The sequence below is a fragment of the Suillus subaureus genome (genome assembly GCF_016647635.1).
Source record: "Suillus subaureus strain MN1 chromosome Unknown BJ212scaffold_5, whole genome shotgun sequence".
Classification (NCBI taxonomy): domain Eukaryota; kingdom Fungi; phylum Basidiomycota; class Agaricomycetes; order Boletales; family Suillaceae; genus Suillus; species Suillus subaureus.
The window spans coordinates 226,605-441,041 of record NW_024538561.1 but is presented as its reverse complement, the minus strand read 5'-3'; the positions used below and the strand labels follow the sequence as shown (position 1 = coordinate 441,041).

The 214,437-nt window shown below is 47.0% G+C and overlaps 54 protein-coding genes across 54 annotated transcripts; 32 read left to right on the top strand and 22 right to left on the bottom strand.

Annotated features, from left to right (window-relative positions):
• Positions 1–16,903: 16,903 nt before the first annotated feature.
• BJ212DRAFT_1263269 (uncharacterized protein) lies at positions 16,904–17,719 on the bottom strand (the record flags this gene model as incomplete). Its single annotated transcript, XM_041330327.1, has 1 exon — positions 16,904–17,719. One exon carries the CDS (start codon positions 17,717–17,719, stop codon positions 16,904–16,906), a length of 816 nt encoding a protein of 271 aa, XP_041196935.1.
• A 5,129-nt stretch (positions 17,720–22,848) lies between these two features.
• BJ212DRAFT_1476952 (DASH outer kinetochore protein) lies at positions 22,849–23,171 on the top strand (the record flags this gene model as incomplete). The annotated part of the gene is made up of 2 exons (XM_041339463.1): positions 22,849–22,914; positions 22,965–23,171. The coding sequence occupies 2 exons, from the start codon at positions 22,849–22,851 to the stop codon at positions 23,169–23,171; spliced, it is 273 nt and encodes a 90-aa protein (XP_041196934.1).
• Positions 23,172–23,345: 174 nt separating this feature from the next.
• Positions 23,346–27,317, bottom strand: BJ212DRAFT_1476951 (uncharacterized protein; the record flags this gene model as incomplete). The annotated part of the gene is made up of 11 exons (XM_041339462.1): positions 23,346–23,369; positions 23,420–23,539; positions 23,590–23,730; positions 23,783–23,971; positions 24,021–24,399; positions 24,450–24,742; positions 24,792–25,421; positions 25,471–25,736; positions 25,785–26,387; positions 26,443–27,208; positions 27,240–27,317. 11 exons carry the CDS (start codon positions 27,315–27,317, stop codon positions 23,346–23,348), a joined length of 3,489 nt encoding a protein of 1,162 aa, XP_041196933.1.
• A 77-nt stretch (positions 27,318–27,394) lies between these two features.
• On the top strand, positions 27,395–29,409 carry BJ212DRAFT_1328570 (uncharacterized protein). Its single transcript, XM_041334664.1, has 8 exons — positions 27,395–27,653; positions 27,707–27,779; positions 27,831–28,044; positions 28,094–28,127; positions 28,172–28,282; positions 28,329–28,520; positions 28,567–29,190; positions 29,248–29,409. The coding sequence occupies exons 1-8, from the start codon at positions 27,624–27,626 to the stop codon at positions 29,359–29,361; spliced, it is 1,392 nt and encodes a 463-aa protein (XP_041196932.1). The 5' UTR covers positions 27,395–27,623; the 3' UTR covers positions 29,362–29,409.
• Positions 29,410–29,491: 82 nt separating this feature from the next.
• On the top strand, positions 29,492–30,505 carry BJ212DRAFT_1328565 (Endosulfine-domain-containing protein). Its single transcript, XM_041334663.1, has 4 exons — positions 29,492–29,710; positions 29,770–29,853; positions 29,905–29,999; positions 30,056–30,505. Exons 1-4 carry the CDS (start codon positions 29,675–29,677, stop codon positions 30,213–30,215), a joined length of 375 nt encoding a protein of 124 aa, XP_041196931.1. The 5' UTR covers positions 29,492–29,674; the 3' UTR covers positions 30,216–30,505.
• Positions 30,506–30,624: 119 nt separating this feature from the next.
• Positions 30,625–32,839, top strand: BJ212DRAFT_1296569 (DNA polymerase alpha/epsilon subunit B-domain-containing protein; the record flags this gene model as incomplete). Its single annotated transcript, XM_041332478.1, has 10 exons — positions 30,625–30,706; positions 30,760–31,155; positions 31,196–31,240; positions 31,303–31,388; positions 31,436–31,699; positions 31,754–31,918; positions 31,970–32,191; positions 32,248–32,447; positions 32,478–32,655; positions 32,708–32,839. 10 exons carry the CDS (start codon positions 30,625–30,627, stop codon positions 32,837–32,839), a joined length of 1,770 nt encoding a protein of 589 aa, XP_041196930.1.
• Positions 32,840–34,091: 1,252 nt separating this feature from the next.
• Positions 34,092–36,575, top strand: BJ212DRAFT_1585330 (CHAT domain-containing protein; the record flags this gene model as incomplete). The annotated part of the gene is made up of 5 exons (XM_041342361.1): positions 34,092–34,592; positions 34,634–35,145; positions 35,193–35,763; positions 35,821–35,901; positions 35,962–36,575. Exons 1-5 carry the CDS (start codon positions 34,136–34,138, stop codon positions 36,573–36,575), a joined length of 2,235 nt encoding a protein of 744 aa, XP_041196929.1. The 5' UTR covers positions 34,092–34,135.
• Positions 36,576–38,619: 2,044 nt separating this feature from the next.
• BJ212DRAFT_809884 (uncharacterized protein) lies at positions 38,620–40,150 on the bottom strand. Its single transcript, XM_041344114.1, has 4 exons — positions 39,265–40,150; positions 39,111–39,202; positions 38,869–39,055; positions 38,620–38,818 (listed from the first exon to the last, which is right to left on the bottom strand). The coding sequence occupies exons 1-4, from the start codon at positions 39,872–39,874 to the stop codon at positions 38,733–38,735; spliced, it is 975 nt and encodes a 324-aa protein (XP_041196928.1). The 5' UTR covers positions 39,875–40,150; the 3' UTR covers positions 38,620–38,732.
• Positions 40,151–40,250: 100 nt separating this feature from the next.
• Positions 40,251–41,030, bottom strand: BJ212DRAFT_1574507 (uncharacterized protein; the record flags this gene model as incomplete). Its single annotated transcript, XM_041342110.1, has 2 exons — positions 40,755–41,030; positions 40,251–40,602 (listed from the first exon to the last, which is right to left on the bottom strand). Coding segments are annotated over exons 1-2 (363 nt in total), but the record flags the coding sequence as incomplete, so codon positions are not given.
• A 1,295-nt stretch (positions 41,031–42,325) lies between these two features.
• Positions 42,326–42,933, top strand: BJ212DRAFT_1585328 (uncharacterized protein; the record flags this gene model as incomplete). The annotated part of the gene is made up of 2 exons (XM_041342360.1): positions 42,326–42,776; positions 42,824–42,933. The coding sequence occupies 2 exons, from the start codon at positions 42,326–42,328 to the stop codon at positions 42,931–42,933; spliced, it is 561 nt and encodes a 186-aa protein (XP_041196926.1).
• A 13,499-nt stretch (positions 42,934–56,432) lies between these two features.
• Positions 56,433–56,660, top strand: BJ212DRAFT_1230180 (uncharacterized protein; the record flags this gene model as incomplete). Its single annotated transcript, XM_041329487.1, has 1 exon — positions 56,433–56,660. A coding segment is annotated over one exon (228 nt), but the record flags the coding sequence as incomplete, so codon positions are not given.
• A 583-nt stretch (positions 56,661–57,243) lies between these two features.
• Positions 57,244–59,063, bottom strand: BJ212DRAFT_1296565 (uncharacterized protein; the record flags this gene model as incomplete). The annotated part of the gene is made up of 5 exons (XM_041332477.1): positions 57,244–57,329; positions 57,380–57,566; positions 57,621–57,709; positions 57,774–57,956; positions 58,016–59,063. The coding sequence occupies 5 exons, from the start codon at positions 59,061–59,063 to the stop codon at positions 57,244–57,246; spliced, it is 1,593 nt and encodes a 530-aa protein (XP_041196924.1).
• Positions 59,064–60,100: 1,037 nt separating this feature from the next.
• BJ212DRAFT_1263527 (ribosomal protein S7 domain-containing protein) lies at positions 60,101–60,502 on the bottom strand (the record flags this gene model as incomplete). The annotated part of the gene is made up of 1 exon (XM_041330356.1): positions 60,101–60,502. A coding segment is annotated over one exon (402 nt), but the record flags the coding sequence as incomplete, so codon positions are not given.
• Positions 60,503–60,924: 422 nt separating this feature from the next.
• BJ212DRAFT_809635 (uncharacterized protein) lies at positions 60,925–63,524 on the bottom strand. Its single transcript, XM_041344113.1, has 13 exons — positions 63,204–63,524; positions 63,100–63,153; positions 62,974–63,049; positions 62,650–62,920; positions 62,567–62,591; positions 62,370–62,458; positions 62,232–62,315; positions 62,142–62,183; positions 62,066–62,086; positions 61,767–62,014; positions 61,541–61,717; positions 61,403–61,494; positions 60,925–61,354 (listed from the first exon to the last, which is right to left on the bottom strand). Exons 1-13 carry the CDS (start codon positions 63,350–63,352, stop codon positions 61,156–61,158), a joined length of 1,527 nt encoding a protein of 508 aa, XP_041196922.1. The 5' UTR covers positions 63,353–63,524; the 3' UTR covers positions 60,925–61,155.
• A 1,020-nt stretch (positions 63,525–64,544) lies between these two features.
• Positions 64,545–65,730, bottom strand: BJ212DRAFT_1262918 (alpha/beta hydrolase fold-domain-containing protein; the record flags this gene model as incomplete). Its single annotated transcript, XM_041330301.1, has 5 exons — positions 64,545–64,945; positions 64,991–65,079; positions 65,126–65,288; positions 65,342–65,401; positions 65,451–65,730. 5 exons carry the CDS (start codon positions 65,728–65,730, stop codon positions 64,545–64,547), a joined length of 993 nt encoding a protein of 330 aa, XP_041196921.1.
• A 3,875-nt stretch (positions 65,731–69,605) lies between these two features.
• BJ212DRAFT_1585325 (Alpha/Beta hydrolase protein) lies at positions 69,606–70,824 on the bottom strand (the record flags this gene model as incomplete). The annotated part of the gene is made up of 5 exons (XM_041342359.1): positions 70,507–70,824; positions 70,390–70,458; positions 70,187–70,349; positions 70,052–70,140; positions 69,606–70,006 (listed from the first exon to the last, which is right to left on the bottom strand). The coding sequence occupies exons 1-5, from the start codon at positions 70,784–70,786 to the stop codon at positions 69,606–69,608; spliced, it is 1,002 nt and encodes a 333-aa protein (XP_041196920.1). The 5' UTR covers positions 70,787–70,824.
• Positions 70,825–71,651: 827 nt separating this feature from the next.
• Positions 71,652–73,111, bottom strand: BJ212DRAFT_1444875 (citrate lyase beta subunit; the record flags this gene model as incomplete). The annotated part of the gene is made up of 9 exons (XM_041338023.1): positions 71,652–71,711; positions 71,762–71,886; positions 71,935–71,995; positions 72,053–72,130; positions 72,179–72,307; positions 72,406–72,636; positions 72,696–72,791; positions 72,851–72,990; positions 73,039–73,111. 9 exons carry the CDS (start codon positions 73,109–73,111, stop codon positions 71,652–71,654), a joined length of 993 nt encoding a protein of 330 aa, XP_041196919.1.
• Positions 73,112–73,285: 174 nt separating this feature from the next.
• Positions 73,286–76,166, bottom strand: BJ212DRAFT_1328491 (CwfJ C-terminus 1-domain-containing protein-like protein). The gene is made up of 8 exons (XM_041334662.1): positions 75,926–76,166; positions 75,538–75,873; positions 74,678–75,484; positions 74,459–74,629; positions 74,290–74,404; positions 74,044–74,258; positions 73,597–73,994; positions 73,286–73,537 (listed from the first exon to the last, which is right to left on the bottom strand). Exons 1-8 carry the CDS (start codon positions 76,127–76,129, stop codon positions 73,378–73,380), a joined length of 2,406 nt encoding a protein of 801 aa, XP_041196918.1. The 5' UTR covers positions 76,130–76,166; the 3' UTR covers positions 73,286–73,377.
• A 98-nt stretch (positions 76,167–76,264) lies between these two features.
• Positions 76,265–80,344, top strand: BJ212DRAFT_1328490 (pre-mRNA splicing factor). The gene is made up of 13 exons (XM_041334661.1): positions 76,265–76,322; positions 76,374–76,422; positions 76,476–77,657; positions 77,711–78,018; positions 78,080–78,157; positions 78,214–78,316; positions 78,369–78,502; positions 78,555–78,845; positions 78,906–79,283; positions 79,341–79,682; positions 79,739–79,890; positions 79,946–79,983; positions 80,036–80,344. The coding sequence occupies exons 1-13, from the start codon at positions 76,278–76,280 to the stop codon at positions 80,140–80,142; spliced, it is 3,207 nt and encodes a 1,068-aa protein (XP_041196917.1). The 5' UTR covers positions 76,265–76,277; the 3' UTR covers positions 80,143–80,344.
• A 93-nt stretch (positions 80,345–80,437) lies between these two features.
• On the top strand, positions 80,438–81,272 carry BJ212DRAFT_1476933 (OSCP, subunit 5 of the stator stalk of mitochondrial F1F0 ATP synthase; the record flags this gene model as incomplete). The annotated part of the gene is made up of 3 exons (XM_041339461.1): positions 80,438–81,058; positions 81,110–81,212; positions 81,262–81,272. The coding sequence occupies 3 exons, from the start codon at positions 80,438–80,440 to the stop codon at positions 81,270–81,272; spliced, it is 735 nt and encodes a 244-aa protein (XP_041196916.1).
• A 317-nt stretch (positions 81,273–81,589) lies between these two features.
• On the top strand, positions 81,590–82,535 carry BJ212DRAFT_1328486 (uncharacterized protein). Its single transcript, XM_041334660.1, is given in 3 exon segments — positions 81,590–81,798; positions 81,856–82,276; positions 82,290–82,535. 2 exon segments carry the CDS (start codon positions 81,644–81,646, stop codon positions 82,109–82,111), a joined length of 411 nt encoding a protein of 136 aa, XP_041196915.1. The 5' UTR covers positions 81,590–81,643; the 3' UTR covers positions 82,112–82,276; positions 82,290–82,535.
• Positions 82,536–82,550: 15 nt separating this feature from the next.
• Positions 82,551–84,804, top strand: BJ212DRAFT_1328480 (uncharacterized protein). The gene is made up of 7 exons (XM_041334659.1): positions 82,551–82,949; positions 83,005–83,038; positions 83,096–83,193; positions 83,246–83,829; positions 83,878–83,975; positions 84,033–84,068; positions 84,123–84,804. Exons 1-7 carry the CDS (start codon positions 82,897–82,899, stop codon positions 84,360–84,362), a joined length of 1,143 nt encoding a protein of 380 aa, XP_041196914.1. The 5' UTR covers positions 82,551–82,896; the 3' UTR covers positions 84,363–84,804.
• On the bottom strand, positions 84,624–85,103 carry BJ212DRAFT_1264015 (DUF427-domain-containing protein; the record flags this gene model as incomplete). Its single annotated transcript, XM_041330394.1, has 4 exons — positions 84,624–84,726; positions 84,785–84,841; positions 84,902–84,922; positions 84,979–85,103. 4 exons carry the CDS (start codon positions 85,101–85,103, stop codon positions 84,624–84,626), a joined length of 306 nt encoding a protein of 101 aa, XP_041196913.1.
• A 184-nt stretch (positions 85,104–85,287) lies between these two features.
• Positions 85,288–87,153, top strand: BJ212DRAFT_1328470 (mitochondrial carrier domain-containing protein). The gene is made up of 6 exons (XM_041334658.1): positions 85,288–85,558; positions 85,621–85,737; positions 85,803–86,116; positions 86,194–86,362; positions 86,411–86,708; positions 86,760–87,153. The coding sequence occupies exons 1-6, from the start codon at positions 85,516–85,518 to the stop codon at positions 86,797–86,799; spliced, it is 981 nt and encodes a 326-aa protein (XP_041196912.1). The 5' UTR covers positions 85,288–85,515; the 3' UTR covers positions 86,800–87,153.
• Positions 87,154–88,177: 1,024 nt separating this feature from the next.
• BJ212DRAFT_809112 (uncharacterized protein) lies at positions 88,178–89,748 on the bottom strand. Its single transcript, XM_041344112.1, has 4 exons — positions 89,476–89,748; positions 89,273–89,371; positions 88,950–89,222; positions 88,178–88,899 (listed from the first exon to the last, which is right to left on the bottom strand). Exons 1-4 carry the CDS (start codon positions 89,636–89,638, stop codon positions 88,214–88,216), a joined length of 1,221 nt encoding a protein of 406 aa, XP_041196911.1. The 5' UTR covers positions 89,639–89,748; the 3' UTR covers positions 88,178–88,213.
• Positions 89,749–91,084: 1,336 nt separating this feature from the next.
• Positions 91,085–94,050, top strand: BJ212DRAFT_1328449 (uncharacterized protein). The gene is made up of 8 exons (XM_041334657.1): positions 91,085–91,211; positions 91,259–91,870; positions 91,926–92,011; positions 92,059–92,172; positions 92,220–92,457; positions 92,507–92,960; positions 93,011–93,173; positions 93,229–94,050. The coding sequence occupies exons 2-8, from the start codon at positions 91,339–91,341 to the stop codon at positions 93,688–93,690; spliced, it is 2,049 nt and encodes a 682-aa protein (XP_041196910.1). The 5' UTR covers positions 91,085–91,211; positions 91,259–91,338; the 3' UTR covers positions 93,691–94,050.
• Positions 94,051–95,515: 1,465 nt separating this feature from the next.
• On the top strand, positions 95,516–96,055 carry BJ212DRAFT_1476929 (uncharacterized protein; the record flags this gene model as incomplete). Its single annotated transcript, XM_041339460.1, has 2 exons — positions 95,516–95,881; positions 95,933–96,055. 2 exons carry the CDS (start codon positions 95,516–95,518, stop codon positions 96,053–96,055), a joined length of 489 nt encoding a protein of 162 aa, XP_041196909.1.
• A 6,233-nt stretch (positions 96,056–102,288) lies between these two features.
• On the top strand, positions 102,289–104,995 carry BJ212DRAFT_1263105 (uncharacterized protein; the record flags this gene model as incomplete). Its single annotated transcript, XM_041330320.1, has 17 exons — positions 102,289–102,450; positions 102,571–102,625; positions 102,766–102,792; positions 102,854–102,902; positions 102,955–103,270; positions 103,331–103,448; positions 103,499–103,513; positions 103,569–103,591; positions 103,640–103,663; positions 103,717–103,796; positions 103,848–103,881; positions 103,942–104,071; positions 104,124–104,325; positions 104,378–104,401; positions 104,451–104,502; positions 104,573–104,788; positions 104,843–104,995. 17 exons carry the CDS (start codon positions 102,289–102,291, stop codon positions 104,993–104,995), a joined length of 1,680 nt encoding a protein of 559 aa, XP_041196908.1.
• A 351-nt stretch (positions 104,996–105,346) lies between these two features.
• Positions 105,347–107,761, top strand: BJ212DRAFT_1585317 (uncharacterized protein). Its single transcript, XM_041342358.1, has 4 exons — positions 105,347–105,433; positions 105,498–105,620; positions 105,696–107,310; positions 107,364–107,761. Exon 3 carries the CDS (start codon positions 105,708–105,710, stop codon positions 107,301–107,303), a length of 1,596 nt encoding a protein of 531 aa, XP_041196907.1. The 5' UTR covers positions 105,347–105,433; positions 105,498–105,620; positions 105,696–105,707; the 3' UTR covers positions 107,304–107,310; positions 107,364–107,761.
• A 1,683-nt stretch (positions 107,762–109,444) lies between these two features.
• Positions 109,445–111,985, top strand: BJ212DRAFT_1263989 (uncharacterized protein; the record flags this gene model as incomplete). Its single annotated transcript, XM_041330389.1, has 13 exons — positions 109,445–109,616; positions 109,649–109,733; positions 109,887–109,982; positions 110,039–110,339; positions 110,395–110,521; positions 110,643–110,665; positions 110,721–110,744; positions 110,799–110,878; positions 110,938–110,971; positions 111,032–111,161; positions 111,219–111,514; positions 111,561–111,776; positions 111,830–111,985. The coding sequence occupies 13 exons, from the start codon at positions 109,445–109,447 to the stop codon at positions 111,983–111,985; spliced, it is 1,740 nt and encodes a 579-aa protein (XP_041196906.1).
• A 150-nt stretch (positions 111,986–112,135) lies between these two features.
• BJ212DRAFT_808691 (uncharacterized protein) lies at positions 112,136–115,045 on the top strand. The gene is made up of 17 exons (XM_041344111.1): positions 112,136–112,574; positions 112,631–112,685; positions 112,744–112,758; positions 112,824–112,850; positions 112,901–112,949; positions 113,012–113,312; positions 113,366–113,492; positions 113,542–113,556; positions 113,616–113,638; positions 113,691–113,714; positions 113,764–113,843; positions 113,897–113,930; positions 113,983–114,112; positions 114,163–114,364; positions 114,418–114,511; positions 114,569–114,784; positions 114,840–115,045. Exons 1-17 carry the CDS (start codon positions 112,413–112,415, stop codon positions 114,987–114,989), a joined length of 1,704 nt encoding a protein of 567 aa, XP_041196905.1. The 5' UTR covers positions 112,136–112,412; the 3' UTR covers positions 114,990–115,045.
• Positions 115,046–117,103: 2,058 nt separating this feature from the next.
• Positions 117,104–119,004, top strand: BJ212DRAFT_1476925 (uncharacterized protein; the record flags this gene model as incomplete). The annotated part of the gene is made up of 17 exons (XM_041339459.1): positions 117,104–117,228; positions 117,267–117,348; positions 117,397–117,410; positions 117,476–117,584; positions 117,649–117,666; positions 117,719–117,744; positions 117,804–117,829; positions 117,880–117,917; positions 117,975–117,999; positions 118,058–118,069; positions 118,125–118,140; positions 118,193–118,333; positions 118,392–118,451; positions 118,501–118,528; positions 118,578–118,635; positions 118,677–118,903; positions 118,957–119,004. 17 exons carry the CDS (start codon positions 117,104–117,106, stop codon positions 119,002–119,004), a joined length of 1,053 nt encoding a protein of 350 aa, XP_041196904.1.
• A 692-nt stretch (positions 119,005–119,696) lies between these two features.
• BJ212DRAFT_807531 (uncharacterized protein) lies at positions 119,697–122,104 on the top strand. Its single transcript, XM_041344109.1, has 18 exons — positions 119,697–119,758; positions 119,810–120,088; positions 120,163–120,244; positions 120,293–120,306; positions 120,372–120,480; positions 120,541–120,558; positions 120,610–120,635; positions 120,696–120,721; positions 120,772–120,809; positions 120,867–120,891; positions 120,944–120,955; positions 121,011–121,026; positions 121,077–121,217; positions 121,276–121,335; positions 121,385–121,412; positions 121,462–121,519; positions 121,573–121,787; positions 121,841–122,104. The coding sequence occupies exons 2-18, from the start codon at positions 120,000–120,002 to the stop codon at positions 121,889–121,891; spliced, it is 1,008 nt and encodes a 335-aa protein (XP_041196903.1). The 5' UTR covers positions 119,697–119,758; positions 119,810–119,999; the 3' UTR covers positions 121,892–122,104.
• Positions 122,102–122,796, bottom strand: BJ212DRAFT_1328340 (acyl-CoA N-acyltransferase). Its single transcript, XM_041334656.1, has 2 exons — positions 122,348–122,796; positions 122,102–122,296 (listed from the first exon to the last, which is right to left on the bottom strand). Exons 1-2 carry the CDS (start codon positions 122,767–122,769, stop codon positions 122,269–122,271), a joined length of 450 nt encoding a protein of 149 aa, XP_041196902.1. The 5' UTR covers positions 122,770–122,796; the 3' UTR covers positions 122,102–122,268.
• Positions 122,797–126,227: 3,431 nt separating this feature from the next.
• Positions 126,228–128,066, top strand: BJ212DRAFT_807496 (uncharacterized protein). Its single transcript, XM_041344108.1, has 11 exons — positions 126,228–126,424; positions 126,482–126,563; positions 126,613–126,626; positions 126,692–126,800; positions 126,848–126,865; positions 126,918–126,943; positions 127,002–127,027; positions 127,078–127,115; positions 127,178–127,206; positions 127,803–127,826; positions 127,885–128,066. The coding sequence occupies exons 1-11, from the start codon at positions 126,327–126,329 to the stop codon at positions 127,961–127,963; spliced, it is 543 nt and encodes a 180-aa protein (XP_041196901.1). The 5' UTR covers positions 126,228–126,326; the 3' UTR covers positions 127,964–128,066.
• Positions 128,067–129,070: 1,004 nt separating this feature from the next.
• BJ212DRAFT_1585310 (uncharacterized protein) lies at positions 129,071–131,240 on the top strand (the record flags this gene model as incomplete). Its single annotated transcript, XM_041342357.1, has 18 exons — positions 129,071–129,195; positions 129,240–129,321; positions 129,370–129,383; positions 129,442–129,550; positions 129,608–129,625; positions 129,678–129,703; positions 129,755–129,780; positions 129,831–129,874; positions 129,932–129,956; positions 130,015–130,049; positions 130,082–130,097; positions 130,123–130,140; positions 130,184–130,289; positions 130,347–130,406; positions 130,456–130,483; positions 130,533–130,590; positions 130,644–130,855; positions 130,903–131,240. 18 exons carry the CDS (start codon positions 129,071–129,073, stop codon positions 130,954–130,956), a joined length of 1,056 nt encoding a protein of 351 aa, XP_041196900.1. The 3' UTR covers positions 130,957–131,240.
• A 2,565-nt stretch (positions 131,241–133,805) lies between these two features.
• Positions 133,806–136,095, top strand: BJ212DRAFT_806974 (uncharacterized protein). The gene is made up of 17 exons (XM_041344107.1): positions 133,806–134,174; positions 134,235–134,316; positions 134,366–134,379; positions 134,445–134,553; positions 134,613–134,630; positions 134,682–134,707; positions 134,766–134,791; positions 134,841–134,878; positions 134,941–134,965; positions 135,020–135,031; positions 135,082–135,097; positions 135,144–135,287; positions 135,335–135,394; positions 135,442–135,469; positions 135,519–135,576; positions 135,632–135,855; positions 135,906–136,095. Exons 1-17 carry the CDS (start codon positions 134,086–134,088, stop codon positions 135,957–135,959), a joined length of 1,023 nt encoding a protein of 340 aa, XP_041196899.1. The 5' UTR covers positions 133,806–134,085; the 3' UTR covers positions 135,960–136,095.
• Positions 136,096–136,592: 497 nt separating this feature from the next.
• On the bottom strand, positions 136,593–138,272 carry BJ212DRAFT_1328274 (uncharacterized protein). Its single transcript, XM_041334655.1, has 3 exons — positions 138,021–138,272; positions 136,796–137,953; positions 136,593–136,732 (listed from the first exon to the last, which is right to left on the bottom strand). The coding sequence occupies exons 1-2, from the start codon at positions 138,241–138,243 to the stop codon at positions 137,034–137,036; spliced, it is 1,143 nt and encodes a 380-aa protein (XP_041196898.1). The 5' UTR covers positions 138,244–138,272; the 3' UTR covers positions 136,593–136,732; positions 136,796–137,033.
• Positions 138,273–138,471: 199 nt separating this feature from the next.
• BJ212DRAFT_1328270 (uncharacterized protein) lies at positions 138,472–139,845 on the top strand. Its single transcript, XM_041334654.1, has 3 exons — positions 138,472–139,038; positions 139,097–139,698; positions 139,762–139,845. The coding sequence occupies exons 1-2, from the start codon at positions 138,776–138,778 to the stop codon at positions 139,491–139,493; spliced, it is 660 nt and encodes a 219-aa protein (XP_041196897.1). The 5' UTR covers positions 138,472–138,775; the 3' UTR covers positions 139,494–139,698; positions 139,762–139,845.
• Positions 139,846–140,835: 990 nt separating this feature from the next.
• BJ212DRAFT_1444862 (nucleophile aminohydrolase) lies at positions 140,836–142,966 on the top strand (the record flags this gene model as incomplete). The annotated part of the gene is made up of 15 exons (XM_041338022.1): positions 140,836–140,954; positions 141,001–141,049; positions 141,088–141,229; positions 141,283–141,350; positions 141,549–141,692; positions 141,749–141,800; positions 141,858–141,962; positions 142,033–142,082; positions 142,133–142,206; positions 142,233–142,249; positions 142,307–142,390; positions 142,440–142,482; positions 142,512–142,528; positions 142,556–142,710; positions 142,763–142,966. 15 exons carry the CDS (start codon positions 140,836–140,838, stop codon positions 142,964–142,966), a joined length of 1,323 nt encoding a protein of 440 aa, XP_041196896.1.
• On the bottom strand, positions 142,914–144,667 carry BJ212DRAFT_1328246 (RNA polymerase II transcription factor SIII subunit A-domain-containing protein). The gene is made up of 5 exons (XM_041334653.1): positions 144,264–144,667; positions 144,190–144,211; positions 144,037–144,137; positions 143,844–143,985; positions 142,914–143,791 (listed from the first exon to the last, which is right to left on the bottom strand). The coding sequence occupies exons 1-5, from the start codon at positions 144,384–144,386 to the stop codon at positions 143,310–143,312; spliced, it is 870 nt and encodes a 289-aa protein (XP_041196895.1). The 5' UTR covers positions 144,387–144,667; the 3' UTR covers positions 142,914–143,309.
• An 878-nt stretch (positions 144,668–145,545) lies between these two features.
• Positions 145,546–148,117, bottom strand: BJ212DRAFT_806517 (uncharacterized protein). Its single transcript, XM_041344105.1, has 17 exons — positions 147,847–148,117; positions 147,689–147,770; positions 147,617–147,630; positions 147,460–147,568; positions 147,382–147,399; positions 147,307–147,332; positions 147,223–147,248; positions 147,128–147,165; positions 146,978–147,071; positions 146,906–146,921; positions 146,715–146,855; positions 146,601–146,660; positions 146,525–146,552; positions 146,415–146,472; positions 146,134–146,360; positions 145,856–146,082; positions 145,546–145,794 (listed from the first exon to the last, which is right to left on the bottom strand). Exons 1-16 carry the CDS (start codon positions 147,939–147,941, stop codon positions 146,029–146,031), a joined length of 1,086 nt encoding a protein of 361 aa, XP_041196894.1. The 5' UTR covers positions 147,942–148,117; the 3' UTR covers positions 145,546–145,794; positions 145,856–146,028.
• A 2,019-nt stretch (positions 148,118–150,136) lies between these two features.
• Positions 150,137–152,113, top strand: BJ212DRAFT_1263645 (uncharacterized protein; the record flags this gene model as incomplete). Its single annotated transcript, XM_041330360.1, has 4 exons — positions 150,137–150,536; positions 150,582–150,886; positions 150,944–151,421; positions 151,515–152,113. Coding segments are annotated over 4 exons (1,782 nt in total), but the record flags the coding sequence as incomplete, so codon positions are not given.
• Positions 152,114–155,163: 3,050 nt separating this feature from the next.
• On the top strand, positions 155,164–157,410 carry BJ212DRAFT_1263747 (laccase; the record flags this gene model as incomplete). The annotated part of the gene is made up of 12 exons (XM_041330371.1): positions 155,164–155,327; positions 155,376–155,427; positions 155,479–155,547; positions 155,601–155,759; positions 155,813–155,888; positions 155,942–155,969; positions 156,020–156,746; positions 156,800–156,820; positions 156,876–157,024; positions 157,081–157,104; positions 157,156–157,220; positions 157,271–157,410. 12 exons carry the CDS (start codon positions 155,164–155,166, stop codon positions 157,408–157,410), a joined length of 1,674 nt encoding a protein of 557 aa, XP_041196892.1.
• Positions 157,411–170,215: 12,805 nt separating this feature from the next.
• Positions 170,216–171,212, top strand: BJ212DRAFT_1296539 (uncharacterized protein; the record flags this gene model as incomplete). Its single annotated transcript, XM_041332476.1, has 4 exons — positions 170,216–170,228; positions 170,357–170,604; positions 170,654–170,830; positions 170,877–171,212. The coding sequence occupies 4 exons, from the start codon at positions 170,216–170,218 to the stop codon at positions 171,210–171,212; spliced, it is 774 nt and encodes a 257-aa protein (XP_041196891.1).
• A 2,919-nt stretch (positions 171,213–174,131) lies between these two features.
• Positions 174,132–174,659, bottom strand: BJ212DRAFT_1263294 (uncharacterized protein; the record flags this gene model as incomplete). Its single annotated transcript, XM_041330331.1, has 1 exon — positions 174,132–174,659. A coding segment is annotated over one exon (528 nt), but the record flags the coding sequence as incomplete, so codon positions are not given.
• Positions 174,660–179,741: 5,082 nt separating this feature from the next.
• Positions 179,742–181,037, bottom strand: BJ212DRAFT_1476911 (uncharacterized protein; the record flags this gene model as incomplete). The annotated part of the gene is made up of 1 exon (XM_041339458.1): positions 179,742–181,037. One exon carries the CDS (start codon positions 181,035–181,037, stop codon positions 179,742–179,744), a length of 1,296 nt encoding a protein of 431 aa, XP_041196889.1.
• Positions 181,038–182,076: 1,039 nt separating this feature from the next.
• Positions 182,077–183,302, top strand: BJ212DRAFT_805536 (uncharacterized protein). The gene is made up of 4 exons (XM_041344103.1): positions 182,077–182,089; positions 182,139–182,225; positions 182,281–182,748; positions 182,801–183,302. Exons 2-4 carry the CDS (start codon positions 182,208–182,210, stop codon positions 183,179–183,181), a joined length of 867 nt encoding a protein of 288 aa, XP_041196888.1. The 5' UTR covers positions 182,077–182,089; positions 182,139–182,207; the 3' UTR covers positions 183,182–183,302.
• An 8,927-nt stretch (positions 183,303–192,229) lies between these two features.
• On the top strand, positions 192,230–193,102 carry BJ212DRAFT_1328119 (uncharacterized protein). Its single transcript, XM_041334652.1, has 3 exons — positions 192,230–192,415; positions 192,475–192,544; positions 192,607–193,102. Exons 1-3 carry the CDS (start codon positions 192,259–192,261, stop codon positions 192,866–192,868), a joined length of 489 nt encoding a protein of 162 aa, XP_041196887.1. The 5' UTR covers positions 192,230–192,258; the 3' UTR covers positions 192,869–193,102.
• A 2,453-nt stretch (positions 193,103–195,555) lies between these two features.
• BJ212DRAFT_1328114 (uncharacterized protein) lies at positions 195,556–196,278 on the bottom strand. The gene is made up of 4 exons (XM_041334651.1): positions 196,092–196,278; positions 195,903–196,032; positions 195,713–195,845; positions 195,556–195,661 (listed from the first exon to the last, which is right to left on the bottom strand). Exons 1-4 carry the CDS (start codon positions 196,247–196,249, stop codon positions 195,588–195,590), a joined length of 495 nt encoding a protein of 164 aa, XP_041196886.1. The 5' UTR covers positions 196,250–196,278; the 3' UTR covers positions 195,556–195,587.
• Positions 196,279–196,305: 27 nt separating this feature from the next.
• BJ212DRAFT_1328110 (POP1-domain-containing protein) lies at positions 196,306–199,772 on the top strand. The gene is made up of 13 exons (XM_041334650.1): positions 196,306–196,634; positions 196,685–196,731; positions 196,784–196,833; positions 196,884–196,998; positions 197,048–197,144; positions 197,197–197,273; positions 197,322–197,491; positions 197,539–197,995; positions 198,047–198,135; positions 198,187–198,352; positions 198,408–199,196; positions 199,251–199,390; positions 199,437–199,772. The coding sequence occupies exons 1-13, from the start codon at positions 196,451–196,453 to the stop codon at positions 199,522–199,524; spliced, it is 2,469 nt and encodes an 822-aa protein (XP_041196885.1). The 5' UTR covers positions 196,306–196,450; the 3' UTR covers positions 199,525–199,772.
• An 810-nt stretch (positions 199,773–200,582) lies between these two features.
• BJ212DRAFT_1328108 (uncharacterized protein) lies at positions 200,583–202,372 on the bottom strand. The gene is made up of 5 exons (XM_041334649.1): positions 202,092–202,372; positions 201,670–201,995; positions 201,216–201,617; positions 200,827–201,184; positions 200,583–200,771 (listed from the first exon to the last, which is right to left on the bottom strand). The coding sequence occupies exons 1-5, from the start codon at positions 202,278–202,280 to the stop codon at positions 200,742–200,744; spliced, it is 1,305 nt and encodes a 434-aa protein (XP_041196884.1). The 5' UTR covers positions 202,281–202,372; the 3' UTR covers positions 200,583–200,741.
• Positions 202,373–202,894: 522 nt separating this feature from the next.
• On the bottom strand, positions 202,895–205,102 carry BJ212DRAFT_1328096 (uncharacterized protein). Its single transcript, XM_041334648.1, has 6 exons — positions 204,735–205,102; positions 204,309–204,662; positions 204,051–204,277; positions 203,377–203,993; positions 203,207–203,321; positions 202,895–203,145 (listed from the first exon to the last, which is right to left on the bottom strand). The coding sequence occupies exons 1-6, from the start codon at positions 205,047–205,049 to the stop codon at positions 202,917–202,919; spliced, it is 1,857 nt and encodes a 618-aa protein (XP_041196883.1). The 5' UTR covers positions 205,050–205,102; the 3' UTR covers positions 202,895–202,916.
• A 3,089-nt stretch (positions 205,103–208,191) lies between these two features.
• Positions 208,192–210,381, top strand: BJ212DRAFT_1476903 (cytochrome P450; the record flags this gene model as incomplete). The annotated part of the gene is made up of 13 exons (XM_041339457.1): positions 208,192–208,402; positions 208,453–208,582; positions 208,633–208,821; positions 208,870–209,021; positions 209,074–209,189; positions 209,242–209,371; positions 209,428–209,441; positions 209,487–209,676; positions 209,727–209,783; positions 209,838–209,862; positions 209,909–210,045; positions 210,103–210,235; positions 210,294–210,381. 13 exons carry the CDS (start codon positions 208,192–208,194, stop codon positions 210,379–210,381), a joined length of 1,572 nt encoding a protein of 523 aa, XP_041196882.1.
• Positions 210,382–214,437: the final 4,056 nt, after the last annotated feature.

Here is a 214,437-nt window from a genome sequence, read left to right as displayed (position 1 = left end):
TGTCCTTCTGGACTGGATCTCTGGTCCACCTCACTCTCATCCGAAGCCCCTAACCTTTCCAGAGTACCTCCAGAATATCAGGAGTTTGCGGATGTCTTCAATAAGGGCAAAGCTAGTCAACTTCCTTCTCATCATCCATATGATCTGAAGATAGATTTGGAAGAAGGAGCTAATCCGCCCATCAGAACTATCTATTCCCTTTCTTTGGTTGAGCTTGAAGCCCTCTGCAAGTTCCTTGATGAGAACATTGCAACTGGACTCCTCCGATCCTCCTCCTCTCCCCATGGAGCCCCTGTCCTGTTTGTAAAGAAGAAGGATGGCTCCCTGCGACTTTGTGTGGATTTCTGAGGTCTCAACCAGATCACCAAGAAAGACCATTACCCCTTGCCTCTCATTTCCAACCTCTTAGACTCTCTGAGCCATGCTAAAGTTTACACCAAAATTGACCTCTGGTCCACCTATCATCTTGTCTGGATAGCAGAAGGGGACAAGTGGAAAACTGCTTTCTGGATGCACTATGGCTCCTATGAATGGTTGGTTATGCTGGAAGGTCTTACCAATGCCCCAGCAGCTTTCCAGTGCTTTGTCAATAGCGTTTTTGCAGATATGCTGGATATATGCATTGTTGTGTATCTGGATGACATCCTCATTTATTCTGTTAAGGTTGTACTCAAGGGCTAACTGGATCCGAAGGGCTTTGGCCTCAGCTTGTGCACTGTGCCCCTTACCTGAGTATTGCCCCTTATTTCAGGAAGGCAAGACTAACATGTCTGGAGGGTCAGACGGGTAGTGTAGCAGATCTGGATGACTTCCGGATGCGGGATAAGTATCATAGGGCTAATATGGATGAGTCCAGACTAGAAACTAGCAGTAGTGGCTGTTGTAGACAGGCAGATGTGGATAGACTATAGGAATCAATCCTAAGTCTCGGAGGGTGATGAGAGTAGAGGTACTCAGGTCTGGAGGACAGGAATGAGCAGAACTAAGATGATATTCGAACTGAGGTGCTACAGAGAGTTACAGGAGGTTATATACTATAGGTATCTAATGGAATGATCAATCAGCAGGGTCCAAGGCTATGTATGGAGCATATAGATAGTCTATTGGTAAGTAGAAATGGATCACAAATCATGAAATGGAAATGAAGCATAGGTAACAGATCAGGGAGCAGGACAGATATACAGATAGCCAAAATACTGGAGTTAGGGGATTACCAAAAGGAGATGAGCACTGGTTGTGGATTTGGATGAATTGTGGACTGGACCGGATGAGTGGACAGAATGGATGATGAGATGTTGGAGGGAGATAAGATGTGGATAGGATCAGAGATAAGATGTGGATTGGATCTGAGATCTGGATATCTGGATATGACAGTATCCCCCCTTTAGGGCCAATCCCTAGAGGCACAAGATCTGACAATCTGGACTGGATGATATGAGGGTGAGAATCGATGGAGAAGCTGATGGATGGAGTTTGTGAGTTTGGGTTTCCACAGATATACAGATGCCAAAGTGTCCTAGGTCTTCCTTCCTTTCCCTACTTCACCCACATATACTAGCTTTTGAAATATCATGTCTGGCAACAAATCCAGTGGTCAGAAATCCACTAGAGAGACTCTTGTGGAACTTCAGCACCAGATGGCACTTGTGGAGGCTGTGTTAAGAACCATGTTGCTCAATGGAGAGAGAGACTGACTCAGAGGGGCTTGGCCTCAGCTCATACGCTGTGCCCCTTACCCAAGTATGTGCCCTTCATTTCAGAGGAAGTCTGATGATGGTCTGACAAAGTCCAGAGGACTTCCGGAGGCTGGCTACTCTGGTGGAGTGCTAGAGGACTTCTGGAGGAGCACAGGAAATGTCTAGAGGAGCACGGGAGAGTTCCCACTGCAAGGTAATACTTCTACAGGAAACAGGATGGAAGGATAGGAGGTCTGAAGGTCCAGAGGACAGGAGGACAGGAGGACAGGAGGACAGGAGGACAGGAGGACAGGAGGACAGGAGGACAGGACAGGAGGACAGGAGGACAGGAGGGCAGGAGGGCAGGAGGGCAGGAGGGCAGGAGGGCAGGATGACAGAGGACAGAAGGACAGGATGTCCAGAGGTACAAAGGACAGGATGTCTGAAGGTACAGAGGGCAGGATGTCCAAGGGTTAGGAGGACTGAACATCTGAAAGACAGGAGGTCCGGAGGTCTGGAAGGAATAGGGGCTACATCGGACAGAGTCTGATGTAGAAACAAACAGAGGTAGACTATCCTAAGGTAGAGTTGGAGAGACAGGGATTGGACCTAAGTCTGGAAAGAGGGTAAGTGCCAGAAAGGCAGAGCTCTGGCCCAGGGAATCAATTCCTAGGCCTGATGGGTAGGACAGACTTAGGTGGACCAAAGTCCGAGAGAGGATTGGGCAAGTCTAAGTTGATATTCAAACTGAGGAACTACAGGAGTATCTACAGGGGTTATATACTGAACAATATCTGAGGGGATCAATAAGCAAAGGAGCAAGGCTATGTATGAGCATGTGGAAACACATTAGTAAGTAAGATGGAACATAAGTAAATGAACTCAGAGATGAAGACTTGTACAAGGATCAATAAGCAAGACAGAACAAGAGGTAACTGAAAGCCAGAAGGCAGAGAATGCCTAAATGGGGATAGGCACAGGATATCAGACAGAGGGTGGGAATAGGTCTGGAGATCTGGGGATCCAGAAGACAAGGTGGATACAGGACCAGAATACAAGAAGGTGGATATAGTCTGGAATCCGAGATGAGGTGAAGTCCAGATGTCTTGCTGGATGCAGTGTGCATAGGGTGGATGGGACAGGGGGGTATGGATCAGGCTAACAGTGGAGATCCAATGGTCCAGAGCTCAGGGGTAAATCCGGAATGGAGTTGATCCTGCTGAGGTGTGGAGCACACAGCAGAAGGGGATCTGGGAATGAGTTGGATATGAAGTGGGGTCTGGACGTAGGCTCGGAAGGCATGGAAATATGATGGAACATGGGTCCGGATTGTGGGATATGACAGGCTGCAGCTCAGAGAGAGAGGAAGAGGAAGAGGAGTGGAAGTGTCAGGAAGCGGAACAGAAATGTGAGGAGGAGAGGAAGTGGATAGAGCAGTCTGAGCTCAGGGTAGCACAGGAAGAGAAAAGGTGGAGGGTGGAGGTAGCCAGGAGGGTGAGTGATGCTACCTCTATCAGATCTGGAACTAAGGGATATGCTAGTCTCAGTCTGCTTCTATGTCCAGAGCTCAGGATGCACCCTGCACTCATTGTGTCAATAAGAGCAAGATGTGCTCCTGGGAGGATGCCAAGTCTAATGTGCTGGTGAGATATTCCTTGTCTTGGACATCCAGAACTGGGTGTACTGATGTCCAGATAGATTAAGTCTTGCAACGTCTGCAGGGTTGATAGGGCCTCCTGTCCCAGAAGTGCAGACAAGCCCAGGGAACCAAAATGGAAGAGGCAGTGCACTGTGGGGACTCTATCTCCAAAATCCAAGGGTAAGAGATGTCAGAAGAGCCCTACCCCTGAGGAGCTGGAAGTGGAGGGTGCCTCCAGTCCATGGACTGGAATAGAGATGGATGAGGGGAGTGTGGAGTACGATGACCAGGCCTGGGTTGCTGCTGCTAACAGCATAGTAGCGGAACTGGCCCAGACCAATGGACTTCTCCAGGAGAGCATTGGAGCTGTGGAAGGGAGTAGGTTGGTGATGGAGTGGATGAATACTAACATGGAGGACTTCATCCAGCAGCAGAGGGACTTCCAGTCCATCCTCCTGGAGGGGATCTGGAATGGGATCCGGATTGTGAACATCTCTACTCCAGATGATGCTGACAAGGATGTTGAGGAGGAGGCTGGAGGATCCAGAGGGACATGGAGACTGATGGATGAGGAGCTCTGGATTTCTGCTTCTACCCCTAATGTACTTGTATCTGATTTTGTACTCATTGTAACACAATAGGACCAGGTTTGTCTGGATATGCAGAGTGAAATACTGAAACTAGGTCTAATGCATTTCCAAGTTCTGTGGCTAGTAACCAGGACGTCTTTTCATCTGTTCCTTCATATCTGGACCACTGGACAAGGTAGAGAAGCTGACATTGTTGTCTCTGGCGGTCCAACTTAGAGTCTAGGATTTCAGGATATCTCATATTCTGGTTCTCTGTTGACTTCTATTGGAGGTGGGGGTGGTTGGATATGATTAGGGATGGTGTTCGGAACTGCAGGTTCTAGTTGGGAGACATAGAAGACTGGATGTACTGAGCACATGGAATCCAGTGTAGGGAATTCATATTCTGTGGGCTTGTATAGGCAGATATTACTTAGTGTTATGTTCGCACTTTTGGTGCTTATGTAATCATCATGGTTTTCACCACCTACCAGTACCAGTCTGAGACTGAGAGTTTTTAGCATGATTTCCTATCCTCTCTGAGCACTGAGCTTAGTCCAGAAACCCTTTAGGGTTGAATAGCAGCTAGGTATAGCACATTTAGCCCAACATTAGAAGTCTACCTTCCAGTTCTCTTCTTGTTGTGTTTCCCACACTGGGAGTCAGATGGTGAAGGAATGCGATCCAGGATGGGATATAATGTCAAAAGGACCTAAGTTCTTTTCTGAGAGTTTCTTGGAGAGACGAGTGGAATGGAAGTACTTTGCTTTGACGAAGACTTGATCTCCAACCTTGAAGTCTGGGGCTGGTATCTGCCTTGTGTCCACAGGTCCTTGATAATGTTCTTGTGCATGGGTCATTTCTTCTTGGAGGAATTGGTGAAGCTCATTGAGGTCTATGGCATATTCCTGTGCACAAACGGAGGAAAGGTCGTGTTCCAGGTGGATGGATATGTTCAGATGGTACCCCTTGTTGGTGAAGAAGGGCGAGACTCCAGTGGTAGCACTCAGAGCATTGTTGTATGCAAATTCAGCCAAGTGGAGTAGTTCTGATCAGTTATCCTGCTGATAGTTACAGTAGATCTGGAGGTATTGTTCTAGGGTTTGGTTGGCACACTTGGTTTGTCCATCTCCTTCCGGATGATATTTGGATGTGAAGTGGAGGATTATATCTAATGCTTTTCCTAAGGACTGGAAGAAGTGGGATATGAACTCTGTTCCCTGGTTCAAGGTGACATGGGATGGAACACCATGCTTGGAAAACACATGGAGTAGGAACAAGCGAGTGAGGTCCAGAGAGGTGATAGTATTGTGGGTCGGAACGAATATTGCTTGCTTGGATAGATGATCTATGATGACAAGGATGGCTGTGAAGCCAGAGGAGTCCGGAAGTTGCTCAATGAAATCCATGGAGATGGAGTTCCAAGACTTGTCTGGAACAGGGAGTTGTTTGAGCAATCTGTATGGCTTATGTCTTGGAACCTTGGCTCAGGCACAGGTGGTACATGATTTAACATAGTCTTTGACATAGGTGCATATTCTGGGCCAGGTGTATTCACGTCGGATGAGTTCTAACATCTGATTCTGACCAAAGTGTCCAGACAGAGGATGGTCATGTGTGTTCTGGAGGATGTGAAGTCGGAGGTCATTGGAATCAGGGACATATATACAATTGTCACAATGGAGGAAACCACTATCGTCCGTGGTCCATCTGGGATCCAGAGGACTGGACATTCAAGCAGACGCAATAGGGTTATTGGGGAGAGCAGACAGGATATCGTTTTGGAGTTGGTCAACATCCATGAGTACAGCTGCTCAGAGCACTGGATATGCTAAGGTTGATGCTTGTAGGGACTAAAGCTAACTGTTTGGACGTGAACACTGGACAGAAGTTATGAGGGCTAACTTGAGTATAGTCCTTATCCCCCTCTTTAGGATAGACATCCCAGCATCTAGTGAGGGAATCCAGTTTTGCTCCAAGTTTTCTGGGATGGAAACAGATGATGAGATTGAATTGGTGGAGGAACTCTAACCAACATGCCTGACAGTGAGAGAGGAGTTTGGTGGTTGTGAAGTACTCAAGGTTCTTGTGGTCCATGACAACATCAATAGGCTTGGACAAGCCTTCTAGGTAGTGTTGCCAGGTCCGGAAAGCTTCATATATGGCTAGGAGTTCCTTGTCGTGGGTATCATAGTTGAGTTCCAGAGCGGACAGGGTTCTAGAATAGAATGCTACCAGATGAAGCTCTGAGTCTGGACATACAATGGACAGTATTCCAGCAATAGCATAATCAGAGGCATCGGTCTCAACAACAATAGTAATGTTTGGGATCCAGTGCATAAGCACCAGAGTGGAAGTGAAGGCTTTCTTGAGTGCAGCAAATGATTTCTGGCAATCCTCTGAAAAGTCCCAGTTAACATTCTTGCGTGTAAGCCAGGTGAGTGGAGTGATGATGTCTGAGTAGTTGAAGATGAAATGACAATAGAAATTTGTGAATCCAAGGAAGGATTGAACATCCTTGACCTTCCATGGCTCCGGCCAGTCAATGATAGCTTTGACTTTATTGGATGACATGGTAAGGCCTTCTGGAGATAGGAGGTTTCCAAGGTATTCTATGGAATTGGAGTGGAACTCACATTTCTCTGGTTTGGTATAGAGTCAATGCTTTTGGAGTTGTTGAAGTACTTCTTGGACATGTTGCTTATGGGATGCAAGGTCATTGTCATATCCCATATGCCAGACATAGATCCCATCATATTCCCACGCTTTCCGGACCCATTTCCGGACCCCATATCCAACTCATTCCTGGATCCCCTACCCTGTCCACCCTATGCACATTCTGTCCAGCAAGACATCCGGACTTTACCTCCTCTCGGATTCCAGACTACATCCACCACCTCACATATCTCAGTCCTGTTTCCGCCCTGCCTTCCAGATCCCCAGATCTCCGGACCTCCGGATATTAACTGTACTATCTCCAGACCATTCCCACCCTCCATCCGAGATCCTGCACCTATCCCCATTTAGGCATCTCCGCCTTTCCAGTTCTTGGTTATCTCTGTTTCTGTCTTGCTGATTGATCCTTGTACTAGTTTCATCTCTAAGTTCATTTAGTTATGTTCCGTCTTACTTACCAATGTGTTTCCGCATGCTCGTACATAGCCTTACTCCTTTGCTTACTGATCCTCTCAGATAGCCTCTAGTATATAACCCCTGTACAACTACAGTAGAGTCCTCAGTCTGAATATCATCTTAGATCCTGTTCTACTTGCCAATCATCTTCTGGACTTCAGTCCATCTGAGTCTCGTCCTTTTCCATAAGGCCTAGGAAAGGATTCCCTAGGCTGGAATTCTGGACCTTCGGATTTGTCCCCTATGTCTCTGTCCCAAGTCTAGGGATTGCTTCCCTAGGCTAGAGTCTTGCCTTTCCGGCACTTACCCTCTTTCCGGACTTAGGTCCACTTCCTATCCCTCTGACTCTACCTTAGGGTAGTCTACCTCCATTTGCTTCTACATTGGACTTCATCTGATGTAGCCCCTATTCCTTCCAGACCTCCGGACCTCCTGTCTTCTGTACCTCTGGATGTCCTGTCCCTCATACCTCTGGGCATCCTGTCCTTCAGACGTTCTGCCCTCCATACCTTCAGACATTCTGTCCTCCATACCTCTGGACCTCCTGTCCTCCCTACTCCGGACCTCCAGACATCTTGTCCTCCTGTCCTCCAGACCTCCTATCCTTCCATCCTGTTTTCCTGTAGAAGTATTACCTTGCAGTGGAAACTCTCCTGAGCACTTCCTGCATTCCTCTGGAACTCTCCCACGCTCCTCCGGACGTTTCCCGCGCTCCTCCGGAAGTCCTCCCGCACTCTCCACCAGAGTAGCCAGCCTCCAGAAGTCCTCCAGACTTTGTCAGACCATCATTGGACTTCCTCTGAAATGAAGGGCACATACTTGGGTAAGGGGCACAGCGTACGAGCTGAGGCCAAGCCCCTCTGAGTCAGTCTCTCTCTCCTTTGAGCATGGTTCTTAACAGTCATGGGAATAGATGAGGATGTCATCCAGATACACCACAAAGCATATGTCAAGCATATCAGTGAAGATGCTATTGACAAAATGCTGGAAAGCTGCTGGAGCATTGGTGAGACCCTTGGGCATAACTAACCACTCATAGGAGCCATAGCACATCCAGAAAGCTGTCTTCCACTTGTCTCTGGAAGAGATCTGGATAAGATGGTAAGTGGACCAGAGGTCAATCTTAGTGTAAACTTTGGCATGGCTCAGAGAGTCTAAGAGGTTGGCAATGAGGGGCAACAGATAGCAGTCTTTCTTGGTGATCTTGTTCAAGCCACAGAAATCCACACAAAGACACAGGGAGCCATCCTTCTTCTTGACAAACAGGACAGGGGCTCATGCAGAGAGGAGGAGGAGCAGAGGAGTCCAGATGAGATATTTTCATCCAGGAACTTCTGGAGAGCTTCAAGCTCAACCAGGGAAAGGGAATATATGGTGCCTAGGGGTGGAGCAGTACTTTCCTCTAAGTCGATCTTTAGGTCATAAGGCCTATGAGGAGGAAGTTGGCTAGCTTTTCCCTTGTCTGTTAAGGTCATGTGCTCAAAGGGGTCGGATCACAAGGGCTTGGCCTCAGCTCATATGCTGTGCCCCTTTCCTGAGTATGTGCCCTTAATTTCCAGGGGCTAGAACAGTCAGTCCGGAGTTTCCAGGATTTGACTAGGGCGGACAATGGATGTCCAGATCTGAAATGTGAGATAAATCCAACAGACAGTCCAGATGTTACTTGGACAAGTGGATAAGACTAATCCAGACGAAGTCCGGACTAGAAACTAACAGAGGATAGACTACCTTAAGGTAGAGTCGGAAATGTAGTCTAGGATGCAATCCTAAGACTTGGAATATGACAGGAGACTTGTCTCGAGTCCAGAGGACACAGGAATGAGCAGGAACTAAGATGATATTTGAACTGGAGTATTTCCGAGAGTTACAGGAGGTTTATATACTATAGGTATCATATAGGAATCAATCAGTGAAACATAAAGGCTATGTATGAAGCATATGCAAAGTACTATTAGTAAGTAGGATGGATCACAAATAATGAACACCAGAAATGAGATGTATGTAACAGATCAATAATCAAAAGGGAAACATGGTTAACTAGAGTCTGGAGACAGGGGAAGTCTAAATGGGGTTGGGCACTGATATAGGGTTTGGATTCTGGAAGGAAGATAAAGATAGATCAGATCATTTGAGATCTGGATCTCAGATCCAGATATCTGGAGAAGCAAATTTAGAGTTGAGAGTCCGGAATGGCATATGACATTGTCAAAGACATCCACATATTCATGATACTCCAGAGGGATTGCAGATAGATCCAGAGCATTGGACAAAGTGGATACAGAACAGATCTTGGCACTGGAAGGACATAGGAAGATGCTGAACTGCTTGGAACCTTCTAACTTGCAGGCCTGGCAAAAGGCAACTGTGTTGATTAGAGAAATGTTAGGCTCAGAGGTATCAGCAGAGGTGTCTGGAGTAGTTGGAGGGGTAGTTTCCACTGGAGGTGGCGGAGGTGATATCAGAGGGGTCAATGGCATTCCATGAGATGAAGTCCGGAACTCGATGCTGTGTGAAACCCAGTCAATCAATGGATTGTGTTGGGTAAGCCAGCTATATCCAAGGATGATAAGACAGGATGAATCCAAAGGAGTTACATAGAATGTATTGGAGGTGACTACACCAGACAAGAAACAGATGGGCAGATCTATAGCTTCAGAAATGGTTGCATTACAAGTACCATCAAACAAATGGAGTGGAATTGGAGGAATTGCATAGGTAGGTAGATTATATTTATGGACGAAGTCAGATTCTATGAAGCAATGGGAGGAACCACAACCTACAAGAGCTGGAAAGTCAGAAATATTGGAATATGTAGGAATGGAAACATATGGACAGAGAGAGTTTGGATTGGACAAAGATACAGCATTGAGTCATAGCTCCATTGCACAGGTTGAGTCAATGCGACCCTCATCCCATGCAGAGTCAGGAGGGTTGTGGATTATTTTTTCACCTCATCCAAGGCATCTGGTTTGGTTTCCAGATCAACTGTAGCTGCACAACCTTTGGTAGTGCGCGAAGTCAACTTTGTGCAGTCCCTAGCAGTATGCCCAGGTCCACCACAGAACAGACAGAGCTTCCTGTCCAGCCTTCTCTGATGTTCTTTGGATGTAAGCTTTCTGTCTTTACCCAGCTTGTTGTTAAGGTCCAGAGCTTTAGAAGTGGAGGTAGTGGATGAAGTTGTCTTTCTGGATTTGTTGTTTCCAGAGGAAGTGCTTCCGGATCTGGACGCATTGGCATTGGTCTGTTTGGAAGACTTGGCAGGAGGATTGGGTGCAGAGGATTTGGTTTCGCAGGAGATCTCTCCCTTGCGTTCCCAATAGTGGGCATCAATGGTCTGCACAAGGGTTTTGTATTCCAAGAGTGTGCCAGGTTTTCCCATGCGACTGATTTCATCCTTGATATGAGCAGGAAGTCCATTATAGAATTGTCAGTGTAGGACTCCGTCACCCCATCCACAGACCTGCAAGGCAAATCATTGGAATTCTACAACATACTTGTTGATGCGCTGTCCGTCACACATATTGAGTTGCTTGAGCTGCATTTCTGCATCTCTGGAGGGGTCATGAGGTCCAAAATTGGTCTGGAGTTCAAGCATGAACTCAGAATAGTCATCCATCCAGTCTGGACAATCAGTATGTTTGTTGGAAAGGAGGTTGGGTTTGAACCATTCAAGGGCCATTCCTTTGAGATAGGATTGGGCAAAATTGATTTTAGACCTTCTGGTATGGAAAGCGTTGGGTTTGCTCTGGAAGTTGAGCTTGCACTGGACAAAGAATGCACGAAGTTTCCAGGGCTCGGTGCCATCAAAGACATCCAGCTCCTGGACCTTGACTTTAGGATCTTCAGGGAGGGTGGTGCAATGATTGTTTCAGGTGAGATTGTTGATAGCTCTGGATAGGAGTACCATAATGCAATCCTGTGGACCCAGGCCATTGTCTCTATCATCTTCATCTTCATCATCTGGATCATCATCTGTATTTCCACTGTTACCATCCAGCAGGTTTCCGCCAGGGGTATCATGATCAATGTCATCATCATCTGGATCTCTTTGGCCCAGAGGGGCTAGAATTGGAGTCCATGTAGGGGTCTCCAGATGTTGATGACTCAGAAGCTCTGAGATGCTTCCAGCAGTAGCATGCTGGCTAACATGATGCTGCAAGAAGCTATTGAAGGTTTCAACAATAGGAGTGGAATCACGGCAGGCGGATACTAATCTGGCTGCTCAGAGAGTGTTTGCAGTTTTGGTTGGAGCCATAGGAAGTGTAAGTATACTTGGTAAGGTGTGAGTTTGAATATACTGTTAAGGTCATACTCAAGGGATAACTGGATCCAAAGGGCTTCAGCCTCAGCTCATGCACTGTGCCCTTTACTCAAGTATTGCCCCTTATTTCAGGAAGGCAAGACTAACATGTCCAGAGGGTCAGACGGGTAGCCTAGTGGATCCGGATGACTTCCGGATGAGGGATAAGTATTGTAAGACTAATCCAGATGAGTCCAGACTAGAAACTAGTGGTAATGGCTGTCATAGACAGAGGCAGATGCGGATAGACTATAGGAATAAATCCTAAGTCTTGGAGGGTGACAAGAGTAGCGGTACTCAGGTCTGGAGGATGGGAATGAGCAGAACTAAGTTGATATTCAAACTGAGGTGCTACAGAGAGTTACAGGAGGTTATATACTATAGGTATCTAATGGAATGATCAATCAGCAGGGTCCAAGGCTATGTACGAAGCATATGGATAGTCTATTGGTAAGTAGAAATGGATCACAAATCATGAAATGGAAATGAAACATAGGTAATGGATCAGGGAGCAGGATGGATATACAGATAGCCGAAATACCAGAGTTAGGGGATTACCAAAAGGAGACAAGCGCTGGTTGTGGATTCAGATGAATTGTGGACCAGACCTGGACAAGTGGACAGATTGGATGATGAGATGTTGGAGGGGGATAAGATGTGGATAGGATTGGAGATAAGATGTGGATTGGGTCTGAGATCTGGATATGTGGATATGACATTATATCAATGTACCCTTGTATTCAATATCCTGCCAAGACACTACAGAAAGCTAGAAAGAAGTAAGATATGTAGCAATCCATCATTGACTGAGGATCAACTGAGGATCAATCCAACTCAGAGTCTCCAAGTCCTTCAGCAATGCAGTGCACACATCAGCAAACCTATCTTAAGTTTGTCACAGGTCACAGTGATGAATGAACATGTGAACCTACCATTATGTCATGTCACGCCACAACCCCCATGAACCTAGGGTTGAATGGATACAGTATTTCACCTCATATAGCCCTATATCATCAAGTTTCATTCTCTAAATTTGAGTATTTCCTTTTTTTTTTTGGAATCCTTGTTTATTGTCTGTTGGGGCGAAGCCCTATGTTAGACAGTACATGTGGTATGTTACTCTATGGTACTTGGTATTTATCTAATCTGATGTGGGGGTTCTGTAATCCTGGTCCAGGCTGGTGTGAGGACAATAGTGCCATCTTAAGGCATATAAAGATGGCTAAGCACTTAGCACATTGTGATGGTTCTAATTCTTCTTTGGGGGGCTGACATCTCCAAAGGTGCTTGCTAAGTGTTTGGTATGAGTGATGAATTTGAGGACTGCCTTGATACTTTTCCCCTTGTTTAGGAGGTCTTTGAGGCTGTGCACATGCGTTCTGATCTCTGCTTTCATGATTGCTCTTTGTCTTGTGTGTGCTGGACATGATAGAAGAAAGTGGTGTACTGATTCTTCTCTTTCCTTGCAGGCAGGGCAGAGTGGGGAAGGTGCTCTCGAAATTCTGTGGAGGTGTTTGTTCAGAGGGATATGGCCTGTGCAGAGCTGGATGAGCAGGGCAGCGTGCTTTCTTGGGTACTTGTCTGCTAGTTTTGTGAAGCGGTTGGATGGGTAGGATGAGTCTATTTCCCAGAATCTGTCGCTATGTGAGTTGTGCAGGATGGTTTTTGCTTCTTTGTTGATTGAGGCATTGAACATTTGTTTTATGGCTGATTTGCTTGCTGGGAGGGTAGCCAGCTTGTTGTTAGGTGAGCAGAGTGATGTGGGGAGTAGGTGGGTGTCTGTCGTTTCTCCTCTTGCTGCCCTTTTGGCTTGTTCATCTGCCTGTTCATTTCCAGGGATGCCAATGTGACCCACCAACTAGCATATAGCCAGTTTTCCATCACCCTCGGCAGGGAAGAGGGTGCGGAGGTTGTCGTGGAATTTGTCCATCAGATAGTGACCCAGTTTTGACTGGAAGGCATTGGTCACTCTAATTGCCACTTGGTTGTCTGCTCCCAAAGCCATTGTCCTTCTTCCTCCTCTTGCTCTCATCTCGTCTTTCAGCAGCTTGACCATGAGTATCATTCCTACTATCTCACCCTCATACACCGTGTGTTCCTCCTTTCCTAGGTGGAATCTGCTCTCCCTGATTCTTCTCTCCCCTTCCATCAACACAGCTGCGCCTCCTACACCTCCATCTATTACCAAACCATCTGAGTACACCCTTAGCTCTTCTCCCGCTCTTGTGTCTTCCTCGAGTGACTTTTCCTTTGACTCCGCTATCTGCACTTCGACATCTGGGGTCCACTTGGGGTAGTGGCGAATGGGGAGGATCATTTCGGTGGTGTTAGGGTTGATCTTGAATTTGCAGAAAAGTTTGTGTATCGGGGATGGGAGTCATTTCTATTTGGTGAAGTCATGCTTTGCTAAATATTGGTGTGCTGACGTGACACCTTTATGTAGTGGGTGGTCTGTGTGTAGGGTGGCCAGTCTCAGTGTGGCATGGTGGCATTGGCTTCTCAAGATTTGCTGAAAAGGGGCGATATCAGTATGCGCATCAAGTAGGTCTGAGGCAGTGGAATGCATTGCCCCAGTGATTAGGATAGTGGCCATCCTGTGGACTCACGTCATCTGTGACGCAAAGCCCCTCGCTCCTCTACCTCCCAATTTGCCCCTTCCTTTTGAGATGAGGTCTGTGCACCACACATCAGCTGTGTATAACATCTTAGGAATGACTACTCCTCCATATAGTTTTCTCATCCACCTCCCCTCATGCCCTTCATTGTTCTGATCATTCTCTGGCACGTCATCACATACTTTGTGCCTTTTGCCAAGGCGTATGTGTCATGTTCTTTGAAGCACAGTTCTTCATCGATTATTATTCCTAAAAACTTATGTGAGCATGAGGGATTAATGGTATGATTACCTATTGTGATTGAGGGACGATGCGCAGGTTTTGATTTTCCAGGGTTGTCTTCGTCTGCGGTGTGCTTTCTTGACAGGCAGATCAGTGCAGTCTTGTCTAGTTCGAATTCAGCATTGTGCTCATGGCTCCACTCTAAGGTGCCCCCCGGTTTTTCCATCATGTTCTTGAGTTTGTTGTTGGCTTCTTCATATGTTTTCGCGCGTGCCAGGAGGGCTATGTCATCTATGAAGCCTAATCCCATTTCTCCCTGTCTTGGTTTGGGGTCTGGAACTCTTAGGACATCTGCGTTGTAAAATATGAAGGTGAGGGGGGAGAGCGGGCAGCCTTGATCAATGCCATTTTGAACGTTGAAGGGAGCTGATTTGAAGTTGTCAAATGATAGTGTCGTTTTGTGGTTGGACAGTCTGCGATAGTACTAGTCTATGTATTCTTGGGGAAGGCATGCTTTCTTGAGGTTGTGGAGTAGCTTGTTGACTATCACACTAGGAAAGGCTGCTTTAACGTCTAAAAAGAGAATAGATACGAAACTGTCCTTAGAGGCCCACACAGTCAGTGACAAACTTTGTTAAGAGATGGAGTGAATTAGTGGTAGATCTGCCTGGGTGTCCTCCAAAGTGCATTGGGGGGAGGAGGTTGTGCTGTTCTGAAATATATGTTAGATCAGTCTGCTACACAAGATGAAAGGATCTTAGCCATTGAGTCAAGAAGGGTGATCAGTCTATATGCTTTGGGGAGGGAGTAGTCTGGGCATCCTGGTTTTCAAAGGATGATGGTCAAGGGCTGTTTCCACTCATCTGGATAGACTCCAAGATGGAAGGTGGGCAAAAGATAGGGCCTAGATAAGGAACGAGTAGGTTAGCAGCATTTGATGAATACTATGTTGCTGATTCCATTGGGTCCTGGGGCTTTGTGTGGACCGAGTCTTGCGATTGCTCTGTGGATTTGCTGGTCGGTTATTGGATGGAATTCACATATTGGTGGTTCATATTCATAGTTGGGGTCTACAAAATCATTGTCCAGGGGTGGACGGAAGAAGGTTTCATATAGGAGCTGGCTTTTTCGTTCATTATCTTGCATGTCATTCACATTAGCTTCGGGTGCAGGTTGAGGGTCTTGAAGTGTCGTTATCCTCATGTGGATTTGCTCTGCTGGGTTGCTTGTGGCGTGTCTGTGGAAGTTCCAAATGCCTGTCTCAGTTAGCATTTCTAGCCATTCATCCCAATGTGAGTCCTTAGCCTTCTTGATATTTTCTGAGAACCAGTTGTGCACTGTTCAGTATTCTTCATGGATGGGGTGATTTCTCTGAGGTAGCTTGTTCCTTGCTTTCTTGCTGAGCTTGTGGACTTGCTTGTGTTCTTGGTCCAGGTCTTTCGACCACCATCTTTTCGAGTACGGTGAGGGCTTGACTTTCGGAACCTGCTCTTCTACAGTCTCGAGTATAGCTCCTGTTAGTGCTGTCAGCGACTCTTGGAACTGGTCTCAGTTAGTGAGCTTGGTAGGTCATCCAATGTTGTCAAGTCGTGTTGCTAGGGTTTCATTGACTAGGTCCCAGTCTGCCTCTCTATAGTTCAGGTGCAGGGTTGGATTTGTGCAGTCAGGGTTGAGGTCCAGGGTGCTAATAATGGGGTAGTGATCAGTAATGACTGGTCTTAGATGGTACTTAACTTCACATTGGGTGAAAGCATTCACAAGGGCCTCTGAGCAGAAAACATTGTCAGGGCGGGTTTTGTTCTTTGTATTCGAGGCCTCGAGTGTGGCAACACATGCCGGGAGGACTTGAGTGAAGTTGTACAGTGCTAGAAGGTTGATTAGTGTACCTGCTGAGTTCAGGTTATCCGCTGTGAAGAGGTGAGTGTTACACGTTAATTCCCACATGGGGTGGTGATGGTTGAAGTCTCCCATCCAGATTATGTGCTCTGCATTGTCTTCTGTGTCTTGAGCATGGTCTCTAGTGCAGTTTCAGCATACATTATGTTCAGTATGCATATGACGTTCCAGGAAGTGGAGGACATTGTTGTGGTCGCATGGGTTATATACATTATAGATACACACCTTTCCAAGGGGGCCCAGTAGTTCAATTGCCATGATATTTGAGGAGTTGATTTTTATTGCATGCCATTTGTTCTTTAAAAGTCACTTGTTGATGAGGATGATCGTTTGGGTGCGGTCTGGGCTGGTGTGGTGATGTGTTGGATAGATTATGTCCCAGTAGTGACCCAGATTTGAGGTGTTGGCAAGTTTGACCAGGTTGAGGTAAGGTTCCTGTATACAAGCTATATCATACACATCAGGGTTTAGATTACAGATTAGATGTTCCCATGCACCAAGGGATTTGCATAGATTTTGCTGCCAAATTTTGAGGTCTGTTCTGTTGGGGGGATCATTAGTTGTGTCAGGCATTAATCCCAGCTATGGTGGTCAATATCACTGTCAGAGATGATTGGGTGGTGTGGCAGGGGGGGGAGCGTGTCCATCAGTGGAGGTTGGTGGTTTCTGTTTGCTGGTGTGGGTCTGGAGCTGTGTTCCTGGGGAGCTTGCTGGATGTTTGTACCCCAAGTGTTGGTGAGGTGAGCTTGGGTGCCTAGAGGTACACGGTTAGAGTTTGTGCATTGCTGATTTGTCTTGTTGTGTTGTCAGCAGTTGGGGACTGTGTTCCAGTCCTCCTCACAGGGTGGTGGGTATCATTGTTTGGCTGGGTAGGTTTGCTGCTGGTGGTGGTTGATGTCGATGTCGGCTTGGGTGTGTCTGCTCATTTCCCATGTTAGCAGGTCCTCAGTAGGGAAGTATATGTACTGGGCTTCATCGTTTCTGTTCTTGTGTGTTTCCCATTTCACTTTGAAAGTCAGGCATTCTCGGCTCCAGGCTGCATGTCCATTTGACTTGCAGTTGACACAGTGGTAGGCTGCTGCATTGTCAATCTTGCATTCCACAGTGCAGTGCTTCTCGCCACACATGCCACAGGTGTCATGTTCCTGTTGACATTCTGCAGCTATGTGCCCTCTGTCAAAAGTGTGACACTTTAGACATCTTGTGGGTTTGGGAAGCAGTTTGCAGCCATACACCTTCTTGCCCTCTATGGTGATTCCATGTTGAAGGATCTGGTTGGCTGAGGTCTTCGAGTTGAGGGATAAGGCGATGTGAGTGGTCCTTTGGTTCGGATTTCTGCGAGCGACAGGTTTGATGTATCTGGCCTTGATCACTGATTTTGGTTGAAGGCCGCCTTTCCTTTCAATTTCTGAGGTCGCCACTGGAGAGGTTGGGTTGAAGGATACAGGAATGTTTTCAATGATGAGGTGGTACATGTGGTCTTTTATGATTACCTCTGCTCCAAATTGTTCTAGGAAGTTGCTTCTGTTCCCTGGGATGCTAAGCCAAGCTGCTGATTCCAGGTTGCTGAGTTCGTAGAGAATGCCACCATGAACAAGTTTTCTTGCTGAGAGGATTGCCATGTTGGAGGGGAGGTCCATTCCTGCATTTTTGAGTAACTCAATGGCCATTTCGGCCTTCGCAACTAGTTGTGCCTCTGTAAGTTCTTGGAGGGAGTTGACACCAGGTGATGAATCTTTTGCCGATGAGGATTTGTCTTGCCTGTGCTTCACTACATGCTAGGATTCTGGTTAGTGGTGTGGGCATCCCCGACTTTGTGGCATTGGCATATGATTTGGATCCTTCAGACCATATTGTGCTCAACTTGGTGATCTTGGATTGAATGACACCCTCTACTGCTTTCTCTATGCCTTTTGATGATTCAGTGATATGGTCATGCACCTCATTCATGGCCTTGTCTAGAGCAGTTGTTTGCTTGTCTGTGAATTCTGCTAGTGACTCCACCTTTTTGTCTAGCATTGCTATGGGTCCGCCCATGAGTGCTGCTATTTTCTCTACTAGTTTGTTGGTGTTTATGGTTTGCTTGATTTTGTGGGCTATAATAGCAATTGCCCTTAAGGCTTCAGTATGGGTGGCCCCTAAGGTAGGGGATAGGCTTAGTTCAAACAGGGCGAGGGTTAAGTTTTCGAGGGTGCCTGCACCAGTTGATAGGATCAAGCCGTTGGTGCTTAAAAACTTTCTCGCTGCTGGAATGGTGGTGATGTCCGTCCTAATGTCTGCACCTTCTACGTATTCCTTTAGGGTTTTGCTTGGGGTTAGTAGGGTTTTACTGGAAGTAGCTTTGTTCTTTCTAGTGAGAGGAGCTGAGATTGGTGGTAGTGTTGGAGTGCTGCCACACGCCATTTCTATGGATATTATTAGTTGAAGAGAGGGTAAAAATTATTGGGAAGTAAGTTCTATGGGGCTTGGGGTTGGCCGAGGTGATCAGTGGGTCACCATTTGACGGCATAGGCGCTGTTGGGCGTGATATTGGGGTCTGGTTTTCAGGGTCCTAGCTGGGGTGCCACTTGGTACTGGTCCAAGAAGCGATTGAGTATTTCCTTGACTTCTCTTTGTCCTAGTTGTTCTTCTGCCTGTTGCCATACATATTCCTGGCCACTTAACCCCATCCTCTTGGTTTTTATCTCATCTAACCAGATATCTTGATTCTAGTCCTTAAATTTTAGTACTGGTGCTTTAGAACAAAGGCTAGTCTCCTCCCTCTATTGGCTGAAGATAGAAGAAGCTTTTCTTCTTGGTTTTAGCTTTAAAGGTGGCTGCCTTGAGAGCATTCCTGATCAATTATATGGAGACAGTGGTGTGGATGATAAAACTAATGAATTTGATGGCTTAAGTAGCATTGGCAGCCTGCCCAGTTAAAATATGATACACAAAAGATCTTTTGCTATATGGTGTAAGCTTAAAAGGGTGATATAATTTGATATTTTCCTTATTTGGGATGGTCTTTCTGATGACTCTACCATTAGTATTCCTGTTCAGACCAGTTTTAGTAGAAATATGCCTGGTAAACAGATGAGAGGAGCTGAGAGTGAGAATAGGGGCTTTTTCAGCTATGGGAGAGAGTTGCAGTATAGTGAGGGAAGATTGCTAATGGCTACTGCTAGGAATTGATCTAGAGTGTGTTTATAAGAGTGGTAGAAGTCATTAGAGCAACAGGAAGAGACACCAAGTACTAGAATTATGAAGATTGTATTGGTCAAATTGAAAGTCAAAAAAGTGTCCCAATGAGTCACCAAATTAAAATGATCATATCTTCACACGCTAACGTCAGATTCCCACGCTATTTGGGACAAAGACAAAGCAAAGAAGCAGAGCTTTCTGACACCTCCCTATAGCTTAGTCATATTCCCATGCCCTGACTCACAATGAAGCAATTAGATGTAAACCCACAAACATTAGGACACTTTTTTGAGCCACTGTATATTGTTGTCATCAAGGATACATTGTATGAACAAAATCAGGTACATAGCAGTACACTAAAAGTAGTATTGAAGAAAGAAAAACAAGGTCAGCTGTGAAGAGAATTGGGTGAGAACTTCATTGCTAAAAAATCAGATAAATAAAACTAAATGAGCAATGACTCAGAGGAGGCAGTGAGAGAATGGTTCAAGACTCCTGAAAGTTTGGTGCAAATCTAGACTTGTATTCCAGCAATACATATCTTGCATTCTCAACTCTCTGTGCCAATAGATCTTCCTCATGCTTCAGAAGTGCCAACAGTTGGGTGTCCTGCCAGACACGGTTCTTGTTACAGTTAACATACACCCCTATTCATTTTCTCTTACCTTTACCTTGTATTACATCACATGCCACATATCACCACTGCTAGACTTATCTCTGACTCACATTGTATTACACCACAATCGCTATCGCCATTGCTAGGTGATCTATTCTTGCCATCTCTGACTCATCTTCAATCCCATGCCTGCCCTAAAGCACCTGTAGTTCACTATATATAGTCCATCTAGTATGCTGTAGTTCTGCACTTAATCTTACTCAGTTTTACCTTGAACTTCCTTCACTTAAGACCTCCAATCTTAAGTTGTCTGAATATCAATATTCAAGTCGAGGACACTCTCCTTGCCTTGTCTTATGACCCTTGCATTTGCAAGGTCTTGAACTGACTATACCCATCACTCTTATCAAGCTGCTATTGTCATGACCATCCAAGTTCATAACAGTTCTGTGCTGCAGCATAACTTGCAAATACAGTGTCAACACTGAGCTGGGTGAACAACCAATCCTGGTCATCTTCCTCCACCTCAATTCTGCCAAGAGACATCTAAATTACTCAGTGCTTGTGGATGAGTGAAAGAAATATCTCCATAACAAATATGCTTGTAACTCATTTTTGCACTCAGCATTTTGTATGGTTGCACAGTTGCTGTTGCTGGGGGACCCTCTTTCACCTCCATGAAGAGAGCCAAAAAGACCACAGGATGATGGGATTGGCAATGAAGACATTATAGACTTGAAGGATTTATGACCCAAAATGAATTGCACCTTAAATGAGATATTTTGGTCAGAGTAGTGCAGTATTTCAACTTGTTACTCTCCAGCCATAGATTAAGGTGTGTGGCATGTTCCAATGCATTCTCTTTATGACTGTTAGAATTTCAGTCTCGCATCTATCGTGAGCAGCAGTCATGTGTCATAACAGATGGTCATAGTAGAAAATTCAAACCAAACGAGTTCACTGGGATGACTCGGATATATAAGGCAGGATATCCTAATTGGGACGTGAGAGTAAAGTAAATATCTGGATAGGAAGCTAAGTCCCGGAACCATAATGTTCGATTTAAATAACTCACCCTTCAGAGGGTACTCAGCAAGAAACACGTCACTCGATTCTGACTGGGATAGCAGGACTTCCATCTATCTGATTTCAACGATGGAACTGAAGTCATCTTGATGAAGCTAACATCAAGATTGAGGCTTCCAGGGGAGGCGACGGCGACGATCAATCAATCAAGGTCTTCTACCCCGGAAAGCTACAAGGACTGCCACGAATATGGCATGAGCAAGGCGCCCCTGTATAATCCTGTGGCTGCTATTAGTATAAATGAAAAGGTACAAATACCCCGAACTCTCACCTCCAGAATTTCACAGGCTGACGCGGCTTTTGCCAGGCGGAGCAAAATGACAAGAACGACACATGTATACTTCACTCAAAGACCAAGGGCTACACATGCAATATAGCTCGTCCACACGATGTTGGAGCTGGAGGACAACGATGAATCATCTTCTTGACATCATAGATATTGTCTCAGCTCTAAGGATTTACCCTTCCAGACCGTCTGGCTCGAGTTCCCGGAGATGAAGTCATTCTACGAGCAGTAATCTCCTGTATGATATAAGCACGAGGTTTGGTGGGGCACACCTTACACATAGAAAACAGATGCATAGTCAAAAGCCAAATGGAAGAGAGATATTAGCATCTACAAAGCACGCATCGTGGTATCAGCGCGATTCTTCACCTGCCAGGAAAAAAGTGACCAAAACCTCCCAGTCCTCGCACCGGATCAGCGAACCAACAACAGTGGTCGAGAACCAGTGTTACTGGTTTGCAGATTCGTACAAATGATGCGCGGGGGTATGCTGATATAGCAGCCACAGGTCGGTCATGGAGACCTCGAGCACTGAAAGGTGCGAAGATGGAGGAAATTTAGTAAAACAGTGTCGCACCACTGACCTCTATCGTCTGGAGCGTTCTAGGAGAATAGTATCTTGTGGAAAACATGCAGGTGGATCATAAGTTGGAACCGCACGGTTCGCAGACCCTACAGTTTGGGAGAAGAGCAGTTATTCCACTGACCAAGATGTGATACGAACATCTCGTAAGTATTCGATCTGACGAGGTGAATATGGCGATATATAACAACCTCTAGCCTGTCCTAGATCGGAATGCAATATAACATATTGCGTGATAGCCATGGGTCGCAAATGTGGGCTGTGGAACAATAGGTAGGGGAAGTTAGCAGGAAAATCTGATATGAACAGACGAAAGAGTATCATGGTGAGCAAATCACTAATGCCAAAGCGGTTTGCTCAGACTTGCCTTTAAGGCCACAGAAAATTGATAAGGCCTCAACGCGTGCTGGGGAAAAGCTGGCAGCTGATCGGCACCAACCGGTCAACTGATCTATACATGACTGGTGCACCAAGAACCGAAGTTCCCGGTTTCTGAGTGAACGGCAGTAGGAGGGTCGATTGTTTACCAACATCCTGGCACATCACGTCCATTCTAAACCATCGACTGTCATCGATTATGCTGCCTGCCTCAGAAGAACACCGGGAGCGATGCCGCATGTCGATAAGCACCCAGCCAGCGCAGAGGTCGATAATCTGCGAATTTCAATAAGCGTTCGAGGGTACCATCCTTGATTAAGCTCGCGCACCTCCGTCATGATCAACCTTCTATCTCTTCTATCTTACATCAACATCGCATACCAAGACTATTAATATGGACGAGTGTTAAAACATCAGTTACAGAGGATGTATCATACAACAAATGTGGATGAGTGCATACGAAGTTAACTGCAACCATGAGCATCACCACAGTTGCTATTTGCTGCACCATCTTCTCAGTCAAAATTGGATTCCTGCTGGTCGGACGTTAGGGCCGAGTTCAAGTTGAAGTGTGATGACATAATATTTAGAACGCGATCTCCAATAATCAACTGAAGCTACTGAATCTTCCACAGTACTCACTACTAACTAAGTAGCCTAGTACTACTCGATGTCGCAATCAGAACCCTCCTTCTTTGAACGCGAGCGCGACAGACTATCCTTAGACATCACAGCAGTAAGTACTACCCAACACAACACATCTTAAATCCGACGCGCCATCCACAGGGTTTCGAAGACCTTCTCTCATCTAGCAACGTACTCAATCGGAAGCTCGAAGAAGTAGTAGGCATGACTCGTGAATACGAAACTATCGCTTCCCTGTGGCAAAGCTTCCACGAGTTGATGCGTGGACAACGAGATGAAGTGCTCGAAGATAGAACAACCGTTCCCGGCACAGGCGCCCACGTCGTGTCTACAAACTCCAAACGCTAGCACCAAGCAGCTATGATCAAGAGGGAAAGTGAAATTGTTCGACAGGTACGCTACATGATCACTTTCATGAACTTTGCGAAGACTATCCAAGTACAGGTGAGAAGAACAAAAAAGAATGCATTGTTGTGACAAGACAAAGACAGATTATGATAACAATGCTGCGTAGAGTCCGAATCATACATCTGCCCAAGAAGCGACCTGCGCAACTGTTTAGTAGGGAGTAACGAAGAAACAAGCACCACACTCACCCATGAGAATCCGCTGAATTCCTGTTGGTCCTTTGCAGACAATTGTCCGTGAACGGGCGTTAATGTCGGCTGCTCCTTTGTAAATTCTTCATCGAAGTTACTGGTGTCCGCGCTCCCGTTCTGCAAATGAAATCAGCATCGTTCCTTTGTACTTGAAACATTAGGCTTACTATAGTTGGGAAGTACGGCGGTGGGATGCGTTTGTTCAAGACATCGTCAAAGCTCACATCCTTGAAGAAGGGATGTCTCTTGATCTCCTCAGCATCGGCTTTCCCAGATCCCAAACGTCGCGTGGGATCGCGAGTCAACAGCTGCAAGATCACCATGAGCAAGCATAGAAAGCAGAGCGCGGGAACATTCAACCTTTTGCAGGATGGAAACAGCATCTCTCGGCATGGTGATGGGATATAGAGGCTCATCCTCCAAGATGGCATCAAAGATTTCATCTTCGTCATCGCCACGGAATGGCGATTGCCCAAGCAACATCTCATACGTCAAGACACCAAATGCCCACCAATCTACGGCGCGGCCGTATCGTTGCTCCAGCAGAATCTGCATCAACGTCAGTTCGGTCCTCACAACAAGGAGATACAACAAGTACTTCGGGAGCCATAAACTCGGGAGTACCACAGAACGTGCTCGTGGTCGAGCCATACCACATATCCTCCTTGCACAAACCGTAATCAGCAACCTTGACGTGTCCGTCAAGGGTAAGCAGAATATTATCAAGCTTCAGATCACGGTAGATGATGCCGTTCGCATGGAAATACTCCAGAGCAAGAAGAACCTCCGACGCGTAAAACTTCGCTTGGCGAAGCGAGAACTGTTTGCGTTGGATGTGTAACATGAGGTCACCGCCACTGACGTACTCCATGACAAAGTATACGCGCGTTTCCGTCTGGAAACACGAGTGTAAACCAAGCAGAAACGGGTGCCGTTCACGAGCAGCAGCCAAGAATACTCGTTTTTCTGAACGGGTGCTATAGATCCTTCTTAAATATCTTGGTCGCATCAATATTATGAGACATACCTCTCGACCTCATCGTTATCAATAATAAACTCCTTCTTGAGCACCTTGATGGCATACAATCCGTTTGTCTTTTTCTCCTCCGCGAGCATAACCTTACCGAAGTTGCCCTTACCCAAGACAGCCAGGAAGTTGAAGTCGTCGAGGCCAACTTTACGCTTGCGAGTTGCAACTCGCTGCATCGGAGGCATCGCCTGGACTGGCGAGACTAAATGAGGGTCCTGAGATCGCGGTGCATACTGGGGCCCAGGAGGAGGTTGCATCGGCAAACCCGATTGTAGATACGAGGTCTGTTTCTAGACCTTTGTGAGCGCACATGCTAACACCACTAACACAGAAACATACCTGTGGCGCGGGTATTGAGTACTCTTCCTGCTCATACACCATAGCTGCCTGTGGCTGAGGCGGCGGTGGGGGAGGTAGCAACTGTTCATTTGGGTAAGCAGGGGGGACCGGGACTCGAGCACCTGGGGGAGGACGAGGAGGAACACTAGACAGCGGTTGCTGCTGATAATAACGAGGATCAACACCATCCTGCGCAGGCGTGCGGCGCCCAAACGCATCCACAAACATCCCAGGTACAGGAGCCACTTCTCCCCCCTCAAGTTGCATCCTGTCCAGACTATCACTAAGCGGCACTTCCACAGGTGGAGATACCTGCGTTTGAGTCTGCGGGGTGGGAGCGAGGGCTATGGGTCGTGATACCGCTGCTGCTGCTTTACCCCCACGCGCGCGATTGATATCGCGCCAATCACGGAGGAGCTGATTGGCTGTCTCCATTGACATGCCACAGAAATCAGGCACGAGGTGTGCACAGTTAGCATGGCAGGTGATATCGCACTCTGAGCACTTGCGTGCATTCTTGCGACCAAGGGGAAGCATGTAACCGCAGTGGCAGCACCAGTTTGCGCCGATGTTTGTGAGGGGCTCGAAGCGATGGGGGATGCGATGGTTGATCTTCTCTTCATCACCCTCCTGGAGATGGAAGTGTGAGAGACGATGAGATAGGAGGGAAGGTACGTACCCCAGTATTTGACTTTGATATACACTTGGTAACGACTTTCTCGTAACATTTCTTGTGACAGGTGTATCGGCAGTCTTCACACTGGTAACCCAGGGCGTTGAGTAGAAAGTCGTTGCAAAAGGCACAAAGCATGAGTTGATAGAACTGCCGTTGTACGAATTTATGGCCATTCATCTCGTGGACTTCACCCTTTCGTTTTCTGACAGCGCCCTGGCGGCCGAGACCACCGGGAGCATCTAGCGGGCGCTTGCGCACGTTCTCCTTGACTGAAACTCGGCATAAGAATCCGACTCACAGACTTGGAAGTCACTTACCGAAGTTGAGATGTAATGCAAGGGCGCCGACCGGTTCAACCGCGAACCACGCATCAATGCCTTCGTTCTGACTCGTGAATGCCGTTGTGCCACCTGGTGGATTACCTGCCCCATCAGGTTCTATATTGAGAGGAGCATTGACATCGCCGAATCCACCCATATGCTGAGGGGAACGATTGACAGGAGAGTCACCATCCATGGCACCAGCAGTGACCCAGCCACCCTGGCTGTCCATCATGACCTTTTGTCGTCTGAGCGCTTCGACAAGGTCGCTGATTCTTATCCAGAGTAATCCAATAGGAGCCGGGTGAACTTCGGATACTTGTTTATCATAGACCGCGATTTCGACTTCGTTAGCTTTATCGACGGTGATTTCAAAATCTTCATTCCAGCGGTCGGTTCGTGAAGGGTGGGAACGAGCGCGTTGGGTTCCTTCAATTTTAAGTGATACGAAGGTCTCACGGACCTGTTTGGAGGAAGGACGGGATCTGAAACCGGTTACGATTGGAGTGTGTTCGAGTTCGCGTGCTCCTTTGACAGTCACGTAGAGCTTGCCGGATAGCGGCTTAGCGCGTAAATTATCTTTACGTTCGCCATCGGGACCTGGCCCATGAGATTTGAAATTATGTGGATTGAGGGGCACAAAAAGGGAACTGACCTGCTGGCTGCTCTTCTTCCTCGACGTCATCGAGGATATGGAGGTTCTTGTAGCATTTGAGAGCGGATTGAAGGAGTTGAATTTTCTTCTCGCTCTCAACACGCTTGCTTTCCGCATCTGCGCGAGATTTCTTGTCGCCGTCTGCCTGATAAAGCTTGGACATCTTGTCGATGCCCTTCTTGTACTGCATTTCGACTTGCAGTTTGAACTCGAGCTGATGAAGCATACGAGATATCTTTGGAGTTGTAAGGGGGGTATCTGCTTTGATAAGATCGAGGTTTGTATATTGCTTTGCCTTGGGAATGCCGTCTGTATCATCGCCGGGGACGAGAGTGGCACTAGAAGAGGCTCCACGAGTGGAATCTTGATCAAAGGGGGGGATTCGGGGAAGTGAACGATCTCTATCAGAGGAACGACCTGGTTTGAATAGTTGTTGATGAGGAGATGTAGCAGTACCCGATCTAGAGGGATCATCGCGCTGTAGCTTACGAGCTTGTAGTTCGCGGAGAGTATCCTCGAAATAAGAAAGCGAACGCTCTGCCTCGCGAACTTTTGCATCATTTTGACGCAGAACATCGGGATTTGTGGTTGCTTGTCTGATTAAGCGTGAAGCGTCGATGAATTTGCGTTCCTTCTCGATGCGCTTGAAGACATCTTGTATTTTCTGGTCTAGCTCGACGGTCGACTGTGATAAAGGAGACTTGTTTGACTGTGAATTTAAAGCGGAAAGAGAGAGCGCACCATGACCGTTGAAGACCTGTGCTATCTGTAGGTCGTAGTAAGAGAGGGCGTTATACAGCAGCGGGCTGTGGGGCCAGATTACTGATATATCGATAAACGCCCAACGGGGCACTACAGACTTGGCTAACACCCATATATAGACTTAGCAATTTAGACTTGGACTTACATATGGACTTAAACTTATAATAATAATTCAATAATTCTCAATGCCCTCCTTTTCCTCCTCTTCGTCAATTCGTGCTGCGTCCGAACAGTGTCTATTGAACGTAAAAATTGTGCACAAGCTCTATCATGGCTCTCCTTCTAACGTCTTTTATAAAGTCAAGGGCAGACTACCAAAAGAATTGGACGTTCTCCTACTTTCCGATTTGATTTTTTCTATTTCAGGTTCTCTGGATGGCCAGACTGTCCCTGCAGGTGCAATCGCGCACTCTGCATTGATGCGCCACCTCCGCAATGGCCTTAACGAAGCACGTAGCGCAGCCACTTGATTCCGTTTTTCTGATGTGACAATCCATTCCAGAACGCACTTCAGCTTGGTTTAAACACCATTTCTAACGCATACATTGACGACGACGACGACGGCCACGCCAAAAGTAAGTTCTTTGATTCTACGTCATCTACTCACGTACATTTTCCCTCTACAGTAACTCTGACGCCATCGCGGTCCCTATCCCATACATCCCGCCCACATGCTATTCTCGTGGAGCTGGATCTATGTTATATTTGGAAAACCGCAGGCAATCGCGAAGGCTCCATAAACCTTCTCAGTGATGCCAGCCCGTTCGCAGATAACCTGTACCTGCCCTTTGAGCTCCTCCTCAAGCGCGTCACAGAGCAGCTTTTCAATCAGCTTGTTGGGTGCGTTTCCGCAGTCAGAGCTGAATATATGCCCTCTCATATGACTCAGACGCTATCCCCTTATCTTTGGCACGTGGTGCAGAGTATGTTGGTACCTTTTCTGCTCAACCTCCCTGACAATGCACAGAGACTCGACATGGAGTCCGAGTACTTTTCTTCCGTCGCACAGTCCGTTCTCGAAATAATGGGTCGGTCCCCCAATCCCCATTTTATAGCACGTTGTAAGCGACTGATTAAGGTGTGTTTTCTACTTCTGCCCGTGCACACCACAAATATCTTTCTAGACCGCACGTGCTCGCCACCAGTCTGTGCTCCGAACCTCCGTGGCAGCTCTCTCCTTGTGTTTCGCCTCCCGTGACTCAGAAGATTCGGACGAAGGCGAGCAAATCAGTGCTCCGAATCTCACACCAGAAGCCGTATTGTGCGAGTCCTTGGAGCAGATATTCAGAGCGGGGGTCCCCCAGACCCGCTTCAAGGTATGAATTCTCCCATTCAGGGACGACAAACGTGCGAGTTACTCAGAGCCAGGTCATCACCGCACGCTCAACTCTATTGACTTCTTCAGCTGGAGATGACGATCGACTAATTGAGGATGATGCCATAATCAACAACACACAAATTGATTGCCCTTTAGCTTGGCCCAATCTCCTTGATATTCGCATGGATAACTCCGTTCCGGCTATTGATATCCAGCAGACCGTGCCGAACGACATGGATGATCTTTTAGAGGACTGGCCCGAAGAAGCGCTACCCTGGTCCACGTTTTCTGGCGCATGGACCACACACTCGGACGATTCTCTTATCGAAGGCCTAGGCTCTTCATCTCAACTACGTAGCACTACGCCCCCTTTGGCATGGTCCTATCTAACTGAAAGTGAAGACGATAGCTTCGCGTTGGATCTAGAACCTGATCATGAGCAAGAGGATGCCATCATGGAGGATGCCGATTTCGAACGTGTTGTGTTTCACCCATCCCTGTCAAGTCATGGTACGAAATTGACGTTTTTGGGGCGACAAGAACAACCTGGAGGAGTGGAGGAATTCGACGTGCTTGTTGATGAAGAATGGAACTGTGAGGACGAGTTGTTGTTCGATCTGGCCGACGTATTCGATGACTCGGGTGGTGTTGGTGTTGAAGATGAGACTGTATCTATTGCTGTCTCACAAGTTCCGGACGGAGGTCCTGATCAAGACATCCTACAGGTAAAGAGCAATACCGCGGATCAAGAATATGGTTTCGACACACACTTTGGCGTGGATGGTCAGGTGGTCCAGGGTAGCACAGATGACTGTTTTACGGATGTCTGGGATCTATAGTAACGTGTTTTTCTGCAACAAAGTCTGACTTGGGAAACAAATTTGCTGAAACTGATTGTGACATATGAGATCCGACATACGATGCCGGGTATAATTGAAATGTTTGATTGAGACTCCGCCACTCCGCTTAGGTAATTACATCTTTGAGGGAAAGACTTGGAAACGCTTAGAAACGACAAGTTATCGACAAACTTTTGTTTCCATTCGACTCATCGGTACAGCTGGGCTTCCTCTTCAACGCTCTCGAAGGCTTTTCTAGCTCCTCCTCCTTCATCGTCTTTTGCCTCTAGCTCGTTCTGCTCGTCACTTCGCCATGCTGCCGTTCAAGCGCAACAAGATCGACATCAGTGTGAGTTGTCGATGCCTCGTGCCCCTTCCAAACCCATGAATTCATCATGGCTTATACAGAAACTGTCGGAGGAGGAGCAGAAGCTCTTTCGACTGTACGGCAAACTTCCAGCACACAAGAACATTTTGACTAAGATGCAAGGGGTAAGTTACATGTCTCACTATTCGCCTTTGTTCTTATTGTATGCACTCCAGGATCGGAAATATTTCGATTCGGGTGACTATGCACTCTCCAAAGCCGGGGTCGCACCACAGAATACCGTCGGTACTGCGATCCCTAATCCAGACAAGTAAGCTCTGTCCTCCATTCTTACTGCGCACAGTGACTCACTTCACAACCGCACAGCATCCCACATGCATCATCACCGCCGACATCCCACACCGGCGGATTAAGCGTATCCCCCACAAACAGCTCATGTCCCGCAAAAGAGAGTTCGCTCTCCCATTCCGAGGAAGAAGAGCCAGAGAAGGAAGATGCTGATGCAGAGGACCAGGAGGAAGCATAGACGTTTACTCTTCTCCTTCACTTCCATGCCCATCCACATCCCGACTTATTGATTCTTCAAAGAGCTTGAAGACGCTGCGTTTCGCTCATGTATTCCCTATGTATCATCGGTACCCTCATCCCATGCCTTCCAGATTCAATGCTTGGCTACCCTTACCTGATCTGTAGTCTGCTGTTGTTTTTGAATCTGTTTTGTATCAGTAACTACATAGTAGGATCCGCTCATCGTACATTCATCTGTTCGTATTCTGCAGGTACTGCATATCTATAATAATTCTGGGACTTGGTGTGATGTGTGACTTGTGTGACTGCTTCTGTGATGTGAATGACTAATATATAGCACAGTGTCGCGCTTGTGGCTGGACGCGTCCATTTCGCGCGTTTCTCATTCTGTTCAATTCTGATCAAAGATGTCTTCCTTACGCAGCGATATTTGCGAATGGCTTGGAGCTACAGACTCAGAGGAGGACTCAGAAGCCCTTGTAAACGAATGTACAATCTCACATTTGAATCTACAAAGAACGGTCATTAAACCCACCCGACAGGTGTATCCATATGCCAGATGTACAATCTAACAGCAAAGGACCTCCAATATAAATGGGAAGCTTTCTCGTACGGTAAAGCGCAGACTATCCTCCGCTTTACACACGAATCTGCAGCAGACATGAAGGCCCAGATCCAGCGGGAGATACAAGCCAAGAATGCTAGCAGCGTGTCCAAGCCAACAGCGCGCGGGAAGCTAGCGAATTCTACGAAATTTGTGGGGGTGAACGCCAAGGGACTTACTGGGCCGCTCAAGGCCGCGGCTCAACCGCCGAAAGCACTTTTCGGAGGCATGCCAAGCGTCCCTGTGAAGCTTGAGCAGGACTTTGATGGTCCGATCGCCAGTTCAAGTAGGGTCACTTTTGTGGGTCAGAAAGAGGCTAGACAAAATCGCGCTTGTGAGTGTTAATCACGATCCCAGTATTCCCGCTCATCCAGCCCAAGATCGGTACATGTATGAAACATTGGGCGAACGAAGCGAAAGTGCGTGTGTCTCTGGCAAACCTCGTGGATGCTGCTCAAGCTGAGACTTTCTCTAGCTCTAGATACACAACTTGATGGGTTTGGCGAACTCATTTTGAAACATTATCGGGATGTCGGTCAGTTGGGTCATCCCGGTGTTTTCTCCGAGGTATGAGTACTTTGACTACTGGTTTTGCTAGCTGATTTTTGGTGTAGGAATCTTGTGTTGTCGTGGGCCGGATCGTACTGGACGCTGAGGCTTCTGGGTCAGGCATCAAGTTGAACAATCAGTCGCTGATTCTCGAGGCATCGCGATCGCACGGCGATGGACTCCGTGTGCCTCTGCAACTCGCGCCAGATCTCAAGATTCGGGGAGGGTATAAAGGCTTGGGTGGTGTGGGCTTATTTCCTGGTGCAGTTGTAGCGCTCAAAGGGCGCAACGGTGGTGGAGGTTATTTCATTGCGTCTGAGATTCTGGCTGTGAGTAATTTGAGTCTCTGGTTTTCTTGTTGAAATTCAAGGTGTACCTCGCAGATACCCCCGATGCCAGCATCTCCTGCCCCACCTAGTAACGTAGCAGCAAGTTTCGACGTGTGCATAGCATGCGGGCCATTCACTCCAGACACTAACCTCGACTACAAATTATGGAAAACTCTCATCAGCAACCTCAAGGCATCAAAACCTGCCGTTGTCCTACTCGTATGTACACTTATCATTCAATTTAATATTCGAATATCACAATCCAATCAGCTCGGGCCATTCGTAGATGCTACACATACCCACATACAGGACGGCATGGTTGACGCGACACCATCAGACATTTTCAAAAGCCAATTTATCGCTCCCCTCCGCGATTTCCTTTCTCAATCACCAACAAGCACGGTCCTTCTCGTACCAAGTGTGAAGGACATCATCAGCGACCACGCAGTCTTTCCTCAATGCGAGCTTGATGACGAGTTTCGTGGCGATCCAGTGGGTTTTTCGAGTGCTATTCTCCTGCTCTCGAGCCAATCAACTATTAATTTCAGCGGATACGACTCCTTCCTAATCCTGCGCGCTTCTCACTGAACGCGATTTCTTTCGCTGTGTGCAGCGTGGATGTATTGTATCACCTACGGAAGGAGGAGTACTTTAGACGCGGAGAGGAAGTAGATTCTATCGTATGCGAACCGGAGGTTGCTAGCGACCCTATGTCGAATCTTAGCAGATATGTTTTGCAGCAGAGAAGGTGTGACTTTTGCTATCATTCAACTTCCAGCAACTTACATCCGACGATCTGCATAGCTTTTATCCGATATTCCCTGTTTCCTTGGACATTGCACACGAAGTCAATCTTGACAGTATCGCATTCCGCAGAGTTGAGAGTCGCCGAAAGTCCCGACGATCCAGGTCCTGACGTGATGATACTGCCCAGTCGGTTGAAACACTTTTCAAAGGTGAATCCACTTCCTTTATACCATCCCGTCGTCTCTTTAGCATCTGCTGCAGGTCGTGGACAATTCAGTTGTCGTCAATCCGTCATATGTGGCAAAGAACACGTATGCCACCCTCTCTTATTCTGGACAGGGAACAGGATTTCCCAAAGATCGGATATCGGCTGATATTGCAAAGTTGTCTTAGGATACCTCGGGTGACTGCTCGCATGATGTCGCATCTTGGATATAATTGTCATATATGTTGCTCTTTTGCGATGTGTTCATACTGCCGATGCGATCAAATCACGACAAACTGCGATGACAGCATCGTCAGCTTGTTGCTTCTATCTCGAGCATCTGATGTGGTTCTTGGTGTACACCTTTACCTTTACCTTGCAACCCCACAGAACTCTTATAGAAAGCATGCGTTGCACATTATGATCATTGACAAAATGTTTCTATGACGCTCGGTAAGAACTATTTTCATGGCACCAGACCACTATAAGTGAGTTCTCTACATCCCGTCAGCTATACATGCCTTTGAAGCTAAGGTCGTAAGTGTACAGTGGTCATCGTGTAGATCAGCTAGATCTAGCATTTCAACTAGATATCGATGTCCTACACGGCACACTGGAGGCTTCACATGAGTCATGATCATTACGTGATGGCTAGATCTTAGGGTTGGCCGAATTGAAACCATGTAGGAAAAGGTGCGATCACTGCGATGCTCTTGCAGTAGTGGCAGGAATCGAAATCGGGATGTCGTGTTCTGCTCTGACAGCGGGTGGAAACTCAGAGACAGTGAGTTGAGTGCCCTCAACCACCGAATCATGATAACCTCTAGCTTCGTCTGAGACGAATCTGAGTTTGTTTTTGATCCAAAGGTAGTCACAGTCTCCTTACCACCGAGTGTGGATTTTATATTTGGACTTCAATTGCAAACAAGATGCACACACTTGGCAAGGAGGAGATCGTCTAGCAATATCGGGGATGAGATAAGTAGTCACGGTGGAAAAGGAATTTCTGACTATCATAGTGGTTAGTACGACACTTTGACCTGCATATTGGCAGACGCAGAGCTCCTTAGCTTCGATTTGTCTGGACTCTGGATACTGGCACTGTAGTGAATGATTAGTAGCCGCTGTCGACCGCAGTGGACACGTGGAACCTGTCGTAATTGACCAGCGCTCAGCATTTCATTTCCTCTCCTGCACACACCATGGCGGCCATAGACCTGCTGCAGCCTGCAGGCATGAATATTTTCAACCTTGAACGTCAGCTGACTCAACTCGAACCACTCTCGCAGGTTTCTACTGTTTCATTACTAGGATTTCTATTGATGTGCATGTTCATTGCAATTCAAACTTATCTATCTGTATTTTATGCTGATGAAAGGCGGATAACCCAACAGTACCCGTTGTCTTCGCCCACTTGCACTCTTCAGCTTCATCTACCCTGTGTTCTTGACAGTCCTCGTATGACTTGATTGTGGTATCACAGCATGGCAGATGATGTGGAACAGTGTCGAGCGGCCTTGAAGAGATGTCCCCCCAGCCATTCTGATCAATCAGAGTCTCTCAACAATCTTGCTATCAGCCTTGGAGACAGATTCATGCAGCAGGTGTTCTGTCTAACCTTGATGAATGCATCGAGCTCCATTGAGGGGCACTACTCCTTTGTCCCCCCAGTCATTCTGATTGATCATACTTTCTCAACAATTTCGCCCTTGGCCTTCGAAACAAATTCAGGCAGCGGGGCATTCCATCCTGACCTTGATGAGTGCATCGAGCTCCACCAAGTTGCACTACTCCTTCATCCTCCTGGTCATTCTGATCGATCATGCTCTCTTGACAATCTTGCTGTCAGCCTTCGAGACAGATTCACGCAGCAGGGCGTCCCATCTGACCTTGATGAGTCCAATAAGTCCCATTGGGCTGCACTACTCCTTCATCCCCCCGGTCATTCTGATCGATCAGAGTCTCAACAATCTCACTCTCAGCCTTGGAGACAGATTCAGGCAGGGGGGTGTCCCATATGACCTTGATGAGTGCATCGAGCTCCATGGGGCTGCACTGCTCCTTTGTCCCCCCGGCCATTCTCTTCGATCATACTCTCTCCACAATCTTGCCATCAGCCTTGGAGACAAATTCAGGCAAGCAGGGTGTCCGGTCTGACCTTGATGAGTCCCTCCATTGGGCTGTATTACTCCTTCGCCCCCCCCCCGGTCATTCCTACCGATCGCAGTCTCTTAACAATCTCGCCATCAGCCTTCAAGACAGATTCATGCAGCGGGGCATGCCATCTGATATTGATGAAACATTTAGCTTGCTCTTGCAACTTCCACACATATCTTATGCAGTCTCTCGTGCGGATCTTACTGCTGCCAAGTCATGGGCTACCACGGTTGAAGTGGAAGACCATGGTTCTGCATTGCTTGCATATCAAGCTGCATTGAAATTCCTAGATCAGCATGTCACTCTTTTGTCCTCTTCGCTACGTCATTTCGATGTCGTGAGGATGGCTATGGCGTCCCTTGCTGTGGACACTTTCTCGTGCAGTGTTCGTCACGATGCGCTGTGGAGCTGGTTGAGCAAGGCCGTGCAGTATTCTGGACCCAGTTGGCACGCTTAAGCTCGCCGTTCGATGAACTTTCCCTGCCCGGTGACATTGGCGGAGCCTTGGCGCAAGAGTTCAAGCAGCTCAGCTTTCGCCTTCGTAGCGCATTCGATCAGTCCACTGAAGAGCAGTCCCCAGAAATCCAACAACTGACCATGCAATGGAACAATGTCGTCTCCCGCATCCGTATGCTCCCTAACTTATCTCGGTTTCTTCTACCTCCCTTGTTCTCTGACCTACAGATGGCCACTAAAGAAGGTCCTGTCATCATTGTCGATGCCAGTCAGTATGGCTGCGATGCCTTGATTGTCCTACGTGACCAAAATCCTGTCCACGTTCCAATTGATGTCACGCGGACCGAAGTCTCCGAGTTGTGCTCCGATTTTCACTCCGTCGCAGAGCAATTTGGTTCTTCCAGATATCAAAACAAGCTTGCGGGCGTCCTCCACAAGCTTTGGCATGATATCGTTGACTCCGTGGTCCAAGCCCATGGGGTGTCGGATGTTCGCCCTGGTTCGTGTATCTGGTAGTGTCCCACCGCTGAGTCCACTTTGCTTCCTCTACATGCAGCAGGTCCCTATGAGAGGGAGGAAGACAACCTGTCACAGATTTACAACCCCTCTTATACACCCACGTTGGCGACGCTCGTTCGTGCGAGACAACGCGTCTCTCAATATGCATTCACTTAATATTTTGTTGCCACTGGTCAAGGAAACCCGGATAGAGAGAAGGAACTGCGATGCGTCGCCCCTGAGTTAGCCGCCATAGCTCAGCGTCTCGCACCCATCGTGTCGTCCTTCACGTCGCTCGAGGACGGCGACGCAACAGTGCAGGGTGTTCTCGATGCACTAAACCATAACCAGTGGCTTCACTTGGCCTGCCACGGAACGCCGAATCGACAACGACCATTTGAATCTTCCTTCGCAATGCGTGATGGGCCATTGATGATCAAAGACATCATCCGATCAAACTGGCAGAACCCAGAGTTTGCATTCTTATCGGCTTGCCACACTACCGTGGGCGATGAGAAGAGTCCCGACGAGTCAATCCATCTCGCCGTGGCGATGCAATTCTCCGGATTTCGTAGTGTGATTGGCTCTATGTGGTCCGTCGACGATAAGGTTGCACGGCAGGTTGTGTCTGCTTTTTACGACAGGTTGGTGGATGATTCGGGGAGATTAGACTGCACGCGGGCTGCGGTAGCGTTGCACAAGGCCGTGAAGAATTTGCGGCGCAATAACATTCCACTGGAACAGCAGATCGTATTTGTTCACATAGGTGTCTGGTTTGAGGCTCGATTCATTATTCTATTGCAGTTTCTGTGACCCCCATTGCTTTCATTCCCCCGCTGTCATACGTTGTTTAAATCATGTCTGCACGATACTTTGGATGTTAATTTTTTCATTACCTGATGGCGAGGCATTAGGGTTGGCCGAATTGAACCGATGTAGTAAAAGTTGCGATCGCTGCGATGCTCTTGCGGTAGTGGCAGGAATCGAAATCGGACTGTTGTGTTCTGCTCTGACAGCGGGTGAAGACTCAGAGACAATGGGTTGAGTGCCCTCAACCGCCGAATCATGATAACCTCTGGCTTCGTCAAGACGTGAATCTGAGTGTGTTTTTGATTCAAAGGCCCGTAGTCACGATCTCTTTACCAAATGTGGATTTTACGTTTGAACTTCAACTGCAAACAAGATCCACACACTTGGCAAGGAGATCGTCTGGTGATATGGGCGTCAGGCCACCGGGGGTGGGATTAGTAGAGAAGGAATTTCTGACTATCGTAGTAGTCGACATGAGTGCGCGTACACGATGAGATATTGAGAACATATCAAGAGGCCAAATACCGGACAAACAGTGATGAGACAGTCCAGACGAGTGATGGGCTTGACAGACCTTTGGAAGAACCCAGTTTGAGTGTTACTCATAAGAAAAACTGTTTACACGAACTCTGATGGCCAGTCGTGCGCGTGATCATCCTGTGACGCGGCACTGTCACAATTTCACAAATCTTGAGGGACCATGTGAAATATCGTCAAGCCTTCCAGTACTCTGTACCACCATGTCAAGTCTCATTCAGGCTGTGTCAGGCACCACTCGTACCACGACAAGTTCTCCCCAACATATTTGAAGCCTCTGTACTCATCTCAACCTCTACACTTACCTGTACTGCGTCAAACAAATTGTACCGCGTCGATGCCTCATCAATAGCGCGTCAAACCTTATCCATGCCGCGTCAAACCCCATCCTGCGCGTCAGCACTTCAACCGTTAGTGTAACTTGAAGGTATTTTCAACCTGTCATAATAATTGATTTTCTAACAGTGTCTTCTTTCGTCCTAACACTGCACTTGCCCATAGGCAATCTGTCCAGGTGGCTATTACTGCGACAGTATCGCTCGACGACATGGTGGATCAAGGTGATAAAGGGTATGGTATCTGAATCAGTTATAAGACCTCGAGGGCCCTTTATACTCTGATACTCTGATAACTTCGTGGTGTTATGTCTTGAAAACACATGTATGTAAATTTTCAAGTTGTTCAGCGACCCGATGCAGCTTGCAGAGGCAGGATAGTTGTGCTCATCACGCTTCCATACCCCAGGAAAATTGATGTCTATTATGGGTTTGAACGCACAATGTTTATCTAGGAGTACTACCTGGCTAGGGCGATCGATTTCGACTCAGCAATACTAACTGGCCTCACTTTGCCTCACGGGAGCGCAGGCTGCAAGGTTTAGCTCGGAAAACGGCGTGAGCGCTAAATTGTAGTACTACTGCGAAAGACTTGTTCAGCTTGATCGACTGTCATGCTGGTTTATCGTGGCCTTTGTGTAATTCGCTCGTGAAGTCGCGTACTTGAGACATTGAAACGAAAAATTAACGTGGACCAATATTATTGTGCAGTAGTGACTCAAATTTCAGATGGTAGTACTCTGATTCGAGATGTTCCACGTACGTAGGACCCTGTAGGATCTTCGGATTTTTGGGAACTTCTAGGATCGCCGGTGGTGTCATGCCGAGCTCGGAGAGTCGGAGGCAACAAAGGTCTCCTTCCACCTCAGTGGCGGAGCAGCGAGCCTTGAAGATATTTTGGAGCGGGAATACTCATCTGAATGTTTCTACTGAACGCCTGGTAAAGATTTGAATCCCAGGTTACGGTACTCACTTAAGTCAGGGCGGAAGAGTCTAAAGTATATCTTGGCAAGTCAGCTACATGTCATGTCATCGACCAAGATTACAACGATTCGACAATAGTTTGAAGGTTGAATTGAACGTGTCACCGCTAAAAGTTGTCTCATATATGAATGGTATAAAAAAGAGACGAACTACCTGAGCAGCATAAAAGTTCTGTGTGTATCGTTCAACTGCATAGCTGGTTGTGTGCCTGTCGATGCATTGCCAGACTGACGTGGATATTGTAGCTCCTCTATTTAAAAAGGGGAATCAAGAAACTCCTACTAAAAAGCCAATCAAGTGCCTCTCACGAGACAGGTACTAGGGACCCAGCACCGGACCCAGCATAAATACAGTCCATCTTCACATCCGGGAGCGGATAATCGCTCGTCCCTTTTCAAAAGTGTCAGAGCAGTAGCATTGTGAGCACATAATCACCCTACCAGCATGACAGTACGGAATTCCGTCCTCCTTGTGTCCCCACCACATCACAGGCGACCACTCGTCCACAAGGTTGGCGAGCGTCTGGAGGTGACCGTATGCAGCCGGCTGGGGACCGCGCGGTCGGCGCAGTGCGACGAAAGTGAAGAAACATGAAAATATGAACAGCGCTATGCATAAGTTCCAGATCTGCACAAGGATGTGAGGACATTGTAGCAGTTTTACATAGGCAGTAAGTGCAAACCTGGCCAGTGTACATGAATACTGCAACCGGAAGTGTTGTTTTCCCATCAGTGGAGGTGGCATCTATGACGAGTGAGAGCCCAAACATCCAGTCTGTGATCGTCGAGGGTAGTGTTCAATAACACCCATAAAAATACTAGACGGGAATAACTCACGCAGGAAAGGCTTCGCGACGAAAAGGACAAGACAAATCGGATGAGTGAAAATCATCTTCAATGGATTCGTCGCCGTTCGAAGTCCATTCCTTCCAGTAGCGCATCTCCATTGTCTTTCGTCTCGAATGACATTTGCGATGAGCTCTGAGCAATGCAGCCCAAGCGTCAACGGCCCCTGGATAGCTGCCATGTTGACATAGAGCAGAATCCACGCGAAACCCGGCATATGATACCCGATGGAATTGGACGACTCGTTGTGCAAGAATGACCACGTTTGTATGGTCAGTGCATGGTCGGACAGCATACCATCTTGGTATGCGTACTTATGCCAGATATACATGACGAGCGCGGCCCATCCAGCGCATGCTGCAACGACCACCCAGAGAAAAATGACAACTTTCCGGATGCTAGGGTGAGCATGCCATGCAGAAGGTTGTATCTCGGATGGCTTCGCTGAACCTCCATCCGTGTCTAGGTCGGACACGCAACGCATGCACCGCAAAGTAACCGGGGTCAATTGCGTGTGGTGGACTAGTGCAGCGGTCAGGTCGAAAGGTGAGGAGCTCCACGTCAATATTTTGACAGCCCGTATCCCTGACAATACGATCATCACTTGGAACAGGAGTGCGACGCCCAAAATGAGAAGAGGTAACCCTGCAAAGGCAATACCATGCTCAGACAGTGTGGATTCATAGTCGATGCATACGGCGAGTGAGGCCGAGCTGTAGGATATAATGAGGAGGACAGCCGAGATACCGTTAAGGAGGACGCCGTTAGGATTATACCATCTACGAGCTGCGGTAAGAAGGCGCAGATTAGTGTTGAAACGAAGCCGAGATTCTGAGGCTAGCGCAGAGCGCAATGAGATGCTATGCACAAAAGCCTATGGATTCGGTGCATAACGTGACGATTAGGTTAAGTGCCAGGGTCAATATTTCCCCCCGCAGGGACAACCGAGACCACTGAGACTCCGTCTCAACACTGACCAGGTTGGACACGGCTACAGCATAGACTCCACGTTTGGCTAGCATGACAATGCCTGCAGCGATGCATGAGCAGCTGATGATACTCAAGCATGCCACTCCGACAAGGGCATATCCCCGCGTTGTTAGACTGCGATCGTAGAAATCGGTTCTAGTATCAGCAGTGAACTTCGTATCAGATGTTATTGAGTCAAAGTCCTGATAATTCGGGAGTGCGTCATATGCAAGAAGACCGGACGGGTGCGGACTTTCATCTGTCGGGTTGGAAGAACCTGTCATGGGAGGCAGAGATATGAAGGCCAGCGCATTATGGACACGCAGATTATGTATACCAGTGATATCTGGCATAAATAGACTGCCCATGCGTAAATTGCGCAAATGTGACCTCAATGCGACTTCAAAGATGCTCACCTTCATGAGAACATCAAGTTGATCAATTGATGCATCCCAAGCGTGATAAATTTGTTTCTGTCAATGAGAGTTACCCGACGTCAACGTTGCACATACCTATCGACCATGGCCTATTTGTGTGCTAACTCTTTGTCAGTAATAGCCTTGTTATCTCCGTTAACAACACCAATAATCTCTCAGGCTAAACGCCCCTCCACTTTCTTCCCACTCTTTGTTTTTACTGGCAGGTAATACAACATGAACACCCTTGTGCGCTGTTGTTCTGTAAGCGTAGCAGGTCTCACAACGTTCTTTCCTGAGCGCTTCTGTGACATGCACTTGACAGCGGGGGGAGCGGTGATCAGAGCATGGCGGAGGATAGGTAGTGGCGGCGCGCGGGTAAGAGCGTGAATATAAAGCAGGGTACGGGAACCAATGTGTTTTGCCCTTGCACGCTTTCCATGGTTAAGCGGGGAAGATGTGAGGAAATGGAGAAGGGGGTCGGATGCTGGCGGACTAAATATTTATGAAGCGTCTGCAGTTGAAGTTTGGGTTGGGGATGTGGGAGGATAAAAATGAGGGTGGTCAGAGTAGTTTTAGGATTTTCAATAAAGCTCGCTGAGGCCCACCCGCTAAAGCTCGGGTAAGTAGAGCTTACAGGAAACCAGTCATTACCAAAACTTCAAAAGCCTGGTGTTGCCTGATTAGGCTGATGCTGACGAATTGTTTTGGATCATGGGTGACGCCGCTGTGACATTGATGTAAGCATTCAATCTCAGTCAAAACCCGCAACAGCATCACCAAAATTCCCCAAATCGGATAAGGGCTGGTAAGGGCTGGCCAGGATGCGGAAGGTCAGAAAAGGCGGACCAGGCGCATCAGTGTACGGAAGGTGGGTAACGAAACATATAAGGTCTGGTTGATAAAAGCTTTTTCAGGCCAGGTCATTAGGTAGCTCGCACCTTAGCACAGTTTGTAACCTTAGAAGCATTGATATGTCGAAAGTTCATCAGGAAAAAATTGAAGTGCAACATAGCGCTACATAGGCTACATACCACTCATAGCCTCATTGCAGGTCCCCCCCCTACATAGCACTATATACCTCAGGCTATATCATTATTTGCACTACATTGTATCCAGTATCTCGTACATCAGCTATATAGCCCTGCTATGTAGTGCCACATAGCCTCCAATAGTAAGCCAACATAGTTCATACCACTCAAACCAATGAGAACAATGATAAGCATTCATGATTCATTATTATTCTACTTGTCTTCATATCTGTTGTGCTCAGATTGACTACCATCCTCATCCGAGTCCTCATCATCAGTCTCATTCACACCACTCCCCTGCTGGTATTCACGTGAATGGCATTGTGAATTTCATCATCTGAGAGACAGTCTCTTTCTCTGACATCAGCCACATCTACTTTTGCGTGGATTCTGTACTGTCATCAGCAAATCTGTGAGATTTCAATATTTGAAAGACACTTACCTCCCATTAGGGTACTGCACAGGTAGGGGTACCACCCAGGTAGGGGTAGGGGTCTGGGTTTGAGGTACCCACACCCCTACCTGTACCCTGCTTCCAGGTATTGTATAGAAGTCAAAATGTGACTACATAAAAATGTGACTACCCAAAGAGGGTACTGTACAGCTGAAAATCGTATCAAACTCTAAAGCATATTCATGAACTACACTAGCCCGACAAGTAAAAATTCAACAGCCACGATGCAACTCAACATGTTCTCAGGTCCAGCAAAATGCATCAGCAAAATGACAACCAAAGCCAAAGCGGCCCTGGAAGAGAAGGCAATAGGCACATCAAAGAAGTGGAAACCTGAAGCAGACAGAGATCACACAATTGCACAACTAAAGAAGGCAAAAACTCACCCAGCAGCTGGGAACACCAGCAATCTCACAGTGGCCAACCAAGGTTCTGTGACATCATCAATTGAACCCTCAAAATCACCATCTCCACCTGCAGTGATGAGTTGTCAGGCTGTAGTTCGCACTGAGGAAGAGGAAGCTGCATTATGCACCAATGAGGATGACTTAGGGTCCAAAGACAGCAAGAGTGGATCACAAAGCAGTAACAGCAAGTTGGAGAGCAAAGAAGAGACACCTGAAGACCAGCTGAGTATGTTCAGCATACTATGAATTAATATGATTTTAATAAATCAATAGAATGGATGATGAAGGATTGGAGCTCACCTGTTTATGCATTTTTTGATCCCATGCCAAAGATTGTCACAATTGATGGACATGGTGTCTTACTACTTGAGGGTCTTATATAAGTTGAGGTGAAATACAATGACTATCACAATTGTACTTCAATAAGACTAAGGTGCCAGCTCCTCAAGTTCATGGTCAACAGATTTTCTACTTCTCGGTTGATAACTTGTTGTTCATGGGTGGCCAAAGGGTAATAAATTACTTCTTTGCTAGATCACTTCTTGATAGTAAAGGGAAGTATATATTTTGTCAGGTTAACTTAAACCTAGTAGGTAATATGGACCTCTGCTGAATTGAATATAATAGACTGTTGTATAGGTGGTCCCTGTAAGATAGTATACAACCAATCTAGACTAGAAATACTATAGTTTTCAAAGGCAATCTTGAGGCCTTCACTTTCTTCATAATCTCACACTATTGAGACAGAAAGAGGGAAAACTCCTGCACTTCAAATCTTACAAATCTCATGGTTTGAGACAAGAAAGAAGAGGGAAAAACTTGTTGATTATGTGAGAATGGAGTCCTTATATACATATTAGAAACCATCCTTACTAAGCAATGACTCATCACTGGATTGGTAAGAATATGCTTACAAACCAAGCCTTTTGGTGTGCTGAATCAGCTGCTTACTAAAGTACATGAGTAAAATATTACAAAGCATGACAAATCATGACAAAACATGATAAGTCATGGAAATTATCCTTACAAATCAGAATATTACCAGTCACATGACATGCTTACAAACATATCTGAGTGGTTCACTGATGTAATCAAGTGGCTGAAACTATAAATACAAGTAAATAAATAAAGGGAAATAGATGACTAAGCTCATGAGTGAGAAACATATCCTCATACACTCTCCTAATCATCTCCTTCTATACTTCTTATATATGTCATGGTATGAACTCCATACCATGCACAACAGCAGGGCACACAAGTTTAAATGCCAGGCAAAAGGCTGCAAAGCCAAAGTTAGACGTTTTCTTGACAAAGGAGATGCACACTCAACTGGCAATATGTGCAAGCATGTGTGTTTGTGTTGGGGTGCTGATGTGTTGTGAGCTGCAGACAAGGCAAAAGATGCCAATGAGGTCCAGTCCAAGATCATTGGTAGCATTCTATGAGATGGAACAATCACTGCATCATTTGCAAGGAAAGGAAAAGTCACTTACTCTCACTGCCAACACACGTGTGCAGAAATGAGGTATGAGGTTGTTGAATTTTTGGCCAAAGTCTAAGGCATGTTGCTGCAGGTCTGAAATAGTGTGCTGGGTGTCTGAGAGTCTGCATCCATTCAATATCATCAAAGATCGAGGATTTCAGTTGTTGATAAAGATGGGCAGACCAGAGTATTACTTACTGTCTCCATCCACTGTATCGCATGATGTTCGACTTGTGTTTGTGTGGACTTGCCAATGAGTTGCTAAATTGCTCCAGGTGAGTTTATATTCATATGAAATACATGAAACTGACCAAACTTACCAGGAATACAAAGGGAGAATCAACTTTACCACCAATGGATGGTCATCACCCAACCATCGAACCTTTGTGGCCTTTTTGGCACACTTCAAGCATAACAGAGAGCCTCTATGCTTACTGTTAGATATAATTGAGGTTGTGAAGGCGGGTACTTACTGAGATGGCAGAATATCAGCTGATGTAGTCACAGTCTCATACAGGTGAGGAGCTTGTGCACACATTTGAAAAGATGCTAGAGGAGTTTGGGATATCAGAACAGGTAATGGACAAGAAAACATTGGACTTACTCAGCACTAATGTGAGGGCATGCAGATCTTGTGCGTAACCTGCGACAATGCATCAAACAATGATGTTATGGTTTGAGAACTCAGTGAGAAGATTCCAGCATTTGGAGGAGCAACAACACATACCTGTTATTTTCTCCACACTGTCAATCTTGTAGCCAAGTCCCTTATTCGAGAATTTGACGTCAAGAAATGTGATGCTGATCAAGCACTTGCTGAAGCAGACAATGTGGATGATGAAGAAAGTGAGGATGAGGAGGAAGTGGATGATAGCAACACTGCCAATGCAAAATTGAAAGATAATGATGAAGGGTGGGTGAATGAGGTCAAGCTGTTGGAACCAGATGAATGGAAAGTGCTAGAAAGAGAAATTTGACCCATGAAGTTAGCCCTTGTGAAGGTAGGTAAAAAAAAAACCTGCTTACCTGAATACACAATATCTGTGTTTCTAGTTGTGAAAGCTGGCCTACAGAATCATCCACTCAACAACTATTGTACTCCCCACATGGCATCAGATTCTTCAAGATTCACACAAGCCTGTGACACTGATGCCACATGACATGGCAACTCGGTGGAATTCTACCTTTGACATGCTGGATTATGCACTTGAGCATAGGAAAGCTGTCGACAATGTGACACAACATCGCAATCTGGGTCCATGAAAGTATGAGTTAGCTGACTGTGAGTGGGAGATAGTCAAACAGTTGCAGGATGTATTGAAGGTGTGTATTTGTCACTGTGTGACAACAATCAAAATGTGCTTGCCACATGTTCTAGATTCTCAAGGACACAACTTTGTACTTCTCTTGTTCAACACCAAACCTTGCTACTGTGATCCCTGCCATGGATCATATCAACCAGGAGCTCACATCATACTTGCACAACAAGACATATTCTGCTCCAATTTGCGCAGCTGTTCAACTCACAAAGAAGACTCTGAATTGATACTATGAACTTACAGACAGTTCAGAAGTTTATTGCATCACTATGGGTATGTACTTCATATTGTTCCACTCCCTTTTGTAATTAACATATTTCTACAGTTTTGCATCTGTGACATAAGCTATCTTACTTCAAGGTTGCTTACTGGGAAGACCAATGGATCCAGACAGCGGAGTCCCTCATTCTGTCATATTCACATATCCGGATCTCAGATCTGACCCTTATCTCATCTCAGATCCACATCTTATCTCCAATGCTATCCACATCTTATCCCCCTCCAACATCTCGTCATTCAATCTGTCCACTCATCCGGTCCGGTCCACAACTCATCCGAATCCACAACCAGTGCTCATCTCTTTTCGGTAACCCCCTAACTCCGGTATTTTGGTTATCTGTATATCCGTCCTGCTCCCTTATCCACTACCTATGTTTCATTTCTGTTTCATGATTTGTGATCCATTTCTACTTACCAATAGACTATCCACATGCTTCATACATAGCCTCGGACTCTGCTGATTGATCATTCCGTTAGATACCTATAGTACAGTGGCTCAAAAAACTGTCTGCATGTTTTGACATTTTTCACTATCTATGATATTGTGTGAGAACTCACAAATGCCTCAAGGACATGCTTATACCACATTGTAGTATGGCTTCAGAGCTTTCATTTGAGCCCTACACCGTGGGAATCGGTGGAGATATGGTGGAGATACAAGGCTCACAAAATGGTGACTCATGCGGACAGTTTTTGAGCACATATTAAAACTATATAAATCATCATTTATGACACCATAACAATCATGCCACCATTAAATAAATTATAAAGTGGTGTCATTATTTCATTTCAAAACCATATCTAACTATACAAACCAAAAATTTCCATATGTCATGGTTATATTCACCATGAAAGCCACCCCCCCTGCTCAAAGGGATAATATCCTCTCTTTTTCCTATTCTGGCCTCTCTGCTTGTCAAATTTCCTCTAGAACTGGAGTATCCAAGTCCACTGTGGCCAAGTTCATCAAAGAAAGTCACACAGACAAGGAAAACTTCTGTGAAGGGCATCCATCCAAGCTCACCTCTACTGATAGGAGGGCTATTATTCAACATATCACTACAGGAAAGGCTGATAATGCTGTCCATGTCACCTATTACATCAATTCCACCATCACATTCCCTGTCTCTTCACACACTGTGAGAAACATTCTCAAGACAGCTCATCTCAGGTCAGTAACAAGGAAGAAAAGGCTCTCCTCTCTATCACACATATGCAGAGATGACTAACCTTTGCCTTAGCCCATCAGAATTGGATTACATGGACTGGAAGCATGTTATATGATCATATAAGACCACAATAAAAGTTTTCCTTGTCTGTGTGACTTTCTTTGATGAACTTGGCCTGGCCACAGTGGACTTGGATACTCCAGTTCTAGAGGAAATTTGACAAGCAGAGAGGCCAGAATAGGAAAAAGAGAGGATATTATCCCTTTGAGCAGGGGGGGTGGCTTTCATGGTGAATATAACCATGACATATGGAAATTTTTGGTTTGTATAGTTAGATATGGTTTTGAAATGAAATAATGACACCACTTTATAATTTATTTAATGGTGGCATGATTGTTATGGTGTCATAAATGATGATTTATATAGTTTTAATATGTGCTCAAAAACTGTCCGCATGAGTCACCATTTTGTGAGCCTTGTATCTCCACCATATCTCCACCGATTCCCACGGTGTAGGGCTCAAATGAAAGCTCTGAAGCCATACTACAATGTGGTATAAGCATGTCACTGAGGTCATTTATGTCATTCTCACACAATATTGTAAATAGTAAAAATGTCAAAACATGCAGGACAGTTTTTTGAGCCACTGTATAACCTCCTGTAACTTTCTGTAGTACCTCAGTTCGAATATCATCTTAGTTCTACTCATTCCTGTCCTCCGGACTTGAGTATCCCTACTCTCGTCACCCTCTGAGACTTAGGATTGATTCCTATAGTCTATCCGTATCCACCTCTGTCTCTGACAGTCCATTACCATTAGTTTCTAGTCTGGACTTGTCCAGATTAGCCCTATAATACTTAACCCTCATCTGGAAGTTGTCCAGATCCATTATGCTACTCATCTGACCTTCCAGATGTGCTAGTCTTGCCTTCCTGAAATAAGGGGCAATACTCAGGTAAGGGGCACAGCGCACAAGCTGAGGCCAAAGCCCTTTGGATCCAGTTACCCTTTGAGTACGACCTTAACAGTATATTCGAACTCACACCTTACCAAGTATACTTACACTTCCTATGGCACCAACCAAAACTGCAAACACTCTCCAAGCAGCCGGATTAGTATCTGCCCACCATGATTCCACTCCTATCATCAAAACCTTCAATAGCTTCTCGCAGCGTTGTGTTAGCCAGCGTGCTACTGCCAGAAGCATCTTGGAGCTTCTGAGTTGTCAACATCTGGAGACCCCTACATGGACTCCAGCCCTAGCCCCTCTGGGCCAAAGGGATCTGGATGATGATGATGTTGATCACAATACCCCTGGCAGAAACCCGCTGGATGGTAACAGTGGAAATCCGGATGATGATCCGGATGATGAAGATGATGATGATAGAGACAATGGCCTGGGTCCACAGGATTGCATTATGGTACTCCTATCCAGAGCTATCAATAATCTCGCCCAAAACAATCATTGCACCACCCTCCCTAAAGATCCTAAAGTCAAGGTCTAGGAGCTAGATGTCTTTGATGGCACCGAGCTCTGGAAACTTCGTGCATTCTTTGTCCAGTGTGAGCTCAACTTCCAGAGCAAACCCAATGCTTTCTGTACTGGAAGGTCTAAAGTCAATTTTGCCCAATCCTACCTCAAAGGAATGGCCCTTGAGTGGTTTGAACCCAACCTCCTTTCTGATGAACATACCAATCAGTCCAGACTGGATGGATGACTATTCCGAGTTCATGCTTGAACTCCAGACCAATTTCGGACCTCACGACTCTTCCAGAGATGTGGAAATGCAGCTCGAACAACTCAATATGTGCAATGGACAGCACATCAACAAGTACATTGTAGAATTCCAACAACTTGCCTCTCAGGTCCATGGATGGGGTGATGGAGCCCTATGCCAACAATTCTATAATGAACTTCCTGCTCGTATCAAGGATGAAATCAGTCGCATGGGAAAACCTGGCATGCTCTCGGAATACAAAACCCTTGCACAGACCATTGATGCCTACTATTGGGAATGCAAGGGAGAGATCTCCTGCAAAACCAAATCCTCTGCACCCAATCCTCCTGCCAAGTCTTCCGAATGGACCAATGCCAACTGTGTCCGGATCTGGAAGCACTTCCTCTAGGAAACAACAAATCTGGAAAGACAACTTCGTCCACTACCTCCACTTCTAAAGCTCTGGACCTTAACAACAAGTTGGGTAAGGACGGAAAGCTTACATCTGAAGAACGTCAGAGAAGGCTGGACAGGAAGCTCTGTCTGTTCTGTGGTGGATCTGGGCATACTGCTTGGGACTGCACAAAGTTGACTTCACACGCCACCAAAGGTCGCACAGCTACAGTCGATCCAGAAACCAAACCAGATGCCTCAGACGAGGCAAAAAAATAGTCTGTGACCCTCCTGACTCCGCATGGGATGAGGGTCGCATTGACTCAACCTGTGCAACAGAGCTATGACTCAACGCTGTTTCCTTGTCTGATCCGAACTCTCTCTGTCCATATGTTTCCATCCCTATGCATTCCGATATTTCTGACTTTCCAGCTCTTGTAGATTGTGGTTCCTCCCATTGCTTCATAGAATCTGACTTCATCCATAAATATAATCTACCTACCTATGCAATTCCTCCGATTCTGCTCCATTTGTTTGATGGTACTTGTAATGCAACCATTTCTGAAGCTATAGATCTGCCCATCCGTTTCTTGTCTGGTGTGGTCACCTCCAATACATTCTACGTAACTCCATTGGATTCATCCTGTCTTATCGTCCTTGGATATAGCTGGCTTAACCAACACAATCCATTGATTGACTGGGTTTTGCACAGCATCAAGTTCCTGGACTTCATCTCATGGAATGCCATTGACCCCTCTGATATCGCCTCCGCCACCTCCAGTGGAAACTACCCCTCTAACTACTCCAGACACCTCCACTGATACCTCTGAGCCTAACATTTCTCTAATCAACGCAGTTGCCTTTTGCCGGGCCTGCAAGTTAGAAGGCTCCAAGCAGTTCAGCATCTTCCCACGCCCTTCCAGTGCCAAGATCTGTTCCATATCCACTTCGTCCAATGCTCCAGATCTATCTGTGATCCCTCCAGAGTATCATGAATATGCGGATGTCTTTGACAAGGGAAAAGCTAGCCAACTTCCTCCTCATAGGCCTTACAACCTAAAGATCGACTTAGAGGAAGGTACTGCTCCACCTCTAGGCACCATATATTCCCTTTCTCTGGTTGAGCTTGAAGCTCTCTGGAAGTTCCTGGATGAAAATATCTCATCCAGACTCCTCTGTTCCTCCTCCTCTCCACATGGAGCCCCTGTCCTGTTTGTCAAGAAGAAGGATGGCTCCCTGTGTCTTTGTGTGGATTTCCATGGCCTGAACAAGATCACCAAGAAAGACCACTATCCGTTGCCCCTCATTGCTGACCTCTTAGACTCTCCGAGCCACACCAAAGTTTACACTAAGATCAACCTCCGGTCCACTTACCATCTTGTCTGGATATCTTCCAGAGATGAGTGGAAGACAGCTTTCCGGACACGCTATGGCTCCTATGAATGGTTAGTTATGCCCAAGGGTCTCACCAATGCTCCAGTGGCTTTCCAGCATTTTGTCAATAGCATCTTCACCGATATGCTTGACATATGCGTTGTGGTGTATCTGGACGACATCCTCATCTATTCCCATGACCTTGCATCCCATAAGCAACACATCTGAGAAGTACTTTGATGACTCCGAAAGCATCAACTCTATGCCAAACCAGAGAAATGCGAGTTCCACTCCAATTCCATAGAATACCTTGGTTACCTCCTGTCTCCAAAAGGCCTTACTATGTCATCCAATAAAGTCAAAGCTATTGTTGACTGGCCGGAGCCATGGAAAGTCAAGGATGTTCAATCCTTCCTCAGATTCACAAATTTCTATCGTTGTTTCATCTTCAACTACTTGGACATCGTCACTCCACTCACCCAGCTTACATGCAAGAATGTTAACTGGGATTTTTCGGAGGATTGCTGGAAATCATTTGCTGCACTCAAGAAAGCTTTCACTTCCGCTCCGGTGCTTATGCACTGGATTCCAAACGTTCCTATTGTCATTGAAACTGATGCCTCTGATTATGCCATCGCTGGAATACTGTCCATTGTATGTCCAGACTCAGAGCTTTGTCCAGTAGTGTTCTATTCTAGAACCCTGTCCGCTCTGGAACTCAACTATGATACCCACGACAAGGAACTCCTAGCCATATATGAAGCTTTCCAGACCTGGCGACACTACCTAGAAGGCTCGTCTGAGCCTATTGATGTTGTCACGGACCACAAGAATCTTGAGTACTTGGAAAACTTGGAGCAAAACCAGATTCCCTCACTAGACGCTGGGACGTCTACCCCAAAGAGGGGGATAAGGACTACGCTCAAGTTAACCCTCATAACTTCTGTCCAGTGTTCACGTCTGAACAGTTAGCTTCATCCCTATGAGCATCAACCCTAGCATATCTGGTGCTCCAAGCAGCTGTACTCATGGATGTTGACCAACTCCGAAACAATATCCTATCTGCTCTCCCTAACAACCCTATCGCGTCCGCTCGGATGTCCGGTCCTCCAGATCCCAGATGGACCACGGACGATAGTGGTTTCCTCCATTGTGACAATCGTATATATGTCCTGGATTCCAATGACCTCCGACTTTGCATCCTCCAGAACACCCATGACCATCCCCTGTCTGGACACTTTGGCCAGAACCAGACACTAGAACTCATCCAACACGAATATACCTGGCCTGGAATACGCACCTATGTCAAAGACTGTTAAATCGTGCACCACCTGCACCTGAGCCAAGGTTCCAAGACATAAGCCATATGGATTGCTCAAGCAACTTCCTGTTCCAGAAAAGCCTTGGAACTCCATCTCCATGGATTTCATTGAGCAACTTCCGGACTCCTCTGGCTTCACAGCCATCCTCATCATCATAGATTGTCTATCCAAGCAAGCAATATTCGTTCCAACCCACGACACTATCACCTCTCCAGACCTTGCTCGCTTGTTCCTACTCCATGTGTTCTCCAAGCACGGTGTTCCATCCCATGTAACCTCGGACCAGGGAACAGAGTTTGTATCCCACTTCTTCTGGTCCTTAGGAAACGCATTAGATATGATCCTCCACTTCATGTCCGGATATCATCTGGAAGGGGACAGACAAACTGAGCATGCCAACCAAACCCTAGAACAATACCTCTGGATCTACTGTAACTATCAGCAGGATAACTGGTCGGAACTACTTCCCTTGGCTGAATTTGCATACAACAATGCTCTGAGTGCTACCACTGGAGTCTTGCCCTTCTTTGCCAACAAGGGATACCATCCAAACATATCCATCCACCCAGAACGCGACCTTTCCTCTGTCTGTGCACAGGAATATGCCATAGACCTCATTGAGCTTCACCAATTCCTCTGAGAAGAAATGACCCATGTACAAGAACGTTATCAAGGACCTGCAGACGCAAGGCAGATACCAGCCCCAGACTTCAAGGTTGGAGATCAAGTCTTCATCAAAGCAAAGTACTTCCATTCCACTCGCCCTTCCAAGAAGCTCTCAGAAAAGAACTTAGGTCCTTTTGACATTATATCCCGTCCTGGATCGCATTCCTTTACCATCCGACTCCTGGATTCCATGCGTCCAGTACATCCAGTCTTCCATGTCTCCCAACTGGAACCTGCAGTTCCAAACACCATCCCTAGTTGTATCCAACCACCCCCACCTCCAATAGAAGTTGACAGAGAACCAGAATATGAGATATACGAAATCCTAGACTCTAAGTTGGACCACTGGAGATGACAATGTCAGCTTCTCTACCTTGTCCAGTGGTCCGGATATGAAGGGACGGATGAAGAGACATCCTGGTTACTAGCCATGGAACTTGGAAACACATCAGACCTAGTTTCAGTATTTCACTCTTCATATCCAGACAAACCCAGTCCAATTGCATTACAATGAGTACAAAATCAGATACAAGTACATTAGGGGCAGAAGCAGAAATCTGGAGCTCCTCACCCATCAGTCTCCATGTCCCCTCTGGATCCTCCAGCCTCCTCCTCAACATCCTTGTCAACATCATCCGGAGTAGAGGTGTCCGCAATCCAGAATCCATTCCAGATCCCCTCCAGGAGGATGGACTGGAAGTCCCTCTGCTGCTGGATGAAGTCCTCCATGTTAGTATTCATCCGCTCCATCACCAACCTACTCCCTTCCACAGCTCCAATACTCTCCTGGAGAAGCCCATTGGTCCGGGCCAGTTCCGCTACTATGCTGTTGGCAGCAGCAACCCAGGCCTGGTCATCATACTCCACACTCCCCTCATCCGTCTCTATTCTGGTCCACAGATTGGAAGCTTCCTCCACTTCCAGTTCCTCAGGGGTAGGGCTCCTCTGACGTCTCTTACCCTTGGATTTTGGAGACAGAGTCACCACAGTGCGCTGCCTCTTCCACCTTGGTTCCCTGGGCTTGTCTGCACTTCCGGGACAGGAGACCCTATCAATCCTGCAGATGTCGCAAGACTTGATCTATCCAGATATCAGTACACCCAGTTCTGGACATCCAAGGCAAGGATTATCTCACCAGTGCATTAGACTTGGCATCCTCCCAGGAGCACATCTTCTTCTTACTGACACAACAAGTGCAGGGAGCATCCTGAGCTCTGGACATAGAAGCGGACTGGGACTAGCATACCCCTCAGCTCCAGATCTGATAAAGTTAGTATCACTCACCCTCCTAGCCACCTCAGCCCTCCGCCTCTCCTCTTCCTGCACTACCCAGAGCTCAGACTGCTCAATCTGCTTCCTCTCCTCCTCATGTTTCCGTTCTGCTTCCTGATGCATCCACTCCGCTTCCTGACATTTCCGCTCCTCTTCCTCTTCCTCTCTCTGAGCTGCAGCCTCTGTGAGTGCCATCTGACGCTGAAGTTCCACAAGGGTCTCCCTAGCAGATTTCTGACCACTGGATTTGTTGCCAGACATGATATTCAAAAGCTAGTATGAGTGGGTAAAGTGAGGGAAGGAAGGAAGACCTAGGATGCTTTGACATCCGTATATCTGTGGAAACCAGAACTCACAAACTCCATCCATCAGCTTCTCCATCGATTCTTGCCCTCATATTGTCCAGTCCGGATCATCAGATCTTGTGCCTCTAGGGATCGGCTGTTAAGAACCATGTTGCTCAAGGGAGAGAGAGACTGACTCAGAGGGGCTTGGCCTCAGCTCGTATGCTGTGCCCCTTACCCGAGTATGTGCCCTTCATTTCATATGAGGTCCAATGATGGTCCGACAAAGTCTGGAGGACTTCTGGAGGCTGGCTACTCTGCTGGAGAGCGCTAGAGGACTTCTGGAGGAGCACGGGAAATGTCTGGAAGAGCATGGGAGAGTTCCGGAGGAATACAGGAAGTGCTCAGGAGAGTTCCCACTACAAGGTAATACTTCTACAGGAAACAGGATGGAAAGATAGGAGGGCAGGAGGGCAGGAGGGCAGGATGATGGAGGATAGAAGGACAGGATCTGTCCAAGGTACAGGGAGACAGTAGGGCGGAACGTCCAAAGGACAGGACATCTAGAGGTCCAGAAGGAATAGGGGCTACATCGGACAAAGTCTGATGTAGAAACAAGCAGGGGTAGACTACCCTAAGGTAGAGTCAGAGGGACAGGGATTGGACCTAAGTCCGGAAAGAGGGTAAGTGCTGGAAAGGTGGGGAATTACAGGAGTATCTACAGGGGTTATATACTGAACAATATCTGAGGGGATCAGTAAGCAAAGGAGCAAGGCTATGTACAAGCATGTGGAAACACATTAGTAAGTAAGTCGGAACATGACTAAATGAACTCAGAGATGAGGACTTGTACAAGGATCAATAAGCAAGACAGAACAAGAGGTAACCAAAAGCTGGAAGGCAGAGAATGCCTAAATGGGGATAGGCGCAGGATATCGGACAGAGGGTGGGAATAGGTCCGGAGTTAATATCCGGAGGTCCGGAGACCTGGGGATCCAGAAGACAAGGTGGATACAGGACCAGGATATGAGAAGGTGGATAGAGTCCAGAATCCGAGATGAGGTGAAGTCTGAATGTCTTGCTGGATGGAGTGTACATAGGGTGGATGGGACAGGGGGTTATGGTTCAGGCTAGCAGTGGAGATCCGATGGTCTGGAGCTCAGGGGTAAATCCGGAGCATAGTCGATCCTGCTGAGGTGTGGAGCACACAGTGGAAGGGGATCTGGGAATGAGTTGGATATGAAGTGTGGTCTGGATGTAGGCTCAGAAGGCGTGGGAATATGATGAACGTGGGTCCGGATCGTGGGATATGACATCAGCCCTAAAGGGGGGATACTGTCATATCCGCATATCCAGATCTCAGATCCGACCCTTATCTCATCTCAGATCCACATCTTATCTCCAATGCTATCCACATCTTATCCCCCTCCAACATCTCGTCATTCAATCTGTCCACTCATCCAGTCCGGTCCACAACTCATCCAAATCCACAACCAGTGCTCGTCTCTTTTCAGTAACCCCCTAACTCTGGTATTTCGGTTATCTGTATATCCATCCTGCTCCCTTATCCGCTACCTATGTTTCATTTCCGTTTCATGATTTGTGATCTGTTTCTACTTACCAATAGACTATCCACATGCTTCATACATAGCCTTGGACTCTGCTGATTGATCATTCTGTTAGATACCTATAGTATATAACCTCCTGTAACTTTCTGTAGTACCTCAGTTCAAACATCATCTTAGTTCTGCTCATTCCTGTCCTCTGAGACTTAGGATTGATTCCTATAGTCTATCTGTATCCGCCTCTGTCCCTGACAGTCCACTACCATTAGTTTCTAGTCTGGACTTGTCCGGATTAGCCATACAATACTTATCCCTCATCCAGAAGTCATCCGGATCCATTACACTACTCATCTGACCTTCCAGACATGCTAGTCTTGCCTTCCTGAAATAAGGGGCAATACTCAGGTAAGGGGCACAGCGCACGAGCTGAGGCCGAAGCCCTTCAGATCCAGTTACCCTTTGAGTATGACCTTAACAGGATAGGGGATTCAGGAATGAGTTGGATATGGGGTCCAGAAATAGGTCCGGAAGGCGTGGGAATATGATGGGATCTATGTCTGGCATATGGGATATTGTTACAGTCATGCTTGCCCCTATTCATTTTCCCACTTACATTTGTATTATGTCATGACTGCACTACATTGTGCCATCACTAGACTCATTTCCATACCTGTATTACATTGCGATCGCCGCAGCTGTCGTTAGATGACTCATAGTACTTGCCCTAAAGTACTTGCATCCTATATAAACCTGGTCATGTACCTAGTAGATCTTTACTTTAATCTTACTAGGTTTTCACCCAGAAACTTCTCTCGCTTAGGACCTCCAATCCTAAGTTGTCTGAATCAATATTCAAGTCAAAGACACTCTCTTTGCCTTGTCTTACGACCTTTGCTTTTGCAAAGTCTTGACTATAACTTCAGCCATCACTCTTATCGAGCTGCTGATTGTTATGACTATCCTAGTCCATAACAGATATGACAGATTACTTGAGTATCCCTGGTACATGGTATATTACTTTGCATGACAAGGTGCTTATAGGACTCATAGCAACATCCATCAATGTTGAGCAGGTATTCAGCTGTGGATGCTTACTCCTCTCCCATGTTAGGTCCTGTCTCTTGGCGCAGTCCACACAGGCATTTCTGTGCCTCGGATCCTGGAGTACACTGAATCTTGTCAAGCCTGAGGATATTCACAAAGTCACAATCCTACCAGATGTCGAGGGAGAGGAGCAGGAACTGGAGCATGGATGGGACAGGATCATGATAGATTAATCATATCATTTTTTTGTGTCGCATACTTAGTTCGACAATAGCTTTACCCACGGGTATACCCCTTGCGGGTTTTACCCCGGGTCTTTCACACTGTTACCCGTGACCGAACCCGTACCCCGCTGGTGGGTGTGGGTATATGAGCGGGTAGGGGTAGGGGTATCACCTCTGATACCCGGGGGTTTACCCCTGCAGTACCCTAACCATATTAGGAAGGCGCGGGGTACCGCCGTACTGGTCAGAACACGAACCCCGACCCACACGAAGCTGAATCTGATTCAGTAAATTTTCTATTGAAAGGGTGGTGCTGAATCGAGGATGATCAGCTGAAACACTCCAATGGAATTAACTGCATGCAGTTTCAGTGAAAGTCACTCTGAAACATTCAGCACCAGTGCATTTTCCAGTGATTTTTATTGGAACTACTATCCACAGTGAATTCTACGTGTATCGTTCAACGGCATGGCTGGTTGTGTGCCCGTCAATGTATTTCCAGTCCGACGTGGATATAGTAGCTCCTCCATTTAAACAGAGGAATCAAGGAACTCCCACTAAAAAGTAAACCAAGTGCCTCTCACGAGACAGGTACCAGGGACCTAGCACCAGAACCAGCATAAACACAGTCCATCTTCACATCCGGGAGCGGATGATCGCTCGTCCCTTTTCAAAAGTGTCAGAGCAGTAGCATTGTGAGCACATAAATACCCTACCAGCATGACAGTACGGAATTCCATCCTCCTTGTGTCCCCACCACATCACAGGCGACCACTCGTCCACGAGGTTGGCGAGCGTTTGGACGTGACCGTATGCAGCCGGCTGGGGACCGCGCGGTCGGCGCAGTGCAACGAAAGTGAAGAAACAGGTAAATATAAATAACGCTATGCATAAGTTCCAGATCTGCAAAGGGTGTGAGGATGTCATAGCAGTTTTACATGGACAGTCAGTGCGAACCTGGGCAGTCAACATGACTACCGCCAACCCTACTAGTTGCCCCTCATTTACCTGGGGAGATACGGTGAACGAAAGCCCAAACATCCAATCTGCGATCATCGAGGATGGTCGTTCAACAACACCAATAAAAGATACTAGACAGGAATGGCTCACGCAGGAAAGGCTTCGCGACGAAAAGTACGAGACAAATCGGATGAGTGAAAATCATCTTCAACGGGTTCGTCGCCGTTCTAAGTCCCTTCCATCCAGTAGCACATCTCCACTGTCTTTCGTCTCGAATGACATTTGCGATGAGCTCTGAGCAATGCAGCCCAAGCGTCAACGGTCCCTGGACAGCTGCCATATTGACATAGAGCAGAATCCACGTTTTAAGATTGACACCCGGCATAAAATACCGATGAAATTAAACGACTCGCTGGGCAGGAACGACCATGTTTGTATGGTCAGCGCATCAGGGGACACTAAACCCTTGCCGGCGTGCTTGCCCCAAATGTACATGACAAGTGCGGCCCATCCAGCGCATGCTACAATGATCACGCAAAGAGAAATGATAACTTTCCGGATGCTAGAGTGAGCATGCCACGCTGAGGGCTGTGTCCCTGGCGGCTTTGCTGGACCTCCATCCGTGTCTGGGTCAGACACGCGACGCATGCACCGGAAAGTAGCAGGGGTCAATTGCGTGTGGTGGACCAGTGCAGCGGTCAGGTCGAAAGGCGAGGAGCTCCACGTCAATATTTTGACAGCCCGTATCCCTGACAATGCAACCATCACCTGGAACAGGAGTGCAATGCCCAAAATGAGGAGAGGTAACCCTGCGAAGGCAACACCCTGCTCAGGTGGTGTTGAGGACGTGAATTGATAGTCGAAGCATACAACGAGTGAGGCCGAGCTGTAGGATATAATGAGGAGGACAGCCGAGATACCGTTAAGGAGGACGCCGTTAGGGTTATACCATCTACGAGCTGCGGTAAGAAGGCGCAGATTAGTGTTGAAACGAAGCCGAGATTCCGAGGCTAGCGCAGAGCGCAATGAGATGCTGTGTACGAAGCCTATGGACTCGGTGCATAACGTGACGATTAGGTTAAGTGCCAGGGTCAATATTTCCGCCTGCAGGGACAACCGAGACAACTGAGACTCCGTCTCAACATTGACCAGGTTGGGCGCGGCTACACCATAGACTCCGTGATTGGCTAGAATGACAATGCCTATAACGATGCATGAGCAGCTGATGATACTCGAGCATGCCACTCCGACAAGGGCATATATGCGAGTTGTTAGACTGCGGTCATAGAAATCGGTTCTAGTATCAGCGGTGAACTTTGTATCAGATATTATCGAGTCAAAGTCCTGGTAATTCGGGGGTGCGTCATATGCAAGAAGACTGGACGGATGCGGACTTTCATCTGTCAAGTTGGAAGAACCTGTCATGGGAGGCAGAGACATGAAGGCCAGCGCATTATGGACACGCAGATTAAATATGACCATAGTCTCTGGTGCATGTGGCTTCGTGATGAAAAAGCGGTCGTGAGACGCAGTATTTATGTATATCCAGTGCACCGTTGATTTACATCGCATCGCACTGCGATGATACTAAAAGTGCACATCTTAGCATGGTGATCATTGAAAGCGAATCAAGCCGAACCCACTTGTACTGCACACATATCCGTGCAAGATGCACAGACCAGCCGTTGTCTGTCAATTAGGTAAGGGCAGTGATAAACAGGATCAGAAATCAGATAATTTTGTAGGTGTGAATCATCGGAAAGTAGCAGTGATATCTGGTATAAATAGACTGCACATGCGTAAATTGCGCAAATGTGACTTCAATGCGACCTCAAAGATGCTCACCTTCATGAGAACGTCAAGTTGATCAATTGACGCATCCCGGGCATGATAAATTGGTGTTAGTCAACCCTTGTTTGGATGGTCCGCACAATCACGTAGGACGACTACTGGCATTCAATGAGCTCAGCTAGTACAGGGTTCCCCGACACGCTCATCTCTTATCGATCTCGCTTTCCTCCACGAACATCGCACGATACGTTGGTGACTGCTGATGACGGTGGTTGCCAATGTCGGGAAGCTGAATGTATGCGACCTCCGTTGTTGGAGAAAGCCCTGTGGAAGCTGCGTCGACTTTTAGCAGCATTGATCATTTAACGAACCTCGATCCATTGTGAAACTTCTGTTCATCAACAAGTGTGCGAAGAGCTCCACAATTTTGCCCGGGCCATCAAGATTACCAACAAAGCGCATAAGGAACCACACCAGAGAGCACTCCTGCCCGGCACCAAGCCAGAAGTGCTGAAAATGGTGTAGTATTCGCTGCATCACATTAAAGAAGCTGGTGGGCTATGCCATTAGATTGTAGTGAATTCGGCGGTCCATTACAGGGAGGGGGAAAATACGGTAAACATATGAGATCCTCACTTCACGAGCGCACTGCCCATGCGTGATATGTCAATGAGAGTTACCCCACGTCAATGTTGCACATACCTATTAACCATAGCCTGTTTGTGTGCCAGCTCTTTGTCAGCAATAGCTTTGTTGTCTCCGTTAACAATAGCAATAATCTCTCGTGCTAAACGCTCCTCCACTGTCTTCCCACTGTTGTTTTTACTGGCAGCTAATACTGCATGAGCACCTGCCCTCATGTTTTGTTTTTCTGTAAATGCAGCGGGCCTCACAACATCCCTTCCCGAGCGCTTCTGTGATATGCACTTGACAGCGGGGGAAGCGGTGTTGAGAGCATGGCGGAGGATAGGTAGCGGCGGCACGCGGGCAAGAGCGTGAGTATAAAGCAGGGTACGGGAGACGATGCGCACTGCCCTTGCACGCTTTCCATGGTTGAGCAGGGAAGATGCGAGGAAACTGGAGAAGGGGGTCAAATACTGGCAGAATAAATACTTGTGAAGCGTCTAGAGTTGAAATCAGGGTTGGAGGAGTGGGGGGAGACGATATATCTGATAGCGATGAAGTCTTCAAGTCGAGGACTAATGAAGACTTCATGATAGAGTCAAGTAACACCGCACTCTGGTTGAGTGTTCGTTCATTGGCAGCAGAACTATTGGCACGGCGAGCAAGGACTGGAAGCGTGCGTCTTATCGCGACAATGAATGGAGGTATGCGTTGAGGACATAATAGAAACAAGTGCCTCGACGCGTTAAACGTTGCTGGGCGCTTCGTCACTAACGATCACGAAGAGGGCCCAACACTACCCGGGACGGGACGTTGCACGGTTGTGATACTAGAGTGACGCGCATGTGACTCTCATTGGTGTTGGTGCGAGAGCTCTCAGATCTTTAAATAGACTAGCGAGGAACACCAACAAAGAGATTACAATACACAAGAACGCGATGTAAAGATGAGATAATTTTTCATGTATCATGCTTCCATTCAGAACCGTTGAAATACTAAGCAGTATAGCCGACCCCGTAATGAGGCAAACCGTCGATGGATGGCAAATAGCCTCATCATCTTCATTTTCTCCTCCTGACACAGAATATAATATCCCTGCAATCACAGTCTATCCAAACTAGACGGGACTGGTAACCTGTGACACTCGTTCTATGATCCAAGACCTCAGGTGAGAGATGTGAAAATCATTGGCCGCCAGCATGAGCCACATCGCTAGGCAAAATATAGCGAACCAAATTGGAGATGCAATCGAGACGACGACAACGCCAGCAGTGCGGAAAATCAGAACAGACAATGCTGCAGCAAAGAATGCCATTCTGTCAAAGGATGAGCCAATGATCTATGGAATGTAACCGGAAACGCACGCCCAAATCAGGAGTGAAAACGGCAGACTCAACATGAGGGCAAGGCTCTCGAGGCCAAGCATAGAACGCGACATCCCTACCATGAAAGAGGCCTGTGGACATGGAGAATACAAGTAGTAAGATAGAAGGGGAGCGTACCACCTCTTCAGCAGACCTTCGTCGGCTGTCATTAACTTGTCCGGCCAAAACCAGCGAGACTACTAACGAACCCATGACGCAGAGGGTAGACAGATATGTTAGAAGAGTTGCGGCCATTTGGGTCTGAACAGATTGGACCGCGAGAAAGCTGATATCAACCGCAAGCATCACAGTAGACTGAAATGGTTATTGAATGCGTGACAATATGGAACAAGGCACAACTCACATATATTGTGTATCCATTCCATTCAGTGGTAAGCCTATCGATAAAATTCTTCCACCGCGGCTGAACCATGGTTTCATCGACCCAAATCCTGTGAACAGCCTTGCTCTGAGCATCAAATGATCCAAACAGAAAAACATTCATGACGCGAAGGATCCTTTTCGAGTGGACGTTGGGTTTTCCGTATAACGATTGGTCTACACCAAGTCGGGCGCCTGGTTGTCCACAAAAATTCACAAACTTGGCATTGCCTAGTAAAACAGTTAGGAAATGGGCTGCGCAGACTGGTGGCCTAAGCTCACAGAAAAGTCTCGTGAATCGGGCTGAAATCGTCAAACATATCAGAAGCAATCAACTGACCTTCCGTGATAGACTTACCAGCAATCCACACGGAGTGTTCACGCTCTTTGTTAGCACTACCTGAAAAAAAAATCAACAACGCACCCTCCACATCAGGAAATCATTGACTCATGAGCGAATCCACAAGGCCGAGCATACTATCAACCTCATTCGAAGCAAAAGGTGCTAGGCATGTTTCAGAAGTAATATTTTCTGTCGCAACTCAATCTTGCAGGCTTGAAACACTCAAGGTTCTTCATTACTCACCTGCCTGAGCGAGCATGACAATTTCTTTGAGTTTCACGACGACATCTTCTGGGAGGGAGCGTTTGTTTGGGAATAGTTCGATATGTTTCCTGTCAGTAATACGATGTGTAAATCGGGGGAGGGAAGGACTGTAAAAAATGTAAGTGCGTGTATTTCAGTCGTGAGGAAATAGGCATACTGCTAGGAACCATGCGGACCAGTATTGCGATTCCAGTGCATGCCCTGGGAGCGACGCAATTACACAGGTTCGAGTAGAAAGTGATCCACGAAAAGAACTCACTGACGTGGCTTTTACGTTCTACACCTCGAATTTTGTTCATAAGGGGATCAGATGTGTGGTCTTCGAACCAGAAAACAACGCGTTTGTCGTGGTCGGCAAAATAGTAGCCCCACTTCTCTACGCCATCAGTCATGATACGCTCCAACACTAGCTCGACGAGTTCAGGCATGGGGATGTTTGCTTCATTCACTTTTCTGTGCGCTTCCTTGACGACTTCGCATAATTTGGCAGCAGTTACATGGTCTCGGACATCGGCATCAGTGAAAACTCTCTAGTGCGCAGTATGAGTGCTTCAAGCCATGAAGAAGTGGACAGTAGACGCACTTCTTTTGGATGATAGAAGAACAAAGCCCCTTCCGGGTGCGTGAGAGGCTCCCACCCTGCTACAGTGGCAAGCTCCCTACAAGTACATTTCAATCACATTGCTGGCTGTGTCACCAGCATACTTACTCAGAACAGTCGAAAGAACCTTTCTCAACCTTAAACGCTGCATACACATCTTTACTGTGAGCATGAATTAGAACGGCAACTCACTCGAAATATAATTTCCCTACACTATAACATCCCTGTCGTATCGCTTGACTTGTTTTTCGGGTACAATGGGAACCAGAGTGATAACGTGTACTGGCGCCGCAGGTGGTGGTGGTGGTGGTGGTGGTAGTGTGGGGGCACCCACGGGGTTGCAAGCGTTGGGCACGGGCATAGAAAGTATCAATGGCGCAGAAGACTGTGTACTATAAGCTACGCTATTCGGGCTTGCATTAAACTGGCCGCCAGTCGGTGACGGAAGGCTCGTTCCGGGTTGGCACCCTTGACTTTGTAGATGTGCTTCGAGCAACGGCACAGCGAGGGTTACCGAAGGCGTTGGCTCGACCACTGGTTGAGAGCTTGATGCTAAACCGGCCCCGGGCCGTTGTTGAAAATCCCGCTCATTTCCATTAAAGACAGATTGAAAGTGTGGGATAAGTCGCAGCAGGACAGAGAGGAGATTCCTGTACGAGTGAAACGCGGCTGTCTTGACAATGTGCCTCAACCAAGAGATGAACATACGAATGTATCGTCCATTCATGATCATTGTGGAGAATAATTCAAGCCAGGTACAGAAACTAGGGAACTTTTCCCGGTGGTGGGCAAGAAGGTAGAAACAATAAGTAGTCCTGAGTGGGCAGGAGAATGAGTGTTACTCCAGTAAAAGCCCAGTGACTACATACAACGACACATGATGATATTGGATTTGGCACAGGCAATGGTAAAAGCACCGCTTTGTGGCTTAGCTAAGAGTTTCCCATGGATGGTTTCCTTGGAGGTCCAACGTCCAACCTCAATACCACACGGTCCACACCAGATTCGAAATCCGTTGCACCTGGCACCTGCTAGCATAGTAGCAACAAGGTTTTATTTCCCTATCAAACCAGACCTTAACATTCGCTCACGGATGGATTTATTGGTTCTTCATCCTGACTAGTCTTAGCAAAGTTGTTACTACAACACTGAACAGAATTGAAATCTGTTTCGCTTGGACTGTGCAGGTTCGAAACCTGCTGAATGGCAGGTTTTTTCATCTATCAGAACACACCTTCACATTGACTCATGGGTGGTCTCCTCGGGGGTCCATCTAACTGGTCTTAACCAAGTGGTTAACACAACAGAGTCCAAATCTGTTGCTCTTGGAGTTGATTCGAAACCTGCTGAGAACATTTTTGCATCGTATAGATCTTCCGATGACCATCTTACCTAGGCCCAGTGATTGCGCCAAAACCTTCTTTGCAGAAACATAAGGTATATCCGAGAGGTACGTAGATTCTCGACAAACATTCGACAAGAACCCTCCTCCACTAACGTTGGGAGTCGGGGACATAATTCATCACTCTTCTCTGTGACGTTCATATCGATACCTATGCTGCTTTGAAAGCATCACCCACTGCCTTGATGGCGTCGTCAGCTTGCTGCTTCCCAGCCTTCAGTGCAGCATCCATCCCAAGAATTTGATGCGGTGCTCCTGGGTAAACATTTGCCTCTACCTTCACCCCAAGCGACTTTAACTTCTCGCCATACGCGATTCCTTCATCCCGCAGAATATCGAGTTCGCAGACGCTAATGTATGCAGGCGGGACTTTGGCAAGTAAAGCATCCGACGCGAAGATGGGCGAGTTGTCTGGTTCTGTCCAGGTCGCAGGATCAGGAAGGTACATGTTGCGGAACCACATCATCCGCCCTTCGCTCAGCCAAACGGTGTTCTGGCACTCTTTCCAGGACGGATAGCGCCCGTCAGCCACGGATGCCGTGTTGTCGGTCACTGGAAACAAGTGAGAGATAATCGTTTCGTATGGTTCTGGCTTACCAGGCACAATCAATAGCTGGAAGATGATGGGGATCGGAGGCGTTAGTTCTTGCGCTTTGAGACATGCGATTGCAGCTAAGTTGCCGCCGCTGACACAAGTTGATGCTTCATCATACGGAATGAGATGATACGCACCTGGACGACCCTCCGACCGCGATCTTGTTCACGTTCGCATTGAATTCTGCCTTCCCGTTGTAATAGATGAATTTCAATGCATCAATCGTGTCCTCGACTGCTGCAGGATATGGGTTCTCAGGGGCCAAGCGGTAGTCCAAGGCCACCGATACGCAGTTGTTCTCTTAAACGCAGTTAAGTTCCAGTCCGACAACGACCTTAACTGTCCGACCTCACCTTTGCATTGACGTGATATGAACGAGTTCAAAGTGTCGATACTCCCAAGCGTCCATCCACCTTAGGATTCTCAGCTAACTTTCGCCGAATGATTATTGCCAACTGTTACCTCCATGAATATATAATAACACCGGCCACCCTTCTGGAGGAGGGGTTCCTTCGGGTATGAAAGCCCGAATCTTGCAGTTCTGCAGACTGATATCCTTGACAGCCCCCACCGTTCTGACATGCGAGCCACCGGGGATGTAGGGCGCCTTCCTGATATCTGGATGCCAGGGAATCATATGTGGGGGCACGCGGTGTGCTAGATGGGCATTGTGGATCGCGACATATTCAGGGTCAAGGCGGGGAAGAATGTCGGGGTGGATAGCGGAGGGAAGGTCTGACATGGTGCTGGTGGGGCTCAGGATTATAAGGTGCAATCAAGCGAGATAGTCCCGTAAAGCCAATACTTGAAGGTCGCATTCTCGTTATAAAGAGTGGAGGACACATGACGTGAGTTATAATTGGCGAAGATAAGAGTTCCTAGGTAGTAATTAGTTGCACACGTCAGAAGACTACATTCAAGGGTAATATGTCTTGTAGGCAGACCATTCATAGAAGGAAGACCGTTCCTTCTATGGATGTTGTTGCCTGGAAATACGTGCGAATTATTAGGCCAACGAGATAGGTTCTCGGTGAGAGATTTGCCAGGGGACGTTCACTGTTCGTCCAATTGATTCAAGTCGAGTGAAAAGAATTAAACTCGGAAAAACGCTGGGGCTTCCAAGACGACACACAACCCGGGGCTCAGGAAATGGTGGACGAATGTGATGGACTAGCAAAATACATTGACAATGATTGCACAAAAACTAGATGCGAAGATTCAAGTATCCACATGCTACAGTGTTAGTGCCCATCGGCGTATGGGGGAGCTGCACAGCAAAGAAAAAGAACGATACGAGTCTGCAATAGAAGGGGACGTGACTGCACGTTTGCTGCACCTGGCGCGGTAGGGCGAGGATCGATCGATCAGGAGCAGTCGCGGACGTCGAGGTGGCGGCAGGCTGAGTCTGCGATGATGATGATTGGGCCTGAACTTGACCCTGCGGTTGATCTTGCTGTTGTTGTGTCTGCGACGATGTCGCATGGGTCTGCACTTGACATTGCGAGTGACCTCATTGTGTTGATTGTTCATTGCCATCGGTGGGTTGAGGAGATTCACACCAAAGAAATAGCACGAGATGAGCCAACAATCGGATCAGTCGTGAATGCGCTGGTATTGAACATGGCATGGTAGTACCATCAGGTTGAGTGTATAGACGACTTATTGGTTGCGGCCGCGGAGCAATAAATGATACCTGCATGGAGATCATCAGACACCAGAAAGTGACACATCGGAGAAACACATACCTCCCCGCCCCACATTGAAAGCACTTCGACAACATGGGGACACCTTGAGCGTAGTTGGTGTGGGGTTGTGAGTAGAAGAGTGAGGAAAGCCGGCTGATGAGCGCATCTGGATCTGAACGTAAACTCGAAGGCACTGAGGGATGATTTTTAATTTCTTTGTCAGCATCGAGTCGAGATCGCAAAAGTGAGGGCGGGCGGGCGGGCGAGGAGCGTATGCGAATGTAATCCAAAAAGCGCGGAGGACTGCTGAAGTTTGTTTGGTACCTTATCTTGAGGTGGAGATCGGTGAATGAGTGAGGACAGATGAGTAAGGAATGCATATGGATGGAACCTAGAAGGCCGTGAGCGGAAGATCGGTCGCCTTATTACTGTCAGGTCGAGAGTGATGGAGCAACGAGAAAAGGCGACCGAGAAGTGTACTTGCGGAGGAATGAGGGCGGGCGTCGCATGTCGGGGTGGACTGAGCACAGGAGTCTGAACACGAAATAGTTGATAAAAACACTGATTACGCACATCAAGATCGGCTGCCATGCCGTCAAAAAACGTTGGTGAGAGTTCATCAATATCCCCGAACTGCGTAGCATCAACCTGGAATGCTGCTGTTATAATCATCGCAAAGGTTTCCAAACACTTCACGCACTTCCAAGAATGATATGCCATCTATGTCCTGCAAGGAAGAGGAAGTGAGTCTCATTGCTGAAGCGTCCTGATACGCTGCATATGCTGTGCGTTCAAGTCCATCTTTTAGTGGCTAAGAGTAGATATTGTCAGCGAAAGAGAGTGGGTAATATGTTGGCACTCACGATATCAGTACTGGGCAGTAGGGTTTCAAGGCCAGCTTCCTTGAGGATGGCCTGAATGTCCCACAGATACGCAATTTTGTCGTGACACCTGGTGACTAGCAGCTTCCCATCAGTGGACAGGACACATTCCACATCATTTTTGTGATGGATGGGAGGTCCGACAGGGAGGTTCGTGTCGATATTCCACAGACGCGCTGTGCAGTCATAAAACGCACTTGCAAGTAGGCAATATTTCCAGACAAAGTGATGGCACAATCCGAATACGCGTACATGTGACCAAGTGGCAAGAGCTGCGTGGGTGCGTTGAATATCTATATTGAGTTAATTGACACGGAGATAAGCCTCTATCCATCCGAAAGTCCATTTGAGTCACGTGAGGAGATCAGCTTGCACGTCTTCGCATCCCAGATTTTTACTGCATGCAGGCTCGTTGTCTCCATCCGTCGCGACTCCTAGGCCTGATGAGTCGGGCGAATAAATAACCGCATACACTTCCGCATGCCCGGTCCGGACTAGTCCAAGGTCATTTTGACATTACCTTCCCGTCAATGGATCCACTTAAACTCGTTTACCATCTGCGCTCCAGCCCACTGGCCGCACTAACATAGCTTATTTGGCGATGGCCTTACCCGTATCAACATCCCACAACATCACTTTTCCATTACTGCTTCCGCTTGCAGCCACCGTGCCGTTTGGAGACAAACTTACAAAGCTATGGTTATTACGAGTACCTTGTTCCCCAAATCTTGCCAGTCATCACCAATTTGTGCGCCGCTCTCCGGGTCCCATGGTCGGAGTGAGCCGTCTTCCGAACATGCTATAATGCGTCGTCCGCCGCAGCGGGGCATAACACCTCGTACTCGGCTGAATGACCTCGCATCGTCTGGTGAGGTGTGATCACTGGCATATCTAGTATCTCTGCGGTAGAAAAAAATGTGGTCCACGTTTTGGGTCTCCGCCACAGCAGATCATGGACTATGTATGCGAAAGAAGTTTGCTGGGATCTTCAAAAAAATCCTTTAGAGCCGACGGGCCTGCTTCACTATTGTCACTAGGATTGCACGATGCATTTCTGACCAGACAATCTACTTACAGGAATTTAGTCCTGATACACAGTACGGCTTTGAGACTGTATGCAGGTGCTATTATGCCGTGATTTGAGAACGTCCGGGAGATCTTTGCGGGATACCAAAGTTGCTGATAAACGAACGGTCAGGTTTGCCCTATAAAAGTGGCGTTCAGACCAACTCAGTGCTCCAATCACCAACGAGAAGCACAGGAGTACGTTTGGATCGAAATCGAGGAAGCTGGGCACCCGTTCTTCAAGAAGTTCGTTCCATGTATTTTCCTCATGCTGTACAAACGGTGTGTAAACGAAGCACTCAGGTCTGCATGCCAGCGTCATGTGCATCTTGACAGAGATATAGTGTATCTCACCTCCTTCACTCCGCATATTCCTTTCAATCGAACCAAACGACATTTTCGTGATTATGGTCCTGTTGTATGTTGCACTGGCCCGATTCTACGTAACGTGGAAGTTCCATCTGATACTCGCATGCTTGCTGGTAAAGACTTTGGACCAACTATAGTTGAAACTTGACGAACGCCGAGGTCGGCACTTATAATCAGCAGCAGTTCATGTTCGGACATCCAGTGGTCGCACGAGTAACGCGGATGTTGGCCAACTGAAGTCATTTCATGGACGCCTTTTGGATTGCTGTGTATCAGATCACTTTGTATTAGATTACAGTACATTAGTTCATTGTATGGATCGGCAAGGTTCCTTCTTAGACGAGACGACAGACCATTCAGAAGGTCAGGGTCATTCTCAGCGCCTAATCCTGTGTAATGCACTCAGTAACTTCACTGCCACGCGTGGAACTCGATGTCAGCAGATATGCTTTACAGCTTTAGTGCGGTTCAACGTTCAACCTCCAGCAGGGATGGATTTCCAAGTTAATATCAAGGCGTCACAATCCGTACAGTTGGAAGTGGCCCTCACATGACTTCGCATTCAAGATGATTGTACACAAATTATTACTCTTCTCTGGCACGCTCACACCAATCCCCTATGCCGCTTTGAAAGCATCACCCACTGCCTTGACGGAGTCATCAGCTTGCTGCTTCCCAACCATCAGTGCAGCGTCCAACCCAAGAATCAAATGTGGTGCTCTTGGATATAGCTTGACTTCTACCTTCACCCCAAGCGACTTTAACTTCTCGCCATACGCGATTCCTTCATCCCGAAGGAGATCAAGTTCACAGACGCCGATGAATGCAGGCGGGACTTTGGAAAGCAAAGCATCCGACGCGAAGATGGGCGAGTTGTCCGGTTCTGTCCAGGTCGCAGGATCAGGAAGGTACATGTTGCGGAACCACATCATCCGCCCTTCACTCAGCCAAACTGTGTTCTGGCACTCTTTCCAGGACGGATAGCGCCCGTCAGCCACGGATGCCGTGTTGTCGGTCACTGGAAACAAGTGAGAGATAATCATTTCGTATGGTTCTGACTTACCAGGCACAATCAATAGCTGGAAGATGATGGGGATCGGAGGCGTTAGTTCTTGCGCTTTGAGACATGCGATTGCAGCTAAGTTGCCGCCACTGACAAAAGTTGATGCTTCATCGTACGGGATGAGACGATACGCACCTGGACGACCCTCCGACCGCGATCTTGTTCACGTTCGCATTGAATTCTGCCTTCCCGTTGTAGTAGATGAATTTCAATGCATCAACTGTGTCCTCAACTGCTGCAGGATATGGGTTCTCAGGAGCCAAGCGATAGTCCAAGGCCACCGACACGCAATTGTTCTCTTAAACACAGTTAAGCTCTAGTCCGACAATAATATTCACCATCCCCACCCTTGCATTGACGCGAGATGAACGAGTTCAGAGTGTCAATATTTCCAAGCGTCCATCCGCCTGAAAACTCTCAGTCAAACATTCACCCGAATACATACGGATTCTTACCCCCGTGGATATACAGCAACACCGGCCACCCTTCTGGAGGAGGTATTCCCTCTGGAATGAATGCCCGAATCTTGCAGTTCTGCAAACTGATATCCTTGACAGCCCCGACAGTCCTGACAGGCGAGCTACCGGGGATGGGAGGTGCCTTCCTGATATCTGGATGCCAAGGGATCGTGTGCGGGGGCACGCGGTGTGCTATATGGGCATTGTGGATCGCGACGTATTCAGGGTCGAGGCGGGGAAGAATGTCGGGGTGGATGGCGGAGGGAAGGTCTGACATGGTGCTGGCGGTTGCTCAGGTTATATGGTACAATCGAGCAGGACGTCCTGTAAAGCGAGTGCTCGAGGGCCGCGTTCTCATTATAATCGGAGTCGAGGACACATGACATGGGTTATAATTGGCCATTGCGAGATAAGAGTTCCTAGGTAGGAATTAAATATACAGATCAAAAGGTCTGCTCGCATTTGATCTTGTTTACTAACCATCGGAAGGCCGTTCTTTCTTTATCAAATCTTTGGTCACAAGTCACAGTTTGGGAGCATGGTTGATAAGGTTATCACCCAAGTAAGAGTGAATTATGGGCAACGGAAAAACAGTACTTTGTGGATTCAGTGTTCGTTGAATCATAATTCCCTGACGCAAAGCAGCTGAAGGAAGACGAGTAGAGTGACTAGAGTCTGGTTTTGAAGGATGTCGTCGAGACTCCTGCGAATGACGAGCTCTCGACGAGAGAGGTCCATCGGTAAGGGTCGACCGTTCGCCGAATCAATTAGATTCGAGTGAAAAGGTTAAACTTGAGAAAACGTTTGTCCAGGTCGTCTTCCAAGACAACCTCGTAGTCTAGCATAAGTGAGAGAGGGGAAAGCAACATTCTCTGCAAATTACAATGTTGTCTGTTACTCGTGAGTCATCAGTGCTGTCGTTGAGCTTAGTTAAACCGTAAGCGGATTACCCGAAGGATGCAATGAACTGATGACGAAGAAGAGGGTGAAGATTTGCAGGAGGCGAGAAAGCTTGCCAATTTGTGCGACAATTTTTCCAAAGACCACTGCAGGATATATGTTTTCAGGGTGCTTACTGGCCGATTGAGCAAGACCGTCCAGAACTTGCCATTCACACCTGAACATAATACACTCTTTCCCAATTAACCTACACCAGGAATTTCTAAGCTAGCTGCTTTGGCTGCTCGAATGATATTCTCAGCCTGGCCGATGTATAAGACGCTTCACTATACAAGAAATCGTACGGACTCGCCTGCTTCAACATTGGAGCGTCAATCATCTCTTTACCGCCCCCCTCCATCTCTAGGCCAAAGGCACCCTTTTGAGAGGAATGCGCAACTTCCATCTGGTGGAGAATCTTCGCGGCGCGCAGAATTTCTATGGGAGGACGTTGGCCAGAGTTAAATTTGTATGAAGATGACACACCCTTCTCCGTAGGAACAAATGTCGAATGGATGATATCAACCTGTGTGGGGTGAATGGCTTGCTAGAAACGATAGTAGCATTCAGTATGTGTTCCGAGTCGAATCAAGATAAGATTTACCTTGCCGTTGAAACCAAGCCTCCGGCCATCTTCACATTCGTCTTTTAGATAATTGAGGTCTTTGTAGTTGACACAGACCTGTGATGCTCGACTTTAGGGGATCATATAGTAGCAAAAACCACGGACCATGTCTATGGCATCTAGTCCGAAAGCCTTGGCAGCAATTGCAATCTGGGAGCGTACATAGAGAAGCTCAAGCCTCGAAGGCGTCCGCACCACCGAAGTATCAGCACAATCTGTATCCGAATAAGCTTTCTACTTGTGCTCGAGTAGAAAAGTACTATACAGTCTTCTGCTGCAAACTACAAACATGTGTCAGTAATTAACTAGGAAGGCCGATAGAGGAAACATACAAGTAGAGCACCTAACTTCCCACCAGCATCTGGGCCGTACTCCGAAGTCCAAGAAGCAATCTCCCCGAGATTCCAAGCACTGCGGGCGCTTTCGACACTTGCAACGATGCGTATAGGAAATGACGTGGAGGTGCTGTCCCGTGAAGTTCGAATGGCTCGCGAGACGTGATGAAGGTCGCGGACGGAGTGGATCTTGGGCAGCACGAGTGTTCGGACGAAGGGTGACTTAAGCTGGAAGACAGGCAAAACTCAGGTGGGGAGTACAAATTATGGGAATAACGAACACCTACGATTTCGAATATATCGTTCTCGAAAAAAGGTGTAGTAATGTCATTTAGGCGGACAGCGATACGCTCGGGGTGCGGAAGCTTGTGCTCTGGTGTGCGCTATCCAGCGGGCGAAATTTCAGGCTCGAGATACGAAGAATACGAACGTGCCCACATACGCTCAGGAATGTACAAAGCCGTTGTCTCGCGCTGTCTTTGTCGTGGGGAGAAGGCGGTACGCTGTCCTCGAGGTCGTATATGATGACATCGGATGGCGTACTCAAAGACTTGTCCAGCATCCGGTCGGACGACGAGGGTACTGGTCATTACTCAGTTTGAAATCCAAGTGTGCATGTCTGTAGCATACCGTAGAGATATGACCGACGAAGCGCTTGGTCAGTTTTGCCATTGCCAGCAGTACTTAGCGTACGCATACACATAGAGCCATATCTCAGGCTCCTGCTCCGCGTAGGTGATGCCAGTCGCGTTAACAGCATCGGCATCGCCGCGTTCTGAGGCCTACCACAACCGCCTATTTGATGTTGGAGTCTCCGCTTGAGCGAAGTTGGGATTTAATGTCAGCATCAGGGAGTGCAACGGTTCCGACTCATGTGACAGGAGGTGACAGGCTAGCAGAAAAAATTACAAGCGTTCGTACATATGTATACGACATCAAGGCAACACAACAGAACAGCGAACAAATGCATCATGACTTCCCGATCAACCCTGTCCAATCAAACTTGTCATACATCTTCTTCAACCTTTGTATCCGATCCTTGTTATGCCGATAATCAACCCTCCGTGGTCGCATCCACCGACGTGGATCAAGATCCAGCACATTCCCAATAATCTCTCCCGCAAAATATCTGCAATTAAGTACCTTCAGCACCCAATCATCCAGTATGTAAAAAACAACAAGACACACCTCGGAAAATCCCCACCACCTTTATCCCCTTCATCTAATGCCCCATCCTCCTCACCAGTCGCCGCAGACTCTCCCGTGCCCTCAATAACATGCCCGTACCCCTTGTCCCCTTTATAGTCAAACTGCACCATGAAATACGGAAGGTTCGGCACCATCGCACGTCTGAACCCCCCAGGCCGTGCGGAGAAATCGATAAGCTTCTTATGTGTCGACCACTCTGCTTCAGATGCGAGGATGCTCTCTTTGAAGTACGCCGGGATATCGTCGTACTTGTCCCATGGAAGCGGTACACACTCGATGCAGGTATGTTTTTGCGGCTTGAGGGAGATAACAGTTTCATAGAAGATGACTCCTTTATCTTCTTCGGCGAACATGCGCATGACGCTTTTCATGAAGTTCTGTGAGATGTGTCAGTAGGCTTGTACGTGGAAGGTGGTGGTTACGCACCCGCACTTCGTCCCAGACGTCGTCATCAGCCTCCAGCATTGTAAGGTGATGTTGTATAGGTACAATGAGACAATGGCCATCTAGAAGTTCCTCATTCAGGGTGCAAGAGAGGTAGACTTGTGTGCCCATCGCCACAACAGGTGCTTTTGGAGGGGAATCGTCTTCACCGTAGCAGAACTGGCATGTTGCAAGGGCTTTTTGAGTGCGTTTGTAGTCTGATCAAGAGAATTGTTCAGAGTCAAAAACTAAGATAGAGTATGCAAACCCACCAGTGAACAGCAAACTGCCGTTTCATTGCGTCGGTTCGCATCTTCTGCCGCCCAAGTCGTTCCGCATTATCATCCATGTAGTCGAGATCATTCTGTAGATAGTATTATGAGTGTCAGAAAGAGGGAAGCTCATAAAACTTCCGCACCTGAAACTTGCCATCTCCCATGATAGCCTTCGCGAATTGTGCATCCAAATTCTTCTGGTCCGCCATTCCCGCTCCAAACCGCTCCTGCCTAACCATCTCTCCCAGCGTGATCTCATCATCATCAGCGTTATACCTGAGAAGCTCTCCCGTCTTCGCGTCACGAGTTTCAAACTAACCAGGATATAGTCAGCGGACTCGTGTTGAAGGATGAAAATTTACCTTCTCTTTCTTCCGCTTATTACCGGGCCCCTTCTCTGCGTCATCCTTGCCATGACCAACATCATACATTTGTCCCCTGGCATCTAATGTCGGTAGCACTTCCACACGCGTCCTGACTCCTCCCTCACTGTTCGCCCGCCTCACCTCTGCTTCGTACTCATCCTCAAGCTTCTCAGCGTTCGGCGCGTTCATCAATTTTGCACGGAGAACCTGAGCTTGTAACTTGTTCAGCGATGAAGGCGACATAGCCCGGCGTGTGCTCGTCGATACCATAGACGGCGTCATGACGCTCGGTATTGGCGTATGTGACTGCGCGAGTGGCGATGCGGCCTGTGAAGGCAAACGTAAAGAATCAAGGCGCTTGTTCGCAGGCGGATTGGTGGGGGATGGCGAGGACGGGGTACTTCCTGTTGGACCCGAACCAGGGCGTCTGAAGGATGAGCTACGGGACGAAGCGCCGCTCGCACCAACATCAGTAAACATGAATCGTTTCTCTCCGCCGGTCTCTCGCCCTCGACCTCTCTCGTCCTTCCGTTCTGAGCGTTTACCTTGACGTTCATCAAGAATGCGCCGTTCGTCTTTGGCCTCTTCGAATGCTTGAAGCGTACCAAAACGCTCGAGAGCAACTTCTTCGATGGGTTTGTTTTCCTCTTCTGCGGTCTCGTATACGCGCCGGAGACGCATCATGCGCCAATTAGAGCCTGGGCCACCAGGGGTTGTGGCTTTTGGAGGTAGGGGAGGTACATCATTATCGATTGAATGTCCAGCACGGATGTCTTGGCTGATTTCTTTAGAACTGATTTTGATCTGGAAGTATACCTCCAGCTAATGTATGTATGAAGACAGGAGTGGTACTGTACCTTGTCATGATCAGGTTTGTCAGGTCGCGGTGGTCGCTTGCGTTCGGTGCCGAGAGAAGAAAAGAAGTCGACGCCTCCGGCAGATGTGCGTTGGCTTAAGGAGGATTCGCCGTAGTCCTCTGTAAAAGTCTCGTCTCCTGTAGATAATCCTCGGGTCGATGGCCTCGACGAATTCAAAGGTTCTGCAACACCGCCAGATGGCATGAGCATCCACTCGTCGCGTTGTAGTCTCGTTTCCGTTGTCAAGTTAGGTGGCAGCAGTGGGTCTGTCTCTCCGGCAGTTGCATGAGTTGTGATCTTCAAGCTCTCTGCGGTTGGAATATCCGTTGCAAGAAGCTAGTGAGCAAAACATGTTAGCACCACGTAAGCAAGACAAATACATACGAACCCGTTCTCCGTCGTTGTCGATATTCTTCTCCACCCACATATCGTCGTCGTTGGCGTCATCGTCCGTAATGTTGACCGCTTCTGTTTGAGGCTTGCGTTTGTGAAATTTGTGCTCGGACTTGCGTTTTTTCTTGCTTTTGTGCTCGTCCTTGTCTCTGCTGCGTTTATGCTTGGATGTTGAATGTCGCTCGCGGTCTTCTCCCATCGTCGAGCACGGTGACGAGCAACGAACGAAATACCAAATTTGGCATTTTGTGGTGAAAGCGTTTGAGCACGAATTACCATCTTTAGTAGTGTGATATTATCGTGACTTCACGTATGTCACAGACAAACCTTGTCACACCTAGAGCTTTATGTCGAGCGACCTTCACCGTTTCATCAGCGACAACTGTGTTAGGGTAACGTCCGTTCCTCCTGCTTCATACACCTCACCTGATCTCAGTTTACAGCTTTTTGGTCTTGCAGACCGGAGTATTATTGACTTCGTACAGGCTTCAGGTACGACCATTCCATATGTTTCCACTTGTCATCATTCAAATGTTGTCTTCTAGCATCGACATCAAAAACACCAGACGCTCTCTTCTCCTCTCTTACCGCTTCTGGCCTTCCAAATACACCCGACGCACATGTATTCATAAATGAACTCTTCTCTCGTGTTCCCAGGAAGAGCAAACACAAGTCTTCAGCAGACAGCACACGGAAGCAAGCGGAGAAGGAGGCAAAGGCGCTGAATGCCCGCAGGTTTGAGTTTTTGCTTGAAGATCAGGCTACCCCTGATGTTTCGGAGCTGAAGGGGAAGCGCAAGGAGGGAAGTAGCAGCAAGGAGAAGCGCAAGGATGACCGAGGAAGTGGTAAGGAGAAGCGCGAACGTCATCTCAGGAAGAGAGAGCATGATAGCAGAGAGTGGGAAAGCGATGAGGAAGAGAAACATCGGAAACGACGGAAGCCAGATGATATTGAAACCAATGCGGATGAGGAGGCAATGGACATTCCGGAGGATGAGGATGAAAGAAGAGAACGAGACCGGTTGCAGGACATGAAGGAACGAGACGCGTTTGCTGAGCGGGTACGTGAAAAAGATCGGGAAAAGACAAAAAAAGTCGTCGAAGATCACTCCTCTCGTAATGCAGGTGCAGCGGCCGAGGCTGCACAACGTCGACAGCTAGCAGACGACACTGAAGCACGGACGCATGCACTCCCTTCACTGCGGTTGCACTCCCGGCAGGAATACCTGACCAAACGTGAGGTGCAGCAGATTGAGCTCCTGAGGAAGGAGATCGCGGACGAGGAGGCCTATTTCCATGGAATGAAGCTCACGAAGCAGGAGCAGGAGGACTTGGAGCGCAAGAAAGAGATTCTGCGGCTTGTTGAAGAGCGTCTCAAGATCAACGACAAGTGGGATGGCTACATGCTACCTGAAGACTACATTACAGAGCAGGGCAAAATCGACAAGGAGAAGAAGCAGAATGCACTCTACAAGCGGTACGAAGAGGCCAAGCCCAAGGATGACCAGTTCGTCACGGACGTCGACCAGTGGGAGGCTAGTCAAACGCTGCACAGCACATTCCGGACGGGCGCTATGGACAAAATGGAGGTCCCCGACGACTACGAGTACGTATTTGACGAGAGCCAGACCATTAAGTTCGTCATGGACCAGACGCTCAAGGGGGAGGGAATGATGAGTGCCAAGGACAAACTCTTGCACCAACAAATTCAGGAGGCTGAAAAACGAGGTCAGTATCTAAGTCCACTCTCTATTTAATGTCATCTAACGACCTTAATCCAGCACAAAGTATTGATGAAACTCGCAAATCCCTGCCAATATACACATACCGAGAGCAACTACTGGAGGCCATTAAGGAGCACCAGGTGCTTATTGTCGTTGCCGAGACCGGCTCAGGCAAGACAACTCAACTTCCGCAGTACCTGCACGAAGCCGGGTACACAGCCAACGGACAAAAAGTGGGCTGCACGCAACCTCGTCGTGTGGCTGCCATGTCCGTAGCGGCGCGCGTTGCTGAGGAGATGGGTACCAAAGTGGGGTACGAAGTAGGCTATTCTATCCGATTCGAGGACTGCACGAGCGACAAGACAGTGCTTAAGTACATGACGGACGGAATGCTCCTTCGAGAGTTTCTGACTGAACCAGATTTAGGCTGGATACTCAGCGCTGATTATTGACGAGGCACACGAGCGGACTCTGAGTACGGACATTCTTTTTGCTCTCGTCAAGGTGTGTGGTGCTACTTCTCACGGTTTGCTTTAGGTTCTGAGGGCTTCATTTATTAGGATATTGCGAGATTCAGGCCTGAGCTGAGGTTATTGATTTCAAGCGCGACCATGGATGCTGAGAAGTTCAGCGAGTACTTTGACAACGCGCCGGTGTTTTATGGTGAGTAGCTACGGTCTGCAGATGACAAATGTGATGCTAATGTTTTCCACAGTTCCCGGGCGTCGATACCCAGTCGACATTCACTATACACCACAGCCAGAGGCCAATTACCTGCACGCAGCCATCACAACCGTCTTCCAGATCCATACAACACAGCCCAAAGGCGACATCCTTGTGTTCTTTACGGTACGTGACAGATCCTCATTGCTGTATCGTCCATATGCTCACTCTTCTGCAGGGCCAAGACGAAATCGAAGCAGCGCAAGAAAACCTACAGGAGACCGCCCGAGCGCTCGGGAACAAGATCGCTGAGTTAATCGTTTGTCCAATCTACGCCAACTTGCCCAGCGATATGCAAGCCAAGATCTTTGAACCGACGCCAGAGGGTGCAAGAAAGGTCGTGCTCGCTACAAACATCGCGGAGACGTCGATCACTATCGAGGGTGTGGTTTTCGTTATCGACCCCGGGTTCGTCAAGCAAAACTCGTATAATCCTCGTACTGGCATGTCTTCCTTGATCGTGGTTCCGGTAAGCAACGACGCTGCATTATCTCTGCGCTTACAACTCATTTCACTGTGCGTTCAACAGTGTTCTCGTGCATCAGCCAACCAAAGAGCAGGCCGTGCAGGTCGTGTGGGGCCTGGCAAAGCTTTCCGGCTATACACGAAATGGGCGTTTTCAAACGAGCTCGAAGAGAATACCGTACCTGAAATCCAGCGGACGAACCTTGGGATGACTGTCCTGATGCTGAAATCACTTGGCATTAACAACTTTATGGACTTTGAATTTATGGACCCACCTCCGGGAGAGACGCTTATCAGGGCGCTAGAGCTGCTCTATGCTCTCGGGGCATTGAACGACCGTGGGGAGCTGACAAAACTGGGTCGACGGATGGCAGAGTTCCCTGTTGATCCCATGTTGTCCAAGGCCATCATCTCCAGTGAGAAGTACTCGTGTACTGACGAGGTACGGGCTTTCATATCTTGAAATACCTTGTCGATGCTGACGCTATCCTGTCACCAGGTACTGACCATCATAGCAATGCTCTCCGAGTCTTCATCGCTGTTCTATCGTCCCAAAGACAAAAAGATGCATGCAGACCAAGCACGTCAAAACTTCGTTCGCACAGGAGGAGATCACTTTACGTTGCTCAACGTTTGGGAGCAATGGGCCGATACAAATTATTCGCAACAGTTCTGCTACGAGCAATTCTTGCAGTTCAAAAGTCTCAGTCGGGCGCGGGATATTCGGGATCAACTTGCTGGGCTTTGCGAGCGTGTTGAAGTCGTTATTCAGAGCAATCCGAACGCAAACGATATCAGCGCTGTGCAGAAAGCTATCACGTCGGGGTACTTTTACAATACTGTAAGTCGAACAATTCGGAGTCGATGTGTGCAGGTATGCTCATGCAACATTATCAGGCCCAACTCCAGAAGAGTGGCGATTCTTACCGGACGCTGAAGACGCATCATACTGTATATATCCACCCCTCATCAAGTCTTTTCCAACATCAACCGCCCGTCAAAACCTTGCTATATTACGAGCTCGTCATGACCTCGAAATCATATATGAGGCAAGTTTTTTCCCCAGCAAACTACATGCGTCTAATTCGCTTTACTTCCCATCAGACAAATCATGGAAATCAAGCCGTCATGGCTAATGGAAGGCAAGTACTATCATTCAAGTTATCTCTCCGCAATGTTAAGGGCATCTTTTAGTCGCTCCTCATTACTTCAAGGCTGCAGACCTGGAGCAGCTGACTACTGGTGATAAGAAGTTGCCCAATGCGAAAGCGGTTGGTTCGTCGGGGGCAGCAGCTTCATGATATGCACCCTTTGGGTAGTGATCCATGCTGGACTACATTTGGTATTCCCTCGTACCATAATTCGTATGTGCTGGATAGTAGTGCATTATTTGTGATTTTGCATCGGAGTTGTGGGTGTATTGCCCAAGATCACTGGGCTTGTGGCCTGCACTATGTCATCGACTTCGTGTATTCCCACCATGCCACTCACTCTCAACCAATTCGAACTTACGAATATAAGTTAGCTTGAGAATAAGAATAATTAGGCTATATGTTCTCGAGCTCGATACCTCAAGTATTTTCTCTGAACTTGAACATGCCGTTTGGTCGCGGAGACGCCGGGTTGAGCTTTTCATTTCAAAGCCCGCACTTTCCCGATACTTACAACCTCGGAGACAACACATCACCAACACCTACAATGTTGTGCTCCTCGTTCCGCTCAGCAACCGCCTCCCTGGGTCTGGGACGGCGAGCAGCTTCTACCATTGCTCAAAAGTACTCCAAAGCTGTTTATTCGGCTGCTCTTTCGAAATCACCGCAAACACTTACCAAGGTCCAGTCAGAATTGAACGCCATCTCTAATGTTATCAAGGAGGTGCCCGACCTCAAAGCGTTCGTCAGCAACCCAACGCTATCTGCTAAGGATCGCTCTGCGGGCCTCGCTGTCATATATTCTCGTGCAGAAGGCTCCAAGAAGGAGCCTGTCTCTGACATAACCAAAAACCTATTCGGTGTCCTGTCGGAGAATGGTAGACTTGGAGAGACGGAAGGTGTTATCGAGGGGTTCAACGAGTTGGTTGCAAAGTACAAGGGAGAACTAGAAGTAGTTGTCACGTCTGCTACTCCTCTGCCCAGAGATTTGTCCTCCCGGTTGGAGACTATCCTCAAGCAGTCTCAGACAGCTCAGCAGGCAAAGTCGCTGAAAATTTCGAACAAGGTACTTTAATCTCGTTCACAACCCTTCTAAGTCGGTTCTAACGAGTTTTAGGTCAACCCTTCAGTTCTTGGTGGTATTGTGGTGGACTTCGGCGATAAGAGCATTGACCTCAGTGTCTCGTCGCGTGTCAACAAGCTTAACAATGTCTTGCAGCGTGAGTTTTCCTTGTTTTTGGATAGTTTGATGGCTGATCCCTTGTACAGAATCCGTATAGATACACGCATGTCATAGAGGAGATTGCCAGTGGCCAGGATTCCCCAACCTCACGAAGGAGAGAGAAAGCTTAGTCGAGTACTTTCGTTCTTACCCAGCCAATGCAATTGCGCTTTGGAAATTGCTCTAGTTGCGTTAGTGGCTTTCAATTGCCAGCAGACTGCTTCAACGTTTCAACACTGGCAACTGTCAGTTTCTTTCTCATGTTCAAACCTTAGAAGAAAAAAATCTAAACTTGCAAGGAGCTGTACATACTTGCGTGAATCTGTTCGAATTCTGCACGACGGGTTCTAGTGTTCACCGTGTCACGTGAGCCCTTTGAGTCTGCTTTAGACCACTACCGCTGGAGATTGTCAGATCTCGCTTGCGTCCATGAATGCCACTCAGGCAAAAGACAGGCTATATAGCCAACTCGCAGCTAGTCTGAGGAACATGTCACGCGCTGTTGGGCAGACAGCAGACCTCTTTGAACAACTTCAGACAGACTTGGACGCCATGAGAGTTCTGGCTGGCACACATGCTGCACAGTAAGTCCTGATTTTGAGTTGCACATCTGATTTATGAGGCCTATCATGTATACTTAGGTTCATGACTGTTGCTGCGGAACTCAGCCCCGAGACTGATGGGGGAGCAAATACAGAGGGAACTGTGGTGGGTGGTACATTATTAGAAATTTTTGTTATTGAGACCCCTCTAGTGAATCATATTCCGACTCGAGTTCACTCAGGGAACAGAGACATCAAAAAATATTTAGCTATAGGTCCGGTTGCATGCAGATCAGTTACTCGAGCACGTCAACCTCGTCGCGGTAGTGTCCATGTCCATCAAAGATTTCAATAACGAGGAGCTTTGCGAGGGGCATATGTCCTTCTCGATCGGTTGTCTTCCTGATATGTGAGACTCAGGAGCATGCAAAGGCGTCCGAGATTCGATCCTTGTTCGCTTCCTCAATGTAATCCAGATATGAGCATGGAAGTCCATATCCGATTTACTCAGCAAGGTAGACGAGTCAACACAACAAGACGTATACGCCCTCGAATGTGGTGAAAAGCAGTATGAAGAACCTTATAAGAGTCTGATGAGTGCCATGGGACCCGGAACTTGAAGGGCTTCGAAGAGTGGGTGTATGTGCCTAGCGTTGTAGAACACCTGCCCCCGCCGACTCTCCGTTTCAGACTTACTACAGTACATCGTATATATCATGTACCATGCTTATGTCTTGCATATTCTATCACATCTTTGTTGCCTACAAGCATCTACTTAGCAAAGTAGCTGGAGTGGGTCACACGCGGTCTCGTGACTTGGCTAATTAAGTTATTTAACGGAAACCCCTCTCGAGTCTCGCCACAAGTCTTTTCGCAACATTCTCTTTACCATACGCCCTTTCAACGACTAATTATACGTGCTCTGAGCTCTCCCCTATTGTTCTCCACTGTCCAGTCTGGTATTCTCGCTTGAATATGCCACCCAAAGCAAGTGTTGTTCGCTTGCAAACTCCAATATCTGTCCTTGACGCAGCCCTCCCTTCATCAGCGAAAACAGAATGCTCGAAAGGCTCCGGCTCGTTCGAAGCAGACTAGTAGGCACCCACTGTAATGCCAGGAATTCCATTCAGGTAAATTGAAATGCAATGTAAAGGCAAAAACGCCACAACAAGCATTGTCAATGCTGGACCCTCGTGCGCACTCTCTTCCACCATGTTCCCTTCTGGTGGTAATTAAGGCTATGAACAGGGTTGAAAATGGCAGTTCTGTAGATAGTGTAGATGTGCGCGATCTTGCCTTGGCTATGGAGCAGTTTCATTTACCACTCACTGTTCTGCAGGCGGCTCCACCTCAAAAGAAAACTAAAAGTACCGGAACAACGCCAACGCCAAGAGCGGAAACAACTGCAGAAAGTTGCACACACACGATGGATGTTTCGTAAGTCTTCCGACTCTTGGTTGCCTCGAAGAACTCACAAATCGTGAGTCAGTGACGAGCCTGTCCCTCAAGTAGTCAAGAGCTCAGACAAGATGAGACGTTCCAAATCCTCTCGCCCAGATCCATATACCACACTCCCAGCGACGACCACTTCCTACATCCAGCTACGATTCCAGCTTATGAACTTCAAAAATGTATATCGCATCGTTCAACTCCCAGCCACCTTCACCTTCGCCAATCTGCACACACTCATCCAGTACATGTTCGGCTGGAGCAACTCGCACTTGCACCGCGCAGAGGTCGTTTCGTATGTCGTCATGCATGACCCGAACGGTGAGCTGGCTGGCACGATGAAGAGATGGGGTCGCAAGCCAATGTTAGGGGAGTTTTTGGGAGGTGAGGAGGAGGACTTCGGGGACAGGATATCGTGGAAGTTTGAAAGGGACGATAACCCTATATATAATGTCGACCCATATGGCGTGCGCCCCGAAGGTTTTGGCGAGGACTACGCGAAGGCGATCAAGGACTCTCATCTGAAGTTGGGTGAAATCTGGACCAGGGATTTTATGAATAATGCATCACTCGGGGAGTCTCCGAACGATGAGATTGGCATTATCTACGAGTATGACCTTGGAGGTATGATCGTTCCTAGGACTGTATCAAAATCTGCTGACATCGGAGCAGACTCTTGGACTGTGCATATCTCATGCGACCCAAAGGAATTGTTCTTCAATAGTAGGACGCCAATTAATTTTCCTATCGTCAAACAAGCCCAGGGGGCGGTGCGTGGCTCGATGTCAGCTTTGCTAGTCGTTCTCATTAATTCCATCGCGCAATAGCCTCCTATTGAACATGCTCCGGACTTTGTCCCCGGGGTAAGTTTTCTTCTTGATCACACAAGATCTTGGACCTTCCTAACAGAAATTTAGGAAGAAGACGCCAACGATAAGACGGTCTCTGATCGCATTCTCATACGGGAGAATTTCCAACTCTATTGTGAGGGCAAGCTGATGTCTTGTACTCGAAGGACCGAACTGGCTATCTATACCCCAGAGGAGGAAGCGGAACGCCAGAAGCGATTACAGCATCAACGCGAGCAAAGGATGGAGGTCGATCCTGGTGAAGAGAATTATGACGACGACGACGACGATTCAGGTGAATGGTACTGAAGAGTTCTCCAGGGACCTTCACGAATCTGAATCATGTGCTGGAATGAATCGCGAGATTCAAAGCTTCATTTTTATGCCAAAGTCCCATCTCGATAACACAGCTGGTGCACCCATAGGTTCTGATACTCGTCAAGGGGTAGATTTTCGATTCTTCAGGTCTGTAAAATTACATGGATACGAATATGCGGCACTTTCTGTGAATACACTACTGTACCGATTTTTTTTCCTTTCACTCGATAGTAACTTTGTTCTGAAGTAAAGTCACAATGTTAGAGCGGAAGAACTCCACGAAGATAACCTTGCCTTGTAGAACGCGACATGATCTTTGATATGTAATGCTTTGGGTTTTGGATTCGCATAGTACCTTGAATGATAACTCAGTATACCAGCTTGGCCTGGCAGATACAGTCACTTCGACTTACCATGCGATATCTTTTACAGTCTCACCATGAATCTGTGCAGAATAGTACGACGCTGTCCTTCAGGGGGAATTCCGTCACAAAAGGCTCAGCGCTGAGCAACGGACCCAGGGCGCTCACCCTTTCCAAGGACACTCAGTGCTGAGCGCTCAAAGTTTAGTGCACATTGACATTACATGAACAATAAGAACCCTTACGTTGTGTCTGAGGGAACGAAGAATGACCTATCGACGGACTCGGGGGGGAAGTAATAGTTGCCTTCCACCACAACCGGGCTAGAGTCCTCAGCAAGTGTTTCGTCACTGTAAGTTACTTTGACCATGATACAAAGTTCTTCAACGTTTATGGGCGCTATATAATTAGGCAGTGTTAGGTGGTGTTGGGCCTCTAGGAGGTGTCGAAGTTATCATGATATACTCGCTGTGTCAATTTTGGCGCAGGCACACTTACATGTCAGGTAGTTTCAGCCTTATACTTATCAGTATGCAGGATCCGGACTAGCTTACCTAGGTTGTAAGGGGCTGCCGTACTATGTAGTAGTAAGATCAAAGTCAGTTTGGACAAGCGGCTAGGCTAGTAGATGGCTCGGCAAAACCCGGGTGAGCAGGTGTCAGCTCATAGTTGGGACGATAAATATTGGGTTGGTCAGATTCCTGCCTTCGGTACATATATATTTAGGATCACGCCAGCATAAAGCCATAGCGCTCGAGCGACCCCCTTCGCGGGGAAGAGATATGCAGACGCGAAAAGGAAAATGGACCGCAAACAGCATGATCGGTGCGCTATTACTACTGCATGAGACTCCATTTTCTGAACAATATTCGGTTTCCCACATACAGCTGGTGCTGGAGGTGGTCTAGTTGCCAGCATTGCGACCTGTCCGCTCGACGTCGTCAAGACCAAGTTACAAGCTCAACGTACAATCCAAGGGCAGCAGGGTTATCAAGGAGTTCTTGGTATGTTCTCCGGCCCCTTCATCTCCGTTCTCATCTCCCTTATCATCCTTGACACTACTCCACAGACATCGTTAAAACGACCCTCAAATATGATGGAATACGCGGCATGTACCGTGGTCTTGGCCCCACAATCTTGGGGTACCTTCCAACAATGGCCATCTACTTTGCGGTGTATGACGGGATTAAGACGCGTTTCGGAGAACCTCCACTGGGCCAAGTGCCGAAGCATGACCGAATATACCCTGCCGCACAACCCAAGGGCTACCAGCCCGCTATGCGTGACCACCCATGGACCCTCCACATCCTTTCTGCGATGATTGCCGGTGCGGCGAGCACAACCTGTACCAACCCACTGTGGGTCATCAAAACACGTTTCATGGTAGGAGTTTTGTTTCAATATCAATTACCTGCAACACCATTCACGAACTTGCTATCCCTGGCTCATCCATGCGACAGACACAATCAAGACGAGAAGTTAGATATCGACATACCTTCGATGCAGCCTTGGCAATATACCGCACAGAGGGCATCCGCGCGTTTTATCGCGGACTCCTACCCAGCCTCTTGGGAATATTTCATGTAGCCGTCCAGTTTCCCCTATACGAAAAGCTCAAGATGTGGGCCCGTGAGTAGCAGCTACCTATTCTGCATCGCAATTTTGAAATAATCGTAGAGGGTGACTCCGATGCGCCGCTACGGAGCGATACGATATTGGTATGTTCTGGTATAGCGAAGATGGCTGCATCCATTGCAACGTATCCACACGAGGTTGTACGCACACGGCTGCAGACACTCCGATTACCAATAGCTGAAGATGCGTCCTCGGACGGCATGGTCAAAACACATGCGCGCCGCGGAATCATTTACATAACACGCAAGATCATTCAGAAAGAGGGCTGGACGGGTCTCTATAAAGGTCTTTCTGTCAACCTGTTCCGAACGGTGCCAAACAGCGCCGTGACACTTTTAACGTGTGTTAAAGACCGTAGCTCAACCTCATTCTCCGTTGACATAATTGCCAGATATGAACTGCTTATGCGTCACCTCATGGCTCAACAATGAGATATAATTGTACCCATCGCGCAATTGTATATTGACATTCTCAACCTAAGAGGAAAGTACTTTTTTTGAATCTGATGAGTTCAACACTGCATTTAGAAAGACCTTTTCATGTATAGATTTATAATCATTATGGTCACATTCTTTTTCCCCCCGCGTATCATTCGTCCTCCTTTGCTGTGTTCCTCCTGCAGTAATACCTGTGCTATAATTGACATCATAATTAGCTGGGGCTACATAGCCTTGGCGTCCTCCAATTTGAAAGTGTGGCCATATGTCATTCTTTGCCAGCGGATGGATCGCGTGTTCGATTAAGTTCAAGTTCTATAATAAAATGGATTGATGCGCCCCCTCCCTCCTAAGACGATAAAAAATGAAATCAGGTCCATCGATATCAAAGTAGCTGCAAGCGGGTCCCGACGTTCTATTTCAAATGCACCCTTTGCCCGGCGTCTATATTGTGAAGAGGAGAGCGTGCACCCTCGAACACCTCGCTGTCAACCGGGTATTTCCCGAAAAAAAGAACTTGTAGCATCACTACCAAAGAAATTAAAGCCACATCCCGATTCAGCAATCGAGGAAACGTCCATTTCCCTTCCATACAAGATCCAGGTCGGTTTGCAGCCTATGTACGCGATGTTTGCGATCGTTTCATCATCGTCATTATTAAAGGAGAATCTGCCTAGTCATATAGTAACCCAGGTGGCATATATGGTCAACAAGGTTTTGGCACGAGCAAAAAAAAGGGAAACGAAGACTGTAAAGATGTATGAAAAAGCGTTCGGGGAGTGAGAAATCCAAGTACGCGTCCGTCCTCCCTAGGTAAGGGGAGCGTCCGTCCCAGCTGGCATGGTCCACATGCATGCCGAAATTTGGTTATTGGAAAGAACGTAAGCAGTTTGGAGATGAGAGGGCATGTGATTCGTGGGCGGCATACGGGCAGGGGTGGGAAGGCGTGATCCGACAAGTATATGCAACCACAGTGGTGGGTGCAATATATGGGTGTAAGGAGTGGCAGGACGGCGTCCGTGGGGAAATACAAGGCAAGTGTCGGGAGTAGGCGCAGGGTGGGGGTAGGAGTCCGAACGAAAAGTCTAATGCAACTACTAGAAATTACCGAGAACCACGATGATAGCGGATGTATGGTAAAAAGCCAGCCTTGCAATGCAGGAAAAAGGTGCGGTGTGGGGTGGAAAAGCGGAGACAAGAGAAGTGGAGTTATGCGGGTTAGAAGGGCAAGTAGAGGTGAGAACTACACGGCGACGAAGGTGGGACAACAACGTGAGGACTACGAAAGGTATCCGAGAAAATATACAACCAACGTTGAGAAGTCGAAAGTGAAATAAAATAAAGTAAAGCGCACAAGAAATCCTAGTGATCTTGCACTGTATCACCAGTCTCACTTAGAGTTTCCACTTTAACTCCCCGTGATGAACCTGACGCTCCGTAGGTCCCGTCCTTCTTCTGCCAATTCACGATTCATGATCGCATCATCCCTGTGGTCCTCGGCCTCCTCAACAGGGGGCCCTGCAAAATCAGGTTTGCGCAATGCTTTCCTAAATGCATCCGCCATGATGGCTGCATCGGCTCCTGAAAATGGACCGGTATCGCCTGCAGAGTGGGCCCGTGAGATATCGGATGCACCATCCGGAGATATGATCGATGCAGGCCGATGATGTTCTGATGATGTCCGGCCAGCCGTCGCACCCACCAACCCAGCCCCCAACAACGGTAGCTGAGGAGAGTTGGAGTTCTGGGCATTGGCCATCATCGGAGACGAGGAACCCATGGACCCTCGATTCGATAGCTGTTCACGTCTTCGTAAACGGCGCGCGATTAACCAAATCAAGACACCACCAGCTACGATAGCGAGAAATCCGAGTACCACGATGACTGCTATTGCCCAATGAGGAAAAGGTGCATTTGAGTTGTTTGACTGAACATTTCCCGATGGAAGTGACGATGTCCCAGATGCATGTAAGCTAGATGATGCTGATGACAGAGCAGCAGCAGATGACGAGGCGGCAGCGGCGGATGACGATGCGGCGGCAGCGGATGACGAGGACTGCATAGACGAAACGACAGCATCTGCATATGTAGTTTCTTTACAATATGTTAGTTGGGGTATAATAGGCTGCGCGACACAAACGTACGAATAGCCGTGAACGTTGGATTTGTGGTTTGAGAGCCATCCAGACCATCCTGATTGGTCACTACCCAATAAAATGGGTATGAGAAGTTCTGCCCTGGCGTCCATGAATTGCCTTTGGTTCCGAACCACGTATCATTCACAGGTGCATTCATTTCACCGGCATTATTAGTTGGATTTGTTTGTGTGAAATTGAGAATGGGGAGGTTTGTATCAGCATCAATCAAGTACAGCTGGACGACATTGAACTGGGAAAGTTGCGGCCGTCTACTGTTCCCTGTTATCGCGTCAATTTCAACAGAGAAAATGAGACATGGAGATGCTCACAGACAACCGGTGCCCACTGGTGTTGAATCACAAGATCACCTGCGCCTGGATAGCAAGTCACCTGACTATTATCAGCGTATATTTCACATTGAGTCTCGGCTGCCGCTGGCGAACAAACACAAGACGTTAGCACAGGATACGAGTAATGAGGGAGACGCGACTGCTCGCGTCCAGAACCTCGCACAACTACATTGTACACGCACCGAGCGCACTCTGATTCGAGATGATAGTTCCCTGTCTCCTTCCCAGTGATGAGGACCAAGAAGATCCCATGTCAGGGCTCTTTCGCTTCGATGATGAATATGATGACGATGGTGGAGCTGTCTGAGCTGGCCAAGGTGAATTCTGGGATGGGTTGGGAGACATGGCAGGAATTCGTTATCAAGAGGAAGTATGGTAGCCGATGTTGAATGAATAACGGTTCGCCCGTTTCTTCAAGAAAGGGCAGAAAGTAAGTACTGGTATGGCTGGGAGGAGGTGGGATATGTTATTGGTTGCTTTACGACCTTGAATCTTGGGCAGAATAGACCAACGAACAAGGAAGCGGGAATTAACGTCCTGTCAACGTCAAGCGCAGCGACGGCGACTAGTTCGGCGACGGCAGCAGCGACGGGAATGACGCAGGGAACGTCGAGCAGGGAGTGAACAGAGCGAGCACTAGGTTAGGTTGCAAAAGGTGAGTGTCTTGAATTCTCAAAGACCCTGAATACCCCCGCTTACATAATTACCCCCCTCCCCTTTGTTCGCGCGCGGCTCTACTTGTCCGCGCGTTTTGGGAAATCTGCTCTAATCTGCCTCGCTTCATTCATAAAATCTGATTCCCTCGGTGTAGCTGCCATTTATTACACTGCCGCCATCTGCTACTTGGTTCATCAAGATATCATCATTTCATTCATGCGGAAGATTTGAAAGCTCGCCGTAGGCAACAGGATATGTTAAGCGCGTGCTGATATATGTCAGGTGAGCATAGCGTCGGTCATCATGATCATCACATGATAGAAATAAATGGGTATCCCCTGGGGACCAGCACAGCTCAGAGAGAGGTAGCTTGCAACGCAAATCATGCGATGTGGTTCGCACATGCGGCTATAATTGGCTGCTAAAAGTATAACACGGTACGAAATTCCTCAGCTTACAGACATCATGATGTATGAAGTTTGGTTCACATGGATTAATTTGACACACGGCGAAGCTTCACTAGAGTTACCACTCACTGCCATCTGATTCTGCGATGCCACCGGAGAAACACCCATCTTGTGGGTTCACAGATACTGCAAAATACAGATTTTCACGCTGAGTTCAAAGATGTTCAGATTACCAACAATCCAGGGTCGTGCAATCCAAAATTTGAACGAAGCTGTCAGGCTCATCGGAAAAACGATGCGGGCTAAACTTTGAGATTCGGAAGAACTTGTCCTCAACAGTAACTCCGCAGACATGTCGGAGAAGAAGTCGAGGATAACAGTAACTTGGTCCCCGTTTTCCGTTTGCATCCACGGAGGCAGATACCGACCCCAGAACAACCTTTTGATTGAAGAATGGACAGGGCCGATAGATAGTGTTGGATAAGCTTGATCGTGATCATGCGATTATCAGTGAAACTCTGGCTAGCACCGATAAAAAGGTTCTGAGTCTAGAAGCACGGGAGAACAAGAGGGGAAAATTACGTTGGCATACCCAGCTAGGATCTGGTGGATATGAATGTGGGTCGAGGCAGGATATCGCACCAGTGGCATTCCCCACAAAAGACTTGGAGATTACATAATATTATTGATTCAAATCAGAATTCAAAACATTGCAAAGACCCTGACCAAAACAGTTTAAACTGAACAAGAAGACCAGTGCTTGTGATAGGCGGTCAGCTAGTCAAACGGGAAGGCGGCCTTAGGATCAACGTGCATAGTTGTTGTCGTAAGACGAAGGCTTCACGTGCGTAGAGGTGAGCATGTCCTAGGAGAAGACATTCACTATTAGATCATTCACCAGAGTGCGAGCATTGGAGTTGATGTCCAGCAGCCAGCTGGTTGCTAGCTTTACAGTCTTACAGATTTATTATTTCGTGTGACATGGCAGTACCAGACCGAGGTCACACCCTTCTACTCAGCAGCTTGGGGAGGTCAAACACCACCGAGACTCCATTGTCGACTATCCAGGCCCTCATCGTCCACTACCTCGCGAATATTTATCCTTCTCCAACACCTCTCGCTGCCACTATTGTCAGCAGCCCTATCTTCATTCAATTTTCACTTTCAAAACTAGAAGTTCTCAGTACATCCTTCCGACATGCGGTACATTCGAAACTACAGGTGCTGAAAGCAGATTCGAGTGGACTGTTTTCTCCAAGCTTAGATACTCAGCTCAACGTCTGGTCCCTTGCTATCTTTCAAGGTCTCGAGGGTGGACACGCCATTATACGATTAGCCTGTTGCAGCGGACTTCTTCTTGGCCTTGAGGATATCCTGCAGCATTTACCAGCAAAGATGCGAGGCGTGAAGGGTATAGCTGAAGATGAACTGGTAATGACATTTGCAGACGTTATTGACCAGTTCTCAACGTCTGATACATGGAGAAAAGAATTTCATTCTGCTGCTGAATCAGGTGCGTGCTCAGAGCATCGGCAACTATTCTGTTAACGTGAGCCCTGCTCCTATAGCCGATGCTCTTGCATTGTCACTCATCATATGTTCTCAATCTCTTCTGTTGGCACCCTCCCAGAAATTCACTGCGCTCCCCCTTTCTGTGGGTCTGCTCACATGAACAGTTCGCTTATACTAATGTATCATCAGCATCTATTAGGGCTAATTATGCGCACCATCGAGGATGCGTTTGACGGTGGAAGATTCCTATCTTCCCTCCAGTCTTCGTTATGCTCTAAGGCAGAATTCAAAATTCATATACCTGTCAGTAGCGCGCGCATATATATCTCCCTAAACTAACATTCATACAGTCAGACAGCCCAATTTCAAAATCCATCAAGAACGTATCGAATTCGAATTCGATGGCTTACATTGGTTCAATATCGAAGTTGTGCGCTAGAACCATGTCGCTCTTTGTAGATCATAGGCCAAACATCGCACTGCCTCTAATCTCGGAAGCATATCAGAAACTCAACTCTATCACTGCCCACGTTGAAACCGACTGGTTTCCGACCTCACTTTCTGGGGCTACAGGCCAGAGCTTGTTGTGTGAGAGCCTCGTTGGATTAATAGCCGTACAGCGCTCATCCATATTTAGCACCAGACGCCAGGGAAGTTACAACCGTCATATGGGCGACTTTGAAAACACTCCTTTTCAGCGTGATTATGATCACAGAAGCAGGTCTCTCTGCTCTGGTATACATCCCCTCCACTTCCGCTGTTCTACCATCGACTTCGACGCTCGCAGCAATTGTTCTGCAAGCGCTCTCACACCTGTCATTTGTTATCACGCAGTTTGGTGGTGCAGGTTACGGTGCTTTCGATGAGCTCAAGAGGTTGTTTTACCTTGCACTCGACATTCTCGGAAGTGATGTAACAAAGAGCAACGAATACGCCCGACATCTATGTGTCGTTGAATCGGGCTTGGAGCCACATCCGGCTCACCCTTTCTATCAAGCGAAAAGGGCCTTTGCGCTTTCAGCAATCGAACAACTTATTCCTGTGCTTAACGAAATGACTATTCAGGAGCTTGTATTTCCTACGTGCCTTCCGTAAGTTTCATCCTCCACATATACAGTGATTCACCCTTAACACGTGGTAGGCACCTGTCTGACGCTAGTCACCGCGAGACGTTCGAATCCGCGCATAGTGTCGTCCTTGCCATCTTCGCTTCGCATGCGCAGAAGGCGAGGGAGTCGACGTCACAACAGGGGGGGGGCTTCACAAGGAAAATCGTGCCGTTTTATGCCAACTGTCTAATAGACGTAAGCGGCTACGTCTTAATTCTCGAGTATCTTTGACCATGCTGGTCGTTCACAGAATTCAGTGCAGGGCAGGCTCAGCACGCTGCAACTCCGGTTAGCATTTGCTGCTCTCGTTCGGAGTGCGGCGTCTGCTGCCGATTTGTCTCTTGCGTGGTTTTGCATCGACTGCCTTTTGGCGGCTGTTGCGTCTGTCTCCAAGCATGATAACGAGCGTAAGCATCGACTTCACCTGACTCTTATCTCGTGTGTGCCATCGGTGCCGTTGGCCTTGCTCCCTCGCTTGCTGGATCCCATCCGTTCATTTATGGATGCAGCTCAGGACGAGAAGAAGAGGCAGGAACTTATCGACGCGCTCTTTGCGGAGATCAAAGTGCGCGTCGGCGATAGAGAGAAAGAATATATTATTCGGTGGTGGGGAGAGCTGCGGATGAAGTGGGCTCATACTGTGCCTGGTCGTGAGGAAATCCAGGGGGATCATGGTTTGGACACTGAAGTGACATTGACTCCACGACTGTGAATCGTGATGTGCTCTCCTGATGTTTTTGCGTACGAATTACTCAAATGAAAAATGCTTCAAGGGGGTCGTTGTACATAACATGTCACTCTGGCAGTCCTGTCAAGTCTTACGCATGGAATCGAGGGTTCCAACGCGCCACACTGACTGCATAGCAACAGTTATTCATTTAATTTGTTAGGCGGTCCAACCTATTAGGTGTACCGTACAGTAATTAGGTCCTGACGGAGTTCGAAACCTCACCTAGCGGATGTTCCGGGCCGGTAATTTTCAAGTACTGTTAACAACCTATTGGCACAAATGAGGTAGACTTATCCTCCAGTGCAACTCATCCCCACAAATGGCCTGTCTGACTCCTGTATACAATAAATTTTGGCTTGCACCTGCAGCATCAGACAACTGACATGGAAATGGTAAATTTTTGTCAAGCTTTACCTGCTTAGAATTTGTATAATATTCATCAAAATGGTAGTTCACTAGAAAAAATTATGTATATGTATATACCTGGAGTAAATTGGATGGAAACTGCCAGAAGCACAATCATGACAGTCTTTTTTGAATCCTTGTTTATTATCTGTTGCAGTGAAGCCTTATGGTAGACTGTACATATGGTATTGTAAACTGTGTGTGTATGTGTGATTGTTATATCAATATGTTACTGTAATCCTGGTCCCAGCTTGCATGAGGACAGTACATAAGTACCATCTTAAGAGTCAGTTTGGAAACTTCAAAGTTGGCAAATATTTGCAATATTTGATGTAGGGGCTGTGTGTTGGTTTGCCATCATACTCCTTCTAGTGGGTGGGGCCCAAACCTTCCCTACCTACTGCCCAGCACCACTGTAAAGTATGGAGTGCTTCAATCCTCACATCCATTGGGTGATCTACTCATTGGTGGTCACCACTATTTCAATCTGTGCTCACTTGACTACTCTACTCATGGCTACAGAAGCATCTCCTGAACCTAAGGCTCAAGGAAATGCACAGGAGACCAATGTGCTACTTACTTTTCTATTCAGCAAGATTTCTGAGGCTGGCAATGGCAACAATTTCAAGGCCCTGACATTTAATGTAGCAGCAATGGTCCTTGCCCAGACTAATCTACTCACTGTGGGCCCCCCTAAGATTGCAAAATGTTGCAAGACTAAATGGATATTGGTAAGGAATCACACCTCATATCTACTGATCTGTACTGATCAAGACTTAATGTGGCTCAAGCAAATGTATGGTAATATCAAGGCCTACTGTAATCTCTCAGGCATACACTGGGACAATGAGAGGGGAGCTGGAATTGAAGGAAATCCTGCATGGGTAGTATGGAATTCATTTCTCCAATTGAGCATAAGTACACTTGCATCACATGAGTTTTAATATTAGAACTGATATTTTGATACACTGGCAGCAATCCTATGATATGATATGCCAATACTACAATACTGGCTGGCCATTCTATTCACAGGTGTATGCCATTTTGTCAAATGGTCATAGTACTCAGGGCCATCACACTGTATGATGTGTTAATGCTGGACTCCAACTCCTTCATCATTGTTAGCTCTTCTACAACCATAGGGTCTGTGAATATCAGTTTCATGGTTCCCTATCTCCCTGGCACTCCCACAACAGCAGTAGGATCTAGCCTCAGGAATGGCAAATGCACTTGTGACAATGCATCACTTGAGACTGAAATAGCATCATATCTTTCAAGGTCTTGATCATACTCATCCTCCATTGCATCCAGCACACTAACATCAGCCCCATCCACAAAGAAAACACAATCTGCACATATTGCTAGTACTAGTAGCCATGTTACTAGCAGTAGAAACTTGCCAATGACCAGCACTGCATATGCCTCCAAGCTCACCCCTGCCACTGCTATAGTGGGGATGCAAGGATATATTAATGATATTGGCAACATCTTGGAGAAGGTAGTTAGTGGTGCTCAAGGTGCTGCCTTTCCCCCAGTCCCTATCCCTATTTCTCCTCCAGTTATCTTGAAAATCAGGGATTTATCTGCCTTTGAGCATGTCATACACATGATGCAAACAGAGGTCACTGATCTGCCAGCAGATGACTTGGGTATCTTGATGAAGGTCTTCTTTACTGCTAGCAATGACTGGGTGATAGAGATCTATGCTATGAGTGCACATACTGAAGCACATTATTCTTTTGTCAAAGCCCTTGTGACTACTCACAAGGTAGTTGTCATATGCCATTCCGGACCCTCAACTCTAAATCTGCTTCTCCAGATATCCAGATCTGAGATCCAGATCTCCAATGATCTGATCTATCTTTATCTTCCTTCTGGAATCCAAACCCTATATCAGTGCCCAACCCCATTTAGACTTCCCCTGTCTCTGGACTCCAGTTAACTATGTTTCCCTTCTGATTATTGATCCATTACATATATTTCATTTCCAATATGCATTATTGGTGATCCATCCTACTTACTAATAGACTTTGCATATGCTTCATACATAGCCTTTGTGTTTGCTGACTGATTCCTATATGATACCTACAGTATATAGACCTCCTGTAGCTCTTGGAAATACTTCAGTTCAAATACAGTGGCTCAAAAAACTGTCCACATGTTTTGACATTTTTCACTATCTATGATATTGTGTGAGAACGAACAAATGCCTCAAGGACATGCTTATACCACATTGTAGTATGGCTTCAGGGCTTTCATTTGAGTCCTACACCGTGTGAATCTGTGGAGATATGGTGGAGATACAAGGCTTACAAAATCATGACTCATGCGGACAGTTTTTTGAGCACATATTAAAACTATATAAATCATCATTTATGACACCATAACAATCATGCCACCATTAAATAAATTATAAAGTGGTGTCATTATGTCATTTTAAAACCATATCTAACTATACAAACCAAAAATTTCCATATGTCATGGTTATATTCACCATGAAAGCCACCTCCCCTGCTCAAAGGAATAATATCCTCTCTCTTTCCTATTCTGGCCTCTCTGCTTGTCAAATTTCCTCTAGAACTGGAGTATCCAAGTCCACTGTGGCCAAGTTCATCAAAGAAAGTCACACAGACAAGGAAAACTTCTGTGAAGGGCGTCCATCCAAGCTCACTTCTACTGATAGGAGGGCTATTATTCATCATATCACTACAGGAAAGGCTGATAATGCTGTCCAGGTCACCTATTACATCAATTCCATCATCACATTCCCTGTCTCTTCACACACTGTGAGAAACATTCTCAAGACAGCTCATCTCAAGTCAGTAACAAGGAAGAAAAGGCTCTCTTCTCTATCACACATATGCAGAGATGACTAACCTTTGCCTTAGCCCATCAGAATTGGATTACACAGACTGGAAGCATGCTATATGATCATATAAGACCACAATAAATAGGATTGGGTCAGATGGCAAGGTATATATGTGAAACAAGAAGGGTGCTAGTCCTCTCTGCATATATGTGATAGAGAAGAGAGCCTTTTCTTCCTTGTTACTGACTTGAGATGAGCTGTCTTGAGAATGTTTCTCACAGTGTGTGAAGAGACAGGGAATGTGATGATGGAATTGATGTAATAGGTGACCTGGACAGCATTATCAGCCTTTCCTGTAGTGATATGTTGAATAATAGCCCTCCTATCAGTAGAGGTGAGCTTGGATGGATGCCCTTCACAGAAGTTTTCCTTGTCTGTGTGACTTTCTTTGATGAACTTGGCCACAGTGGACTTGGATACTCCAGTTCTAGAGGAAATTTGACAAGCAGAGAGGCCAGAATAGGAAAGAGAGAGGATATTATTCCTTTGAGCAGGGGAGGTGGCTTTCATGGTGAATATAACCATGACATATGGAAATTTTTGGTTTGTATAGTTAGATATGGTTTTAAAATGACATAATGACACCACTTTATAATTTATTTAATGGTGGCATGATTGTTATGGTGTCATAAATGATGATTTATATAGTTTTAATATGTGCTCAAAAAACTGTCCGCATGAGTCATGATTTTGTAAGCCTTGTATCTCCACCATATCTCCACAGATTCACACGGTGTAGGACTCAAATGAAAGCCCTGAAGCCATACTACAATGTGGTATAAGCATGTCCTTGAGGCATTTGTTCGTTCTCACACAATATCATAGATAGTGAAAAATGTCAAAACATGTGGACAGTTTTTTGAGCCACTGTATCATCTTAGTTCCTGCTCATTCCTGTGTCCTCTAGACTTGAGCCAAGTCTCTTGTCATATTCCAAGTCTTAGGATTGCATCCTAGACTACATCTCCAACTCTACCTTAGGGTAGTCTATCCCCTGTTAGTTTCTAGTCTGGACTTCATCTGGATTAGTCTTATCCACTTGTCCAAGTAACATCCAGGTGTCTGCTGGATTTATCTCATGTTTCAGATCCAGATGTCCATTGTCCACTGTAGGGAACAAGATTCCTTCAGGCTTAGATCGCCCATATCACAACTCACAACGACTGGTATAGTGTGCAACTCACTATCTATGACTTTCCAGTGAAACACGCCAGAGGCGCGACACTTTCCCACATTATGCAATGCATTCCCATGCATGCGCTTAGCGCGCTCTTCCCACACTCAATCACCCTTTGTTGTGCAGTGTCCTTGAGCATCCATCCATCATCCAACCAGTCCCCTAGTGAGTTCCTTTTCGTTTATTCTCATATTTAGCATCGTACCATACATTATTTCATCATGGACCCTTTATTTACATCATTTACATACTTAGAGCACTCCCTATTCGCTTCTGAGCCCTGGGAGCACACCTAGGCACAGCTTACCTGTTGCCTAGGAAGTTTTTGATACACCCACCACCACCATGTCTAGTAGCATCTAGTAGTCAGAATCTATCATCTTCAGCCAGCATGCTATAGTTGTCGCCCTGGTCTTCAGCAGCAGCCAATCATCATCTCTTACACATTCGCGCACTGTGTGCGCCCTATTCCCACGCTTTGTGCACCTACGTGCTCGACATTCCTGTGCACGCGCTTTCAGTGTGCTTCACCAGAGTTGACCTGGTGTCACTTCATGGATACTTGCTTTCTTTGCTTCCCTTAAGGGTCAAACATATTGCCTGGCACACTTCGACCAACATCTAGAGAGTCAGTAGCCTTCCTCTCACCCCAGAGGTAGAGCCCTCTTTCTTTCTTTTGCTCTGCAGCCCAGCAGGGTAGTTGAACCTTCACCGCCCTAGTCAAATCCTGGAAACTCCAGACAACTGTTCTAGCCCCCTGGAAATTAAGGGCACATACTTGGGAAAGGGGCACAGTGTACGGGCTGAGGCCAAGCCCTTGTGATCTGACCCCCTTGAGCACATGACCTTAACAGTAGTGCTGTAAATGTGAGGAGATTGCTTATTGTACCTGTTCCTTTCATACAGTGACTTGCAAAACTGTTACAATGTTTGGTACTTTTTCAGTGTACACAATATAGTGCCTATGCACATGGGAATCATGCTTAGTGTTGGTGGGGGCGTGTGAACTACAAACCCTTGGCTACAGACTGACACTTGTATCACATGATTTGGCCAAGGGGATGTGAAGATATGCCTATTTTAAGACAGAGATACCATTGTAACAGTTTTGCAGCTGTTGATATAGATGGTGGGATCTCAGTCAAATCAGAGGATGGTTACTGTTATTTGCTTATACAAATAAAAATATACATAAAAATATTATGTCTGAGTTTGAAATTGCTCCCATGCTTCTTTATTCCCAACCACTGCTACTATTTCCTTAGGGGAATGCTCATACTCTGCAAGTCTCCTTTTGACAAGGTCCCAGGGATATTCCAATGGGTTAAGGTCAGGAGATTGTGCAGACCATACCATAGTCCTAAATTCCTGCCCATCTAGTCACTTCTTGACCTTTTTGCAGGTATGCTTAGAGTCATTGTCTTGCTGAAAAATGACATCAGAAGCATAAAGATTATAAAACTCCAGGAAATTCTGAAGTTTATCCTTCAAAATTTGAAGGTGAAGATCTCCACCCATTCTACCATCAATCTTAGCAGCATAGCCAACTTCTTCACAGGTCATACAGCCCCATATCATCACAGAACTTCCATTAAACTTGATAGTTGCTTATACCAATCTGTCACTATGCCTCTCTCCTGACTTTTTCCAAGCTCATTTGCAACCATCTGACCCTAGGTGATTAATTTTGGTTTCATCAGACCATATGACCAACTTCCAGTCCTCCAAAGTCCAATTTTTGTGAGTATAGGCAAAGTCCAAGTGTGCTTTGCAATATTTGGCAGATAGTAGAAAGTGTTTGGACTTGATTACAGCCCTCATCCCAGCTTTTTCAGGTAGCAGCAAGTGGTACTTGGGTTGGGGGGCTAATTGACAATATTTGAAAAAGATTCGAGCACTTGGATAGCAGTTTCTGCCTGCTGAGTGAAGATGAAACAAATAGGATGACAAATATTGACTGAGGAAAGCTTGGTTGAATGACCACCAGTCAACTTTTGCAAGTAGGAACACTCTTTTTAATGAAACTTGGAGATAGTAGTAGTGCTGACACTAGTTGTGGAGGCAATAGAGTGAATAGAATGACCAGTATTAAGCTAAAAGAGAATGGTACTCTTTTGAGTAGTAGAGAGAGATCCCATGGTGGTAATGATTAAAAATAAAGAAGCATGGGAGCAATTTCAAACTCAGACATAATATTTTTATGTATATTTTTATTTGTATAAGCAAATAACAGTAACCATCCTCTGATTTGACTGAGATCCCACCATCTATATCAACAGCTGCAAAACTGTTACAATGGTATCTCTGTCTTAAAATAGGCATATCTTCACATCCCCTTGGCTAAATCATGTGATACAAGTGTCAGTCTGTAGCCAAGGGTTTGTAGTTCACACGCCCCCACCAACACTAAGCATGATTCCCATGTGCATAGGCACTATATTGTGTACACTGAAAAAGTACCAAACATTGTAACAGTTTTGCAAGTCACTGTATTCTGTGTGCTGGTCCAAACTTTCTGATTCAGGGTCTGATGGGACAAAGTCATCAGGGGTTACAGCTAATTGATAGGCATCTGGTAGATCTTCTGGTGTGATTGCCAATTCTAGGAAGGCATCCAAGTGGTATTGCACCTGGCCAGAAGAATCAGAAGATTCATTTGAGGGAGATCTATGAAGGTGTGATTGAAAGTCCAGGTCTGTCTGATATGAGTCATTAGTCATGTCTGAGTCCCAGTCACTATCATCAAAACTTGATGATCCAAAGGCATGTGCATGCCACTGTAATGTGCCCATGATAATAATTTACAGAGTGAGAGTACATATCTCATCTCAGATCCACATCTTATCTCCCTCCAACATCTCGTCATTCAATCTGTCCACTCATCTGGTCCAGTCCACAACTCATCTGAATCCACAACCAGTGCTTGTCTCCTTTTTGGTAACCCCCTAACTCCGGTATTTTGGTTATCTGTATATCCATCCTGCTCCCTTATCTGCTACCTATGTTTCATTTCCATTTCATGATTTGTGATCCGTTTCTACTTACCAATAGACTATCCAAATGCTTTGTACATAGCCTCAGACTCTGCTGATTGATCATTCCATTAGATACCTATAGTATATAACCTCCTGTAACTTTCTGTAGTACCTCAGTTCGAATATCATCTTAGTTCTACTCATTCCTGTCCTCCAGACTTGAGTACCTCTACTCTCGTCACCCTCCGAGACTTAGGATTGATTCCTATAGTCTATCCATATCCGCCTCTGTCCCTGACAGTCCATTACCATTAGTTTCTAGTCTGGACTCGTCCGGATTAGCCTTACAATACTTATCCCTCATCCAGAAGTCATCTGGATCCGTTATGCTACTCGTCCAACCTTCCAGACACGCTAGTCTTGCCTTCCTGAAATAAGGGGCAATACTCGGGTAAGGGGCACAGTGCACAAGCTGAGGCTGAAGCCCTTCAGATCCAGTTACCCTTTGAGTACAACCTTAACACCCCTTGAGCACGCAATCTTAACAGTTCTGCAAAGTTACTTCCAACATTTTATTGTTGATGAGTAGCACACTAATGCACACATTTTTTATTAAGTAAACTACCTAGTTGTATTCTACAGTAAGAAACACCCCCCTTCCCTTCCCAGTAACAAACAAAAATAATAATCAATTTTGAGACTGCTAGGTCAAAGCTCAAATCATATCTAACGAAAGTTCAGGTGGCTGTATATTAAGGTTTAAATGCTTATGTAAATTTGAGCCACATATCCGGAATTTGCCTTTTGCACCCCTCTCGAGACAGAGCCTTACTAATTCGGACTCGTTTTTTTCGACATAGCTTGTTAGACCAAATAGGCAGGTGTTAAATTGATCAGCACCTGACAACAACTCACATGCATACATACTTAGTGAGAAAACCATATCAGAATGGCATTCCAACAGGGCAGGTTCGCCAGGATTCGCCACACCCCAACGGGTTTTGGCGAGCGATGGTGTAATCAGTGACGGAAAAGGACGAAGTGTGAGTTTACATTTGACGTATGAAAACAAACCATGAGAGTTTACATTACAGAGCGTTCCTTGCCGTCCTTGTCTTGTCCATCGTTCTTCTTGCCCTTTTGAATTGGTGGAGATGGCTGAAGTCGTGTCGCCTGCAGGAATCCTCCCTCATATACCTGACGATCTCACGCTTGCACAGTTCATATTAGATGCGGAGCATGTCAGAAAGCCTGTTCGTAAAAGTGGTGCATGGATTGTTGATGACCAGAGTGGGAGAAAGATTGGGCTTGAGGAGGTAAGTGTGCCTGCCAGTGGAATTGAGCAACACTCTAGAGTAATCCGCAATGTTGGTGTGGGGTTGACATAAATTGCTATTCCGGTCAATGGTTACAATTGCTGATCGTGTACCACGCAGATTAGAGCTCGGACATATGGTCTGGCTAATGCGTTGAGTATCCGCTATAACATCCGTGCGTTCTCTACGTTTTCATGGTACCGAGTGCCACATACTGACTCCGGTTCCACACAGAGGATGATCATGTTGGTAATGAAACTATAGTTTTAATGGTTTGCAAGTATTGATGATCCCCCCGTTCTGCATATCTGATAGTGTTGATCTACAGTCCAAATCATGTTGGTATGTGAGCTGGCTTCGTCGCATGCGGTGTTTGTCTGTGTTGACAATATGAATTCTGCAGATTACCTCGTGGCTGCTTGGGCGGCTCATAGACTTGGTGCTGCGGTGTCGTATGCTCACTTTCTCTAAGTTGCCTAAAACATTCTGAAATGCGCTCACAAGCGGCGCCAACCCTCTATTCACAGTCGACGAACTCGTGTATCAAATAAATGCAGTGAAAGCAGCCGTCATCATCACGCACCCGGACTCGCTCAATGTGGCATTGGCGTCTGCACACGCTGCTGGTGTATCCGCGGATCGCATCATTCTTTTTGACGTCGAGGGTGCTGATACCAGGCAGAGGGTGACTGTGCAAGTTTTGGTTTCGCAAGGTCTTGCGAGCGTTCCGAACTTCACAGAACGGAAACTTGCTCCTGGTGAAGGGAAAACTAAGGTGGCCTTTCTGAATTTTTCAAGCGGGACGACTGGTCGCCCGAAGGTGAGCGCATGTTTCGCAAGGACATGCGTGTAGATGTAACTTGCACATGGTATATATCAGGCTGTTGCAATACCCCACTACGCGCCGATTGCAAATGTCATTCAGCTTGCTACGCACCATAAAGTCGGTGAAGATTATGCCGGACAAAGATTTAAGCCTGGTGACGTATGTTGTGCTGGTGCGTGCATTGCTATTTATTCGAAGGGCTCAGTTTGATTGACTGTGCAGTGCTTCCCTTATATCGTGAGCCATTGCCACTCTTTCGATGCCGTTATGTTGCGAAACCGATCATTTCCAGATATTTATGGACTGGTCTTCAATGTACGAGTTCCTATGGCTTTAGTTATTTCATTGCTGAATATCTTGTAGACCCATTATGCCTTTTTCTGCGGAGTGCGTCGACACATCCCTAATCTGCAGTTGCACGCTGACTGAACTGCATCCAGATGACGGTTGTTTTAACAGCGAAATACAACTTTCTAGAGTTCTTGAAAAACATAATTGGGCACCGTATTACTCATCTTATGTACGTCGACCTCCTCCGGTTTTATTTGACCTCACCCGAACAAGACTGTAGGTTGGTCCCTCCACACATTGTTCTATTGTGCAAGGTCAGGGAGTCGTGATTCCGGAATGACCGGGTCTCTCACCTATCTGCGTTTGCCACTTAGCATCCAGCCGTCAAGAGTTACGATTTTAGTCATGTCCGATACGTCACCTCGGGTGCTGCGCCCCTGTCTCGTGAGGTGATGGAGCAGCTCGTTCAGATATTCCCAAACGCTGACCTAGGGCAGAGCTACGGTAAGTTCATCTCTGGAGAATGCGTGTCCAGGTTTCATCCCAGCGGCCACAGGGCTTACCGAATCGTGCACTGTTATAAGCACTTGGGCGCTAGATAAGGGATGTGACTTGAGTGGTGGTGCTGGCCAACTCCTTCCTGGTATTATCGGCCGCGTAGAGAAACCGGATGGTACTCTTGCAGACTTTGACGAACCTGGCGAGCTCGTCGTGAAGACGCAGGCGGTTGCGCTTGGTTATGCAAACAACCTTGAAGCGTATGAGATCACCTTCCTTGTATCACTCTCATATTTACCAAAATGTGCTCAGAACGAAGGAAACTTTCGTAAATGGGTGAGCGGGTAGGCGTTCAATCGGCTGGTGACTGAGGTTTTGCTTTCAGATGGCTTCGTACTGGTGATGAGGTGAAGATGAACCGCCAGGGAGAAATAGTAGTCCTTGACCGTTTGAAGGTTGGATGATTGGCCTTAGGCCTTGGTCTCACCTGACTGAACAACCCTACAGGAAATGTTGAAGGTTCGTGGATTCCAGGTCGCACCTGCCGAGCTCGAAGGGTGTATTCTGGACCACTCCGACGTGACTGATACGTGCGTGGTTGGAATACAAGATGAATATAGTGGTGAACTACCACTGGCGTTCGTCGTTCTCCGCCCTGAAGCCGCCAAACGTGTCGAAGAAAGCCCTGAAGCCGCGGACGAGATCAAGGCGTCGATTATGAAGGTTGGCACTTCAAAACCTCAGGGCACGTGTCGTGCTCATATTCTAACTTTACAGCACGTTGTTGATAATAAAGTTGGCTATAAAAAGCTCGCTGGGGGTGTTGAGTTTATTGATGTTATTCCGAAGAACCCGAGCGGTAAACTATTGAGGAGGGTGCTAAGAGACAAAGCTCGAGAAATGCGGACGAAGCCCAAAGCGAAGCTTTAACAAGGTGGTCCTCTTCGCGAGTCCACTATATGCACACACCATTGTTTATGACCCCTGTCGATGAATAGTGCTAAATTCCAATGATTAATCCATCGCGCTAGATTGAGAGACGTGCCAGGATTCTACCATCAATCGTGTTGGAAAAACAGGCATGATATAGTACCACTAGTAGTACTAGAAGAAACATGTCTTATATGAAGCAGTGCCGCTGGCCGGGACCGGCTCGCGTGGGACTTAGACTCATCTACATTTACATCTAAAGAAGAGCATCTGCATCAACACCCCAGGGCCCAGATCTGCAGCCCATATCAGCTAGACTTTCACCTATCCCGACTCCATCCTTAATTAGGCCCTTGAAGTTGCGGGTGCGAAGCAGGTCCGGACTCCGCCGAAGGAGGGCGCTTCTGATTTGCATCATGGTTCAATGACAATGACAAAGTTCGAGTTTAGCTGTTTGAGTGGCAAATCCTTCCCTGTATTAAATACGCGCACCCCTCTGTAGATAGCGACAGTTGACAATTGTTCGTTAAAACCGAGTACTCTGAACGCAGTTCACAATCGAGGGCTCGCGTTAACTCCGAGTCGAAGTTGGTGCGGCCGCGGTGGTTGAGGGCCACGTCGAGCAGTATGTCTCTCCAGAGGTTATCCGTTATTCCTAGTATTTACTACCCTCATTTTCCTTTTGTTTTTTTTTCAAAAGTCAACAATTGGGATGAATAACTGCTATATCGACCAGCTGCCGGACGACGCGCTCCGCATGATTTTCGAGTCGGTCTGTGAAGAAGACCAAGCCACCTTCCATGATTATTCTATGCAAAATGAAGTACGGAAAGGCAGGTATTGGGACGACTGGCACCAAGATTACTATCATTATTGGGGCGATGAAAAAGAATCCAATGGACCTCCGTCATCGGCACTCATTGCAGCAATGTGTGTATGCGAACGTTGGCGTCGTCTCATATCACAGACTCCAACACTGTGGACTGTGTTACAAATTTCCTTCGGCGATGTTGCATCTCTTGAACTAGTGCGCACTTTCCTGCAACTTAGCGGAACACATCCTCTTAAAATTACCCTACTTTGGAACGACCCCCACAACCCGTTCAACGGAGCCCCCAGGCGAGCCTCCCCTTCGTATGACCATAATCTTAATCTCCCCGCACCGGTCGACGAAAGTGTGGCTGGCGCTTACCTCGTCTTGATCATCCTGGAGTTATATGTGCATGTACACCGTTGGCGCGAGTTTACGATGAGGACGACCTCAAAGACCCACATACGTCAAGCACTCGTACTCATGTCACGCCCTTCCGTTCATCTAGCCCATATGCTAGAAAAATTGCATCTTGAACTCGTACACAGCCAGTTGAATGTAGATCCCGACCATCATGAACCGTCGATTTTTCCTGGTTCAGCATCTCCCATCAATGATCTTATCCTTTTTGGCACCAGTTGGTCCTGGCTGTCACCCTCCATGTTCTCATCACATCTTGTCAACTTGCAGATACACTACTGCACAGATGACGGTAACAGAAATACGGCCACTACAGCAAAAGCTTTGTTGCAACTCCTTGGTGCACTCGTCAATCTGCAGACCCTCGCACTCGAATTGGACATGGATCCGCTTTTGACAGACATCGTGTCTTCCATTGCGCTGCCCCGCTTGCACTACCTGGCTATGAAATCGAGGAAGATGGATTGTTGGATTGCAGATTTTTTTCACCATGTTCATATGCCCAATCTCCGGATATTGACCTTGGATGGCGTTGCCTGCGAGTTCATGTTGATCGAGATCGAATTCGAAGGTATCCTTCAAGAGTTGATCAGGCTTACCAAGAAAACCCCTTCTAGCTCTCTTCTAGAGCTAGATGAACTCCATCTCGTCAATTTCGCACATCGTGCAGATCCTCAGCTCCTGCATCGCCTGTACAAACAAATGACCAGTGTCAAGGTATTGACACTGGGACCGAGGGCAATCTACGCAAATGATGCGTTTGCAATGGGACTGCTCCCCACGACCCACGGACTGGCGGATTTCCCTCTCCCGGGACTTCGGACCCTGATCGTTTTTGATATTTCAAGATACATCGTGCGGCGCGTTGTTCTAGAACGACTTTCGCTCGCTGGTCCGTTGGAGGAGCTTTATTATCACGAGCCTGACGACCTACCGGTGCTAGAGGGGCTAGGGGAGCATGATATGATCGTCCCAGACGATTGGCAACATCAAGTCGAGAAGTACCATCGTATTGATCGTCTGAAATCTGAACGTTATTGTGATGTAGTTAGCAGGCAGTGGTCATACTTAGCCTAGTACCTTGGTCAGTCCTTTATCATGTTACATGTATGTCGCTCACAACTTGGGTCAAAAAAGAAAAAGAAAAAAGTGGCTATCTCCGGGCCTTCTGGTCCTGCCAAACTGATTTCGTAGGCTATGTATGTCCGTACTCGATACTCATCCAATGTTAGCAAGCAGCAAACGACAATCAGATGGATCCTCCATCTTGTACTATCAACCCAAGCCAGCGTCCGTGATATCTCCTGATGTCCACGTCCTTTGGCTGACGTGAGACTCGGAGGTCAAGCGGGATCATTGATCAGCAGTCGTCACGGGCTTCGTAAACGCCGCGAATAGTAATGACTCGGATGTGTCGCTGAATTGGTGCGGCAGCCTATTTCTGGTAGAACCAAAGCTGGCGTGGCCTCAACCTGATGATGAACGTTACTTGCGACAACGCCCGAAGGCTCTACCCCTACCGACTAAGCTATGTCAATGTTACAGAGCTTTCGAACTTTCAGGTTCTCTTGTAATATTAATTATGGTGGCAAATACCTCCGCTGGACAGTGGAGGGGTACCCTACTCCATCGCCACAGAACACGTCGCCATTTTTCCGTTCTAGGTCTGGCTCCCCCTTCAACTTCATGTAGGTGCACTGTCCGTGCCAAGCCTTCTAGACGAATACAAATTGGTTTTCAACATATGGGTCTATTAGGATCTGCCTACGGGTGACAAGAGGTAGGTGTGTGGGGGTGCCTGGAGATGTAGAGTGCAAAATTGGCGTGAGCTAGACCTGAGAACAGTTAACCTTACAGCGAACACGAGGACAACACATGGGACGCGTACGACGCTACAAAACAAAGCTTAAACGGACAGGTTCCTAACTTGCTTGATCCAAACGTCCACTGACTCAGCTTGGAGCCCGGCACCCGTGCCTCTCGCTGATGATTTGAGCACTGAGTTGATCTGAACGGTGCTTTTCGTGAGTGACCCTCTTCTATATGACAAAGCTAATTGTTCGATTACCAGCAACTTCTAAGTCCTCAAAAGTTCTATTGCACACTCTCGCACCACACTACAATAACGTCTGCACACAGAAGCCGTCTTGTGTGTCGGGACTGGATTCATTCTAGTAAGCGGGTTGTTTTACAGACCTCGATAGGTCGTGCACCTGTATTAACAAAATAAGAGAGGTCCATTGACTCACCAGCAGTCTTTGTCGTTGCCGGACAACCTATTTTAATACAAATATCCTGGCAAGCTGCACTCACATATGTTAGCCATCATCTGCCATGGTTGAGGCCCCGAGTGTCGACCAGTCTTCCCCCATTGCTGAGACACAAAAAAATACAAAGACGCTGGCGGTCACCGATCAAGGCCACACCAGCCGGGTACGAGAGGTTGTCCACCTTCCTGGTGGACGACCCATCCTCACATGCTCGGATAACGACTCACCGACTATGGGACCTGGAGAGCTGCGTGCAGATTGGCTGGATGAGGGGAAGGGGATGCATCGACGGGGCAGGAGCGAAACTCATGACATTGCCTCCAAACAGCAACATGTCCCGGACTTCGAGATGGGGAAGGTTATCCGAGGGAAATGGACAGGGGGGTTTGAGTGCAACTTGAATGAGTCTCCGAGTTCAAGGTCATGCGATATGACTAAGATGCTGAAAACATTGACGCAGTCGTGACGCGGCATTGATGGAGTTTGACATGGGGCTAGACGGGGCTCACTGCCAGGGATGAGGCATGATGCACGAATAACTGTCAATTGGTGTCACAGCATCTAGTAGTGAAGGAAACCAATCATCAATGATTAGAACCAACGGAGACTGAGCGATATCTGTCCCTCGTTCAAGTTGTATCCATTCAAATTTCAAATTTCAGTATGTCGAGAAATAACGGGGACCTTCCACTTAAGGTGCCTTGTAATTGCACGATACCAGTATGAACATACACGTGTGGCCACATCAGCATGCTGTCCGAGTTACAGCCGCGGGAGACGCGGCTTTCACCTGACCCCTCCAGACCGTGTGACCACATTGAAGTCCGTTGACCGGTATCTATCAGTACTTGTTGCAATTATAATAGTCTGCTGTTCACCGATGACTTTCCTCTCGAGTCCTCTTATCCACTCATACCCCACATTTCAGATTCCGCCCTCCTGCAGAAAATGCCTGAAATATTTGGTGAACCACTCGACTCAGCGATCCCCGACGATTTGACGCTCTCCCAGTTCTTCCTCGACTCCTACCATCCACGTAGGCCGATCCGAACAGATGCACCATGGTTGATTGAGGACGAGACCGGGAGGCGTATCGGATTTGAGGAGGTGCGTGAAAACTGTCAGTTATGATGAAGTAGCGATCCTCACTAGGTGCCTACCCGTCTGGCAACTTGAAGATCCGTGCACGAACCTTTGGATTTGCAAATGGACTTATGTTGCGCTACGGTATCAGTACGTGCTGTTTGACCATCCTCAGCAGTGACTGTGTGTCCTGACAGCATACGTGCAGAAGAAGAAGAAGTCGGTAAGTGTTATCCACACTCGGTCATACATCCTTTTTTCTGATTGGTTTACAGTCCTTATTTTTAGTCCTAATCATGTTGGTGAGGTTTTATCTCCACTCTACCATCAGCGTCAGTTCACCGTTTTCCGTAGATTATCCACCTGCAATATGGGCTACGCACCGACTGGGTGGAATTGTTTCGTGAGCTCAGCAAATGATGACATTCTTGCCTTCTGATCCGACTAAATGCGTTAAAGCGGCGCGAATCCAACGTATACAGCGGAGGAACTCTTACACCAGATCCAGGTTGTGAAGCCAACCCTGGTAATTGCACATCCGTCCTCCCTCCATACAGCTCTCAGTGCTACATGCGCGGCCGGGATACCTTCTGATCGAGTTATTACTTTTGGCGAATCAACTCAGCCTACTGTAGAGAGTATCATTCAGCTTGGACTCAGGAGCGAACCCGCCTTTGTCGAGCGGAAATTGAAGAAGGGCGAGGGCAAGACCAAGGTCGCTTTCTTAAATTTTTCCAGTGGTACAACAGGTAAACCTAAGGTGCGTTGTTGTCTGAGAGCACCGATACCGAGTAGATGCATGAAACAATAAATAGGCAGTATCCATTGCACATTATGCACCCATTGTCAACGTCATTCAGATAGCGCAGTACACAAAGGTCAACGAGAACTATGCTCCTTGGGAGGAGCAGCGGTTCAGACCAAGTGATATAGTCGCTGGAGGTATGGACTCATCCAGTTTTTTGGGGGGTTACATCTGATTCACTATTACTTAGTGCTTCCCTTCTTCCGTACGTCTGTTCATTGCATATATTGTATAATGTCAAACACATACCTTGTGCAGATATCTATGGCCTTGTATTCTCTGTGAGCGCAAGCTTCCTACAACGTTCTTAGAATCAGACGTTGAGATCTGAAATAGATTTACGCGGTCCCGTTTTTTGGAGTAAGTCCATCACGTCGTGCGATTTCCAGAGTTAATACTAGGGCTATTCACTAGATGTCGCTGGTAGTCATTCCAAAATTCGGATTCACAGATTTCTTGAGGAGCATAGAGAAGCACCGTATCACTCACCTGACGTGAGAATCGGTCTTCCCGTCGTCGGAACGCGTTGGTGATTGACGTATTGGCTACCCAGACTCGTTCCGCCTCAAATTGTACTGCTTTGCAAGGTTAGTAATCGTAAATTTGATGGTTGATTGATTCGCGTATGCTGAGAAACGTGAACTCAGCATCCAGCAGTCAATGACTTTGACCTGAGTGACATTCGATTCTTGATCTCCGGAGCTGCACCTCTTTCAGCTGAGTTGGTAAACCAGCTCATGAAAGTAATCCCCAACGCCCAAATCGGCCAAGGTTATGGTAGGCCTGCTACTTCTTGTTCCCTCGACGCTGACATTCGTCGCACCTGGAATCCAGGGCTTACCGAATCCTCTACATCACTCACAATGTACTCGGTTGATCAGAAAATAGGTATCCCAGGTAGCGCTGGACAGTTACTACCAGGTGTGGTTGCCCGAGTAGTCAAGCCTGATGGTTCCCTGGCTGGCTTCAATGAGCCAGGCGAATTGAGAGTGAAGACGCCTTCCTTGGCATTAGGATACTGGAATGATGAACAAGCAACAAAAGACACATTTGTTAAAGGATGGCTTTGCACCGGAGACGAAGTTATTATACGTGAAGACAAAGAAGTTTTCATCGTCGATCGATTGAAGGTATACTGCTCCGGATCCCTGTTGCAGTGGCTGATCCGTCTATCAGGAAATTATGAAAGTCAGAGGATTCCAAGTAGCTCCTGCCGAACTAGAAGGTTGTATTCTAGATCACCGCGATGTCGCAGACACGTGTGTCGTGCCCATACCTGACGACTACAGCGGAGAAGTTCCGTTGGCGTTTGTCGTGCTTCGTGCATTGACTGCGAATCGTGTGGGAAAAGACTCCCGCGAAGCAGATAAAGTAAAGGCGTCTATAATGAAGGTCTGGCCATTCCATGCCAAAACGGTGGCAGTCAGGCTGACGTCATTATTCAGCACGTCGCAGACAACAAGGTCGCGTATAAGCACATAGCGGGAGGCGTGGAATTCATAGATGTCATACCAAAGAATCCAAGTGGAAAGCTACTACGGCGGGTGCTTCGTGACCGAGCTCGGCAATTGAGAGCAGGAGAGTTCAAGGCTAAGCTATGATATGTTTTTTGTAATGACAGCCTAACCCTCAATATACGAGCTCCGGGAGAGTATATATAGCTGTTACCCTCGGTTGTACTTGCTCGCCTGACGTTCGTTTCTCGCTCGCATAAAACTTTTGCCTATCCATAAATAGGTGGTACTCCCTTTGTTTGTTTTTTCATGAGACAGGTATAAAATAGTACAATTGTGAGTCAAATGTACGTAGATTTGAATACATTGCAAACCAGTCATCCCTGGCCAGCTGGCTGGTGTGTCTCGAACCGAACTGGTGACACCGTTCCTAACCCAACCACTGGAGAAACCGAGATCCTTCCGGACAAGTCACACACAAGGAACTTGGCATCCCGTAAGCCATCAACCGTCAGCACTCCAGCACCCGCCTTGCTTCCTGCTCTCTGCATACCCATTATTCCGCAAGCCCTCCATGTCTGAAATTTGTGGTCCGAGTCTCGAGGCGTTTGTTCCAGACGATCTTACTTTACCTCAGTTTATCCTCGACTCGTCCCATTCATTGAGACCCATCCGACCAAGTCATGTGCCATGGTTCATCGAGGATGCCAGTGGAAGAGGGGTTGGACATGAAGAGGTGGGTTGAGCGCAGTGATGACGTCAGCAATAGTATTTACTTACGGTGCGCCCAAGATCCGTGCAAGGACTTATGGACTTGCAAACGGCCTGAGTCTGCGGTTTTGTGTCAGTGAGTCCTGTTAAAGTGCTATGATGCGTAAGCGCTCCTTTTGACAATCCCATTTTAGAGGAGAATGATATAGGTGTGTACTTTCGGCGTGTAGGCGCCCATATCATAGAACATCGAGATTCATTGTCTTTGCTTCAGTGGTCATTTTCAGCCCAAACCACATTGGTATTTTAAGTGCTGATTGCTTCTGGCCATATACTTACTGCTTATCGTAGACTATCCGCCGGCCATATGGGCAACGCATCGTCTAGGTGGTGTCGTATCGTATGTTGTGCGCCCTCTGATATTTTCGAACCCGTCTGATCATTACCGGGCTTCTATCATAGATGCGCAAATCCAGCTAATAATATCAACGAATTGCTGTATCAGCTCAATGCGGTCCACGCATCTTTAATTATTACGCACTCCTCTTCTTTGCACACTGCATTGGGCGCTGCTCAGGCTGCCGGGTTGCCATCCGAGCGCGTTATCACCTTTGATGAATCAAATCAGATAACGGTAGGCACCCTGATTCAGCAAGGATTACAGAGTGAGCCAAATTTCGTTGAGCGAAGGCTGCGGAAAGGAGAGGCAAAAACGAAAGTTGCATTCCTCAGTTTTTCAAGTGGCACAACGGGAAAACCGAAGGTGTGTCAAGCTTTGGACTGATGAATGGGGCCTCATACCTGTGGTCGTGATAGGCTGTTGCAATATCACACTTTGCTCCTATCGTGAACGTGATTCAGATGGCTGAGCAGCAGAAGGTTAACAAGAACTATGCCCCTTGGGAGAAGCAGAGGTTTCGGCCAGGGGATGTAGTCGCAGGAGGTGCGCTTTTATAGGTATAATGTGACGTCGCTAACCATCTCTTGTAAAGTTCTACCTTTCTTCCGTATGTAATCTCTTTCCATTGCACATTGTCTAACAAACTGAAGTATGCAACGTTTCTAGATATTTATGGCCTGGTGCTAGGGGTAAGTTGGATCTCCAATACTCGATCATATTGCTTAAACACAGTTACCTTAGATTCACCTTATGGCATTTTGTGGCGTGAGCTTCCATTGATTCCTTGCCATGTCTCTTTCTCAACTCCGTGCAGATCTCAGTTGTGGTAATACCCAAGTTCAACTTCACGGAGTTCCTGGAGAGTATTGTGAGACATAGTATAAATCATCTTCAGTGAGTTGCCACCATTACCATGACTTATCATGGGAATCCTGATCTGCACACAGCCTTGTACCACCTCAGATCGTGTTGTTTTGCAAGGTCAGTGCCGACACTTCTGGTAACTGATCACTCGGCCTGATACTCCTGGCAGCACCCTGCTGCGAAAAATTACAATTTAGATGGTATCAGGTTCCTGATATGTGGAGCTGCCCCCCTCTCCGCCTCTCTTGTTGATCAGCTAGTGAAGATTCTGCCGAACGCGCAGATAGGTCAAGGTTATGGTGGGGCAGTTTTCTGATTATCTTGTCGCATGTTTTTCATCATTATGAAGGCATGACCGAGTCCGGCGCTACTATCTCAATGTTTTCCGTGGACGAAAAACTCGGTGTTCCTGGTAGTGCTGGGCGCCTCGTGCCTGGTGTCGTTGCCAAGGTTGTCAAAGACGATGGGACCCTAGCGGGATTCAACGAACCTGGAGAGCTTCAGGTGAAAATGCCATCTGTAGCGCTAGGATATCTGAACAATGAAGAAGCGTAAGTAATTACATATGTCATATGCTGGCTTGAGCTTAGCTGCTGCTCAATAGCACGAAGGAGACCTTTGTTAATGGTTGGTTGCGTACTGGTGACGAAGTTATTATACGCGAGGACCATGAAGTGTTCATCGTTGATCGCCTGAAGGTACGCTATCATCCTCCTGTTCTGTATCGACCTCGAAAGATTCAACTTTTTCGGCAGGAAATCATGAAAGTCAAAGGATTCCAGGTCGCTCCTGCAGGGCTGGAGGGCTGTGTTCTCGATCATCCTGATGTTTCAGACACATGTGTAGTGCCAATTTCTGATAGCTACAGCGGGGAGCTTCCGATGGCGTTTGTGGTACTTCATCCTAACGCAGTCAAGAGGATCGCCTTGGATCCTGCTGAAGTCGAGAGGGTTAAAGCATCCATCACAAAGGTTAACTCGTACTTTATTGTCGCTTGAACCAGACCTGACTGTTGCCCTTTTAAAGCATGTGGCAGACAACAAGGTCGCATATAAACATCTTGCTGGCGGGGTGGAGTTTGTGGACGTAATTCCGAAAAACCCGAGTGGGAAGCTGCTGCGCCGTGTCCTGCGCGATCGGGCGCGTGACATGGTACGCCTGAGATCGAAGCTGTGATTAGATTGCTACATCATCAAATGCATCGTGGTTGACCTGTTTGCGTAATCTCAATTTGATGTTGCATTCAGTTGTGCATTTTGTTTTTCACACTCAACAGTCCCCCTCAAATTACATCATTGCCTCCTTGAATGAATGAATGTTGGAGGCCATTAATATGTGTGTAAGTATGGGTGTACGGCACAAAATACAGCTCATGCTCTCTTTGTGGGTTGCCCAATTTTCCATTGGTCTCACTGTGGTAATCCACTTATATCTAACCCTTTTGATAGACCTGGAAAAGTGGAAACCACGTGTATGATACAAGCGATCTCGACTGACTATTAATGATGGGAGAATCATGGTGGTACGTTCGGTATTCCGATACGAAGCCTCCTTGAGTCCGGCACTATGTGGGTCTCATGATTCTCATCACATTCGAGAGCTATGTCCTCCCACTTATATATCAGCACAGAAGCCATATAACCTGCCACATAACAGATCTAGATTGGGGCCATTCGCTGGCGTCCTTATGTGGCTGCGGGATATTAGTACGGCGCAAACATTGTTTTATTGGTGAAATCGGCTCAAGTCTCGGTCAACATCAATGTCTTCCTCAACGCAAGACTTTATTCCGGAACTTCAATTCGAAGTAATGTTTGAAGCGCTCTTTGTTGGGGTCGCCATTTTTGATCTCATCTGCCCACAAAACTTAGTGCTTTACCGAGTCCTATCGTCCTGATTCCAACATATTTTACGGAACAGCCTTTTGGTCTAAGCAGTATCCAAGCTTTCTTGCACTTTCGGACGCACAAGGACACGGGTATACCACTCTATAAATTGGTCATACGTCCATGCTTCCTTCTGTCAGCTCAGCAGCTGATGTTAAACTAGTTTATCTGACCTTGACATATACCCCTTTCAGTTGCCATTGTCGAACATGTAGAGATTGTGTCATTGTCCCCTGAACTTCTGCACCTGTCCATTATGTGTATTATCATTTGGTGATCAACCTCGCGAACATCAGTGCACTCTTTCTTCAGGTGTTGCCATCGGTGAGATGCACGAGTTATCGTCCGTCTGGTTCCTCGTGAGGTGGGTTTCATTCATATGATAAGTAGTACCTACTAGAACTATATGGAACCAAAGTCATTTCTAGTGACCTTGCCATTCCAGGTGAGGCCAGCCCACGTCTCGTAATTTTTGACCACTGACTCGACGTCAGGTGTTATTCGGTGTCAACTGGCAACATTCAGCTTTAAATACTGTGTGATATGATCACCATGCGCATGCCGCAGCGGTGCCCTTTCATTCATTTCATGTTTCAAGCTTTTCTTCTGTCTTCTCGATGCATATCACCAAGTCTGCGATCACCCAACCCCGGGACAACTTGGCCGGTGTAGTACCCGGTTTATCTTTCGAGAAAATCTAACCCTATCTTGGTACCTGGTAACGTCAGATACCCCGACTCATCCCGGTGTTACGCGTACATGAGGCAACCGCAAGTATTAACATGACGATCAGGCCATCACACAGCCAAGCAGGGCTCCTCGAGCGCGAAAATGATCGAATCAGTCACTGGGCCTTCACTCTCCGTCAAACAGGGCGTAGTTGGACGTGCCGTGTTTGTGCCGGGTGGTACTTATATATATTTCTCAAAGTGACCTGCGTCAGCTACCATGAAACGATGGATAAACACCTTTAATTAGCTGGCAGTGACTACGCTACATCTTGTGGCTGTTGCAACCTGGCTGGAGCCTGACAGAGTACTAGTGGTGCGGCGCAAAATGATAGTAAGTACTGTGATGCTGACTGCTCCGATGTTCGTTGCCCATCTTGACCTCAGGCCTCATGTGCAATATTAAGTGACCTAATCTTTCAGTACTAGTCACCCTAGCCCGATGGCCGATACGGCAACCAAATATGTGAAAGGTGCGCCCCCGTTATCAGCACTAAAAGGAACCATGCCAACATTGCCAAGTACACTGTCAGCGGCCCGGGCATCACAGGTTTCTTTACATAAATCCATGTTGTAAACATCTCGCAGGATTCGCCACATCCGTGAGACTCCAGGTGGTAATGCGCCGTAGCCCCATTGTACTTAGTACCTAGACGCCTTGCAGATTACAACCAACATGTCTTCCTCGGGGCAAGACCTCATCCCAAAACTCAGCATCGGGAAGACGTTCGGGGCGCTTTTTATTGGGGTTACCATTGCAGCAGTGTTCGTAAGCGATTTGCCCGTTATGCAGTCAAATCTGTGCGTTTGTCGTCGTCCTGACTTATTTTGCGGAACAGTCTCTTTGGTTTAAGTAATGTTCAAGCTTTTGTCTACTTCCAGACGCATAGAGGTACAGGGACTATATTCTACAAGCTGGCTGTACGTTTATACCACCTTCTGTTATTCCTGTTCTTAACGCCATGTCAGATCATCTGTCTCTGGTAGGCATTCCTTCAAGTTGCTATTATCGAGCCCGTCCAGATTACGGAGTTCCCTGAAATCTTAGGATACTCGATGCTCTGCACCTAGCCTTAATCGTCCACTGCGTCTATTATTATCTAGTGATCAACTATACAAACGTCGGTGCGCTCACGGAAATTGTATGGAGTTTTAAGGTGAGTTCTTACTTTGGTCCTCCGTGCAGCCCCGTAGCACTGTGATATTGACGGGCATATACAGCTTCAGATAGTTGTCGAGGTGAGTTATATTTGCTGAGCACTGTGGTGGACCTCAATCACGCACTCTACAGGTTTTCATAATCTTTGGGGTACATCTGTAAGTTTGATGTACAGAATGTGATGTGCGACCATGCTCAATACATTTTTGCACTATAGTCTGTATCTTTATCGCATATGGATAAGTATGTGTCTCCCTATTGATTGATTTCTACGACTGATGTAATATATCTAGTGAGCAAGGGTCGATCAAGAACCCTCCCTATCACGGTGGTAGGTTTACAACTGATATGGGTTCTACAGCATTTTATTCTGTTGATTCGTTGTTAGGGGATAGTCACAATCTTAAACTCAGGTAAGTCTGTTAGCCGGAAATGCTCTTTGCTCGATCCTGAAGACTCGAATCCCTTCAGGTGTTGCCATCGGTAATTGTTTGAACGATGCTCTTGTTATTGGCTCATCATTTTAACCCAATGTAAGCCCTTATTTGGGCCTTGTGAGTGAAACCTGTGTACTCTCTAGCTACACGAAGTGCTGATAGTGATTAGATATCAGTGTCATGTATTTTCCGATTTGGTTAAAATCGAGTGGTCAACATTCTTGACTCTGGGCACGATAACTTTTGCCGATTTCGTTGTCGCATCATCACTATGCTACCTCCTGGCTATCTCGCGTACTGGATTCTCTAGGTAAAGAGCGGTCCATTCGTTACCTAGCTCTGAGATACTACTCACGCGAAATACACAGCACCGATTCCTTGATAACAAAGCTCATGGTTTACATCATTAATACCGGCTGTCTGACGAGGTATTCCTTCTTCCAGACCATCCCATATCTTGGCTCATATTTCATATAGCATATGTTCGATGACGGCTATGATTACAGTAAGCTTCCAGAGATTGTATTATCCATCTCTTCTCTGAGGATCTACAGTGCGCAGTCATGCCGACCAACTTCATCTTCCTCGCTATTGAATTTTTATTGGCAAAATGTATGGCTAAAGTCTTTTCCTAGAATTGTGCTGACCAGCAGTCCTATTTCAAGTATATGTCAACTCGTTCCTCGCACTCCTGAATGCACGATACTATGGACAGGTCAATACAGACACTAACAATCCCTATGCATTCCACAACCGCCACGGGATCTACCGCCCGGGGCTGCACGTTAGGGCATCGGAAGATGGGGAACCCCAGACATCCCGGAAGGACGTGTTTAAACATCCCGACGATGAAGCTGCGCATCCTTCTCGATCTGTCAAGGTCGGTGTTAGTTCTTGTGTCATTGAGGACTTGATGACACGCTTCAGCCACAGGGGCCGATTGTGGTGACAACGGAAATGAATTCTTTCTCGTCTGTGTGATGGATGAGCATGCATGTAGTATTGTCACGGGATATGAGTCATAGGTGCCTGGAGCTCCTATCAAACACAGTTGCAGGGAATGAGAAACCTAATCTGAGTCCATTGTACAAAACATCAGTATCTGTAAGTTAAATATGTCACTACAAGCTTAGAACCACATATGTAAGTCATTTAAGGTAAATGTGGTAGCGGGGTCGATTATCAGCCTTTGCAAGCTGAGGCCTACTGGCTTGCGGCTGTGAACATCGCATTTCTTCAATCAGCAACTCCACTATCACTGATATCAATATTGAGCAACACGCCACGCGGATGTTGAAATTTCGAAACGTTGACTCTTGGCATTCCTTACTACACACGTGACACAAGGTCCCGAGTAAAATGAGCTCTCAGTTGACATATCAACTTCTATGGAAATTGTTCTCGGAGACTCAAAGATCATCTAGGTAGGTCGTTGTCTTCAAATCCACGTAAGACTAAGCATTCTGTTACGAACATGACTATGGGCCGGTCTTCACCGCCACCTTCAAACGCGCGACTAGTATAACTCTCCAGTGGGTTTATAGCACCCTGTTATCACTCGGTTTCCGTAAAAATGCGAAGCCTGTTCGTGGCCATCAAATGGGTCAGAGTGTCTTGTTGTAAGGAGGGGGAGGTACTCTGGACGAGCAAAGAGATGCGTTAGTATGGACCAAGCGCGCGACCGCGAAGCCTGCTGATGGCCGTAATTTTAGAATGGGTCAGAGGACAGTTGTAGGTTGGTTTGATTGATGTCTGGGTGGCGCCTAAGTACTAATAATAATTCCAGTTACAGTACTAGTCTCGGGGTCATACCATGATGGCCGCATCGTGGCGCCCCAGCCATTACTACGGCGATGCCCTTATATCTCCACTGCGAGCTGTGCTTCAATTATGTGACAGGTCCACCCTCCCGCACTGCAATGTGCTGGCCAATTAATACTTAAACGCCTTGTGGGGTATAGAGATTACAGTTAACAATGTCTTCCTCAACGCAGGACCTCATCTCACAACTTCACATCGGGAAGACATTCGGGGCGCTTTTTATTGGGGTTACCATTGCAGCAGTGTTCGTAAATGATTTGCTCGTTATGCAGTCAAAGCTGTACGTTTCTCGTCGTCCTGACTTATTTTGCGGAACAGTCTCTTTGGTCTAAGCAGCGTTCAAGCTTTCGTCTACTTTCAGACGCATAGGGATACGGGGACAACATTCTATAAGTTGGCTGTACGTTTATACAACCTTCTGGTAGTCCCGTTATTAACACCATGTCAGGTCATCTGTCTCTGGTAGGCATTTCTTTGAGTTGCTATTATCAAGCGCGTCCAGATTATGGAGTTCTCTGAAATCTTAGGATACTCGATGCTCTGCACCTGGTCTTCATTGTTCACTGTGTCTATTATTATCTAGTGATCAACTATGCAAACATCGGTGCGCTCATGGATGTTGTATGGAGTTTCAAGGTGAGTTCTTGCTTTTGTCTTCCGTGCAGCCCTTACTATGATATTGATGAGTTTATGCAGCTTCAGATACTACTAGAGGTGAGTTGTATTTCTGAGCTCTGTGATGTACCTCAGTCACGTGCTCTACAGATTTTAATCATTCAAGGGGTACATTTGTATGTTTGATTTGCAGAATGTGATGTGCGACATCTAAATAATACACTACCACACCATAGCCTGTATCTTTATCGCGTATGGATAGGTCTGTGTTTCTTTGTCGATGAATTTCTACGACTGATGCAATGTACCCAGTCAACAAAGGCCGATCAAGAATTCTCCCTTTCACAGTAGTAGGTTTATGATTGATATGAGTTCTACAGCATTTCATTCTGTTGATACGTTGTTAGGGCATAATCATAATATCAAACTCAGGTAAGTCTGTTAGCTGGAAATGTTCTTTGTTCGATCTTTAAGATCTCTTCAGGTGTTGCCATCGGTAATTCTTTAAACGATCCTCTTATTGTTGGCTCATCATTTTAACCCAATGTAAGCCCTTATTTGGGCCTTGTGAGTGAATCTTGTACTCTATAGCTCCACGAAGTGTTGATAGCGGATAGATATCAGTGCCGCATGTTCTCGGATTTGGTTAAAATGGAGTGGACGACATTCTTGACTTTGGGGTCGATAACTTTTGCCGATTTCATTATCGCATCATCACTATGCTACCTCCTGGCTACCTCCCGTACTGGATTCTCAAGGTAAGGCGCGGTCCATTTATTACTTGGCTCTGAGATACTACTAACACGAAATACGTAGCACCGATTCCTTGATAACGAAGCTCATGGCATACATCATTAATACCGGCTGTCTGACGAGGTATGCTTCCTACCAGACCATCCCATATCTTGACTCATATTTCATGCAGCATGTGTTCAATGGCAGCTATAATTACAGTAAGCTTCCAAAGATTGTATTGTCCATCTCTTCTCTGAGAGTCTACAGTGCGCAGTCATGCCGACCAACTTTATCTTCGTTGCTATTGAATTTCTATTGGCTAAATGTATGGTCAAAGCTGTTTCCTAGAATTGTGCTGACCAGCGGTCCTATTTCAAGTATATGTCAACTCGTTCATTGCACTCTTGAATGCACGATACTACACGCAGGTTAACACAGACACTAAAAAGTCTCACCCATTTCACAATCGCCATGGAGGATACCACCCAGAGCTGCACGTTAGGGCGTTGGACGACGAGGAACTCCAGACATCTCGGAAGGACGTGTTTAAACATCCTGACGATGAAGCTGTGCATCCTTCTCGATCTGTCAAGGTCGGTGCTAGTTCTGTGTCATTGAAGACTTGATGACACAGCTTCAGCCACAGCGGCCGCCGATGGCGGTGACAACGGAGATGAATTCTTTCTTATCTGTGTGATGGATGAGCATGCATGTGGTATTGTCTATCCGTCTTCTCGCGAGATAGGAGTCATAGGACATCAATATTGCAAGCTCTTATCAAATGATACACAGCGGCGGAACGAGAGGGATCTAGTCCACTATATCAGGATTTGTAGGTTGAAAACATCACTACCAGCTTAGAATTATATCTATTAGGACATTCGAGATGTCCTACGTAGAAAGAATTGATCTACTGTCAGCGACTTTTCATGGCAGGGGCCCGGGTCTGGATCGTGTGGTATTAGTTTGACGGGAGTCGTTGATTCAATTCTTCCAATACATCTCAGACCATTCTTCGTCCAAAACACCCATGCTCAAACTGTCTTCTCAATGTCCATCGATCCAGTTTGCTCGTCACTTCCTACCCTCTTCCTTGAATCCGCTACCTCAGGTCGTTAGTTCTTATCCTGCAGCATTGCATGAATTGCCCCACATTTTCTTATATACTGCAATGGCGGCTTCATTTCCCTCCAATACACTCAACGAGACGCGTTGAACTCCCAGCGCTCTAAACGCCTGGTCTACAGTAAACCTCGTCGCCTCCGTGCCATAGCCCTTTCCCCAAAATTTTGGAAGCATCGATATCCCGAACAATCCATCCCGGTTCTTCACAGGCTCTGCCACTTTGATGCTGCATTGTCCCATGAATTGCCCCGTTTCCCTATGGACGATGGTAAACCATATGGTCGAGTTTTCTGCGAGGGTTTTGAGGGACTCTTTGTATTTCGTTGGTCGCGGAGCGATAGGTTCGGCAGTTACCCCTCGCATAACACGAGCATCGTTACGGAGCGCGAGAAGATCATCTAGGTCGTTGTCTTCAAATCCACGTAGGACTAGGCGCTCTGTTGTGAACATGACTGCGGGTCGGTCTTGATCGGCAGCTTCCAACGCGCGACTATTATAACTCTCCGGTCTCAAATCCCCGGTGAGCTCAAAGGCTTTATCCCGGCTTCTAGCGTGACTGCCTCGCGTCGTGCACTTGCATGCACAATGTACACTTTGCCATCGCTTGTCTTCCTGCATCGAGTTCGTTGACACTCACTTATGAAGATGGTGCATTATTTTACTTGAGATGAAGGATCAAATTCCTTCATGACCCATCAGACGATTTCTTCCGGCTCATGACAACGAAGCTCGGACTAATTTGATTCCCTGAGAAGTCTGCGAATGCAGGAGAAACGGTACAATGTACGGAGGGCGTTGGTCGGAAGTGGCGAATGGTCGATAAGGATCATGCCCTCTTCTGAATATTGTGACATTTGATTTCAATTTCGCTTCCTAACCTCTTCTTCGAATCCGCTGCCTCATGCTATTAATTTGATTCTGCAGCATTGTATGGTTTGCCCCACATTTTCTTGAATCTTGTCAACTGCTATGGCGGTTTCATTTCCCCAGTACATTCAACAAAACGCGTGGAACTCCCGGCGCTCTAGACGCATGGTCTAGACTACAATAAATCTAATCGCCTTCGTCCCATACCCCTTTCCCATAAACTTTGAAAGTATCGATATCTCGTCAAGAATACCACAATAAGCTCGTGGCCGACCCGACGCAGGAACCGATATGAATTCGATTATCTTCCAGGAGCGCGTGCGTGTATCAAATAGCTGTACTGTGTAACAAGGAAAATGCTTGCCAGCTGCTCTGAATTTGCAGAGCGATAAATTTGTTCAACGATAATATCGTCGTGATACTTATTGAGGTTATTGGGCGTTTCGAAGTGTATTGGGCGACTGCAAGGAGGGACAATTACGATTGGACGTCATCAGATATACAGGTCAATTCTCGATGTGGGAGTTACTGAGACCATATCGTTAATCGACGTCTGTTCAAGCACAAATCAACAATATGACAACGAGCATGGTGGTTTTACACAGACAGATACTTAGCATCTATCACGAATATGCATGACAAAGAGTCTTGATAGAGATGAGTGGGCAGTAGAGAAAGAGAAACGGAACATCAAGTGCATCTGACACCGTATCAGCAAGGCGCCTATCACGATGTACATGCGCACATATATTGATCTCAGTCGTGCAGTTGCAGCGTTGCGACTGCAAATATATGGGACGGAGTCTGCCAAACGACGTCCGACGGTCTTGAAAATTCCACCCTAGCTTTGTAACGTTGTCAATGGAAATAACAATGGAAAAGACGGGAAATGTGAGCGGATCCTAGGACGGGACGGCAAGAGTCTGGAATGTCAAGACCAGCAAAACAGTCAAGACTGGGCACGAGCATGTGTTGGCTGTGATCTATTCGCCCGACAATACAGAAATTGCGACAGCAGGATATGGATGGGACTGCCAAGACGGGAGAGCTGCTTACCACACTCAAACACGATTGGGCAGTTTGGAGCTTGGCCTGGGCATCAGATCAAGTTGCCTCCGCGTTGTATTGGTATGGGCCGATTAGGATATTCGACACAGCCACTATCCTTGAGGGTCACACAACACTTTGTCAACACCGTCTCGGAATGAACGCCTCATTGCAAGTGCATCAGATGATAAAACAGAGTGTCTATGGAGTCTTGATACCAACCTCCAAGTCGGTCCACCTCTCCAGCACGAAGATATTGTAGAATGCGCAGCCTTTTCAACCGAGCTGGTCAAGGGTAACAATGTGTACGTATGGGACATTCACGCTATCCTCAAGGATGCCAGCCTTGAACACCTACTATCCATTCCTCATGTGAGTCTAGTACCATGCTCTCTAAACCATACTAATAATCAGGTCCCAGCTCGAAAGTCATTAAAGGACGTACGTGTCAAGTTTCTTTATCTTTTCAACCATTTTAAGGTTGTCAATCTAGAGCGGTGCTGCTCGACGTCCACCTATTCAAGCCCGTCGAATTTCGCCAGGCTTTTTCGATGGCATGCAAAATGGCCCCCAGGTGAGTCGTCTTCATGTTTGACTAGCTCTTGTTCTAACATCTGTATTCTCAGTCCTCCACGGCTCATGCTACCCATCCTAGTTCCCCCACATACCGCCCGTTCTACGCTTTCACATCCTCTTCTTCGAATCTACGTGCCCTTCTCGAACGCCTTTCGTCCTTCTTCCATCACTCGGATCCAATGCCGATGTAACCGAACTGCAACAACGCCCAAGCCAATCCATATTCTCTCGTGGTCCTCGTGTTGTCAAAGTTGCTGCAGTACGGAACAAGAAGGTATGTCTTCTCGTCTATTTCCAATCACGGTGGTTCAATGATTGTCCTCAAGCCATTGGCTGTTGTTCCGCGGCAGGTGCAAGAACATTCACGCACACACGTCAGAGGTTTGCAGAATTCACATTTCTTTCAATATGGATCGAAGGGTCTGGTTGGCCGGTCAGGCAAGCAAGCCATGCAGTGTCTTCGTTCTCGACAATGGGATATATGTAAGCAATCCCTTCCGGACGAAAGCTCGCAGTGGGCTATGTATATGCGACGGTCGGCTTGTTTTGGGAAGTAGTATCTCATACAATTATATCCTTTATTGCAATTGGGGCTTCGAAAGTTGAAACATTGATTACATACCCTTGGCATCATCGGGCTGGATATAGTTGTCCGTGTGGGGAGGGATTCAGGTTACCGTGGTCGAGGACCAGTGGAAGGACTCGGCATCCATTTGAAAGTGCGAGAGATTGCATTATGATGATTGCAAAGGGACAACAAAAAATAACAATGAGGATGCGGTCACCGGTCACCGGTGGTACACTTGTAACACCAATGAGGCGTCCTGTCAGCTGTTACATGTAATCTTCATCAAAGGCTTGTTCCAAACGACAATGATATATCATATCAGGAATGGGCTTGAGCTTCCGAAAGACGACGCCCTATTCTTTGATGGCTTGTCTCGGTCGGGGAAGGAGAAGGATCATCATCAGGTAACTGGATTGTTCCGCATCTGAGTCTTCTTCCGAAAGAGAAGCTCTCCGCAAGACTGTGGTTGATGGTTGGCCACCACCATCCAGTCTACATCTGCTGCACCTGTTCTTCTTTCCTTTTTACCATCATTTATCGCCCATGGACGTCGCTTAGAAAATGTATATTCTTTGAACTTTCTACTGCTCTCTCATCCGATCAATCACAAATGCTGACGTAAGGCGGAAATCAATTGATCACCTTTGGGACTCCGGATCACTGAAAACTGCACCGAAAATTCAAAAGAGCTTTGCAATTATCCTGTTCTGTGTTCAATCAATGTTCAACTCGATCTTTTTTGATGGCCTAACGCCTGTGGTACTGGTACCAACCCCTTGTCTACTCAAGTAATCCCTTTGGAGGAACTTAAGAGCATCATCATACATATGAAACACTGTTTCATCCTCATCGAACCCCACCAAAATCCGTCATTCATTCAAGTTGTCCCGAGCTGCGGGATATATAGCTTGGTGGAACTGCTGTGTTTCTGGTGGAATTGGCCTAGTCAATGATACCAATGACTTCCTCGACGCAACACCTCATCCCACATCTTCAACTCACGAACACGTTCGGAGTACTGTTTATCGGGGTTATCCTTGCAGCAGTGTAAGTAGCTGTTCATTCATTATTGAGTTAAAGTTGAATGTTTCCGCTACGGAATAGTCTCTTTGGTGTCACCATCATTCAAGTTTTCATCTACTTTCAGACGCATAGTGGTACAGGAATAACATTCTACAAGCTGATCGTACGTCTGTGCTGCCTCTTTGTCAGTTCTGTCATTGAAGCTATTTTAGGTCATATTGCTTTGGTAGGTATCTCTTCGAGTTGCGATTGTCGAGCACGTCGAGATGACACCATACCCTGGACTTTTAGGATACTTGACACTCTGCATTTGGCCCTGATCGTTCATTGTGTCTATTTTTATTTAGTGATCAACTACGCGAACATTGGTGCACTCAAGGAAGTTGTATGGAGTTCCAAAGTGAGTTACCGCTTTCTCCACGAGCCTCTATTGATGTGCTTGTGCAGCTTCAGTTGGTAGTCACCGTAAGTTATATTTCCTAAGCCCTGTGGTTCGCCTCAGACATGCACTCCATAGGCTCTCAGCATCTTCGTGGAACATCTGTAAGTTCGATGTACTGTGTTATATGCAACGTTCACTCAATGCTTTCTTGATCCGTAGTCTATATGCATATCGCATATGGACAGGTATTTCCCTCCAACCAACAGATTTATCTTGACTTATGCGGTGAATCTAGTTAGCGAAGGCCGATCAAAAGTTCCTACGATCATAGTGGTAGGCTTGCCATCAATGTTCACGTTCTAGCCTTATGTTTCATTCTGTTGATCCACTACCAGGGTATCGCCGTTGTCCTAACTCCAGGTGAGTCCCGTCGCCTGGTAATGCTCTTCGCATGATCTTTGACGATCCTTTCAGGTTTTGCAATTGGTAAGAGTTCATTCATACCGTTATTGTTTTATCATTTTAACATGATAAAGCCGGTATTTGGACCATGTAAGTGAGACGGCGCACTCCTTAGGTGCTCTAAGCGCTGATGGCGAATAGGTATCAGGAAGTCCATGTAGTCCCCGATTGGGCCAAAATTGAGTGGGCATTTTACGTATATTTGGGCACTGTTACATGTGTCGATGTCCTTATCGCATCATCGCTATGTTATCTCCTCGCCACGTCCCGTACTGGGTTCTCAAGGCAAATTGCAGTCCATTCACTTCTAGGTCTGAAATACTGACATATAGTACTTAGAATGGATTTATTTATAACAAAGCTCATGAATTATGTGATCAATGCAGGCTGTTTGACCAGGTATTTCTCATTTCAGTCTATCCATACCTTCACTCATATTTCGTGCAGTATGTGTTCGATGACAATTATCATTACAGTGAGCTCGCACCTTTTGTACTGGCCATCTTCTCTCTGACCGCCTCTAGTGTGCAGTGATGCCGAAAAACTACGTATCTAAAGCTGTCGGATTCTTACTGCTCAAACGTATGGCCAAATGATTCCTCGATGACGAGGATCATGCTGACTTGTGGTATCATTTTAGTATATGTCAACTCGTACATTGCACTCCTGAACGCGCGATACTACGCGCAGCCCAACGCAGACGCAGTGCATTCTTCTGAATACCATATGCACCATGACGTCTACCGCTCGAGACTCCACATTAGAGCGTCGCAGGACGAGGAACCCCAGGCACCCCGGAGGAGCATGTTTAAACATCCCAATGAAATGTTGCATATCACTCGACCTGTTCAAGCTGTTGTGGTCAGTGGATGCACTACTGTCGACGGAATAGGACTGATGACTTGCTTTTGCTGCAGCAACCGATTGAGGTGACGATGAAAATGAATTCTCTCTCTTCAGTGTGACGGACCAATTGCGTGGATGATTGTCTTTGTATTTGCGAGATCGGCAGGACCGGCCAATGACCTTAACTTCTTGATAAATTATTGTAGTGTGCTACTCGCCGTACAGGTGTGGAGAGGTATTGGCTCACTCCCATCCTTTGCGTTTTTAACAGTTGGAGTTTCTCGAGTCAAGTATGTACAACTATTTCTTGCTGCACCCATATAGTCGGCGTCGGTGGGATCAACTTCACTAAGTTACCTTGTTACCTTGTACTACAAGATCAATATCAGCCCATTTTTATTTCATTTCATGTTGGTGAACTTCAGTAGATTGGATTGTGTTACAGAGTGCTACAGGGCACTCTGTAGCACTCCGTAGTGAATTACGTTTCCCTTATGAATGATCGCTAATCCTATGTGATTCTACTGTCAATGTATGATGTTCTTTGACTCGTACCACAGATGTCCATCTTTACCAACCTTACTAGCCTCGCACTCAGTCGGAATTCAATATCCGTGAATTACATAATGTCAGAAGTTCAAGTTGTTACCTTGGGTTACCGAGCTAGCTCTAACTAAGAATCCTTTCAGTACTAGTCTCGGATTTGGAGTCGCAGGCCAAACTGGTATCATGCTAGCCTGATGGCGGCTGGTTCGGCAACCAAACATGTGATAGGCGTGCCTCCGTCATCAGCACTAAAAGGAACCATACCAGTGCGCATCAGCGGCATCACCGTGACAGGATTTTTTTAATATATAAATCCAGTTGTCAATAACTCTGTGTTAGTCACCTGTGCAGGATTCGCCAGCATCCGTAAGACTCCAGGTGGCGATGCACTAGCCTCACTTAACACCTAGACGCATTGCAGATTGCAACCAACAATGTCTTCCTCGGTGCAGGACCTCATTCCACAACTTGACATTGGGAGGACGTTCGGGGCTCTTTTTATTGCGGTTGCTATTGCAGCAGTGTTCGTAAACGATTTGCTTCACATGCAGCCAAAGCTGTGTGTTTCCTATCGTCCTGATCATGACTTATCTTGTGGAACAGTCTTTTTGGTTTATGCAGCAGTCAAGCTTTCATCTACTTTCAGACGCATAGTGTCACAGGGATGACATTGTATAAACTAGCTGTACGTTTATACCACTTTCTATCAGCTCTGCTCTAAACGCCATGTCAGGTCATCTGGCTCTGGTGGGCGTTGTTATTATCGAGAGCGTCGAGATTATGGAGTTCAACCCTGAAACCTTAGGATACTCGATGCTCTGCACCTAGCCTTGATTGTCCACTGCATCTATTATTATCTAGTGATTAACTATGCAAACATCGGCGCGCTCACGGAAATTGTATGGAGTTTTAAAGTGAGTTCTTACTTTGGTCCAGCCTCGTAGGACTGTAGTGTTTACGGGCTTATGCAGGTTCAGATAATATTTGAGGTGAGTTGTATTGCTAAGCTCTGCGGTGCACCTCAGCCAAGCACTTCTACAGGTTTTCATCGTCTATGGGGTAAATCTGTAAGTAGAATGTGACATGCAACCTATAGTTAATACATTCTTGCACCATAGCCTGTATGCTTATCGCATATGGATACGTATGTGTCTCCCTATCGATGGATTTCTATGACTGATGTAATATATCTAGTCGGCAAGGGCCAATCAAGAACCCTCAGGCTCCCTATCACAGTAGTAGGTTTACAATTGATATACATTCTACAGCCTTTCATTCTGTTGATTTGTTGTTAGGGTATAATCATATTCTTAAACTCAGGTAAGTTTGTTAGCTGGAAATGCTCTTTGTTCGATCTTGAAGACTCGGATCCCTTCAGGTGTTGCCATCGGTAATTGTTTGAACGATGCTCTTGTTATTGGCTCATTATTTTAACCCGATGCCAGCCCTTATTTGGGCCATGTGAGTCAACCTGTGTACTCCCTAGCTACACGAAGTGCTAATAGTGAGTAGATATCAGTGTCATGTGTTCTCGGATTTGGTTAAAGTCGAGTGGACGACATTCATGACTTTGGGCGCGATTGCTTTTACCGACATCGTTATCGCATCATCACTATGCTACCTCCTGGCTACCTCCCGTACTGGATTCTCTAGGTAAGAGCGGTCCATTCATTACCTGGCTCTGAGATACTACTAGCACAAAATACTTAGCACTGATTCCTTGATAACGAAGCTCATGGCCTATATCATTAATACCGGTTGTCTGACGAGGTATTCCTCCTTCAAGACTATCCCATATCTTGACTCATATTTCATGCAGCATATGTTCGATGGCAGCTATAATTACAGTAAGCTTCCAGAGATTATATTATCCATCTCTTCTCTGAGTATCTATAGTGCGCAGTCATGCCGACCAACTTCACCTTCCTTGCCATTGAATTTTTATTGGCTAAATGTATGGCCGAAGTCTTTTCCTAGAATCGTGCTGACCAGTGGTCCTATTTCAAGTATATGTCAACTCGTTCCTTGCACTCTTGAATGCACGATACTACACGCAGGTTAACACAGACACTAGTAACTCTCACCCATTGCGCAACCGCCATGGGGTCTACCGCCCGGAGCTGCGCGTTAGGCCGTCGGACGACGAACTCCAGGCATCCCGGAGGGACGCGCTTAAACATCCCGACGATGAAGCTGTGCATCCTTCTCGTTTTATCAAGGTCGGTGCCAGTTCTTACGTCGTTGAGGACTGAATGACACGCTTTAGCCACAGCAGTCGATTGCAGTGATAACGGAGATGGATTCTTTCTCGTCTGTGTGATGGATGAGCATCCATGTGGTATTGCCTATCCGTCTTCTCACGAGATAGGAGTTATAGGACATTAATATCGCGCGTTCTTCTCAAATGGAAATGGTACAGTGGCAGGGAACAAGAGGGATCTAGTACACTACATCAGTACACCTCACTACCAGCTTAGAATTATATCTATTAGGTCATTCGAGATATCTTGCGTAGAAAAATTTGACCTACTATCAACGACTTTTCATGGCAGGGAGTGGCGGGTGTGGTATCAGTTTGATGGGAGCTGTTGATTCGATTCTTCCAATACATCTCAGCCCAAGTCTTCGTCCAAAACACCCATGCTCAAAATGTCTTCTTTGCTCGTCGCTTCCTACCCTCTTCCTTAAATCCACTGCTTCAAGTCATTGGATTGTATCCTGCAGCACTGCATGAATTGCCCTATATTTTCTTGTCAGCTACTCCGGTGGCTTCATTTCACTCCAGTACATTCAACGAGACGCATTGAGCTCCCAGCGCTTTAGACGCATGGCCTACACTCCACAGTAAATCTCGTCGCCCCTGTCCCATAACCCTTTCCCACATTGATATCCTGGACCCGTAGAGAGTATCATGCTAAGGAACTTATATGCATTCGATTGCCTTCCAGGAGCACCTGCGTGTATCAACCAGCTGTAGTGTATAGCATGGAAAATACTTGTTGCATGCCCTGAACCCACAGGGGGAAGAAATTTATTCGACGATAATATTGACGTCGTAGTATCTATGGAAGTTATTGGGTGTTTCAAAGTATACTTGTTAAAGGACGTATATGCCAAGTTTCTTTATCTTTTCAACCATTTTAAGCTCATCAGTCTAGATCGGTGCTACCCGACGTTCACCTATTCAAGCCCGTCGAATATCACCAGGCTTCCCCGATGGGGTGCAACATGGCCCCCAGGTGAGTCATCTTCATGTTTGACTAGTTCTTGTTCTAACATCTGTCTCAGTCCTCCACGGCTCGTGGCACATATCATCATGCTCCCGCGCACCATTCCCGCCGCGCTCTTGCACCCTCTTCTGCGAATCCGCATACTCTTCTCGAACGCCTTTCGTCCTTCTTCCACCACTCTCGATCCAATACCGATACAGCAACCGAACTACAGCAACACTCAAACTGGTCCATATTTTCTCGCAGTCCTCGTGTTGTCGAAGTTGCCGCAGTACAGGACAAGAAGGTATTTTTTCTCGTCTATTTTCAATCACGGTAGTTCAATGATTTCTCTCTAACCATTGGCTGTTGCTCTGCGGCAGGTACAAGAACATTCACGCAGATGCCCTCCTGGTACTACTGTACCAGGTGCAACATCTGCCCAGTCACCACCCGTTCCGTGGTGGGCCCATGCCATACTCTTTCTCTGCTGTGCATCTCCTCGACAGGCGACACAAATACAGCAACAACAGCAAAGCCAAGCGCACAGCCAGGTTCAGGTTCAGGCGTCATCACCACAAACTCAGCCTGCCGCTACCTCGACGTCCACGACATCTACCCCTCCTGCTAGTGCTACCCTACCAAATGCAGCAAGCGTGCAGTCACAACCCCTTCCATTACGGGCTTGCTTCGTTCTTTTTTTCTGTTGTGTCTCCACCACGCGCTGATGGTCGTTGATAATGTAAGATGTTACCTTTGCGTCCATTTCTTTTGTACTCTTATCTCTTTCCCTCTGTCTTTCGTTCCTCCATCGTTATTGCTTCCTCGTCACAAGACTTGCTCAGACTCAATAATGTTAACCATTGCAAGAGGAATGATCCGAAATACTCCACGAGGGTGAGAGCGAACGAGAGGTTTACAGAATTCACGTTCAGATGAGCAAATATCATGTCTCCCTTCAATGTTACGTTGATTGAAGGGTCTGGTTGACCAGGTCATTCAAGTCCCGCATTTACGGTGAAATATATGTACAAGCAATATCTTCCTGACGAAAGCTCGCGTGGGCTATACATGATGGTCAGCTTGTTTGGAGAAGTAGTCTCATACAATCATTTTCTTCATTGACATTGGGACTCTGAAACATTGATTCGTACCTCTCGACATCACCAGGCTGTATATAATGATCCATGTGGGGAAGGTTACTGTGGTCAAGGACCAGTGGAAGGACTCAGCATCAATTGAAAGTGCGAGTCTTCCCATTGTTTGCGGTGTACGTCCAGGGCTCCAGGATAGACTCAAAGATCATGATTGCAAAGGGACAACAAAAAGAACAACATTTTTCGCTGACTACAGCTGTTAATCGTCATCATTCATGGACTGTTGAATGGTAGATTTGAGGGATCGAATTGACATTTATCAAAGATAGTACCCGTGTCGATGCTCAGGTAGTACGACAGATTCAATGGGATGTAAATGTTCGATGAATGAGAGGTGAGGATGCGGTGGTACACTGGTAACGCCAATGATGGGTCCGGTCGACTGTTAGATGTGAACCGGAATTGATATCGATGGAACAGGCTCGAGCTTCGGAAAGACGGCGCCGTATTCATTGATACAGGCAGCTGAATCGTCTCCATCGTCATCGTCATCTTCTTCTGAAAGAGAAGTATTCTGTAAAACTAGATAGTGGGGAAGTGAGTGGTTGGCAACCATCGAAATGCTCACCATCCGGTTTAGCTATATGATGTGCCACACCTGCTCTTCTTACCACCACTCCGTTGCTTCATCAGACCGTTCCAGTTGATACGAAGACATTAATTCACCATTAGCAGCTTTCAATGGACATCAGGCCAGGTGGAAAATGAATGTTTGTCGATATCAACAATCGCAAATATTGCTGACGTACGACAGAAATGGGTTGACCACGGATCAGATCGATCAGTGATAACTTTGTATTAGAGTTTTATCCTGTTCAAATCCTGTTCAACCAATGTTCAATATCAATTGATGGCTTAACGTCTGTGGCACTGGTACCAAACCCTGCATCTACTCAAGCAATCCCTCCGGATGAACTTAAGACCGGCATCATGCACATGACGCACTCCTGCTAATATGAAGTGTTTCACCATCAGCACCATCATTCATCACAGGAAAAAATACTAATCCCATTGTCTCGGGCTGCGGGATATATAACCTGGTCTACTGTGTTGCTGATGAAATTTGCCTAGTCAATAATAGCAATGGCTTCCTCTACGCAAGACCTCATCCCACATCTTCAACTCGCGAACACGTTTGGGGCACTGTTTATTGGGGTTGTCCTTGCAGCGGTGTAAGTAAACTGTTTATTTACTAGTCAGTAATATGTTGAACTTTTCTTCTCACGGAACAGTCTCTTTGGTGTCACCATCGTTCAAGTTTTTATCTACTTTCAGACACATAGTGGTACAGGAATCACATTCTACAAGTTGGTTGTACGTCTATGCTGCCTCTTTGTCAGTTCTGTTATTGAACCTATTTCAGGTGATATTGCTTTGGTAGGCATTTCTTCGAGTTGCGATTGTCGAGCATGTCGAAATGACACCATATCCTGGACTTTTAGGATACTTGACGCTCTGCATCTGGCCCTGATCGTCCATTGCGTCTATTTTTATTTAGTGATCAACTACGCCAATGTTAGTGCGCTCAAAGAAGTTGTATGGAGTTCCAAAGTGAGTCGCTACTTCCTCCATGAGCCTCTACTATGTATCATACTGATGTGCTTGTGCAGCTTCAGCAAGTAGTGGCCGTAAGTTCCATTTCCTAAGCCTATGGTTCGCCTCAGACATGCACTTCACAGGTTCTCAGCATCGTTGTGGGCCATCTGTAAGTTCAGTGTACCATGTTATATGCAATATTCGCTCAACACTTTCTTGATCTGCAGCTTATATGTTCATCGCATATGGACAGGTATTTCTCCCCATCAACAGATTTGTCATGACTCATGCGGTGAACCTAGTTAGCAAGGGCCGATCAAAAGTTCTACCGATTACAATGGTGGGTTTGTTATCAATGTTCATCTTCAAGCCGTATTTTTCATTCTGTTGATCCGCTACTAGGGCATCTTCGTCGTCCTAATTTCAGGTGAGTCCCGTCACGTGGTAGTGTTCTTCGCACGATCTCTAAGGATCCTTTCAGGTCTTGGTATCGGTGAGAGTTCATTAGTATCGTTATTGATTTATCATTTTAACATGATAAAGCCGTTATTTGGTGCATGTAAGTGAGACACCCGACTCCCCAACTAAGTGCTGATAGCTTGTAGATATCAGGAAATCCGTGCAGCCACCGATATGGTCAAAACCGAGTGGATAACATACGTGTATTTGGGCACTGTTGCCTTTGTCGATATCCTTATTGCATCATCGCTGTGTTATCTCCTCGCCACGTCCCGTACTGGGTTCTCGAGGTAAGTTGCAGTCAGTGTCAGGTTTAAAATACTGACATAGCACTTAGATTGGATTTATTCGTAACGAAGCTCATGATTTATATCATCAATACAGGCTGTTTGACGAGGTATTCCCCATTCCAGCCTGCCTCATACCTTGACTCATTTCGTGCAGTATGTGTTCAATGGCAGTTATCATTTTAGTGAGTTCGCACCTCCTGTTCTGGCCATCTGCCCTCTGACTGTCTACAGTGCGCAGTGATGCCGAACAACTACATATTCGAAGCTGTCGATTTTTTATTGATTAAATGTATGGCCAAAGAATTCCTCAACGAGGATCATGCTGACAACTGGTATCATCGTAGTATATGTCAACTCGTACATCGCACTCCTGAACGCGCGATACTACTCGCAGCCCCAGGCAGACAGAATGTATTCTTCCGAATATCATATACGTCATGATGTCTACCGCCCGAAATTGCACGTTAGAGCGTTGCAGGATGAGGAACTCCAGGCATCCCAGAAGAGCATGTTTACACATCCCGATGATGGAATGTTACATATCACTCGACCTGTTCAGGCTGTCATGGTCAGTGGTTACGCCACTGTCGACGGAATAGAGCTGATGACTTGCTTTAGCCACAGCGGCCGATTGAGGTGGCGATGGAAAGGAATTCTCTCTCTTCAGCGTGATGAACAAATTGCGTGGATCATTGTCTCCGTATTCGCGAGATTAGTGGGACCAGCCAATAAATTTGACTTTTTGGTAATTTATCGCAGCGTACTACTCGACATACAGGTGTGGAGGGCATCAGTTCACTCCCATCCAACCTTTCCGCTTTTCACAGCTGGAGTCAAGTACGTACAACTATTCATTGATACGCCCATAGTCAGCCGGTGGGATCAAATTTACTAAGCCTGAGTAGGCTAGTGGCTCTATCAAATTTGCGGGCGCTGCAACCTTGTTAAGTAAATGATTGTGTGGAGGGTGATTGATTAAGGAGATGGGACCTCGAACAGCACTGGAACCCATGATCTGAAGTTTGTCTGAAGTTAGTAAGTTTTGGTACCGGTATACTAACGAACGAACGCATTAGGGACGCGGATATTTTATAAAAGCGATGATCACAGATATACCCAGGAAGCCCAACGTCGACCGTATCCCATGAACACATCTATCTCAAGTATATACAGGATGCGTCGACATCTTATCTTATATACACACCGCCCTTGTATATATAGCCTTCCTGATCCATTCTGGGAAAGATGCTAAATACAAAAAGGTTCAATTACCAGCAAGATAGTTTTAAATTTCGAAGCGGTGTCCGATGACCGGACGTTACGTATCTTTAAAATCTTTCTCTCATATCATCAACCAACCATGCATTATGGTCAGCCTAGTCGTCTTGATCAACGCATCTCATCAGGGCGTGTTATTGTATTTGGACCAGTGCGTACAGGCGATCGTCAGTGTCAGATGCGATTGGAGGAAAATATCTGGGCGCTAATTTTTAATTTCATTGAAGCAGTACAACTGGTATACAATGTATCCATGAGACTCTTGGCAATAGCGGCATCGCGTGGGGTACGTAGGGAATACTGTGAGTAAACAGCCGGTATAAATACGAGCGGACACAAAAAAAAATATACGAGGGTAGGAGATAACATGTCAACGTCATAGACAAGGGGTCACAAGTCCCAAATAGATATCGTTATCACACCGCATGTATTGACAGCAAGCGCACCTGCGTCTTGAGATTCCGAAAACTACTTCCTTGTGGGAAATCCATCATCATACTCGACTTGGTGATCAACCGTAATTTGCACACCCAACCCATTACGCGCACGAGGAATACCATTGTCAGCGTCTTCCACAATAATTGGAAGTACGGCCTTGGTTTCCTCGCGAGGGGTGACACTGCCTTTGTCAGCATCCCACTCTCCTCCCTCTTTACGACCGGCTACGGCCACGGTAGCATCACGCATATCACCGAGGGTGAATGTGTGGTTACCACCTCTTGGTCTAGTCCCTGAGCCAGAGAGCGAGTTGGTATTAGCTCCTGATGAAGAAGCAGCGTGGGAAGATATGGAGAACGTGCCACCGTTGGCAAGGTCCCCTCTAACAGAGAGGATGATGCGCATAGACATTGTTGTTGTAAGAACAGCTGCCATGCTGGTGACAATTGTTTTGATGGGGTCGGTTGGACCCGTGGGTGTCATAATGAAGTAGAAGAGGACATTGACGAGGTTTACAAGGAGAATGGCACCGTACAGGTTCAAGCCATCACGCAGCATGAGACGCCAGTAAGATACACGCCTGGTTTCGAGCGTTTTAATACTGCGTAGAGCAGCGAGGACGAAGCTGGTACCGTAGAGCAAGGTTGGAGCTAGCCAGTAAATTCCAACCCAGCTTGCGTTATTCAAGGGACCAGCAATGCATCCTTGGCCATCTTCTAGATGGACAGAGCGGTAGAAGCCACAGCAAATGGCGGTGACGACAATCTGGACAGCGTACAATCCCCACATGGTTGCGCGAACATTTTGAACGTGGTCGTAGATAGCCGATATGCGCATGACATGTACAGCAGATGCAACAGCAAGGAGAACTGCCGTACAAATTGGCTCGTAAGGCCAGAAAGCGACGCAGTCTGTGTCTTGTATGACTGTCGTACTAAAGAACATTACGCCTGCAATCGCGTTTCAGGTTAACGCCCGAGGTTTCGCGATAAGACGGGCTTAGAGAGGGAAATGCACCTGTTACAACAAAATCTGCTAGGACCCAAAATTGCATGAAGTAATACATAAACTTCAGAGCTGGCCATTTTGGCAGACGTCCCAGTCTGTAGGACCTGGGAGTGAGAACGAGGGCATCCCAGGCTAAGACGGTGAGTGTGCAGACGAAGAAATACTTTTGTGCAGACAGATGAGGAGGAAGATTCAATGAAGGAGGGAGAGTCGAGTTTGTCGTGTTCGACATGGCGGGTGGAGGGAATGAGGAAAAGTAATGAGCGCTAGATCTACATGGCTCAATAGCTATTTTATTCGCAAGGGAGGCAGTTCCATCAGCTACTCATTATGTCAGCAAAATCTGATCCCAAGATTCTAGTGCACAGGGTCCTCCCACGGCAATTTGTAAAGCGGCCGTAACGGTAACGAAGCTTGCCGACGCCGACGAAGTTCCATCCGACGAGCTCGACTAATATCAAATGTCTTCTTCACCATCACTGTCGTCGACGCCCACCCTTACTAGCCCAAGTGATCAGCCTACGGCCAGTCAAACTTCTAGCGCAGGGGGTAACCAACCGCCATCTACATCAACCACGCTATATCTGTATGTGTTGCCAGATCCCACATAACCATCATAGGCTGACACAGGCTTCATCATCCCATGCACTGCTTCTTGAACGTTTCATCTCGCAATCCAAAAACGTTTTTCTTGCTTTCATCCGTGATCCTTTGTTTCAATATTCCTATTTTCATATATTTCCCTGATACGGCTCCTTGTAACGATGAATTCTACAACCAGCTTCACGTTCCTCGCCACCCTTTTCGTTCTCCTGCTCATATCTGCCTCTATCATATTCCGTTCCTTCCTCGTTCGCCGTCGGTTTCGTCAGCGTGTCGAAGAGGCTTTGGCGCAAGGAGTCGTTCTTGACCTACAACCATCAGTATTCGGTCTTACTTCACGGTACATCGGAGAGAAACCCAGCGTCTATGAAGCCTGGGTTGAACAGGGTGCACCACGTGAGAAATCCCAGTGGCAAGCCATCATGGTCTGTTCCGAGCTATTAAAGTCATTTGAAGGGCTTGACTGATACTTTCTCTCAACAGCCTGTCAATGCTCTTCTAACACACAGGGTCGAACCTACTGCGGAATCCCGATTACCTCATGAGTCTCCACAACAACAGCGACCCTCATTCCTTGCACGCTTCAAGCGACATTCTCTATCTCCTGATTCACATCCAGCTACGGTTATTCGAGAATATACCCCCCCGGATGACTCCGTCTCCGTCTGTGTCCTGATCTCCATGCCTCACCCAGATTCCCCAATGCGCTTTAAGCGTTCACCAGAAGATTCGGTCAAGTCGCAAATAATTGACGGCAAAGATCCGAACCTGGGCGTAACCACAGGGAGGGCTAGTGATGAGGAAGGCGTCCCAAACGTTGTTTTTGGCGTCGCCGAACTTCCTGTGCTTGGTGGCTGGACAGAGGCAACAATGGCGTAATATTTTCAGTTATACACTTCCCTGGTATGACAGACACGAATAAGCGTGGTAATATGATACTATGAACCTTTTGACGTTTAACTTATCTTGGTTCTGCATTATACTGTACTCTTGTTTTGTAACACTTACTACCACTTACTCACACCTTGATACTCGCCATTCTAGTATGCATGTATAGTCAAGTAGGAATAACGGGAATGTCCAACTATTCTGTGTAGTTCTGCTGAGACACTTGGACATGAGATTGACGACATGAAGGTATCCGTACCTGTTGCAACCTTGTCTGTCGCATAACCCTGATAACCTGATACTTGAGTACTGTGCCTTTGTAAGCAAACGTACCTTGTACCGACTCGGATGTCATCACACGGCCTCACGGCATTAAATAATTCACCATATCATGATCTACTGAATGATTGTCTCCAAAACGCAGCTCTAGTCGTCACCCATCCATGCCGAGAAACTGAATACCATCAAGTCGCATCGCCATCATACCAGCCAAATCTCACACCGCTTGAACCCTCCGATTATCTAAAATGAATAATCACAGGTTGTTAGTAACGTGACCCCAGCTGGAATTAATATCTATCGATCTTTAAATTTAAGGCGGTGAATCATTCTCGCGCTGATCCTGAGTTCTCACTCGCCGATGGAGTTTGAATGGCTAATCTAATGGCCCCAATCGTCGGGAGTGAGCCAAAGCAGCTGTGTGGAGTCTAACACTGCTTCAACGATTCGGGGTACTATCAAACCAGTGTGATCAAGTAAAAACAGAGCTTGAAAGAGACTGTTTGCGTTCTCGGAGCATGTCCGACGATGAGAAAAACAGGACGAATCCAACTCACCCCGGATTTAGTAGTAGACCTTCGGCGCGCAGCCTGGAAGGAGATAGCCATAGTGAGACCTGACGCACCAAGATTAATTGGCTGGCTGGCCGGAAAGTTCGGAGGGTCTCCCTAGGGGATGGTCATGGGGTGCTTGAGTGATACACAATGTAAGTAGCTAGGCATATTTTCATGTAATTGCAATTTTAACGTATCCCCTTGAGGCATATATTGGCCCGGCGGACGGTGATTGTATAAAGGCTAGTGGCACTACTGCAGAAGTTGAGATTGAAGGAAGGCAGTTTCCTTCCTCCATGAATTGGAGTCTTGGACATATCCAGATAATCCAAGGATGCTGGCTATGCAGAAGATAGAAAATGCTGAGACCTTGCAGATAAGCTGTGGACTAGACCGCCGGTTTAATGGAATTATATGGGCGCTTGAGCCTAGGTTTTGTGTTGTCGCGACTCGGACTGACCAACTTTTGAAGTTGCACGTGCACCGGGCCGTCGCACGGCATGAGCAGTCTTGGATCCTTTCTCGCTTTTTTGCACTTCTATCGCAACGTCGTTCTAAACTGCAATTTCCAGGCTCGTTGCCTCCCTGCTCTCTCCTCGTCCACCGTGTCCGCGAGTTCGTCCGTTTTTTATCGTGCTGAATCTCGGTGTTAGACCCTCTGACAGGTCTCCGATTTGGTGTGGTAATCTAGGGTTACTGCTCCATAATGTATCGGTGGATGCAGCACCAGAGATTTTTGAAGGTCTTTCCAGCACAGAGGACAGGATGCATGTGGCATCGTAATCAGTGGATCCAAGGGCCGATTCTTTCAATGCAAAGCCAACGGCACGGTCCGGGATGTCTTAGATGAAAAAGCCATCGCAAGACTAATTGGAGGTATGGGTATTGGCCATGGTAAGCCTCTCCAGTAATGTGATCCTGCCAAAGGTTATCATACCACACTGTAGTTCGTTATCCAACTGCTGGCAGCTCGGACCACGCCGAAGCACAGCCGTTCTACGTTAATTCACTGTATGTCAGTATTGTATTCGCCCACATAAGTCCGTCTTTAAGACTTTTCCTTTGGGGTCGACTGAAGGGGATCTTTAGAATAGGAAGCTCATGAACAGTTCTTCGCTCTTGCAACATATAGACGCCATCGCACATAGACATATAAACACTTCATCTGATTCTGAACTTTTTACTCAACCTTTTCGCCGACAATCTCCGGAAGACGGGTAAATTCCGTATCAACGAAGACGACATTTTCACTGCTATGAGAGGTCTTATGGGGCAGTGCACAGGAGCATATGCATGTGTTGCAATGCTTGCTGGCTTCGGGATCATTGCACTCAGAGATTCAAATGTTATAAGACCAGTTGGGATGGCTTCCAGAAGGATCAACATTGAAGAGACTGCTTCTTTGCAAGTGAGAGCATCGTCGCTGATGCTTTAGGCTTTAGTGAATGGGAGGATGTGGAGCTTGGTCAGTCATTGTTCCCACCGTCGGCTGCAGCTATTGATGGGTAATTGGTGGTACTAGGCGAAGCAGTGATCATCACTCGCTCAGGGGTTTCCAAGAAACGAGTTGCAGCTCATGCGACCCTTGCACCAGATAATTTTGAATTTGTCTACTTTGTTCGCCCTGGTTTCTGTGCTTGACGGCATCAGCGTCTACCGTAGTCGAATGGCTACGGGCGATGTGCTTGTTGTCGAAGTTGAGAGAGCTTTGAAGGAACGTGGCATTACAATGGATGTCGTCATCCCAGTTAGTGGTTTCCGCTGTTTTACGATTGTTTGGTCCAAGATGTTTTGCAGGTTCCTGATATGTCTCGCGTTGTAGCTTTGAACCTTGCTCAGAAGCTCAACTTGCCTTACGTATACGAGAGGCCGTAATCAAGAATCGCTATGTTGGCAGGACATTCATTATGCCAGGTCAAGAAATGAGGTAACATGCATGGGTTACTATACACGCGAATGGGTGATGCCAAGGCTTCTCACAAACGGAAGAATGCCAGGGGAAATCGAACGCCATGGCCTTGGAGTTTTCTGGGAAGAATGTTCTCCTTGTTCAAGGTAAGATTTAGAGCAGCTGGACCCTAACATCTCGTAACACATGCTCAAGATTCCATCGTTCGCGGCACCACCTCAGAAGAGATTATCGATATGTGGGCGCCAAAAAGGTCATCGTCGTGAGCTGCGCCCCACCCATCCGTAACTCCTACTAATAAACTTTTCCAGATGGCCGACGAAACTTTCGGCACTCGAATGTCTATGGTATCGATAAGCCATCAAGGACAGAGCTCGTTGCATACGGACGCAACACCGAAGAGATAGCCGAGGCCATTGGGGTAGATCTTGTCGTGTTTCAGACTCTTCCCGACCTCATCGCATCCGTGCGACAGTTCAACCCGTCTATTTTGACGTTTGATTGTTCCGTATTCACAGGAGTACGTCACCGGTGGTGTCAATGAAGAGTCACTCCGTGCGGACAACGTCAAGAACAAGGTGGCAGTGAACTCGCGGGAAGGCCAAAGTGAGGGCAATAGGGTCAATGGATTCCACACTCGGGTGAACCTGATGGCATCTGGCGGTCCGGTCAACAGCACGGACGATACAGTTGGATTGCACAACACCTGGAATATTAGTTGACAGTTACCTTGTTTCTTTTTCTTCCGTAAACACCAAGTAGAACTACAATATATTCCCTGTCTCATAGATAGATAGATAAATAGATTCTGTTGCCTAGTGTGAACTCGAGGAGAGCATTTCTACGTAGGGAGCAAGATTGAAGGGATGTGCGTCTAGCAGATGGTGATGTCAACAGTATTATCGTCGACGGGAATAGAGTGGATAGTAATTGCACTAGACATACACTACTGAGACAATCGTACAATCAAGTATAGTAAGTAGGTGATCTAACAAACACGATGCAAGTGCTAAATAGAATCATTGAGTACAACATATGCAGAGGAGTGAATAGCTCAATCAGAAGTTATCGGGTCGGCATGACACGTGCATTACTGGGCTGGCCTGGACGTTGGGAAGAGGTGCGATGCTTCGGCATGAACAGAGAAGCCATGGGGTCCTTCTTGTTTATTGGGGGCTTAGACGGCCGCTGTTCCCCTGTGGATGGTGGCTTTACTGTTGGTAAAGGTTTCAATGAGCGAGCAGGAGGAGAGGCAGCCAATTTCGGAGGAGGCGCGGGGGCTGAGACCGATGGCATAGGAGGTCGGCCAGATGACTGAGGTGGTGCGGATAAGGTAGACGGTCGCTTGTAGGTGACTGTCTTGACGGTGACCATGCTCTTGGTTGGCTCGGAAGGTCGGGGTACTGCAGGTGTTAGACTAGGTGAACTATGCAGTGTACGCTGTCGCTTAGGAGGAATGAGACGAGCGGTGTACATGGAACTACGGAGTCTGGTGGCCTCATTCTTAGTCTTCTGAAAGAGTGTCTTGGGTTGACTCGATGCTCCCCCTTGATACAAAACAATTAACCACTGAATAGAATTCAAAAAACACAAACATACACCCTCGAGCACGTTTCGGGGGAGGTAGGCGATCGGTGATCTTAACCTCACGTTCCTTCTTCCGTTCTTCCGCTTCCAGGCGTTGACTGCGGAGCCGAGAGCCTGCCAGTTCAAGCCGTTCGGCCTCTGCCTCTCGTAATAACTGTCCCGACCTTTTGTCAATAAGGATTCAAAAATGGAAGAACAAGCTTACAAAAAATTGCTCGCGCCACGATTCGGGAGCCTCAGAGCCTTCTTGCAAATATTGTTCAGCTAAGAGGGGGAACGTTTTCCAACATAATCGTTGCCATATTTCTTTGGTAATGTCAGAGAGCAGTGCAGAGATCGTTGAAGCTATTGAACTTACCAGAGGTATCATTCTCAAGATACTGGAGGAAGTGGATCAGGAATCAAAGCATAATGGAAGGAGGTGGGACGAACGGGTGATGATTGTTCCAGACGAAGAAGGGTATCTGCAGAGCAACATTCTAGCACCGGCTTAATCACGTCATACCGTATAGCATCGTCTCCCAAACTGCTTATAGCTGGACGAATAACTTGCATCAGTCTTGGACGATAATGTTTGACATCTTCGGCACGCACAATCTGTGTATGTAGAGAGGACTGCACAAGACGATCATTTCAGCATACAGCCACACGCAGTTGATAGACAACTCACCACGCTGACAATAGGTAACCAACGTGGGCAAACGGCGAGACTGGCACTCAGAGTCGGACATCAGAGAAGAAATATAGCTCGAAAGGTAGCCTTCTGGACAGATAACTAAGGGAATATAGGCAGTATGTACTTAAGCGAGTGAGTTGGTTAAGTTCAGCCTTGAACATCGCTTCATATTAAGTACTGCCTCGAGCCCACGCCCACAGTGGGTTATGCCTTTTGGAGATTACCCGGTTTGGAAAGCTGCTTGCTCAATTGTGGTACAGGGGACAGTGGACATGTCCAAGCACTATTATCATAGTATTAATCTGGTGGAAGTTCTTGTGAACAAAGGGAAATCGAGTATCCACATCAGGCTAGTTCTGGACGCGTGTTGCTGTGGTGCATGAAGCTTAAGCCGGTGGCAGTATGTAAAATTGAGTCAGAGACACCGAGCAGAAGCGAGCACAATTGGAAAACTAGGATACGATCGTCAAGTAATAGAATGAGCACAGGAGAGGGGGACCCTGCTTCATCAGACTCGCGGGTAGCTTTGAGGTTGGCCCCTTCGCTCTAACTCTGAGTTTGTTGTTTCTAATCTGCGCTGTCACAGTTGACGTGGCCAACTTACTATGGTGATGCATTGGGCCGTGGTAACTATATAGCACAGGACCGCGGAAACAGAAACACACAAGTTAGCCGCTCGGCGCTCAAGCGCTCGCAGCCTGAGACTACTCGACGTTCGAACGTTCGAATTTTGACATCAATGTTTGAAACAATCCAGGCTGGTAATCATGTCTTGCGCCAAATTGATGCTCATTGCAATGGTAGCATTATTCCAACCCGCTCCAGATTTTATGGTCTGTGCCCGCCCTGATCATATTCTCGCGGGAGTCCTGGAGGCCTGAACCGTTCCTCGACCAAAAAAACTCCTGACCGCATGCTATCCCTGACTCCCATCTTGCAATCCTTATGAACATATCTTCAGAGTAACGATGAATGCTTACCTCGACAAGAAGGGCATCGAGAAGAATGACCATGATAAGTGGAATATGAACATCCCCCCTCCTGCATGTATGCGTCACGGTGTACGACGATTCCGAAGTACCCGGCTTGAACCGACGTAGTCTTGCCCAGAGGGGCGAGGAACTGCGGATTTGAAACGTTAGGTGCTTGCATGCGATGACTCTCGTAGAGTGGCTAGAAGATGAAAAACATTTTCACGCAATGTGTGTACCATGATGAATCGATTTACGTGGCCCAGAAGTTTGGACAGCGATCACAATGTCGATAGCCCGCATCAAAGCTAGGCCTCTGTTCAGAACGTTTCGTTGTTCAAATCGGGTTTTCCTCGGTAGTGCAAGTTCAATCTCACCCGGACCGGTGGAGCAAGGCTCGCAGTCGCAGTCTTCGGACAGCTTGATGGTGCGTGCGATCCAGTGAAATTCTTTGTTCAATGTAAGTATTTGGAATGATGTACACGAGAACCACCCTCCGTCTCAAGTGCAACCGCATACAGCATCAGGACTCGATGGACTGATAATTCTTCTATACATCTATGAAAGACTCCTTCTCCACCGTTACTAAAATCGACCTGCGTGACTGGAGCGTATCATTAGTTCCTCATCTGCCACTAGTAACATAACTACTAACCACGACAACCCCTAAGGGTCGAGTGGGAGGTATGACTTCAACTTCGGGACGAGTAAGCATGTTCCTCTGAAATGATGGGTATTTCTCGTGCGACAGATCATTCAGCATAGTACCGGTGTCGAAGGAGCTCCTCTCGGGCTCACGAAGTTCGAAAGAATTAAAGACGTCTGTGTTAGATTGTGTGTAGTACTCCGCGTTCAGAAGTGCGATGTACGAGTTGACATAGACTTGAAACGGATCCACTGGTCAGCACGATCCTCGGAGAATGGAATATTTCATACGTTTAGCCACTATAAATTGAATGCTGAGGAAGATGTAGTCGTGTGGCATTATTGCGCACTGCAGGTGGCCCTCAGAGCCTAAATAGACATTACAATGACGGGAATCTCACCATAATGATAGATGTCAATGCACATACACTGGATGAAAGATAAGTCAAGGTATGGGATGAACCGGAGGGATCTTACCTCGTCAGGCAACCACTATCGATGGTGTAACAGATGAGCCTTGTGATCAAGCAATCCGTCCTAAAATAATCTGGTAGCATATCAAATCCAGAGAGTGAACGGACTACCACTTACTGAGAGAACCCAGTGCGGGAGCTAGCGAGGAGATACCATAATGAAATTGTAATGAGTACATCGACGAAAACAGCTGCGCTCAAAGCCAAGTATATGATCCACTGGTTCATAAATAACCCCATGCTTGGATTGTGGTAATATCTATTCACTATCAGCACCTTGCCGTGTCAAGGAGAACTCTGTTTACTCACATTACCCAAAACAGGGCTGATTGAGTTAAGATGATGAGCCAACGGCAAGAGTAAGTACCGTTGAACACTCACCGATGGCAACACCTGAAGGATTTTTCAAAAGTCGAGCGGAGAATATTCCCGTTGACAGACTGAACTTACCCGAACCCAGGATAATGACTATGCCCTGATCGACAAAATGAAATGAAATGGCTAGAATACGACTTTCTATGGCAAACGCACCGGTATTATACGGAAAATTATTGACCGGTCCCTGCCAACTAGATTTGCCGCATCAGTCGTGTCAAGACCCAAATACATTGGTAGGGAAGAAATACCTATCCATATGCGGTGGGAATACAGCCTACAAACCAAGAATGGTTTAGTAGAGTGTTGCATACACCAGTGCACCTCAAACTCACAGATGGATCACATAGATGATGAGAACCTGCGGGTACATGTCTGAGACGGATCGTAGAGCTTAGAAAACGACTTACGTTGACAACTATCTGAAGCTGCACGAATCCAATCAACACGTTAGTATTGTACGGAAGCCCTAAGTCGTAAGAACTCACTCTAAAACTCCATATAACTTCTGAGAGCACAGCGAAGTTCGCAAAATTGGTCACCAAATAATAATAGACGCAATGGATGGTCAACCCCAGGTGCACGGCATCAAGTGCCCTAAACTATCTTGAGGTGCCTGCTAATGTAACCCAAAGGGATACCTACCAAAGCAACAAGACCTGATATAACGTCAACAACAAAACTGAAGAGAAGAAGACAAGACAAGCGCAGACGTACGATGAACCTATAATATGCTGTCCATCTGCCAACGTGCGTCCGAAAATAGACAAAAGCTTGAATGTTGGTTAGACCAAAGAGCCTGTTCCGTGAGGTATCGTACGACGACAGGAAGTGCTCAGCTTTATCTGTGTAATGAGCAAATGATTTTGACTAACACTGCTGCAAGAATAGACCCAATAAAAAATGCTCCGTAAGTGCTCCTGGGGTCAAGATATAATGGCTGTGGTGGGACTTGCGTTGACGAGGACATTCATGAATATCATCAGCCGAATCAAATCCGAAAGCGACTTTACAACAACTGTATATATTCCAAATGCATGGGGCGAGTAACTCTTTGCCATCTGTCATGTGATGGTTATCAGAGGATCCGGTGCTGGCAGCTCACGGTGTGACGCAGAGCCTGGGTATTCGTTGGAGCACGTAAGAAGCATGCAGAATGAAATAGATTGAGGGCTATTATTTTATCCGATAAAATTGCCAGCGTACACGCCAAGAAAGATCACAGAGACAGAACTTTTTGTCATTAACTGTCCACCTTTAAATAATGGGTTAACAAATACCTGGTGACTGGCCCATCCAGGTAACTCCCATGCATCAGCGTTATGCGGTGTGGGGGTAATCTTGGCAGCGAAGCCGTACCTCGACCCACTGCGTCATACACCTCTTGGCGGACATTTATATTGGGTCTTGTGTCGGGCCTCGCTGAAGTCATGCAGCGCTTTCGGCACTTGCGAAGTGTTAACTCCGGCTCGGAGTTGCATCAGCAGAAACCTTGCTTGACATACTTGATAGGAACCACCCCCGCGAAAAGGGCTATGTCCGACAACATAGGGTCCACGACTCCAAAGGACAATAAATATGATTTTTTAATTAAAAAAACCACGTCTTTCACCTGTCTCTATCCCAAAGGACTGGGAGCGGAAGTGAAAAGATTGCCACCTGTATACTAAAATCCTTTGTCAAGAGAACAAGCGTTAGCATGCCTAAGTTGTACGATCAAATAAAAGCAGCAATCACATACAAATGAACTGCGCCCCCGCCGCCAAAGGTCATGGATGGAATCCGCAACGCGACTTGTTTGCTTAATTGCAATATTCCAACAAGTACCTAACGCTGTCGCGTCAGGCATGCGAACAGACTTTTTAAATTGTGGGAAGACATACGCAGTCTTAAGTCTTGACCAATTCAGAAGACGAGAAATGGCAACTCTCATCCAGACGGGCCTTGACGGCGACCTTCCTGCTGGGAAGCATCGTGCAAAACTGTAAAAATGACGAAATTGAGTGAAAGGTTGCCTTGTCAGACATGACAAACTTTGCGGAACTCCGATCTGATGAGATACCCACATAGTGAGACGAAGCTAGTGTAACTGCAAGTGCAACGAGCAAGTAGTTCAACAGGTGACCCGAAAGTTGGGCCGTGAAGAGTTGATGGCACGATACTATTCGAAGTTTTGAACCCAACTAAGTTCGTTGACTCAAGGCTCAGGCGAGCGCAGTACCAAACGTGATCATTAGCAGGAACCGTTGTCCATGGTCTGGTTAGGAATGAATCTTGATTGGTTCCTGTTGGTCCATGTGGAAAATGATGGATATGACGATTTGTAGCAAGATTCCATGCGGCGGGAGAAAATATTGGATCAATGATTTACATTATTACATAATGATCCACGGGGTCAGCCGTTTCGGCACGGGCCGCAGTCCGCACGGCTTGTGATAAAATTGAACCGTCCACACTGCACCTTCACGTACATACTATGATCCTGTCCTGATAGTCTCAGTGGTATTGGCGATAGATCGACTAGAGAAGTTATCGACCTGGTATTGCGCGGCTATTTGTTGGTCTGTGATCAATATCAATATTGATCAAGACCAACAGATAGCCGCGCATATTGTTCAACTTCCAGAAGTGACTCCAGATGGGTATTTTGATCAGTACAGTTGATTGATGTCGATTAACCCTTTCTAGAACAGTCAACGTTCGCGTCGACACGATCAACAACGTTCTCGGCTTGCTCTTTCGCATACATTTAGCCTCAAGGCTGTCAGGAGAACCTGGTAAGAACATCATGTTCTCACGTATGGCCGTTTCTCGAGAAGCTTTGCGTGTCGTTATGGTGGCATCCCAGAGACTTTACGTGATCCACCGTCCAGTGGATTCGATCCAAGCTGAAGCAACAATTGATCGAAGTCACTGACGGGCCTGATCAGTCAGGCTAATGTCCAATTTCCGATTATCATTGTCACGTGTGTGGCATTTAAGTCCACCGATGACAGTCACTGCCCACTTCTGCCCTCTACTTTCTCGCTCACGTCTATGATCCATGCAACAGCAGGAAAGGCCGCCAACGTCAAGGCTCTCCTTCAAGGGCTTGCTAACATTTCCGGTGTGTTGAACGCCTACTTGCGTAGAAGCGTATCTCACAACTTATACATGTAGCACCGGATTTGCAACCCACCCCCGTCTGTTGGCAAAGTACGGTCATGTGGGGTGACACCATTTCTGGAAGTTCATCTTGACGATGTACTCGAACGCAAGCACCTTCCACCTCTCGGCCTCAAGGATTTCGAAGAATATCTTCTCTATGTCGAGCAATCACCAGAAAATCTCTATTTTTTGCTTTGGCTGAAGGAGTATACCACGCGTTACCACATCTGGGCCCAGCGTACCAAAGCCATAAGTGCCCCAACTGCTCCTGATACTGCAACACGACAAGCCTTTCGCACTCCACCGTCGTCAGACCCGTCGCTTGCTCTTTTTTATGCGAAAGCAAAGCAGACCTTCTTCACCCCTGGCGCCGAGTACGAACTTGATGTCCCTTCAGATATTCTAGCTCCATTTCATTGTTCACCTCAGCACTCTGCATTTCTCACCAGAGTCCACGGGACAGCCATTTCGAACCCACCAAACGCCCACCCAGATCCTGCAGTATTCATAGAGGTGGCATTAGAGACACGCGCTATGCTTAAAGAGTCCCTTTCACACTTTGTTCGGGCAGCTTCTACAAATGTTGGCTCACGCAGAGCAGCCTGCGGCATTGCCGCTGGGATACTATGTTTATGCATTGCTGGAATTTTACCTCTTGCACTGACGTCTGGTGACTGGCTCGGTGCCCCTCACGGACGGTGGTGGAGGCTATCAGCGTTCCCCGGCATGTGGCTTGGTCTGATGTTATTGTTCTCTAGTTTCAACGGAGTGAGTGGATTCCCTCCCTCCAAGCAATCGCGCGTGAAGTAACTCCCCGTTTGATAGATTTGTCTCATGGTGTATGTTTTTGGCGATCTGAGGCAACTTCGAAAATTCGAGCTCGCTAGGCCAGCTATTTCAAGGCCGCTGCCTGCCCCTGCCCCTGCGGTCACGTCGATATCTGCGCCACTGCCTCACCGGCCGGCGCCTAGCATCCGAATATCCAAGCATCACGACAGGCAGTATGATCCAGAGTTCTACTCGTCTAGGTCTTTCCAATCCGCACCATACTCCCTTTCTGCAGAACGACGCTCATTCTCGCGAGCCTCGGACGCGTATTCTTCCACCGAACAGTCCGGATCTTCAGAAGACGAAGACGCGCCTTCTTCATTCGAGTCGCCGGAGATCGAAATTTCTCCCGCCTTCTTCGATGATGTGCCTGCACCGGAGGGTCCAGCCACAGCTACAGGCTTGCATCGATCTCATTATCGTTCCGTGCAATCATCATCTATCACTTTCCCTTCCATAGCACATACTCGACAAAGTACAAACCTTGTTGCGTTTCCCTCACCCCTTGAATGCCGCGCTTCCGGCGGGGATGTCAGGAGCAGTTCGGCTGTCAAGCCGCATACCCTAGAGGATCCTAGTTCCTTCGGTCCCAGCGCAGCGTTCATTCGTCACGAGATAGACCTCGATGCGGAAGATGGTCTAAAAGAGCGCGCCCACACAGGACGAGACGAGATAGAGGGTTTTGATTTTGATCTTCTTCCAAAGTCTATCAGGGGAAACGTAATCCTTGCAGATAACATTCGCCTGCCAAGCAACACTTCCCGACCCCCTATCACTGTCACTATCGCAGACCATATTCCAACGCTATCTATCCAAACTGAAAACCCCGCTCCTTCAAACAACCTCCTCAGTTCTGCCATCGCACGCCAGCAGTATAAATGCAAGCGCACATACGCACCCCCGTTATCACTCGTTTCACAAACTTCTTCAATTCAATCACCCAATTCGTCCACGCCATCTCCGATACCGAGCTCTAATCGCTCCCCCCTTGTCTCCTTCATGATCCCCTCTTTCACCGCGGGTGTTCCCGCTTTTCAAGCACCAATGACGCGTGTGCGGTCGCCTGTGGTAATCCGAGCCCAATGGGAAGTTGTCATTCGCTCCGCCGTCCTCGGATTAATTTGCACCGTAACGCTTGTCGCTATTTTTGTTGGTGTTGTTCCGTGACATTTTGTGCGCTGTGCAGTTATAGCCGCATCAGAACGTAACTCGGTTAATGCCTTGTACTTTATTTTGCAGTTTTCTTATCTTCTGCACATGATTATTTTTTCCGAACGAGCCGCACTTCATTCGTTATCTCCAATAGTACTTGCCGCATTTTCAAACGCTCTTTTTATTTGCATGTTTCCTGTCTTAGATTTCATGGCTTATGGTTAATCCTCACTCAAAATACTTGTACGCACTTTAGATATCATTGTTGTATTCCGATACTCGTTCTTGATCTACAAGCCGTCTGCGATGAAGGGCCCGAAATTAAATAGCAGCCCAGGGGATCTGCGGTGTTGTGATAGACGTATTTACCCATAAGCAGATCTGGGCGAATAAAGCTATTTCATCTTTTCTATGCAATAGTTATAGATGTGATCCTGATCTGTTCAACCTTCAGGATATTTTTGTGACGATTCATGATGAACGTGATAACTCAATTGTGCGTTTAGGGGTCTCCGTAGTGCTATCTGCAGACATGTTTAATTCTTCATTATCTCAGAACACGAGCACCACACGGTCAAGAAACCAAATAACGAAAACTCCACACGGCTCAGATGCCTACAAGTACATCGAGTGCGCATAGTGGTGTCTGTAGTGGGTCGAACTCGAGGACGTGTCCATCGGAGGTTGCAATCGCGACGACAGCGCGGGCAGAGGACAAAGAAGGAAGGAGCAAGAGCGAGCTGGAATGCAAGAGAGAACTTGGTGAGGTGGCTTTGGGCGTTGGTAGCCACAAAATTATGGTAGCACGACCCATAAAACCACTCATTCTGTCAAAACCCTATTGACAGCCAGACTGTTGTTATCTCATAACTTGAGAGGAGAAGCTTGTAGCTATAGGATACCGACCGCGTCCGTGCAAGACACAATTCACGTCTCACCACTTCGTAACTTCTCCCCAATCTCACAATTACCCATTTTGCATGGCGAACCTGCACGACCGCGGAATCCCTGACGGTAGTCAGTCGGGGAGCTTGTCAACGACGTCTTCAGTTGTCGTCCGGTCACTACAGTAGATTGAGCAGTTTAAGTAGCCTAGATGTCATCGAAGATTCGGACAAGGGGAACTCTCGGGGATCGTCTCGAAAGTCGTGTAGCATATCGTGCTTTGCTGTTGAGATATACAGGACTTGAACACAGAATAGGCTGGTCTGAATTTTGTTTCTGGAGCATCATGACAAATATTTGGAGAGGACGCGACGCGCATGACTTGGAGACTCTTCAAAGCTTCAAGTCGAAGTACTTTGCGGGGTTTGAAATATAGTTCGCCTACTTCATTGGGAATATTTTCCAGACGTCGTTATAGATGTGCATGAATATTTGTTCCCCCTCTCAGATCTCAGACAAGGCCAGCACGCGGTTCTCTGTTCTACAGCCACATCGGTGGCGGCATCACTGCATCTGAATCTCAAAAGCTGAGGTGCTGACAGGTGGCAAGCGTAAAAGTCTCACATAGCCCGAGTCAGGGCGCGAGTTCTTCATTGCTCACGTCCTCAGGCATGGTCACTTTAGCGGCAGCCCAACTTCCAAAATTAATAACCACTCGACTGCGGGCTGTTTGTTCACGCCCTTACGATTCTACCATCACTGCCATGGCCTGCCGGCGGTGGGCAGTCTCCATTGCTGATGAGTCCTTCATGGTTACTTCAGCTTAACTTGCATAATTCAATATTGGTACAACCTTTGATCATTGTGGTCGCGCCGCAAGCATCGTCCAGTGTCCTTTTTAAAATTCTGTGCTGAGATACCTAGTGCACACTTGGTTGGTAGCCACCGCCAAGATTTCAACAACCTAGGCTCATCTCATGGCAACCAGGCCCCAATACTAACTATCCCTCTTTAATTAATCTAACAGGCATTAATTGGCGATGCGTCGGATGACGACTTCCTGTCTTGAGTTCATTTTAAGGCAAGCCAATTCTATTTAGAGTCATCATATAGGTCTTCAATCCTCGGGGAAGAGTCCTCGCTCTGGATACCGCAACCGCAATGCCTTTTTTTAACTCAAATGACATAGCTCAGTACGATCTCGGATGTTACTAATCGGAGTAATCCGTCTTGCGTGATGTTGCAATGGAAGACACAACATTGACTTGTTGTCCTACTCTGTATGCCGGTCCTGTGCCACAACGCCAAAATCATCATCCCGACCACTGTCTTTCTCAGGTCTGTGTTGTAAAATGTACCTTTTTTAGGTTGCGAGCTAATTTGACCCATACTTTTGATTTTGTCAATGTCAGTTCGTGCCGCGGCAACTCTGCGATGGCCACACCAGAAATGACCGTTATCAGCATCTCAGGTCTGCAGCAAGCTGATGTGTGCATCTATGTCATACTCAGCGGCAACTTAGTGGTTCTAAATCATTGAAGTACACTGATCCGTAGCACGGTAAGCTCCTGATTGTTGATGCATTGTTGTTGAGCAGGAATGAAGCCACAAAGTAGGCACAGCATAAGTACTTTGTTCTGGAATTCTCCTTGATCATTGCACACTCTGACAAGGTACTATACTCGCACTCTTCTTTCCGCATTACACAGTGGCAGTGTATGATCATTCCTTTCAGACCAATTCTAGTCCGATTCTCTCGCACGGAATGCTTGACGAGGAATGACTTTTCCGAGTTTATCTCAAATTACCGTGACAACTTAGTACTTGCACGGCCATGGAACGCCTGGCTCAGTGGACTATTCTGGCCACCTAAGTGATTTTATGTTGTGTCCGAGTCATGGTGTTGTGGTACGCCGTCATTCTTCAATGCGTCGGCTGATTGTTGCTAAATCCCGGAGCTGTACAATATCGAGATTCAGATGTCCGGGGCTTGAGCAACTGTTTGCGACGTCAGTAATCATCAATCGAGGTAACAACTGATTTGAATCAGGAAACACTCGAGGCTATATACCGCTGCAAGATAAAAGCTGCGAAAAGAGATGTGTCCTCTCATCATAATCTTATCCTACATCCCAGTATTCTCCCGGCGAGAGCACTCCTACCTATCGTGAATAATCACGATGCTTATTCCTGTTCTAATCGCTTCTATTATCTCATCAATTAATGCTGCAGCTATAGTATCTCGCTCACAGTCCTACCCATTATCTCAACCCACTGTACTCGGCCCCAAAACCAGACTGACCATAGGTAATAAGGTCATCGCTCCCGATGGCTTCGAACGCTCGTGAGTTTATTGCCACGGCACTCAAAGCTCACTCCTGATTTTTAATAGAGCAACTCTTGTCGACGGGGTATTCCCTGGACCCTTGATTGCAGCCCAGAAGGTTGTTTCCTGTCGACCTTCTTGTCGTGCACTAGTGCTGACCTCACAATAGGGAGATGACTTTGCCATTGAAGTGGTCAACGAACTCCGGGACGAGTCGATGTTTTTGAGTACCAGTGTCGTAAGCAACGTCAAATTACCGACATTATCAACAGTTGACCTTGTTTACCGCAGCACTGGCATGGTCTTTACCAGAACGGAACGAACTATGCCGACGGGGCGTCCTCCGTCACACAATGCCCCATTGCGCAGAATCACTCCTTTTTACACACTTTCTCCGCCCCGAATCAGGCGGGCACTTACTGGTATCACAGTCATTATTCCGTCCAATATGTAAGTATCACTTGAACCTTGCGCATGCAGGGGAGGACTGACCTGTGGAACAGTGTGATGGCTTGAGGGGGCCCCTGGTCATCTATGATCCTCATGACCCTTTAGCACACATGTACGACATCGACGATGGTGAGCAAGCAATTCATGCATATTAACCCCCTCTGACCATCATGTATTGCCAGCAAGTACCGTAATCACACTTTCCGACTGGTGAGTTTTACGAATGTCAATAATTTATCCATCTAAAGTAATATCACTAGGTATCATACTGTAGCCACCGTCTTGCGCTACGTCATAGGTAATACCGCCAGCTCTTCGCTCATCAATGGACTCGGTCGATATGCTGGCGGACCAATGTCTGCTCTTGCTGTGATCACCGTTGAGCAGGGAAAACGTTATCGCATGCGCCTGATCTCAATGTCGTGCGATCCCAACTTCCAGTTCTCCGTCGATGGCCATAACCTAACCGTCATCGAAGCGGATGGCGAGCTGACCGAACCTCTGGTGGTAGATCAGCTCCAGATTTTTGCGGGTCAGCGCTACTCTGTGGTTTTGGTGGCCGACAAACCGGTGGACAATTACTGGATACGCAATCTTCCTAATACAGCGAATGCTTCCTATGAGGGAGGAACGAACTCTGCTATCCTGCGCTACAATGGCGCGCGCGAGGTCGAGCCGGCTACCATCAATACTGCATCCAAAATCCCATTGGCAGAGACCAACTTGCATGCTCTGATCAATCCTGGTGCCCCTGGCATTCCAGAGTATAGGAAGGCAGATATCAACCTCAACCTCGAGGTTTCCGTCAACAACGGAATCTTCTACGTTAATAATGCGACATTCAAACCCCCCACCGTTCCTGTTCTACTCCAAATTCTCAGTGGAGCTCAAGAACCGTCTCAGTTGCTCCCAAACGGGAGTGTCATCGTTCTCAAGGCTGACAAAGTGGTAGAATTGACATTGTCAACAACTGGTTTTGGTGGACCCGTACGTCTTTTCGATTCCTTGTACACTTATGTGCCTGATATAGATCGTACCAGCATCCCATACACCTTCACGGGGTAAGTTCGCCATGACTTTGATGGCATGTCCGACTGGTACTGATATGATCACTAGCATTCCTTTGATGTCATACAGAGCGCGGGCAACAGCACCCTCAATTACGTGAACCCAGTTCGCCGCGATGTGGTAAGTACTGGCAGCCCTGGGCAGCAAGTGGTGATACGATGGGTGACCGACAATTCTGGCCCTTGGTTCTTGCATTGGTATGTGATCATGTTTATTGAACTATCAAGAAGAGCACTAAATCTGAACCAAAAAGTCATATTGACTGGCATCTCGAAGCGTATGTGGATGAACGTCCTCGCGAAAGAAATTGCTAATCTTTCACATCTAGCGGTCTTGCGGTGGTAATGGCGGAAAGTCCCTCAGGTACCCGCGCACATCTGAACCACATGCCACGTAGGTCATACATAAAGAACACGAAGTTCTATGGCTGAACTGTTTTACAGATGCATGGGATCAATTGTGTCCGACCTTTGACTCTCTAACGCCCTCGCAGTTAGGAGGTGGAGATCTCAAGTCTTATGAAGAAGCAGCTAATATTTCCACTCTTCTTTACCCACCACCGCCCCTCCCTTCAATGAAGTAATAGACGTCCCAGTGATTTTCGTTTATTAGGGGGGTATAATGTTCGCAGGACGACCTGCATGCGGACGAATTTCTTGCAGATCCTAATGGGACATTTTCTACCATAATCCGTTGTAACTTTCTTGCCCCATCATAATACCATACTAGCTAATAATAATATCCAGAATGTAGCTGACCCAATATAGGATATGATGGTTAACCTTATAGTCGTGTCTTGACTACTTTATGTATCCAATGCACGAAATATCATGATTATGCTACGGTGTTCTGGCTGGGACTTCAGTGTCGCCGCAAAATGTCAAGAATTCGCACCTCCACCGATAGAAGTCTACATACACTGAAGGCCTCAAGCCACCTCCGTCGGATGTCCATACCAGACTAAATCGCAGCATGGTATGACAGGACATGTGGTGTACGACGTTGTCACACGTTGTGTTGGATCAGCTGGACGAGTGATCGAACTTGGAACGAGCAATAAAACATAATGTACGAAGATCAACACGAAGATGAAGATTGCAACCATTATGCGACGACATTCGACGCCCGCTGCGATTCCATTGTCAACTCAGACCCAGGCGACATGTAAAGGTGAGGCTGCTCACTGCATACTACAAGGTTATATGGTTAAATTTAGAAAAGGGCGCGCAAGTAGAGTCTGATCCTGAGGGATGGTTTTACGGAGCTCAGATCTCAGATATTCGTCAGCTACCGAATCTCGGCTGCGACGTGTTATTTAATTCGGAAGCGCGGGGGAGTGATGCCTTTTGCTTGTCAGATCAGAATTTGAGAATGACCATCTCCCTTGTGAGTGCAACAACTGATAAAACAGCGTATCTGTAGAATCTCGACACCAACCTCCCGGTCGGACTACCCCTCCATCATGAACATGAGGTGACCTGCGCAGCCTTTTCTGATGACGTGCCTTGACCAACTTAGATCACTATCCCGGATCATCGAATGTGACATGGGTCACCACCGGCGAATATCTTTTTTTTTTTTTGGATCCGTGTTTATTGTCCTTTGGGGCGAAGCCCTATGATGGACACTACATACGCTATTATACTGACTCTTTGTGCTGCTGAGGTTGTGCGGTGTACTCTATGCAATGGTTCCAGCTTGCACAGGAACGGTGAAGGCCTTCTTCAGGCGCTTGGTTTGATGGTAGTTGTAGGTGTTCTTCAATCCTTGTTCTTATCTTTTGTCTTCTTCTTCCAGGGGGGTCACATCTCCAAAAGTATTCTCCAATCTTCTCGTGCATGCGATGTATGTTAGCGTGGCTCTCATTCTCTTCTTTTCACTCAGCAGGTATTCAATGTTGCATTGACGGGGTCCAACTTCCGCTCGTAGTGCTCCTCACATTCCTGCATAAGCTGGGCAGACCAGTAGGAAGTGGTGTACTGATTCGTTGTGGGCTTCGCATTTTGGGCATCGTGCGGTAAGACTTTCCAGTGCATTTGAGGTACTTGTTGAGTGCGATATGACCTGTGTGGAGCTGAACTAGTAGGGAGCAGTGGCATCTCAGGAGTTTCACTATCTTTCCTTTGTATTTCTTTGACAGTGCAGATGGGTCTATGGAGTTGAGGAGGGTGTATCATGGGGATTTCTTCATTATGGTTGTGGCTTCCAGCTTTATCTTGGTGTAGAAGTGTTGCTTGAGCGCTGACTTGCTGTAGGGAAGCATGCAGATTTCGTCTTTCTTCACAGTGAGTGATTTGGGGAGTTCTCTGGGTTCTGATGTCTCTCCTCATGCCGCTCTCTTCGCATGCTCGTCTGCCTCCTTGTTGCCCTTGATTCCGACGTGTCCTGGGGTTCCTGGCTGGGGGGTCATGGCGTCTCCTGTTGTCGATGTACCTGTCTGCTGTCCTGTCCCTTGGGGGAGGGTACCATTGCTGGGTCTGCTGTGGTTGTGCTTGATGGTCATTCAAGCTTGCTGATCTGTTCCCATCTGACTTCGAGCTTGGGATTGTCTCCCAGGTAAGTGGATCTTCTGTTATGTAGAAACGGTACTTAGCATCTTCATTCTGGTCTTTGTAGGCTTCCTGTTTTGCTTTGAAGGTGGGGCATTCATGACTCCACGCTGTGTGCGCTTTAACATTGCAGTTCTTGCAGTGGAAGGAGTTCTGGTCTGTGATAGTGCATGAGGAGGTCCTATGCACTTTGCTGCATGTGCCACATGTCTTGAGCTCTTGGGGACAAGCTGCAGTGATGTGGTTTCCATCTAGTGAGTGGCATTTCAGGCATCTGGTAGGTTCTGGGATTAGCTTTCTTCTGTATACTTTCTTGCCCTCAACTGATAGGCCAAATTTGATTGCTTGGTTTGCTCCTTCCTTTGTGCTAAAGGTGAAAATAGTATGGGCTGTTCATTGGTTTGGGTGACATTGTGCTTCCGGTTTGATGTAGTGGGTTCTGTTGATTGATCTTGGTTGCAGGCCTGCTTTCTTCTCAATGTCTGCGATTGCTGCTGGATTGTTAGGCATGAATGATAGTGGAACATTTTTGATTAGTACATGGAAGGAGCATTCCTTGATTACAATTTTGGGTCCGAAGTGGTTGAGGAATTGACTCCAGTTTGCTGGGGTGCTGAACCATGCTGCAGCCTTGGCCAAGTTGAGTTCATATAGGATTCCTCCATGTGGTAATCAACAGCTCCTTTGGGACCTTGATGCTTTCCTTTTCCATGAGTTCAATCACAAGTGCTGCCTTCTTGACTAGCTAGGCTTCCGTTAGTTCCCTTAGTGAGTTGGGATGGACCAGTGAGTGTCTGTCAATGAGGATTTGTCTTGACTGTGCCTCATTTCTCACCAGGGCTTTGGTTAGTGGGGGAGGGATGTTAGTTTTTACCATGGTTGCATATGATCTGGGTCTGTTGGGTCCTGCTGTGCTGTTTGAGCTTTGCAAGCAGTTGGCTGTGGTTGTTGTTACATTTTCTACCACCTTCCCCAATCCTTCAGTAGATGTTTGTAAATTGGCATGTACCTCTGTGACTGTGTTCTCCAGCATTGTCTTGTGGGTGTCCAGGGTTTCTGTGAGTGTCTACCTTTTCGTCCAGTAGCACTATGAGTCCTCCTATGAGAGCTTTGATCTTTGCTATGATGTTTTCTGTGTCTATGTCTTTGTCCACCTTGTGGATGATGAAGGCTATTGCTTGCAGGATTTCTGAGTGGGTTGCCCCTAGATTAGTTATGCTGAATTCGAAGAGTGCCATTGACATTGACTGTAGCATGCTGCCTGCCATGGGCAAGGTGAGACCATGCATTGCAAGCAGTTTTCTGGCTGAGGGTAAACTGTTGATGTCTGTTTTTATTCCCATTCCCAGTGTGTTCTTCAATGGTCTTGCTTGTGGAGAGCAGTGGTTTTTCAGCCGTTGTCTTGCGGTTGAGTCTTGTGATGGAGCTTAAAGTCAGTTGGTTGGTTGGGATGGATGCTGGCAGCATGATGGTTTTTTCTGGGTTGCTTGTTGGGTTTCTGTGTTGAGGTTTTGATGGGTGTGGGGTATGTTGGGCAGCCTTGGCACTGTTGAGCGTGTTGTTGGGGTAAAATCTCCCAGGTTCCTTGCAGGGGTGCCACTTGGTATGGGTCCAAGAAGTGATGGGGTGAATATCTAATGTGATGAACTGTCAGCTGCTGATGCTAGTGCCATCTACAGATGCCAGTCTTATGATTCTTCCTGAAATAACTGACTGTCTTAGAATGTGTATATTATGCCAATGAAGCCACTGCACTGGTATGCTGCGCAGCCTGCAAACATGCTGAAGGTCTGGCAATGTCAGTTTGAAGTGGGACACATGGGGTATAGGGCTATGCTTGTCAAGGGAACATGGCTTCCTGTCAAACTTTCTTGTGTCATTGAAGTTGTCCATCAGATACAGGAAGATGCACCTGGCACTAGTCACAGAACCTGTGCATTTCATCTATACAGCATGTAAGCTGTGAAGTGAACATGAAGATAAGACATAGGATGCACCTTAAAGAACGACATGAAGGAATGGGTGCCCAACTTTCTTAACTCTAATTCAAATGCCCACTGATTAATGCTGGTGGTTTGAATACTGGTTTGTCTAAACAGTGCTCCTTGTAAGTGATTGTCTAAGCTCTCTGCAATGTACCTACCTACTTACCAGTGACTTTGGCTACCTACTAAGATCTCTGCATATTCTTGAAATACAGCAACTCCTGCATCTACAGTCCCAGTTGGTTTCTTGGTGGACTCAATTCCTACAAGCAGGCTGTGTGGTGAGCAATGGCTTGTGGGCTTTTATTAGCAAGAGTTCAAATCAAAGAAGATAAGGACATCGACTCACCAGCAATTGCCATTGCCAGACAACTTTTCCTAATTCAAAGATCCCAGTGGGCTTCTCTCACATAAATAGTCCAAGATCTGCAATAGTTGGGAAGTCGAATGGCAGCCATGTCTTCCTCCATCAGTAACATGCCAGTGATCACACCCCGCAGGATGATGCAAGGCCATACTGCACAAGTACAAGGTGTTGAGTATTTGCCAGGGGGGCAATGCATCATCACATGTTCAGATGACAGTTCACTCTGACTATGGGACCTGGAGAGTGGCATGCAGATAGGTGAGGACTGGCAAGATAAGGGAGTCAAGGAAGGAGTGAAAACCATAGTATTGTCTCCAAACAGCAACATTGTTGCAACCAGAAGTGATGATGGAACAGTGAGATTGTGGGATGTTGAGATAGGAAAGGTGTTAAGAACCATGCTCAAGGGAGAGAGAGACTGACTCAGAGGGGCTTGGCCTTAGCTCATATGCTGTGCCCCTTACCCGAGTATGTGCCTTTCATTTCAGAAGAAGTCTGATGATGGTCCAACGAAGTCCAGAGGACTTCCAGAGGCTGGCTACTCTGGTGGAGAGTGCAGGAGGACTTCCAGAGGAGCATGGGAGAGTTCTGGAGGAATGCAGGAAGTGCTCTGGAGAGTTCCCACTGCAAGGTAATACTTCTACAGGAAAACAGGATGGAAGGATAGGAGGTCCAGAGGACAGGATGTCTGGAGTATGGAGGACAGGAGGTCTGGAGGTCCGGAGGACAGGACATGGAGGTATGGAGGGCGGAATGTCTGAAGGACAGGATGCCTGGAGGTATGAGGGACAGGACATCTGGAGGTATAGAAGACAGGATGTCCAGAGGTCCAGAAGGAATAGGGGCTACATCAGATGAAGTCCGATGTAGAAGCAAATGGAGGTGGACTACCCTAAGGTAGAGTCAGAGGGACAGGAAGTGGACCTAAGTCTGGAAAGAGGGTAAGTGCCGGAAAGGCAAGACTCCAGCCTAGGGAAGCAATCCCTAGACTTGGGACAGAGACATAGGGGACAAATCTGAAGGTCTGGAATTCCGGCCTAGGGAATCCATCCCTAGGCCTTATGGAAAAGGACAAACTCAGATGGACTGAAGTCTGGAAGAAGATTGGGCAAGTCTAAGGTGATATTCAGACTCAGGACTCTACTGTAGTTGTACAGGGGTTATATACTAGAGGCTATCCGAGAGGATCAGTAAGCAAAGGAGTAAGGCTATGTACGAGCATGCGGAAACACATTGGTAAGTAAGATGGAACATAAGTAAATGAACTTGGAGATGAAACTAGTACAAGGATCAATCAGCAAGACGGAAAGAGAGATAACTGAGAACCGGAAAGGTGGAGATGCCTAAATGGGGATAGGCGCAGGATCTTGGACAGAGGGTGGGAATAGGTCCAGAGATAGTAACAGTTAATATCCGGAGGTCTGGAGATCTGGGGATCCAGAAGGCAGGGCAGAAACAGGACTGAGATATGTGAGGTGGTAGATGTAGTCTGGAATCCAAGAGGAGGTAAAGTCTGGATGTCTTGCTGGACAGAATGTGCATAAGGTGGACAGGATAGGGGATCCAGGAATGAGTTGGATATGGGGTCCGGAAATAGGTCCGGAAAGCACAGGAATATGATGGGATCTATGTCTGGCATATGGGATATGACAAAAGGTCATTGCAAAATGGGAAGGGCACACTGAGGATGTGTTATCAGTGTGCTGGAGTGCAGATGGCAAGTGAATGCTGAGTGGATCCTCAGATGGGATGCGCAAGTTTGGGATGTCATGAGCGGCAAAACTGTCCTGGCAATTGAGACTGGGCACATACATGTGTGGGCAAGGATTTACTCTCCTGACCAAACAAAGTTTGCTACAGGAGGCTTCAAACAGGATGGAATAAAAATCTGGGATGCGAAGACAGGCAAGCTTCTCACCACACTCAAACACAATTGAATAGTTTTCAGCTTGGCATGGACATCAGACAGAAAGAAACTCATCTCCACATCATATGGTCCAATTACCATATTCAACACAGCCACATGGCAAGAGATTGCCATCCTCAAGGGTCACACAAATGTTGTCTGGGCCATTTCCTTGTTTTGCAATAACTGCCTCCTTGCAAGTGCATTGGATAACAAGACAGCACATCTTTTGGATCTCAACACTAACCTCCCAGTTGGACCACCCCTCCATCATGAACATCGACAAAAGAAATGAAATTATGCAAACCATGTAACAGGCCATAACAGCCAGTACAAGGTGTACAATTGCTACATTGCCTACAAACGAGTGACAGACTAGTGAGCTATGATATAAGTCCATACATGCAACTGTTTTTATACATACCCTGCAAATCTTGTTATATTTGTATCTTAGTAGCTAACTTCTGTTTGGGTGACATTTGATACATGCTGCTACAACTCTTGTGACAATTTGTGCTTCCTGGTGGTTTCTTGTATGGGTAATGAATTTATATGCGGCATTCTCATTTGATCACAATAATGGGCACATCAAATTGCACCACAGTAGCTACTAGAGTATACTAGGCTATAGGCTATAGCCAACAAGTGTGAGTGTAAGTTGATATACAGATATATGAGGGGCAAGTACTGAATGTAAAAAAGGTGATGAGGCAATGATGCATGATAGGTGAGGTGGCAGACTAGAGGACAAACAAGAGAAAAAGTGAAGTCGACAGAAGGTACAAGAGAATGCAAGAAGGGTGTGAGATTGTGCGAGAGGGCAGAGTACAGTTTCGGATGATGCGGGAGGATGTAGAGGGCTACTAAAAGTTAGAATATGAGGAGAAATGAGAAAATTTACATGCACAAGGTAGCAGTGGGCACACAGTGTATGATATATAAAAAGGGAGAGACAGAAGAAAAAATGTACCATGCAGATGATGTGAGATGGAGTTGAGTGCAGGGAATGCAAGCAGGTAAATGTAGGCAGAAGGCAGGGAAATTTTGAACTGACCTTGGTAAGAGAAAGAGGAAAACTCGCTAAAATGATGCAAGAGTGTGCAAGAGGGCACAGTGAGGTGAGTAGGGGTGGCAGAATGCAACAGGTGGCAGGGTGCAGGCAGTCATGGTAGGGTATGGTAGGCAGCACAATATTGGTAGGTGGAGACAGTACTTAAGATGCAAGAATCCCTGAGTAGTATTATCAATATAAAGGGACTTACAAGGGGCACCAGCAGGCGGGGGAACATTGTTAGCATAGCAGGAGGGATGATTGAAAGAGGTGTGCTACTTATGATGAACTTTGAAAGAGAGCTGGATGGATCTTTGGAACTTCAAGCTTCAAATTCAAATTCAATGACTTAGTGAAAATTCTGAAATTCATGTACATATGGTAGTGTACCTTGCAGGCAGTCAGCTGAGTTTGTGGTCCAGGGTCCCAGTTGTGACTCAAAATCATGCACCTCTAGCATCTACCATCTCATACATACCTCTGCACTTCTGCTGATCACTGTACAAACTTCGCACATTTCACATACAAGCTTACATTTGGTACATATCTGCCACCAATTTGCATACATGCTACAATCTCATGCATACCTCCGCATTTCTGTTAGTTACTTTACAAGCTTGGCACACTTCATATGCAAATTTTACATTTCACACATCTGTTAGTACTTGCATACTGCTGCAATCTCATGCATATCCCCCACCATTCTGTTCAGGGTTTATAAGCCGAATAAGGTAGTAACTGGCTGTACACATGACTGACACTTTTGTTGATGAACATGAGGTGACCTGTGCAGCCTTTTCTACTGATGGAACACTTTTAGTCACTGGTTGTGAAGACAAAAATGCATATGTATGGGATATTCATGCCATCCTGAAAGAAGTTGGCCTTGAATACTTCCTCCCTGATGTAAATCTCTTGGTTCATTGGTCAAATGATGTTAATCTAATTTCCCACTCGCAGATCACCATGACAACTCAAAAGTCATTCAAGGATGTATGTGATGTGTTCATTAATATTTTCAACCATTTTAAGGTTGTCACTCTAGAGTAACACTACGCAACTGCGGCCTGTGCTTAATTGTGTACCACAAGATCTTCTTGATGACTATCATGGTGTGCAACCTCATAGTATTTGCCCATCCCATCTCGCACACCTTTTGTCACACCTCCACTGCCCCCCTCATTATAATACCAATGACGCAATTCAACGCGATTTTCCTGTTGTTGACATTCCTCTGGCAAAGGGCAAAGTATGTATTTCTTCATGTGCATTCTCCATCACCATGAATCAATGATTTCTATCCAGGCCAGAAATGAGTCAGCACAAACACAACAGCAACACCAATTGCACGGCCAGGGGTCGTCCACAACACCACCTGCTCCAGGTGTTAATACTACCACAAGACCTGTGCATTCATGATTCCACTGATTTTTGACTCATCTTGTGCTTTTTCAGCCTGCTGCTCCCTCGATGTCTGTGACACCTACTTTGAGTTCATGTCCAGATGGACTCATCAGTTGCCTGTTCTCACTCTTCTGCTCTCAATGCTGCACCAATGAAGACATTCCTCATGCTGTCGAAGTGGCCGCAATGGAGGACAAGGGGGTATGTCTTTTCTCCAATGCATTAATGTATGGTGTCTGATGACTTATATACAGGCATTATTTGTTGCTGGGCAGCCACAACCAGATCCTTCAGACTCTCAGTCTGCTGGTACTGCCACACCAGGTGCAAGACCTATGCATTCACTACCTGTCCAATGGTTGGGTCATCTCGTGCTTTACCTCTGCTGCATATGTAATCATCAAAGGACTGACAGTAATTCACAACCGACACAGCAGCAGGAAGGTCAATCACAGGATCAACTGCAGACTCATGTGACATCATCGCAAACCCAGCAGCAGCAAGCCCAATCGCAAAGTCAAGACCAGGCCCAAACATCATTATCACAGACTCAGCCTGCCATTTCCTCAATGTCCACGACACTTACTTTGAGTTCACATCCAGATGTACTTATCAGTTGCATGTCCTCACTCTTCTGCCCTCAAACCCATGCCAACAAAGAAATAGAACTCACAGAACTCCCAAGCCATTCTAATTTTGTCAAAGTGGCTGCAGTGCAGGACATGTCTTTCTCTGGTGTGGTGTCTGATGATTAAGAAACACATTGGCTAGCAGATAAATGTGCGAGTTCTCTTGTATGATGATACAATGGGAGTGGACTTATATACACTTCAGGCATTGAGGCATCCAAATATGGAGGAAAGTAGATGAGATTAGCATCTTACCATTGACCTTCTCCATCTGGACTGTTATATGAGAAAAGTATCTCATGGAAAGGTATGGGGGGGACTCATCATAAGTTAGAACTGCATGGTCCAAAAGAGCAATTGTTTCACTGACTAAAATATGATATGAGAACCTTGCATTGAATGTAAATAACTAAGTGAATATAACAATATATAACAGTTATCTGCCTCTGGCATACAGGTGGAGAGTGTTATACACTGCAGATCGCCACATTGTGATCATGTGTCATGTAGGAGGTGAAACAGTGGTAGGGGAGTTCTGTAGGAGGTTCTGATATGAACAATGAGCATCCCTTCAGCCTCTCACCTGCCACACTTGTCCTACCAAATCACCATGTATATGGTGTCACTCATTCTCCCACCCCACTAAGACTACTTACTGTTGTAACTTGTAAGGCTGGGTATGAGTTAGAGAAGGAATTGCGAATGAAACGACATAGATAAGAGACAAGTGTAAAGGTAATCGACAAGACAAGTAGGAAAGCATTAGAGACAGGGACTTTCTGTGAGGTGTTCAGTTGTGCTTGGAATGGGGAATCAGCATATGAAATTCTGCTATTGACATGAGTGTAGTACATGGGGTGTACACATACATTTTCAAGCAGTTGACTAGGCCAGAATGAGCATGAGGTGCATGTGGTGAAAGTAAAATTGAACCATGAAGGCAAGGGGATTGTGGAATCTGAACACAAGATGTGATAATGAAAAAGAATGTATCTGCATTGTCTCAGATGTGAAGAGCACCAGTGAGTCACAACTCAGTTGGGTAAAGGATATTCAATATTCAATACTTACACTGTTTTGCCTTGTCGCCCACTGCCTGACAAAGTTCCCTAGAATTTCTGTACCTGGCTCTACCCACTCTCATTAATGATTATGCATGGACGATACATTCACATGTTCATACCCTGGTTGAGACACATTTTCAAGATTTCAGTATTTCACTCATACAAGAGTCTCCTCTCTGCCTTGCTGTGACTGATCAAATATTGTCAATCTGCCTTTAATGGAAAGGGGGAATGTTTTTGAGCATGGCCTGATTTAGCATTGAGCTCTCAGCCAGTGGACAGGTCAATGCCTTCAGTAACCCTAGCAGTGCTGTTGCTTGAAACACCTCTACAAAGCCAAGGGTGCCTACCTGGAATGAACCTTCAGTCACAAACTCACGGCAAGCTGAATCAAAGGACAAATAGCATAGCTTATGATGCACAGTCTCCCAGCAAATCTTCTGTGCCATTGATACCAAGTTCTATGCCTAGGCCCAATATCTACAACCCCTTGGGTATCGCCACACCAGTGCAATTGATCACTTTAATTCCCATTGTGCCCAGAAAACAAGTCAAGCAATACAAGAGGCATGTTATAGTGTAGGCAAATTATATCCTGAGTAAGTTGCTGTTCTAACCCATGCTCACAGTAAAGATGCAAATGCAGTGTTTAAGGTCAAGAAAGGCCTTTTAGACTGTTCAGAGTAAGCATGCTGGCAGTGAGAGAGCCACTGATGAGACTTGAATTGAAATGAGCTTGTAGGGAGCTTGCTACTGTAGTAGGATGGGAGCCGCTCATGCACCCAGAAGGGGCTTTATTCTTCTATCATCTGAAAGAAGTGCATCTACCACCATTTCTACATGGCTTGAAGCACTTATACCATGCACCAGAGAGTTTTCACCAATGCCAATGTTTGAGACCCTGTGATTGCTGCCAAAATTGGTGAAGCTGTCAATGAGGCATACAGAAAAGTGTGTGAAGCAAAAATCTCCATGGATCCACTTGTCAAGCTAGTGTTGGAGCTCATCATGGCTGATGGCAAAGAGAAGTGGGGCTACTACTTTGCTGATTATGACAAATGTGTTGTTTTCTGGTTCGAAGACCACAAATCTGTTCCCCTTCTGAATAACATTTGAGGTGTGGAGTGCAAAAGCCATGTCAGTGAGTTCTTTCTGTGCAGTTCTTTCTATTCGAGCTTCTGTAATTGCACTGTCCCTAGGGTATGCACTAGAATTGCAGTACTGGCTCACACAACTCTCAGCAGTATGCCTTTCCCTCATACCACCAAAGTACATGTACTCACCTTTATTACAGTCCTTCTTATCTCCTGCAACTTATATATTGTGATATTGACAGGAGACATGTCGAACTATTTCCAAACAAATGCTGAAGGTTCAACTGCTCTGCTAGGCTTGCAGAGCAAAAGAAAGAAAGAAGTGGCTCTCACTCTGGTGGTGAGAGGAAGGCTACTGACTCTCTAAGTGTTGGTCGAAGTGTGCCAGGCGATATGTTCAACCCTTAAGGGAAGCAAGGAAAGCAAATCCATGAAGTGACACCAGGTCAACTCTGGTGAAGCACGCTGGAAGTGCGTGCGCAGGAATGTTGAGTGTGTAGGTGCGCGAAGCGTGGGAATAAGGCACATGCAGTGCGCAAACATGTAAAAGATGATGATTGGCTGCTGCTGAAGACTAGGGCGATGACTATGATAGATGCTGGCTCATGATGGATTCTAACTCTCAGTGACTACTGACATGATGGTGGTAGGTGTATGAAAACTTCCTAGGCCACAGGTAAGCTGTGCCTAGGCATGCTCCCAGGGCTCAGAAGCGAATAGGGAGCGCTCTAAGTATGTAAAATGGGATAAGGACAGGGTCCATGATGAAATAATGCCATACAAATACTAAATATGGTCTGATAATGAGAATAGATGAGGAAGGACTCACTAGGGAACTGGTTGGACAATGGATGGATGCTCCAGGATGTTGCACAACAAAGTGCGACCAAGCGCAGGAAGAGTGCACTAAGCACATGCACAGGAATGCATCGCATAAAGCAGGAAAGCATCGCACCTCTGGTGCATTTTGCAAGAAAGTCATAGCTAGTGAGTCGTACACTGTACCAATCGTCATGTGTCGAAATATGTGCGATATACACCTAGAGGATTCTTGTTCCCTACAACGCTTCCTCCCAGAAAATACCATCGTGAATCTCAGAGAAATTGTAATGCTTGCTCAGGCAGGTGAGTAATAAAGAACCATGAGTGTTTCAAGCTTAAAAGATTGAGTTGCAACAGAAAATATCACTTCTGAAACATGCCTAGCACCTTTTGCTTTGGATGAGGTTGATAGTATGCTCGGCCTTGTGGATTCACTCATGAGTGAACAATTCCCTGATGTGGGAGGTCATTGTTGATTATTCTTTCAGGTAGCGCTGATCAAGAGCATGAACACTCCATGTGGATAGTTGGTATGTCTGATTGCAGAAGGTCAGTTGATTGCTTCTGATATGTTTGCCAATTTCAGCCTGATTCACAAGACTTTTCTGTGAGCTCAAGTCATTATGCTGCACGCCCAATTTCCTGACCATTTTTCTAGGTAATGCCAAGTTTGTGAATTTTTGTGGACAACCAGGCACCCAACTTGATGTAGACCAGTCATTATATGGAAAACCCAATGCCCTCCTGAAATGGATTCTTCGCTTCATAAAGTTTGCTCTGTTTGGATCCTTTGATGCTCAGAGTGAGGCTATTCACAGGATATGGGTAGATAAAACTATCATTCAGCTGCAGTGGAAGAATTTTATCGATACACTCACCAGTGAATGGAATGGATACACAATATATGTGAGTTGTGATGTGTTTCATATTATCACGCAATCATGATCAATCCCAGTCCACAGTGATGCTTGCTGTTGACATCAGCTTCCTTGCAGTCCAATCTGTCCAGACTCAAATGTCAGCAACTCTTCTAGCATATCTGTCTACTCTCTGCATCTTGGGCTTGTTAGTGGTCTCATTGGTCTTGGCTGGACAAGTTAATGACAGCCGGCAATGCTCTGCTAAAGATGTGGTAAGAATCTTATCTATTTTGTGATCTGTATTATCTATGTCCACAGGCCTCTTTCATGGAAGGAATGTCACGTTCTATGCTTGGCCTTGAGAGCCTTGCCCTCATGCTGAGTTTACCATTTGCACTTCTGATTTGGGTGTACATTACTTGTTACATTACATGGGTCGGTGGCTCATTATTCGACAGAATGGTGTTCTTTGCTGCAGGATTGTCTGTCCTGATTTTCCACACTGCTGATGTTGTCATCATCTCAATTGCATCTCCAGTGTGGTTTGCCATATTGTGCCTAGTGACGTGGCTTGTACTAGCAGCCAATGACATTCACATTTCTCACCTGAGGCCTTGGGCTGTCGAACGATTGTTTCAGCTTATCCAGACCTAAGTAGTCTGGGTAGACTGATTTTTTATCACATTCTTTGTCTCAGGAACAGAAAATGTTGATGCGTCTCAGTGACTTGCCTCATAGTATGGACTCAGCTGTATATCTGCCACTCAACCTTGAATGGTTTCAAATGGAAATGCCACATTAAATAACTCATCTCATCTTGACATTGAGTTCTTGTATATTATAATCTCATTGTTGATGCCATCTCTTGCTAGTCCATTTAAAGAGAGAGCGCAGTGTAACATAACGTTACATATGAAATCATGCAAGAGGCTTCACCTGAGGCATTTACAGATGTGCAATATCAGCCAATGCTTATCCTGTCTTTAGGAGATCCTGCTTCACTGTCCAGAACAAGAGAGTGGCATGCATGCCCAAATGTGTCAAAACCAACGGGTGGACGATGACTGACTTGTCTCCTGTAGCAGGTATTGGTATTGAGCGGCAAGAATGAGGGAAGCTCATTGACTCACTAGCAATCTTTGTTGTCACTAGACCATCCGTTCTAATTCGAAGATCTAGGCAGACTCCCATCACAAACACAAGCCAGGATCCACCATGGTTGAGACCGCGTATACAAGATGTTGTGCACCTGCCTGGCAGACGATGTGCTATCCCAAACCTGAAGTCAGCTCACTCCAAATGTTGGACTTGGAGGATAGCACACAAATGAGCAAAAACTAATGAGATGAAAGGGAGTACAAGCACCTACATGTTTAGTGGCAGATATGCGAGAGCAAATGTGTTCCAGACTCCAGTAACAAGACCAGATAGTGAGTTTGGGAAAATAAAGAGAAAAGTATTATGATAACTTGGGAGCATTCCCCAAGCTAGATGAAAAGTGGAATGACAGTTGCATTGGGGACAGTGATAGTTAATATGATATTCGTCACTGACAGGTGCTGCCCATCTTGAGGAGAGTGCGAGAACACCATTTTAGCTGAGCGAAGGGCAGATGCATGTGGTTCTGCAACATGCACCATCCTGATCATGCTATCTGGACAGATCCAGACAACTCGCTTACCTATCTTCACATCAGATGCTTTGAACTGATTTCTGGACTCTCTTGATGGGAGGTCACTTTGTATACTAGTTGTAGTCCTTGACGCTTGTCGGTACAGTCGAAATGGCTATGTGGTGATTTGACAAGTGGCTCAAGTTCTAATCTGAAATTTGAGCACAAAACATGGACTCAGTATGTTATATGAAGAGTTACCACGTATCAAACACATATGGTATGATCACACAAAAAATGGTGAAACAACAGCCTTGATGATCATGGCTGTGATGTAGTCACAATGCAACCATCCTGGCTTGTCCAAGATTCCAAGAATAATGAGCAAGGCAAGTTCTGGGAGGTTTTGGAACATGACATCCAATGATGGCACACTGCACAGCCTGAAAATAAGAGGGTTTGATGACATAGGGTGAATATGAGGTTCCAAACAGGCTGGAGGAAACATGTAAGACAGAAAACAAATGTGGTTCCCCATCGAACTTCTCACTATCATCAAGGTAGTCCATCAGATCTAGGAAGATGTACTTGGCATTAGTCACTGATGTGGGCGCTCCATCTACACAGCAATTAAGCTGTAAAGCAAATATGTACCTTAAAAGATGGCTTGGATGAAGCAGTGCCCAACTTTCTCTCCAATCCAAACACCCACTGTTTGCAGGTGATTTGAGCATTCTAAATGGTGTTCCTCATAAGTGGCAGGCTAGGCTCTTCTGCAACACATAGATATGCTTACCAGTGTCTTTAGATACCTGCAAGGATCTCTTGTGCATTCTCCAATTATGCACAATAACTGCTGCATATACTGTTTGAGGTTAGCTTTGGTGCCGGCAAGGACTTGATTCCTAAGGCAGGCTATTTGGTGAGCAATGGCTTGTGCACTTCACTTGGCCATAACTCAAGTTAAAGAAGATAAGCTGGTCGACTTGCAAAGAATATTTGGTGTTGCCAAACAACTTGCTTTGATTCAAAGATCCTGGTGGGCTTTTCTCACATACATATCACATGATCTGCAATACTTGAAACCTTCAAATGCCAACTATGGCTTCCCCAACCAATAAGAAGCAAGATGAGCCAGCAGTAGCACCCCGCAAGACCATGCGAGGCCATACCAGGAGGGTAAAAGGTGTTGTGCACCTGCTTGGGGGACGACGCATCATGACATGTTCATGGGATGGCACACTCCAACTATGGGACATGGAGAGCAGCACACAGATAGGTAAGGACTGGCAAGACGAGGAGGATAATAGAGCAGGGGTGTGTAACTTGGCATTGTCTCCAAACGGCAAGACAGTTGTTGGCGGAAGTAGAGATGGGTCAGTGAGGTTGTGGGATGTTGAGACAGGGAAGGTCATCGCAAAATGGACTGGGCACACTAAGAATGTGTTGCCAGTATGCTGGAGTGTGGATGGTAATCAAGTCCTGAGTGGATCTCAGGATGGGACAACAAGAGTTTGGAATGTTGAGCATGGAGAAACGATCCTGGAAATCAAGACTGGGCACCAGTATGTGTATGCAGTAATCTACTCACCTGATGACACACAAATTGCCACTGGAGGATTCAAGGATGGAGTAAAAATCTGGGATGTGAAGATGGGTGGGCTAATTGCCACACTTGAACACTATGGATTAATAGTTAGCAGCTTGGCCTGGACATCAGACAGAAAGAGACTTATCTCCACATCATATAGCCCAATTAGGATATTCAACATGGCCACTTGGCAGCAGATCACCATTCTTTTTTGTTTTTTTTTGACAAGCGAGTTTATTATATAGCCACTGACACTGTCTAGTTCTATATAAATGCTTATAGTGGCTCCTGCTACAGGTGCCAGTCTGAGGGAAAATACTCTTATGCACTGCCTACCTAGGGTAGGTGTGTGTGGGGCTCTGTGAACTTCCTAGGTTGCCTTGGTCTGTGGGGGTTGGGGAAGCTTAATACCCACTAAAACCTCAAGTGATGTTACCCAGTTTTTGGGGAGGGGTGATTCCTTCAATAGTGTTGTTGACCATGTGGCGTGGACTAGGTTGGTGAATTTTGCGGTTCTTTTAATTTTGCTGGCAGATACTCTGTCTAGTTGAAGTCGGGCATCAATTGCCCTGTGCCATTGTTTTATGATGTTCTCGTTATTGTGGGATGTGCCCTGGATAACGTGTTTGCATCGTAGGACCCATATTAGGTAAGCCGACTCTGAGATAATGATTTGCAGTAATCTTGATTTTCCTTGCATTGAATTCGTTGGTTTTATTCTCCCTTTGTCGCCTTCACACATTTCTTCCGGGGTTTTTATTGATCTGCATCCTAGGATGGTGCCGAGTGATGTATCAGGCCATGGGGTGTCATTGTGGGGCCATAGTTGTTTTGCCAAATGCCATATTAGTTTTTGTGGGGGGCTGTTGCATTCGGTGAGGATATGTTCTAGGGATTCTGTGGCATCCCTGCAGGTTGGGCATCTGCTTTGGTGTTCCAGGTGTGGGATATTCGACCAGAAGTCTCCGATTTTTAGGGAGTTGTGCAGTGCATGGTATATGAAGATCTGAAATTTCTTTGATAGGTCTTTGTTGCATCTGCCGAGCCACAGTGTTTGGTCTGTTTTGAGATGTCCAGATATGTTTTGTATTGCATATCATGTTCTGTCAAGGAGGCCATGTGTTGAGTTTTTCAGTTCATCTTTCATGAATGACAATATGTTCTTGTAGGCTAGCGCTTGTGTCATTCTGGTGAGTTTTGCTCCTCTTAAGTCAAAGTGTGGAGGGATTGATGTGTCGATTTCATTGAAGGTGTCTTTTCTGGCTCCTATACCAGCAAGTCTGTCAGCTTCTTTGTTTCCTTTATTGCTGTTGTGTCCTTTAATCCATCTGAATGTAGTTGTCGCTGATCATTTATGCAGGTGGTAGGCTGTCGCTCTGAAAAGATTACTATTGGTCACACTGGTCCATCCTCGGTCTTCCCAGTTGTTTAGGTTGTGAGTGAGGCCTTCTATTGCATATCATGAGTATTCCTAGTAGGATAGTAGTGAGTTCTCCCACTTGGTTAGATTGGGGGCTTCCAGGTACCAACAGCGCCTTATTCTGATTGTTATTCTCTCCAAGCCAGATCCCGCTCCCACATCTCGCATTTTATTTGCCGTTGTTCAGGCAAGATCCATCAGTGAATATTTCTATGCTCCATTCTTGTGTGCCTCTGCCATGTCCTGGTCTTTGTAGACAGTGAGCTGGTTGTTGGGTTGAGTTTTTGGTATTGTCAAAGATTCTGAAGCATTCTGTCAGGGAGGACTTTGCAGTTACTGAGGGGTTGAAGACAATATCTCCTTGGCATTGTGATATGGCTCTTGTGTTTTTCTCTATGCAGTGGTGTGTCAATGTGAGGTTATTGGTCAGTGGGGTATTGAGAGGGCTGAATTTTGGAGTTATCTTCGTGAGTATCGCAGATGCTGATTGTATGCATCTATGAGGGTTTTTGCATCCCACTAATCTGTCTATTATGCAGGGGTTGCAGGCACAGTCTTTTTTTGGTCTATGGTTCTGGTTGTTGATAGGTCTGTAATTTAGTTTCATGATGTCTTTAACTGATCGAATGGCGTGGGTGCATTGGAGGCATGAGTCCCTTGATTTGAGATAGGTTTTAGGTGGTGCTCCCAAGTGTAACCATGCTGGGAGTTGTTTTTTGAGGTGTTGTGATAGTTTTATTGGTGCAAAGCTCATGTTGTATCTCTGGGCTACTTTTAACATTTCAGTAATTTCTTTAGGCAGGTGGTTTGCCCATGGTCCTCGGAGTGGGGGGGACCAAGTTGTTAGGAATGTTTGTAGGTCATTCATGTTTTTCAGCCCATCTGGTCTTAATGTGTTTATTAGCAGATCTGCGACATACGCCCATGCCGGTCTGGATTTTGACATGTCTATGTAAGCGCTCAGCCATGTCACTTGTATTGCATTGTTCCTAGATGTGATGTCTAGTATTTCTAGTCCTCCTTCATCCTTTGATTTTTGGAGGCGCTTCAGGCTGATCAGTGGCGTTCTTGCTTTGTTCCAGATGAATTTTCTTATAATTTTGTTAATTACTGATTCAATGTGCTTTGGCATTCCTTACACTTTTGCTAGGAATTATGTCATGCCTCCTACAAACATTTGTATTATCAGGCGTTTTCCATCTAGGGTCAGGTGTCCTTTGTTCTACAGGCTGAGGGTTTTTTCTATCTTATCTAGGATTGGTTCCCATGGGGTTGCTTCATCTAGTTCATTCCCTATCCATGCTCCCAGTGATCTTACTGGTGTTCCATCTCATGCTATTCTGATTGTCGTGGACCATTGCTGGTCTTCCTCATTTAGTTTTCTTGTTTCAAGTACCTGTTCTCTATGGGCTTTGGATCCGATTGGTAGGATTTCTGTTTTTTCTAAGTTGAATTTGGCTCCTGATGTGATGCACCAGTTTTTCTGGATTTCCTGGAGGTCTTTGTATTGGTCTCCTTTCTTGAGGTAGATGGTGGTGTCGTCCACATATAAGTTTACGATTAGTTGATGTTGAAGTCCTGGTATGTCATAGCCTTTCAGTTTGGGTGAGTTTCTTAATGTGCACACTAATGGTTCTATGGCCAGGTTGAATAGCAGGCAGGACAAGGGGTCTCCTTGGCACACACCCCTTGTGACTTTAAATGGGCTGCTCATGCATCTGTTTATTGTTACACTTGTATATGCATTGTTGTATAAGGCTCGGATTGTGTTGATGAATCTCTCTGGTAGGTTAAATTTTGCTAGTGTTTCTAGCAGGTAGTCGTGACTTATTTTATCATAGGCTTTTTCTTGATCCAGTGTGACTATCACACCATCTTCCTCCATTACATCCACATAGGCCATCATCATTTGAGATAGTCTGATGGGGTCAAAGATGGAGCGTTTCGGTATGAATCCACTTTGGTCAGTGTGTATTAAGTTTTGTATCTCTTTTGCGAGGTGCATAGCTAACGTTTTCATGAGCAACTTGTAGTCAGTGTTGAGGAGGGTTATCAGTCAGTAGTTTTCAATGTCTGATCTATCTTTCTTTTTGTATAGTGGGCACATCCAACCTAGCGTGAAGTTGGAGTCTTTTGCTAGTCCATTTGACTGGATATCATTCATTATTATCGTGAGGGTCTTTATTATGTTGAAGCTCAGCTTTTCTGCTGATTGTTGTTCTTTATGTCTTTTGTGTAGGGTCTTCCACACCTCATAGGGTATGCCATCTGTGCCTGTTGCACTTCCTGCTTTTGATGAGTAGAGTACTTCCCTTACATTCGATTCCTGGATAGGGTCGTGTAATGGGCTGTTGGGTGCATTCAGTTTTTGTTCATGAGGGATCTCATTGGTCGAAGTTCATATAGCTATGGGTCTTAGTGCTATTTCTTCTGGGTAGGTGTGCACATGCTGGAGGTTTTCATGGTATGTTTTTGTGATTTTTGTCATCTTTTCTGATTTGCAAGTGAAACTGTTAGTGTGTGGGATACAGAGTCTGTATATAAGGTCTCTCAGCTTCTTTGGTTTGTTCACCTTTGACCAGTATTTGCTTATCGTCTCTCCTTTTAGGGACCATTGCGCTTGGGCTTTTAGGTGGGAGTTTTTGTAGTGTTTTCTCTCAAGGTGCTCCAGTTCTTTTTCTAGGATCCTACAGTTTTGTCTTCTATCTAGGGCCGAGTCTATGTCAGGTGAGTTTGTAGTCACATGAATGTCTTTTTGTAGTTGCTTAATCTTTTGGTTGATTCTCGCTAGGTGGGCATTTGCTGTTTGTTTCACTATTTCGCTTATTTGGGTTTTAAATGCCTCCCATAGGGTTTGAGGGTTGTCTGAAGCGGTTCTGGTTTCAGGTGTGTTTCTGAGTTCAATCTCTTCCTGTAGTTTTATACCTCGTTCTTCTATTTTTTTATTAGGTTGCCGTCTGACAGGATCCCTAGTGGCCAGGTCCATCTTCCCTGTCCTATGTGTGGTAGTCCTGGAGGGGCAAAGTAGACGAGGACAATGTTATGATCTGTGGGTATGGGGCATAGGTAAGATTTCCAGTCTGATACACTCTTGTCATGGGTGTTTGATGTGTAGATTCTGTCTAGTCTGGACAGGGAGTTAGCATTGCTGGTGAACGTGAAGAGCCGTTCTGTCGGGTGTGCATGACGCCATGTATCTTGTAGGTTTAGGCTGATCTTAAAATTTCTTAGTGCTTCTGTCGCATTTTCATTGTCTGGTCTTGATGGGGCTTGATCAATGGGGTCTTCAGTAATGTTGAAGTCGCCCATCATGAAGTCTAACATCCCTAGTCCATTGAGGAGCCATTATGATCTAACAGTGTTCCAGAAGCGTTGGTGTTCCAAATGGTTATTGGGTGCGTAGATGTTTAGAATTCTTATCGTTTTTTCCTCATGCCATTTAATTGTTAGTGCTATTGCCCTTCCAGGTATCAATACTGACATCTTTGCATTTGAGACATTCATTATTTCTTTATTGATGACAAAAGCTACTCCAGCAGAGCTTCCTGGGTGGTTCGGGTCTGAGGAGTTGAGCATTAGGAGGCATCTTGGGAATAGCACTTTGATTTGTTTCTCATGTTCATCAGATAGGTGCATCTCTTGGATGCATAGTATTCCTATTTTGCTGTCTCTCATTAATTAATTTATTAAAGGCCATTTAGCTGTTGAGTTTGGGCCTAACATTAGTGAGGCTCTTCCTTTCATATTCAGCGTCCCTAGGGTGACATTTGCGCAGGTGTTTTTCTTTTGGTTAGTGTACGCTTGGTGTTGGTCAGCGGGAGCCTGGTGAGGCAGAGTCCGTCCTATGCCACCAATCTCTCTAGGTGCGTCATTGGGGGGCACCTCGGTGATGGAAGGTAGCTCCCCTCTGCTCCTGGGGAGGTTGAAACCAAGGCTGAAAAAAGAACCAGGGGGGGGGGGGGGGTTGTGTCATTGAGTTTGTGGAGGTAGTCGATAGTACTTTACTTATCATTCGACTAATGATAAGTCAGGGATAGCATAACCTGGCTACCCGGGAGACCATGTTAGCATTTTCGACAAATAGCAATGCCCAGAATGTTCCTATTCACTACTAATGGTAACTTCAGCCTCTTGGCATGGCTCGTCCGAACCTAAATAGGTTTCTGTGGTCTGGCATGCACCATGCATTGTTGAGACGACTCTCACTTTCCTGTCCCGAGACTTTGGTCAGTAAATGTGGGCATCAAGTCTTAGATCTGCCATTCTTGTCTCATGTGGAGCAGCTATGCTGTCAAGCAGCTCATTTTCACACTAAGTTTTAGGGCTTAGGTCAGAGTCGCTAGGGCTGGGGTGCTTGTTCATTGCAGTTGTGGTCAGAAAGGACTGGATTCATGTAAGTAGGGATAGACAAGCGTGCTAGGTATGTAAGTTGGATAAATGAGGGAATGTAAATGGAGTGGGGATAGAGTGGGGCTTCAGATGGTATGTACATGTGGATGAGGTATTGATTGTACAGCTGGGCAGTCTAGTATTTGCAGCGAGTGTATATGTCTAGGTGTTTCAACCAGTTCTCCCACCTCTCAGCCTTCTGGAAGTGCATGGCCCATTTGCCATGGTCCTGTTGCTCACTCTGGGGCCATTCCAGAGCAGCACTTCAGGGAAGGGGCATAGGCCACACGGGTGGGCAAGAGAGTGACAGATGGGGCATGGGTGGAGCGCTATGGCAGTTCCACAGCTGTCAAGCCCAGTGGGGTAATCGAGGATATGCAGGAAGCCTCTAAGGTCCATCCAGGTCTTTGCGTTGGTGGTTGGGCTGGTAGTGAAGATGTTGAAACAGGGAACAGAGAGGCCACCAGTGACTTTGAAGTCGAGGTGCTCGATGCAAATGGATCTAATGAGGTCTCTGGTAGCTTTGTAGACTAGTTCCTCCTCCACAATCTCGCTTGTGGAGAAGAAATCATTTATGTGGTGTCTGTTGTCTTCATGCGCCCAGACATCTGCAACCATTTTGTGGACAGTTTCCACGTTGGAGGTGGTGAAGCCGGATAGGCAGAATAAGAGGTCAGGGGGGTGTTGACAGGCAAAAGGAAGGGCTTCAAAGGTGATGTTTGTGGCGGACCAGATGTGCTGGTTCAGGATTAGCTCTTTGGTCTCATCTGAGGTATTGTGGACCAAAAAGCAGGTCAGGTAATTTTTTGCGCTTCTGCCACCTTGGGGTTGCAGGGGGGAGACTTGTATGGGAGCAGCATCCTGGTGTACATAGTTTGCTATGATAGCAACACTGTTACATATGTGCTCAGTGATGACCGTGGTTCTTTCAGTGATATCTTTCCCAGAGTGGTTGAAGACACGAACTAGGAATTTGGGATGCACTACCTGGAACCAGGCAAGGAGGACCTTGGTATTGAGGTGGTCAAAGATCTGGGCTGAGTGTGACATGTGCACTTTTGGGAAGCTGCCAGTTGGGATGGGCATGAATTGGGGGAGGATGGTGCGGTGATGGGGGCTGTTTTGGCTCATGATAGATCTATTGGTCTCCACCATGGCTAGGTGCGTGAGAATTGCCTCTTCCTCTGTGGTGGGGGTGTGAAGTGTGGTAGGGTTGGTGGGTATTTCCATGTTCTGGTCTCCTTGCATGTTGTTAGGTGTGTGGATAGATTCAGTGAGATCACTGTGGGTAGGGTCCATGGCGGGGTTACTCATTGGAAGTTCAACATGGGGCTCCCTCAACATCATGAGGTCAGGGGTAGGGAGGGGCTCCTGAGTTCCATGTGGGGATGGGGTTGGGGTGTTGAGAAGGGAGTCAGACATAGTAGGCAAAGAGGGGATGGGGGGCAGGGGTGTAGGTTGGCCCATGTTGTCATCATTCTGAAGGACATTGGGGGGGAAGAATTTTGGTCCAACTCAGGTAGATTGAGACATGGAGCAGGGGGTACTGGGGTAGGGGCGGGTGGTTTGGGAGATGGATTTGATAGAAGTGGGTTCTTTGTCTTTCATTTCTAGCAGGCTGGGGGTCAGTCTGGTACATGAGGGTTTTTATCTGTTAGTTTTAGTCACAGATTAGAATTACTATGTCTGCAGGCACAGGGATGGGCATCATGGCCAGGTAGGGTTTTTGAGGTTAGGTGTAATTGGGGACTCATAAGTCTTAGTTAAGGCATGAAGTCTCAAGGGTGGGTGATATCAGTGGCAATAGGGCACATGGAATGAGATGGGGGTTGGCTTTTTACATCGGGGTGTTGTTTCTTACTGTCTTCATTTTGAGTTGGGGGTTTTAACCTTACTAGTCGGGTCGTCATGGTGGGTGGTCGGAGCGTGTTGAGTTTGGCGGTTTCAGGTCTGGGTTGTGGTCTTCAGTTGTGTTTTTTAATGAAGTGTATCAAGGGTAATGGGCCAGCTTTTGACTGTGAGCTTTGGTAGCTCAGCCTTGCCCGCAAATTTTATGCGTGGGAAAAACTATCCATGGTGGTGGTACAGAAACAAGGGGAGGACCCAGATCGCCATTCTGGAAGGTCACAAATACTGGGTCAATGGCATCTCCTTGTCTCAGGACAACCGCCTCCTCACGAGTTCATCAGATGATAAAACAGCACACTTATGGAATCTTGACACCAACCTCCCAGTCGGTCCACCTCTCCAGCACGAGAGTAAGGTGGAATGCGTGGCCTTTTCTGCTGATGGAACAATGCTGGTCACCAGGAGTCGCGACAATAATGTGTATGTGTGGGACATTCACGCCATCCTGAAACAAGCTAGCCTTGAAGGCTCACCAACCATTGGTACTAATATTGTGGGTGTTAACATATCACCCACTCTCTCACCAACCATATTTGCTGCTCACACAGAAGGCTTCTCAAGGAATAGAGCGCACCCCCTGCTCCTTGCTGAGCGACAAGTCATTTTTGGAGGTACGTGACGTATTTCCAACCCTTCTCATGCATTATAACGACATTCCAGGCCGATGCTACGCAATGTCATGATGAATTTGGGGGTGTTGACGAACTCTCACCACGGTTTTTTGACGGTATGGAAGCCTATGATGATGTACGTCGTGAGCACTTCTATCAATGAATTCGTGTTCAGATATCTGTGTGATTAGTCCTGCCCAACGGGTGGTGCCCACCCTCATTCCTCTGCAAATGCACTCCTCACTCGCCTTGCCTCGCTCTTCCACCGCTTTCAACCTGACAATGCTGAAACAAATGAACTTCCGCAACCCCCAACGCTTTCAAGATTGCATCCATGTGTGCTCTTCGCTCACCTGTCGTCGCTCATTCACGGCTCTCCACCTGAAAATGATGCAACAAACGAACCCACTACGCCTTCGCGGTTAGATCTACATACACTCCTCGCTCGCCTGTCCTCGCTTTTGCCTCAATCCCGACCCAACTCCAACGAGGAAACCGAGTCTCACCCCACAACCTCTTTGGGTTCACGTCCAGATGCACTCATAGATATCCTGTCCTCACTCTTCCGCTCTCAACCACATATCAACGAAGAAATCGAACTTCTGCAACGTGCAAGTTGTCCTCATGTTGTCGACGTGGCTCCAATGCGGGACAGGGAGGTATGACTTTATCTGGTGTTTCAGTCTCTGGTGTCTGATGATCTCCACGCAGGTATTGTTTGTTGCTGCACGGTCGCTACCCACTCAGCCTAATGGCACTATACCAGGTGCAAGACCTGCGTATCCACTACTCGTCCGATTGTTGGCTCATCTCGTGCTTTTTCTCTGCTGTGCGTCTCCTCAACACGCCGATGGCAACGCACAACCGACACAGCAGCAGCAAGGTCAATCGCAAGGCCCGGTCCAGACCCAAGCATCGTCACTGCGGCAGACTCAGCCTGCCGCCTCCTCGACGTCTACGACACCTGCCGCTTCTGGTATTCATACTGCTACACCGGTTACAGCAACCGCGCAGCCACGGCCCCTTCCATTGCGGGCTCGTTTTATTCTTTTTCTCTGTTGTGCATCTCACCCGCATGCAGATGGGCATTAATATTGCAGCAATGGACACCTTATCTCATCTGATTATTCTATCATCTCTTTGTTCACGGTGTGTGTATTTGAATTCCACAACTTCCCCAATCTCGGCTTGGCCTCAACGATATGCCGGCAAACCTCGCATTTAATCTCAAAAAGTCCCCAGAAACATGACTTAGTTGTAATTCCTTGTGCTGCACATTTCGTGCACCAGTTACTCCATCCCTATCTATTCCTCAAGTACCCGATTTCCAAGTATGTACATCATGCCTTGGACCGGATCGTTCCCTTGCACAACTGCACATGTCTACCCTCCAAACCGCACTTCCTGCGAGGTGCAAGCTGTACATGCTGTCCAGCTAGTTCCAACATGGCATGTTGATCTCGCGGTGATTTTCAGCTATATAATTTTCCCCGGTGTACGGGCACTGGCAAGATGTGTCCGTGCCAGCGTGGGGCCTGTGGCCATGCAACCTGTGCGTGGGATCCACGAGACGTGTCGACCCGCTGCGACTAGTCATTCTGTTTCTCCCTGAAAATGACGCTGACAAAGTGTAGGTCATTGAGCACACAAAATGATATCACAACCTCTCTGAACAAAATTTTTGAGCATGCACGTGAGCACTTGGTGCTGATTCCATTACCGATTACCTGTGCCAAATCACCAAGCCAGTATGTAGTGATTACGCATTGACTGGAGCCACTGGACCGAACGCTCATTTCCATAACCCTCTGATACTACTTCTGCATGTTCATCTCCTTGTCGAGGTACATCTTCAAGACGGTCGCATTTCAGTCGTACAGGAGTCTCCTCTGCGCACTTATATGCAGATCCTGGATTCCTGGTCGAGTAAGCCCTACTCTTCCACATCACGAAATCACTCAGAGTACAAAGTTTTACGCAACACCACTTTCTTCAGCAGCCCACGGGAAAGTCTTAGGTGACAGCGTACAAACCTCCAGAATATTCATTAGGTGACATACCCGCAGTCTAGATGTCTTTGTGATGCTTCTGCAAGCCTAATCTCAGTTGTATGAGGTCGCGCTTATTATTAACGGAATAAATGAATTTGAATAGGAGATACTGAAGAAGCGCTGGGGGATGCAAGATGGAGATACTACACAGACATCTCGTGACGTCATGCTGCATAGCCTGCCAACATGTTGAAGATGTGGCGGCATCGGGTTGGAAATATGCTTCTAGAAACATGTGAGATGGAAAGAGATGCTGTTTGCCATCGAAGTAGTCCATCAGGTATAGAAAGATGCACCTGGCGCTAATCACAGACCTGTTCACCTCGTCTACACAGCAATTAAGCTGTGAAGCAAACACGAGGACAACACATGGAACGCACCTTGTTAAAAGACGGCATCAATAAGCAGGTGTCTGACTTGCACGACTCCAATCCAAACGCCCACTTATTGCTAGTGATTCGAGCACTGAACTTGTCTAGACTTCTCGTGAGTGATACTCTGGGCTCTTCTGAAACACATCCGCCTGCTTACCAGCAAATTTGGACCACTAAGATCTCTGCCCATTCTCCAATACGCAACTCCTGTGTATACAGTGCCGAAGTCGACTTCTGGGTGAAAACTGGGCCCCTATAAGCAGTTTGTCTGGTGAGCGATGGCTTGTACCTTTCTATTAACGAAGCTGAAGTTAAAGAAGATAGGCCGGTCGACTTACCAGGAATATCTGCCGTTGTCAGATAACTCGTTCTAATTCGAAGATCCTTACAGTTCGGGGTTGGCCTCTAGGTGAGGATTGAATTCCTATAAGCAGGCTGTCTGGTGAGCGAGAGTTGAAGTCAAAGAAGATAGGGAGGTTGACTTCACCAGGAACATTTGCCGTTGCCAGATAACTTGTTTCGATTCAAGAATCCTGGCCGGCATCTCTCGCATAGATCTGGTATACTTCAGACGTTCCTCACGCTGACCATGTCTTCCAAGACCAGTACGAAGCAAAAGACATCAGCAGTTGCACCCCGTCAGACGATGCGAGGCCATACCGACGAGGTGAGAGGTATTGTGCACCTGCCCCAGGGACGACGCATCATCACATGTTCGTGGGATGGCTCACTGCGACTATGGGACTTGGAGAGCGGCGCACAGATAGGCGAGGACTGGCGAGATGACGAGGAGGATACAAGGATGCACGAAATCGCATTGTCTCCAAACGGCAAGACTGTTGTCAGCGGAAGTAGAGATGGGAAAGTGAGGTTGTGGGACGTCGAGACGGGAAAGGTTGTCACAAAATGGGCAGGGCACAATGGAGAAGTGTATTCGGTGTGTTGGAGTGCGGATGGTAAGCGAGTAGGAAGTGGATCCGAGGACGGGACGGCAAGAGTTTGGGATGTCAAGAGCGGAGAAACAATCCTGGAAATCAAGACTGGGCATATGTTCGTGTATGTGATGATATACTCGCCCGACGACACAAGAATTGCGACAGGAGGACAGCCCATGGAGATCCAGAGCAGAATAGAAATCTGGGAGGCAAAGACGGGCGAGCTGCTCGTCACACTCGAACACATAGACCCAGTTTCCAGCTTGGTCTGGACATCAGATGGAAAGAAGCTTATCTCCGCGTCACTTGGCCCGATTAGGATATTCAACACAGCCACTTGGCAGCAGATTGCCATTCTGGAGGGTCACACAGACTGGGTCCGCATTTCCTTGTCCCAGAACGACCACCTCCTTGCAAGTGCATCACGGGATGAAACAATACGTCTGTGGAATCTCGACACAAACCTCCCAGTCTGTCCACCCTTCCAGCACGAAGATAGGGTAGAATGCGCAGCCCTTTCGACTGATGGAAAAGCGCTGGTCACTGGTAGTGACAAAAACAATGTTTATATGTGGGACATTCACGCCACCCTCAAAAAAGCTGGCTTTGAAGACCTACTCTCTATTCCTCGTGTGAGTCCAAGTACCACATGCTCTTCAAACCACACTAATTTCCCACTCGCAGGTCCCAGCTCGAAAGTCGCTAAAGGACGTACGTATCAAGTTTCTTTATCTTTTTAACCATTCTTAGCTCGACACTCTAGAGTGGTGCTACCAGACCTCCACCAATTCAAACCCGTCGAATACCCCCAAGATTTTTCGATGAAAGCGACATCTGTGTTCGTCGTCAGCGTTTTTCGAATCAGTTCTTGTTCTCACATCATCCAATCAGTCTTCCACATCCCGCGATGTCCATCCCCTTTCCTCCCATCGCATTCTCGCACCCTCTACAGGGGGCCTACGCGCGCTCCTCGCCCGCATTCCGTCGCTCTTCCGTCGTCCTCGCCCTCACAACAGCGATGCAACTGAACTCCAACAAATCCCGAGGCAAGGGATTTTCTCTCTTCGCGGTCCTCGTACTGTCGATGTCGCTGCAGTACAGGACAGAAAGGTATTTCTTTCTTCGGGCGCGTGTTCATTCATCGTGGCTTAATCATTCCGCTGTAGCCCTTGTTTGTTGCTCCGAGGCCCAAAGAAATGCAGCAGCAGAGCAGCCAATCGCATGGACAAGGATCGTCGTCGCAATCTCGGCCTGTCGGTACTTCGACGTCTACAACACAACCTGCTCCAGATAGTGGCATTCAGGCTACTACACCACGTGCAGCAACCGTACGCTCACGAATCCTTACATTGTTGGCTCGTCTCGTGCTTTTGATTTGTTGTGCACCTCTCCCAAGTACCGATGGCCAATAATATTGCAGCATACGAATATATATATATTCTGTGTATCTCTACTTCTTTCGCTACTCCGTTAATCGTATTTTCCTGTCGTGGGACTCTCGCCGTGCATTGGACTCTAACACTTGCTAACACGGGGAACGTTCAAGGTATCCAAGTGGATGAACAGCCAGGGGCAATCTCTGCTCATTCAGACATTCATTATACTGCACTACACATACCGGTTTATCAAGTGAAATGTTGAATCAATCTCGGACGAGGTCCAGCTGATTAAATCCTCCATGCGACTCGGATTTGCTGAAGATCAGGGTATATACAACCAATGATCATCGATCTGGACAATCAAGACATTCCTTGTAGGCAAAACATATTACGATCTTGTGATACGCTGCTATGAGATACAGCTACAAGTGTTGTATTCCTGTCTCGATGGATACAAAGAGGGGATGGGGAGCCTATATCGCGTCGTTGATGAAGCCTTAGAAGTTACTATTGTGTAGTAGCATGATCACCTTCGGGATATGCATTGCACTATGACGAACCAGACAAAGGTATCACGTACTCTTAGCCACAGCGGTGCTTACTATTCTCTTGAGTATCTGGGCAGTACTGGCTCGTCTAGGTCTGGTCAACAAACTCACCTTTCTCAAAGCCGAAGATACCATATCGACAGCCGACACGACCAGCACATTACTCGCCTTCATCGACTCACGATCTCAGTTGGGTGTTCACCCAAGACTGATCATTGATAGAGCTACCTCGGTTGGGAGCAGCAGCATCGACGACAGGCTCGCGTGCGCCTAGACCGCGTGCCATGTAAGAAATCCCTACGATGGGAATGATGAGAGTTGATTCATAAAGAATGATAAGGGAGACTGAGAGAAGGTATTGGTGAGAGCATTTCTGTAAGGTCCAAACCATCCTTTACTCGCAAATGAATATTCTAATGTCCCAATACGAGAATGCGACAATCTTCTTTCGATAGGTCTGGCTAGGGGATCCTGACTTAGACTATTCAGGTACTGTAACACAATCAATCACCTTGCATTTCTCAACCTTGAGTGGAGCGTGTGATATTGTCTAGCATTCCGCACCGCGAGCCTTGAAGCAGTGGGTATAGGATATGAATATGAGCGTGCTAGAGAATGGTGACAAACGATATACAATCGCACAAAAAGTCAAGTGACGGTCGCTGCTCACCTGGGTGTTCCAAACAACCCCATGATAGGTCTTGTCCGTGAACTCATCAGTTTTGACACAGGGCATACATATTACCCACTTCTTATTCAATATGACGAGATTTCCGAAACTGAATTATCTGCGAGGCTGCAGCATTCATTGAAGGGACGACACAATCGCCTTGGAACAATACTTCGACAGACCGGAAAACGTCGTGGGACAGCAAATCAGAGGGTTAGATCGTCCGGACGTCTATCAGGATGCAGCCAAACTTGATGCGAAAATTTTATCAATAATGAGCATGCGGAATCTTGCGACGTTCACATTACATGAGGTTCGGCTGAGATCCCAGCACAACATTCGGTCTCTTCACCACAATCCAGTACCGTTCGCAATCATATTACAAATCTACAATGATGAGCGCACCTTCCTTCTTCCCGCCTGTCAATACTGACTCCAGGCCCTGAGCTGATCCTGCCCGAGTGGTAGCGAAGTTCCTTTCTGGGTGAGACCGGGGACTAGACTATCTCGCCACCCTCCGTCCTAGCAGCATCATGGCCATTCAAAACCAGTCTAGACTGTCCATTAAGTAGCGGTTCTGGAAAGTTCATCGGATTCAATGTCGTGTATATCAATAAGTGCTCATGAAATGTTTCCAGATGTCAGCTTCATGCTGAAATCACAATGAACATGATTTGCCTGGACTGCACGACTGCATACCCTTCGTGTTAGAAGGGGGTCAAGGTTTGTGGAGCGTTAAAGAATCAAGAAGTACAAAGGGAGCGCTAGGTAGGACTGTTGTCCAATGGAGTTCACCCTGGTAATAGGCGCTACGAATGTGGAGTGCCAGCATCGAATAGGATTGGCTGGTTTACATCAGAGTAAAGAATTAGGGTGGGTACAGCAAGTCTTAGTAGGACGGTGCACAGCCTGAGTTGACGACACTGAGTTCGAAGTTGGCTGGAAGAGCGCTTCGCCTACACAGCATTTGAGCTGTGAAGCGAATACGAGGATGACAGGTGGAATGCGCACCGCAATAACATGCCTTAAAGGAATAGATGCCCACCTTCCTCAACTCTAAACCCAACGCCCACTTTCTCAGTTTACAGGCGACTGTAGTGTCGATCATCTAATTTATAAGTTGGTCTGAACAAGCATTTCTCGTGAGTGATACCCTATGCTATACAGCTGTCCGCCTACTTACCGGCGACTTGTACTTGTATAATACAAAGATCACTCACAAATTCTACATACATACTAGCCCTGAAGCTATCCTGCGACTTAGGGTTGAATATTGATATTCCTGTGAGAAGTCGTTTACCTCAATTTCACTGACAATAACAGGCCAATTACTCACCAGCCATCTCTGCAATTGCAAGACAAGCCGTTTTCATTGGAAGTTGATGTCGGTGCGCTTCTCCTGCGCACATCACCGACCATCTATCGTAGTTGAGCCCCCAAGCACAAACCATGTCATCCAAAACCAGTAAAATGCCGAAGGTTATGCCCTGTCAGACTATACAAGGCCATACAAAACGTGTAGGAGATGTTGTGCACCTGCCAGGTGGACGACGCATCATCACATGTTCATTTGATGGCTCACTCCGACTATGGGACCTAGAGAGCGGGATACAGACTGGAAATGACTGGCGAGATGGGGTGGATGAAATAGGAGTGTCCACATTAGCATTGTCTCCAAACGGCAGCATTGTAGCAAGCGGAAGTGATGATGGGACGGTGAGGTTGTGGGACGTTAGGACGGGAAAGGTCATTGTCAAATGGGAAGGGCACACTAAGATCGTGAATTCAGTGTGCTGGAGTACAGGTGGTAAGCGAGTTGTGAGCGGATCCACGGATGGGACAGCAAGAGTATGGGATGTCAAGAGCAGCAAAACAGTCCTGGGTCCAATCAAGACTGGGCACGTATGGGTGCTCGCGGTGATATACTCGCCCGACTCAACAAAATTTGCGACAGGTGGAGACGAGACCGGAGTAAAAATCTGGGATGCAAAGACAGGCGAACTACTCACAACAATCAAACACGATAATTGGGTCTTCAGCTTGGCCTGGACATCAGATGGAAAGAGGCTCATCTTCGGATCATTTTGCCCAATCAGGATATTTCACACAGTCACTTGGCAGCAGATCACCACTTTGGAGGGCCACCAAAAGTGGGTCAACGCCATCACCTTGTCCCAGAACAACCGCCTCCTTGTGAGTACATCGGATGATAAAACAGTGCATCTCTGGAACCTCGACACAACCCTTCCAGTCGGCCCACCTCTTCAGCACGAAGAGAGCGTGGAATGCGCAGCCCTTTCCGCCGATGGAAAAGTGTTAGTCACTGGCAGTGACAAGAATGTGTACACATGGGATATTCAGGCTATTCTCAAAAACGCTGGACTTGAAGACCTTCTCCTACCTATTCCTCATGTACATCTTACGGCTCTTTAGTCAAATCCGAGCTAATCTCCCACTCGCAGCTCCTAGCTCGAAAGCAGCCAGTGAACGTACGTGACGTGTTTCTTAATGTTTTCAACAACTTTAGCGTCGTCACCCTAGAATAATGCTACGCGACGTCCACCTATTCATGCCCGTCGAATACCCCCAAGGTTTTTCGATGAAGGCGACATCTATGTTCGTGGTCAGCGTTTTTGAATCAGTTCTTGCTCTTACATCATCCAATCAGTCTTCCACATCGCGCGATGTGCATCCCCCTTCCTCCCATCGCATTCTCGCCCACATTCCGTCGCTCTTCCGTCGTCATCACTCCTACACCAGTGATACAACTGAACTCCGACGAACCCCAAGGCAAGGGATCTTCTCTCTTCGCGGCCCTCGTACTGTCAAAGTTGCTGCAGTACGAGACAGAAAGATATTTAGTTTCCTCGCGCGCGTGTATTCATTCATCGTGGCTCAATCATCCTGCTGTAGTCCTTGTTTGTTGCTCCGAGGCCCAAGGAAACGCAGCAACAGAGCAGCCAATCGCATGGACAGGGGTCGTCATCGCAATCTCGGCCTGCCGCTACTTCGACGCATACAACAAAACCTGACCTCGAATAGTAGCATTCAGGCTACCACACCACGTACAGCAACTGTACGGTCACGACTCCTTACATTGCTGGCTCGTCTCGTGCTTTTGATTTGTTGTGCACCTCTCCCAAGTACCGATGGTCATTAACACCGTTCGCTAACAAGAGGAATGTTTTGTGGTACTCCAAGAAGATAAAAGTTCATGGGTAAGCACGCATTCGATACCAATTGCCTGTTCTGTTCTGATGCCCCGAAAAAGTGGATGAAGACCCTGCCATTGTAAAGCATTTCCTCTGTTTCGAACTTCAGCGCAATGAGTTATGTCTATACATGAACAGACGCGGCATCTTTCTTGGCTAATGAATGCAAATCTTGTTCTGTTCCAACCTTTTCGTCAGTGGTAGACATTGAATAAACACAATAATGGCTGACGCATGCCCCACACTTGCGATCTCAAATCAAGAAATTCTTGTCAGTTTGTAAGTTCGTCTGATGCTCTCTAAACGCAACAACGTACCGATGTGCAATCTATCGTACACTTTCTTGAGCTCTGCACGAACCCTTGATAGGTCATCTTTATATGCGGAGCTCCGAGCAAGCGCCTTCAAGCCTTTCTCCACTGCTTCGATACGACGGACACGTGCGGACGTCTGAAGGAGACAAACGGAATGCTTCACAAAGGTGCAAAGTCTCATACCTTCTCCGTGCTTGCTTGTAGCTCCTCCACGCTGGCCTGCAGCGCCGTGGAAGCGAGTTTATATTTATGCTCGTCCAAAAGATGGCACGCAGCAAATGCAGACGCTAGCGAGAATCGAAACAGAAACTCGATTATTCTGTGCCAGCAACAAAAAGTAAGAGTGGTAAGAGTGAGATCATATGCGCAGCCTGTCAACATGCTGAAGGTTGGATGATATCGAATTCGAAACAGGTTGGAAGAAACATAAGATTGAAAATAAATGAGGTTCTCCGTCGAACTTTTTCATCTCAGATTCAAGACAAAATTCAAGCGCAGGTCAGTTACATACTCGGACTCTTCAATCAGGAAGAAACTAACGTGAAACTAATCCCTTCACAGGATGGAAACTGACACACGGGTTCTTCGCCTGGACGGGTGGATTCATGCTCTACGTCGATGGTAAGCCGCGGGCCACTCTCACACCCGATGAACTCTTGCAGTTTGTTCGTGAGGGATCTGTGGACATGCCTATCATCGCGGAGGCAGACACAGAAGATCGAAGCAAGGGCGATTTACTATCCAAATTGGTCGCCATTCTTCAGCTGGTGTGGCTCATCATCCAGTTCATCGCCCGCTACGTTCAGAACCTCCCAGTAACACCGCTTGAGCTTGATACCCTGGGTATAGCTGCTCTGACATGCATTGCCTATTGTTTGTGGTGGAGAAGCCGATGGACGTAGGACGTCCTCATATTGTTCATTGGAACTCGGGGGCAACTACTCCTCCACCGCATGACAGCTTAGCCAACAAGTATGTCATTGTCATCAACATTCCTGACAGGACTTGTTCTGATTTGCCTGCATTCTATGTAGCAAAAAATATAGGGTACTATTAATCCTTCGGTCTCTCCTATCTGACCAGTCTAGTAGTCTGGCTCGGAAAAAGGTTATAATCACCATTATTGGAGGCATCAGTGGAATGCTGTTTGGAGGGATACATTGTCTGGACTGGAATTTCGTGTTTCCAAGACCCATAGAGCAGACACTGTGGCGTATGGCCTCCATTTGGATAGCATATTCATTTGGAGTGTTTTTGTTGTCCTATTTTCAGGAATGGCCTGTCGATACGCTTTAAGCAGCTAGTATAATGTCTCAGAGATGGGGAATCATTGTCATCATAATGACCTGCTACATTTCCGCACGTCTTATTATAATTGTACTTATGATGCTCAGCTTACGATTGCTGCCTTCTGGCGCATATGATACAGTAGCTTGGATCCGGTTCATTCCAGATTTGTAGTTTTATTACAGTCGCTGTAACAGAGTAATATGGTGACTTGCCTGTGTCTTCATCGATCGCTGTTGAAATCGGGGGTGCGAGTACGGCTCGGTCAAGTTTGAACCTGAGCCGCCGTTCCACTTACATACCACACAAGCAATGCCCAATAATCTATTGAAAGGCTGCCACATGGATATGAGGGAACAGTTTGATCGAAATGTGGCTGGAACAGCATATGGATACGCTGTGTGCATGCCATTGAGGGATGGAAAAAAGCAATTCTGGAATAGTTTATGAACGCATGTGAGCATCATACCAATCTACTCACTTCGTCAGTATGACCGCGTAGCCACGGCGGCTCGAAAGGGAACTCGGAAGATATGAAGAGCCTCAAGGCATATTATCCACCAAAGACGAATGACATTGACAAGTCATCAAAAGCAGCCATGATGAGAAGTTTCAGTATGTGCCACCGTGTGATGATAACTTGAAGTAGAATGTGCAATAAGGTTGCTGCCGGCCGCCAAGCTCGGCTCTGTCTAGTTTAAGTACGTTCCAAGGAAACCTCATTGGACTGAATATTCGCCTCTCAAACTTCCAGCGCTGATCGCTGCTACATCGTGTGGGTCACGTTCAACGGTTCAGAGCTTCCTTTTTTATAATAATTTTGGCGAATCAGCTTGCCATGAGGTATTGACCGTGACTTGCTGCCCCGAGGCCGGGGTTCATGGATGGACCACGCTACGCCTACGCAATTGCAAAAGTACATGGAGGTCAGATCATGTCTTTGTTTCTGGAATATTAAGCCAACTTACTTTCTCCCGAGCATTATGCGTACCATTTCCGGTGCCAAATGTCAAGCGTTTCCATATAGGGCTGAAGTTGCCTCTCATCCCCTTCGCACATGACAGCCTCTTTCCAGATGTTATCAGGCTCATCAGAACGAAATACATATACCACAGAGTCGATGAGCACCACTCGTCTAGGGTGATTGTTGGATACGGCAATGTTGTCTGGGCACACACCGGCATAGATGATACAGAAAGACATGATGAATCGGCCCTTCTACACCAGGATTTCGAGAAACAAAAAATGAACCGCAAGGCTGTTGTCCAAAGTGAGGCCATCAACCCTGAGACTCCGGGAAATTGGATGACGAGGACCTGGCTACAGACCAATTTGCCACGCTCTGTGTATCGCCCGGAGTGCAGCAGCTCAAGGAGAGAACGATTCCACGGACAGGCGAGTGAGAGTGTTCGCCGAGTGCGCCTTGCCCTCGAGAACCGTATCAACTTGTCTTCCGTGGTGATCAGCAGATCAGAGCCAGTCTGCCTTGACGTCAAATGTGAAACATGTCTCCTCGCCTGTATCATACCTATGATTTGGAATAGAATGCAAATGCAGCCAGCAATGCACAAAACGGGGAACACTCAAGTGAGTCAGTTCATAGTCCCTGGTACAATGACGAAGCCAGCACTCCAGATCCAACGTCTCGCAGCAAGGAAACCGATGCTTGTAGTTCAACCTCGGACAGGTACGGGGGTAGGTATGGTATAGCTTCGTGTGAAGCAATCCGCTGGCAGACAACTATTGAACTCGGATGATTTTCCGACCCAATGAGTCATCCAGGACAGTGATATTACCCAACTGTGCCAGTTTCTCCCGCAAGAGCCGTCCGATAGCATTTTGCTTCATTTCGCCATGAATAACTGGTAAGTGACCGACTCGGAAGGTGTCAAACAATGAGTAGGCAATGTCTTCTTGCGACGTGGTGACACGGGTCGATGCCCATTGAAGTTTCTTTCGGGCACGTGTCATCTCTGGACAGAAGGCGACGAGGGCTTCACGTTAATCTATGTCTGTCGCGCCCTGCAACTCCTGGATAATCGCAAGGGAGTCCGTGCGGTTAGGGGAGTGGTAGTCAAGATACGGGTTGAGAGCGAGGAATTCTCCAACCGTCCATCCTCGCGTGATCCACTCGCTCTTTGCCAAGGCGCCTGACTTAGATGAAGGCGGAACATCCGCCAAGTGAACGGTGATAAGCGCTGAATGATGGTGCCAAACAAACATGGAGTTGAGTGATTAATGGTGGAGTTCAAGGTTGTTATTCATATTCTTGTTGATGCAGTAAGTATCGCTCCACGCGTAGCGATACCTAGTTTCCCCTAGTCAGACCATATAGATAGCTCGCTCCGGCCGGTGATTGAAGCAGTAGACGCACTTCCAAAGCTTAGAGTCCTGACGTGTGGCAGTTACCCGAAGCAGCAGGGCGCGGATTATGATGTATTGAAGGCGAAATGCAGAATGAAAAGCAGTTTCCTCGAACTCATTCTATTTCGAACTTCAGGGCAGCCAGTTAAGCATTAGAGGGAACCGAGGATACTCCTAGCTGTGACTTTCATCATGTGAAAATCATATGGAAGTCTATGTTTGTCAAAAATAATTTCAAACCGTTGATGGAGATTAGAGGGATGTTTCCAAGGAATTCTATAGGTATGATATATCCTATACACGAACAGACGTGGCGTCTTTCTTGGCTAATGAATGCAAATCTTGTTCTGTTCCAAACTTTTCGTCAGTGGTAGGCATCAAATAAACTCAATAATGACTGACGCATGCCCCACACGTGTGATCTCAGATCAAGGAATTCTTGTCAAAGTCTGTAAGCTCATCTGGTGCTCTCTAAACGCAACAACGTACCGATATGCAATCCATCGTACACTTTCTTGAGCTCTGCACGAACCCTTGATAGGTCATCTTTACTTGCGGAGCTCTGAGCAAGCGCCTTCAAGTCTTTCTCCACTGCTTCGATACGACGGACGTGTGCAGACACCTGAAGAAATCATAAATAACACAAACGGGATGCTTCAAGAGGCGCAAGGTCTCAGACCTTCTCCGTGCTGGCTTGTAGCTCCTCCACGCTGGCCTGCAGCGCAGCGGAAGCGAGTTTATACTCGTCTAAAAGATGGTACGCAGCAAACGCAGAAGCTAGCGAGAATCCAAACAAAAACCCGATTATTCTGCGCCAGCAACAAGTAAGAGTAAGATCATATAGCAAGGCGCGTGCAATATTGCTTACCCGCCCCGAAAGCCCCCGACCGGTCTCTTCTGCGGCTGCACCAATCCTAGGTTGGGTGAAGTGGTTGCTTCTTCCCGTAGCACTCTAGTTGTCGATATAAATCGTGCACCTGAGCGCTGTGCAAATTTTGGGCTAAGAGCCAGACAACGCGAGGCCATGGTGGTGAGAGGAAGGATGTCGTTCGGCGTTAGCCGGTACTAGATGTCGCGTTTGTGGCAACTCTACTTTGTTCTTTCAGTTCAAAGATTTTGTATTCCCCACCTTCCAATCCTCGGTTTCTGCCAGTGCTGAATGAGTGCATAAACCAGATCTGGGACCTATTCTTGAGGAAACAGTGCATCATCTAACTTCAAACACAAATGGGTTCAAAACGTAAGGGGGACGACGCGGAGGAAATGACGTCTCGGGAACGGAAGAAACTCAAAGTTGCAGGTGCTCGGACAATTGCAGTTCAGCCATCTGTATCAACCAGTGGTAGTGGAGCTGTCCAATCTTCAGGAAATGCGCTCGCCGGTCCGTCAAGTACTACCGTTCGATTTGACTGTGAGCATCTTTGGTGTGATATTTCTTCACTTGACATTTACCTGTAATAGCTATGCAGGGATTACCCGCATCAATTGATGTGGAAAGGTTCACAGAGGTACGTGTTTTGACCCATTCCAGTTCTATCTCGTTCATTTGCGAAATACTAGGCTCGAGCGTATGAGATCGATGCCATGCAGAAAGCGATCAAGACAGCAGGGTTAGGAGCATGTGTCTCAATATATACAACTACTGATTTCTCGTCCTCAGGGAAAGTGTGACTCATCGCGTATGGCAGACTCTGCCCCGCCATCTACGACGACGAGCCGCTAGCCATGATGTCCGCCGTGTTCCCTTGCGTTTGCGAGACAAAGCACGCGCCGAGGTGAGGCTCAAACCACTTGCTCGGAAATTTTTCTTATTTTGCTTGTCAGATGGTTCCTGTTACCCGGCGCATACTTAAGCGTGGACGCTCTAAGCAGGGGAAAACAAAGCAAGTGAGCCGCACCGAATCCCTCTTGAAGCGACAACGTCAGTAAACATATGACCCCGCGTGCTCCTTAACTTACGATGTATTTGCCAGGCGACAAGACCTGGCTTGAGACTCATATTTGGCACGCCAAGCGGATGAAGATGGAAAACATGTGGGGATATAGACTCGTTGGTCTCTAGTTGTGATTATAGGCTCCTTCTGAATCCTTTGTTCAGGCAGTAACACCGACCGAGAAATCATTCCGTCCCTCACATCGAGCCTCTATGCATGGCTCAATCCTGCATGATTCGTCGTACCACTCACTGATAGAGCTCAAGGGGCCTGAAAACATCCTTCGAAGTGTACTGGATTTATGCTGTGATCCTCAGTGCACTGGAATGAAGCGGTCAGTCTGCGAGGTTGAAGGAAAAGCGTGAACTAATCATTCGTCAGGTCCATGTCTGGTGCTCGTGTGCTCGAGACGGACTTATACAAACCAGGAAGCTACCCCTTTGATTTGATCGCACCAGTAACGATCATGTGGCAGCCGTTACCTGTTGGGAATACGTCGGCGCCGACGAATGCACCCCCAGCGGAAGGCTCCTCTAAACGCAGGCGCAAAGGGAAGAACAACGTACTGGCTAACACAACTCAACAGAGTCCCACGAGAGCAGTCTGGGTGCGTTCGCACCCTGCAGTATTCGATGACATCTTCGCAGCGTTACAGGGATCTGCTTCATTGGTCCTTGACGCTGAAAAACAGCGACACAAAGATGTGTATGCAGAAGTAAAGATAGCCGATCTGCGAGGCAGCGTCAATACTTTCGAAATCATGGGGCCCAAATCAAGTCAGGTTATCAAGGGCGCCTTGTCTTCAGTTGTAGATGATGATAGGCAAGAATTCAAAAAGGTATTTTCGTTCTTTTCCTGATCTCCTTGTAAAATCTGACAGCGCAGACAGTTCTGGCCGTCCCTCACTGATCTCCAAACCACAGCGTCCTTACCGCGCGGAATAGTCATCGGGATGAAAGTCCTCGACCCACGACTGAAGTAGGCATCCCAGGCTACTTGATTTGTCCACATGAGTAACTTGCCGCCCAGGTTTCCGCCTAAGAACGCCAAAGTCAAAACGGACGTTCAACGCCCCGCGGTAATGACGTTCCCCGCAGCCATCCTTGCTCAAAGCGAAATCTGGGACGAAGAGAAGCGTTCAGTGCTCAAAAAACCTACATACAAGAAGAAAGATCTTGATGCGCGCCGTTCCAAAGTAAGCCCCTCTTTGGCCTTCGTACTGAGGTACAATATGTAACTTGCACACAAAGAATCTTGTTCCAGGCACGCCTCTTAATCCCATTCGTCAGGACGATCGTATCCCACTGTTGCTCATACAACGATCTCTCGAATCGCCTAACAGCATTCATGGTATCCACGGCTGGACGCTTGTTTTTCCTGCTGGGTGGGGCATGCCTTTCCTCCCCTCACTAATACACACTGGCACACGCGTCGGCGGGCAGCGAGAGCGAAGCACACAAGCTTTCGAGGCAGGCACTGCGTATTTTCCGAGAGATTTTCCTTGCACGGAGTTCTACGACAAGTTTTGGGATGAGCTCGCCCTTAAGGAGAAAGCGAAGTGGAACAGAACACCACCAGCAAAGAGGGCCAATTATAAGAAGCTTGGTACCCGTAGCCCATGGCGGGCGGATTGGGAAGTTGTGCTTGGGCTCCCGGTGGCGCCAGGCGTAGATGCGAACCTTGTGCCGGCACAAAGAGAGCCTCAGGATGCAATGGAGGTTGACAAAGTACCCACCGTTCGCCCGTGGGTGTTCCGTGGTCCCGAAGTGCCGACTATCCTCGAAAAAGCGACAGAAATGTTTAGTAATGGCGCAGGTCTCCTTACAGAGATCAACAGGCTTCGGACGAAACGTGGTATGGATGTACTCGATCCAGGTTATCGCCCCGAGGATCTCCTGAAAGGGGCATTGGTCATGGTCCGTCTGAAAATGGTCAGTCGGGGCGCCCCGAACGACCTTGCCATTATCTACCGCGTCAATGACGTCGAAGTTAAGAAGATTATCCAAGACAATGGCAAGACGCGTGCAGATGCAAATGAGGTTCGTCGTTTTTTCTCTTTGATCGTGCATTCGTAGAGTGATTTGCTCCCTTAGCCCCCCGAGGCTGCTCCGCCCCACACGTCTATCATTGGGTACGTTACTACTGGCAATATGTCTTTGTCCCGCGGAGAAGGTTTCGCCATCGGCGCTGTCCCAGTGTCAGTGCAGTTAGAATTGCAACAGCAAGCACGGAGGTATGGATTCCTCGCTCATGGAAAGCGTCAATTAATGTGGCTACAGGAATGGAGAGTCTCGTTCACTGGTCAAAATTCGCGATCGTGCTGGGATGGTTTGCCGGGCTGCATATCTAGATTTACTTGACTCATGATTAGCGCGTTGTGTTTGTTGTTATATGGGTTTTGCTGATTGCGTTCTGCAATCAAGTGAAGGCAATCCACTACACCACGTAGGACTTGCGAACTGGAAACTTCGTTGGGTACCAATAATGTCACTCCATTCTTGCAGCCATTGCCATGTCCTTCGCTATTAATATTGGTGCAAGGCATCCACTAAATCCCCGAGTACAGATATCGGTGCTACGATACACATTCGTAGGTGAGTCGACAACCAGCCCAACAACATCGACCGCAAATGCATAGGTGTAGTTAAACCACATTTAATCTGCCAGACATGCGGATTTTGAGTCTCAACACCGCAATTTGCAGCATGGTTGACCCGCAATTGGCGGCATTCGTGGATAGCATTGGAGAAGACTGCTCCGGAAATCGACAGAATCTCCCACTCATAGCAGCGACTACAAACTTCGACAATACCATTAACTTCCTCTTCCCACCACATGTTTTCGAAGACGCTTCAACCTGTCTTCAAAACGTCTATTTCGAGGGATCCAACGACAAATTCTGGACAAATTGCCAGGCGATTTTCATAAGTATCGCGAGCAGACATCGAGCCCACACTCCACTCACGAGACAACATAGAATCTTATTTTATTCAGACAGCCTGAAAGAAGCCGAGCACACTCCGTCAAATGCACCAGAACACACCTGACTACCTTGCGATGTTGACTCATCCTGGAGTACCTCATTTCCTGGATCTCAAATAGAATTGCAACTGCGCCATTCAACGAGACCTCTCCGTACATAGAGGATTGGTCAAAAACGCGCGCGTGCGCGTAGTTGCTCTGCATCGTCGATTCGTTGTAGTCCAACTCATCAATACTTTTGAAAGCCACTGCATCCCCCGCATCAACTTTGCCTTCCATCCAAACCATTTACTTATCGTAGACGGTGAACCGAAGACAGTTTCCTTTGCGACTGGCGTATGCAACTACATTACGTGGTCGTCAAGGTTTGAGGTTAGCACGAACCGTGCTCGACCTTCGAAGGAATCCCTTTACTCACGGTCAATCATACACCGTTGTCGAGGGTGAGAACGCGAAGAGAGACAGTGTCTATTTGCAGAGGCAAACGAAGGACAAGACTGCCAATATTATATTTCCTAAGTTGCTACTGTAAATACAATATATCGTTGAAAAGCCGACCGAGGGGGTATCAATAAAGCATGAAAGGCATCCAAAGCCGATGATCACGGAAGATTGTTCTCCTTCTTGAACCACTGCACGGGAAAAACAATCAGTCGCACTGAAAAAAAACTAGCAGCCGACACTTACCTCTACCATTCTTCTGACACCCTCCTCGAGCCCGACCTCCGGTTCATATCCAAGCACACGCCTTGCTTTCTCGATGTTGTGGTACCTCGTAGCACAGCTATACCCAACCCTATATCGCGTAAACCCAGCCTCTTTCCCAATCAAGGACGCCCAACACTCCGAAAGGAAACCGAGCACCATCCCGAAGCTCCTAGGTATCACCCAGGCAGGCCGCTGTGCCCGCTCCGATGCGCCCGACGGGGACTTCGACGAAGGCGGATCGAGCGCAAGCCATATGAGGCGCATAAAATCCCAAAAATACACCGGCTCGCCGTTCGTGATGAAAAACACTTGCCCCGCAACCTGCAAGCGACGAGGTCTCCGCGAGATCAATGGCATTTTCGGAGAACTGGTCGAATCGGGAGCGTATGATACGGTGCGCGGGAGTGTGTGGATCGCGTGGAGTGGTGAACGCTGCCTCTATTTCGGCAGCATTAGGCGGTAGCGTGACGTATGGCCCTAGAGGGCGTGCTTCGCATGTTGGGATTCGATTTACCCCGGTTGTTGCGCTGACAGGCTGGAGGGCGCGATCAAGGTGAAGATTGGCCGTGAGTGAGTCGGTAGTGAGAGTCTCTTGTGAGGATGTAGGAAGTGAGGGAGATGATAGTTTGTCCGCGGCGATTAGATGTGCTTTTGCGAGATTACCGACGTAGGTGTAGTCGAAGAGGTTATTGTTGTCTCCGACTTGGAAGTGGGTTTGCCCACGCTGGTAAGCTTGGTAGAGGCCTACCATCATTTGACGGTCACCCTCACTAAAGAGTATCGCGTTGTATCAAGATTGGTTGATATGAAGAAATGACATACCCGAAAATGCCTGCAGGCCGCAAAGCAACAGTCAGTAGTCCACCCTTACCATTGGCCTCGAGGATGAGTTTCTCTCCCTGTGCTTTTGAGTCGTTATATGCATCAAATGGCTTCTCCGGGAATGGAGCACGTTCGTCGAGGTTGACGACGTCACCACCATCAAAAACGACACCGGCACTGCTTGTATACACCAGCTTTGTCACACCAGCGGCCTGCGCTGCATTGATGACGGCTTTGCAGCCATCGACATTGACTTTATAATATATACTTGGATCTTTGGCGCCGTGTGGTGGTGAAGCGGTGTGAATTATACAAGTCGTACCGGTCTGCAGTTATTCCGACAGTAAACAGACGTACACCACACAGAGAAGGAAAGTGAGTTAGCGCTCGATGACCATTAAAATGAGCGCAGGAGCGCGCACCTTTCGCAATACATCAAGTAGCTGGGATTCGTCCGTAATATCACCGGAATAAAAGTCGACATCGTGATGTCGCTGGACGATGTCAAATACACTAGCAATGTCTCCACGAGCTAGAAGGTGTTCGACGATGTGACGGCCAACAAAACCGCTACCTCCAATGACAAGGTAAATTTCTTTTCGTTGTGACATGAAGGATGCAAGAGGGTAACCGGTTGCTGCTCAGGCCTCAGATTCGGTGACTAAAGGTCGTTTCGAAAAGTTGGTTGTATTGACTAGAGGCGTGTAAAACACCAACGCACGTGACCTCACTGACAAATCAGCAACCCGGCGCTTCTGGTAATAGGACTCGGACGTGTCTGTTGGTTCGCGCAGGTCTGTAGCTCCCATTCCGTCATCTTTGCATTGCAGGGACGCACTGCACTAGTTCTGTCCTCGAGAATCGCTCGCAAGCACCGAAACCACTCACAGACTTAGTTCACCCGGCCTCTTGTGTCGCCGTGTCGCGTCCAACCTGGACCTCACGCTATTGCAAGGCGATTCCATCGAACTTTGACGTGAGCAAACGCAGAAAGACGGCGTGATTTTTCTTCGTCTATATGGACAACTGCATATTCGTGCACCCGTGCAATATGAATATTTTAGTTGTCTGGCGAAAATGATTGAGTGCGCCGCCTTGTTATGACATTAATGTTGACTTCTCATTGTGCTACAGTTCATAATGTACGAGTAGGTGCTACAATATCAAGCACTCATCAGTGAACTGATGATATCACGGTTGCTATGTCTCAGCTCAAGGGTGACACTACCAAGCTAACCAGCACTTATTCAAAATTTCACCTTCCCATTGAGTTCACCAGCATATGTGTATCCCATGTGAACTCGTAACATGGTGTTTGGATCAGCTGGATCGTGCTTTCCATGTTTGGATTGGCCTACCCACTCTTCGTTCTGGCCCCACAGATCGAAGAACTTTTGAATCTTCTCATGCTGTCCGGACGTGAGCAGGTATTCATACACTGCACGCCATGCGCTGTCCAATGCACCGACGACCCACCTGCAGGTTACAATTGCTTTAAATTATAATCAACAAAACGACTCAACCGTTTTTCACTCACGAATGATGAATGCTGATGGCCTCTCCAGCGAAATGGAGCCTCTTGTTGGCATTGGGTACGGTGAGAGACGTGTATAAATCCTGAAAATCTCCAGGCCCAAAGAACGCAAAGGCACCTGTAGTGGAGAGTGAGAATCGACGATCGGCTTACATCAATGTTCAAAGGCTCACCCATGGTGTGCGGGTCGTCGCCCCAGTTCCATGCATGCATGTCTACGTACTGATCCAACAAGAAACTATAATCCACATTGTGTACTTCCGCGAGATTGTGCAGCACAAGTTCCTTCAATTGCTCGTCATACTCTATCTTACCGGTGTTGATAAGCGCTCCCAAGCGTTCTGCATCACTTGTCAAACAATAGCCCGCAATCAGCACTGTGGACGGTGTGTCAGATTCAGCCCCATGGGAGGGATAGACGACAGTTCGAATAGGAAGGTCTGTGAATGATTGGCCTCCTATGATATCGAAAAGTTCGGTCCACCACGCTGATCGAAAGCGCATGCCAACCTTGATTGAAGGACTGTACTGCAGTTTACGCAATGCATTTTTCTGCATCACATTTAAACCAGCACCCCCAAGTTCAATCATCCGTAGGCCTGGAAGAGAAATAGTCGATATAACGTGCGAATATGTGCGCGGGCTACATTCGCCCCTCACAGAAACATCCATTGCGATGTCTCCACTCTGAAGGATGCTCGTGACCTTCTTGTTGAATTGGATGACAGGCTTGGTGCCGTTAGCAGTAAGGTATGCCGCCATGTAGTCGGTGAGCACTTGAGAACCGCCTCTGGGTACGGTAATGATATGTGAAACTGCACGAGTTTCAAGACAGAAGTGCGCTTACTTGAAACACTTCCATTCTACATCCCCAAAGGTCGGCGACTCGACCCTGGCTAATGCCAACGACAGAAGAACCGCTTCAGTTAAACTGCGGTCATACGAGCCTGTGCTGTCATCGAATGTCTCGCACCAATTGATAACGTTGGTGGAAAGATACGTGCTCGGAATTTGGAGGCTGGCGCTGGGAGTGTACTTGTGTAACATGAATGAGCGAAGCGAGTATGCATCGTGCTCCATTAAATTGCTGCCAGCCCGAATGGACATTTTGCTCCAAGTCTTTAATGAGGTCCTGAGCGAACGGCCGAATAACGTCCTGGACAATACTTTCAACTCCCGCGGCGATGTACTGAGAATCCACACCCATCTCCCGGGCACAAAAGTCAGGAGGGCGCGATGTCTGAGAGACTTGATAACGTTGGTCGTTGAAGTAGAGGAAATGCCCTTGTCTCTTTGACGTAGAATGATAATCGATAAGTTGGGAGCTTAGAGGTGCCTTGGACAAACCCTTGTTGAGCTTCGAGTACTTGATTAACTCGCCCAATCGCCTCATAATTCCAATCTTGTAATTGCCTTGAGCGTCCTTCTTCGGCAGGGGGAACCTCATGGCACCAACATCCTAGTTAGCATGAAAGCCAAGAGCATACATGGTCAGCGTCTTTGGCGCAGCAGCATGGAATGAACGACATACGTAGTAGTCATATTTACCACCATTCGGGAAGTTGTAGGTGAGGAGGCGTCCGCCGGTGCGGTCCGACGCCTCCAAGATCTCGTAGTTGATGTCCAGCGAATCTAGGATAAGGGCGGTGTATAGACCACCAACTCCTGCACCTAGAATTCCAACTGTACCCAGCGGGCCATAACCACGCTTAGGGAGCTCAGGTATCTGCGAGGTCTCTTCATGAGGAGCCGTGGTGAGCGGAGGAATGCTTTTGCGGAGAGCATCATCATAATGTTCGATGATTTTTCGACCCCAGTAGCCAAACACGTCTCCTTGGAAATTCATGGTAAGCGCACCTGGGATTGGAAATTGAATATGTTGAATACATCTCGTCTAGTCCACCCTATATATATTGTGCACACCGTTGATTTTCTACGTAAGGCACGAGCACGTACATGGAATGAGGGCCATGTAAGGACCGAGTAAGGTTGAGACGACTGGTATTCATTATGTCATAGGGCTGCTCAATTCATTCAGTTCGCGTTCACTTGAAGGCAAGTCACTTGATGCGAACATGGAAGTGCCGGGCGTAGTAGTCACTGCCGAGAAATCTGCAAATAAAACCTGACAAAGAATGGTTAGCAACTCCTTCGGTGGTGCCAGAGTGGAGCGCCAACTTATGGGTCATGGCCTCAAGCATACCGTAACCATAATAGCTGCTCTCACTGTCGACAAATTTGCTCCTTGCCGTATCGGCTCGACTCTATTGCCAGAGTCGACGAGCAGCGGAAGAGCGTATTGGAGCCGAATTATAAGTGCGCGGGCTGTGCTGGGTTCAAGACAGGTTACGATGTAGGACATGCGAGGAAAATTTGACCATACAACTCCTCGAACCGAAGAGCTGACACTAGTGCTGCACCTCCCGTTGCTGCGATCGGCAAACATTCCCCGCAAACGAGATTTTGACCAATATTTTGTAAACTTCTTTTGCAATAGAAGCACTATGCAGTCAGGGCCGAGAAGGTGAATAATGACCCTGCCCCGCGAGCGAAAATCAAGGAATGCTTGTAAAACCATTTGCAATGGGAGCCGCTAGACTGAAAAGGGAACTTATCTAGTAGTAATAATTGCAATGAAGCTCGGTTCCAGAATCCGCTTCTAATTGCAGGAATAAACCAAAGTTTTGTGATGCGAAGAACTTGATGGGGAACTCGACACAACACATGCCGAGGAGCAACTTGAAAGAAGGTTCGCTCCTACGGCTTTGGTGGCAATGGAAATCTGTAGCTAGGCTCTAGTAGGTCAACTCCATAATTGATGGTGACTCACTCAGACGTCTCAGAATCGACCCCAGGCGACACTGAAACAACAACAAAGATCTAGATACTGAAAGAATTGACCAAGGCCAGCACAGAGAACAGGGAAGATGATGTGCACACCAAGTGACTTACCCGGTTTGAATGAATTGACCAGCCCTTATAATACTAGCAGTGTTGCTATCCAGGCATCGGAGTGTGTGCTCAAGGCTACTGCCTGTCGACATGACCTAAGGGTGGTTGGGTTGGACCGAGCGAAGCTCAGGGTGGAACGCAAGCAGCTGGAGCCGATTCGGTCGTGTTAGGCTTGGAAAGGGACGCAAATCGAAATATATTCAACTAGGACTAAATATGACTGTGCTACGAAGTGAGATGAGTGTGAACGCGAAAACAAATTAGATGGGTGAGATGTAAAGCAATATATGGAAGGAAGAGGTGGATGCAAAAGAAAGTAAATCCGGAGCAAGAAAAGGGTTCGAGCTCGTCATCGAGAAGATGAAGTGAGGGTAGGCGAGGAAGAAAGGATACCGCTGCGCTCAAGTGGTGCCAGAAACATCCGCAGGCTCCGATTTCCGGCGCCGTGCTAAAACAGGCTAAAACCTTGTCAAGGATATCTCTCTCTCGGTTCCTTCGAATGACTTCAAAGTTCAAACCCTGAGCGAAAAAGGTCCGGGCACCCTCATTCGCAATGAAAGACCCTCAATTCTGTTCAACATCTCCGCTTCAGCTTAGTGTTGCCGCCGGGGTGATTCGGGTCGGGTCGATGTGGAAAATTCTGATAATCGATACAGTTCGGACTAACGAGTTGAAACGATTTGTACCTCGTTCACGCGATTTGGAAACGAGTTCATAGTGGGAGTCGTGACCGACTGTAAGCTTGGCTTACGCATCTACGACACTTAGCTACTAATGGTATTCAAAATAAAACCCTTACCAGACGCCTTACGCTGTATTACCCAGCAATTACTAGTTCGTTAATGTCAGTTCCTATTCTGAACTCTAGAGGCTCTGCACTCAGTCTTCTGAAGCAAGTGGTACCCATCCTTGTAGCTCTACACATTGCGAATCCACGTACGCCTGTCACTGGCTTTCCATCGCTCTTCCACCACACTCGCTCCAATACCGATGGAGCAACCGAATTTCAGTAACACCCAAGGCAGTCCATTTTTTCTCGTCGCAGTCCTGACTTCCTCATATTGTCGAAGTTGCTACAATACAGGACAGAAGGGTATGCCTTCGTGTGTGTTTCCAACCATTGTGGTTAATGGTCTCTATCCAGGCATTGGTTGTTGCTCAAGCTGAAATGAACACAGCAAAATTGCAACCAATCGAACTGCAAAGCCCAGGCGCCTTCGTTGTAATCTCAGCCTACCCCCCTCGGCGTCCGCGACACCTGCTGCTCATGATACTGACAGATATTGGGACCTAGATAGCACGATTCCACATGCCGGAAAATTTGTATTTGCGCAAAGATTTCTTGTGAATGCTCGAATGACACCAGAGTCACTGCCGAATATATGGTCCCGAAGCAGTTTTGTGTGTCAAGATTGAACATTGAATTCCTGCATGTAGGTTATCTCGGGAATAACGCGTTGTGTGCACTACTATCAGGCCTGTAGACTCACCAACAATCCCTGCCAACCATGTCCTCCCCGACCAGTAAGAAGGAAGAGTCAACCGGGTACAAGGTGTTGTGCACCTGCCTGACGGATGACAGATGGTACGACTCCCTCCGGAGTGTGGGATGTCAAGAGCGGGGACACAGTCCTAGAGATGTCTGCGTAGGTGGTGATCTATTCACCCGAAAACACAATTTGCGACGGGCGGATACCATGAGGATGCAACAAAAATCTGGAATGCAAAGATGGGCAAGCTCGAACACGCCACTCGCCCGATCTTACACCTGTATGTCTTCCCCTTCTATGTTCATGTCCTTCCTTACCCCATCTGGCCTGGTCATCCACTGGCGCTGCAGAAATTGACATAATTTGAGCTAGAAGCAATATATTTCTAAATACCGACAGGCCGCTAAGTGTTCATTTCAGCAGTTTTGCTGATGAGGAGACAGATGACCGAGTCGCATAATCAACGCACAGGCGGCAACTTACTACTTCCCCGTGGTTATAAGGATGGTTACGTTATATACGGTTTGCTAACCCATTGCTCGAATTATGGCACCTGCAGTCGATGGTCACCTTGCTATCCTCGCCGGCATTCCTCTTTCCTTTGTCGCAGTCACGGTACTTAGCCGATTCATCAAGAAGCGACAGAATAACCCCTCTCTTCCTCCTGGCCCAGTGCCGCTCCCATTACTAGGGAACGTCTTATCTATCGACCCTCAGGAGCCTTGGCTGACTTATACTAAATGGGGTGCTACGTATGGTACGTGAACAGATAGTATGGGGCATATGTGGTGCAAATCATTGTATCAGGGGACTTGGTCTTCGTGCGAAATATAGGCGAGGAAATGGTTGTGGTCAATTCTCAGTACATTGCAGAAGCCTTATTGGACAAGCGTTCTCGAATTTATTCCGATCGACCATACCTAGCCACACTCAAGCCGTGCGTTCCTTCGGTATTCTTCTATTCAATCAAGTCTGAGGTTTATGCAGATACGGCTTGTCGATCAACTTTGCATTCTTAGGTTATGGTGATGAATGGCGTCTCTGCCGACGACTCTTCCACCAAACTTTCCGCCCTGAGTCTGCAGTAAAATTTCGCTCAATGCAGATCAGACGGGCTCGTGAGATGGTCATCAACCTGATCGATGATCCTCGACATTACCATGACCACTTCGCAACGTCAGCAAATGATTTTTACAAATTGAACCATTATTTATATGTCTACAGATTTTCATTATCTGTTGTGATGTCGGCTGTATATGGCTACGATGCCAGTACTCGTGATGATCCTCTGGTGCGGACTGTGGTAAAGGCGCTGAATCCGGGCACAGCCGTGTTGACGCCAGAGAGAGCATTGATGCTCAAGACCTTCCCCTTCTGTGAGCTCAATTCTCCTATATGAGAAAGCGTTAATACAACATGCACTTTTAGTACTAAAGTTACCTGACTGGTGCTGGGGATCCTCGATCAAGCGTAGTGCTCGAGCTTCGACTGAGCGCGTCAATCAAATGGCCGACATGCCATTTCAGTATGTGCAGCAGCACATGGTGGGTATTTATTTTTCTCTTGGTTCCAGATATCGATTCGACCCATACCAAGGCCGACAGCTCGTTCGTCGCTCAATCTTCAATGGTCGCAGAAAATTTGCGACGGATGGAAACACAAGAGGAGACATCCAAACCTGCATTGGAGAATGCCTTGAAGAAAGCAGCTACTACTGCTATTGGGGGTAAGTGAGCTTTTTCACAAGTAACGTTGTGCTCTCGACACATTAATACCACACAGCTTCATATGACACGGTAAGTGGATAACTCCATCATGTCCGCTGCTTATTGCCGTTACAGACTGAGGCAATTTTGATGGTTTTTGTTTTGGCCATGGTATTATATCCAGAGGTTCAAAAACGCGCACAAGCGGAAATCGACTCAGTGATTGACAGAGATCGGCTGCCAACGTTCGAGGACAGAACATCACTACCCTACATTGATGCAGTTGTGCGGGAAACTTTCCGATGGCAACCCGTTGCACCCCTTGGTATTCTTCCCCGCCGAGTGATCTGACCTGTACTGAAGATGATCTCATAGGTATACCCCACGCTGCCTTGAGTGACGACGTATACGATGGCTATTTCATTCCAAAAGGTCCGCTGTTTCTGTCCCACCAAAACAATGAGCATTTATAATATCGTACATCAGGCGCAATCATCACATACAACACATGGTCCGATATGTTCCTTCCAGCTTTTGTGATACTAACTTGATTGTAGGGGCATTACTCGGGATGAAAAGCGATACCCCGACGCATCTCGTTTTATACCAGAGAGGTTCATCGACGTTGGTGGTGCATTGACAGATGATGACCCTGCACAGTATGTTTTCGGATTTGGCCGGCGTATATGTCCAGGTTCGTTAAGTTATCTTAATGCTACAAAAGATTCGCTGACAGATAGACTTTAATCAGGGCGGTATACCGCTGATGCTTCTACGTGGTCTGTCATTGTGACCATGTTGGCCACTTTGGATATTTCTTCTGCCAAAGATGATCAAGGCAAAGTGATCAGCTTCACTCCCACGTTCACCACAGGAGTGGCTCGGTACTTGACTTCCTCGTGTCATTCGATCTCCTTGTCGCTGACAATTTCGTTGCTTCAGCTGTCCTGTGGTCTTCCCCTGCAGTATTTCGGCACGGTCTCACATTCATTCTGACCTTGTGGACGATTGGCGAACTGCCGAGTTTTGAAAGAAGATATGACAGTTTCCCCCGTCTGTGGTCTGATTGGGGCATTAGAGGAGTAATCGATCATGTACTTCCTGTATAGGTCAGCAGATATGATGAATAGAAATGAGTTATATGGGCTTCAGTCACCCAGCGGGTCTAGCTGTTGTGCCGAGGGTCCTGCGACGTTTCCGTGACAGCGTGTGGTGTTTTATCTTCACATTTATTATTTGCGGATTCCGCAGCTTGCACGCTGCACGTGTTGTCAAAATTTTGGTAATCGAGGGTTCTTGTGAGCTTCTGCGTTTGCACGCTATCTTCCTAATGCACACTTACAACAATTCTACACCCTCGTAGTAGTGGCACCTTCGAACTACAATTACATCAGGGAAAATCACTGGTTGCTTTTTTGTGCTTATTTCACTTTTTGTCTCCAATAAGGGATAGTTTCAGCCTTCATCCTTCACTTTGCATTTACGTGCTGCTGCTCCACATGCCTGTTACACGCCACACTTCTGGAAATGAGTGTGATGTTTTTGTCATGACTGCTAGCATGATTGAGTTTGATGTATTGCACAAGTCTTATGACGAGGAAACAAGATTGATGGAATAGCGGAAGACGTGAAAAATAACATGATTGTACATGTCCTGCTCCTGGATTAATGACCATTGGCGTGCGGGGGAGATGCACAGCAGATAAACAATACGAAACGAGCCAACAATGGGATTGGTGGTGATTGCGCGGTTGCCGCACCTGGTGCAGCAATGCTAGTACCTCGAGCAGGTGTAGTGGACGTCAAGGTGGCGGCAGACTGAGATTGCGACGACGAGGCCTGGACACGCGACCGGCTTTGCTGCTGGGGCCGCAACCGTGGAGCAACATACAGTGCCTAGACAGAAATAGTAATTGAACCACAGTGATAGAAAACATACGCCAAGAAATACACACTTGTTTGTCCCGTACGGCAGGAACCTGGACAGCGCGAGGATTACGATCAGACAAGATGGAGCGCCCTGGGCGTTGCTTGAGTTCGGTTGCTTCATTGGCACTGGATCGAGAGCGGCGGAAGAACGACGAAAGGCGTTCGAGAAGAATACGTGGATTGTTAGAAAAGGATGGATGGGCGGTGCGAGCATCGTGTGCAGGAGAAAGAGTACAGGTATCATGCGCTGCAGAGGACTGAGAGTACAGAGGTCAGACAGAAAAAACTGGTCAAAAAATGTGGACGACTCACCTGGGCGCCATCGAAAAAACCTGCAGGTATTCGACAGGCATGAACAGCCGGAGGTCGCAGAGTACTACTCTAGAATTTTGATATTAAAATGGTTAAACAAGGTAAATAAATACGTCACGTACGTCCTTTAATGACTTTCGAGCTGGGAACTGCGAGTGGGAGATTAGTATAGTTTGAATAGCATGCGGTATTTGTATTCACATGAGGAATGGATAGTACTAGATATTCAAGGCCAGCTTTTCTGAGTATGGCGTGAATGTCCCATGTGTACATGTTTTTGTTGTTGCAACCAGTGACCAGCACTTTTCCATCAGGGGAAAGGGCTGCACATTCCACCTGATCTTCGTGCTGGAGGGGTAGACCGACTTGGAGGTTGGTGTCGAGATTCCACAGGCGCGCTGTTTTATCCCATGATGCACTCACGAGGAAGCGGTCGTTGTGAGATAAGGAGATGGCGTTGACAAGGTATGTGTGACCCCCCAGAGTGGCGATCTGCTGCCAAGTGGCTGTGGCGAATATCCTAATCAGATCATATGTCGCGGAGATTAGCTTCTTTTCATTGGACGTCCAGGCCAAGCTGTTGACTGTCCAATCGTGTTCGAGTGTGACAAGCAACTCGCTCGTTTTTGCATCCCAGATTTTTACACCGTCCTTGAGTCCTCCCGTCGCAATTTTTGTGTTGTCGGGCGAGTAGATCACCGCGAACACACACTGGTGCCCAGTCTTGATTGTTAGGATTATTTCGCCGCTCTTAACATCCCACACTCTTGCCATTCCATCGTAGGACCCGCTCCCTACTCGCTTACCATCAGCACTCCAGCAAACTGACAACACATGGTTAGTGTGTCCTGTCAATTTTCCGACGACCTTTCCTGTCTCAACATCACACAACTTCACTTTCCCATCTTTACTTCCGCTGACAACAGTCTTGCCGTTTGGAGACAATGCTATGTTGTGCACCCCTGCTTCCTTCGCCTCATCATCTCGCCAGTCCTCGCCTATCTGTGCGCCGCTCTCCAAGTCCCATAGTCGCAGTGAGCCGTCCCACGAACATGTCAAGATCTGTCGTCCCCCAAACAGGTGCACAACACCTTTTACATTGTCGGTATGGCCTCGCATCATCTGACAGGGCATGACTGCTAGCATTTCTTGCTTATTACTGGCCGAGGAAGACATAGTTGGTGCGTGGAGGTCTTAAGTACAGCAGATCGTGCGATATGAATGCGAGAGAAGCCCGCCAGGATATTTGAATTAAAACGAGCGGTTTGGCAGCGGAAAATATTCCTGGTAATTCAACCCGCCTATCTTCTTCACCTCAGCTCTCGCTAGTAGAAGCGTACAAGCCATCACTCACCAAACAACCTGCTTGTAGGAATACAGTCCTCGCCCACAAGCCAACTTCGGGACTATATATGCAGGAGTTGCGTATTGGGGAATGTGCAGAGGCCTTAGTGGGTATTCAAAATCGCTGGTAAGCAGGTGGATATCAGAAGAGCTCAGAGTATCGCTCACGAGAAGTTTAGCTAAGTTCAGTGCTGGAACCACCAGCCTTCGGTGGGCGTTTGGATTGGAGTTGTGGAAGTTCCGTACCCATTCATTTATCCCGTCTTTAAACGAGGTGCATTCCATGTGTTATCCTGGTGTTCGCTTCACAACTCAATTGATGTGTAGGCGAAGCGCTTAGCAACTAGCACTTGACTAGTACCATGTACATCTCCCTATATCTATATCTAAGGCACTACTTCGGTGGTGGTGAGAAAGTTCGACAGGGAGCATTGCCTCTCAATCTCACATTTTTCTTCTAGCCTATTTCAAACCCGATGACATCAAATCTTTAGCATGTTTGCAGTGCAGCATGCCGTCACTGGATACCGTATTCTGAGACTTCCCTGAGTTTACCTCGCTCATATTCTCGGAATCTCGAATAAACCAGAATGCTCAGCGGGATTGTGACTGGATCACAACTACTATCGTCAAGGCTACCACTCTTGTTATGCGCCGTATGCTCTTTTGCCTTCACGCACGGTCTACGCTCGCTTCTTAATCATTACATCTGACTACACGTTTCTGGACGTGTATATACCCTCCCGTTCTACTTATACATATTTTCCAATACTTACTGACATATCTATTCACAGTCAACCGGCACCTTGCCCCAGGCCGGCGCATGTTCGTATCAATTGTGTTACGATACAAAGACGGCGGTCGACTCCGGCAAAGATGTTAAGGATGGCAGCGAGAAATCTCTTGGAGTTCTCGAATGGACTAACCATCACCGTATTCAAGCACTCTAACCGGTGGACTGCCTCACCTTCTCTGCTGATTGTAAGGAAATCCCCGATGGATGTGGCGATACAATCTTCGAAGTGTGCAGCGCCTGAGGAGCCTTTGCTTAATGCATGTTTCTTGCCTTTGATCTTTGGTGCATTCTGACCATGCTTCATGCAGATCCTCACTATAAGCGCAAGAGCCCGTAATGCAGTGCTTCTCAATGCGCAACTGGTGTGTAGGCATATCTTGTTTTCCAGCTACTATTCATTTCATCGCTACGTAGATCACTGGCCTCGACCCCTCGACCTACCGCGGGTACCGGTCGAAGCATGCCGCCCTTCAAGCTTCACGGTGCACAATGCTATGACGAATCTATCCATCCTGCGAAACTATACTCTCTAAGTTGGAAAATACTCTTGATATCCAAGTATGAAGCCCTGAATAATGCACGAACCTACTTGAATGACCCTCTCTCCGGAGTTGCGCGAGGATGATTTCACTCCATCCGAGGTAGAGTCTGCTATTTGAATGGTCATTCATGCTCAGGTCGATGACGCCCCGCTTCGTCTAATTG

Coding starts and splice junctions, on each gene's coding strand:
- BJ212DRAFT_1328470 (XM_041334658.1), top strand. CDS start 85,516: ATGCAGACGCGAAAAGGAAAATGGACCGCAAACAGCATGATCG. Junction 86,117..86,193: donor TCATCAAAACACGTTTCATG/GTAGGAGTTTTG, acceptor TCCATGCGACAG/ACACAATCAAGACGAGAAGT. Junction 86,709..86,759: donor AGCGCCGTGACACTTTTAAC/GTGTGTTAAAGA, acceptor CATAATTGCCAG/ATATGAACTGCTTATGCGTC.
- BJ212DRAFT_809635 (XM_041344113.1), bottom strand. CDS start 63,352: ATGCCCGTGCCCAACGCTTGCAACCCCGTGGGTGCCCCCACACTACCA. Junction 62,459..62,566: donor GCACTGGAATCGCAATACTG/GTCCGCATGGTT, acceptor TATTACTGACAG/GAAACATATCGAACTATTCC. Junction 62,015..62,065: donor CCGATTCACGAGACTTTTCT/GTGAGCTTAGGC, acceptor CTGTTTTACTAG/GCAATGCCAAGTTTGTGAAT.
- BJ212DRAFT_1328490 (XM_041334661.1), top strand. CDS start 76,278: ATGTCGAGCGACCTTCACCGTTTCATCAGCGACAACTGTGTTAGG. Junction 76,423..76,475: donor TGACTTCGTACAGGCTTCAG/GTACGACCATTC, acceptor GTTGTCTTCTAG/CATCGACATCAAAAACACCA. Junction 78,503..78,554: donor ACATCCTTGTGTTCTTTACG/GTACGTGACAGA, acceptor ACTCTTCTGCAG/GGCCAAGACGAAATCGAAGC.
- BJ212DRAFT_1328114 (XM_041334651.1), bottom strand. CDS start 196,249: ATGGCCTCGCGTTGTCTGGCTCTTAGCCCAAAATTTGCACAGCGCTCA. Junction 196,033..196,091: donor GTCGGGGGCTTTCGGGGCGG/GTAAGCAATATT, acceptor TTGCTGGCGCAG/AATAATCGGGTTTTTGTTTG. Junction 195,846..195,902: donor TACAAGCCAGCACGGAGAAG/GTCTGAGACCTT, acceptor TGATTTCTTCAG/GTGTCTGCACACGTCCGTCG.
- BJ212DRAFT_1328246 (XM_041334653.1), bottom strand. CDS start 144,386: ATGCAAGTTATTCGTCCAGCTATAAGCAGTTTGGGAGACGATGCTATA. Junction 144,138..144,189: donor TCTTGAGAATGATACCTCTG/GTAAGTTCAATA, acceptor ACATTACCAAAG/AAATATGGCAACGATTATGT. Junction 143,986..144,036: donor CGTGGCGCGAGCAATTTTTT/GTAAGCTTGTTC, acceptor AGGTCGGGACAG/TTATTACGAGAGGCAGAGGC.
- BJ212DRAFT_806517 (XM_041344105.1), bottom strand. CDS start 147,941: ATGTCCTCGTCAACGCAAGTCCCACCACAGCCATTATATCTTGACCCC. Junction 147,771..147,846: donor GGGTCTATTCTTGCAGCAGT/GTTAGTCAAAAT, acceptor CTCACGGAACAG/GCTCTTTGGTCTAACCAACA. Junction 146,083..146,133: donor GACCCTTAGGGGTTGTCGTG/GTTAGTAGTTAT, acceptor GATACGCTCCAG/TCACGCAGGTCGATTTTAGT.
- BJ212DRAFT_807496 (XM_041344108.1), top strand. CDS start 126,327: ATGATACCAATGACTTCCTCGACGCAACACCTCATCCCACATCTTCAA. Junction 126,944..127,001: donor AGCATCTTCGTGGAACATCT/GTAAGTTCGATG, acceptor CTTGATCCGTAG/TCTATATGCATATCGCATAT. Junction 127,207..127,802: donor GTTGTCCTAACTCCAGGTGA/GTCCCGTCGCCT, acceptor ACGTATCTAAAG/CTGTCGGATTCTTACTGCTC.
- BJ212DRAFT_1328119 (XM_041334652.1), top strand. CDS start 192,259: ATGCCTATCATCGCGGAGGCAGACACAGAAGATCGAAGCAAGGGCGAT. Junction 192,416..192,474: donor GCTTGAGCTTGATACCCTGG/GTATAGCTGCTC, acceptor CGATGGACGTAG/GACGTCCTCATATTGTTCAT. Junction 192,545..192,606: donor CATGACAGCTTAGCCAACAA/GTATGTCATTGT, acceptor CATTCTATGTAG/CAAAAAATATAGGGTACTAT.
- BJ212DRAFT_809112 (XM_041344112.1), bottom strand. CDS start 89,638: ATGTCTCCCAACCCATCCCAGAATTCACCTTGGCCAGCTCAGACAGCT. Junction 89,223..89,272: donor CCAGTGGGCACCGGTTGTCT/GTGAGCATCTCC, acceptor ACGCGATAACAG/GGAACAGTAGACGGCCGCAA. Junction 88,900..88,949: donor TCCAACGTTCACGGCTATTC/GTACGTTTGTGT, acceptor CATATTGTAAAG/AAACTACATATGCAGATGCT.
- BJ212DRAFT_1328096 (XM_041334648.1), bottom strand. CDS start 205,049: ATGAATTTCCAAGGAGACGTGTTTGGCTACTGGGGTCGAAAAATCATC. Junction 203,322..203,376: donor CGACGACCCGCACACCATGG/GTGAGCCTTTGA, acceptor TCTCCACTACAG/GTGCCTTTGCGTTCTTTGGG. Junction 203,146..203,206: donor GCCATCAGCATTCATCATTC/GTGAGTGAAAAA, acceptor TGTAACCTGCAG/GTGGGTCGTCGGTGCATTGG.
- BJ212DRAFT_1585317 (XM_041342358.1), top strand. CDS start 105,708: ATGAATAACTGCTATATCGACCAGCTGCCGGACGACGCGCTCCGCATG.
- BJ212DRAFT_1328340 (XM_041334656.1), bottom strand. CDS start 122,769: ATGTTCACAACAGAGCGCCTAGTCCTACGTGGATTTGAAGACAACGAC. Junction 122,297..122,347: donor ATTGCAGTATATAAGAAAAT/GTGGGGCAATTC, acceptor GACCTGAGGTAG/CGGATTCAAGGAAGAGGGTA.
- BJ212DRAFT_1328570 (XM_041334664.1), top strand. CDS start 27,624: ATGCGCCACCTCCGCAATGGCCTTAACGAA. Junction 27,780..27,830: donor CGACGACGGCCACGCCAAAA/GTAAGTTCTTTG, acceptor TTCCCTCTACAG/TAACTCTGACGCCATCGCGG. Junction 28,283..28,328: donor GTTGTAAGCGACTGATTAAG/GTGTGTTTTCTA, acceptor ATATCTTTCTAG/ACCGCACGTGCTCGCCACCA.
- BJ212DRAFT_1328274 (XM_041334655.1), bottom strand. CDS start 138,243: ATGTCGAACACGACAAACTCGACTCTCCCTCCTTCATTGAATCTTCCT. Junction 137,954..138,020: donor AGCAGATTTTGTTGTAACAG/GTGCATTTCCCT, acceptor ACGCGATTGCAG/GCGTAATGTTCTTTAGTACG.
- BJ212DRAFT_1328491 (XM_041334662.1), bottom strand. CDS start 76,129: ATGGGAGAAGACCGCGAGCGACATTCAACATCCAAGCATAAACGCAGC. Junction 73,995..74,043: donor ACGTCTGGGACGAAGTGCGG/GTGCGTAACCAC, acceptor CACATCTCACAG/AACTTCATGAAAAGCGTCAT. Junction 73,538..73,596: donor GGTGGTGGGGATTTTCCGAG/GTGTGTCTTGTT, acceptor ACTTAATTGCAG/ATATTTTGCGGGAGAGATTA.
- BJ212DRAFT_1328565 (XM_041334663.1), top strand. CDS start 29,675: ATGCTGCCGTTCAAGCGCAACAAGATCGACATCAGT. Junction 29,711..29,769: donor GCAACAAGATCGACATCAGT/GTGAGTTGTCGA, acceptor TGGCTTATACAG/AAACTGTCGGAGGAGGAGCA. Junction 29,854..29,904: donor TTTTGACTAAGATGCAAGGG/GTAAGTTACATG, acceptor TATGCACTCCAG/GATCGGAAATATTTCGATTC.
- BJ212DRAFT_806974 (XM_041344107.1), top strand. CDS start 134,086: ATGGCTTCCTCTACGCAAGACCTCATCCCACATCTTCAACTCGCGAAC. Junction 135,577..135,631: donor CGATTTTTTATTGATTAAAT/GTATGGCCAAAG, acceptor GTATCATCGTAG/TATATGTCAACTCGTACATC. Junction 135,856..135,905: donor GACCTGTTCAGGCTGTCATG/GTCAGTGGTTAC, acceptor GACTTGCTTTAG/CCACAGCGGCCGATTGAGGT.
- BJ212DRAFT_1328110 (XM_041334650.1), top strand. CDS start 196,451: ATGGGTTCAAAACGTAAGGGGGACGACGCGGAGGAAATGACGTCTCGG. Junction 196,834..196,883: donor AAAGCGATCAAGACAGCAGG/GTTAGGAGCATG, acceptor TCTCGTCCTCAG/GGAAAGTGTGACTCATCGCG. Junction 198,136..198,186: donor GTCCTCGACCCACGACTGAA/GTAGGCATCCCA, acceptor CTTGCCGCCCAG/GTTTCCGCCTAAGAACGCCA.
- BJ212DRAFT_1328270 (XM_041334654.1), top strand. CDS start 138,776: ATGAATTCTACAACCAGCTTCACGTTCCTCGCCACCCTTTTCGTTCTC. Junction 139,039..139,096: donor TCCCAGTGGCAAGCCATCAT/GGTCTGTTCCGA, acceptor TTTCTCTCAACA/GCCTGTCAATGCTCTTCTAA.
- BJ212DRAFT_1328486 (XM_041334660.1), top strand. CDS start 81,644: ATGAATGCCACTCAGGCAAAAGACAGGCTATATAGCCAACTCGCAGCT. Junction 81,799..81,855: donor GCTGGCACACATGCTGCACA/GTAAGTCCTGAT, acceptor ATGTATACTTAG/GTTCATGACTGTTGCTGCGG.
- BJ212DRAFT_1328108 (XM_041334649.1), bottom strand. CDS start 202,280: ATGTCACAACGAAAAGAAATTTACCTTGTCATTGGAGGTAGCGGTTTT. Junction 201,996..202,091: donor TACTTGATGTATTGCGAAAG/GTGCGCGCTCCT, acceptor GAATAACTGCAG/ACCGGTACGACTTGTATAAT. Junction 201,618..201,669: donor CGGCCTGCAGGCATTTTCGG/GTATGTCATTTC, acceptor GATACTCTTTAG/TGAGGGTGACCGTCAAATGA.
- BJ212DRAFT_805536 (XM_041344103.1), top strand. Junction 182,749..182,800: donor CTCCAATGCGGGACAGGGAG/GTATGACTTTAT, acceptor ATCTCCACGCAG/GTATTGTTTGTTGCTGCACG.
- BJ212DRAFT_1328480 (XM_041334659.1), top strand. CDS start 82,897: ATGCAATGTAAAGGCAAAAACGCCACAACAAGCATTGTCAATGCTGGA. Junction 83,976..84,032: donor TCAAACAAGCCCAGGGGGCG/GTGCGTGGCTCG, acceptor ATCGCGCAATAG/CCTCCTATTGAACATGCTCC. Junction 84,069..84,122: donor CTCCGGACTTTGTCCCCGGG/GTAAGTTTTCTT, acceptor ACAGAAATTTAG/GAAGAAGACGCCAACGATAA.
- BJ212DRAFT_1328449 (XM_041334657.1), top strand. CDS start 91,339: ATGGCAGTACCAGACCGAGGTCACACCCTTCTACTCAGCAGCTTGGGG. Junction 92,173..92,219: donor AATTCAAAATTCATATACCT/GTCAGTAGCGCG, acceptor ACATTCATACAG/TCAGACAGCCCAATTTCAAA. Junction 92,458..92,506: donor TACAGGCCAGAGCTTGTTGT/GTGAGAGCCTCG, acceptor ATCCATATTTAG/CACCAGACGCCAGGGAAGTT.
- BJ212DRAFT_808691 (XM_041344111.1), top strand. CDS start 112,413: ATGTCTGAAATTTGTGGTCCGAGTCTCGAGGCGTTTGTTCCAGACGAT. Junction 112,851..112,900: donor TTTCAGCCCAAACCACATTG/GTATTTTAAGTG, acceptor TGCTTATCGTAG/ACTATCCGCCGGCCATATGG. Junction 113,313..113,365: donor GCACAACGGGAAAACCGAAG/GTGTGTCAAGCT, acceptor TGGTCGTGATAG/GCTGTTGCAATATCACACTT.
- BJ212DRAFT_809884 (XM_041344114.1), bottom strand. CDS start 39,874: ATGATCGTATTGTCAGGGATACGGGCTGTCAAAATATTGACGTGGAGC. Junction 39,203..39,264: donor CGTCGCGAAGCCTTTCCTGC/GTGAGTTATTCC, acceptor CGACGATCACAG/ACTGGATGTTTGGGCTCTCA. Junction 38,819..38,868: donor AATTCCGTACTGTCATGCTG/GTAGGGTGATTA, acceptor ACTTTTGAAAAG/GGACGAGCGATTATCCGCTC.
- BJ212DRAFT_807531 (XM_041344109.1), top strand. CDS start 120,000: ATGTCTTCCTCAACGCAGGACCTCATCTCACAACTTCACATCGGGAAG. Junction 120,636..120,695: donor ATCATTCAAGGGGTACATTT/GTATGTTTGATT, acceptor ACCACACCATAG/CCTGTATCTTTATCGCGTAT. Junction 120,722..120,771: donor TCTTTATCGCGTATGGATAG/GTCTGTGTTTCT, acceptor CAATGTACCCAG/TCAACAAAGGCCGATCAAGA.